This window comes from Convolutriloba macropyga, chromosome 12 (assembly GCF_964194025.1).
Source record: "Convolutriloba macropyga chromosome 12, txConMacr16.3, whole genome shotgun sequence".
Lineage (NCBI taxonomy): Eukaryota > Metazoa > Xenacoelomorpha > Acoela > Convolutidae > Convolutriloba > Convolutriloba macropyga.
This window is the reverse complement of record NC_134479.1, coordinates 23,306,780-23,515,740: the sequence shown is the minus strand read 5'-3', so window position 1 is coordinate 23,515,740 and position 208,961 is coordinate 23,306,780. Positions and strand designations below refer to the sequence as shown.

General features: G+C 35.3%; 3 protein-coding genes across 7 annotated transcripts; all 3 read right to left on the bottom strand.

Moving 5' to 3' along the window:
- Positions 1-38,527: 38,527 nt before the first annotated feature.
- LOC142351109 (nose resistant to fluoxetine protein 6-like) lies at positions 38,528-146,150 on the bottom strand. 4 transcript variants are annotated; one of them, XM_075403198.1, is made up of 12 exons: positions 146,135-146,150; positions 145,801-145,909; positions 145,312-145,484; positions 143,684-143,862; positions 139,558-139,702; positions 109,595-109,768; positions 101,051-101,153; positions 99,444-99,598; positions 98,697-98,954; positions 78,371-78,546; positions 39,144-39,777; positions 38,528-38,828 (listed from the first exon to the last, which is right to left on the bottom strand). In XM_075403198.1, exons 2-12 carry the CDS (start codon positions 145,890-145,892, stop codon positions 38,722-38,724), a joined length of 2,196 nt encoding a protein of 731 aa, XP_075259313.1. In that variant the 5' UTR covers positions 145,893-145,909; positions 146,135-146,150; the 3' UTR covers positions 38,528-38,721. The 4 variants fall into 4 exon arrangements, 3 of the variants coding, with proteins under 3 accessions (XP_075259313.1, XP_075259311.1, XP_075259312.1); XM_075403196.1 differs by lacking the exon at positions 146,135-146,150 and having other exon boundaries at positions 145,801-146,064; XM_075403197.1 differs by lacking the exon at positions 146,135-146,150 and having other exon boundaries at positions 38,528-38,798; positions 145,801-146,064.
- A 6,577-nt stretch (positions 146,151-152,727) lies between these two features.
- LOC142351198 (uncharacterized) lies at positions 152,728-164,382 on the bottom strand. Its single transcript, XM_075403318.1, has 3 exons — positions 164,260-164,382; positions 157,821-158,016; positions 152,728-153,152 (listed from the first exon to the last, which is right to left on the bottom strand). The coding sequence occupies exons 1-3, from the start codon at positions 164,297-164,299 to the stop codon at positions 152,798-152,800; spliced, it is 591 nt and encodes a 196-aa protein (XP_075259433.1). The 5' UTR covers positions 164,300-164,382; the 3' UTR covers positions 152,728-152,797.
- A 12,084-nt stretch (positions 164,383-176,466) lies between these two features.
- On the bottom strand, positions 176,467-199,116 carry LOC142350887 (uncharacterized). Of its 2 annotated transcripts, none has more exons than XM_075402873.1 (3): positions 198,985-199,116; positions 179,116-179,299; positions 176,467-177,001 (listed from the first exon to the last, which is right to left on the bottom strand). In XM_075402873.1, exons 1-3 carry the CDS (start codon positions 199,022-199,024, stop codon positions 176,620-176,622), a joined length of 606 nt encoding a protein of 201 aa, XP_075258988.1. In that variant the 5' UTR covers positions 199,025-199,116; the 3' UTR covers positions 176,467-176,619. The 2 variants fall into 2 exon arrangements, with proteins under 2 accessions (XP_075258988.1, XP_075258987.1); XM_075402872.1 differs by having other exon boundaries at positions 179,116-179,364; positions 198,985-199,052.
- Between the last annotated feature and the right edge of the window lie 9,845 nt (positions 199,117-208,961).

The following is a 208,961-nucleotide window of genomic DNA, read 5'->3' as shown; positions in this document are numbered from 1 at the left end:
CATTCTCTTGTTTGACAATGCTATGCAAATATAATTATATGGCCGTTGGAAGCGTGAGCTCTAGATTACTATGATAACCAAACTTGTGTGTTTTGTCTTAAAAAAGAGGGAAATTTAGTCAAAGTACCACGAAAATGCCCAATTTTTGGCCCCTAACTCGCTAATTTTTGAAAATTTTAAAAACAAACAAGCTAAATCGAAAATTGATCTATATATATATATTCTGAAAGTACACTATCAGGGCAACAAAATAAGCCTACATAGATTTTCTAACTCGTCTTCTTCAAAAAGTTATTAACAACTGTTTTTCATGAAGTTCGACATTTTCTTCACCTAATTCGACGGTTCATTAAAATTTTGTGAACAAATCAGAATATTGGCATTTACTTCTACACAAACTCATAAAGTACGTTAACACGGCAACAAAATGGGCTAACATAAACTTTCTAACTCGTCTTCTTCAAAAAGTTATTAACAGACGTTTTTCATGAAGTTCGACTTTTTCTTCACCTAATTCGACGGTTCATTAAAATTTTGTGAACAAATCAAATTATGGGCATTTACTTCTACACAAACTCATAAAGTACGTTACCACGGCAACAAAATGGGCTAAGATAGACTTTCTAACTCGTCTTCTTCAAAAATTTATTAAGAGACGTTTTTCATGAAGTTCGACTTTTTCTTCACCTAATTCGACGTTTAATTAAAATTTTGTGAACAAATCAAAACATGGGACTTTACTTCTACAACAATTAATAAGGTACGTTACCACGGTAACAAAATGGGCTGACAGAGACTCTCTAACTCGTCTTCTTCAAAAAGTTATTATCAGAGGCTTTTCGTGAAGTTCGACATTTTCTTCACCTAATTCGAAGATTCATTAAAATTTTGTGAACGAATCAAAATATGGGCATTTACTTCTGCACAAACTCATAAAGTAGGTTACCACGGCAACACAATGGGCTAACATAGAATTCCTAACTCATCTTCTTCAAAAAGTTATTAACAGACGTTCTTCATGATGTTTGAATTTTTCTTTACCTAATTCGACGATTCATTATAATTTTGTGCACAAATCAGAAGATTGGCATTTACTTCTACCCAAACATATAAAGTACGTTACCATGGCAACAAAATGGGATCCCATAGAATTTCTAACTCGTCTTCTTCAAAACGTTATTGAGAGACGTTTTTCATGAAGTTCGACATTTTCTTCACCTAATTCGACGGTTCATTAAAATCTTGTGAACAAATCTTAACTCATTTTTCTTTTTGTATAATTCAGTGGTATCAAGGACATTAAAACGAATGGTTTGCAACCGACGGCGTTATAAAGGTGCATTTGAAACTCATTATGCAATGAATCAGACATGCCATTAACCTGCAAAAGTCTCTTCTACTGCAGAAAGAAGAACAAAGACAGGTCAAACCAAAAAACTAAATGAAGTATCTCTGTCATCTATATCTCCCTCCTCTCCATTCTGGGTTGAAGACGCACATCAAATTTTTATTATTGCAGCACCAATTTCTGTAATTTTTTTCTTGTGCGGAGCCTGGATAAGATTTACACCCGTTGAAAAGAAGGAAATAAGTGGACAAAACAGTGTAAATGTAGTGTATTTCTAAAAGTGTAATTTCTTCAAAATTGTGGTGCATTTTTAAGAGTGTAATCGCTTCAAAATTACACTTTTCACTCTTTTCCACACTAAAAATTGGACGAAAGAGTGTCATTTTTAAGATTGTAGAAAGAGTGGATTAAGGAGTGTAAAGAGTGTAAAAAGAGTGTAATTTTCTTAAAAATATACTCTTACACTCTTTTCCCTGCTATTTAAGAGTGGAAAAGGCTTTACACCCTAATCTCGCTTAATAACGGTGTACTAGGGGTGGACACCTCGGCCCGGGATAAAATTCTTTCGAACTGAAATGAAAATTTTGATACCTATACTAGTCAGGGTCATTCTTTTTGCCCGTAAGAAAATTGGTTTTTCGTTGATTGGATAAATAGGAAGTTTTCTTTGGGTATATGCTCATTTCAGTAATTGCTTGGTCTTTCAAATAGATTTTTGATTAAAAAAAGCATATCTCAAAAAAGTTAGCAGAACTTGTAATGATATTCTCATACACATTGTTTTCTCATTACTCCGCTATTCGTATTAACAACCAAGAATTTTAAATTTATGCTCGAAGTTTGACTGACTTGTGATCAGTACTGATTCAACAATACAAGACAAGTATTGCACTGGTGAAGTATTTATCGAGAACCAAAACACGTTTCTGATAAATATTTTTCTTTATAACTAGTAGCAATATTACGCCACGGGATGAGGGGGCAATTAAGCTTCCGAGATGTCCTAACCTTCTTCAATCTGATTCTTGGTAAAGCTGGCAGCTAACTATGATATTAAGTTCCTGGGGAAAAGGCCAAACAAAACATTTTTGAGATACCATTTTTATCCTCTTTTTTGAAAGCAAATTCGTATAACCTGCTTTCAAAAATTTCTTGAGCATTTTTATGTTTTCAACTAGGAGAGGAAACAAAAATGTGCGTCATCATGTTGTTTTTGCTAGGAGAGAATTTTTTGTTGATAAAGGTTTGGAAAACTAATTAGGAAAAACCGCGGTATTTTTTGCTTATATCTTTCTGGCATTTTGATTACGTTGGTAACATTGGTAAATTTTGTTATCATAAATTACCTTGTGGCCAATATTAGGTTGACCTCAAGTACCTGGAGAAAAAGCACTATTTTACAAATTTTCTAATTTTTTTTTTAAAAAAAGCCATATCAGCTCTTTGAAACAAATTGCCAAGTGATGTATCTACCAATAATCTTCCTTAATTTTACACTAAAAATTTAGGACCAAATTGAATCCAACTTCTGATACGGATTATAAATACACTTTTAATGATCTCAATTGGTAAAAAAAATTTATGATAAGCGTCGTTAGTTTAACTTTTGTTTCCAGAAAGCAGGTGGAATGTCAGATGACATCAACGCATGAATAACTATAGCTCCCTAAAATCTGATTTAAAAGAATGTTAGTCCCGGATATATAAAAAATGTGAAACGATGAACTAAAATGAATACCAAAAATCTGAAATTTTGGAACTTAAATCTATATAGCTATCAAAACATTTCCTTCTAAAATTCCAGTTGCAAGTACTCCATAGGAATCCCAGAACTTGAACACATCAAAGGGACTCTCGTAACTCTGAATGATTTGCCAGTCTTCGTAACACTGGCTGTCGTTTCGAAGCTCCAGAATGTTTTCAAAAACATCCGGATTGTTATAGAGGAAGTTTGGAATGTCTAACATTGCGATCTTGCTCACGTTGGCATTTCAAGACTTTTTTAAACCAGAAAAGGTTATAAAAAGATGAGATAGCTTTCCCTCAGAAAAAAAAGATGTATAAACATTCAGCAAACAAATTTGTTTTGTTAATAGTTCAAACGAATTGATTGAATTCATGTTCGAGCTCTCTTTCTGATTTGTTTCTCGATTTCAATAATTCTCAATTCGTTCATATGTAGTTAACATTGTGCTGACTGACATAATTAAGTGTCGAATCAACTTTAAGAAATGTTTACAGCAATTACAGTTGTTGTTCTCTATGGCAAAACAAGAGTTTTTTTGAGATGTATTGTTTCTCAGCTTTGGGTAAATTGTGGAAAGTGAACAAAATCCCGTTTAGATTTTCTGGCACATGCTGTTGTGCAGCATCAGATGTATGAAGTGGTTTGAATCGATCTATAATCAGTTGAATCCTGTCCTGCATATAACTTGAAGACGGACTTGCATAAAGTAATACAACCAAAGAAAAGATAATTGAAAACCTTGTCATATTTTTCTTCTATAATATAAACAAAATTTTTTCTATAATATAAAATATATATAATACAAAACTTCTATAATATAAGATGTAAGAGCACCGATTGGACTTAATTGATCTTTATAATTGTTTGATGTTAAATCAATTGCTCAAATGATACAATTTGAACGGAATGCTATAAAATGAACAACTCTGTCAATATTTCGAATAATGATGAGTGGGATTATGGGATCTTTGATACGAACAAATGCTTTGGTAAACAAAATTGTTTATTAAATTGAAGGCTTAAAATGTTTTCACGTGCCCATTTTTCCAATCAAACCATGTTGATATATATCTGTTGCAGTTGCAAACTTAATTCATTGGTCTTCATCGCTTAACAATGCGTAGAAAATTTGTAAAAGTATTTGTCAAATTTTGTAAATAAAATCATTCGAAATCAGAAATTTAGATATTACTCGTTACCCGGGTCGAGGTTTTTGGGTAAATTTTTGTAAGAAATGCGGTGATTGCGGTGAATGCGATGAAAATAAATATTTCACCACATTTCACCGCATTTCTTACAAAAATTCAACGCATTTCTTACAAAAATTCACCGCATCGACTTTTGTGGTATATTAATGTAAGAAATGCGGTAAAAGCGGTGAATGGGGTGAGAAAAAATAATTCACCACACTTCACCGCATTTCTTACAAAAATTCACCGCATATGATTTCCAAAGTTTACTCAATCTAAATTAAATTCACAAGAAATTTCTGAGGTGTACGTGACAGTTGGCGCAGTGGACTAAGCAGTTGAAAGCATGTAGGAGGTCGGAGGTTCGAACACGATCCTGTTTGTAAGAATACTGAGAACGCGGTGAAAACAAATAATTCACAGCATTCACCGCAAAAGATGTAAGAAATACGCGGTGAAAACTACTTTTTTTCACCGCATTTAACCGCATTTCTTACGAAAATTCACCGCCAAACCTCGACCCGGGTATGTCCAAGTGCTAACAAACAAATTGAAACGAAATGGTAAATTTGTTCATATAATCTGATAAGTAAAACTTCAGGCTCTGCAAGCGTTCATTTCTTTAATGTTTTTCTTCAAAATTTGTATTGGTAGGAAATTTAAAAATCAGGATGAATATATCAGGACATCATCAACCTTACATCTTGCGTCAAATCTCAGTTGCAGCCAATATGTAAAGCATCAAATCTATTTTACAAACAAACAAGGAGGCTCGTTAATGTACGTTCGCATATGATGTTTCGACCCGCACTAATCCATATTTTTGACATAACTGTCAACCAAATGAAGAGATACTAAAAAATAAGTCTTTGAGTTTAAAAAAATCGTTACACAAACTACTAAATGAATTACATAATGCCCTGCCTCGTTACAACGCTCACGAGATCTCACACCATTAAAAAGACTATGGGAGAGAAAAATCAACAAAGTAAGCAAAAACAAAAAAGAAACATAATTTTAAAAGCACCTAATAACAATGTCAAAATACAATCAGAAAAAACCTACCTTTACTACACTAATTTATTTTTCGTTACTAAAATGCAGATGGATGCAAATTCATATAATCTGATGAAAAAAGAAAACAAACCATTTTACCATTTTTCTATTTTTTTTTAAAAAAAAACAGCCATATCAGCTCTTTGAAACAAAATTCCAAGTGATGTATCTACCAATAATCTTCCTTAATTTTACACCAAAAATTAGGACCAAATTGAATCCAACTTCTGATAAGGATTATAAATACACTTTTAAAGATCTCAATTGATAAAAAAAAATTATGATAAGCGTCGTTAGTCAACCTTTGTTTCCAGAAAGCAGGTGGAATGTCAGATGACATCAACGCCTGAATAACTATAGCTCCTTAAAATCTGATTAAAAAGTTTGTTAGTCCCGGAGATATCATCGTAAGAAATGTGACACCAAGAACTAAAATGAATAATTGTGAATAATTTTACCAAAAATCTCAAATTTTGCATCTTAAATCTATCTAGGAGCTGTCAAAACATTTCCTTCTAAAAGTCCAGTTGCAAGTACTCCATAGGAATCCCAGAACTTGAACACATCAAAGGGACTCTCGTAACTTTGAATGGTTTGCCAGTCTTCGTAACACTGGCTGTCGTTGCGAAGCTCCAGAATGTTTTCAAAAACATCCGGATTGTTATAGAGGAAGTTTGGAATGTCTGTCATTGCGATCTTGCTCACGTTGTCATTTCAAGACTTTTTAAAACCAGAAAAGGTTATAAAAGGATGAGATAGCTTTCTCTCGGAAAAAATGAATAAAAATTCAGCAAACAAATTTGTTTTGTTAATAGTTCAAACGAATTGATCGAATTCATGTTCGAGCTCTCTTTCTGAACTGTTTCTCGATTTCAATAATTCTCATTTTGTTCATACGCAGTCAACTTTGTGTTGACATAATTAGGGGTCGAATGAACTTTTTTAAAAATGTGCACAGCAATTACAGTTTTTGTTCTCTAATAAAGAATTTTTTGAGATGTATTTTTTCTCAGTTTTGGGTAAATTGTGGAAAGTGAACAAAATCCCGTTTAAATTTTCTGTCACATGCTGTTGTGCAGCATCAGATGTTTGAAGTGGTTTGAGTCGATCATTAATCAGTTGAATCCTGTCCTGCATATAACTTGAAGACGGTCTTGCATAAAGTGATACAACCAAAGAAAAAATAATTGAAAACCTTGTCATATTTTTCTTGTCAAGTGAAGCCAAAAAATTTTATAAATAAAGATTTAAGAACACCAATTGGAATTAAGTGATCTTTATTCTTGATTGGTGTTAAATCAATTGCTCAAATGATACAATTTGAACGGAATGCTATAAAATGAACAACTCTGTCAATATTTCGAATAATGATGAGTGGGATTATGGGATCTTTGATACGAACAAATGCTTTGGTAAACAAAATTGTTTATTAAATTGAAGGCTTAAAATGTTTTCACGTGCCCATTTTTCCAATCAAACCATGTTGATATATATCTGTTGCAGTTGCAAACTTAATTCATTGGTCTTCATCGCTTAACAATGCGTAGAAAATTTGTAAAAGTATTTGTCAAATTTTGTAAATAAAATCATTCGAAATCAGAAATTTAGATATTACTCGTTACCCGGGTCGAGGTTTTTGGGTAAATTTTTGTAAGAAATGCGGTGATTGCGGTGAATGCGATGAAAATAAATATTTCACCACATTTCACCGCATTTCTTACAAAAATTCAACGCATTTCTTACAAAAATTCACCGCATCGACTTTTGTGGTATATTAATGTAAGAAATGCGGTAAAAGCGGTGAATGGGGTGAGAAAAAATAATTCACCACACTTCACCGCATTTCTTACAAAAATTCACCGCATATGATTTCCAAAGTTTACTCAATCTAAATTAAATTCACAAGAAATTTCTGAGGTGTACGTGACAGTTGGCGCAGTGGACTAAGCAGTTGAAAGCATGTAGGAGGTCGGAGGTTCGAACACGATCCTGTTTGTAAGAATACTGAGAACGCGGTGAAAACAAATAATTCACAGCATTCACCGCAAAAAGATGTAAGAAATACGCGGTGAAAACTACTTTTTTTCACCGCATTTAACCGCATTTCTTACGAAAATTCACCGCCAAACCTCGACCCGGGTATGTCCAAGTGCTAACAAACAAATTGAAACGAAATGGTAAATTTGTTCATATAATCTGATAAGTAAAACTTCAGGCTCTGCAAGCGTTCATTTCTTTAATGTTTTTCTTCAAAATTTGTATTGGTAGGAAATTTAAAAATCAGGATGAATATATCAGGACTTCATCAACCTTACATCTTGCGTCAAATCTCAGTTGCAGCCAATATGTAAAGCATCAAATCTATTTTACAAACAAACAAGGAGGCTCGTTAATGTACGTTCGCGTATGATGTTTCGACCCGCACTAATCCATATTTTTGACATAACTGTCAACCAAATGAAGAGATACTAAAAAATAAGTCTTTGAGTTTAAAAAAATCGTTACACAAACTACTAAATGAATTACATAATGCCCTGCCTCGTTACAACGCTCACGAGATCTCACACCATTAAAAAGACTATGGGAGAGAAAAAGCAACAAAGTAAGCAAAAACAAAAAAGAAACATAATTTTAAAAGCACCTAATAACAATGTCAAAATACAATCAGAAAAAACCTACCTTTACTACACTAATTTATTTTTCGTTACTAAAATGCAGATGGCATTTTGTTTTCATGAGATTAGGTAACAAGTTGACAAAGAGAAGCGATAATGAAGCGAAATTCAAAATTCAACCAATATTTATTAAACTGAATATTTACAAACGTCCTATAAACCAATAGTTGTTAACAAAAAAAGTTTTAGATAACTTTACTAAAAACTCATGACAAAACCAATAGAATCTGTCTTTGGTTAGACTAAGCCACAAAAACGGACTAAAGATGGTGAAATATTGAAAAAATTACAAACACTTCGAAAACATAAGTTATTGAAGCCATTGAAATCTCTCGGTGTTAGCTGAATATTATCTTTTATTTCAATTGTTAAATAGATTATTTCAGTTGAAACTATACTGAAAGAATAAGTATATTCACTTGGGCCTCATTTGAAAATCTTCGGGATCTGTCATTACGCGAGTGTACGTAAATAAGAGAAAAAGGAAAACAAATGTTGACCACTGACAAAACTTTTATGAAAAAGCATTTTGTTCAGAGTCGGAGCCATAAAAATATGAGCGATTCCCTAAAAATCGAACTGTTTTTTAACAGGGCATCCTTTGACTGTAAATGAAGTTTGTCATGAACAGAACCTGATTTTGAAAATGAGTAGCCTCTAAGTGACTTGAAAAAAAAACGAAATGGTTTTTAAAATATCAGCTCTCAATAAGAAATCGAACTTTTTTATAGTAAACGTCCATATTAGATGAAAACTAGATTTTTATTGGCTTTTCGTCTGTTAGAAACACAAGATTGTTTCGTTTGTAGCATAAAATGTAACTTTGATTTGATTTTTTTTAAAGAAGAGATCTTAATTTTAATGAAAAAGTGGATAAAATCAAGCCAAACATCGCGTGTTCACACAAAGTTTTCAAAATCGACAACTCCTCGAAATACACTTTGTTCGATAATCTTTTTCATTCCAAACTCTACGCTGGATGAACTTTTAAGTGATATCACTCACAGTTCTCTACGTTGAATATATCGCTCGGCCAAAATCATCTTAACAACAAACCCACTTGAGTATATAGTTCCTCCCCCCACAAGTGGTTTCGGAACAAAAAGTATTATAACTATCTAGTCGAACACGAAAAACCAATAGAGTAATGTCAATCAATGGATTGATCGCCAAGAAAACGTCACATACAACGTCCGTACACAAATAAAATAAGTCATAATTATTATGAAGCTTCCGTTCATTTTCTCTGATTACAGGACACTTTTTTGTATTGAAAATACGTTTCATTAATTCGACCAAGCAAAACAGATTGAGAAAAAAATTCTCTTGTCCAAAACTGGCTTTCATTATTTGAAATATTAAAGTTTCATGAAAGATAACCAAAGTTAACCAAAAATGTAGGTTTGAACAAATATGGAGACGAGCTGTAAACATTTTTGGCTGCTTTAGAACTCCTTAAGAAATTTGAGAAGTCTTGGATTCCTTCGCAACCATGAGGAAGAACATAGCTATTTTTGGTCTGGATATTGTTACCAAGAAAAGAAAAAAAAATAAGCAGACCGAGTTCGCTTTTTTGAAAGATTATGTAGTCACAAGATAATAGTTTAATTGTTTTCCTCATATTTTTGTATTGAATGCGTATGGTCTTGGATATGGTTCCCAAGACATCATGAAGTTCATTTTTTCTAGTGTCTTGACGAGTTTTTCTCCACTCAGAGTTCAATGCACGAGCTTTATGAGTAATGTCGATGTTTTCATTGTCAGCTATAAGGTTGCCGAGTTACATAGAACTCGAACTCCATATATGACTTGGATATGGTTGGCAAGAAGGATTATGGTGGCGAAAACGGGTATTCACCATTTGGTTGGACGGATTAGCTTATTGTTTACTCCTTCAATATTTTGAGGCTTCCCCTTAATGCGACAAGATATTTCAAGTAAAACTCTCATAAGAAAGGCAAATCTGATAGATCGAGGTCTTTCAAACGTGCGTTAGTTTAATGTTGATCAAAAATTGGAGCGTATTCAAAAACAGTATTTTTCCCTTTCATTTCAGAATTTTTTCAAGTTTGGCGTTTTTAAGGGTAGATCTTACATATTTTTAGCATTTCTAAGCGTAGATACTACTCAATTTCGTCATTTAGAAGCATTGATCTCACATGTTTTCAGAGTTACTAAGCGTTTCTACCTTATATAAATTTACTGTTGCTCCTCGTTGCTCTTGATTAGTTTAGACATGTACCTGGGAATTTAGAAATCTGCAAGATTTTCGCCTCTTTTATTTCTCTATCAACATAACTAACTTTTGTTAAAAAACGTGTTAATGAATTAATGCGTCTTTGTGGACGTATGGTTCGAAACTGAGGCCTTAAGATTCGAACGAGCGGAATTATGATCCACAATAGTTGACTTATGATACAAAATAGAGTAACCATTCACAACCACACACCCACGTATTTAAAATGCCTGGGAAAAAACTTCCCACACATTAATGGCCCAGAACGAATTCGAACGGTTAACTTGTAATTTCTTACGCAGCGCGTTGTAAGTTTTCATTGCAAAAACTTACAAGTTAACCAAATCGACTTACAAGTTTTTACGAGTTAATCAATCGACTAACAAGTTCTCACAAGTTAATCGTTCGACTATAAAAGAATTTGAAAGTTAACCGTTCGACTCAAATTGCTCTTCCAAGCTAAACACTCGACCTAATTTAAATTTTCTCATATAATTTCTTATAATATAAACTGTTACAAGATATCAATTCTGCATGCATTGTAGCAAAAATAAAAAATTGTTGCGAAATTTGAATTTAAACAAACGTTTTAAAATATAAAATCTGGAAAAGTGTGAATTAATATTGCAAAATAAAAAATTGGTATAAAGTTAAGAGTCACAGAATTGTTTTGTGAAATTGTTGACATATCAATTTTCAACTTCAAGCAAAGTCAAAAAGGGTAAAAATGGAACGTCTTTATAAAAGACATCATGAAAAAGCTAGTTCAGTTCTAATATTTATTATTAAATTGCAAAGGAACTCTTGGGTTGATAAAACCGAAAATTAACCATTTTGTCAGCCTAGGTTGCATTGAGTTATGTTATCTAAACTGACCAACTAGCTCCCGCGCGCTTTCTACGGTTAGTGACTGAATGTTATTTACAATTAACCAATAAAACTTTAGTACCACCGGAACGAAATCGCTAAAAAAATTTACAAGTTAGCCATTCGACTTGCAAGTTCTTACAAGTTATCCTTTTGAGTTGAAAGCTCTTACAAGTTAACCATCTTTTCCAAGAAACCTGCAAATTTTTACAAGTTAACCATCTTTTGCAAGAAACTTGCAGGTTTCTACTAGTTAATCATTCGGTCTCAACCCCGTTGTCTAATCATATCTGTATTACCTCAGCCCGAAACAAACCTCTTCAAAGCTTTGACTCAAGCACCACCTATTTAGAGCCAGTTTTGGACACAAGTAATAGATATCGGTGATTGTTTTCTATTTATAAGCTGCTACAGGCGTACACGAGAAAAACTATCTTTCTTTAGCTCATTAGATTATATAATGCAACCACAATTGGATAGAAATGTTTATTATGATAGCTTACTAGAACTGAAAAGTTTAAAATCGTAAAACAGAAGATGCAATGTTATTTGCTGTTAATAAGCAGCTAACACAGAATCACAAAACAACGTCACAGAGGTTGGCAGTCAAGCCAGCCGACAAGAGTGCAAGCCGCATTTTTAAAGTGGCCAAAATAAGTCAAGATTTTCCGAGATTTTGCGCGATTTGCTCCCATAATCGACAAGAGGAATTTTGACTACAGCTCAGTTGGTGAAAAGCATGGGCCATATAGAGTGGCCCTCTAGTGCTTCCAAGCAATCAGTGTTTTGCGAAAAAACGTATATACTTGCCTTAGCGCATTCGTAAGGGTTGTCTTGGTTGTAACAGTCTGCGCTGTATTTTTCTCCCGAAGATTACATAGTTGCTGCATGAATTTTGGCTTGTTTTGATGTCGGTCATCTTTTACCCCGACTTACTTTGCTTTCATTGTTATACAGCTGGCGAAAATTTTACGCAGTGTACTGGTACGCAAAATTTGCTAAATTACTGCTATCAAAACAAATTATAACATGACTAAATGAAAAGCAACGTTTCTTGATAAAAATTCGATATGCGTATATTGTTCAGCAGATCAGTAATTTAAACTTAGCGTTACTTTCAAAAATTTGTTTAATAACCTCCGCAGACAAAAAATTAATTGAAAGCTGTATCAGTATCAAAAATTTTTGTCTCATTAATTTTTTTCACTTCTTAAAGATTTTCTAGTACGTTTATGGCCCAACAGAACTTTTCAGGAACCGAGTCTTTGCCATCTGCCCAGGTAACGTTTATAGTAGCACTGATTTTTTGGTTATAGATCTCTATTTATTATTTAAAGCTGGCAAAGATTCACTTAAATTCAATGCAATGTGAATTTTTCCACATTGCTTCGCAGATTCTTTTTGTTGTGAAGTCGAGCACTTTCTGCAAGAGTGTTGACCCTTTGAAATATTATATTGACCTTTCATAAATTATTTTCACATTTTTACTCATTTCATCTGTAGTTACTGATCATCAAGAATTCATTAGCTACGCGTAAATGAACAGGGGAAAAGATCACGAAAAATATGAATGAATGAATGAATGAACGAATTCATCGTAGTTATAATAATTTCTATATAATCCACATAAAAAAGAAACAAATAAAATAAGAAAACAAGAGACAGACAAGTCACTACAAGAAGTCATCAAGCTCTTTCGAAGAATCCTATTGTGAGGTCGGAAAAATTACTCGACCGAACCAGCATTAGTGAGTTAAATATTAATATAGTTATAAGAAGAAATCGAACACAGTTTTTGTTTTCAACTACGTATACGGATAAACTTGATACAGATAATCATGTCATAGAGCTAAAAGTTTTTGGTATTTGTAAGTGCAAACGGTAAACGTTTGGTGAGCTCAGCCAGAAATAAATGCTTAAAATATATAATCGTAAAATAAGAAAGAGAGCTAGATTTTTCATCCAAATTCTATAGATTCCTTCCATTTTATAGCTGCAATTTCTTCTGAAGGTTCAGTGCAAACTCAATAAAAGTTTTTTTTGGTGGAAAATAAATTTTATGTTTTCTCTATCTATTACGACAGAATGGGCCTATCAAACTAAAACTTGCAACATAATAAATGCAAGTTCGAATTTTCACAGCTCTGCCAACATTGTCTAAAACGCTTGGTAATTGAAACTTTTGCAAAGTAGAATAACCCCTAACATCACGGAAAGAACCAGGGTACTCAATTATGCTTTATGGAGTTAAAGGTAAAGGAGTTGTTTGCGAGACGATTTAATTGAATAAGTTTGTGTGTGTGTGTGTGTGTGTGTGTGTGTGCGTGTGCTTGTGTGTGTGTGTGTGTGTGTGTGTGTGTGTGTGTGTGTATTCTCAGTTCGTTTTTGCTTATGTACAGTATTTGTGTGTGTTTTCGTATATGTTTTATTTTTGTATGTATATGGATGCACGCAGTTACACATTTACGTAGTTATGCAATGGAGAATGGGAAGCCAAAATTTCAAAAGTAGAGAATGACAAGGGATCAAGTCCAACGAGAGCCAAAAGTGTGTGCATGAGCTTCCATTTTTGCACGTTCAAGCGGAATATTTTCGCATGTTTAAAGCCATCTAAGCCTATGTGTAAGAGGGGCCTTGAACAGCATGCATAGGCAAGACACGAGAGGTGTCAATCACCTGAAACAGGCATAAGCAAAAAATATATGGATAGGAGTCCAACCTTGCTCAACAGATTGATAGTCAAGCGCACTAACAACAGGGATGTGCGGTCGTGCAGACAGATTGCTCAAAGAAAAGAAAAAATTCTCTGTAAATTCGGTTTTTTTTAGTTTGACGCAATGGTAAATTGTGCTCTGATTTTCACATAATAGATCTTTAGCTCAATTTAACGAAAATCATGAGGAATTGAATGGATGAATTCATCGTAGAGATAATAAGATCTATATACTCCGGATAAATAAAGAAACTAATAAAATAGGACAGTATGGGACAGACAACACGGAAAAAGATGACCAGCGTTTTCGTGGGAACCCATTATGAAGCCATTAAAAATTACTCGAACGAACCACCAAAAATTTGGTTAAATATTAGTACAGTTATCAGAAGAAATCTAACACAGTTTTGTTTTCAACTACGTTTACAGAAAATTTTTATACAAAAAATAAAGCTAAGTGTTTTTTTTGGGTATTTTAATGTGCAAAATGTAACTGTTTGAGGAACTCAGGCAAAAGTTTGATAAGCTCGTTTAATTTTTGCAAAGCAGATCAACCCCTAACAATACGAAAAACCAGGGTACTCAACGATGTTTCATCTTACATGGAGTTAAAGGTAAGGAGTTGTATGCAAAACGATTCAATTAAATAAGTTTGTGTGTGTTTGTGTTTGTGTGTGTGTGTTCTCAGTTCGTTTTTGCTTATTTATTATATTTCTGTGTGTTTTTTGTATATGCTTTATGTTTGTATGTATATGGATGCATGCAATTACACATTTAAATAGTTATGCACTGAAGAATTGGAATATAATAATTTTGAAAGCATGTCATGACAAGGAACGAAGTTTAACGAGATCCAAACGTGCATGTATGAGAATCAATTTCTGCACGTTTAAACGGACAATTTTCGCATGTTTAAAACCATCTAAGCCTATGTGTAAGAGGCGCCTTGAACAGCATGCATAGGCAAACACACGAGAGGTGTCAATGACCTGAAACAGGCATAAGCAAAAAGTATAGTGATAGGAATCCAACCTTGCTCAACAGATTGATAGTCAGGCGCACTACCAACATGGATGTGCGGTAGTGCAGACAGATTGCTCAAAGAAAATTAAAAGTTTTCCCTGTAAATTCTGTTTTTTTTTAGTTTGAGGCAATGTTTAACAGTGCTCTGATTTTCACGTAATAGACCTTTGGCTCAATTTCACGAAAATCATGGTTAAATGAATGAATGATTTCATCGTAGAGATAATAAGATCTATATAATCCAGATAAATGAAGAAACTAATAAAATAGGACAGTATGGGACAGACAACACGGAAAAAGATGACCAGCTTTTCGATGGAATCCATTATGAAGCCATTAACAATTACTCGAACGAACCACCAAAATTTGGTTAAGTATTAGTATAGTTATCAGAAGAAATCAACACAGTTTTGTTTTCAACTACGTTTACAGAAAATTTTTATTCGAAAAATAGAGCTAAGTGTTTTTTGGGTATTTGAGTGTGCAAAATATAAACGTTTGGTGAACTCAGGCAAATGTTTGATAAGCTTGTTTAATTTTTGCGATGCAGATCAACCACTAATAATACGAAAAAATCAGAGTACTCAATGACGTCTCATCTTACATGGACTTAAATGTTAAGAGTTGTGTGTAAAACGATTTATTTAAATAAGTTTGTGTGTGTGTTTGGGTTTTTGTGGGTGTGTGTTCTCAGTTGGTTTTTGCTTATTTTTAATATTTGTTTGTGTTTTTCGTATATGCCTTATGTTTGTATGTATATGGATGCATGCAGTTACACCTTATGCACTGGAGAATTGGAGTTTAAAAATTTTGAAAGTATGGCATGACAAGGGACCAAGTTTATCGAGAGCCAAAAGTGCATTTATGAGAATCAATTTCTGCACGTTTAAATGGAAAATTCTAGCATGTTTAGGGGCCCTCAATGCGCATGTTTAAGAGCCGCCTTGATCAGCCTGCATAAGCAAACACATAAGAAAATGGCGAACTTAAATGCACAGAGGCAAGAGATAAATGGATGGGAATAGAACCCGGGTCAAACGATCGATGATTAGTCGCAATAATTACTGGCTTGTACGGTCGTGCAGATCGAACACCGAAAGAAAGGAAAAATTTTTGATATTCTGTGTTTGTGTTTGATGCCATGGTTAATGTGCACCTTTTTCACATATTAGACCTATGGCTGTTAGCGCAATAGCATGGGATTGCGCGAGTGTTGGTGCCAGAAAAAGTATACTGTTTTCTTGGCTCAAAAAGTGAGAAATTAATGTTTCTCTTTCACTCCTGTCTGTCTTTCTTTCTTCCTTACTTTCTCTCTTTAAATCTTCTTTGTCTCGTTTTGTTGTACTGTTGTTTTCCCTCTATCTAAAAAATGTTTTAATATGACTCGCAAATATGCAAATGTTTTGCACTCCTTTATCATGCGGCGTAGCAAAAAATCAGCGACCTGTGAAAAATTGGTGACATTCAAAGGGCAATGGCCACAACCAATACGCATCGGTAGCGTAAGTGATAAGTGTTATAACTGTTAAGTTAGGGGCACTGGTTAGTGCGCGAGTTTTTGCCAAAAGCGACTCCTAATTTTTGACCAGTAGATGGGTATCTATTTTTTTATATAATCCTGTCTTCCTTTCTTTCTTTCTTTCTTTCTTGGTTTTTTTCTGTTTTTTACTTTCCTTCTTTCTTTGTAATAAAATTTTTTCTTGCTATCTATCCACCTAAAGATTAACTTCAAATCAATTGTTGTGTCACTATGTCTATTGGCTCCTAATCTCCACATCTCTAACGCCCCTTGAACAGGCAGAATAGGGTAATGCATGTGTTTTGAGAAACGCTATGCCACCACATATAAACTCGTTATCTGAACAAGTCTTAGCACTCAATAAACAAGAAACATAGCAAAGTCGCAAAAATCTTTAGCAAAAAATTATTTGTACAAAGTTCATTAGAAGCAAATAATTCCCATTGGTGGGTTAAGACGTAGGAACTATGGGTGGTTGACGACGGACAAGTGTTCGAGCCCGGGTTGGCGCGAAACAGAAATCGAAAATTTTTTAAACGGCTATACCTATGATTCGGCTGTGATACTTTTATGGGCCTACTAGTGGAGTTTTTATTCATGTACGCAAGCATGAAAACAAATTTGAAAAAAAAGCTTCTAGAAAAAACGTTTTGCGATTCAGATTTCATTGAGCTGTATCAGCATAGTGAAATTGCTGCGAAAGTTCTCAATTAAATAGGTAGATCTTGTATCATATAAAGGGTATAAGGTATTTTCCTTCTTGGACAAGCTGTGAAACGGCACAATAGCCGGCTAATGGCCAAAAGGCTTCGTTCTAAAGCTGAACCAGGGTGATACATTATGGCAGATACAATCATTAGTTGTATTCTAATAGTTGATTTGAATTGCTCTGTTAAGTTGAGCAAATTGAACGAATGTTTGTTGAATGATGCAGACGACCAGATAAAGGACTAGTTTCCTCTGGGTTTTTGTGTTTGTGAGTGCTTTTGTGTTTTTGTGTTTTGGTTGTTTGTGTGTTTTTATTTGTGTTCTCTGTGCGCATTTGCTTTTTTGTACGTATGCGTCTTCATGTGTATATGATCTTTCCCGTATATGTTTTATTAGTTGTCTATCTAATTGTGTGCATGCATCTACGCTTTTATATAGCTATTCGCTTTTGGAATTGGAATGCGGTTTGTTTTAAGTGCTCAACCATGCAAGCAAATTTTATGAAAATTTCTAAGAATAACATTTTGCCATATAGATTTTAATGAGTTGTATTATATTGAATGTGCTGAGAAAATTTCAACAAAAAACTAAGCAGATCTTGCTTCATATACACTGTATAATGAATTTTTAGTCTTGGACAATTGCGAGACGGCAAATGGCTAAAGGCTGCGTTCTGAAGCTGAACTGGTGTAATGAACGTTGCCAGATTAAGTCAGAAATTTACCCAAATAGTGGGTTTAAAGTGTTAGCTTAAAGTGAGAACATCGGATTAGTGTTCGGTGAATGATGCTTACGACTAGTTACAAGAAAAATTTGCTTTGGTTACGTGTGTGTGTTTGTGTATGTTTGTGTGTGTGTGTGTGTGTGTGTGTGTGTGTGCTGTGTGTGTGTGTGTGTGTGTGTGTGTGTGTGTGTGTGTTGGTGAGAATGTGTGCGTGCGTTTACATGTAACCTCTGTGCGCGTTCGCTTATGTACGTATGCGTCTTTATGTGTTTATGATTTTTCTCTTATGTGTTTTTTAATATGTGCATGTATGTGTATGCATGCATCGACGAATTTACGTAGTTACGCGCTTAAGGAATTCGAATGGTATTTATTTATGTATGCAAGCATGCAAACATTTTTGAATGAAAACTTCTTAGAAAAATATTTAGCCATATAGGTTTCAATAAATTGTATTATTATAGTGAATGCACTGAAAAAGTCTATATATAACTAATTAGATCTTGCATCCTATACGAAGTATGAGATATTTTTATTCCTGGACAAGCTGGGAAACAAAAGAGAGTCGGCTAATGGTCAAAAGCTGTGTTCTGAAGCTTGACTAGGGTGATGAACGAGGCCAGTTGCAAAAATTTGCCCAAATTGGGGGTATTGAATGTTAGATCAAGTTGAGAACATCGAGTGAGTGTTCCATAATTGTTGCTGGCGACCAATGACTGACTTTATGAAAAGCAGAAACGATGAGCCCTTCGTAGAGACTGGTTAACCGATAGAGACTAAAATTAAAGAACCATTAGTTTCAGGGCACCAGAACCGCCACACAAGAAGGACCAACTGTCGAATTCTGGTGTTATGAATGCAATCGTCCAATTTCTCGATCAGAATGGAGACAGGGACATAACTCCAGGGCACATTGGGTTGTTCCTATTGAGTTTATGGAGGACCATCGCAACCAAAACCCGCAAAACACGAACCTGTCTGATATACCGACTGTTGACAATGAGACTTATCACTCATCAGAACAATCACGATTCGGAACAGCCAGCTCACTTTATTCCAACAGACGTCAACTTCGACAGTCAATGGCCAGCTCATTCGAAGCTGAACAAATGCTTTATTTGATAAATGCCCTTGATAAACTTCATGAGCAAATCAATATTCTAGAAGAGAATTTTGACCACTTGTCGAAACAGCAGCGGGAGCAACACCAGATGATAGAACAATTAAGTGTTCAACTTCCTCAGCGAAATTCAACCCACCGTTCCAGTCAAAGGAGAACTTTCAACCGGCGAAGTGTAGATTATGCATCAATTCACACCAGTGACAATGAGGAGTTACAGGAAACCGTTTTTGCCAGCTCCGGTAACTCTGGAGGTGGCAACCAACGTGGGGAAGACGCTCGAACAGATCTAGAAGCAACATTCAACAGCAACCTGAGTGATAATCTATCTTCATCATTGAGTAGCAGGTTGATAATTGCAACTGGAAAAGTTGGACCTGTTCCCAACCTACTCCCTCAATCGACCAACAATCATGTCAAAATGGAAATGGATTCCAGCGGCGAAATTATCCTGTTCCAAACTATATGGAGGGACTCCAATCCAGTGGAAAGCAAACTAAAAGTGCTCAAAATGCACGACAATCCACTTTATGTGCGAACGAGATGGAAGTGGACAATTGATAGAACATCGGCACTGTTGAGACGCGACAGGACTCGTTTCCAGAAAATTCCTGTTGACTTTGCGATGTACAAAAACGTGCCTCATGTTGTAAACAGGTCAACAGATGGAACTTATTTGGTTGAAAAATGGCAGATAACGCCACAAAACAAAATCAGCAGAATTGGAGATCTTCGTTTGACCGAAACGTAAATTGACAGCCAGAACACTTTTTCAATATCAGGTGCTGGGAAATACCTACTTGTCCTACAGAGAAAATCCGATAAATCGGCGTTGGTCTTGATTTTTGATGGGCATATTATCACGTTGAGCTACACATTAAAAGTATCGGTTGACAAACAACCAAAATTTTCCGTAGTTGGAGACTATTTACTTTTTCCGCATTTAAATTCGTTCAACGTTGTCAACTGGAAACAGGGAAGCACAATTTTATGCAACCCGGGAAATGGAGATATCCGAACAGTTAGCGTACCTGGTGATGATTGGGTTTTGGGTCCAATTACGCTGGCGGATTCTTCAACTTACATTCTTGAATTTCACAACGGCGAGCAGAATGATGCTGTTGTTTATCAAACAGAACAACTGCAGCCAGTCAATTTGGACCACACGCAAATTGCTGGCATCAGGCAAGATCATTTGGGATTGTTTTCTACAGCCTTAGATGGTGTTATGCTCTTTTACAATAAAGAAGTTGTTGGTCTGCTCCAAGTGACCAAACCAACCTATGGTTACGTAATGAGTGCTGATCCGCATCCTGGTATACATCAACATACCGAATGAATGAATCGCTAGATTAATCGACTGAAACTAACTGACGAGCTTGAATATTAAACAATATGATCAGTCCTCAAATGTCAATTTGTTTCTAATCATTTGTGGTATAGATGTCAATTTTATGGAATTAATTTGCGGCGCTAAATTGATTAATCTTATTTAATTTTAATTTAGTTCATTTTCTCGTTCATTTCCGTTGTGAAATTTATTCATCCCATTTTGAAGATCAACTCTCGTTGATCATGCTTTTTCAATTTGTTTACTTAGAGTTATGATATATTGTCTGTTCATTTCGTCTAACAATCTGTTTTACCGCCAATTTCCTTCTGTATTTCTAAACGTTGCATGATCAAATTGATGATCAAAATTGATGATCAAAACTCTGATTGCTAATCATTCTTGCTAATCTCAATACAGTTTTTAGTTGAACCTCTTTCCTCCGAATTTTGCTTCGCAAAACGCTCAATCTAATCAAGCTATTTAGATTTGATATTCGTTAAGAGAATCACTAGTTTGAAAGTAATATCTGTATTCGCAGAGCGAATACCATTGAAAACTGGTACGCGAATAGTACTAATTCCGCTAACAAAATTAAGTGTGAATTCGCGTCGCAATTGCACAAGAAAAACGGAACAAGCAGTTTTGACAAACCGCCCTCTGCAAATCATCAAACTAAGGCAAAATACGAATTTTTTATGACATGTCGCAGTCAGTTCGCCAATCTCGCAAGTTTCCACTTTCAATCTAACCCATTTGGGAACAATCTACATCAGACCCACCAATACAATGGCAGAAATTGCGAATCCAGATGAACTGAGCTAATCTCGCAAGAGAAAACATAACGCTAAAAATCTTCCTACAAACGAAGCCGACTCACGTTCGACTGCCACCAGAATCAAGATAGTAAAATTCTATTGAGAACGCAAACAAACATACAGAGCAAGATCGTCAAATTCGTAATAACCAGTTGAAACTTCAATGGGAATTGAAATGTCAGATAATTAAGGAAGCAGGCATCCTGTGTGACGAAAGACAGTGGACACTGTTTGACCAGAAGTGTGTCTCCCTTCTGTACCTCAGCATTGAACAGAAGGACGACGTCTTTTGACACAAAAATTTCCTCACGACAATATTTACGATCTTTCAACTCTAAAACTCTGGGAAAAGATGGAAAAGGCCTCCATTTGTTCTATAAACATCACTTTTGATCGCTATTTTTCTCAAGAAAACAAAAGAAGGGCTAGACGGTGGAGCAATATTATAGTGTCCTCAATGAGCTGGCAGAAAACTGTGATTCCAAAAACCACGAGGAGGTGATCATTAGGGAGATTTTCATCACCAATATGTTTGATGACGATATACAACGGGAACTTCTCAAAGACACTGTAGAACCTGAAAGAGCCCTAAGTATTGCAGTCAACATGAAGATGGGCTACCAAAACCAGCAATGAAAATCGTCCAACAACAACAATAGCAACACAAGTAAAGCAATACAAAAAATCAGTCGATTTCGCGGCGCAAATGCTCGAATGAACCAGTCAAGCAGAAATACATTAAATCGCACAGCAACTGGCCTATGAAGAGGCTGTGGACAAAATTGGACATTAAAGCATCGCCAGGTTTGCCTTGCATTGGGTAAGAAATGTAATCATTGTGGCCTTCCCAATCATTTTGCAAATGTATGTCGGAAAAAAACTGAATAATTCTAAACATTCTCAACAAGGTACACGCATCAATAACCTAGAAAACTCAGGAGCTACGGAAAACTCAGAGAGTCAAAACGTGAACTTCATAAATTATAATGAACAGTATAGTTCTGAATACGATTTCTCAGATGATAATTATGTTGCAATGGTTGAACCTCCTAATTCCACCCCAATCGCTCTGCAAAACCTGACAATAACAACTGGCAATACAGACTGTTCTTTGCTTCTTGATTCCAGAAGTGGTTGTACCATTATAAATTTGTCGCTTGCCATGCAAATAATGATCAACTGCATAGAAGCACAACCAGAAAAAACAACTCGAACTTAAATCTTTTTCCAATGATATAGTAGAAACATTAGGAACTTTGAAAACGCTAGCAAATTGTAATGATTGGAAAATCTCGAAAGAAAAAGTAACAGTGGTTGCGGATGGTTTTCGACCTATCCTAGGACATTATTTAGTCGACCAGCTTGGAATAACTATATCAAAAAGCCTAGTCCAAGAAAAGAAGTAAGTACAATTGAAACACCTTGTGTGATAAAGCAGTCACTAGCGAAAAAATTTCCAAAACTAATTTCGAGAATAGTAATTTTTAAACATCACACGGTCAATTGAGAACTTCATTAAAATTATCGTGTAATCCACCAATAGGGAAGAAAAGTTTCAATTCACCTTCAACCGAAAGTAAAAATCGAACTTGAAAAACTGCTAAATGAAGGACACATTGAAAAATTATCAAAGTGCTCAGACCAATTTTTCATCTCCCCAATTGTTATTACGGTCAAGTAAGACCATCCAATCAAAATAGCTTCGGACCCAAAAATCCTATATAAAGCAGTTCACTAGAACAAATATCAAATGCCTAATATCGATTCACTAATTCAAAATATCTCTCAAACACTGTCAAATGCGCCGCAAGAGATGGCTTGTTTTAGAACATTAGACTTGCGGTACGCATGCAGCCAACTTAACCTTCATACCAATACGGCCCGCCATTGTAATTTCATTTTTGTCAGAGGCGATATGACAGGCACTTATCGTTTCAAAACAAGCTGCTACGGGCTAAAGGATATGCCGGCAGAATTTAAGAAAGCTATGGATTGCAGCACACAGTACGGCATAAATCTATCACAAATAAAACTGGTGCAATTCAACAACTATCACCACCAACTAACCTGAAAAAGTTACGCTTTTTATGGGATCTGATCATCATTTAGGTAAATTCATACCAAATTTATCACAACTTTGCCACCCTCTTCAACCATTATTAAGGAAAAACACAAAATTCGTTTGGGCTGATGAGCATGAACAACACTTTAATATAATTAAAGCGAAAAATACAGAAGCAACAGGAAACAAACATTTCAATCCTGACCTTGAAACCAGGATAAAATGCGACGCATCTCGGAAAGGCTTAGGTTGCGCATTAGAACAGCGAACTCCTGATGGCTGGCATACAGTGGCTTTCGCCTCGCGTTTCTTGAATTCTGTTGAAAAAAGTTATAGTCTTATTGAATTTGAGCTATTGGGTGTAGTTTGGTCTATTGAACATTTCAATTACTATCTCTACGGTAAATCTTTTTTTGTTAAAATGGATCACAGAGCGTTATTATCTATAATGAGAGAGAATAGAGCTAATAAATTTTATAATAGTCGCCTTACACGTTGGTTTGATTGCCTATGACCTTTTGGTTATTCGAACGATCATCTTCCTGGTTCAAAAATAGGTTTGGTAGATTACATTTCACGTGATCCTCAGCAAAAAGCTCTTAAAATCTCAACTTATGACGAACAATTTATAGTTTCTAATTTAGACGCCATTAAACTCAGTGCTAAACGTTTTTTACTGAATGCGGAAAATTATACTGATTTCGCGGCGCAAAATCCACTTATAAAACTGGATGCAAAAAATTCAAATTCCAGCGTCAAACTATGCAGTGAATTTGACTCACAAAATCGCGAATATTCAAAAATTACAAATAATGACAACACTATTAGCGAATTAACACCAAAAAACTCTCATTCTTCTACCATAAATTGGACAACCCACATTCCTCAATCACTTTTTGTCTTTAATCCCCCTACCAATCATTTGCAAAAACATTCCTCGAAATTTAAGCGAAATGATATTTCCTTCCAAACAGTCCAAACGATGTCATAAATGATGAGGAAAAGGTCTCCTAAATCAAACAGGCAACACCGTCACAAATTCGCTTCGCAGATGAAGCGGGACCCTTAACAGCTCCATACGCGCCAGTCACACCCTCAACACCGGGAACAGACATAGAAAACGTAACAACACCATCCAGTGATGATTTGTACACAGATAAAATTATTTTTGCCCTTTCAAAGATATTTTCAAGCAGCCTCCTGACCAGACTGACGTTGAAAGTTGCAATACATTAAGAAATGCGAGATTGTGTCAACACCGCGAACTAGGAACGCTAGCGTCAATTTAGCCCATACATACACAGCTACTGGAACGACCTTCATGTGAAGAATGACTGTGTGTGTGTGTGCATGATCGAATCGTCATCCCCAACTCTATCAAGGATGCGTATGTTGAAGCAATCCACGCCACAGATCCAGGGAGTTGGGTGATGACAGACAAGGCGATGCACGCATGATGGCCGTTTTAGCATCGGATCTTCTTTCGAAAACGGGATACGGTAATCCCTGCGTCAAGATTGGTAAAAACTTAAATTCTATCATACCTTATAGAAAATGGGCACCACTTAAACTATGTAAAGTACCAAATGAACAAATTCAAAAAAATGGCGGATCAATCTTGAATGAGAAAAATCAAGAAGTTTATTTTTTTGTATGTTAGACACTGATCATGCTTTTTCAATTTGTTTACTTGGAGTTATGATATATTGTCTGTTCATTTCGTCTACCAATCTGTTTTACCGCCAATTTCCTTCTGTATTTCTAAACGTTGCATGATCAAATTGATAAATCAAAATTTAATTTAAACTCTGATTTTCATTCTTGCTAATCTCAATACAGTTTTTAGTTGAAACTCTTTCCTCCAAATTTTGCTTCGCAAAACGCTCAATGTAATCAAGCTATTTAGATTTGATATTCGTTAAGCGAATCACTACTTTAAAAGTAAAATCTGCATTCTTACAGTCCAAACGATGTCATAAATGATGAGGAAAAGGTCTCCTAAATCAAACAGGCAACACCGTCAAAAATTCGCTTCGCAGATGAAGCGGGACCCTTAACAGCTCCATACGCGCCAGTCACACCCTCATCACCGGGAACAGACATAGAAAACGTAACAACACCATCCAGTGATGATTTGTACACAGATAAAAATATATTTTTGCCCTTTCAAAGATATTTTCAAGCAGCCTCCTGACCAGACTGACGTCGAAAGTTGCAATACATAAAGAAATGTGAGATTGTGTCAACACCGCGAACTAGGAACGCTATCGTCAAATTAGCCCATACATACACAGCTACTGGAACGACCTTCATGTGAAGAATGACTGTGTGTGTGTGTGCATGATCGAATCGTCATCCCCAACTCTATCAAGGATGCGTATGTTGAAGCAATCCACGCCACAGATCCAGGGAGTTGGGTGATGTGATGACAGACAAGGCGATGCACGCATGATGGCCGTTCTAGCATCGGGATCTTCTTTCGAAAACGGGATACGGTAATCCCTGCGTCAAGATTGGTAAAAACTTAAATTCTATCATACCTTATAGAAAATGGGCACCACTTAAACTATGTAAAGTACCAAATGAACAAATTCAAAAAAATGGCGGATCAATCTTGAATGAGAAAAATCAAAAAGTTTATTTTTTTGTATGTTAGACACTGATCATGCTTTTTCAATTTGTTTAATGGAGTTATGATATATTGTCTGTTCATTTCGTCTACCAATCTGTTTTACCGCCAATTTCCTTCTGTATTTCTAAACGTTGCATGATCAAATTGATAAATCAAAAATTAATTTAAACTCTGATTTTCATTCTTGCTAATCTCAATACAGTTTTTAGTTGAAACTCTTTCCTCCGAATTTTGCTTCGCAAAACGCTCAATGTAATCAAGCTATTTAGATTTGATATTCGTTAAGCGAATCACTAGTTTAAAAGTAAAATCTGTATTCTTAGAGCGAATACCACCGAAAACTGGTACGCGAATAGTACTAATTCCGCTAACAAAAATAAGTGTGAATTCGCGTCGCAATTGCACAAGAAAATCGGAACAAGCAGTTTTGACAAATCGCCCTCTGCAAATCATCAAACTAAGGCAAAATACGAATTTTTTCTGACATGGCGTAGTCAGTTCGCCAATCCCGAAAGTTTCACTTTCAATCGAACCCATTTGGGAACGAGCTACATCAGACCCACCAATACAATGGCAGAAATGGCGAGTCCAGATGAACTTAGCTAATCTCGCAAGAGAAAACATAACGCTAAAAACCTTCCTACAAACGAAGCCGACTCACGTTCGACTGCCACCCGAACCAAATTAGTAAAATTCTATTGAGGACGCAAATAAACATACAGTGCGTAATCGTCAAATTCGTAATAATCAGTTGAAACTTCAATCGGAATTGAAATGTCAGATAATTAAGGAAGCAGGCATCCTGTGTGGCGAAAGACAGTGGACACTGTTTGACCACAAGTGTATCTCCCTTCTGTAACTCAGCATTGTACAGAAGGACGACGTCTTTTGACACAAAAATATCCTCACGACAATATTTATGATCTTTCAACTCTAAAACTCTAGGAAAAGATGGAGAAGGCCTCCATTTGTTCTAGAAACATCACTTTTGATCGCTATTTTTTCTCAAGAAAACAAAAGAAGGGTTAGACGGTGGAGCAATATTATAGTGTCCTCAAAGGGCTGGCAGAAAACTGTTATTCCAAAAACCACGAGGAGGTGATCATTAGGGACATTTTCATCACCAATATGCTTGATGACGATATACAACGGGAACTTCTCAAAGACACTGTAGAACCTGAAAGAGCCCTAAGTATTGCAGCCAACATGAAGATGGGCTCCAAAACCAGCAATGAATATCGTCCAACAACAACAATAGCAACACAAGTAAAGCAATACAAAAAATCAGTCGATTTCGCGGCGCAAATGCTCGAATGAACCAGTCAAGCAGAAATACATTAAATCGCACAGCAACTGGCCTATGAAGAGGCTGTGGACAAAATTGGACATTAAAGCATCGCCAGGTTTGCCTTGCATTGGGTAAGAAATGTAATCATTGTGGCCTTCCCAATCATTTTGCAAAGGTATGTCTGAAAAAACTGAATAATTCTAAACATTCTCAACAAGGTACACGCATCAATAACCTAGAAAACTCAGAAGCTACGGAAAAGTCAGAGGGTCAAAACGTGAATTTCATAAATTATAATGAACAGTATAATACTGAATATGACTTCTTAGATGATAATTATGTTGCAATGGTTGTACCCCTCAATTCCACCCCAATCGCTCTGCAAAACCTGACAATAACAACTGGCAATACAGACTGTTATTTGCTTCTTGATTCCAGAAGTGGTTGTACCATTATAAATTTGTCGCTTGCCAAGCAAATAATGATCAACTGCATAGAAGCACAACCAGAAAAAACAACTCGAACTTAAATCTTTTTCCAATGATATAGTGGAAACATTAGGAACTTTGAAAACGCTAGTAAATTGTAATGATTGGAAAATCTCGAAAGAAAAAGTAACAGTGGTTGCGGATGGTTTTCGACCTATCCAAGGACATTATTTAGTCGAACAGCTTGGAATAACTATATCAAAAAACCTAGTCCAAGAAAAGAAGTAAGTACAATTAAAACACCTTGTGTGATAAAGCAGTCACTAGCGAAAAAATTTCCAAAACTAATTTCGAGAATAGTAATTTTTAAACATCACACGGTCAATTGAGAACTTCATTAAAATTATCGTGTAATCCACCAAAAGTGAAGAAAAGTACCAATTCATCTTCAACCGAAAGTAAAAAACGAACTTGAAAAACTGCTAAATGAAGGACACATTGAAAAATTATCAAAGTGCTCAGACCAATTTTTCATCTCCCCAATTGTTATTACGGTCAAGTAAGACCATCCAATCAAAATAGCATCGGACTAAAAAATCCTATATAAAGCAAATCACTAGAACAAATATCAAATGCCTAATATCGATTCACTAATTGAAACTATCTCTCAAACACTGTCAAATGCGCCGCAAGAGACGGCTTGTTTTAGAACATTAGACTTGCAGTACGCATACAGCCAACTTAACCTTCATACCAATACGGCCCACCATTGTAATTTCATTTTTTGTCAGAGGCGATATGACAGGCACTTATCGTTTCAAAACAAGCTGCTACGGGCTAAAGGATATGCCGGCAGAATTTAAGAAAGCTATGGATTGTACGTTAGCCGGTCTGAATAAAACATTCAGTTTTCTGGACTATATATTAATTTTGAGTAGAACTAGAATTGAAGATCAATGAAGAAGTAAATTGAATGGCTCTGTCATCGTAGCACACAGTCTGGCAAAACTCCATCACAAATAAAACTGCGGCAATTCAACAACTATCACCACCAACTAACCTGAAAAAATAACGCTCTTTTATGGGATCTGATCATCATTTAGGTAAATACACAACAAATTTATCACAACTTTGCCACCCTCATCAACCATTATTAATGAAAAATACAAAATTCGTTTGGGCTGATGAGCATGAACAACACTTTAATATAATTAAAGCGAAAAATAAAGAAGACAAACATTTCAATCCTGACATTGAAACCAGGATAAAATGCGAAGCATCTCGGAAAGGCTTAGGTTGCGCATTAGAACAGCGAACTCCTGATGGCTGGCATACAGTGGCTTTCGCCTCGCGTTTCTTGAATTCTGTTGAAAAAAAATATAGTCTTATTGAATTTGAGCTATTGGGTGTAGTTTGGTCTATTGAACATTTCAATTACTATTTCTACGGTAAATCTTTTTTTGTTATAATGGATCATAGAGCGTTGTTATCTATAATGAGAGAGAATAGAGCTAATAAATCTTATAATAGTCGCCTTACACGTTGGTTTGATTGCCTATTACCTTTTGATTATTTGAACGATCATCTTCCTGGTTCAAAAATAGGATTGGTAGATTACATTTCACGTGATCCTTAGCAAAAAGCTCTTAAAATGTCAACTTATGAAAAACAATTTATAGTTTCTAATTTAGACGCCATTAAACTCAGTGCTGAACGTTTTTTACTGAATGCGGAAAATTATACTGATTTCGCGGCGCAAAATCCACTTATAAAATTGGATGCAAAAATTCAAATTCCAGCGTCAAACTATGCAGTGAATTTGACTCACAAAATCGCGAATATTCGGAAATTACAAATAATGACAACACTATTAGCGAATTAACTCAAAAAAACTCTCATTCTTCTACCATAAATGGGACAACCCACATTCCTCAATCACTTTTTGTCTTTAATCGCCCAACCAATCATTCGCAAAAACATTCCTCGAAATTTAAGCGAAATGATATTTCCTTCCAAACAGTCCAAACGATGTCATAAATGATGAGGAAGCGGTCTCCTAAATCAAACAAGCAACACCGTCAAAAATTCGCTTCGCAGATGAAGCGGGACCCTTAACAGCTCCAGACGCGCCAGTCACACCCTCAACACCGGGAACAGACATAAAAAACGTAACAAGCCACTCCAGTGATGATTTGTACACAGATAAAGTTATTTTTGCCCTTTCAAAGATATTTTCAAGCACCCTCATGACCAGACTGACGTCGAAAAATGCAATACTTAAAGAAATGCGAGATTGTGTCAACACCGCGAACTAGGAACGCTATCGACAAATTAGCCCATACATACACAGCTACTGGAACGACCTTCATGTGAAGAATGACTGTGTGTGTGCATGATCGAATCGTCATCCCCAACTCTATCAAGGATGCGTATGTTGAAGCAATGCACGCCACAGATCCAGGGAGTTGGGTGATGACAGACAAGGCTGTGCACGCATGATGGCCATTCATGCATCGGGATCTTCTTTCGAAAACGGGATACGGTAATCCCTGCGTCAAGATTGGTAAAAATTTAAATTCTATCATAACTTATAAAAAATGGGCACAACTAAAACTATGTAAAGTACCAAATGGAGAAATTCAAATAATTGGCGAATCAATGTTGAATGAGAAAAATCAAGAAGTTTTTTTTTGTATGTGAGACATTTTCTCTAAATTTCCAACGGCAGAAGTATTTGACAGGACAAATGCACAAAATATAATGAAATTCCTTCGAGAATATGTATCATTACATGGGATTCCCCGTACGATTAGATTAGACCAAGCAGAGTGCCAAATTGGTCAGCAAATTAAATTTTTTTGTAATCAAAATAATATGCAGTCAATTGAAGCCCCAATACACAATCACAGAGCAATTGGTTTAGTCGAGAGGCTAATACAGCCAATCAAGATTCGATTACCCTGTATTAAAACCGGAGCAAAATAACTTTAATGGAAAGCGTCAATAAATTCAATTATTTATCAACTCCGTATATGCGTCAAAAGACAATTAATCTTTCACCCTTTGAGGCGCATTTGGGAGAAAACAACAATACACCTTTAAGCAAAAATGCGACTGAACCTGATCCTAATGCTCTAAAATACAAACCAATTTTCAATAAAATTATAGACATGAAGACATTACGCTGGGGCGAACTAATATCAGATGAACTGTGGGATGACGATAGGAGAAGTGACGTTGAATTCGAAAAACAGCGACATAAAATCAGTAAGGACGCGAGATTACGCTGCAACGAGGATCAGGACAAAAAATCCCGCACTAGATCACACCCAGACGTTGGACTACTTGTGCCAGCACAGAGACATCTTTGATACTCAATTTGGCCAAAAAGAAACCCAAATCAAAACGATCTAAGAAGAGTTTGGAACGGTTGTTTGAAACCCTGGCACTGGGCTCATCTGTCATCAAATCTAACGAACACACTCCGATAAAAAAGAGAATTCAATATTAGAAATTCGGATTTTGCCAAGTTCGGCACAAAAGCCGAAAATCAGACATCTAAGATGTTATGCTGAACGTAGACCAAAATTACCAACTACGAAAACCACAGGAGATTTATTAATCGACATGCGAAAGATGCAAAGCGGAAAATTGAAGGCGGTAAGAAGATAAAACACAAACGTATAAACGACGATACGAGTTGTGTCTCATCTGTTCATTCAAACGTGTCGCGAGCACTGAGAGTGAGAAAGCCGAATAAGCCGAAAAAGACCGTTGTTCCCGCGCCGCCAAAGCCACTATCAGAAACAACCACTGATTTCGCGCTGCCAACGACGATCCCGCAAACTCCAATCGTTATCGCAGAACCGCCAAGCCGACCTAAAGGGAAGGCAGCTATGAGAGCTACAACAGCTATTCAGCCTCCACAAAAACGAAAAATATCATCGCCATCGATCACCGAATCCGACGAATCTGTGGCATCTACCCCAATGAGAGTCAGTTTTTGGGTTATTGACGGTTATAGAAGAATCGGTTATTGACGGTTTTTGTCGGTTTTTTGGCTTTGTCAAAATAACCGGCATTGTTGAAAGGAGCGTCGGATTAATCGGAATTGCCATTTTCATCGTAGGAAGCGTCGGTTTTTGTAACAGAGTCATCATCCACGAAAACTGACACCTCTTACGTTTTTAAGCCGACAAAAACCGGCGCTTTGTATGCCAGGAAACCGACGAAAACCGACGATTCTTACGTTTAAATACCGACGAAAACCGATCAAAACGACGAAAAAAACCTAGGGTCTATGATTGGTTTTGGCGAAGTAAAACTGACGGAAACCGACGATTTCTTATGTTTGAAACCGACAAAATTCTCAACACGGGTAGCGCTATCGCGTTGATTTCTTTTTATTTTTAATTTCTAATCAATTTTCCCCTTTCCAGTTAATTGGGTTTATAATAATCTGCTGTTCGTTTGACATTCCTGCACACATGCCAAATATCATCAAAGGAATTTAAATCGTTTTTCCTAGCATTGATAGCTCACCTATGTTCTTGAAAAAATGAATTATTATTTGCACCATTCTCATATTTAATTTTACTTTCAAGATTAGTTTCATCTAAAAGTCTCAACATAATGCTGACTTCAATAAAGATTGAGCTGTTGAGTCTAAATTTGGTAAAAGGTGATTAACTGGTCAAGCGGAATAAAAAAACTGACAAAGTCTGTTATCAGACCTCGTGAAAATACGTTTGTTAATTGCTCCTCACGCTCAGAGTCAGAAAACCGAACAATTATTTTATTTTTTGCCAGTTTAGATTATCATTTTTTAAAATTTTCTTCTGTTTTTTGTTTTTTTTTTCAGTTTTTTTTAATCAAAACTACAATAATGTTCAAGCCATAACCACCAAATGACTTGATAGTAGAAAGCTGATGGAAGTAGCAAATTGATTTGTAAAATTTCCTTCGATAATCCTTAACTTGAGATATTAAACATAGAATTCAATGATCCAGTGTCAGAAACGCAAAACCCAAATTTTTGAATTTTTTCATTTCCCTTTTTCATTTTTATTATAGTGATTTTCTCTAGCAGTAATTTTTGCATCTTATTAACCTACCGCTTGATTTTCAGATGACCGTTAAAAAAGGATCCTATTGCTTTCGAAAAGTAAAACTGCAAAAAAAATATCGGAAATTTGATTCAGATTTTTTCCCTCGTTTCATTAAAAATAATAAGGAATCTTATGGGTACACCTTCTTTTTGAATCCCTCTAAATGGAATACCTCTTATAGTTGCTGGATTCCAGTAGCTTTTCTTTGATCAAATTCTTCTGAGATCAAATATTTTCGACATATGTGTCTCAAAACAAAAAAAAATCTATTGGTTTGTCGCTCAGTACAACGTTCATGGTATATCTCACTTTTATCAGATATTGAAAAAAATTGAGCCGAGTTTTTCAAAAATTTTTTCCATTTCTCTTTCCAATGTCTATTTTCTGATTGATATAATATTGTCGAGAAATAAGTCATTATCAAATATGGTCACTAATGATATTCAATGATTTTTGGACAAAAATATACAGAATTAATTTAAGTATCACGCTGAAAGTACATGGCTACCTGTTTAGACCTTGTTTTCTAAGGCAATCTTTAGAGTTTTTGAGATCATAGTTATAGATCAGAAAATTTTTGAACAGCTTACATTCCGTTAGTTTTCTGGAGAAATCATTAGCAGGTTGATCTTTAGTCCGCATTTTTTTTTTCATAGATATGAGTTTATAGATATGATGAAAAGACACATGAAATTATAATTAGCTCCTCATTAAATTGTCTACAAAAATACTACACTAAAACAACAATAATCAGCACATCGAAATCTCAGTATAAACAGCCACATAATTTCTGCACTGATTTTAACTACACAAAGGCAGACGGTTCTGAAAAATGGTGATAAGTTAATATGCTTATGGTATTGTTCTTTTTCTCTAAGTTTGACGAATGGAATCAGAGATAAGATCATGTCAAAAGTTTTTTTTGCTCCTCAAGCTCAGAGTCAGAAAACCAAACAATTATTTTGTTTTTTGCCAGTTTAGATTATCATTTTTTAAAATTTTCTTCTTTTTTTGTTTTTTTTTCAGTTTTTTTTAATCAAAACTACAATAATGTTCAAGCCATTACCCACCAAATGACTTGATAGTAAAAAGCTGATTGAAGTAGCAAATTGATATGTAAAATTTCCCTCGATAATCCTTAACTTGAGATATTAAACATAGAATTCAATGATCCAGTGTCAAAAACGCAAAACCCAATTTTTTGAATTTATTCATTTCCCTTTTTCATTTTTATTGTATTGATTTTCTCTAGCAGTAATTTTTGCATCTTATTAACCTACCGCTTGATTTTCAGATGACCGTTAAAAAAGGATCCTATTGCTCTCGAAAGGAAAAACTGCAAAAAAATATCGGAAATTTGATTCAGATTTTTCCCTCGTTTCATTAAAAATAATAAGGAATCTTATGGGTACACCTTCTTATTGAATCCCTCTAAATGGAATACCTCTTATAGTTGCTGGATTCCAGTAGCTTCTTTTTGATCAAATTCTTCTGAGATTAAATATTTTCGACATATGTGTCTCCAATCAAAAAAAAATCTATTGGTTTGTCTCTCAGTATCTCACTTTTATCAGATATTGAAAAAAAATGAGCCAAATTTTTCAGTTTTTTTTTCCATTTCTCTTTCCAATGTCTATTTTCTGATTGATTTAATATTGTCGAGAAATAAGTCATTATCAAATATGGTCAGAAATGATATTCAATGACTTTTGGACAAAACTATACAGAATTAAATTAATTATCACGCTGAGAATACATGGCTACCTGTTTAGACCTTGTTTTCTAAGGCAATCTTTAGAGTTTTTGGGATCATAGTTATAGATCAGAAAATTTTTGAACAGCTTACATTTGAACAACTTCCGTTAGTTTTCTTGAGAAATCATTAGCAGGTTGATCTTTAGTCCGCCTTTTTTTTTCATCTGAGTTTATAGATATGATGAAAAGACATATGAAATTATAATTAGCTCCTCATTAAATTGTCTACGAAAATGCTACTCTAAAACAACAATAATCAGCAGATCGAAATCTCAGTATAAACAGCCACATAATTTCTGCACTGAATTTAACTACACAAAGGCAGATGGTTCTGAAAAATGATTATAAGTTAATATGCTTATGGTATTGTTCTTTTTCTCTAAGTTTGACGAATGGAATCAGAGATAAGATCATGTCAAAAGTGTTTCTAGAGCATAGGCTTCTGAAATCATCCATCAAACTTCTATCAGTGTGACAAATTGGCTAGCTTAATAATTCTTCCTGAAGCCATATTCTTGAAAGCTATTTCAAATTTTCATCTTTAGTCAGAAAACCACTAACAATTTTCACTGAAATAATCATCATCTCAGTACAGGATGGGTATTCCAGTTTTCTTCTTTCAGAAATAAAATTTTCTAAAAGATACAGTCAGAAATTTTTTTTTCTTAGCTGTAATGCTTATGCCTATTGTTGACCTTTCTTGACCACTATAACTTGTTTTTTTTTCCTGGTAACTTCATTGAACAACAATTCCTTGTTGCTCAGTTATTAGAAGGTTGATTTTAGTGATACCCACAGTCTCACTAAATTTTTTGAACCGAGAGGAGAAACTAAAGGTGGCTGCTCCTTCAGAATTGTCGCCTCTTCTACCAGTTTGCTTCAGAACCAAATTCTTAAGAAATTGCGCTTTAATATAATCAGACATGATTATATAAGATCAACTCTAAATTCGAAGTAACATTATGTAAGACCAAAGCTAAATCAAACGCATAATAGTGTAGAGTCTACGCTTAGAAACTCAAAGTTATGTAAGACCAACGCTAGAATCAACGCTAAGTTATGTAAGATCAAAAGTAAATTCAAAACCAAATTCTGTAAGATTGTAGCTTAGAAACGCAATATTATTACAAGCATTTTTTAAAGGCCTCAAGAACAGATCTTTGATAACATCACCGCATTCACTGACAATATCTCACAAATTTGAGTTTTTAGTGTTATCATGTCGACCCGGGCGTTGAAGTTCTAACATAGGAACTTAAGGTTCTGTATCTCGTCACACAAGGGGTTGTTTTTTGGTTATGAACTTAAGGGCTATCGTGACTTTAGATCGTGCCAAGTTTTTGATGCTTGAATTTGCTCTACTGAAATTCGATTTATGACCTTGGATTGACTCAATCTTACTGAGAGGTTTTAGCTTGTGACAAGTTTGATGCTCGACTCTTGCTTTACTCGAGCCCAATTTTCGATGGATAGTTGAAAAAACACTTTTATCGTCTTCTCATATGTTGAATTATAGACCTGGGATGGCCTCATGCACCGTTTCTTGAAGTTGCACTCAACTACTTCTTATATAACAAGTGTTATCTTATTTATGCAAAATAAGGAAGAAATTATTTTAAAGAAAAAAACAGCAATTTACTACCGACAAATTTTTGGCTACCATATTTGCGTTTGGTTTCAGGAGGCTACAGCACCATTTATTGATATTTAGCTAATTGCCGTTTCGGTTTGGGCAGCAGTTTTATCTAAAAGCTGCGCTTCTCATTGAGAAGATCTTTAACCATCTTTTGAAGGTTTTCCACCTTTGCAAGTACTTCGATTTATTTATTATTTCAATTTTTTTCCTCAAACAGAACTGTTGTCAAGCGAAGCCATTTTTACACAGGATTTTCGCAAAAAGCTTGCGAACTTTGAAATTTGGCACCAGTTGTTTTTGTTGGTTTTATGCAACTCAAGATTTTTCTCAACTTGAAGAATAGGGAAAGCAAGAAAAATGGAAATAGCACATATAACAGCAAGGTATCTGCCAGTCTGGTTATTTTATTTCACTAGAAAGGACAAAAACTGGGTGACAAAAACATTTTGCTTTTAATTGAAAACAAAATCAACATTTCAAAAAAATTATTGAGCAGAAAATCTCCGATGCGGCCACAAAAGCGAAAATTCGTTGAAACCCACAAATGAGGTTCGAAATTTTAAACAAACATCAAACACTATTTTACTCATGGAAAAAATATCTCCATCTGGCTGGGTTTAATCCAATAGAATTTATATATAATTTTCACAGTGCATTAGAATTGAAAGGTGTGGTCGAAACCGTTTTTGACTGTAAAAAACCCGCATAGTCCGCGGAAACAAATTGCAACCACAAGAAGAAGAGTTCAGCAAAAGAACTCTTGCATTGCGAAAAACCTTTCTCTGTCTTATTTCTTATTTGGTTGCGGTCGTAACTAAAATCGAGAAAAACAACTGATGAGAAAACGATTTAAAAAACCTGTATAAAGGACAAACCAATAACGTAAAATTGAAAGTCTAAACAATAGCGTCATCACTTGTTTGTAAGCAAAACAAATTAGGGAATAAGAAGCGGGAACAAAAATAGGACAAACTTAAATTTCCCGTTTCTCGTGACATAATGTCAATATACTGAATGCAACAATCCCTTTATCCTGAGCAAGTTTAAATTTCGTTATCAGAAACAGCAATTGTGAGACGAAGATGAGAGAAAAAATCAAAGAGGACAACCAAACTTTATCAAGGAAACTCAAACAGTTTTTGAAAGATATTGGCATCATGGTCGAATAACAAGTTCATTGTCCTCTTTTGCCGAAACCTTAGGTATTTAGTCATCAGACATTTTGAGGAACTTTTTCGAAGTCATTCAGACCAGCAGTGCATTGGGGCTAAGACCGTCTGGGGTCAGCACTTTGAGGAGTTCAGTCCAGTGAGCCTCCATAAATAATCTTTCGGGACATAGCAGAGCCAGTGTTGTCTGGACCAGTTATGTAGTGAAGCCAGTTTTATTTTTTCGGCTCTGCGATCAAATCACAGATGCAACACTACTGTGTTTCATGTGTGTTTCCTTACACTTTTCTGGAGCTTACACATTGTTTCCCACTACAAGATTATATTTTTTAGATAACAATTGCGGGCAGGGATCACACACAGTTATCTCATCCACTACTCATGAAATTTCGGTCACACAGTGTAGCAGTCATCCCAAGCTCCACGCATCTCTTCTAACTAAACCTGCAATCGTTGCCTACCAGCAAGGAAGTTCAGGCTGATTAGAATTCACAGACTTTAATTGGTGTCTAGCCCAAATCGCTGCTGAATGGTCGAACTTAATCTACTAGTCTCAAAATTCACGTTGTTAATTTGTTGATTTTGGAGTCAGTAAGACCATCTATCGCTCGTTAGAGTCATTTCCAGCATGTAAAGATTTGAAAACCAATTATCACCGAACCGCTCGCTTTTTGAAATCCACGTGCATTTCAATCAATAACACTGTAGAATTCCGTATAAAAACGATACTTCCGTTGTGCTTATTTCCAACAATGTTGAAGTTACGGTCATTGCTCGTATCTTTGTTCAAAGGAAGTTGGTTCTGTGCATTTTTTGAACCAGAGGATCTGAATCAATGTCCGATATAAAATTTCAGAATTCAATGCCAATGTCTTGAGCTATATTTTCTATTAACACGGGTCGAGGCTTTTGGGTAAATTTTCGTAAGAAATGCGGTGAATGCGGTGAATTTTTGAAAGAATCGCGGTGAAAGCGGTGAATGCAGTGAACAAAAATATTCACCGCATTCACCGCAAAAAAATGTAAAAAAAAATCGCGGTGAATATTATTTTTTTTGCACCGCATTTCACCGCTTTCCTTACGAAATTTCCCTGCCAAACCTCGATCCGGGAATGCTTCAATATTGGGCACTTGATATTTATTTTTATATTGCTTTCTTCAGTTCCCTCAGATCTAGTGCGGCTTTTCTAAATGACCTTTTTTTACTGTTATTGCCTTCAATGAAATGTAGAATTTTACAAAACCTTCTTTCAACTGTATGTTCAATTTTTCTGAGTTCTTTCAATTTTTCATCTACGCTATTTTGAGGGCGTAGTGGATTCCGTTTTCCTCTCTGGTGTTCTACTTAAAAATATATTTTTTTAAAATTCTATTCTTCTGTATGATTTCTTGCAAGACAATGTGCTGTTACTGACAATTGAAATTCATTTGCATTTTTCTATTTTAGGTTTCTGAATTGTTCTGCAACGTCCGACTAACTCATTCTCTGTTGTTTTTCCAGTATCAAGACTTTGAAGTGATCTATTCTAAATATTGTTTTTTTCTGCTTCCTCAACTGTTATACTCCTTTCATTTGTCGACCAGTGACCTAATATCAGAGTTGTTTTTCTTTTTCCCAAAGTATTGATGACCATTACAGAATAGGTCTTCATTTTTTTGTTTCGGAGATTCAAAACCTGATTGTCGTTTGATTTCTTTTCCACTTGTTTTGCTCGACCTGGGTTCAACAGTGAAAGAGGATTTCTACCGGATATCAGAAACAGTACTTCATTATAACAATTAAAAAGAGTCAAAACCGTTGAACAGTTTAATCTCCGAAGTTTTTGGACCGCTATTCATAAGTGAGGTGTTCAGATTCCTTTAAACATCAATAAACTTTTAAAACTATTTTTATCATGCTGTGATTTATTTGTTTTCCCCTCAGACGTCATTATTATATTTATTTTGAATCTTTGACGACAATCATAGTTTTGTCAATTTTCAGCGCTTGCCTCCAAGAATCACTTTTTCCATTTGAATAAACGGGGCTTCGATGAAACAGCTGATTAAAATCGAAAGGCAATTTATACACATTAGCATTCCACTGGCAATCAAAGCGTATTCGATGGTCGTAAAATGAAACACCGTTTCCAGTGTTTGTACATACAACTCCAATAGCACGAAATGTATTACATAAGTCGTGTAATTGACCCTGGCGAAAGGAATCCAAAATTTGGCACCCAGAATTTTTTCGATAATTCCACCGTAGCCAGTAGAACTCATAAATACGATAACGCTGATGAAAACTCCCCACAAAATTCGCATTGTTGCGTTATAAAATGCGACTGACCAAACTCCCATTGGATACCCGTTTGCCCAAAAGTAGCAGCCGTAAACGTTGAGAATTCCGGCAACGAACGCCAAAACCCATATTGCGCATATGATCAATAATCGGACTGGGTAAATAAATCTTCTCAGTAGGCGCAGTACGTGTTCCTTTTGATACAGCACTAGACCGAGTAAAAGACCAATACCGTACGTCTGAAATCGACAATAAAAAGCAACGTATGTGTTCCATCTCCACGTACCTGTCAGATCAAATGTCTTATCATGGTTAAAGAAGAGTCGCCCGAGAATCGGAAATCCCTAAAAATGGAATGAGTTAAAACCCGAGTCGAGGTGTCACCGCTAAAAATCGCTAAAAAATGTAAGATTTGCGGTGAATATGATTAAAAGTATAAGATTTGCGCTCAATGCGATAAATGCGGTGAAAAAAAGTTATTTATGCGTTGAAATTTTTCTTTCACCGCTTCAGCGGTGAAAGGAAATTTTTCACCGCTACCAGCAGAATGCGGTGAAAAAAAAATTTTTCACCGCTAAAATCGCAAATCTTACAGATATTCACCGCTAAATTCAACGCTTATCTTAATTTTGCAGGAAATACCATTCAAGGACGTGGGAGAAGGCGCAGAGGAATAAGAAGTTGGTGACATGCTGGAGGTAATTGGTTCGAACCCGTGTACGGCAGTTTCTTTTTTGTAGGAAATCCGGTGAATGCGGTGAAAAAAAATTTTCACCGCAAAATTCAACGCAATTCTCACAAAAATTCACCGCTTTCAGCGCATTCAACGCTAAAAGATGCGGACCCGGGAATTAAAAGAGTTAACGAACCAGCACACATGTTGTCCACAAAACACTAGAATTGACAAACTTAGCAGTGAAGTGATAACTGAAGTGTATAGAATAGTGCAAAGCTTACAAATCTCAATAGTAATGATCAATTCTTCTGCTCACATGAAACGACACTTCTTTTCTACTTTTGAAATGCTATAATCCTGAACTCGACCTGTTTGTTCCACAAGACATTTTTCTCTCTGATTTTTAGTTCAAAATTCCCGCAAAGAGAGAGAGCAAGCTATACTTGGCTTTATCATTTTTTTTTTCAGTTATGCTTAAAACAGTTGAATGGAAAAGTATGACCCATTTATATATGTTGAGTCTAATAAGTTTTGGTGAATTCTATGTTGAAACGAACAGGCTGCTTATGATGCACCATCAGTTTCCTCGCATCGTTCTTGCGCTATTTAATTAATTGCCCGAGCCAACCTGATAAAAACATATAAAAATAAATCGAATATGAAAAGGAGTTTATTTTTCGATTGTTTCCGAGGAAGCTACAACGCTTTGAACTCCTCTGGTGATATTTCGGTGTACAATTTGTCGCTATTATCAAAAACTGAAAGCTAATAAAAATAAAAGTTTTGGGTTTTTCTGGATTAAATTTAAATGTAATGCTAGGCATCAAAAATTGTCGCCAACAGACAATTCAAATGCAAACTTTTGTTTAACTCATATAGGCATGTTACTGTTTAATTGAAAATAATAATTTGGAACTACTTTTATCATGTTCAACAGCACATTTATAATTAAAATAATTAAAAACCTTCAATTATCAGACAACTGCAGATCATGCAAATAACATATATGAGCGGTTAAAGGAGCTTCCAACAAAACCCATGCTGAGGTCTGAGACCAGATAAAAAAAACGCACAAGGGAGCGAATACAAATGAACGGACTAACGTCTGGACATATGCAACTTTGAACACACGAAATTCTTGACAAAGATAACTTTGAACGAACGATAGTCTGGGGACAGAACATTTTGATGGAACGAATGTCTGGAAATAGTGGCCATCAAAAAATACAAAACATACTAGAATTTTTTGAACTGGACAAAAAAAGCAAACTGTTGATTTCATGATTAAAGTGAAAGGAGATCATTCTTTGTCGAAAATCCCCACTTCATTTGTGTTCGAAAGATGCAAAATGTCAAAATTTGATGAACGCGCGAAATTCTCGACATACTCCTTTTTGAACGCACGAAGAACTCGCAAAGTCTTTGAACGCACGAAAGCCTGGATATACGTGCTTTTGAATGCACTAATAACACACGAAGCTTTCGCGAACGCACAAACATTCGGCAAACGCACTAAAATCCCGACACGAGCGCACGAATGTCCGGTCATACTCATTTTTGAACACACGAAGAAAGCAAGAAATCAGTTGAGCGCCCAAAAGTACAAATATCGATTTTTTTTAATCCAGGACGGTCTGGACATAAGCATGTTCCATCTGGCACTGTCTGGACATGCCTGCCTTTGGTCTGGCACCTTTTCCTAGGAATCTGTAGGGAAAGTGCTACTCGTAAAAAAGGTAGTGATAGAAAATTGATTCCCGTCCAATTACCATGTAATGAAGAAGTCCGAAAGAAAGGAAACGTTCGTTGGGACATGTTGTCAAATTTGGGTGGATTGACATTTTTAATTCTCACTTTTTATCAACAAGAATGAAAGCAGTAAAGTTTTACATAACCTATCATAATTAAAAAATATAGAAAAGGGCCGGAAAAGACTTTCAGGTATTTCAGCTAGCTGAATTTCTATCATTATCTATCAATTATTGCGACTACCATCAATTAGTGCGGTTCGGGAGCAATAACAAAATTATCATCGAGAAAATAGAAACCGACTAATTTCGGAAGAATTGCTCTCGAACAAAAGGCGGTTAGAAAACAATGTAACACCGCCGGGATTCGAATATTTGACCTTCCGATTCATAACCAGATACACTGCCCACTCGGCTAGCAGTCCCTTATATGTTGCAAAGTATTTTATACTTGCAACAAGGTATACTTCTAAGTTAAAGCAAGAGTGATCACTCAAAAATGATGAACGAATGCGTGAAAAAGTTGCTTGAGAAGTGCGAAAAAAATATAAAAGCGAAAAAAATTGAGTTGCCATTTGTTCGAGTAAGAGGAGCAAGAAATACTTAAACATGAGAAGTTTAGACAAATAAAAGAAAACAAATTTCCATTTTTTGTTTGTTTTCACAACTCTTCGTAGAGGACTTCGTGAACTGAGTACAAAGAGAATGTCTAGTCGACAGCAACGAAAGCCGATAAAGTTTCGAGCTGATAAATAATGGTAGGAATCGTTCAAATTTAGAACAAGATCATCAAAACAATTTTTGCAACCCATAGTTGTCAAATTCCAACACTGCGTTCTTTCACTGCCTGCAAAGTTTCAAATTCATCAAAAAAATTTCTGTGTTTTCCCTTTTTCGGTTAAACTTTCATTAACTTTTGAGGTGAAGTTCAAAATTTTAGTAAACATGAAGATCTCCACCTTTTTGCGTTGGTAATCAATAGGAATCACAAAAGCATACCTACAAAAATGGGGAGAATGAGGCTAATATCATTAGTAAAAGTAATAACGAACAGCATTTTAATGGAAAACACGAAACAAGTAAAGGCATTCTGTACGTACCCGTTCCTTAGCTTTAGCATTCAACATTTATTTGATTTTTTGATGATTGAGTCCTGTTTTCCTCTGATCCTATAACGCTATTTGAGACTTTGAAATTCGCAGCTTGTAGCGATGTTCATAAAAACCGCGGACGATTTGTTTTTTTTTGAATTTTTTCTGATCCGAAAAAAGAAGCCGCTGAAGCGCATCTCAATGCTATAAGAGAATAAAAAAAAGCGCGGTTGAATCTTATAGAAGCCTGAATAAAACGCTACAGACTTATATCATTGCATATCTTTTCAATTTAAACCGCTACTGTTTTAAGTGTTTGCGATTATTTTAAGGACCAATAAAATCTGGCTACGATTTTGGTTAATTTATTATCGGAACAATTTGCATGAAAAAAGTGTTGCTAAGAGAGAGTAAGAAGGAATTCAAAACATTTCGCGTGATGAAAAATAACTGAAATTCTAGCGATTAAATGGCTAATAAAATGTATAGCTGTACAGAATGATGCAAAAAAGGAGTTATATTTGAGCTGCTAATTGCATACTTTTTTTGTTTTCTGCAGGTGTGTTTGTAGATATTGATCTTCTCGCATCATCTTTTTTCCAATGTGCATTTGAAAAACATAAATGTACCATATATGACGCTTCTGAAGCGCCCTCTGACAACTTGAATATACCCCATTATCACGTGACAGCCAAATCGGTTGCTGCCTTCGTTGACAACTGGCCCCAGGTAAATCATTGGCCTTGATGCCAACCAATTGAAGCCGGACAAATGTGGCTGATGAACATCTTCCACAATGGTACAGCATCTTACCATTCAGAAAGATTTATAAATTTTTGTGAACAATCAAAAAGGTATACATCTGAAACAAAGAAAAAAGCCACGACAGGGGTAAAAAAAATTGAGAGGAGAATTAGCAAAACCTAGCATGGCTGACTTGAAAGAACAAAAAGTGTTCAGGTAACGACCTCAAATAAAAAAAAGTTAACTAGCGCAACAGAAGGTCTTGTATCAGATATCATTCTCGAGACATTGATATAACCAATTAATTAGGCACCGATAGATTTAAAGCTCCAAAGTTGATAGCTTGTTACAAATTTTAGGTGTGTATCACTTGTTCAGCTGAATACATTTCATCAACTGTTTAGCTAAATACATTCAACGTAGGTGCCAGATAAAGTTAGTTTTCTCGAAGCATAAACTATTTTTATGGGTGGAAAAAGAAAAAAACACCATTATATTGACTATCAAACGCAATAAGTCGAGTTTTTTTCATTGTTTTGTGAACTTTCACAACTAAAGCTGTACCCAGGTTGAGGTGCCATCCGGAAGTGACCTCTGATCAGACCAAGTCCAACGCACACGGTGTGTTCCCAGACCAAAATTACAGGGTCTGGGATTTGGTTCCAGCGCACAATAGTATGATCAGAGGTCACTTCGGTCTGGGGATGGTATGATCAGAGGTCACTTTGGTCTGGGGATGGTATGATCAGAGGTCACTTCGGTCTGGGGATGGTATGATCAGAGGTCACTTTGGTCTGGGGATGGTATGATCAGAGGTCACTTCGGTCTGGGGATGGTATGATCAGAGGTCACTTTGGTCTGGGGATGGTATGATCAGAAGTCACTTCAGGATGGGAATGGTCTGATCAGAGGCGGATTCAAACGCACATTGGTCTGATCAGAGACCATTTCGAACGGAATCTTTTTTGATTTTTTGTTTTTTTACAGAGAGATGTCGGCTCTGTCAAGAGGCGACAAAAAGCAGCATTCTGATCACAGACACATCTAGAGTCTGATGTCTTTGATCAGAACCAAAGGGGTCCAACTGATTGAACATGTCAGTCCCCTTACAAGGAAACTTTGTTTAACTGTAGAATACGAAGTTTTATATGGAAAACTGTCTAAATTTATCCATTGAGTTGAAAATATGCACTAATGTATACTAAATAATTTTTTACTCAGCAGTTGGGTTATCTTTTCTTTAGCAATAATACTTTTAGAATGGTCTTTTTTTTAGGTGAATATAATAATGCAAACATCATTTTGTATGAAATGAATATATTATAACAAAATTCGTGCTGTGAGGTGATTTCGAGCGCACAATAGTCTGATCAGGAGTAACTTTTGAGCGCACAATAGGCTGATCAGAAGTGATTTTGAGCGCACAATCGTCCGGACAATGGTCTGGGTTTGAACTGGGCCATGGTCGCACAATCGTCTGGACAATGATCTGATTATGGTCTGATCAGAGGTCCTTTCCGTCTGGGAAGGTCTGATCAGAGACAGTTTCGAGCGCACTTAGAGCGCACACGGTGTTTCGAGCGCACTTTAGTCTGATCAGAGGATACTTTGGTCTGGGAGGGTCTGATCAGAGGTAACTTTCGTCTGGCACGGTCTGATCAGGGGTCACTTCCGGATGGCACCTCAACCTGGGTAATCCACATTTGCCCATTTGAGTTTTAGAAAATTGTTGTCGCTACATGACTTCCTTTACAATAGTGACTTTCCTTTTTTGCAACATATCTTAAATTTTTCTACTTCGAATACGTATATGAGCTATCAAGATGCTCTTAAAAGCAATAACTTGATTAACTTTAAACAATAATGTGAACAGTCGCCAATGTAAAATTTCTTTCAACTCCATCCCGATATCAACTTGGTCCACAACATCCTCTACCTCATGCTTTCCCGTGTTAACAACAATAAAAGAAACATACCAACCATGAAACAACACCCGGGTTGACCAAACTTACTAACCATAAAAAGGGCCATATATGGTCCATAAAAGTCCATAAAAATTTCCGTTTTATAATCTTGCTATGGTTAGTAAGTTTCCATATATGGTCTATTTTATGGATAATAAGTTTTTCTACGAGAGCTTTATTTTTTCCTACTATGGTAATATATGAATGAAAGAGAGGACCCTGCCATATATGGTCCGTTTTATGGTTAGTAAGTTTACATATATGGTCCGTTTTATGGTTAGCAAGTTTCCATATATGGTCCGTTTTATGGTTAGTAAGTTTCCATATATGGTCCGTTTAATGGTTAGTAAGTTTACATATATGGTCCGTTTTATTTACGAATCATATATGGCAGGGCCCTCTCTTTCATTCATATATTACCATAGTAGGAAAAAATAATGCTCTCGTAGAAAAACTTATTTTCCATAAAACGGACCATATATGCTACTAACCATAGCAAGCTCATAAAAGGTAAATTTTTATGGACTTTTATGGACCATATATGGCCCGTTTTATATTTAGTAAGTTTGTTTGATCATAGGACGTTTCGAGAGCTGAAATAGGTTAAATACTGTCGGAAAAAATCTACAGTTGAACTAACGAACAACTTTTTGAGATTTTCCAGTATGTTTTGGGTGTGTTCCCCTCTTCCTTCTCTCACCCGGGCTGGGGACCGACTACGGCGGAGTTACAAACACAAATATAGGAGAATTGAGTACTAGATTACCCAATGAAAAATACTATTTTTCAAAATTAATTATTCGAAATAATCGCAAATTTCCGTATGAAAAGCTAACTTTTACCAGAGACAAGTTATAGCAAAAATTCCTTTTGTTTAGCAGTCTAGGTACACATGGGAGACTCTATGCCAAGTTTGGTTCGGTTTGAACAACTCATTGACCCAATCAAAAAGGCTATATTTGAAAATTATATATTCGAAATAATCGCAAATTTCCGTAAGAAAAGCTAATTTTTTTCCTAGACCAGCTATGGCAAAAACTCTTTTTGGTTTAGACTCTATATACATAGGGGATACTCCATACCGAAATTGGTTAGATTTGGACAACTCCTTGACCCGATGAAATAGACCTGTTTTTAAAAATTATTTAAAATTAATTATTCGAATTAATCGGAAATTTCCGAACGTAAAACTAACTTTTTTCCTAGACAAGCTATAGCAGTAATTTTTTTGCTTTAGACTCTATATACACAGGGGATACTCCATACCGAGTTTGGTTAGATTTGGACAATTTCTTGGCCCGATTAAAAATACTATATTTCAAAATTAAATATTTGAATTAATCGCAAATTTCCGTATGAAAAACTAACTTTTTTCCTAGGCAAGCTATGGCAAAATTTCTTTTTGCTTTAGTATCTATATACACAGGGGATACTCCATACCGAGTTTGGTTAGATATGGACAAATCCTTGAGCCGATGAAATAGACCTATTTTTAAAAATTATTTAAAATTAATTATTCGAATTAATCGGAAATTTCCGAACGTAAAACTAACTTTTTTCCTAGACACGCTATAGCAAAATTTTTTTTTGCTTTAGACTTTATATACACATGGGATACTCCATGCCAAGTTTGGTTAGATTTGGACAACTCCTTGACCCGATCAAAAATACTATATTTCAAAATTAAATATTTGAATTAATCGCAAATTTCCGTATGGAAAACTAACTTTTTTCCTAGGCAAGCTATAGCAAAATTTCTTTTTGCTTTAGTATCTATATACACAGGGGATACTACATACCGAGTTTGGTTAGATTTGGACAACTCCTTGAGCCGATGAAATAGACCTATTTTTAAAAATTATTTAAAATTAATTATTCGAATTAATCGGAAATTTCCGAACGTAAAACTAACTTTTTTCCTAGACACGCTATTGCAAAATTTTTTTTGCTTTAGACTTTATATACACATTCGATAATCCATGCCAAGTTTGGTTAGATTTGGACAATTCCTTGGCCCGATTAAAAATACTATATTTCAAAATTAAATATTTGAATTAATCGCAAATTTCCGTATGAAAAACTAACTTTTTTCCTAGGCAAGCTATAGCAGTAATGTTTTTGCTTTAGACTCTATATACACAGGGGATACTCCATACCGAGTTTGGTTAGATTTGGACAACTCCTTGAGTCGATGAAATAGACCTATTTTTAAAAATTATTTAAAATTAATTATTCGAATTAATCGGAAATTTCCGAACGTAAAACTAACTTTTTTCCTAGACAAGTTATAGCAAAAATTTTTTTTGCCTTAGACTTTATATACACATGGGATACTCCATGCCAAGTTTGGTTAGATTTGGACAACTCCTTGACCCGATCAAAAATACTATATTTCAAAATTAAATATTTGAATTATTCGCAAATTTCCGTATGGAAAACTAACTTTTTTCCTAGGCAAGCTATAGCAAAATTTCTTTTTGCTTTAGTATCTATATACACAGGGGATACTCCATACCGAGTTTGGTTAGATTTGGACAACTCCTTGAGCCGATGAAATAGACCTATTTTTAAAAATTATTTAAAATTAATTATTCGAATTAATCGGAAATTTCCGAACGTAAAACTAACTTTTTTCCTAGACACGCTATAGCAAAATTTTTTTTTGCTTTAGACTTTATATACACATGGGATACTCCATGCCAAGTTTGGATCGATTTGAACAACTCCTTGACCCGATCAAAAATTCTATATTTCAAAATTAATTATTTGAATTAAACGCAAACTTCCGTATGAAAAACTAACTTTTTTCAGAGGCAAGCTATACCAGAAATTCTTTTTGTCTCAGATTCTACATACCATGGGGATACTACATATCGAGTTTGGTTAGATTTGGACAACTCCTTGACCCGATCAAAAATACTATATTTCAAAATTAAATATTTGAATTAATCGCAAATTTCCGTATGCAGAACTAACTTTTTTCCTAGGCAAGCTATAGCAAAATTTCTTTTTGCCTTAGTATCTATATACTCAGGGGATACTCCATACCGAGTTTGGTTAGATTTGGAAAACTCCTTGAGCCGATGAAATAGACCTATTTTTAAAAATTATTTAAAATTAATTATTCGAATTAATCGGAAATTTCCGAACGTAAAACTAACTTTTTTCCTAGACAAGCTATAGCAAAAATTTTTTTTGCTTTAGACTTTATATACACATGAGATACTCCATGCCAAGTTTGGTTAGATTTGGACAACTCCTTGACCCGATCAAAAAACTATATTTCAAAATTAAATATTTGAATTAATCGCAAATTTCCGTATGGAAAACTAACTTTTTTCCTAGGCAAGCTATAGCAAAAATTCTTTTTGTCTCAGATTCTACCTACCACTGATTCTAGCTACTAAGAACTAAGAAAAAGCAGACATATCATGTCACCTACATCTCGAGAGAAAGAAGACTTTTATAGAAGACTTTTTTTTTCCTGACAAAGAGAAGTTTCAAGTTTTCTGGAAAGTGACCAATTTGGCCATATCTAGACTCAAATCAGACTGCATACAGATGGTAAAGACTGATGAACTACTAAGAACTAAGAAAAAGCAGACATATATCATGTCACCTACATCTCGAGAGAAAGAAGACTTTTATAGAAGACTTTTTTTTACTGACAAAGAGAAGTTTCAAGTTTTCTAGAAATTGACCAATTTGGCCATATCTAGACTCAAATCAGACTGAATACAGATGGTAAAGACTGATGAACTACTAAGAACTAAGAAAAAGCAGACATATATCATGTCACCTACATCTCGAGAGAAAGAAGACATTTAAAGAAGACTTTTTTTTTACTGACAAAGAGAAGTTTCAAGTTTTCTGGAAAGTGACCAATTTGGCCATATCTAGACTCAAATCAGACTGACCACAGATGATACACACTGAGAAACTACTATGAACTAAGAAAAAGCAGACATATCTCATATCACCTACATCTCGAGAAACAGACGAATTTTAGAGAAGACTTTTTTTACTGACAGAGAAGTTTAAAGTTATCTGGAAAAAGAACATTTTGGCCATATCTAGACTCAAATCAGACTGAATACAGACGGTACAGACTGATGAACTACTAAGAACTAAGAAAAAGCAGACATATCATGTCACCTACATCTCGAGAGAAAGAAGACTTTTATAGAAGACTTTTTTTCCTGACGAAGAGAAGTTTCAAGTTTTCTGGAAAGTGACCAATTTGGCCCTATCTAGACTCAAATCAGACTGAATACAAATGGTACAAACCAAAGAACTACTAAGAACAATGAAAAAGCAGACATATCTTATATCACCTACATCTCGATAAATAGAAGACTTTTAGAGAAGACATTTTTTACTGACAAAGAGAAGTCTCATGTTTTCTCGAGAGTGAACATTTTGACCATATCTAGACTCAATTCAGACTGAATACAGATGGTACAAACTGATGAACAACTAAGAACTAAGAAAAAGCAGACATATCTTATATCACCTACATCTCGAAAAATACAAGATTTTTTGAGAAGACTTTTTTTTACTTACAAAGAGAAGTTTCAAGTTTTCTCGAAAGTGACCAATTTGGCCATATCTATACTCAAATCAGACTGAATACAGATGGTACAGGCTGATGAACTACTAGGAACTAAGAAAAAGCAGACATATCTCATATCACCTACATCTCGATAGAAAGAAGACTTTTATAGAAGACTTTTTTTTACTGACAAAGAGAAGTTTCAAGTTTACTGGAAAGTGACCATTTTGGCCATATCTAGACTCAAATAAGACTGCATACAGATGGTACAGGCTCATGAACTATTAAAAACTAAGAAAAAGCAGACATATCTCATATCACCTACATCTGTAGAAATAGAAGACTTTTAGAGAAGACTTTTTAGAGAAGTTTAGAGAAGTTTCAAGTTTTGTTGTAAATTTACTGTTTTGCCGTATAACTCATTCAATACTGACAGCAGTTTCTCAACCGCGCTAGTCAGCTCACGAAAAAACCACATAACAGTATTTTCAAAGTTGTAGACAAAGACAGGACACTGAAAATTTAGCGTCTGTGAGTCAAATTGCAATTTCCACCACAAACTCAACTTTTCTTCCAAAACACTTTTTTTGACCAATTCTTTTGCATATTCATAACTAGTTAGACCAGTATCTTTGCGTTTTGTGTCAAAAATCGACAAAAAGCAAACATTGGCGAGTACACTGAGAATTTAAATTTTAGCGTCTTGTGTGGCAAATTGCAATTTCCACCACAAAACCAACTATTCTTCCGACACACTTATTCTGACCAATTCTTTTGCATATTCAGAACTAGTTCAATCAATATGTTTAACGAGTATGCTTATACGTCAAGTTCTGAAGACGAAACTTCAAAAAAAAGCAAGTTAAAGACTTAAAAATTTTTATACTCGCAAAATCTTGTACTTTCAATATCATCAAAATCGATGTCAGTCCCTGCCAACGGATATTTCTCACTCATCCATTCCTCAAATAGGGAGCACTTCGAGTTGAACTGTAGTATGCCTTGCCTTTGGGGCTTGTCGTGTTCTTCTGTTTTGATGAATGTTATAACTCTTTTTGGGTTTTTTTGAAGGTTCTTTATAAAGTTTTCGCATGCCATCGCCGTTTCAAAGTTTATCCATCCATTCAAGGTGTCTTGATTGGGACGCAAGCTCAAAAAAACAACAGATTTGGCTTCCGGAAACATCTTATACAATTCCTTTTTCGCACTGGCAAGATCCGTAGCCTTTGTTCGGAAACCAGAAAACCTCATCGCTTTCGGATTTTTTTTCAACTTCTTTCCACTATTCTTTTTTTTCGGGCATTCATTCTCTTGTTTTCCTCTTTGTTTTCTTGCTTTTCCTCCTAAAATTACAACAAGATTGTAGACAAAAAGCAAACTTTAACGAATACAATCATTGACGAGTACACTGAGACTTTAAATTTTAGCCTCTTGTGCGGCAAATTGCAATTTCCACCACAAATTCAACTTTTCTTCCAAAAGACCTTTTCTGACCAATTCTTTTGCATATTTAGAACTGGTTAGACCATTATGCTTGCGTTTTGTGCCAAAAATTGACAAAAAGCAAAAATTAACGAAAAAAATGAGACTTTAAATTTTAGCGTCTTGTGCGGCAAATTGCAATTTCCACCACAAATTCAGCTTTTCTTCCAAAACACTTTTTACTTTTTTTGACCAATTCTTTTGCAGATTCAGGACTGGTTGGACTGGCATTTTTGCCTTTCGTACTAAAAAGTGACAAAAAGCAAACAATAACGTATACACTAAGATATACTTAAAAAAAGAAGACTTTTAGAGGAAGACTTTTAGAGGAAGACTTTTTTTTACTGACAAAGAGAAGCTTCAAGCTTTCTGGAAAGTGACCATTTTGGCCAAATCTAGACTCAAATCAGACTGAATACAGATGGTACAAACTGATCAACTACTAAGAACTAAGAAAAAGCAGATATATCTAATATGACCTTCATCTCGAGAAATAGAAGACTTTTAGAGAAGACTTTTTTTACTTAAAGAGAAGTTTCAAGTTTTCTCGAAAGTGACCATTTTGGCCATATCTAGACTCAAATCAGACTGAATACAGATGGTACAAACTGATCAACTACTAAGAACTAAGAAAAAGCAGACATATCTAATATGACCTTCATCTCGAGAAATAGAAGACTTTTAGAGAAGACTTTTTTTACTTAAAGAGAAGTTTCAAGTTTTCTCGAAAGTGACCATTTTGGCCATATCTAGACTCAAATCAGACTGAATATAGATGGTACAAACTGATCAACTACTAAGAACTAAGAAAAAGCAGACATATCTAATATGACCTTCATCTCGAGAAATAGAAGACTTTTAGAGGAAGACTTTTTTTTACTGACAAAGAGAAGCTTCAAGCTTTCTGGAAAGTGACCATTTTGGCCAAATATAGACTCAAATCAGACTGAATACAGATGGTACAAACTGATCAACTACTAAGAACTAAGAAAAAGCAGACATATCTAATATGACCTTCATCTCGAGAAATAGAAGACTTTTAGAGAAGACTTTTTTTACTTACAAAGAGAAGTTTCAAGTTTTCTCGAAAGTGACCATTTTGGCCATATATAGACTCAAATGAGACTGAATACAGATGGTACCAGCTGATCAACTACTAAGAACTAAGAAAAAGCAGACATATCTTATATCACCTACATCTCGAGAAATAGAAGACTTTTAGAGAGGACTTTTTTTTACTGACAAGGAGAAGTTTCAAGTTTTCTGGAAAGTGACCAATTTGGCCATATCTAGACTCAATTCAGAGAAGTTCCTGGAAGTAAACACCGAGGAACTACTAAGAACTAAGAAAAATCAGACAAATCTCATATCACCTACATCTCGAGAAATAGAAGACTTTTAGAGCAGACTTTTTTTACTGACAAAGAGAAGTTTCAAGTTTACTGGAAAGTGACATTTTAGCCACATCTAGACTCAAATCAGACTGACCACAGATGGTACACACTGAGGAACTACTAAGAACTAAGAAAAAGCAGACATAGCTAATATGACCTTCATCTCGAGAAATAGAAGACTTTTAGAGAAGACTTTTTTACTGACAAAGAGAAGTTTCAGGTTTACTGGAAAGTGACATTTTAGCCACATCTAGACACAAATCAGACTGAATACAGATGGTACAGACTGATGAACTACGAAGAACTAAGAAAAAGCAGACATATATCATGTCAACTACATCTGTAAAAATAGAAGACTTTTAGAGAAGACTTCTTTTTACTGTCAGAGAAGTTTCAAGTTTTCTGGAAAGTGACCATTTTGGCCATATATAGACTCAATTCAGACTAAATACAGATGGTAAAGACTGATGAACTACTATGAACTAAGAAAAGGCAGACATATATCATATCACCTACATCTGTAGAAATAGAAGACTTTTAGAGAAGACTTTTTTTTACTGACAGAGAAGTTTCAAGTTTTCTGGAAAGTGACCTTTTTGGCCATATCTAGACTCAATTCCGACTGAACTCAGATGGTACAAACTGATGAACAACTAAGAACTAAGAAAAAGCAGACATATCTCATATCACCTACATCTCGAGAGAAAGAAGACTTTTATAGAAGACTTTTTTTTTACTGACAAAGAGAAGTTTCAAGTTTTCTGGAAAGTGGCCAATTTGGCCATATCTAGACTCAAATCAGACTGAATACAGATGGTAATGACTGATGAACTACTATGAAATAAGAAAAAGCAGACATATATCATATCACCTACATCTCGAGAAAAAGAAGACTTTTATAGAAGACTTTTTTTTTACTGACAGAGAAGTTTCAAGTTTTCTGGAAAGTGACCATTTTGGCCATATCTAGACTCAATTCAGACTGAATACAGATGGTACAAACTGATGAACAACTAAGAACTAAGAAAAAGCAGACATATCTCATATCACCTACATCTCGAGAGAAAGAAGACTTATATAGAAGACTTTTTTTTTACTGACAAAGAGAAGTTTCAAGTTTTCTGGAAAGTGGCCAATTTGGCCATATCTAGACTCAAATCAGACTGAATACAGATGGTAAAGACTGATGAACTACTAAAAACTAAGAAAAAGAAGACATAAATCATATCACCGACATCGAGAATTAGAAGACTTTTAGAGAACTTTTTTTACTGACAAAGAGAAGTTTCAAGTTTTGTTGTAAATTTACTGTTTTGCCGTATAACTCATTCAATACTGACAGCAGTTTCTCAGCCGCGCTAGTCAGCTCACGAAAAACCACATAACAGTATTTTCAAAGTTGTAGACAAAGACAGGACACTGAAAATTTAGCGTCTGTGAGTCAAATTGCAATTTCCACCACAAACTCAACTTTTCTTCCAAAACACTTTTTTTGACCAAATCGTTTGCATATTCACAACTGGTTGGACCAATAGGTTTGCGTTTTGTGCCAAAAATCGACAGAAAGCAAGCATTGACGAGTACACTGAGACTTTAAATTTTAGCGTCTTGTGCGGCAGATTGCAATTTCCACCACAAACTCAACTTTTCTTCCAAAACACTTATTCTGACCAATTCTTTCGCATATTCAGAATTGGTTAGAACAGTATGTTTGCGTTTTGTGCCAAAAATCGACAAAAAGAAAAAATTAACGAAAACACTGAGACTTTAAATTTTAGCGTCTTGTGCGCAAATTGCAATTTCCGACACAAATTCAACTTTTCTTCCAAAACACTTATTCTGACAAATTTTTTTGCATATTCAGAATTGGCTAGACCAGTATGTTTGCATTTTGTGCCAAAAATCGACAAAAAGAAAAAAATTAACGAAAACACTGAGACTTTAAATTTTAGCGTCTTGTGCGCAAATTGCAATTTCCGACACAAATTCAACTTTTCTTCCAAAACACTTATTCTGACCAATTTTTTTGCATATTCAGAACTGGTTGGACCAATAGGTTTGCGTTTTGTGCCAAAAATCGACAGAAAGCAAGCATTGACGAGTACACTGAGACTTTAAATTTTAGCGTCTTGTGCGGCAGAGTGCAATTTCCACCACAAACTCAACTTTTCTTCCAAAACACTTATTCTGACCAATTCTTTCGCATATTCAGAATTGGTTAGAACACTATGTTTGCGTTTTGTGCCAAAAATTGACAAAAAGAAAACAATTAACGAAAACACTGAGACTTAAAATCTTAGCGTCTCGTGCGGCAAATTGCACTTTCCTACACAAATTCAAAATTTCTTCCAAAACGCTTATTCTCACCAAATTTTTTGCAAATTCACATTTGGATAAACAGTCATATTTGCTTTTTGTAAAAAAAACCGACAAGAAGCTCAAATTACCATCAGGACTAATATAATTGTAATTGATACAAGCTGGATTACTAGACTACAAATTTTAAAATTAGGAATGAGAAAAACCACACTGCCAGTAAGAAAATCTAGGGTTTCCCCTGCGCTCATATCTTGCTGGCATTGCAGTGAAAAGTAGTATACAAATTTACAAATCATCACATTTAAAAAGAATTTCCAAATATTACGAACCTGGGAAACTTTCTTGGGAATTTTGTAGCCAGGTGGAAATCCGGAAGATGAGATGTTTTCAGCAGACATTATCATCTAAAAGCACTTTATTCTACACTCTATATACACAGGGATGCAAACTATTAAATTATTAAAACTTACAAAAACAGCAGACACATATCATATCACCACCTCGAGAAATAGAAGACTTTTAGAAAAGACTTTTTTTACTGACAAAGAGAAGTTTCAAGTTTTTCTCGAAAGTGACCATTTTGGCCATATCTAGACTCAAATCCGACTAAATATAGATGGTACATGCTAATGATATACTTAGAACTAAGAAAAAGCAGACATATATCATATCACCTACATCGAGAAATAGAAGACTTTTAGAGAAGAGTTTTTTTACTGACAAAGAGAAGTTTCAAGTTTTTCTCGAAAGTGACCATTTTGGTCATATCTAGACTCAAATCAGACTGAATACAGATGGTACAAACTGATGAAGTACTAGGAACTAAGAAAAAGCAGACATATATCATATCACCTACATCGAGAAATAAGACTTTTCGAGAAGACTTTTTTTACTGACAAAGAGAAGTTTCAAGTTTTTCTCGAAAGTGACCATTTTGGCCATATCTAGACTCAAATCCGACTGACTACAGATGGTACTTGCTAATGATATACTTTGAACTAAGAAAAAGCAGACATATATCATATCACCTACATCGAGAAATAAGAGACTTTTAGAGAAGACTTTTTTTACTGACAAAGAGAAGTTTCAAGTTTTTCTCGAAAGTGACCATTTTGGCCATATCTAGACTCAAATCCGACTGAATACAGATGGTACATGCTAATGATATACTAAGAACTAAGAAAAAGCAGACATATATCATATCACCTACATCGAGAAATAGAAGACTTTTAGAGAAGACTTTTTTTACTGACAAAGAGAAGTTTCAAGTTTTTCACAAAAGTGACCATTTTGGCCATATCTAGACTCAAATCCCACTGAAAACAGATGGTACATGCTAATGATATACTAAGAACTAAGAAAAAGCAGGCATATCTTATATCACCTACATCTGGAGAAACAGACGACTTTTATAGAAGACTTTTTTTTACTGAGAGAGAAGTTTCGAGTTTTCTGGAAAGTGACCATTTTGGCCATATCTAGACTCAAATCCGACTGAATACAGGTAGTACAAATCGACGAACTAATATGAACTAAGAAAAAGCAGACATATACCATATCACCTACATCGAGAAATAGAAGTCTTTTAGAGAAGACTTTTTTACAGACAAAGAGAAGTTTCAAGTTTTCTCGAAAGTGACCATTTTGGCCATATCTAGTCACAAATCAGAATGAATAAAGATGGTACAAGCTGATGATAAACTAAGAACTAAGAAAAAGCAGGCATATCTCATATCACCTACATCGAGAAATAGAAGACTTTTAGAGAAGACTTTTTTACAAACAAAGAGAAGTTTCAAGTTTTCTCGAAAGTGACCATTTTGGCCATATATAGACACAATTCAGACTGAATACAGATGGTACAAAGTGATGAACAACTAAGAACTAAGAAAAAGTATACATATCTCATATCACCTACATCTCGAGAAATAGGAGACTTTTAGAGAAGACTTTTTTTTACTGACAAAGAGAAGTTTCAAGATTTCTGACATTTTTCTTCCAAAACACTTATTCTGACCAATTCTTTTGCAGATTCAGGACTGTTTGCACTCGTATGTTTGCTTTTTGCACCAAATAGCGACAAAAATCAAACATTAACGAATACACTAAAAAGACTAAAAATAGAAGGCTTTTGAAGAAGACTTTTTTTCTAATAAAGTTTCAATTTTTCCGACAGGTTTACACTTTTGACCAAATCAAGGCTCCAATCAGAAAATATACAGATAGTAAAATTTAGCAAACTACTAAAAGTATAAAAAAGCAGACATATATCATATCACCTACATCGAGAAATAGAAGACTTTTAGAGAAGATTTTTTTTACTGACAAAGAGAAGTTTCAAGTTTTTCTCGAAAGTGACCATTTTGGCCATATCTAGACTCAAATCAGACTGAATACAGGTAGTACAAATCGATGAACTACTATGAACTAAGAAAAAGCAGAAATATACCATATCACCTACATCGAGAAATGGAAGTCTTTTAGAGAAGACTTTTTTACAGACAAAGAGAAGTTTCAAGTTTTCTCGAAAGTGACCATTTTGGCCATATCTAGTCACAAATCCGACTGAATACAGGTAGTACAAATCGACGAACTACTATGAACTAAGAAAAAGCAGACATATACCATATCACCTACATCGAGAAATAGAAGTCTTTTAGAGAAGACTTTTTTACAGACAAAGAGAAGTTTCAAGTTTTCTCGAAAGTGACCATTTTGGCCATATCTAGTCACAAATCAGAATGAATAAAGATGGTACAAGCTGATGATAAACTAAGAACTAAGAAAAAGCAGGCATATCTCATATCACCTACATCGAGAAATAGAAGACTTTTAGAGAAGACTTTTTTACAGACAAAGAGAAGTTTCAAGTTTTCTCGAAAGTGACCATTTTGGCCATATATAGACACAATTCAGACTGAATACAGATGGTACAAAGTGATGAACAACTAAGAACTAAGAAAAAGTATACATATCTCATATCACCTACATCTCGAGAAATAGGAGACTTTTAGAGAAGACTTTTTTTTACTGACAAAGAGAAGTTTCAAGATTTCTGACATTTTTCTTCCAAAACACTTATTCTGACCAATTCTTTTGCAGATTCAGGACTGTTTGCACTCGTATGTTTGCTTTTTGCACCAAATAGCGACAAAAATCAAACATTAACGAATACACTAAAAAGACTAAAAATAGAAGGCTTTTGAAGAAGACTTTTTTTCTAATAAAGTTTCAATTTTTCCGACAGGTTTACACTTTTGACCAAATCAAGGCTCCAATCAGAAAATATACAGATAGTAAAATTTAGCAAACTACTAAAAGTATAAAAAAGCAGACATATATCATATCACCTACATCGAGAAATAGAAGACTTTTAGAGAAGATTTTTTTTACTGACAAAGAGAAGTTTCAAGTTTTTCTCGAAAGTGACCATTTTGGCCATATCTAGACTCAAATCAAACTGAATACAGGTAGTACAAATCGATGAACTACTATGAACTAAGAAAAAGCAGAAATATACCATATCACCTACATCGAGAAATGGAAGTCTTTTAGAGAAGACTTTTTTACAGACAAAGAGAAGTTTCAAGTTTTCTCGAAAGTGACCATTTTGGCCATATCTAGTCACAAATCCGACTGAATACAGGTAGTACAAATCGACGAACTACTATGAACTAAGAAAAAGCAGACATATACCATATCACCTACATCGAGAAATAGAAGTCTTTTAGAGAAGACTTTTTTACAGACAAAGAGAAGTTTCAAGTTTTCTCGAAAGTGACCATTTTGGCCATATCTAGTCACAAATCAGAATGAATAAAGATGGTACAAGCTGATGATAAACTAAGAACTAAGAAAAAGCAGGCATATCTCATATCACCTACATCGAGAAATAGAAGACTTTTAGAGAAGACTTTTTTACAGACAAAGAGAAGTTTCAAGTTTTCTCGAAAGTGACCATTTTGGCCATATATAGACACAATTCAGACTGAATACAGATGGTACAAAGTGATGAACAACTAAGAACTAAGAAAAAGTATACATATCTCATATCACCTACATCTCGAGAAATAGGAGACTTTTAGAGAAGACTTTTTTTTACTGACAAAGAGAAGTTTCAAGATTTCTGACATTTTTCTTCCAAAACACTTATTCTGACCAATTCTTTTGCAGATTCAGGACTGTTTGCACTCGTATGTTTGCTTTTTGCACCAAATAGCGACAAAAATCAAACATTAACGAATACACTAAAAAGACTAAAAATAGAAGGCTTTTGAAGAAGACTTTTTTTCTAATAAATTTTCAATTTTTCCGGCAGGTTTACACTTTTGACCAAATCAAGGCTCCAATCAGAAAATATACAGATAGTAAAATTTAGCAAACTACTAAAAGTATAAAAAAGCAGACATATATCATATCACCTACATCGAGAAATAGAAGACTTTTAGAGAAGACTTTTTTTACTGACAAAGAGAAGTTTCAAGTTTTTCTCGAAAGTGACCATTTTGGCCATATCTAGACTCAAATCAGACTGAATACAGGTAGTACAAATCGATGAACTACTATGAACTAAGAAAAAGCAGAAATATACCATATCACCTACATCGAGAAATAGAAGTCTTTTAGAGAAGACTTTTTTACTGACAAAGAGAAGTTTCAAGTTTTCTCGAAAGTGACCATTTTGGCCCTATCTAGTCACAAATCAGAATGAATAAAGATGGTACAAGCTGATGATAAACTAAGAACTAAGAAAAAGCAGGCATATCTCATATCACCTACATCGAGAAATAGAAGACTTTTAGAGAAGACTTTTTTACAGACAAAGAGAAGTTTCAAGTTTTCTCGAAAGTGACCATTTTGGCCATATATAGACACAATTCAGACTGAATACAGATGGTACAAAGTGATGAACAACTAAGAACTAAGAAAAAGTATACATATCTCATATCACCTACATCTCGAGAAATAGGAGACTTTTAGAGAAGACTTTTTTTTACTGACAAAGAGAAGTTTCAAGATTTCTGACATTTTTCTTCCAAAACACTTATTCTGACCAATTCTTTTGCAGATTCAGGACTGTTTGCACTCGTATGTTTGCTTTTTGCACCAAATAGCGACAAAAATCAAACATTAACGAATACACTAAAAAGACTAAAAATAGAAGGCTTTTGAAGAAGACTTTTTTTCTAATAAAGTTTCAATTTTTCCGACAGGTTTACACTTTTGACCAAATCAAGGCTCCAATCAGAAAATATACAGATGGTAAAATTTAGCAAACTACTAAAAGTATAAAAAAGCAGACATATATCATATCACCTACATCGAGAAATAGAAGACTTTTAGAGAAGACTTTTTTTACTGACAAAGAGAAGTTTCAAGTTTTTCTCGAAAGTGACCATTTTGGCCATATCTAGTCACAAATCAGAATGAATAAAGATGGTACAAGCTGATGATAAACTAAGAACTAAGAAAAAGCAGGCATATCTCATATCACCTACATCGAGAAATAGAAGACTTTTAGAGAAGACTTTTTTACAGACAAAGAGAAGTTTCAAGTTTTCTCGAAAGTGACCATTTTGGCCATATATAGACACAATTCAGACTGAATACAGATGGTACAAAGTGATGAACAACTAAGAACTAAGAAAAAGTTTACATATCTCATATCACCTACATCTCGAGAAATAGGAGACTTTTAGAGAAGACTTTTTTTACTGACAAAGAGAAGTTTCAAGATTTCTGACATTTTTCTTCCAAAACACTTATTCTGACCAATTCTTTTGCAGATTCAGGACTGTTTGCGCTCGTATGTTTGCTTTTTGCACCAAATAGCGACAAAAATCAAACATTAACGAATACACTAAAAAGACTAAAAATAGAAGGCTTTTGAAGTAGACTTTTTTTCTAATAAAGTTTCAATTTTTCCGACAGGTTTACACTTTTGACCAAATCAAGGCTCCAATCAGAAAATATACAGATAGTAAAATTTAGCAAACTACTAAAAGTATAAAAAAGCAGACATATATCATATCACCTACATCGAGAAATAGAAGACTTTTAGAGAAGACTTTTTTACAGACAAAGAGAAGTTTCAAGTTTTCTCGAAAGTGACCATTTTGGCCATATATAGACACAATTCAGACTGAATACAGGTAGTACAAATCGATGAACTACTATGAACTAAGAAAAAGCAGAAATATACCATATCACCTACATCGAGAAATAGAAGACTTTTAGAGAAGACTTTTTTTTACTGACAAAGAGAAGTTTCAAGATTTCTGACATTTTTCTTCCAAAACACTTATTCTGACCAATTCTTTTGCAGATTCAGGACTGTTTGCACTCGTATGTTTGCTTTTTGCACCAAATAGCGACAAAAATCAAACATTAACGAATACACTAAAAAGACTAAAAATAGAAGGCTTTTGAAGAAGACTTTTTTTCTAATAAAGTTTCAATTTTTCCGACAGGTTTACACTTTTGACCAAATCAAGGCTCCAATCAGAAAATATACAGATAGTAAAATTTAGTAAACTACTAAAAGTATAAAAAAGTATACATATCTCATATCACCTACATCTCGAGAAATAGGAGACTTTTAGAGAAGACTTTTTTTTACTGACAAAGAGAAGTTTCAAGATTTCTGACATTTTTCTTCCAAAACACTTATTCTGACCAATTCTTTTGCAGATTCAGGACTGTTTGCACTCGTATGTTTGCTTTTTGCACCAAATAGCGACAAAAATCAAACATTAACGAATACACTAAAAAGACTAAAAATAGAAGGCTTTTGAAGAAGACTTTTTTTCTAATAAAGTTTCAATTTTTCCGACAGGTTTACACTTTTGACCAAATCAAGGCTCCAATCAGAAAATATACAGATAGTAAAATTTAGTAAACTACTAAAAGTATAAAAAAGCAGACATATATCATATCACCTACATCGAGAAATAGAAGACTTTTAGAGAAGACTTTTTTTACTGACAAAGAGAAGTTTCAAGTTTTTCTCGAAAGTGACCATTTTGGCCATATCTAGACTCAAATCAGACTGAATACAGGTAGTACAAATCGATGAACTACTTTGAACTAAGAAAAAGCAGACATATCTCATATCACCTACATCGAGAAATAGAAGACTTTTAGAGAAGACTTTTTTACAGACAAAGAGAAGTTTCAAGTTTTCTCGAAAGTGACCATTTTGGCCATATATAGACACAATTCAGACTGAATACAGATGGTACAAAGTGATGAACAACTAAGAACTAAGAAAAAGTATACATATCTCATGTCACCTACATCTCGAGAAATAGGAGACTTTTAGAGAAGACTTTTTTTTACTGACAAAGAGAAGTTTCAAGATTTCTGACATTTTTCTTCCAAAACACTTATTCTGACCAATTCTTTTGCAGATTTAGGACTGTTTGCACTCGTATGTTTGCTTTTTGCACCAAATAGCGACAAAAATCAAACATTAACGAATACACTAAAAAGACTAAAAAATAGAAGGCTTTTGAAGAAGACTTTTTTTCTAACAAAGTTTCAATTCTTCCGACAGGTTTACACTTTTGACCAAATCAAGGCTCCAATCAGAAAATATACAGATAGTGAAATTTAGCAAACTACTACAAGTATAAAAAAGCAGACATATATCATATCACCTACATCGAGAAATAGAAGACTTTTAGAGAAGACTTTTTTTACTGACAAAGAGAAGTTTCAAGTTTTTCTCGAAAGTGACCATTTTGGCCACATCTAGACTCAAATCAGACTGAATACAGGTAGTACAAATCGGTGAACTACTTTGAACTAAGAAAAAGCAGACATATATCATATCACCTACATCGAGAAATAGAAGACCTTTAGAGAAGACTTTTTTTTTACTGACAAAGAGAAGTTTCAAGTTTTTCTCGAAAGTGACCATTTTGGCCATATCTAGACACAAACCAGACTGAATACAGATGGTTCAAGCTGATGATATACTAAAAACTAAGAAAAAGCAGACATATATCATATCACCTACATCGAGAAAAAGAAGACTTTTAGAGAAGACTTTTTTTACTGACAAAGAGAAGTTTCAAGTTTTTCTCGAAAGTGACCATTTTGGCCATATCTAGACTCAAATCATACTGAATACAGATGGTACAAACTGATGAAGTACTAAGAACTAAGAAAAAGCAGACATATCTTATATCACCTACATCTCGAAAAATACAAGACTTTTTGAGAAGACTTTTTTTTACTGACAGAGAAGTTTCAAGTTTTCTGGAAAGTGACCATTTTGGCCATAACTAGACTCAAATCAGACTGAATACAGATAGTACAAATCGATGAACTACTTTGAACTAAGAAAAAGCAGACATATATCATATCACCTACATCGAGAAATAGAAGACTTTTAGAGAAGACTTTTTTTTTTACTGACAAAGAGAAGTTTCAAGTTTTTCTCGAAAGTGACCATTTTGGCCATATCTAGACACAAATCAGACTGAATACAGATGGTTCAAGCTGATGATATACTAAAAACAAGGAAATAGCAGGCATATCTCATATCACCTACATCTGGAGAAACAGACGACTTTTAGAGAAGACTTTTTTTACTGACAAAGAGAAGTTTCAAGTTTTTCTCGAAAGTGACCATTTTGGCCATATCTAGACTCAAATCAGACTGAATACAGATAGTACAAATCGATGAACTACTTTGAACTAAGAAAAAGCAGACATATATCATATCACCTACATCGAGAAATAGAAGACTTTTAGAGAAGACTTTTTTTACTGACAAAGAGAAGTTTCATGTTTTTCTCGAAAGTGACCATTTTGGCCATATCTAGACTCAAATCATACTGAATACAGATGGTACAAACTGATGAAGTACTAAGAACTAAGAAAAAGCAGACATATCTTATATCACCTACATCTCGAAAAATACAAGACTTTTTGAGAAGACTTTTTTTTACTGACAGAGAAGTTTCAAGTTTTCTGGAAAGTGACCATTTTGGCCATATCTAGACTCAAATCAGACTGAATACAGATAGTACAAATCGATGAACTACTTTGAACTAAGAAAAAGCAGACATATATCATATCACCTACATCGAGAAATAGAAGACTTTTAGAGAAGACTTTTTTTTACTGACAAAGAGAAGTTTCATATTTTTCTCGAAAGTGACCATTTTGGCCATATCTAGACTCAAATCAGACTGAATACAGATAGTACAAATCGATGAACTACTTTGAACTAAGAAAAAGCAGACATATATCATATCACCTACATCGAGAAATAGAAGACTTTTAGAGAAGACTTTTTTTACTGACAAAGAGAAGTTTCATGTTTTTCTCGAAAGTGACCATTTTGGCCATATCTAGACTCAAATCATACTGAATACAGATGGTACAAACTGATGAAGTACTAAGAACTAAGAAAAAGCAGACATATCTTATATCACCTACATCTCGAAAAATACAAGACTTTTTGAGAAGACTTTTTTTTACTGACAGAGAAGTTTCAAGTTTTCTGGAAAGTGACCATTTTGGCCATATCTAGACTCAAATCAGACTGAATACAGATAGTACAAATCGATGAACTACTTTGAACTAAGAAAAAGCAGACATATATCATATCACCTACATCGAGAAATAGAAGACCTTTAGAGAAGACTTTTTTTTTACTGACAAAGAGAAGTTTCAAGTTTTTCTCGAAAGTGACCATTTTGGCCATATCTAGACACAAACCAGACTGAATACAGATGGTTCAAGCTGATGATATACTAAAAACTAAGAAAAAGCAGACATATATCATATCACCTACATCGAGAAAAAGAAGACTTTTAGAGAAGACTTTTTTTACTGACAAAGAGAAGTTTCAAGTTTTTCTCGAAAGTGACCATTTTGGCCATATCTAGACTCAAATCATACTGAATACAGATGGTACAAACTGATGAAGTACTAAGAACTAAGAAAAAGCAGACATATCTTATATCACCTACATCTCGAAAAATACAAGACTTTTTGAGAAGACTTTTTTTTACTGACAGAGAAGTTTCAAGTTTTCTGGAAAGTGACCATTTTGGCCATAACTAGACTCAAATCAGACTGAATACAGATAGTACAAATCGATGAACTACTTTGAACTAAGAAAAAGCAGACATATATCATATCACCTACATCGAGAAATAGAAGACTTTTAGAGAAGACTTTTTTTTTTACTGACAAAGAGAAGTTTCAAGTTTTTCTCGAAAGTGACCATTTTGGCCATATCTAGACACAAATCAGACTGAATACAGATGGTTCAAGCTGATGATATACTAAAAACAAGGAAATAGCAGGCATATCTCATATCACCTACATCTGGAGAAACAGACGACTTTTAGAGAAGACTTTTTTTACTGACAAAGAGAAGTTTCAAGTTTTTCTCGAAAGTGACCATTTTGGCCATATCTAGACTCAAATCAGACTGAATACAGATAGTACAAATCGATGAACTACTTTGAACTAAGAAAAAGCAGACATATATCATATCACCTACATCGAGAAATAGAAGACTTTTAGAGAAGACTTTTTTTACTGACAAAGAGAAGTTTCATGTTTTTCTCGAAAGTGACCATTTTGGCCATATCTAGACTCAAATCATACTGAATACAGATGGTACAAACTGATGAAGTACTAAGAACTAAGAAAAAGCAGACATATCTTATATCACCTACATCTCGAAAAATACAAGACTTTTTGAGAAGACTTTTTTTTACTGACAGAGAAGTTTCAAGTTTTCTGGAAAGTGACCATTTTGGCCATATCTAGACTCAAATCAGACTGAATACAGATAGTACAAATCGATGAACTACTTTGAACTAAGAAAAAGCAGACATATATCATATCACCTACATCGAGAAATAGAAGACTTTTAGAGAAGACTTTTTTTTACTGACAAAGAGAAGTTTCATATTTTTCTCGAAAGTGACCATTTTGGCCATATCTAGACTCAAATCAGACTGAATACAGATAGTACAAATCGATGAACTACTTTGAACTAAGAAAAAGCAGACATATATCATATCACCTACATCGAGAAATAGAAGACTTTTAGAGAAGACTTTTTTTACTGACAAAGAGAAGTTTCATGTTTTTCTCGAAAGTGACCATTTTGGCCATATCTAGACTCAAATCATACTGAATACAGATGGTACAAACTGATGAAGTACTAAGAACTAAGAAAAAGCAGACATATCTTATATCACCTACATCTCGAAAAATACAAGACTTTTTGAGAAGACTTTTTTTTACTGACAGAGAAGTTTCAAGTTTTCTGGAAAGTGACCATTTTGGCCATATCTAGACTCAAATCAGACTGAATACAGATAGTACAAATCGATGAACTACTTTGAACTAAGAAAAAGCAGACATATATCATATCACCTACATCGAGAAATAGAAGACTTTTAGAGAAGACTTTTTTTACTGACAAAGAGAAGTTTCATGTTTTTCTCGAAAGTGACCATTTTGGCCATATCTAGACTCAAATCAGACTGAACACAGATGGTAAAAACTGACGAAATACTAAGAACTAAGAAAAAGCAGACATATATCATATCACCTACATCGAGAAATAGAAGACTTTTAGAGAAGACTTTTTTTACTGACAAAGAGAAGTTTCATGTTTTTCTCGAAAGTGACCATTTTGGCCATATCTAGACTCAAATCCGACTGAATACAGATGGTACAAGCTGATGATATACTAAAAACTACGAAATAGCAGGCATATCTCATATCACCTACATCTGGAGAAACAGACGACTTTTAGAGAAGACTTTTTTCACTGACAAAGAGAAGTTTCATGTTTTTCTCGAAAGAGACCATTTTGGCCATATCTAGACTCAAATCAGACTGAATACAGATGGTAAAAACTGACGAAATACTACGAACTAAGAAAAAGCAGACATATATCATATCACCTACATCGAGAAATATAAGACTTTTAGAGAAGACTTTTTTACTGACAAAGAGAAGTTTCATGTTTTTCTCGAAAGTGACCATTTTGGCCATATCTAGACTCAAATCCGACTGAATACAGGTAGTACAAATCGATGAACTACAAGAACTAAGAAAAAAGCAGACATATATCATATCACCTACATCGAGAAATAGAAGACTTTTAGAGAGGACTTTTTTTACTGACAAAGAGAAGTTTCAAGTTTTCTCGAAAGTGACCATTTTGGCCATATATAGACACAATTCAGACTGAATACAGATGGTACAGACTGATGAACAACTAAGAACTAAGAAAAAGCATACATATCTCATATCCTCATATCACCTACATCTCGAGAAATAGAAGACTTTTAGAGAAGACCATTTTTCTAAACTATTATAGAGAAATTTCAATTTTTTTGAGGTAGTTTTACCGTTCTGGCGTATAACTCATTGAAAACTGACAGCAGTTTCTCAGCCGCACAAGTCAGCTCACGAAAAACCACATAACAGTATTTTCAAAGTTGTAGACAGAGACAGGACGCTGAGAATTTAAAATTTAGCGTCTGTGCGGCAAATTGCAATTTCCACCACAAACTCAACTTTTCTTCCAAAACACTTTTTTTTGACCAATTCTTTTGCATGTTCAGAACTGGTTGGACCAAAAGGTTTGCGTTTTGTGCCAAAATTCGACAGAAACCAAACATTAGCGAGTACAGAGACTTTAAATTTTAGCGTCAGGTGCGGCAAATTGCAATCTCCACACCTATTCCAACTTTTCTTCTGAAACACTTATTCCGACCATTTTTTTGAAGATTCAGGATTCTTTGAACTGGTATGTTTGCTTTTTGCACAAAAACGGGACAAAAATCAAACATTAACGAATACACTGAAAATACTGAAAATAGAAGACTTTTGGCGAAGACTTTCTTCTCTGATAGAGAAACTTCCATTTTTCCGGCAAATTTACACTTTTGAACAAGTTCAATCATGCTCAAAAACGTCAAGTAATGGAATTACATACATACGCTCAAAATAGTTTACATTCAGAAGTTTTTGAGAAATATTATTAACATCTATAGTACATTTCTCATCACCAACTTCAACTTCAAGGAACGAAAAGAAATTTAATGGCAATTGCTTTGGTTTCCTCGCTTTAATTAGTTTGAGAACATTAACTGTCGCAAATCGCGACCCAGATTTCGAGAAAAATTGCTCAATCATTCCATATTTGATGTCTCTATCTGCATTGAAAGAAATAAAAGAATTTTCTCTTTTTGATTGTATGGTTTGCAAATTGTAGGTCTTAAACCTCATTCGATGGAACAAAATCTTCCGGGTGCTACTTTCTTCTTTTATAATTTGGCGTTCAGCAAAAACTGTTTCTTTTCGAAGTGAATAGCATAAGTCCTTTAGCAGGTCATTTGCAGGAGTTTCTTTCCTTTGAGCCTTGTTCCGTAAATACCTCTCAACAAGTAAACGCAAGTGATTGACGGTTCCTCGGAACTTAGTTTTCAGCAAATGGTTGGCCGATTCGAACATGATAGCAGAAGAACACCAAAGTGGACCGTAGCTTTTGACTTGCCATGACAAGTGAGTCAAGGAATGTATATTTGCCGTGAAGAGTTCTGCATCAAATCTCTCTTCAGTCTTCTTTAGTAAAATTTGAATCAATTTTTCAGCATCATCAGCGTACTTTGCCGACGTCAGCAGCAATTTTGTGGCGTAACTTAGCAAATGAAAACGCTCGTACAAATCGTAATCGATAAATTCGTAGAATACAACAGGGCCCACATAGAGAAGCCAAACCTTTATCTCGTTTGCTTTGAAGTACTCGATATCAGACAACGGCCTCACTTTTCGTTTGAAATTGTCGCTTAGCTGCAAAAATCGCATATTGAAAAGATGTTTAAAAGGTGAACACAATCTAGTTGATGTATAACTAACCTTCAACTGTTGCAAAGAGTCGTTGAACTTTGATATCTTTTTCACAATGTTTGACTTTGCTATGAACAGAAGTGAACGCGCAACACCCAACAGCACTTGCTGGCATTGCAGTGAAAAGTAGTATACAAACTTACAAATCATCACATTTAAAAGGAATTTCCAAATATTACGAACCTGGGAAACTTTCTTGGGAATTTTGTAGCCAGGTGGAAAACCGGAAGATGAGATGTTTTCAGTAGACATTATCATCTAAAAAACTTTGCTCTACACTCTACATACACATACTCCATATCGAGTTTGGTTAGATTTGGACAACTCCTTGAGCCGATGAAATAGACCTATTTTTAAAAATTATTTAGAATTAATAATTCGAATTAATCGGAAATTTCCGAACGTAAAACTAACTTTTTTCCTAGACAAGCTATAGCAAAAATTTTTTTGCTTTAGACTCTATATACACAGTGGATACTCCATACCGAGTTTGGTTAGATTTGGACAACTCCTTGACCCGATCAAAAATACTATATTTCAAAATTAAATATTTGATTTCATCGCAAATTTCCGTATGAAAAACTAACTTTTTTTCTAGGCAAGCTATACCAAAAATTCTTTTTGTTTTAGACTCTAGATACACAGGGGATACTCCATTCCGAGTTTGGTTAGATTTGAACAACTCCTTGACCCGATGAAAAAGACCTATTTTTAAAATTCGCTAATTGCGAAATTCGCAAATTTTCGTATGAAAAACTAACTTTTTTCCTAGGCAAGCCATACCAAAAATTCTTTTTGTTTAAGACCCTAGATACACAGATGATACTCCATACCGAGTTTGGTTTAATTTGGACAACTCCTTGATCCGATAAATTTTCTATACTTTTGAAAATTGAATAAGCGAATAATAAGCGAATAAGTCGATATTTCCGTATGAAAAACTAACTTTTTCCTAGGCAAGCTATACCAAAAATTCTTCTTGTTTTAGACTCTAGATACACAGGGGATACTCCATTCCGAGTTTGGTTAGATTTGAACAACTCCTTGACCCGATGAAAAAGACCTATTTTTAAAATTCGCTAATCGCGAAATTCGCAAATTTCCGTATGAAAAACCAACTTTTTTCCTAGACAAGCTATAGCAAAAATTCTTTTTGCTTTAGACTCTATATACACATGGGATACTCCATGCCAAGTTTGGATCGATTTGAACAACTCCTTGACCCGATCAAAAATACTATATTTCAAAATTAATTATTTGAATTAATCGCAAATTTCCGTATGAAAAACTAACTTTTTTCAGAGGCAAGCTATACCAAAAACTTTTTTTGTCTCAGATTCTACATACCATGGGGATACTCCATACCGAGTTTGGTTAGATTTGGACAACTCCTTGACCCGATGAAAAAGACCTATTTTTAAAATTCGCTAATCGCGAAATTCGCAAATTTCCGTATGAAAAACTAACTTTTTTCCTAGACAAGCTATAGCAAAAATTCTTTTTGCTGTAGACTCTATATACACATGGGATACTCCATGCCAAGTTTGGATCGATTTGAACAACTCCTTGACCCGATCAAAAATACTATATTTCAAAATTAAATATTTGAATTAATCGCAAATTTCCGTATGCAAAACTAACTTTCTTTCCTAGGCAAGCTATAGCAAAATTTCTTTTAGCTTTAGTATCTATATACACAGGGGATACTCCATACCGAGTTTGGTTAGATTTGAACAACTCCTTGACCCGGTGAAAAAGACCTATTTTTAAAATTCGCTAATCACGAAATTCGCAAATTTCCGTATGAAAAACTAACTTTTTTCCTAGACAAGCTATAGCAAAAATTCTTTTTGCTTTAGACTCTATATACACATGGGATACTCCATGCCAAGTTTGAATCGATTTGAACAACTCCTTGACCCGATCAAAAATACTATATTTCAAAATTAAATATTTGAATTAATCGCAAATTTCCGTATGCAAAACTAACTTTTTTTCCTAGGCAAGCTATAGCAAAATTTCTTTTGGCTTTAGTATCTATATACACAGGGGATACTCCATACAGAGTTTCGTTAGATTTGGACAACTCCTTGAGCCGATGAAATAGACCTATTTTTAAAAATTATTTAAAATTAATTATTCGAATTAATCGGAAATTTCCGAACGTAAAACTAACTTTTTTTCCTAGACAAGCTATAGCAAAAATTCTTTTTGTTTTAGACTCTAGATACACAGGGGATACTCCATTCCGAGTTTGGTTAGATTTGAACAACTCCTTGACCCGATGAAAAAGACCTATTTTTAAAATTCGCTAATCGCGAAATTCGCAAATTTCCGTATGAAAAACTAACTTTTTTCCTAGACAAGCTATAGCAAAAATTCTTTTTGCTGTAGACTCTATATACACATGGGATACTCCATGCCAAGTTTGGATCGATTTGAACAACTCCTTGACCCGATCAAAAATACTATATTTCAAAATTAAATATTTGAATTAATCGCAAATTTCCGTATGAAAAACTAGATTTAACCCAAAGATGGGTACTGGCCTGACCGAACAGACTTTGGCCACCCTTGGCCATACCAAACTGACTTTGACTACCATTGGTCAGACTGAGCAGACTTTCTCCAGACCATTGGCCAGAGCGAACAGAACCATGGCCAGGCCGTTGTCCAGACCATCGGCCAGACCAAACAAACCTCTTAAGAGAGCCCAAAAAATCGACCGCACGCAAACAACGTCCCCAGCATGAGGTGCACAAAATCACAGCGGGGGGAAACCGACTAACCGGCGTCTCAATGGGGCAGGCGTCCCGAGGCCCTCACCTTAAGTAGTAGTAGTAATAGTAGTAGTAGTAGTAGTAGTAGTAGTAGTAGTAGTAGTAGTAGTAGTAGTAGTAGTAGTAGTAGTAGTAGTAGTAGTAGTAGTAGTAGTAGTAGTAGTAGTAGTGGTAGTAGTAGTAGTAGTAGTAGTAGTAGTAGTAGTAGTAGTAGTAATAGCGATTTGGCCCTTCGGTGTCGTCGGGCGCGGCGACAGTGTCCCTTTTCTTTGTCCATGGTTGCTGATAAATTTTCCACGTATCGCGGAACATTTGCGGTCAGTAAGAAACAGGTTACAGATGTAGTGTTTCTCTCCTCAGGAGGTCAAACTGGGGCCAAGTTTACTGGACAATTTCTCAAACACGGCTAAACAAAAATAAACGCCCTTATAACAGTTTGTAGCACTGCTTGAGATACGCATCATATTAAAAAATGAGCCCAATCGGTGCACTCTTCAAAGAGTTATAGCAAAATAAAGGTACCGTACCAAATGACCCCAGAGGAGAGGTCCACCACATTCAGAGCTGAAATTGACCTTCAGAACTTCATAAAATGACATATAAAATATATATGGGAACAATCCCCATTATCAGGGGAATCTAACGCACCAATAAACAAGCTTTAAATCGCATTATAGGTGATGTGGCAGAGCTCTGCGTACTGGTACCCTGCTTCAGCAGGCCAAAAAAGGGGGTACCTGTCCTGGCCAATTTCTCAAAAACGGCTGATCGAAACGAAACGACACCTATATCAAAACAAAGCTTAGCTCAAGCTGGGTTTAACAAAAAAATTTGCATCAAAATCGGTTCACTCTACAACGAGTTATTGCAAAGTTAAGGTACCGTACCAAATGACCAAAAAAGCAGAATACTCCGGCTGCAGAGCCAAAATTGAACATCTAAACCTGTGAAAACGCTATATAAAGTATACATATTCGAAAACTACATTAGACGGGCTGTCTATAACACTAATTTTGTCACCCGAAGTGACAAAATTCAAAGCTTCAAAGTGGTGCGATCATAGTGTCAACCGCTTCTGGGGCTGAAACCGAGGGCAAGTTTACTGGCCAATTTCTCTAAAACGACGGAACAAAAACAAATCCCCTTAACACAGTTTGCAGCACTGCTTGAGATACGCATCATATTAAAAAATGAGCTCAATCGGTGCACTCTAGAAGAATTATAGCAAAAAGTAGGTACCGTGCCAAATGACCAAAAAAGCGAGGTGACCGCTGTTCAGAGCTAAAGTTCAACGTCTGAACTACATTAAACACCATATAAAATATATATGGGGATACTCCCCACTAACTGAGGATTCTAAAACACCAACATTTGTTGGGTTAATCGCGTGTTTTGTGGTACCGAAATTTGGGTCACCCAGAATAGCCCGAATATTCGAACTATTCCAAATTTGAACATTATTAAATTTTTGATTAGGCCGATTTGGGAAACCAACTAAACACTGCAAGCAAGAGGGGTTTAGTGCTAACAAAATGCGACCACTCCCGTTTAATTTGGTCCAGTACTTTAGGAGATATTAACAAAATACTGTTCTGTACCCCATTTTTTGTGCTAAAATCGAAGCCCCAAGATCTCCGGAACCGACGTAAAACAACGTGAAACAGCGTTCCCGGCGTATTTGTTGGTGCAATTCTGGTTTACTTCCACGTTCTAGGTCACGGCAAACCTTCATGGTGAGGTGGGAAAAAAATTCCCACCTCGCCATGAAGGTTATGAAGTTTTGTGTGTTTTGACATAAAACAACATCCACAGAAATTTGATGAAATCGTGAAAAGAGAAAAAGTGTTGAATTAACCCCATTATTGGGTTTAATTAGCTTCAACAACTTAAATAGTATCCAGAAAACACAAATTACACGCCGAAAAACCGGTTCTTTGCGCAAAACACCACTAATCGGTAAAAATTTGAGAACTGTTATGTTTTTCAGCATTCACTGTTGAATTACCCCTTCACAAAAAATTTTTAGGAATAAGACTAATAAATTCATCAGAGAGGGGTTTAAAAGGAAGAGAATATGCTAACAATTACTTATTTTGATTCGTAATTGACAGAGAAATAAAAGGCCACGGTGTTTTGTATCTTTTGATAAAAGAAAACTCAAACAAGAATTTCATGACTTTGCAAAAAATGAAAAATGTTGAATTGCCAAAAACGAAGGATTCGAAAAGCCTCAACAACCTAAAAAAGCCTGAATAACACAATTTGCAAGCGACAATAACACAATTTAGAAGAAAAAGACATCATTACTGAAAACATTTAAAACACCATTAGTTTTTCAAATTCACAGCTTTATAACGTTCTGAGCAGGCCAATCTAAACACCAATTGAAGACTGTAGACCATTAAAAAACTTACAGTCAACAAAACGCGAAACGCGACAGTGCTCGAATAAATTGGTAGAGTAGTTCAGCAAAAAATAGTCAAAAACAAAAAGCGTGCCGCCAAAAATTAATTTGTACTTCAATTTTTTCAAATTTAAACCAAGTTAACTTTTTGATACGGCCGATCTGAGAAACCAACTTAACGTTGCAATTAAAAATAGCTTAGGGCCAACAAAACGCGACAATGCCCATCCAATTGGGTACAGTACTTTTGGAGAAATCGTCAAACACAGGAAGCGTACCTTATATTTGGGCTATTGGGAGACACCGATTTCTGGCAAAATCACGCAAAACGATGAAAACTGTGCCACGTAGACAAATTTAAAGACAATCTCAGTCCAATCACTAGTTACTGAATAGTCAAGACCTCCACTGCGAAGTGGGAAAAAATCCCACCTCGCCCTAAGGCCGGGGTGTTTTGTGCGTTTTTATAAGAAAAACTCAAACAAGAGTTTCATAATTTCGCAAAAATGAAAAAATGTTCATTTCGCAAAAACTAAGAATTCAAAAATCCTCATGGGCCCACAACATCCTAAATAACACAAATACCCAATTTAGAAGAAAAAAGACGTAATTACTGATAAACATTTAAAACATCATTAGTTTTTAAATTTTTAAAATTTACAGCTTAATAATGTTCTGAGCAGGCCATTTTAGACACCAATTGAAGACTGCTGACCTTTAGAAAACCTACAGTCAACAGAACGCGACTATGCCTGGTCAAATTGGTAGATTAGTTCAGCAGAAATCGTCAGAAACAATAAGCGTGCCCCAAAAAATTTCAATTTTTACATCAACTTTTTCAAATTTAATAATCCATGATAACTTTTTGATTAGGCCGATTTGAGAATTTAACAAAACACTGCAAGCAATCAAGGTTTATGGTAACAAAATGCGACAATGCCCGTCCAATTTGGCACAATAGTTTTGGAGAAATCGTCAATGACATGAAGCGTAGCCTGTTTTTGGGCTAATGGGAGACACCAATTTCTTGAAAATGAAGAAAAACAACTAAAAACGGTTCCGCGTAGACAAATCTGAAGGAAATTCAAGTGTACTCAGTAGTTATTGAACACTCAACTCCTCTACTGCGAAGTGGGAAAAAATCCCACCCACCCAAAAGGACAGGGTGTTTCTTGTGATCTGATAAAAAAAAAACAAAAAAAAAACTAGAGTTTCATGATTTCGCAAAAAATGAAAAAGTTGACTTCCCAAAAAATAAGGATTTGAAAAGCTTCATGGACGCAGCGTAAACAACACAAATTGCAAGCAACATAAACCCATTTTAGAAGAAAAACGACATCATTTTTGAAAATAATTTAAAACATCATTAGTACGTTACGGTAGCAAAGTCCAAAATTGAGCCAAACCGACTGACGTTTCGCTAAAATACACTCTAATTTCTCGATAACATCTGCAAGAAAATTTCATAATGTACTTGCAATTTTTAAAAAGAAATCAGTTGGATGCAAGTGAAACAGGAAAGTGTTGAAAGGAGACAAAATTAGAGCAAAAGTCAAAAACTTTTTTTTAATCATTTTTTTATAATGCAGCAAAAATTCGAGCCCCCAAACTATGTTTTTGAGTTTTTTCTGTAATCTACCTTCAAATGATTCCTGAAAATTTTCAAAAAAAAGGTTGGGTGCAAGTGAAATCGGAAAGTGTTGAAGGGAGACAAAAGTAGTGAAAATATCAAACTAGTTCCTTTTAAGTCATTTTTTCTGTATGATGGAGCAAAAAATCGACCTCCCCAAACTATGTTTTTGAACTCTTGCTGTATTCTACTGTGCAATAAATGGGCATTTGATAGTACAGAACTTTTTAATGGAAAATTTGTAACCATAAAACAGTCCATAAGAAAGTTTTTTATGGCATTTTATGGTAAGTAAGGTACCACAAAAGTCGATTCTTTGTTTTTTTTTTACTTTTATTGAATCTAAAACTAGGCTTTCGAATTCATTTGAAAAAGAACCCCTGTAAATTGGCCACTTAATAATACAGAATTTTCTATGGAAAATTTGTAACCATAAAACGGTCCATAAGAGGGTTTTTTATGGCGTTTTATGGTAAGTAAGGTACCATAAAAGTTGATTCTTTGTTTTTTTTATTGAATCTAAAATTGGTTTTCGAGTTCATTTGAAAAACGACACCTGGAAATCGACCATTTAATCATACAGAATTTTTAATGGAAAATTTGTAACCATAAAACGGTCCATAAGAAAATTTTTTATGGCATTTTATGGTAAGTAAGGTACCACAAAAGTCGATTCTTTGTTTTTTTTACTTTTATTGAATCTAAAACTTGGCTTTCGAATTCATTTGAAAAAGAACCCCTGTAAATTGGCCACTTAATAATACAGAATTTTCTATGGAAAATTTGTAACCATAAAACGGTCCATAAGAAAGTTTTTTATGGCGTTTTATGGTAAGTAAGGTACCATAAAAGTTGATTCTTTATTTTTTGATTTTTATTGAATCTAAAACTTGGCTTTCGAGTTCATTTGAAAAACGACACCTAGAAATCGACCATTTAGTCATACAGAATTTTTAATGGAAAATTTGTAACCATAAAACGGTCCATAAGAAAGTTTTTTATGGTGTTTTGTTTTATGGTAAGTACGGTACCATAAAATTAAACTACGGAATTTTGAAATTTTATGCACAAAAACGTTGTTTGGGAACTGCATGTAGACCTTTGGTCTTATTCTCAGCCAAACTCAAAAATTTTTATGGTCGTTGTATGTTTAGTAAGTTTCCATAAAATCCATATATGGCGTTTTATGATTAGTAAGTTTCTTTTATGGTGGTCAACCCGGGCATATAGGGATTTTATGGACCCTAACTAAACATAAAACGATCATAAAAATTTTTGAGTTTCGCCGATAAACAGTCCAAAGGGCCACCTGCAGCTGCAAATCAATGTATCTGGGAACGAAATTTCACGTTTCTGTACTTTACTTTTGTGGAGAGCTTGAGGGCGCGGTTTTATCCTCTGATCGGTTTCATATCTCCAATAATTAATTCAGTAACTTCACCACTGCCGTTCCCCAGCCCGGAATGACAAGGGAGGAGGGAAACCATAAAAAAATTATACTGGGAACTCGAAAATTCAGTTTTTTACTACATTTAAGAGAATTTTCCCGACATATGCTTCTGTGTTTTATAATAATACTGCTCATGTATGTTCCCTTACCTTCCATATTACCAACCATATATGGTATATTACAAGCCATAAAACGGACAATATATGTTATCTTACTCACCATAAAACGCGCCATATATGGTATATTACTAACCATAAAACGGACTATATATGTTATCTTAATCACCATAAAACGCGCCACATATGGAACCTTAAAAATCATAGCAAGATCATAGAAAACAATTTATGACTTTTATGGGCCATATATGGTCCGTTTGATGGTAAGTAAGGGACAATATGCGGTTCGTTTTACGGTAAGTAAGTTTGGTCAACCCGGGTTATCACAGCCCTCCAACCACCTCCCTCCCTCGCAGCCTGTCGCTGCTCACGGGATCTCATCGTTTAATAATGCTGTGAAGCAATATCATAATTTGTTCTCCACATGCCTTTTAGCGGGGAAAACTCTCTAACTGCCTAGTTGTGGTCAATTATTTACTTCATAAGTAGTGAAAACTCTTTTGCAAAAGTTAGCGATGGAGTTTTGTCACTGCATTCGAAGCTGTTAATTGCTTTTTGATTGCGATTAATAATAGCATTTATCGAAAACCATAAATTTTGCAATTTTTAGCCTTTATATTTTGATTGGGGTACAAAAGCAATCATTTCATATTTTGGCGCATTTTTTAATCAAGTTTTAACTAACATTATCTGATGGTGGGACATCGTTCATTCCAGAGGCAAGTAGAACCGTCAAGGTGTTTACAAGAAGACAGAATCCAATAGCAGCAACAGAGAGGATCAACTTGCACCTTGCAAGGAGTATGAAGAGTGGAGACAAGAAGTAGAATTGGACGTCATTGGGGATATACCAAGACCAGGCTAAACATATTTGCAGTTATTTTCTTTTCACCGTTACTCCGTCAATTTATTTTGTCGGAAGCAGTAATATAGATTTTTTTCTACTATTTGAACTGCCCAGGTTTAGACCTCAACTTATGAAAATAACATGCTCGACCAAAAGTGGTATGAATAGACCATGCTCGACTCAAACAGCCCATGAAAAGACTCCAGCTGGACCTAATCGTGCAACTAGACTTTTGGCATAAAAATTGGAAAAAAGTAAAGAGGTCAATTGAAAACAGCTTTATTTTTCAGCCTTGTAACAATTACAAATTGGTACGTGTATTTTCATTAGATTTATATCATTATGTTGATTTCGCCCTCTAAATGCATGAACAAAAAGCCTAAAAGAACAACTTAAAGCATTAAACTTCAACGAACTTTGTTAAATTATTGCACAGTCTTTATACAATAAGCTCTACTGATTCATCTCGTTTCTATTGATTTTTGTTTTCTGACATCTATTGTAATCACGTAAAACTTTCCATATTATTTGAAGTTCCATTCAGTTGAAACATTGAGCGAGATAAAACTTAGGTCGAACGTGAAGATTTTAATTGCTTTAAGTAAAAAAAAGATATTTAATTAAGAAAGTCCTCAATAGTTGGCGAAATCTTGATCAACAAACTCAAAAAAATGAATATAACAAAGACCTTACCATCAACAACATCAAAATTGGCAGTAACCAAGGAATGTAGCTGTACATACAGCAAAAATTAGACAAAACATTGGAATATAATAAAAAGAAGTAACTTTCAATCTTCTTCTCTCAGAAAATTAGCACTGCCAGAGTTATTAAATCAAATAACAACAACTAATATACCACTAACATATACGCGTTGTATTAGAGCACACAACAAAATCAACGAAACCTAATAAATACGATGTGATCAGATAAAACAAAACATTAAAGCTCAGAAAATCAAATTTCACCTATTTCTTTTAAACAATGTCGTCAGACAATAAAAATTAATTTTAAAACTATTAACTAATGGAAATATTCAGTGGAAATACTGTTTTATAACTGTAACACTCAAACAGATTCAAATTAAAAGAGCGTCATCAATTGATACCTGTCGTTGTTTCAGTGACAAGAAAACAGAAGCAACGTCAAACTCAGAGAAACTAAAAAAAGAATAATTTGTCAATAATGCAAACCGTGCGAATGTCAAAAGGTGCCACAACTACTGTGAAAAACCTAAATACACTTGCAGAACCAACTTAAAATCATCAAATTGAACAGCAAACAGAACCGAAATTTCTTTTCAATTTATATCATTTAATACAAAATAAATTGCAAACAAAATGATTCAAGACCATACTAAAGTCCTTTTCTAACAATTGAAACCCCTAAAAGTCATTAAAGCTTGATTAGAGATCCAAAGAGACCTGTCAGTAATAAGCGTAATCAAAAAACATCAAGAGAACAACAAATAGGGATAAAACGCAATGAACTTGCATGAAAATATGTAGTGTCACGGTAAACAAAACCATTAGCCATTAACCTAAAACTCTAAAACGATATCCAAATACTTCAATAAAATATAATGCCTGTGTCTCGTAAAAATAGATAACAGTGTCTTAAAACTACAAATAACGGGAAAATTGAAAAAAATAATCAAAGTTCACGGAAAGTTTTTAGAAAGCAAGTCTTGTTAAAGTCATAGAAACCAAAATTTATGAACTTAGACCAGCAACTGTAGCTACACAAATCAACAAACACGTGCTAATCTAAAAAAATGTAGAAAATATTTACTGAAAATAATAAAAACCAGTAACTCTAAATTGAAATCAACAGTTTACGTTTTTTTCGATTTTTTGATGAGTGTTTTCATTAATTAGATTAACTTCCCTGACATCAAATAGTTCACGAAATGCAGGCTAAGATGTAAATTTCACTATTATTTTTGAAAACAAGCATTCAAATAAAAATAAACCAACAAATGTCGGAAGAATTGCTCTTGAACGACAGGCGAGGCAATTTAATTCAGGGGCTGTAGCCTAGATCAAATTATGGGTGCAAAAAATTTTTCCCCAGCCGTGATTCGAACCACTGCCCTCCCGATCTTCAGCCACTACTACTAACCACTGCGCTACAGATCACATACCTCACTTATTCTGCAACCGAATTTATATTAGCTTTACTTCAGAGCAATAGAGATCTCTCAAAAATGAAGAACGAAAGCGTGAAAAAGTCACTTGAGAAGTCAAAGAATGTTCTAGAAGAAAAGCGCGAAACTGTCAAGCGAAAAATTTGCATAAAAAAGACACACATGTTTACAATAATTGCTATGAACTGCGTTCAAGAGCAATTAAAAAATAAGAGAAATCTATTTACTGTAACTTTTAACTAGTTATGGCTCTTTCGAAAACAGAAAGTTTTTCTTATTAAAGTTTATATGTGAAGACACAGCCATAACTTCGACAGCCAGGAGCTAGAGAAGTATTAGTTTTCCGACAATTTTTTTTGCTATCTTTTTCACTCTTTGACTGAAATTACTACTCCAAATTGACGTCTCTTTCACGTTAAGACGTCGAAAAATTTGTAAACAGAAATATATCTCAGAAAGTAACGCTCCAAGGCACTCCAAACTTTTTGAAATTCAAAGGAGAGAGCCCTGAGACAGATTTTGATATATAATTTACATAATAAACTCCCTTGACAGCCGAATGAAAGCCCATCTAAATTTTTGTTATTGTAGATTATCTATGGATATCCTTATTTTCCTAAAAGATTTTGTCATCTTGTGACGTAGAAGTTTTTGTCACGTTGCTTCAGATTTTTTTTCGGTTCCGTTTTTTTCCGGTAGAGGACTCCAAGTCAATATCAATTCTGAGGTAGCTTAAGTGAAATCTTCTTTTTCACTACTAGGCAAGTCTCTTTACTTGTCTTACAAGTCTGTTAGGTTCTGGCCAAAAACTGTACAACATTTGCAAGTTGATATCCAAGTCAGAATCAGATTTCAAAAGTTTTCTTTCGATTTTCAAGTTTTTATTTAATGTGCCACGTTTTTGAGGTTACTTTCACCCACTTTCCCTGTACCGTAAAAATTGATACCATTTTTGACAAAAGAATTTCTGCTTGTTTTTGGTATTTAAGGTCTCTCTCAATATAAACACCGAGATATTTGATTTCTGCTTTCGATTATATTAATGTGTCTCCAAACTTCAATGTCGTTTCGTCTTGAGGATTAGAGCAACCAAAAAAAGTAAACTCTGTTTTATCCGGATTAATCTAGAGGTGATGTAATTTTTAAAATTTTATAAACTTTTCTATGGCCTTCTCAAACTCGTCTTTGCAATTGAGAACTCATCATGAGGACTTAATAGGACTGCGTCATCTGCGTATTGTGTTGTTTCACATGACAAAAAAATGTGGAGATCATTAACATATAGACTGAACAAGAGAGGACCCTTTCTGTTCCTAGCGAAACTCCTTGGGTCACTCTGATTTAAAATTATTGATAATGACTCTTTGTGTTCTGTTTAGAAGATAGCTGGTAATTAGACTTTGAGCTGGCATCGAAAATCCAAGAATTGAAAGTTTTTGAATCATGAGCTTGTGATTAAGTTTTGACCAAGAGTTGAATTTAGACTGTCACGTGTTAAAAGTGACTTGATGGAAGCCCCGTACTGAAACTGACCTAGAACTATGTCCGGGTTCTTTTTATTTGGTCACCTAATGCAATTTTGCGCAAAATTGTGCGCACTTATCATTTACAGACAAGATGACTGCATTCACCTGTAAACTTTTGTGAAAATTTTTATGGTCAAACCCGTTCAGAAATAAACTTAAGCCTTGAAGTTCAATTTTAAGGTCAAGTTCACGCTTGAAAAACATGGAACGGATGATAGCATAACGATGTTTTTATTCCTAGACTAGCAAGATTTTGCCAGGCCCTGTTTAACTTTCGAGTTTTTCTCGACTTAGGTTAGTGGCAATCAAAACTCTAAAAGGTAATCCAAAGAAAAGAACTAACCACCTGATAAAAGTGTTCCCTTTATAACAATTTCCGCACTTCGGCTAGAGAACCCTTCCCTCGTAAACATTCCACAGACACTATTTCTTACGAGAGACCTCTGAAATTGGTTTCAATGCATTGTGATGGATTTAAAAATCAGTTGGATCTCTGTGTGATGGTTGCGATGGTAAAGGTTTATTGCGAGGTAACCAATAGCAGAATTATATAATTGTTTTCAAATAATATATAAGTGGTGACTGAGTTCACCAAAGTAAATCGCGCCTGTGGTACAAAAATTTTGCAAAGCCTGAGACGAACAGAGTTATGGCCCTCTTTCCCGGGTCGAGGTTTGGTGGTGAATTTTCGTAAGAAATGCGGTGAAATGCGGTGAAACAAAATAATTTTCACCGCGTATTTCTTACATCTTTTTGCGGTGAATGCGGTCAATCGCGGTGAATTATTTTTTTTCACCGCGTTCTCAGTATTCTTACAAAAAAGAATCGTCCCTACACGGGTTCGACCCTCTGACCTCCTGCATGCCTTCCAATGCGTATTCCACTGCGCCAACTGTCACTTACTTGTTTGTTAATTCTTGTGAATTTAAATCAGATTGAGTAAACTTTGGAAACCATATGCGGTGAATTTTTGTAAGAAATGCGGTGAAATGTGGTGAATTATTTTTTTTCACCGCATCTAGCGGTGAGAAAAAATAATTCACCGCTTGAGAGAAAGCGGTGAATTATTTTTTTTCACCGCATTCACCGCATTCACCGTATTTCTTACATTATTTTGCCATAATAGTCTATGCGGTGAATTTTTGTAAGAAATGCGGTGAATTGGGTGGTGAATTTTTGTAAGAAATGCGGTGAAAAGCGGTGAATTATTTTTTTTCACCGCATTCACCGCAATCACAGCATTTCTTACGAAAATTCACCGCATTCACCGCATTTCTTACGAAAATTTACCCAAAAACCTCGACCCGGGTTAAAATATAAGAGGCATCAGAAAATTTGACGTTCTTGAGGCTTATCTTCGAGTTCTTGAGGCTAATCTTATTCGTCTATTTTATTCGAGTTCTATTAAATTTTTCATTTATTGATTTTCTCTAGATTATCAAGCGCGTCAGTATAATCAACACGAAACGCACACCATATCTATAAGCTGAGGTAAAACAGAATCATCACAAACTTGCTGCCTTAATTTAAGTTTTTTTAAGAGAAGGGGAAGGCCATAGCTGTTATTAAATAGGGAGAAATTTTTGTCAAAGATTACATAAAAAAAGGAACACTGTATTTCTCCTAATATCTGTAAATAATTCAGACGTAGTAAAATTTACAGAGATAGGCAGTGTAGTTACTTGATAATTATAAACAGAGAAAACTAATAATTTATAATAAAAAAATATCGACAGAACAGAGAAATCACATGTATTGGCGTGGAGGGACGACACTAACCTAAATTCAATACAAAACAGAAAGAAATGTAATTGAACTTAAAATGTTTCCAAGTAATTGAACCATGTTGAGTTTTCTTCGGGTCCTTCTTGTATTCATGAAGAAAAAACTGCTTATTTTTCTTCTTTGCAAGACTGTATGACATTGACAAATAATCTCTTGGAAAAGAATTATGCTGCAGATTACCTCTCTTAATAATAGTTTTTTCATTTTGAAGTTGTCTGGGTAAAATTTTTTTTTTGAGTTCATTCGTGTATATAAATATTTGCTGTCGGTAATTTTAAAGCTCAGCTTGAGAAGGCAGGCTTCTTTTTATACACGATTCTATGATATTAAGTGGCAGCCCTGCAATCAAAAAGCAGCGAGTCGGTTTTGATTGATAGTTGCAAGTAATACAGAATAGTGTACATGACTGAGAACAAAATATTTTTTGTATACAGCGGGAATCACGTTCCTGGTCCATTTTTGACAAAAGATTTTCTGCTTGTTTTTGGTATTTGTGGTCTCTCTCAATATAAACACCGAGATATTTGATTTCTGCTTTCGATTATATTAATAAGTCTCCAAACTTTAATGTCGTTTCGTCTTGAGGATTAGAGCTACCGATAAAGTAAACTCTGTTTTATCCGGATTAATCTAGAGGTGATGTAATTTTTAAAACTTTATACATCTTTCTATGGCCTTCTCAAACTCGTCTTTGCAATTGAGAACTCATCATGAGAACTTAATAGGACTCCGTCATCTGCGTATTGTATTGTTTCACATGACAAAAAATTGTGGAGATCATTAACATATATACTGAACAAGAGAGGACCCTTACTTTTCCTAGCGAAACTCCTTGGGTCACTGTTATTTAAAATTATTGATAATGACTCTTTGTGTTCTGTTTAAAAGATAGCTGGTAATTAGACTTTGAGCTGGTAGCGAAAATCCAAGAATTGAAAATTTTTGAATCATGAACTTGTGATTAAGTTTTGACCAAGACTTGAATTTAGACTGTCACGTGTTAAAAGTGACTTGATGGAAGCCCCGTACTGAAACTGACCTAGAACTATGTCCGGGTTCTTTTTATTTGGTCACCTAATGCAATTTTGCGCAAAATTGTGCGCACTTATCAACAAACATTTACAGACAAGATGACTTCATTCATCTGTGAACTTTGGTGAAAATTTTCATGGTCAAACACGTTCAGAAATAAACTTAAGCCTTGAAGTTCAATTTTGAGGTCAAGTTCACGCTTGAAAAACATGGAACATGGAACGAATGATAGCATAACGATGTTTTTATTCCTAGACTAGCAAGATTTTGCCAGGCCCTGTTTAACTCTCGAGTTTTTTTCGATTTAGGTTAGTGGCAATCAAAATTCTACAAGGTAAGCCAAAGAAAAGAACTGACCACCTGATAAAAGTGTTCCCTTTATAACGATTTCAGCACTTCGGCTAGAGAACCCTTCCCTCGTAAACATTCCACAGACACTATTTATTAAGAGAGACCTCTGAAATTGGTTTCAATGCATTGTGATGGATTTAAAAATCAGTTGGAACTCTGTGTGATGGTTGCGATGGTAGTGGTTTATTGCGAGGTAACCAATAGCAGAATTATAAAATTGTTTTCAAAGAATATATAAGTGGTGACTGAGGTCACCAAAGTAAATCGCGCCTGCGGTAGAAAAATTTTGCAAAGCTTGAGACGAATAGAGTTATGGCCCTCTTTAAAATATAGGAGGCATCAAAAAATTTGACGTTCTTGAGGCTAATCTTCGGGTTCTTGAGGCTAATCTTATTCGCCTATTTTATTCGAGTTCTTTTAAATTTTTCATTTATTGATTTTCTCTAGATTATCAAGCGCGTCAGTATAATCAACACGAAACGCACACCATATCTATAAGCTGAGGTAAAACAGAATCATCACAAATTTGCTGCCTTATATTAAAATTTTTAAGAGAAGGGGAAGACCATAGCTGTTTTTAAATTGGGAGAAATTTTATCAAAGATTACTTAAAAAAGGAACACTGTGTTTCTCTTATTATCTGTAAAAAATTCAGACGTAACAGAACTTACAGAGATAGGCAGTGTAGTAACTTGATAATTATAAACAGAGAAAACTAATAATTTATAATGGAAAAAATATCGACAGAATAGAGAAATCACATGTATTGGCGTGCAGGGACGACACTAACCTAAATTCAATACAAAACAGAAAGAATTTTAATTGAACTTAAAATGTTTCCAAGTAATTGAACCATGTTGAGTTTTCTTCGGGTCCCTCTTGTATTCATGAAGAAAAAACTGCTTATTTTTTTTCTTTGCAAGACTGTATGACATTGACAAATAATTTCTTGGAAAAGAATTATGCTGCAGAATACCTCTCTTAATAATAGTTTTTTCATGTAAACTGCATTTTGAAATTGTCTGGATAAAATTTTTTTGAATTCGCTCGTGTATATAAAAATTTGCTGTCGGTAATTTCAAAGATGGGCTTGAGAAGGCAGGCTTCTTTTTATACACGATTTTATGACATTAAGTGGCAGCCCTGCAACCAAAAAGCAGCGAATCGGTTTTGAATGATAGTTGCAGGTAATACAGAACAGTGTACATGAATGTGAACAAAATACTTTTTTGTATACAGCGGGAATCACGTTCCTGAGTGCATGTATGCATTTAATGCCCTGGTCCGTTTATGACAAAAGAATTTCAGCTTGTTTTTGGTATTTGAGGTCTCTCTCAATATAAACACCGAGAAATTTGATTTCTGATTTCGATTATCTTAATGTGTCTCCATTCTTTAATGTCGTTTCGTCTTAAGGATTAGAGCTACCGAAAAAAGTAAACATTTTTCTATGGCCTTCTTAAACTCGTCTTTGCCATTGTGAACTCATCATGATAACTTAATAGGACTGCGTCATCTGCGTATTGTATTGTTTCACATGACAAAAAATTGTTGAGATCATTAACATATAGACTGAACAAGAGAGGACCCTTACTTTTCCTAGCGAAACTCCTTGGGTTACTCTGATTTAAAAGTATTGATTATGACTCTTTGTGTTCTGTTTAAAGGATAGCTGGTAATTAGACTTTGAGCTGAGAATCAAGGAATCGAAAATCCAAGAATTGAAAGTTTTTGAATCATGTGCTTGTGATTAATGGAGTCAAAATCTTTTGATAAAGTAGGACGTGTTCTGAGCTTACCTTTTTATAGGCTACTTCTGGAACTGTCTTATTGTTGTCTCAAGAATATAGGATACTCTTAAGGCTTACCTGACTAACTAAAGTTCTAGATCTCTAGTGTGTTACTATTCTATCTGAGCTTCAGTAGACAGTGCACGGGCCCCAATGCTAAAATCTAACGTATATCTCAATACTAAACAAGAGCGGAGTAGAGAGAGAGAGAGAAATATACTTTATTTTTATATCAGGTCTGTGACTAGTACCGACTAATGGGATAAGTGAAAAGGGATAAAGGGAAAACAGATAAACATTTAATGAAAGGTATTTTCCCTTTTTCAACCAATCAGGGTTGAGTATTTCAGTCTTTGTTTTATTCAAACAAACAAAGTCTTCAAGTCTTTTGTTGGAAGTAAACATTGACTCCATCTTTCCCGGGTTTTGAGTTTTTTGAAAGTCTTCTGATTAATACAATAAGTCAATTTCTCATTCTTCTCTCTGAATGATTTTCTTTTCTTTTTGAATTTGTTGCTTTGTAATTCGTTCGTCAGTAGTTCGGTTCCCAGACACAGGTTGCCCAAAGAGCAAGGAGAGAACATCAACAACCACAAAAGTATCTATTCCAGTACCACATCCAGTGGATGAAGATCCTTTCGGGTAGGCCCAATGTTGATGTTGGAGGCGCTGCTGACGTCTGGCGACTTACCTGACTTACTTGATTTGTTTATGATAGTTGTTTAATGTTTAAAATATTTCTCTATATTAGACTATCATGTTAGGTATTCTAATTGTTCTTTTATACGTAGTATCCCTACCGGTTGGAAAGAAAAAAGAATAAAATCAGTTGTTCGAAATGTTATATGGAATTCGGTGGAAAAATCGAGAGCAGTTAGGTAGTTTGTTAACGAAAAATTTGTTGACAACAACGAGAAATGTTAGTGACATATGACTGTTTTGGCCATGTTAAATTTTGTTACTGAAGATGAAAATGTATTAGTACTTTTGATGTCTCCCAAAATCAGGAGTTTTTCTGATGAAATTAATTCCCACGAATTGTTTGCCACACTTCTACGGGTTTTGGATTTTTTAGTTTGTTACGGTTAGTGTTCACTGTTATTGTTCGCGTTTTTCATGTCTGTAAATTTAGTAAAGGTTAGAGATCTCGCTTATAGTTTGTCATGGGTATGTGCAAAAATGTCCAATTGCCTTATTCCCATTAACGGTTATTTCATCATTGGATAAATTTAGTAAGTTATCCGTCTATGCGCTTTATTTTTAAAGGTTCGCCTGATACGACACATTGATATTCAACCTTCCAAATAATTCCTTTGGTAATCATAGTTCCTTTGAGAATTATATCATATTAGTTGTTAATAGATGTACAGTTGTTAGTTGTTACTATAGAAGTATGCATGTAAAGGTGATTACCAGTTTATGCATGCGATTGTTTCAGGGTATTTTTGATTTTTCGTCATAAAAACTTTCTGATATTTTGCATTTTCATAACTTGTTTTTTGTTGTGTTCTTATGTTATTTATCAATTTGAGATAATCATCATCATGGTGTGTTGTGTATGGTGCTTTTTAATTTTTTTCAATGATGAGGTCATCTTTTTCTACAATCGGTGATTGCCAATTTTTTGTTTTGGGTTGATACTTTGGGATCAGATTTGTTTATGTTTCTGTGTTGTACTTCTCGTATGAGATTGCGTGATATTCATTTTTATCGATATTTATTTCGAAGTAGTTATTGTGTATGTTAGCTAATACTGGGTAATGTGTTTTTTCTGTATTTTCGTCATTGGTATTGTTACATATGCTGTATTTGCATTCGAGGTTGTTTGTAAATGGTGTTTTGCGAGAAAAAAATTTAAGTCTTCTGGTATTTCTACAGTTATATCTCGTGTTTTTGTAAAATGTTCTTCGTCTATTGTTCTGCTTAGAAGGCCGGGGAGGGCTAGATTTTTTCCCTCTGTCCAAATTATGTTTAAATTTGAGAATTTCATCAGTATTAATTGGAATCTATAAACTCTATGATTTGGTTTGTTCTTCTGAGTAAATAGATAAATGATAGGTTTATGATATGTGAATAATACTATTGGGTGGTTTGAACCTGTTAGTAAAAATTCACACTCTGTTAGAGCGAAAATTATCGCTGAACATTCTTTGATTAATGTTCATAATCGCATTTCGATAGGCGGAAATAGTCTGGAATTTGCTGATACTAATTTCATTTTTCTTTCAGTTGGTTGTTGTTGTAATAATGCTGCTTCGATGCCTGTGTTTGATGCGTCTGTGATAATATAGAATGGTTTTGTAGTATCTGGCATTGTTAGTTCTAATTTATGTGTTATTGTTCTTTTCATTTGTTCAAAAATTTGTTGATGTTCTTTTGTCCATTTGAATTCGTTTTCTTTATGTAAGAGATTATATAATGGTTGTATTATTGGCTGCATACCATAGACGTAATTCGCAAGGAAATTTATTGTTCCGAGATATCTTTGTAATGCTTTCATGCTTGTTGGTGGTTCCAGTTTTTGGAAACCATCAATTCTTGAAGTTAATGGTTTTACTTTTCTGTCTTCAATGATGTGTCCCAGAAATTTGTCTTTTCTCAACATGATGTATGTTTTATCAGGTGCTGCTTTAAGTTTTTCTTTCAATAATATTTTATGATTTTCTATTAATGCTTCATACATTTGTGGGTATGAATTGGTTTGAATGAAAATGTCGTCGACATGTGAGATGACCGTCCCTTTCCTGATTAAGGGATAGAGAAAATGTGTTAATATCGATGCAAACGCTGCGGGTCCAATGGACATTCCGTAAAATAGCCGTTTAAAACAATATTGTTCGTTTCCAATCGTAAAATGAGTGTATCTCATTGATTGTTCGTCTATAGGTATTTGGTTATATGCACTATTGAGATCAGCTGTCGAAAATATTGTTCCGCTTATCCGTGTTAGGGCTACATCTACTGGTTCGATTGGCCAGTTGCATTTAGGTTCGTCAATCATGCTATTCAAGTATCGTGTGTCTAATACTATTTTTAAAGATTCTCCTTTTCGTAGAATAATTACTGGGTTTGTGAATGTGTTCCCTGTAGATAATTTTTCTTTGTTAACAGGTGCAATTATGTCATATTTCTTTAATACATCTAGTATTTTTTGGATTCTTTCTCTGAGTTGTATTGGTACTTTGCCTATTCTCTGCTTTTTGAAAATTGCATCTTTTTTCATAGGTAGATTCAATTTTACTTTTGTTTTTCCAACGTCGAATTTTGTTGTTGCGTAAACTTGTTTGTATTCTAGTGTGATTGATAATATTTTTTCGAATTCTTCTTGTGTGATATGTGAATGTTGGAAATCAAACATTTGAATGAATTCCTTTTCTGATTCTGTGTATTTGTTGAAATTAAATTTACATTTAAAATTAGGTCTTCTTTCAAATGTTGCTACTTGTTCAATTGTTTCGTTTTCTTGTATATTTAATATTTCGTTAATGTCGTTTTCAATTTCATATGTTAGGTGATATAATGCTGAAAATAAGTCTGTCGAATTCGTTTGGCACAGTTCTTCTTTATGTAGTTTAAATGTAATGTTTTGATACATAAAACAATTTGGCCTACATTAATTGTCACTTTATGTTGGTTTTTATTTATTAGGAATATGTCTATGAAGTGTTCTTTTTCTATCGACAAATCTTTTATGTCTGTAAATGATAAATTTTGATATTTGTTTATCGGTTCGAAATAGTACATTGATTTGTAAATTGTTTTTCCATTTGATTTTCCATTTGATTGAATATTGGTATAGGAAAAGCTATGCATTTATATTGGTCGCGTTCCAAGTATATTGGTTCTTTGTTAAAAATTGGGTGTAATCGAGAGTAATAAGGATATCCCTTTGTACTGTTCATGAGGAAAAAAATGTCATTATCTATAATTGTGTTAGTATTTATTGTTAGTTTGTTCGTATATACATTTATTGTTTCTATGTATTCTTTGAAGAATGGGGTTCTAAGTATATTATGATTGCATTGTGTTACGTAAAAATGCATACTAAAGTTATGCTGGGGTTTATTTCTGCTGTTTGACGTTTTGTCAGGTGTTAGATTTAGTGTTACCGTTCCGAATGTTTCTATGGTTGTGTGTTATTTGCTGCTGTTAGCGTCTTGTTAGCTTGTTCGAAACATATATCTGGGTGTTATATTTTATTTCGTTCCAAGTATCTTCGTTCAAAAGATTTAATGTTGCTCCAGAGCCTAATAGAAAATCGATCTCTAATATTGGTCTTTGCTTTGTAAAGTCTTGTTCAATTTTGTTACACTGGTACATTGGTAGTATCCAGGTTGGGTTACTTTCTAGTGTATTTATTACTGTGTTGCAAGTGTTTTCGTTAGCATTATAAAAGTTATCTAATATTTCTTGGTCTTCATTTGATGGTTCGAATGTGTATTCGTAATCTAATCGTCAGTTCCAGGTGGGTCATCGTTTTGTCTTTCTGTTTCTATGTAATTTATTCTGTTTTTATTGTTATTGTTTTATTTATTTCCGTCTGTTCTTCGATCTTTTGAATGATATCTATCATTTTGTTCTCTTTGCGTTGAGTTTCTTCTGTCATCCCTATTTTTATTATTAGAATAATGTCTATTGTTACTACCTGATCGTTGTCTGTATCTGTCACTTTTGTTTGATTCTTTACTATAATGTCTTTGTCTATTATTATTGTTGTAATTATTATTATTATTTCTGTTGTACGATGAATGCTGTCTTGAGTGACTGCGGTTTGTGTATCTTGAGCTTGATCTGCTATTGTTGTATTTGTTATGATTATTGTTTCTGTTGTAACTGTTGGTTCTACTTATGTTATAATTGTTTCTATTATAACTTCCGTTTCTATTGTTATAATTATTATTCGAATTGCGATGTCCTTGATAGTTTCGATTGTCTCTGTTATATGAGTTATTGTTAGAAATGTTTCTTGATTGTGATCTGTATGGTGTTCTGCTTCGGAAATTGTGGTATACTGGTGATGTGGACGGTAATTGTCGTCCGTTGATGTTATTCGAATCAATTCTTCTGTTTGGTAGATTTTGATTATTCCTCATATGGCTATAAAATGATCTTTATTTTGGTCGTGCTATGCTTTCTCTTCGTGGTCTTTTAAAGCATCTTCCTTTTGTGTGACCGTGTGAATTGCAATAGCTGCAAAAGAGGGCAAACTTTGGTCTTCCTTTAAAGTTTTTTCTATCGTATGTGTTATTAATTCTGTTTAGAACGTTATAGATTGTTCCTTCAAATTGATCCAAATCTTTTTGGTTAAGATCGTTGATGTTGTTACAAGCTACATTCATTTGTTTGAGATCTTCACTGATGTTAGTTGTGGTTTGGTTGACTTCATATAGTCTTTTGTGATTGCCTGTTATTGTTCTTGTTAAATCCATTTGATCTATTTTGTCAAATGTTTTGTTTTGAATGGCATTTCTGGTTCTCTTGGCGTTTGTTTATGATTAGCATGTTTTTTCAAGGCTGCTGTTTTTAAATCGTTATCTAAACATCTAATGAATGTTTGATTCATTACGCTATTTCTGTAATCTTCTGTATATAGTGAATATGCTGTTTTTACAAGTGTTTCTATTCTTAGTGCGAGTGATCGTAATGATTCATTTGTGTGTTTCTGTAGTTGTTGTAACCCTATTTTTGCTTGTTGTTTTGATTTCTCTGAATCAAACATGTCTGAGAATTCTTTACAAAATGTTTCCCAATCCAATTTGGTTTCAATTGGAAGAGTCGAATACCAATTTTGAGCTGGTCCTTGTAGTGTATGTAATATTAAAGCTGCTCTTTTTACTTTCTATTGATGATGTCCTGGTTTGTTTACTGGTTCTATGCCGCTACTAAATATCATTGCTGCAACTATACTGTTTAAATATTCTTCAACAGTAAATGCTGGATCTGTACCGTCAAATGGTCGTATTGTTGTTGGTACTGAACCACTACTAATGTTTTGTTCTATTTGTGGCTCTTCGTGTATACTCATTGATGTTAATTGTTTATAAAATGGTAAGGGAGGTTCTGTTACTGTTGTTTCTCTTTCTTCTTTTGTGACTGAATTTGATCTTCTAGTACGATTTTCTTGTTGTCTATTGTTATGAATATTAGAGTTTTGTATGTTATTATTATTTGAGTTTATGTCATTGTTTGAGTTTTCGTTCTCTGATCTTAGATTGTTTTGTCTATTAATGTTATCTAATGTTCTTTCAAGTTTGTCGAATACCATTTCGAGTGCTTCTTCTTGTCTTCTTTCTATGTTCTCGTTTATTTGTCTAAAATTGTTTTCTATATTCGTATGATAAGCTTATTCGTATGATTTGTTACTTTTTCTGTTATTTCCTCTTTGAGATCTCGATAATTGTACATTTGTTGTTCCCTGAATAGTTTGTGTTGTTCACGATTATCATTCAATGAACCAATATATGTGTTATTTCTATTATAATTATATTGTGTTGGGTTCTAATTTTTTCGTCTAACTTTTTGATTTACTGATGGTGGTAGTAAGCTTCCGATTCTTTTGTCTCTGTCTTCTGAATCAGATATATCTATTTCGTGTGCTATATTCTGTTGATTTCCAAATAAATTTGATGTTAACTGTTTATCTGGTTTTATTTTTGATTTTTGTTTTGATTGTAAACTTGTATTTATTTGAACATCTTTTGGTGTTAATGCTGATGTTAGACTTCTTGACAAGTTAAATGATGAAGAACCTGATTGTCCTTGGTCTTCAATTTTTACATAGTTTTCTATTTCTTCTATGTAGTTAATGCTATCTGAACATACTTTTAGTGTGCTTTCAAAGTATTGCGAATAGTATTCACTGTTCCAAATGCTTTTAAGTTCGTCACATAAGTTTTCGATTTGTTCGTGAAATGTTTCTCCAAACTGTATTCGTTTGTCATTAATGTGTTCAAAATTATCTAACCAGAATAGAAATGTGAATTCTGAGATAATTTTCATTATGTTTGATGTTGCTGTTTTTAATTGTTGTTTTAGTTCCACGATTTTTGTTAACCAATTGTTATAAGTCATTATGTCATTTCCTGGTTTGTCGTTTACTGATTGTATTGGTTTCTTTTGATCGTTTAAGTATACGGTTGTATTTCGTAGTATTTTGTACGTTGTAGATGGTATTGCTGTTACTTTAGTTCTATCTCTGTCGTGTCTTTTTAAGAATCTTCGTGTGTCGTTTTAAGAATGTTTTGAACATATTAGGTAGTGTTGTTTCATTTTGGAAATTATAGAATGTTTTTCTATTTCCTTTTTCATCTGTTAACATAAATGTATAATGTTTATTAAGTTGATCTCTATCCAGTAGTATTACTGGTAGATACTGTGCCAAGTGATTTCTATGAATGTTAGTTTGTTTTATATGTTTTGTTTCTTTGAAGAAGTTATTATTCAAATTTATTATTATTCTGTAAATAATTTCGCATTTTTCTTGCGGGCAATCGCTAGCAATTAAAAATGGTGTTAAGAACTGGTTTGTTATTGACTGTTGTTGATGGTTGGTATCCATCTTTTGTTTTTATTGTTTACTAAATAATATTGTTAATTTTATTCCGTTATGGAGATTTGAAATTCGTTATTTTCTTTGGTCTAGTTCGGAACTGGTCACACCAGATAAGACGTGTTCTGAGCTTACCTTTTGTAGGCTCCTTCTGGAACTGTCTTATGGTTGTCTCAAGAATATAGGATACTCTTAAGACTTACCTGACTAACTAAAGTTCTAGTCTGTTACTCTGTTACTCTTCTATCTGAGCTTCAGTAGACAGTGCACTAGCCCCAATGCTAAAGTCTAACGTATATCTCAATACTAAACAAGAGCGGAGTAGAGTGAGAGAAATATACTTTATTATTATATCAGGTCTGTGACTAGTACCGACTAACGGGGTAAGTGAAAAGGGATAAAGGGAAAACAGATAAACATTTAAGGAAAGGTCTTTTCCCTTTTTCAACCAATCAGGGTTGAGTATTTCAGTCTTTATTTTATTCAAACAAATAAAGTCTTCAAGTCTTTTGTTGGAAGTCAACATTGACTCCAAAAGTGAGTTTAACATTGCTGCTGCAGTATTTTTTTTTCGTTTTTGTTGCATTGTATTTTTTCTGTTAAATAAACGAGCGCATCTGTTTTAGAAAACTTTTTTCTGAAACCAAACTATGTTTTAGAAAGCAAGGCATTTTTATGTACATATTAATCAATTTGTTGTTTAATATGAGATTCAAAAACTTTTGCTAATGCTGGTGTTAACGAAATTGGTCGATAGTTTAGAGGATCATCAAGGTGATGTCAGCTATTTTGCGCTCAGCAGGGAATGTTTCTGTTTTTATAAATCATTCAGTAGAAAACATATAGGCACAGCTAGTTCACTAGCTGCGTCTCGCAATGCCCATGAGCGAATGGTAGAAAGACCCATTGGCTCGATTTTTCCAAGAGCAAAATTTACCAAACTTAGTAACAAACCTAATGGAAAAGCTGTTTTTTGCCTCCTCATAGGCAGGTCTACAGTATAGTTCCTAGTTTCAAAAAGTTCTCCTAACTTACTAAAATTTAAATATAGTAGGTTGGCTATTTCAGTCTTTCTGTAATAACTTTATTGAAAGAGTTTTTTAAAGAGTATACCGTAGTTGTCGCTTTTACTGAGTTTCTTACTTCATTGATCAAATTCCGTTTCTTGCGCTCTGAGGTTGAGCTTTGAATGAACTAATTATGAAATTTCTCAAAATTTTTTCTTTGCGAGCGCACACTTCGGCTTTCATTTTGAGGAACTCGTGGAAAGAATCTGAATTGATGTTTTGCTCTCTAAGCAGATTTTTGTTACGTGTGTTCTTTGAAATGAACCGATTGGCAAGGTAAAACTGTCATTTGTTGTTTCTTATAAAAATTGTTTTGATTGGCGCATGAAAGATTATTTGCTGTTCAAGTTATTGCTCAATTGAGCGTACCATTTCACTTGGAACTGCAGAACTGTAAAATGTTTCCCAATTTTCAAAAACTTTTGGGCAGTAAATCGTTTTATCATCAATAAGTCATTTAATTATTTCGTTCTTGCTAATTTTTGTGGCATGAATAATTGATTGAGCAAATTGATCTGTTTGTATTGCTGAGGCAAAATCTTTATCATAATGAAGTAATTCTATTCCGTCAATAATAATTTAGTCTATAAGTAATTTCAATTCATCCGTAATTCTAGTTGTTTGATGTTTATTAGTCACATTTAGATCATACGGTTGAATGATTGTAGCTAAACTCTGTTTTTCTTAGTTTTCCAAATAATTGATATTATAGTCACTCATCATAATTATTGAATTATTGTTTTGTTAACAGTAACTGCTCTATCAACTGATCTAGCAGACTGCTCTAGAAGTTCTTCGTAAAGGCGCTTTATTGGATTATAAGAAATATTTATTAGGTAAGTTTTTTTTAATATTCCGGCAAGTTGATTCGACGCACAGAGTATGAAAAGAAAACTTTTGAAAGCTAGATTAACGCGTAGTTTTGGGCTAAGTTTCCGAGTAACAATTAACAATACACCTCCCACCTTTTAACTCACCCGATCACTGCGAAAAACAAGACAATTTGTTTTGTTAGGGTTTATCATATCAGTGTCAATGCTTGTATCTAGCCATGTTTCAGATAGACCATAGGTGCAATTAGCGCCAACGTCATTGATTAGGCATTTTAACTGAAGTTGTTTTCTTGCTATGCCTCCTACTTTTAAATGAACAGTTTTTCAATCGTTTGATTAAGATTCGCAATCAAGGAATATGTCTTTCATTGATTAAATTGGCCCAGGGTTGGTTTCAATATCTCCTGAGCTCAAAGAAATTAGCCATATATTACTATTGAATAACCAAAAGAATAAGTTAATTAGGAAAAAAAATTTCTAGTGATATTAAAGCTGGTTTCTTGCTCTGGGACTTGGTCTCCAACCAAATTTGAGTAGGAATTGCTATTCAGATAAGTGATTTGAGAAAAGAGGAAGTCTTTTGAGAACTCAACAACATTATTCTTAAAATTATTAAAAAGATCTTGTTGAAAAACATTAAGCTTATCAATCAGTTGAGAACCAATTCATTCAAACACAACAGAAAAAACAAATGATTCGGCTTTTTATAAACGCATCATTACTAATATGGTAGGTAACGGTAATGGTTATTCAAGTTAAATTTAGGGTTTGTACTTGTATTAGGCCAGTACTGCTCTTAGAATTTTTGAAACCGATTATTCATTTTAAAGCTCCAATTGATGAATTTATTAGTATCACAAATTCCAGTAGATGTTTTAAGTAAAAACACGAGAAGATGATTTTTATGGAAAAGAATGCCATGATTGAAATTCAAACGTACATTGTCATGATAGAGGAAATTATAATGGTTGATCTTTGAGTTGAAGGAAGGAATTGATCGTATTAATTCATTCATCTTGAGCAACACAATAATTTCACCACGAGATTCCAATCTTTATTTAAGTGCAGCATCCACCTCATCAATTAGTTTGTTTTTTGATCTACTGTAGTCAGTTTCCTGGGCCTCCATGACTGCCAACACTTCAGGTTGGAACTTATTTTTACAGGCATCAATAAGGCTGAACATGTCGTCTGATATATCATTGTTGCTTATTGGAAATTTGAAACAGTATTTGTTTCGTCTTGCAGAATTAAAGTTTTAAGTTTTTTGCAACACATTTTTCCACAACTTTTATTTTTTCTTTGGTGGTTGACCCACTGTATGCATGGTTAGCTGTGTCCAGTAATATTGTTGCATCACTTTCAAGTTTACCAATGATGCTGCTTCCAGAACCAAATTTGATTGTTCTTGTTTGAGGGGGATTAAATCAAAATCTCTGACCTTCTCTGAATAAACCTGATTTTTTCGAGATTTTGATTCATGGTTGGTTGTGCCCCCCCTTCTGTAGATGACTGTTTCAATGTTTTGTCCTTCAGTTGTCGCTGATATGTAACGAGCACATTTTCAATAATTTTTTTGTAATCTTTGATGTAAGATATAATGTGTATGAAGTTTCCTTTTCCAGTTGAACCCATTCCGTTAGGGATAGTAATGAAATCAGTTTGTTCATTTAGATTGAAATGCTCCTGGCTTTCTTGTTGAATATTGATAGATTTTGTGATAGACATTGCAATTTCTGTATCTTTGAATGAAAAAAGTCAATTTTATTTTTGCTGTGTTTGCATAAGTGCAAAATCGATCAATGTTTCTAAAGAAGAAAGATCAACTGTACTGTTTGAAAGTTTATTCGCTGTCTGAAAGTTTATCGCTGCCTGATGGCATTAGGTGAGGCAAATATGTTTGACGTTATCCAATAAACTCGAGCTAATTGGCACTGGGGAAAGAAAAATAGGAACTACTAAGGCTCCTCTCGCCGCTTTATGATTTAAACAGACCTATCTAACAAATTGATCGTAACTGCTCGGAATGGGGCTTATGAGGGGTCCGAAGCAGTCTGGTAAAGAACGTTTTGCAAATAAACCTACCTAGACACATAACTTCGGGATCAGAAATCCAGTTATTGTAGAAGAAACCAGTTGAGATCCACCTTGTGCCCTTACATTGGTACGACATAGAAGAAGTCTGTGTATTCTGGAACTTTGGACTGTAGAATAAAGGTGCCAAGTTTGGGTAAATTCCGGCCACAAACAGTATCGTGAGAAGTAAAGCTGGCCATAATCGGATTAGTCGGTGAACATAGAACAGTATCCAAAAAGAAAAATTTCCAAACTTCCCTTTGGATTCTTTTGAGCAGCGGCGATTGATCTCTAACACATTTCTTTTTCATTTTTTATTTTTTTAAAGTTACAATTACAAATATTATTAGGTTACCTAACTATGGAGTAAAGTTTGCCACATGTCTGCTAAATTACCGTAGAGAATTGACACGTAGGTCGATAGGGAATGGGGGGATTGAAGAACTTGCAATCAACGAAACGTTCATAGTTTCGCAAAATTATCAGATAGCTGGTAGTGCCTGAAAGTTTTACTTGTTCAGCTTAAAAACCTACTTTCGCAATTTGAAGAATGTGCGGAAAAACTGAATAGAAAAACAGCCTACATCAGAAATCCCTTGAGCATCTATTTATGCCAACTACAACTAATCATTGATTTGGACTTTTCAAAAAATTAGGGATCCAATTTTTGTTTATTATCCATTATACTGGGTGTCGGGCAATTCAGTTTAATTCCTTTAAAAAATCGCAGCCGATCCGAAACAATTCCTCTGCAACCTTCAAATTTATCCAGCGTTCTGAGCGTTCCCATCATAACCAAACAGCCACTCATAACAAAAAACGTATCAACAGATGCGAAACTATTTGTTATGGTTTGGAATAACATGTTCTCAGTCCTTTCCAACACATAGATGAAGTTGTCCATTACGCCTGGAGCAATCTGCTGTGAAAATTAAGTTTTTATCGATGGGCTTTCTATCTATGTTATATATACCCACAAAAACAACGATACAATCGAAGCTTCTCGCCAAATTTATCAATTAAATCGACAGATCTTTTCAACAATTGCCCCCCCCCCCCCTTTGCAAGGGGGGGGGGGGGGGCTATTCTTGAATAGAATTTAAGCGAGCAATTTATTAACCAATCAGAGACGACTAAATTTTTCGTGTATGCTCAAACTGTGTTAAACTGGATAGAATAAAGTGCGCCATGCTAGGGCAATTAGCCGAATTGGAATACAAAGGGCAAAAAATTTCCGACTGGCGGGTCGGTGGGCATAACCGACCCGCGATTTCCGGATTACATCCCACAGCGGGAGAGAGTCATGGCCGTGAACAGCGGTCCGCAATTGCACTTAAACTAATATTCGGCTATTTAAACTGTAGGCAAACTAATATTGTGGTAAAGTAATAGCACAAAAGGGGTGGCGGTTCTCTACTAGGCACCACAGGGGGGGGGGGGGGGCAATTGTTGAAAAGATCCAAATCGACAAATTGACAATGAACGACAGTTCTTATGAAAAAAACTACAAAGTCGACAAAAGACAAAAATCGAAAAAAACGGAGCTTCTTGCATCGGTTTTGACAGTATTTCTGCACACGGTTGGCCATACTTTTTATGTATCGTCTGATCATAACCAACTTTTGTCTGGATTACCCGGCTCAATTTACCACCACCACACCCCGGTTGGTCTCGATTGTCTTGACATAATGACTTGTTGACCAGGTTGTCCTGGTTGTCTGAGTTGTCTGGACATATTGACTTGCTGACCGGGCTGGCTTGGTTGTCTGGGTTGTCTGCGTTGTCTTGGTTGTCTTAGCTGTCTGGCCATTAGTTTGAGTGTTCTGGGTATAGACTTTTGGTTGTCTCGGTTGTCTAGAAGTTGTCTGGTTGACTTGGGATTATAAAAACGAACACTTCAAGGTCCACATTAAAAGAAATACATTAACTATAATTTTTAAACCGAGGTCTGGCTGCTTTCTTATGATCACGTAATTTAAACCGTTCGTTACAAGATGTAGAATAAAAATTGGTACAAGTTTGTTTGAGAATTATGCTTATCTCCTTAAGAGACGTTCTGAGTGATATGAAATGATCATACAACTAACGTAATGTTTTAAAGCTGATTAGGTAGGAGAACCCAAAAATCTTGCAGATTTATAAAAATTTTTAGAAGTTTTTATCTAGTACAAGAGAATTTTTTTCTCGGTAGGTTTACCACCTAAGGCGTAATTATATCGTTCAATTCAATTTGGGTAAAAATATGCTTACATGATAGTTGTCATCAAATCTAATATCTATATTTAATATTTTTTTGTATTAACAGCTTCGGATCGTGCCTTTTTAGTTAAATTTAGTAACATTGGAAAGCAGATTGCGTTCCTAGTTGTAGAAGTGACAAGTGGCCTATCATCACCCACCCCAAACTCAGTACTCGCATCCCGTTCAAAACCGATAGCTGATCTTGATTGGATGTCTTGGGAATTGCTGAAAAGAAAATGTATGAGAACCAAACATCTTTCTTGAGATATTTCGTCATAAAATTGTAAAAACTAATGAACAACTGTTGCTTGAGGCCTTTACTACTAGTTCAAGAATGATAAAATGATTGAATCATGAAGCAATGACAGGCATTTCAAGATAAATTACATGATATTATTAGTAACAGCCGGTCGCAGTTACAGTTATAGCTACAGTCAATTTGTTATAAGGGTATCATCAGTTGTTAGATAAACCAACTGAAATCAAAGCGCCTGCCAATTTAAGGAAAATTTAGTGCGGTCATTTATGTGTACCCCCAGACCGGTTAAAAGAGCAAACTTTGAGACCGTTTTTGCATAAATAACCAGTCTGATTAGCGGACTTCGATCGTTTTTTTGTTACAAAAAGACAATGTCTGCAGAATAAACGGGAGTGGGATGTAACTTTCTCATAACAAGCGAAGCCTTCTATTTCACAAGTCAAATTATTACGCATCACTGATAAGAGAATAAAACTTTTTTCTATTGCTATTCAGTTCTGTTGTGGCCATGTATCTTTCCGTTTTACGCTTTTTAACTAAAAAACAGTCGACAGGAAAAAAAACAATTTTACAAGAACATTGGATGGATTTTGCTTAATCATTGATTTTTGCACAATTCTATTGCTTCACACGATTTTAAAATCACATTTGCATCCAAAAGAAAGATGGACGTATACTCCCGAACCAAACCGTGCTGAGAAATTTTGTTTTTCACTTGTAAGAAATCGTCGTTTTTTAATCGTTTTCATTAGACAAAAACGATCAAAGCCCTCACGTGGTAATCGTCGTTTTGTTCGTTATTTCGTCTTTATTTTTCGTAGGAAGTGATCGTTTTTTTCAAAAAAAAGCTGAAAAAACGTGATCTCTGCTGGGAATCGAACCTTTGCACTCCCGATGCACTGACCTCTGCGCTATCAGGCCATGATACAGATATGCCAAAACGATCTAATAGAGAAAAACTAGTTTAAGAGCTATTAAACGACAAAAAAACGAAAAACAATTGAAAGACGACTTAAACGACGTACCCTAATGAAAACGAAGAAAACGACGAAAACGACGAAAACGACGACAAAACGACGAAAACTACCATTTCTTACAAATTATTGTCGTTTTTTCGTCGTGGTCCTCAACACGGGATATCTTGTTTTCCAACAACATCTTTTTCAGTGAAAGATAAACTAAAACAAACATCTTGAAATTGCATCCATGCGTGCCGAATTTGACGAAAATTCTTGGTGACTTCATAAAATTATTCTGTAGACTTTGTTAGGGTGATAAATTTTAAATACAAAAATTAGGCACAACAGCGTACCGACTTCTTGAAGCATTTCTGTCATTTCAGAAAACATATAAAACTGGCAAGATCTCGAAAATATTTTAGATAAAAATCCACATAAAACATAGCAGCTGCAGAACAAAATGTTTTTTTTTGCGAACAAAAGCAATGAACAGACCGTTGAAAAACGCAGAAGACGCCTGGTAAAATATTTGCTTGATTTTACAGGCAGGAATTGGAGTAAATCCTTGCCAAGGCCTCCTCAGATAGTTAATTACGTTGCTATAGCTTAACTGGAGTTCACAGAAAGTTTGTTCAATTATAATCTTAACCTCTCTGTATGTAAGAAGGATTTTATCAAAAAATTCTCATTTTCGGCGGTTGTATTTTTGTTACGATGCGGTATATTTTCAACACAAGCTACCCTTAGATTAACATGATCGAAGTTTTCTAATTATAGGGGACTTTTAACAATGCAACAACTTTTTTCAAAAATATGATTGGTGCTCAATCTCTTGAAGAGAGCTGTGAAAAATTGTTGGTTATACTTGAAAAGGCTTTGTTGTATGAATGATAACTGTTATAGCAAAAAGCGGAGTTCTCTATTCACTTTTTTGTGCTTAAGAAAGGAAGCTCAGGGTCCCGTAATTTTTTTTACCACTACCTTAGTTTTGAGCCATGTTTCACACAAATTTGCACTCTTTCCCTACAATTATTACATAATTTGAAACCTACAAAATATAGGATTTGAATTTTTGACAAAATATATTCTCATATTAATCAAAACTTAAATTGCTTCGCACATGGACTTGAGTGGCATAGAATTTTAACGCTAAACCAGCATATATTACGTAGAACTCAAATTAGTTGTGAAAAATTATATACAATGTGTATTTAAAGATTTTCATGCGCAGCTAAACCTCATTAAGATAAAATTGAAAGATTAAAATTTTTCTGATATCTTTTTGTGTAGTCTTACCTATTGAATTCTTAATTTAAATTTGCCACCATTTCTCCCTAAGAAAAAAACTTCTTCTTTGATATCTTACCACGCATGGAAAAACGACGAACAAAGCAACAGCTGCGAGGCTAACCGTTAACAAGAATAAGAATGAAAACAAACAGAGTCAGAGAAGCTCTTCACGGCGCTTGAATTGGCTCCCAGCAACAAGAGCAATTAATTGATTTTAAAGAAAAGTTTCTGTAAAAATGTTAACCTCTTCTCGGCTTCGAACCATTGCCCTCCTGATTTATATCCTGATACACTGACCACTGGGCTATCAGGCCCTAACTTTTGATATGCTAAATGATTTTATATTATCACATAGATTTACCGTGGAGTGAAAGCAATTGAAATCCATCAAAAACTAAAAACAAAAGCATGAAAAAGTTACTTGAGAAGTCAAAAAGTGTTCTAGAAGAAAAGCGCAAAACTGTCAAGGGAAAAATTTGCATAAAAAGACAACACGTTTACAATAATTGCTATGAACTTCGTTCAAGAGCAATTAATAAGCGTCACTAAGGTTAAATTGAGGACGTTGAACTTGCCCGCGCTAAGTTTGACCTATTTACTCTGTAGACCTACTCGTGTGCCGAAATTTTTGTCAGCAACATCTTTTAAGCCATAAAATCGTTTGCACAATCATGTTAGTTTGTTAACAACCACAGTAGAAAACCCGCTCCTAATACTTATTCTAGCTTCCAAGGTATTTACTGTAAAGTGAAACCCACAAAGCTCAGTGGGTTTGAACTGCTTCGCAATTTTGACAATTACAGGTACAATTGCTGGAATTCGAGTTACACAAAAAGGAAATGTTGCAGGCGGGAGCTAGGCGGAACATACTAATTCTTGTGTTAATTGTTTTTCTCCACAGTGAAAACGATTTACTCAGTCACCAACACCGGGCATTCATTGCACTTCTAAAAAATTTTGAGAGCAGTCTCTTTTTAAGAAAGGATGCTCAGAATATAGTTGAAACTCTTTTTAATGACTCAAAGTTTCTGCAAATTGATTTTTCAACTTTCGTCATATGGTTCATAGAAAAGAATAGTTTTCAACCGAAAAAAGTGCAATGCAGAGAACTGATATTTTGGATAAAAAATTGAAGGAATGCGTGTGTGTTGAACCAGTTTAACTGAAGCAATTATATGTGTCAGAAACTCTTAAAGTAATCTGCAGAGTTGAATTTTTGTAGTTATAGCTGCGAAAAACATGCGAGGGTAAAGATTAAAGCCTGCAAATGGGACCTAAGTATAGTTCAGGAAGTAAATTAATAAGTCGAAGAAAATGTGGAATTTAACTGGGTGGATTTTTTGAATGAGTCAAGGGCTGAAAACAGTTCTCATCGAGTCACAGTCTGAGATTTAACTCGTGTATACAAGATTGATAACTGTATTTTCAAGCAAGGCCTGAACCTTCAAATAATCTATAGATTAGCGTTGTGGTTAGACAATAGATTGTTGTGGTTAGACAATTGATGACATTCAAAGGATCCTTAAAAAATGTATCTACTTAAATCTATCATAGTGCCAACAACTTACGTGATTGCATCAATCCTAAACCTTTTTTCAGGTGGTCTGATATTTTGGTTATTGAAATTCCATTGTGTTTGCTTGTTGGTAGCTATTCCAAAAAAGGAATGTAAATATTATTGTGCGCCTTTTTTGGCCATCTAAATCAAAAGTCTTGTAACCGCTTATTTTTTGTACTTCTCATATTAAGTTTTTTTTTCCATTTTTGAACAAAAAGTATTCAAGGTCTCCAGCACTTCTCTTAGCCAAGGGTTCTTAAAAATTCTATTATTTTTGTTCTATGTGTGGAGCGGTGCCCGATTTTGAACTGTTTCCGGAAGAACGTCGAAGAGAAGGTTCTACATATCCTCGCCATTCTAACATTGTAGCGATTTCCACCACTCTGCCTTGTAGTTATTCCGTTAGAATTCTCAGATATCGGTGAGATGTTTGACTCAAAAATTAATTCAAAATGTTTGGAGTTCGAAGTGGTTGTTGTGACATTGTGTTGCATTATCTGATCTTCCGAAAAGCAACACCGATCGATTAGACTAAACGTTTTCTCAAAACCTCTAGTTTAATCTACAATGATAACAAATGTGAAACCTGATTTTGACTCAAACTTTGTGGTTTATCGTTTTCTGCGTTATTGAGATAATTCAGGTTGTAATCTCCTAGTATATTAAGGTTGTCTGTTGTACTATATGTCCCGAATAATTTGGATCTTAACTGATCAAGAAAATAGTCTTCAAGATATCTGTATGAGCAACAGGAAACGTTTATATGTATTTTTTCTTTCAGAGTTGCTTATCTATTCAAAAGGATTCGAAACAAATCGCATCAACCCATTCGATAGTTAAGAAAACGTGAATTGTAAATTTTGGAGCAGAACCTTTTTATCACCCCCTTTGAAGCCCGTGTTTTTTTCTGATCGATAATTCCCAAAAATAAAACCAAAAGCTGGAAGTTAACTAGAAGGATCTTTTGAGTAATAAAGTTGTGTTAGGATAAAGGCTGCAAAGCTGTGTGATACCTTCACAAAATTTGGATTAAAACTGAGCAAAGTGTCAAAGCTATTTGAGAAAAAAATTTGAGATGAAATAATTGTTAAAAGCAATCCCGAGCCTCTTTCCACAATCCACTAAACAGAAAGCTGCTGAACTTCTAAGCACGTCGAGCAATATCGAAAATAATGTTTTACACAAATAGGAGTTCATTTGGCTAATTTTGTTTAAAGGGCAAAATGCATACAAAATTACCCATAAAAGACGGACTGTATTGACGAGTTGTAACAATTATTCCAAGACGAAAGAAGTCTCTAAATATTGTTCAGCATATTCATCCAGTGAAAGTGCTGAACTGTTTCATGTGTTTTATGGCAATCATTGAGAACTCAGGTCAATAATTAATCTGTTTATATTTCTTGTTTGTCATTATTTTGTTTATTTCAAACCAATAAAAAATTTCTCATCAGGCGGTTCAATATGGTTGCAACAAAACAATATAACATTTCAAAACATTTAAGAATAAAATCAAAAACATCAATATTGTTGAGAAATTAATTAGAAATTTCCTCGGATTGTTTTCAGCCTAAATTGAAAATAACATTAAAAGCTTCACTTTACTTTTTAGAGGAATTTTTTTCATGTTCTGAGACCTAAAAATCTTTCAATTTTCGTTCCTAGTTCTGTCGTTCTTGTTCACAAGTTTTCCATTTCTTAGTAAACGAAGGCGTTTTGGTAACTTATTCCATTTTGGTATGCATTTACCTACAATTCAAAATCTTTCCAATGGTGATTCTGTTGTTTTTTTTTTTATTTTTGAATTGTTTCGATAAAGGGAGACTCAGTTACCCGCAAAAATGATCCAAATTTTTCTCGTTTGACTAAATCATACTAAAATCAGACCAGCAAAAATTTTGCTAATTTGTGCTCAACTAGAAGCATTATTGCCTGTATTGTAAAAATCCCGTTCTTTCTTATTTTTTGCGTAGTAAGCATACCTTTTATAGCCCTGTTACTCTGTCAATTAAGCGATTTACTCAGATGCTCATCAGAACTAGAGTTCCTGCAGCTTTGAGTAAACTTCATCAACCTTTTCAATAATTTAAAAATTAGATGATAAATTTTGAAACAGAACCCTTTTTCATCCCCCTTTGCCACCTTTGAAGCCCCTGTTTTGTCTGACCGATGATTCACAAAAATGGCATTTGAACCCGTTTAAAAAGAGTTTGCAGCATTAAAATATTCGTTCGGCCATGTTTTTTTAACATCGACAAATGTTTTGATTGGTGTTGTTTGCAAAAAAAATCCGAAAACTCTCTAACCTTGCTTTTATCGGTTTCGATAATTATTGAGGAAACGTAATGGCTAATTGTCTAGTTGTCTGAACTTGCGTTTTTCAGGTAACTGGAATACTGAATCAATCTATCCAGTTGAGGGCGTCTGTTCAATTCTATGTCGATTGATTGCAAGAGATGAAAAAAAAGTCCCAACCAAATTAGAAACAAACGAAAAAGTATCAGTCAACTGTTCCAAAGAAATAACTTACTTTATCTTTGCTGCAATGAAACTTTAGACATTTTTTGTCTATGAAATTCAGTGTGATTTTTTTCCAACAGTATGCTGAATTTTTTTTCAAGAATCAAGATAACTTTGCATTGTTCTATACTTCGAATAACAATCAGCCTAATTTATATTGAGTTGGAGGTAAAAGTGCTTGTTTTGAAAAAATTTTTGCTTGCTAATTCTCGAAATTTTTAGTATTCCGACACTGTAAGCCGATGAGATACGTAGAAGCTAAAATCAATTTTACAAGTTTTGGAAAACCATTGCTGATTCATGGATGAACTACGTCAATGCAGATATTTTCTGTTTCCAGTAAAATATGCAGAGGATCAACGTCAAAATAAAAAGAAAGCAACTCAACTCTGTTCCAAAATTTGACCCTACGTAATATTTGTCCGTATTCTCGCTGTTTTCGCTCCGAGCGAAAAACCATCTACTACTGGTGGAAAATAGCAAAAGGCAGCTCTGAGAGGTAACAGTTTTTTAAAAATTTCTGACACTGGTTCAATTTAAAAATTTTCGTTTTCAAAAGCACTCGATACTGAATAATTATCATTATTAAGTCCAGCTTGACTCATAAAATTATGATTCTATTGAGAACTCTTGTCTTGGCTTACAAAATTTGATTGGTCCTGAACTTTTGTTGAAGGATAAGAATTGATGGCTGTACTTGAGTTAAGATCTCTGCCTTGGATTTTTTCTATGTACTATAAACGTTTTTGCCGATATTGATGTAAAATTCGGAGTATACCCGGCAGATTGCCGGAAAATAGCCGCCGTTGATTCCAATAAGCATGATTGGGATTGAAAGAATAGAAGATATTGAAAAAAAAAAATTTGTACAAAAACATTTTTTAAGTCCGATTTATTTTGATGGCGTTTGGTAGTTGAACATAACGTACTTCTGTTTCTTAGAGAGAGGCTATAGGGGCTACTATCAATACCAATAAGCATTAGAGATGGTAACTAAGACTTATAGGAACGACGTTCAAAAAGCAGGCATCTAAAATTGGGCCTTATTGGTTTATCCCGTTTCTACTTCTGACTTCAATTTTTTATTCTGACTCTGTTCATTTTGAATTGCTTTGCTGAGCAACTGATGTTCAAAATCACTTTTATGAGAAAGAGAATGAGAGAAGAGAGAAACAAGCCTAGAGAAGTCAAAAAGATATCACGCAAAATGTTTAAAAAGCGGCAAAATGAGTTAAAGCGGAACATTTTTTTATTCGACGAAGTAAAAAAATAGGAGCGCTATAATAGCCGGCTGAGAAGATGAGGGCGGCTCTTAAAAACAAACATTCTTAGTTTTCGATGCTGTTTGACTTCTGTGCTTGTGATGGATTTGTCTCTATCTTTCTTTTTTGTTTTTTTTTCAATCAGACTATCCACAATTGCGTCAATTTGGTGAAGGAAGAAATCTTTTTCATCTATAGTTGTGATAAAGTTTTATTGAAACTCAAATATTCTTTTGTTAAATCTTTTTTTCCTAATTTTGGCAAAATCTTTCCTCTGTTTCTGCCCCTTTGTCATTGTTTTCAAAAGAAGTTGTGGTTTTTTGTGTGTTACAACAAAATGTGCATGCGACTAACTCTTGACTTAAGACCCTTTACTTTTGACATACGTGTTGAATGATTTTGGGCAAAAAATGTATACCATTCCACCTCTTCCTTAGATTTCAAGCTTCTCTGGCAATTTTGGAGAAATTTTAACCTTATCATTTGCGCAAATTTGAAAACATCGAAGAATTTTTTTAAAATAATTGCCGCATAACCATTTGGGCTTCCTTTTTGATTTTAAAAATGCAGATATCTCAACTAAGCCTAGTGGGTGTTCCTCATGTCTACACCATCTACGAATGTTACGGCAACCAGTATTGAAAATGTCAGTTAACAAGAAAAAATATAGATATCAAAAAGGTGAGTATCATCTGACATTTAGTCAAAGCAGAAGAAAAGCGTTAGAAAGGATGCCCGGTCGACAATCTTCAGGCTTTCGGGTCTAAACATGATAACAATGATATTTCAGATTTGAAAACACTTGGAAGCACACTTACACAAAATTTTGCACATGTTAGCATAGAAATCAAAACACATCAACATTTTAACAGGCAACGACGTCTCCTGAGACTTTTGCCGTAAATGATTGTCTCTGTTCGGCTCATCTTGAACATTATATTCGTTACCCAGCTCTGTCGCTTTGTAGTTGTCCGTCATATTTTGAATGATTTCTGAAAGATACAAGGATTGATTTCTGTTCAGGTACGAAGAACAAAAAATACAGCATCTCAACCAATGGAGTGATAATGGGCTATGTATCATCTAATCATGCCTGATTATTGTCTGGTTGGATCTTATCTATAGTAGTCCATCTTAGTTAAGTCCATGGGAAACTTCTGTAGAGCGTTATATTGACTAATAATTGACATAGATAAAGCCATAATGCATCGTTTCATTCACACAAAGATATCCTCTGAACTTTTCTCTTGAGAGATTTCCGACCAAAGACGACAAAATCTCTTTTGTACTAATGAAAAGCTACTCGAGATATTTGAGAGAGGCTGTTTTCTTCCGGTTGAAATGACTTAAAATTCATATTTTCGACAGTTGATTGCGAAAAAAGCAGATTTGACTCAGCTGCTTTTACGGTTACCTTTGTGACTTGATAGCTGCTCAATTTCCCTATAAATGATATCAAGTTCCCGTTGTAAATACAGAGATATATTGACTTTTTGCCGTCCTTCTTTGCCTTCAATAATTTATGAGATAAGCACAGCTCGACTCAACGCACAGCTAGACGAAAAGGAATTTGCTCAAACGCAATTAGGAATCAGAGTGGCGCCATTAATGTCTAGAGTAACATCTGCGAGATGTCCCGGGTCTTTTATTAAACCAGGGTTTGATCGAGACTGCGATCGGCCAATACCAGACTCTGGTTATGTTAATGCCTCACATAAACTTCGCTGATTATACCGCAATTGTAAGATTGATTCTTATGACTTTATAACCCAAAATTGTAAGAGAATGAGAAGTCGACTGTAACCGGATGTAAAATTCTTTGCTTGAATTGGTTTATCTGAAACTAAACATGTGAAACGAAGCAAATAGATCATTATAAAGAGGAAAGACAGGATACGATACGATAGAAGGACAAGAGGCTCTTAGTCGTATTCATTTTGGCGCATCCGTAGAAAAACACCAACCGTTCAGCTCATTGCGACTGACAGATGCGACGCATTCAATGAGTGATATTTAACTTCGCGACGTCACAGATTTTGTGATGATGAATGAGAAAAGGAATGGTCAAAGAACAATAGACAGGGAGTGGTAATGCAATTACATCGCCAGTGTGGGGAGATACACTGCACCAACACTACATGAAGAACAAGAAGTGGGCCCCAAACACATCGCAGAAGGAAGTGATATCTAACCGGCGTACCTTACAGCCAGTACGACACAATGAGGATACTACCGACGGATCAGATAAAATTCTTAAAACAAATAGCTGTTAACTAACATTCTCGGGGTCGGATCTACCCCCCCCCCCCCATAAATTCTCACAGGGCATCGTAAGTTGTTTGATTTTTAACATTAAATTTTAATTTACCATCTGGTTTTTCTATTGCGCGATTAGAGAGTGTGATATAAAACCTTCAAGAAAACAAAAGCAAGTCGACATTTAGTATTCATCTGTTTTGTTTACCGATTAGACAAATCAGTACATGCCAAAAAAGAGTAATTAAATCTCGGTTCCAATGCATTAAATTCCCAAGTAAGACGAAAGAAAAGCTTTATTAAAGACCTAGTTACGCTTTGTCAAACTTACATTGTCTTTATAAAAAGAATTGGTTAGTAGCGACGGTTCAAAAAAAAATAAACATTCACGCGTAGCAGCTTTTCTAGGTTTTTTTCGAGCAATTTCAAAATTAGTTGGAAGCAAGATACGGATCCGGTGAAAAATTGTGCAAAGATATTAATGACAGGCAAGATGAAGAAGAGCGAGCCAGCCCACTCAGGACAACCTGAGTCATCAGCTGCTGCACCCATCAGCCTCCAGTGTTCTTCCAGCAGAACCTGCTTACAGTAGAGTCCCACTACTGCCCTCCAACAGCCAGCCAGCCCACTCAGGCCAACCTGAGTGATCAGCAGCTGCAAACAACAGCCTCCAGTCCTCTGCCAGCAGAACCAGCTTGCAGTAGAGTCCCACTACTGCCCTCCAACAGCCATCCAGCGTACTCAGGCCAACCTGAGTCATCAGCAGCTGCACCCAACAGCCTCCAGTGTTCCGCCGGCGGAACCTGCTTGCAGTAGAGTCCCACTACTGCCCTCCAACAGCCAGCCGGCCCACTCAGGCCAACCTGAGTCATTAGCAGCTGCACCCAACCACCTCCAGTGTTCTGCCAGCAGAACCTGCTTGCAGTAGAGTCCCACTACTGCCCTCCATCAGCCAGTCAGCCCACTTAGACCAACCTGAGTGATCAGCAGCTGCACACAACAGCCTCCAGTGTTCTGCCAGCAGAACCAGCTTGCAGTAGAGTCCCACTACTGCACTCCAACAGGCAGCCAGCATACTCAGGCCAACCTGAGTCATCAGCAGCTGCACCCAACAGACTCCAGTGATCTGCCAGCAGAACCTGCTTGCAGTAGAGTCCCACTACTGCCCTCCAACAGCCAGCCAGCCCACTCAAGCCAACCTGAGTCATCAGCAGCTGCACGCAACAGCCTCTAGTGTTCTTCCAGCTGAATCAGCTTGCAGTATAGCCCCACTACTGCCCTCCAACAGCCAGCCAGCCCACTCAGACCAACCTGAGTCATCAGCAGCTGCACCCAACAGCCTCCAGTGTTCTGCCAGCAGAACCAGCTTGCAGTGCAGCTGTCCTTCATTGACAACCCCAAGTGACCTAAAAAAGTCACCCACTGTCATCCAGGGACCCCCCAAGTGACTCAAAAAAGTCACCCACTGTCCTCCAGGGACCCAAGTGACTCAAAAAATTCACACATTTTCCCCCAGGGACCCCCCAAGTGACCTACAAAAGTCAACCACTGTCCCCCAGGGACCCCTCAAGTGACCTAAAAAAGTCACCCATTGTCCTTCAGGGACCCCCCAAGTGACCTACAAAAGTCAGCCATTGTCTTCCAGGGACCCCCCAAGTGATCCAAAAAAATCACCCATTGTCCCCCAGGGACCCCCCAAGTGACCTGGAAAAGTCACCCACTGTCCTCCCGGGACCCCCCAAGTGACCTAAAAGTCACCCATTGTCCCCACGGGACCCCCAAGTGACTCAAAAAAGTCACGCATTGTCCCCCAGGGACCCCCCAAGAGACCTACAAAAGTCAACCACTGTCCTCCAGGGACCCATCAAGTGACCTAAAAGGTCAACCATTGTCCTTCAGGGACCCCCCAAGTGACCTAAAAAAGTCACTCATTGTCCTCCAGGGAACCCCCAAGTGACCTACAATAGTCAGCCATTGTCCTCCAGGGAACCCCCAAGTGACCTAAAAAAGTCACCCACTGTCCTCCAGGGACCCCCCAAGTGACCCAAAAAAGTAACCCATTGACCACAGGGACCCCCCAATTGACCTACGAAAGTCACCCACTGTCCTCCCGGGACCCCCCCAAGTGACCTAAAAAAGTCAGCCATGGTCCTCCAGGGACCCCCCAAGTGATCCAAAAAAATCACCCATTGTCCCCCAGTGACCCCCCAAGTGACCTAAAAAAGTCACCCACTGTCCTCCAGGGACCCCCCAAGTGACCCAAAAATGTCACCCATTGACCCCAGGGACCCCGCAAGAGACCTACAAAAGTCAACCACTGTCCTCCAGGAACCCCCCAAGTGATCCAAAAAAGTCACCCATTGTCCTCCAGGGACCCCAAGTGACCTACAAAAATCAGCCATTATCCTCCAGGGAACCCCAAAGTGACCTAAAAAAGTCACCCATTGTCCCCCCAGCGACCCCTCAAGTGACCTAAATTTGTCACCCATTGTCCTCCATGGACCCCCCAAGTGACCTACGAAAGTCATCTACTCTCCTCCAGGGATCCCCCAAGTTATTTCCAAAAATCACTATCTCACATCTAAATGACCTCTAAAAGGTCAAACGGTCACCGCACCTGACCTCTAAGTGGCCTCTAAAAGGTCAAATAGTCACCCCACTTGACCTCTAAAAGGTCAAACAGTCACCCTAGTGACCTCCAAAAGGTCAAACAGTCAACCCAATTGACCTCTAATTGACCTCTAAAAGGTGAAACAGTCACCACACATGATCTCTAAGTGCCCTAAAAGGTCAAATAGTAAGAACACTCGACCTCTAAAAGGCCAAAATGTCACCCTACTTGACCTCTAAAGGTGAAAAAGTCAACCCAATTGACCTCTAAGTGACCATTAAAAGATCAAAGGTCACCGCACCTGACCTCTAAGTGACCTCTAAAAGGTCAAATAGTCATCCCAATTGACCTCTAAGAGGTCAAACAGTCACCCTACTTTACCTCTAAAAGGTCAAACAGTCAACCCAATTGACCTCTAAGTGACCTCTAAAAGGTCAAACGGTCACCGCACCTGACCTCTAAGTGACCCCTAAAAGGTCAAATAGTAAACACACTTGACGTCTAAATGGTCAAACAGTCAACCCAATTGACCTCTAAGTGACCTCTAAAAGGAAAAATGGTCATCGCACCTGACCTCTAAGTGACCCCTAAAAGGTCAAATAGTCACCCCACTTGACTGACCTCTAAATGACCTCTAAACGGTTGAACAGTCAACCCACTTGACATCTAGGTGACCTCTAAAAGGTCAAACGGTCACCGCACTCGACCCTTATGTGACCCCTAAAAAGTCAAAAGAGTACCCCACTTCACCTCTAAGTGACCTCTGGAAGGTCAAAAGTTCACTCGTTGTGCCCTTCAAGGGACCTATATTCACTACACTTGACTTTTTTTTACCTCTGAAGTTCAGAACGTTAGACCAACAAAGAAAATGGGAGGTCGAAAGCCATCAATAGTTGGAACAGTTAGATTGTTTCACTGAAAACTGAACATTGTCAAAGAGCTCAACCAAGAGCTAGAATACCAATCAAACTTAGGTCTGGAACCCGAAGTTGTGTCAGTAACACATGATGAATTCAAATGAACGATGTCACAACTAGACGAACTTGTCGACCAGCTTACACAATCGGAAAATGTGGACGCTGAGGACTCCCTCAACGATGCAGCATGCTTGACAAAGCTAAAAATAGAAGTTGCACAAACCCTAAAGAAGCATGAATTTTCCTTCAGAAATACTTCAACGCGTCCAAGCAGCGCCGCTTCATCACGCAGTAATCGAAAACCTGTTCCCTCTGCACCTGAGTCTCCCGGAGTTGATCAAAGTATGCGAGATACCCGTCAGCAACAGCAATTCAATAATTTGACAGACCAGCAATCAACATCCAACCCGATTACTATTCATAGACAAGTGCTGTCAGCCAGGGGAATTTTGCAAGAGAACTTTAATAGAGTCATCAGTTTTGATGTACAGAATAATCTTCAGCCATCAGCACTGGGACAAACAGACTCTGAAAACGTAGCAAGAAATCAACATCAGGCCCTTCAAATAATAACACCAATTGTGAATCCGGCAATTGTTTCGCAGAGCTCTATTGACGCTACTTGTGCTTTACCACAATTGCCAACAGCTTCAAATATTCAACTGCCAGATTTCAGTGGAACACTTCCTCCGACTGTAAACACTTTCGCTCCTCCCAGGCCCATTAATAACACCGACCTCTTTGAAAATGTACCTGATCATAGGACACCTGCTCCAATTTCTTTCGGCAACAGTTTCCCAACGCCTAGCCGTTCCGACCAATTTCAGGCTTTTTGCCCGAGCAGTTGGTCAAACTTAGCAAACTGTATTTTTGAGCCCTCAAACGTAACCCCTCGTGGACCTGTTTACACAAGCAGCGAAAGCCTTGGTAATCAAAACTCCAACCCCCTATCGTCAACGGAGCATCCATCGCTCAATAAAGTTGCCGGACATCCGAATTCAGAAGTTCGATGGAGACCCGCTCAAGTGGAATGAGTGGAGCAGCATGTTTTCTTCGACCATCCACAACAACGAAGACATCACTGACACTGAAGGAATGGACTATTTGCAAAGTTTAGTCATTGGAACGGCAAAAGATTGCATCTCCGGCTTTCTTTGCAACCCAAACTTTTAGTCCTCCGCCATTCAAGAGCTCAACAGACACTTTGGAAACCCGCAAAACGTTGTTGGCGCTTTAACAAAAGAACTAGAAGCTTTCCAAAGACTAGCTGTGAATTACCACGCAGCTTTGATAGCATTCGCTTCGCTGTTAAGAAAGTTATTTCAGACATTTGCCTCACACAGCTACAGTGCCGACCTAAATGCAACGTACTTGCTCAGGATAGCCCGAGATGAGCTAGAGAACGCAATCAAGGTGAAGTGGACCGAACATGTTGTTGACAACGACTGGAAAAATCCAGGTCTCACAGAGCTTTCCGATTTGATGGATCGGCAATCCAGAGCCTTCGAACAATTACAAGACACATTTTCATCAACCACTAATAACCATTCAGGTCAACAAAACCCACCACAGGGTTCCTTCAACAAATGGAATAAGAACCAAACCCGTACGAACTGGAGAGGGAACTTCCCACGAAGTAAAAACTCAAACGCCGGCAAAAAAGCGAAACTGTACAGCGAAAAGAAACATCGATATTGCAAATCCCCAGCAATCGACGGCTGACAGTAGCAACAACACAAAAGGAAGCTTTTCTTTCTGTGGTTCAAAACAGCCTATGAAAAATTCAACATCAAAACAGAAGCAGAACAAAATGCCCACTTGACCAGCAAGATCACTACATTGACAAGTGTCGGAAGTTTAACAGTCTCGATGCCAGCAGACGCAATAGCGGAGCAAAGAAGAACTTGTTGTGCTTCAATTGCCTAAGTGCCAGTCACGCGGCCAAAAACTGCACGTCAAAACTGAACGTCTGTCGACATTGGTATGGCAAACACCACAGCCTTCTCCACACAGACAGACAAAAAGCACCCGAATCTACAGACTTGACAGAAATTGATCTGCCAATGTGTGAACCATTGGAACAACTGGACAAAAGCAATTACAACCCAACACAGGTTTACAATACTGGTTTTCCATCAAGAACGAGAAATCAACTACAGGTGATACCTGTCACCCTTTTCGGAAATGATGACAAAAGACATAATTGTTATGCCATTCTAGACAATGGTAGTACCATTTCATACGTCTTTAACACGGCTGCCGACAAGGTACGGGCTCCAAAGACTTCAGAAGTCGATCTGAATGTATCACATTTGACGAATCGTCATGCACGCAAATCTTGTTCGGTTGGAAATCTTGTCCAACATTGGAAAGTTCAATAGCAATCAACCACTCTTCCGTTTAAACTAAGTTCATGCCGTCAGTAATTGGACTTTCAACGATGCACCTGTGAACGATTTGAACGAAGCGTGTTCGTCATACCCTCACCTTCAACACATACATTTTCCTAAACTTAGTGATAACAAGATACAGATACTTTTGGTGTTGCGCTACCGAATACATTTTGGAACGCAAGTTCCTTCAAGGACCCTCAGGAAGCCCCTTTGATTTACGCAATCTTCTCGGCTGGACAATTACCGGCCCAATTAAGCGAAAAACTGAGCCATTACTGTAGGAAACAAACTTCCTATCACATAGTTATAGAGCCTTTGACCATGCGCTCACAAGTTTAACTGTTGATACTGAAAGACATCTCAGTGAATATGTGACCAGTTTCTGGAAAAAAGAGAACACAGGAACCCAATTTGAAGAAACTGCAGATACTTCAACAGACAGTAAAAGAGCAATTCAAATATTACAAGATACAATCCATCATATCGGAGACAGATATGAAATCGGCTTACTTTGGAAACAGGGCATTAAATTGGAAAACAACTATCCGGTTGCCAAAGCACAGCTTGACAGCCTACAGCGACGACTCAACAAAGATATTGAGTTGAAGCAATTGTATGAGAAAACTTTGGAAACAGATTTGGAGAAAGGTTTTGTCAAATCAGTTACTTTCTCAAATCCAGCACCAGAGAAGATTTGGTACCTTCCCCTTCACCCCGTCACCAACCCCAACAAACCTGGGAAAGTTAGGCGTGTTGCAAACGCCGCATCTCTTTTCAAGAAGCAGTCGCTAAACAAAAACCTTCTGTCAGGCCCCGACGTTCTCAACAACCTAGTCGGCTTAATACTCCGGTTTTGCCAGGATCTGTTGCAGTAATGGCAGACATTGAGGCCATGTTCATGCAAATTTGTATTCGAACAGAAGATCAGTCTTGTCTCCGTTTTCTTTGGCGTTCAAAGAACTCCACACAACAGTTCCAGTACATGCGACTCATCTTTGGAGCCAGATGTTCACCAACTACAGCAATGTTTGTTTTCCAACAAACAGCAAAAGATTTCGGAAACAACGCTACAAAAGATTTAATACTCAACAGTTTCTACATGGATGACTTTGTACATTCGTTTGTCAATGAACAGGAAGCTCAAACGGCAGTTCAAGACTTGCGTCAAACCCTCTCTAAAAGAGGGTTCAGTCTGACAAAATTTGTCTCAAACTGTGTTCAATGTCTTAGAAAAATACCCAAAGAACATAGTGACAATGAAAAAGACATACATCGTGTCTTAGATGTACCGTGGAACACCGTTAATGATACTTTCTTCCACCAGAAGCTTGCCAAAGTTCAGGAAGACAAAACGGAATACACACTCAGAAAGCTCCTTTCCTTAACTGCCTGCTTTTTCGATCCATTAGGAATCATTGCCCCATTATTGATTGCACTCAAAATCATCTTGCAGGAAACTTGGAAAGAAGGACTTGCATGGGATGATCTCCTGTCAGCTGAAAAACAGAAGTAAAAAAAAACTTGGATATAGGAGTATCTAAATGTGCCAGAAATAGCAATGCCACGATGTTTTGTGTCTCCGAACGAGCCATTCCTGATAAACCAGTTACATTGCTTCTGAGATACCTCACAGTTGGCTTATGGAGCAGTCATATACATCAGATCTCAGTCAGCTAACACCATTTCAACTGGGTTTGTTATTGCTAGAGCTAAAGTTGCGCCACTAAAGCAAATCAGTGTCCCGAAACTTGAATTGCAAGCAGCCGTGCTAGGATGTAGACTAATGTAATTTGTTTCCAAGCAGATAACAATACCAGTTACCTCAAGATAATTTTGGAGCGACAGTGAAGCTGTCCTTGCCTGGATCAAAAGCAAAGACAAAGTGAACACTTTTATTGCAAATAGAGTACAAGAGATCCGCAACAACACAGATGTCTCCAAGTGGCAGCATATCAGTGGAAAACTCAACCTCGCAGACCATGTCTCCCGAGGAATACCAGCTTGTGATATCAATTTGTTCTGGTTAACGCCTCCAGCTTTTTTAGGTGATCCCGAAAGCCATTGGAAGAACTCCCTGAGTAACAAGGAAGAGAAAAACGTCACAACAGAAATATCAAACGGTGAATGACTTATTAACGTCAGTAGATTCTCAAATTGGACGAAGTTAATGCGCTCTGTGGCTTTGGTCATAAGGTTCATAAAGAATCTCAGATCGAAACAAAGAGGCAAACTAGAACTCGATGACATTAACGACGCCCGAATTTATCAGTAAAGCAGTAAAGCTTATGCATGTTTACCCCAAACCTCCTGTACTGAAGTGTGCTACACTCAGTAACATTATTTGATAATCTTAGTGCTATTTTGAGAATTTACTTTATAGTGCGTGAAGCACAAACATGATTTGGACAAAGTCCATTTTAACGTGTGAACAAATTATTAGGTAGTTTTGAATAAGCTACTATTTTAAGATCACTAACTAAAACTGAGAATACAATGACGTGATATTATCACGCCACACAGATAACACCAAGTTAACCTTGGTAACTCTGTCGACACTGTTATCTCTATCCAATAGGATACTAGAGAACCACGTGTCCGCAAGTATAAAAGGAGCTTGCACGCTCAACCAACAACACTTTTTGGTCCCTGATAACTTCTGATTTAAAATCGTACTCCCGTATTGCTCCCTTGCTCAATCTCAGCTTACTTGAGATATTTTTCTAACTTAGAATATTTTGTGACTTGTTCTTAACCAAGAACTCTCTAAGTCATAAAATATTAACTTAGCACAAATTTGGAAATCAGGTAAGTTAAATTTAACTTCTCTAAGTTATAATTTAACATCTCTTAAACTCTATCTAAGTTACAAGTTAACTTAGAATAACTCAACCTGTACTATTGAGTGCTATCTCAGTCTTAACAACTTTAATTATTCTATCCCTTCATGCTCGGTTCATAATTGATGCTGTTTAACATAACTTATTAATTCATATTTGCATTTAACTTTCTTTAATACTTAAGTATATACCAAGAGTAGAACTAGGGGTTGAACTCTCAAGTTATACATGTGGTCCCGCGATTAACCCCGTCGTTTAAGTATCTAATGTACGGACCAGCAGTATAAATGGTGGCCATAGAGAGGCTACTTCAATTTAACTTGTTCAATTAATACAGAGAGGCGACTTAAATTTAACTTGTTCATTTAATATAGAAGAGGCAATCTCAATTTAACTTGTTCATTTAAACTATCAGAGAAGCTTGCCTAAATTTAACTTGTTCACTTATTATAGAGAAGCCCTTTAATTAACTTGTATAATTTAGCTATTCAAAGGGTTTCTCACTTAAATTCTCATTTGAATTTGATTTAAACTATTTCTCTGTTTTAATACAATAACTTCAGTCCTTTAAACATTGTCAGTGCTGGTGGTAGCACTCCTACACCTGCCGTTACTCCCCCACCTGAAACTCCCATAACACATCCAAACCTTTCACTTGTATCTTTTTCAGGCAATGATCCTAATCAGGATGCCACTTCTTTTTGGAACTCTGTAGAAAACAAAATACTATTTTCACTAGGAACTAGGCCTACAGCACCCGCTGCACAAACCAGCTATGATAAAAGGCAACAATCCTTTTTCGGCTCACTTTTAACTGATACAGCACTAGAATGGTTTGAAAGTGAAGTCACAGATACTACAGATTGGAATACTTTAAAAGATGACTTTATAAAAAGATTTACAGACGGTAGAGACCAATTTAGATTTGAGGTTGAGAACGCATTCAGGCAAGAAGGAGAATTAATAAAGAATTATCTACATAGAATAAAGAGTGGAGTTGATAAAGGTTGGCCAGAAAAGATACCAACAAGTATTGAAGGTGATGACAATATCAGGAAAGAGAAAGAAGTCCAACAAAGACAACGAAGTCAGAAATACATAGATTTTGCTATAAGAGGACTAAGGCCACAAGGTTTAAAACGCAAAGCGCACGAGAAATTTATTGAGAATCCTTCAATAACTTGGACACAGTTTGTCGATCACTTAGTTGTAAAAGACTTAACATTTTCTGTAACAACAGAATCTAGTGGAGCTACAGGCATAGATAAACTTAAAACACTCGAGAGCAAAATTAACGATTTAACCAGTCTCTTCAAAAGCAACGAAGTGAATGCTATAGATACTCCTAGGCCTAGAGACCCAAACATAAAAGGCAGACCTAACAGTACTAGATTCTGTGATTATTGCAGAAGCGATGGTCATTCCATCTCTAGATGCACAAAGAAGCAGATAGATGATAGTGTTAACAAACTGAGAAAGGAACTAGTTGAACCAAGAAGGCCAAATATAACGTTCTCTAATGATTATAGAAAGAATAACCGAGGCAATGCAAGATTCAATGGTCCTAGAAACCAAGGCTATCAACCAAGAGGTGGCTACTCAAACTATAATCCTAGGTTCAGCAAGCCTAACTATCAACAACAAAATACATCGTTTAGCAGTTATGGCAATAGATTCACTCAACCATACGAACAAACCTTCCCTCAGCAAAACACCTATAGAAATAATGAACCAAATCTTGAACAACAATCACCATCACCACAACAACAGCAACAGCCACAACAAAGTGCTAGCTTCTATACACCAAGTAGAAATAACAATCTACAACAAAGACAATCAAAACCCAACAATATTCAGCAACAACCAAATCAAATAAGTTTCGTTGAAGGCGACGATGACTACGTAAATGCTATAACAGACTTCTTTCCTTTAAACTTTTGAAGTCTCCGAACGCTACTAAAGAATGTAGTACTAAGTAAAGAATTTATCTCAACTTATATCACTTTGCCACCGGAGACATTAAAAATAATAGTGGTTTAGAAGTAGAATTCATGATTGATCCAGGATCAACTTGCACTATCATCAACCATCCTACATACCTTGCTCTAGTATACCTTGGACAAAATTTGCATTTACAAAATACAAATTGTGATTCAAAGACATATACTGGTTCATCAATCAGAATGCTTGGCTACACAACTATTCAATCTAGCTTCGAAACTGACGGTAAATATACAGTCCCCCATAAAGTATTCGTTACTAAAGAACAGAGACAGAACATAATAGGTATTGATTTTTAAAATTTGTTTTTAAAAGCACTTCACTTCGATATCCCCGCAGTAGAATTAAAAACTGAGAGAAACCTAATTTGCTACGGCTCACTCAACAATGAGAAAGATTACCCATACATAACTGAGATGACTGCTTTAAACATAGCTCAACCAATCTTTCTACAACAGAAAAGTACACAATTGCACAAGCAAAAGCACCCCAGTCAAGCCTTATATCCACCAGGAACATATTTCATGCCTCATATTAATGTTGCAAAAACTGACCTAGTCTTTGTGAACACACTTTGTCCACAACCTGAAGAATTTCTACCCATATTCATGGAGAATCAAAAGAATCACCCAATACAGATAAATAGAGGAATAATAGGTTATGCTATGTGTGATATAACTGACACACCTATACAAAGATACAATATCAAAAACTGTGCCGAATTTACAAGTACAATACTAAATGAAAGTGAGGACTATAACAGTTGCTTCATACTGAACACAGTAGTAAAGAATTTACAAGAAGGACAGCAAATCCAAACTAATTCTTGCATTAGATATATAGATTTTCGTACCCAATCTATATTTGACTCTAATATGCCTATAGCGCACACGATATCCTCAGATGCAGAAATGAGAAAAGGTTTTGTTAACACAATCTCAAAAAGAATACCCTTATTAAAGGACTACTGTAAGAGTAGAAACTGTGATATAGGTGACATAATAACTTTCAGAGCAGATAATAACTTAGTATACAATCTCATCACTAAGGCTAATCATTATGAGAAGCCAACAATTAATACAATCAAAACAACACTTCTTGCTATGAGAGATCATGCACTAGGACTAAATTTACGCTGTATAGCGATGCCAAAAATAGCTTGTGGTTTAGACGGAATGAATTGGAGAGAAATATCTTCTCTCATTGAACAAACATTTAAGAATTCAGGAATAACTATCTATGTGCATACAAGCAAAGATGATATTGATAAACTACAAAAAGTAGAAACTAATACACTAGAACAGGAAGAAGTGCTCGAGATTATTGAAAGTGAGTTAATAGAAAAATGCAAAGAAGATGAGAGAGAACTAGCCACAGACTTCTCTACCGAAGCAAAAGAGTTATGTAGACCTAAAGTCAACGAACAGTTTCTAAGTTTAGAGATAAACTACATAGCAACCGAATCATAAATAAAGCAGTTAGTGATTTTGTAATTAAGCAAAATAGAAATACAGTTCAAGACATAGAGTATCTAGAAAGGTTCTTAGATAACTTTGATTTCACGCAAAGTGATTTGACTGATGATGAATTGTTTGAGTTGATAGAAATAATACTTCAGGATAATGATGTTTATTCACATCATAAGTATGATATTGGCAGAACTAAGCATAAGTTCCATTTACCCTTAAAGAAAGACGCAACCTTTAAAAAGCAACGACCAAGCAAAATACCCATTCATCTCTGAGATAAATTAGAGACTAATGGACGAATTAATTCAAGCAGGGATAATCAGAGAGCTCAATGAGAACGATGATATGAATAGTTGGTTTGTCAATCCCGTCATCATATTACCTAAGAAGGATTATGTAAAACTAGTCATTGATGCTAGATACCTAAACTCTATAACTGATAAAAGTAATTCTAGTTGGCCACTCGAACCACTAAACGTTCTAATGACAAGAATATATTTACAAGTAGTGATTTATCATCGGCTTATAATCAAGTACCACTAACCGAAGATACTCAGAAGGTTACAAGTTTTATTGTAGGAGGCAGACAATACACCTATCAAGTAGGATTTTATGGTCTTAAGCCATTACCCAGTTTCTTTAGCAAACTAATGCGTTATGCAATTGGACCCCTTATAAAACGTAAACAAGCCATAACATATATAGACGATACTTTATTACAAGCTAAAGATAAACAAGAAATGTTCACAATAGTAAAAGAGTATCACTCTTTGCTTCGAAAGGCAAACCTTAAAGCAGCCCCCGATAAAACAATGTTTTTCTTACGAAAAGTGAGATTTCTAGGACATGTTATATCTAAGGACGGACTATCGCCTATTGCTTCGCGCATAGATGATATTAGAAACCTAAAAACGCCAGAATCGAAAACAGAAGTTTTAAGAGTTTTAGGAATGATGGGTTTCTATCATACCTATATTTTGAACTTTCACATAGATGCAAAACCTCTATATGACTTAACTAAAGATACAACACTATTCAAGTGGTTACCAGAACACGAAAAGGTATTCACAGACCTTAAACAAAGATTATGTCACGATATTTCTAACGCATTTCCTTCTAATGACTATCCCTTTCATATACATGCTGATTCATCTAATTTAGGAACAGGTTGTGTTCTTATACAAGATTTTCCTGATAGAAAACGTATGATTTCAGCAAACTCGAGAGTATTTGATAAAGCTGAACAAAAGATGTCCCCTCAACATAGAGAACTATGCGGAATAATATCTGCATTACAAACATATGAATTTTAGGTGATTGGATCCCCTTTTCAAATTTACCTATATTGTGATCACAGACCAATTCTATTTCTTTGGTCACGACCAGGACAAATGTCACATCGCTTCTTTAAGTATCAAGTTGTAATAACTAAGTTCCAAAACTTGCAAATTATATACACTGAAGGCAAAAACTTAGCATTCCCTGACATTCTTAGCCGAAACGTTTCTTTAGCAGATGCTAAACTTTATCAACTAGAGCACAAGGTAATACCTAAAGATATAAAGTTTCATATTAACGGAAAAGAAGTCAACTACTCTGTATTGCATCAAGACGATAAGGACGCATCAGCTAACGACTGTTATCCAATTATTGCTCAAGTCAAAGGCGAAAGAAGGAAACTTATTAATATAAATGATGAAGGTGACTTTAGCGTAGATGATGCACCAGACTACATAAATGAACACTGTAATGCTATACACAATTTCTCTGATTGTTTTCGCTACGGCACACAAATAAATCAAATAAAGAAATTAACTTCAGAACTAACTAGCGAGTATGATAATCACTACTATTCCGAGATAGAAGAAATAGCTGAAATAAGTGATGACCGAGAAGGTTATGATGACCAAGACTGGTTAGACTTAGTAGAAGGTAATATTGAAAACTCACTTATTGAACAATTAGAATCTGCTAAAGCGGACTATATCAGACGGACAAAATTTAAGAAACTTATTGAACCAGAAGCTTTTCAAAACCTCTCAGAAAAAGATGTCCACACAGATACATTAGATTTAATAGCTAAAGTTACAGATTTTGCAAAAAACGCTAATCTTGACACCGATAATATTCTTGAAGAACAAGTAAACAACTCCGTGATAAATAAAGTTAGAGATTGGCTAAAATTAGGCAAAGCTCCAGAAAAGGACTACATTATTAAACAATCTAAAGCACTACAAACTTATAGGAATAATTTCAACTTGTTGTTTCTAGAGAATCAATATGATTTACTCTGTTATTCCGAACCTTGTGAAGACGGCTCTTTTGACGTTAGGATATGTGCACCACTTTCGCTATTTATAAAGATATTCGAAGTCGCACATACGCATGAACTTAGTGGTCATAGAGCAGAAAGCACAACTTACAATAGAGTTAAGCGATATTTCTATTGGCCCGGTATGTTTAAATGGATTGAAATGTTAATGTTAGATTGCTTAAGTTGCCAAACTAATAAGTCAGCACGCAAAGATTTGAACGAAGCACCCTTAGAACCATGGGGAAAATTAGAAGCTATACCCCTACATACACTTCATATTGATCATAAAGGTCAACTACGACCACTTAGCAAAGGAAATAGATTTTGTCTTGTAATAGTAGACGTTTTCTCTAGATTTATACAAGTATATCCTAGCAAGAATGCTGAAGCTCTTGAAACAGTAAATCAACTAGAGAAATTTATAACTACATTTGGTATACCGCAACAAATAGTACATGATAACGGCAATGCTTTTATTAGTAATGATTTCGTTCACTACACAAACGAAATGGGAATTACACTATGCCCCCGAACTGCATATTCACCGTGGACTAACGGCAAAGTAGAAGTACAAAATAAAAATTTGACTAATTACCTAAGACATTTTACTAGTAAAAGTGGATCTAATTGGTCCGAGTACACTAGTAAATTTGCATTTTCACACAATACTGCAGTAAACTACAGTACGGGATATACCCATAATGAAATACTATTTGGAATGAAACCGCAAATACCCTTATCACTAAAGTTAGGACTACTACGAGATAATCAAAAGAAATGCACATCAGAGTATTGTAATAATCTACCGCCACACTCACATAGTGAAGAAACTTGTAATAACAAAAAGATAGAGAAGTTGTTACAAAACAGATTATCTAACGAAACTTTAAAACGAAAGAATACATTTAAAACTATATACTCGAATACCTACACTAAATGTAGACAAACTACGAATAAAGCGCACAAGTATAGAAATAGATTTAAACTCGGAAAGCCTATACCTGAAGGTAGAAAAGTACTACTAGAAAATCACTCTAAAGGACTACTAAAGTCTAAAAAGCTACAGGAGCTACGCTCAGGCACTTACACTGTGCAACGAATGCTAACTAATACTACATATGAAATACAACATGATAAAACAAATGAGAAGAAAACCGTGCATAGAAATCATATAGTACCTTATTACCCGAAAGAAGAAAAAATACAAGAGTTAGTTGAGAACTATATAGTCCCAGACGATACGGATGATTATTATACTCAATATAATAAGTATAATATATCCAAATCTAATGCTTATAGAGGCGCACAACATATTGCTATTTCGCAGTGGCCCTTAGTAGAAACACAATATACTGTTAATCCTAGTACTACACTACAGCCAACATTTAACGTTGAGGCTACTCCAACAAAAGATTCAGGCTTGGAATCGCTACAAACACGAGCAGATAATACTACGCATATACAAGGCACAAGCTCTTCTAATTTTCTACCCCCACGCATTTCAACCCCCTACCCCATGCAAAATATGTATTCACCTAATAGCCCACAGCAAGAAATTTTTTCTACACCACCTGATAATACTAGTAAATTTAAAGCTACACGCAAATTATTCCCCCAAGCAACGCATAATAGCCCCACATCATCACCTTACAATCCTACACCTACAGCATCACCTAATATATCTAATTTACCTGACGCAAATGAAGTATTAAGCAGACCTCAACGTAATAGAAAAGCACCCACATTCTTTGGTGAACCTATTCCTTCTGACTTGCTACAAAAACTCAAAAAGAAATAGAGACACAAAATCTCTTTCAAATAATAACTTTTATAATAAAATGCGTAACCTAGCACCAAAAATAAAATAAAAATATATTTACATAGTTTCAATATCACGCGCACAACCCCCATATAAGCGCAAATCTCCACAATTTTAAATCATACCCGCATATTCATAAAGTCCTTTAGCAGGTTCTTAAGCACAGCGCTCCTGAGCGTGTCACATTTGAAGATGGCACACTCCGGAAGTTTCAGCTCCCTCAGCATCTTATATGCTCCTTGAAGCACGGGACCAACTTCTGGATCCCACCACGCATAGTGAAGAGCTAAGACCTCTTGCTCTTCCCACGCCCATTCCACTTTGTCCCCCACAAAGAAATTTTGGAAGAACTGAAATCAAAAATTTTTTTCTCCTTATCACTCTGGCTAACAAACATTTCCCCTCTTTTTTTTCTCCTTAAAAACCTTTTATAACCTTAAAAACCTTTTATTTTTTTTCCTCCGAACGCCCCTAAAGGCCTCATCACAACAAACATTTATTCTGAGTAATAAATCAACAGATACTCACATCTAGGCCCAGGAAGAAATCGATAACTTCTAAGGTCTCAACGGACACACACTGAATGTCACGCCGCCTCCATGGTTTCTCCATGACACTCACCCTGTCTAGAGCGTGAACTTCTTCATCTCCCAAAATCACCCTTAGGTCATTTTAGCCCTCAGACATGAAGAACAAAAAATTGTCAGCATCCAATCCGGCGACCTCCTGATTGATATATTTCCGATAGAAATAACTCTTAACCGTCTTCCTAAATCCCGTGGTGGAAGTAAGCTCAAGCCCCCTTCTGCTGATTTCAACTTTAGCACGATCCAATTCATCCTGCATATCGTGATCGGGTTCCAAAAAATTGATATGCATATGAGACATGATAAGAAGAAGAAAGAAATGACAAGAAATAAGAAATGAACAGAAAAGAAAATTAAGAAGAAACAACTAAGATTAAGAAAAAGAAAGAATAAAAGTTTAAGGATTAAAGAAAGAAAGTTAGAAATGAAAAATCAGAAGGTTAAAGAAATCAAAGAAAGTTTAAAGATTTGATTAAGAGATCCAACTGTATAGTATGAACGTTTAAAGCAAAAAGCAAATAGCCCACTCAACACAAATCTTACATAAAGCACGCAATTAATCACCGTTGCAAGCTGTTACACACACATAACTCCTATACATGTTCAACATTCGTACATTTTCAACATTTATGCATACCTCTTATTGCAAACTAACGCTGAAAACACGTGTTACCCAAAGCAAAGTTAAGTAGAAACAATTCCCCCATGAGCAAACACCTTACCTAAATTAAATACCTTAATTACAAAAATTTGTCCCTTGCAAAATATCTAACCTACGTAAAATCGCAATTAGTCAGGAAACACAAAATTAAGCAAACCACATAGTCAACAAATAGAGCTAAATTTAATAGCTTAAGGACCCAAGGAACGTTTAAAATAAACATTAGATCACTTAAGAACAAATAACTAACCGCAAATTTAAATTCCGCACGTAAGAATTATGTCGCCTAAGTGCAAACCTTACACATTTGTCAGGAAGAGCTTTAACTTGATGAATTTATCCGCTCAACAACTCAGACCACATAGTTGCACAAACGCATGCTTGCTTTAATAGTTCACAAAAGTTTACAACACACAAATTAGAAATACCGTAGTATAAATCCCAAAAAAGTTTAAGTTATTGAATTTATTTCTGTTCGCGCTTTTTATTAACAATTCCGATTGTATTCAAACTTTCAGATTTCTAAATTAAATTCTCTGATTAGTAGATATACGCTGAAAAACAAACTGACTTTTGAAAAGAAAGAGAGTTAGCAAAAGTTTTAAAGGAAAAATGAAACTTTTCTATATCGTTACCTTACAATCTTTAAAGTGTTCCCCTTTAGAGGTTTTACGCAATAGACAAGTGAAAGTTCGTTTAGAGAACATACCAAGTATTAGTAGTTAATGTGTTCAGAGTAGAATTTTCATTTTCGTCCAAAAAGTTGTCACAATTTCATAACAAGGACATGAAATTGGTGAAATTATAACTTTTGCATAGTAAAACCAAGATAAAATGAGTTAAACTACAAACAACTTGTTTTTCGCTGTCTCATGCACTTCCTAGTCACCCTTACGATGTTCAGTTAAGCGATCGGTAGATCTGAAGCCTTAGTCTTAGAATAACAGCAATTATTACTTTTCCCCCATGTATTAAGATTGGCTATAAACAAAAAAAGGTAGCCCCAAAAAATTAGCAAACCTTTTGTTAATTATTTCTAAATCACACGACGTTCTGATGCACAAACTACCTTCAGCCCAAAAATCATCAACCTTGCTATCTTAGTTATGAATAAATTCAACTTTCACGATTCGCCCATGTATTAAGATTGGTTATAGACTAAATACCTAACTTCATGAAATAAACGACAAAATAAGATATATTCAAATTAATTTTATGCCACTTTTTAACCTAGCTGCTATCGACAGACATCACGTAATACACTGTTTGTTTTCATTTTACAGGAATGGTCAAAAACACACATAATTTGTGCCCAAAAATCTGCTAATAAACGCAATTCTGTGCTAAAAATAGAGAACTTAGCGCAACATTTCAATCGTATCACAGTTTAACAACATGCTATATGGCACTAGTCACAGCTAGTGATTGGCCAATCAGAAATGAGCACACATATTTTGGTAACTTAACCCTGAAAACTACTATTTAAGAGCCTTACCCAAATTCAAAATCAATTTTCTCAGTTACCTTCTGAAATCAATTACTTCTTCTCTCTCAAATTCAGCTTTAACTAAACCATCTCTCTCTTTCTCTCTCTCTCTCTCCCTCTATTTCTCTCTGTCCGAAATTCTATCTTCACATTTTGCCCCTTTCAAATAATAACTTAGAAAATTAGAAAAGTTTTCAAGCATTTCAATTTGTGAACACCAAATATTTGCCACAACACATCTCCACAACACATATACCAGGTATCTCTGTTCAATATTGATTCTCAATTCAATTCTCAGTCACTAACTATAGCAGGAGTTCATAACTCTTTAGAGACTGACAATTCAGAAAGTTTCTAAATCCCGACAAACACTACCTAAACTAAACACTTTCATCACCAGTTAAACACACCACAATACACCAACACCGTAAAGACAATCAATCCTATTATATGACCGAAGTCTCATTCGACCAAAACGGTTTTCTTATTTCTCTTTCTATCAACCCTGATACACTTGTGAAAGTTTCCATTAAGGCAAATCAAAAGCTGAAATTTAATAGTGAGTTTAACACCTTAACCAGTTGTCAAATTTCTAACGAAGTAAGAACTGTAGTTTTCTGTGCTACTAACTCTAACGAAGACCCTATTGCTGTCTTCTGGGGAAAGTACAATCCTCAACAACTTAACAGTCTATTACTTCAAATTCATTCTTCAAGCCTAGTTGACTTAGACATTTTAAATGTCCCCTGTTTGGTTTTAGAACCACCAACTGATCAATGAATATTCCGCTAAACGATTATTGGGTTATAGCTTCAAGAACAACTTTCTCAACTTCCTACAGTCCTTATAACATCCCACATAAAATTCTGAGATATAATAACAAGTCAGCAAAAATTGATCGATCATATATTTCATATAAAGAAAACATTGTTATTTTCTTCGTTAAAGACCAGTTTGTAAACTTAGAAATAATTGTTTGTTGGACCCCTAACAAACCAGAACATATTGAACGCTTTCATTTCCAATTGAACAACAGAGACGAAATAGACCTTGATATCATCGAAGCTCCCTTTACTGTAGACCCTTAATCTATGTTACCACCTTCCCTCGAAACACAAGTTCTTACTGCCCTTGCATTCGACCCGCAATCGTATATTAGAATATTCCTCCTACAGAAAATATTGAAATTCGGAAATAAAACTGTAACACTTGACAAGTGTTTTGTTTCTAATCAACAGAGAACAGTTGCATTCTTCGTAACATCAGAAAATAACGCAAAATTTGTCATAATTTGGGTACCCTATAATCCTGCTCACGTTCACGAGCTAAAATATCAGATTACTTTCACGGATAATATTAACTAGAATTTGTTAGACTCACCTTATACTGTCTTCGTTTATTAAATGGAAGACGGCGAAATCAAGAAATCACCAGCAATAGACGAAAAAATAAACGTAAGTTACAAAATGCTTATTTTTACATTACTTTGCTTAACTCTGTTCCTACCTGTAGCAACTGATATTGAATCTGAAATTGCTCAGCGTATTGCAGAATTAAAATTCCTAGTTGAATATAACGATTCTCACCCACACTTCATAGAATGTGTCGTAAATAGAAATAATTGTCTACCTGAAGAAATTCCGTACCTTAAATTACTAGAGCCTCCTGAAAAGCTATTAATTTGGTCAAAACGCAACGTCTATATGCCACTATCACTGATTAAAGACCAGTTCTTTAAATAAAATTTTACTGATAAGAAAGCACTTCTTTCAAAAGTAGAATATTTTTTAACCTACATAGGAAACCAAATTTGTTCTGTTCAGTTTCTTAATTTTATTGCTATAATACCTCTTGCACTTCTCTGCGTTATAACTGCTGTCTATACAAAATATTTGATCTTTATTATATTTCTTGCATTATTACTCTTAACGTCTTTCACTGACGCCAGACCAATTGAAAAGATGAGTATCTATGAAAACACAGCTCCTAACCTTCATGTTAACCACTTTGATTGCTCAAAAATGATTTCAAACCAGATGTATTCTCTCAACAAAGTAGCACCTTGCGAAATTCGCCCTGATGAAATTAGCACTAATCAAGCACGAGTCACTCTCTACCAAAGAAATTATAAAGTTAAGCTAGAAGCAACTATGTGTAAAGCAACCCAACAGCAATTACGTTGGTTTTGCGATTCTTTTGACTCTAGCGGCATAGATGCCAGACATAATACTATTACTACTTCAGTTAAGCTTGATGCTCAGAAATGCAAACTTGCAAAGGAAAGAAAAAAGATAAAGCTTTCCCCTTCTTCTAGTTCAGTAGAATTCGATTTTGACAAATCTTTGTTCTCAAACTTTAACTCAGGCGATGTTGGAACTGGAAACAATGAATGTAACTCCCGAGGTTGGATTACACACTACACTTATGAAACATATATGCAAAATGTTAGCCTGAATGTAAACCTTAGAGATGGCACAGTTAATAACTGGCAAAATATACCTCTACCTTGTCCTTTATCAGCCGGAGGCTGCGATTCTACATCTACTGATCCATTTGCATACACTTGGGATGAACCCAATAATTGTCTTTTCACTATAATTCGCACTTTTGACGCTCAAATGATTAAAGCTAATGACAAATACTACATAGTAAAGGATCCTAAATTTACTTCAGCTCAGTCAGATTTCGACTTACAAAGCTTTATGTTCCAAGTTTATAATAAACCACAGTCTTTATGTAGTCATCCACGAATAGTATATCCTACGCCATATGATTCTCTATACATTAGTCTTCGTGACGGATTTGATATGAACACTGGAGAACCCATTCACAAATTTAAACCCGATACTGATGCTATAACTCTGAAAAATAAATTGTATTCCAGTGACAATAAAACAGTTGATACAACATATTCTCAAGTTTATGAATATATTGATTTCGAAGCACATCTTGGAACAAAAATTGACTATTTGCACTTTAATAATCTTCGGCAACTTCAAACTTCTACTCTAGAACTATTAAGAAATGACTGTGAATTAGAGCGCTCAACTATTCTTAACACTTTAATGATTTCTCATGAAAATCCGCGCTTAGCTGGATATACCTTAACAAGAAACAGATCTATGTTTCTCAAAACAAATGGCAATGTTGCCTGACTATATAATTGTCCTGAATTTCATTCACCCTTACAGATTCTTAATAAGTGCTATAATCGAATACCAATTCTTTATGAAGATGAAATACATTTCGTTGATCCGATTTCTAGACAAACTTTCACTGAAGCCGAAGAACAATTGTGCTCTGATAAACATTCAAACTTATTTCAACTAGATGTTGACGATGATAATTCATGGGTTGAACTAACCCGACAAATCACAAAAGTAAGAGGACCTGCACTCTTTAAACCACATATAGTTATTCAACAAATTGCGAATGTTATTACTGCAAGTAATTTTGCTTCTATCTACACATATAAAGAAATGATGTCATTCTGGAATTCAATAACTTTCAACTCCAATATGAAAGGAGTTCTCAAACACTTTACTAAGTCATTAATAGATAGCAGAGAATCATTTTCAAATATTTCAGGCACGAATTATTATAACTCTAGAACTATTTATCTAGATTCATTCATTTCACCGGACTTCTTTAATAATCAATTTGTTGAAACCTTTGGTAAAATACAATATATAATTGAGCGATGCGGAATATTCTTTGCCGCTTTCTTATTCATTAAGCTACTCATCGACATAGTCTTATGCTTAATTCGAGCAATGCAAATTAACAAAATTACAGATGCATCTATTCACTTTGGTAAGGCACTCTTTGCTGCCACATTTGATTTAATGTCAGTTCCAATTCTGACTTCTATTTATCAAGCAACTAATTCAGAGAATAATAACACTGATAAAAATAGAGAAAGGACGATGCGTGTTCCAAAATCTGAGATTACAACCAGAGTTACTCAAAGCCCACCTTATGATAATAATAGAATGCAAGCACTAACTCATGAGAATAAAAGTGGTTATCCAAACCTACATGATGAGAATAATAAAGACGAAAATATAAACGATCACAACGTTCCTACGTCTCCAGTATAGGATTAATTCCTCTATTACTTTAATTTCATCAAACTATATGATGATTATATAATACAGACTGACTTCATATTCACTACTGATTTACTTTAAAGGAGAATACAAAAAAATAAGAAAAAGAGAATACTTGCAAAATAACTTCAAAAAATATACTCTTAGAATAGAATAAGAGTAGAGAATACTTGATATTTCAGGAACTTTCTTCAATCCCTAACGAATTGATACCAGTCTTTCAGAAGGAACCTTGAAGTGGTTGGCCCGAATACAATACACAATCAACTTCTAAAACTCAATCTGGAGTTAAACAACTTGACAGACTAGTACAACCCACAACTCACGTTACCCCATCTACAACTTTTCTCTCAGCTATCAAGATTTCAGCAGTACAAACTCAAGCAACTAGTGCATATTCATCAACAACAGTTACATCATCCAAAAACCGCAGATACAATTGCAAAGAAACAACCACGTAAACAATTCATTAGAGAGACATTCAGCCCAGCGACACCGCTAGAAGTAAATATACCCAAGACAAACAGTACGGCACCCAACGTCTTAGCAAACACTACAACTACTCAATCGTCACGACCAAACTTTCTTAATCTTCATCATTTCACAACTAACCCCCTGCAAGACCGCCTACAAAAACAACATCAAGCTGAAATACAAGCTAAAACCCCCGGTTTTAGTGGACACCCGAACTACGATACAAATTTAATCTACCAGTTGCAACCCAACATCAATAGATTCAATCTCATTGGTTATTTGTCGAACAAAAATTCTTATCTACTAACTAATCACAACCTTCAAGGACAAACAATACAAGTCCCGTTTGATAATATTACAGCAAACCTCAATCCTCAGCTTGATACCTTCACTTATCAGGTACAGCAAAACTTTCTGACAGAAAGACAACGCTCTCAACAGCTCGAACAACGGATTACTGAGCTCCAACTGGAGATCGCAAATCTGAAGCATCAACTCCACATCCTCCGCTCATCACGTTGAGTACTCACGGAATGGAATAGATAAATTTGTGGTTGTTGATGTTCAGTACTTCCTTCATTACTTCTTCTTCTTTCTCCCGCGGTGAGGAAAATTATTCGTTAGTTTAAACGAACGCCTAATTATTAGTCATTTCGATTACCTTACTCTCTTTGATTCCATTACTAACATCAAGTAAAGTAATCCGCATTGAAACTATCTTCAATGATTACAATTAGCGCAATTTATGGTGAACAATGAGTCCATTCTTATCTTTAGATTGCAAATTTGATTTGTTCTCGCTTCTCTAAAAAAATCTATTCTTTATCTTTACCGATTTATCTTGCTTATGACATCATTCGATTGTTCCATCGAATTCCATAATTTATTTAATGTCTTACAACCTTTCAGTAGACGTTAAATATTTCAAAACATATTGTGATCTCGCTGAATTTATTCAATCGCAAGTTATTAAAACTTCGAAAACATTCTTAGTTGGAAATAAATTCTATACACCATTGTCAGTTCATTGGACATTTGAGTTACAAGAGATTATCTTATTCTTACAAGATAACAATTCTAATGAAATTGTAGTTTATTTTCATCAAGTTCCTGAGTACGATTTATTTGAAATTCTAAAGCTTATTCATACAGAAGAAATTCTTAACATCAATAATCTAAACTTTCGACCGCTCAATTATTTCATTTAAAATGTTAGTCTTCAATATTTTGGTGATCACGGATATAGAAATGTTACAACCTTTCGTTAACAGGTTTGCATTCATCGCCATACGCCATATATAGTTTAAGTACTATTTGGATCTTCCTGTCAATTCCTTTCAAAGATTAATGGGTCTTCCATTCTCCCCATTGACATTAAAATTGAATTACTGCATTATTCAAAATGAACACATATTTTGAAGGAGGTGTTGATATCGAATGGTTTAAAGATTATTGTCAATTCTCTGATCATGTTGAATCCGCATGGGTTAACTTTTCTAAACAGATTATTTTTAACAATAAAGTTTTCAGAATCTCCGAATTATATTATTCTGAATTTCAATGCGAAGTTATTTTATTTCTTGAAGACTTTGAACAAAAAGAAATGTTATTTATTTTGAACTGATGACAAAAAGCAAGATTAATTTTTTCTTAAAGCTAATTCATAATGATCAACTAAGTCTAAAAATAAATTCCTTAAACTATAGCTACAAAGCTTACTTCAATTGATTTATTCTTCAACAATACTCAATTAAAGATGAATTATGAAACGGAATTCTTTATTTGGGGAGTTATTTCAACAACACTAGCCCTTATGGTGTTGTGCGCAGTAATTTTAATTTCCCTATTCATTTACCTCGCTTGTCATTACAGACCATTAACTCAACCAGTATATTCTTCAACTTATATTATTCTATTATTCAACGTCAGATGTACTAGCAGCACAATTTTATAGAAAAACTTCAAAAGGTCTATTATAACGACCAGCCAAAAAAATTGGATCTATTATTTTGTACAGCCCTGTATCTTAGGACATCGTCAACCCTTCTTCAAGAGAGAACTCAGAAACAAGAAGCTACGATGAACTTTAGAACTCTAACCAAGTAATCTACCTCACAAACTTTAAATGCTTAATTATTATAAAATTAAGCTAAATAATTTATTCGATTATATAAAGTTTGATGTTTTGATTTAATACCTATGGACCGGGATGGGATGTACTGAAGTGTGCTACACTCAGTAACATTATTTGATAATCTTAGTGCTATTTCGAGAATTTACGTTATAGTGCGTGAATGATTTGGACAAAGTCCATTTTAACGTGTGAACAAATTATTAAGTAGTTTTGAATGAGCTACTATTTTAAGATCACTAACTAAAACTGAGAATACTATGACGTGATATTATCACGCCACACAGATAACACCAAGTTAACCTTGGTAACTCTGCCGACACTGTTATCTCTATCCAATAGGATACTAGAGAACCACGTGTCCGCAAGTATAAAAGGAGTTTGCATGCTCAACTAACAACACTTTTTGATCCCTGATAACTTCTGATTTAAAATCATACTCCCGTATTGCTCCCTTGCTCAATCTCAGCTTACTTGAGATATTTTTCTAACTTAGAGTATTTTGTGACTTGTTCTTAACTAAGAACTCTCTAAGTCATAAAATTTTAACTTAGCACAAATTTGGAAATCAGGTAAGTTAAACTTAACTTCTCTAACTTATAATTTAACATCTCTTAAACTCTATCTAAGTTACAAGTTAACTTAGAATAACTCAACCTGTACTATTTAGTGCTATCTCAGTCTTAACAACTTTAATTATTCTATCCCTTCATGCTCGGTTCATAATTGATGCTGTTTAACATAACTTATTAATTCATATTTGCATTTAACTTTCTTTAATACTTAACTATATACCAAGAGTAGAACCAGGGGTTGAACTCTCAAGTTATACATGTGGTCCCGCGATTAACCCCGTCGTTTAATTATCTAATGTACGGACCAGCAGTATATTCCTAGCAGGTTAGGGTTAGGTTTTGTGGGCCCCGAGGATGTCAATGCCTCACATTAACTTCGCTGATTTTACCGCAATTGTAAGATTTATTCTTATGACTTTATAACCCAAAATTGTACGAGAATCAGAAGTCGACTGTAACCGGATGTAAAATGCTTTGCTTGAATTGGTTTATGTGAAACTAAACATGTAAAACGAAGCAAATAGATCATTATAAAGAGAAAAGACAGCATACGATACGATAGAAGGACAAGAGGCTCTTAGTCGTATTCAGGTTAGTCTAAGTTTGACGACGTCCGACCTTGACAGTTTGAGCCGGCCAATTATTTAATGAAAGCGAATAACCTTGGCATAACCCCGGGCTACACCAGCAAATGAGGGCATTTGTGAACGACACTCATTGTTAATCATCATCTCTGGGAAAATTTAGATTTTGGTCAAGTATGGATAGTTTTGAATAAATTCCGCGGCTCTGGCAGCCACATTCGTGTTGTCGCGTTCATAAATTCTTGTCGGCCAAAAAAATCTTGCAATAAACTAGCTGAAAATTGACAGAAAATTTAAGGGAAAGGTAAACAATCCGAAATCGAAAGACTACCCAGGTTGAGGTGCCATCCGGAAGTGACCCCTGATCAGACCGTGCCAGACGAAAGTTACCTGATCAGACCCTGCCAGACCAAAGTATCCTCTGATCAGACTAAAGTGCGCTTGAAAAACCGTGTGCGCTCTAAGTGCGCTCGAAACTGTCTCTGATCAGACCTTCCCAGACGGAAAGGACCTCTGATCAGACCATAATCAGACCATTGTCCAGACGATTCTGCGACCATGGCCCAGTTCAAACCCAGACCATTGTCCAGACGATTGTGCGCTCAAAATCACTTCTGATCAGACTATTGTGCGCTCAAAAGTTACTCCTGATCAGACTATTGTGCGCTCGAAATCATCTCACCGCACGAATTTTGTTATAAACTATTCATTTCATACAAAATGATGTTTGCATTATTATATTCATCTAAAAAAAGACCATTCTAAAAGTATTATTGCTAAAGAAAACATAACCCAACTGCTGAGTAAAAAATATTTAGTATACATTAGTGCATATTTCAAACTCTATGGATAAATTTAGACAGTTTTCCATATAAAACATCGTATTCTACAGTTAAACAAAGTTTCCTTGTAAGGGGACTGACAAGTTCAATCAGTTGGACCCCTTTGGTTCTGATCAAAGACATCAGACTTTAGATCTGTCTGTGATCAGAATGCTGCTTTTTGTTGCCTCTTGACAGAGCCGACATCTCTCTGTAAAAAAAACAAAAAATCAAAAAAAAAAAATTCCGCTCGAAATGGTCTCTGATCAGACTAATGTGCGCTTGAATCCGCCTTTGATCAGACCATTCCCATCCTGAAGTGACTTCTGATCATACCATCCCCAGACCAAAGTGACCTCTGATCATACCATCTCCAGACCGAAGTGACCTCTGATCATACCATCCCCAGACCGAAGCGACCTCTTATCATACCATCCCCAGGCCGAAGTGACCTCTGATCATACCATCCCCAGACCGAGGTGACCTCTGATCATACCATCCCCAGACCGAAGTGACCTCTGATCATACCATCCCCTGACCGAAGTGACCTCTGATCATACTATTGTGCGCTGGAACCAAATCCCAGACCCTGTAATTTTGGTCTGGGAACACACCGTGTGCGTTGGACTTGGTCTGATCAGAGGTCACTTCCGGATGGCACCTGAGCCTGGGTACTATTCTAATATTTCTGATATCATTTCTATAAATAAAACTTCATCATTATAAATTAACTAACCTGAAAGCTTTAGAAACGCTCCACGTGACGTTGCAATTATAGTGAGTAGTAAAATAGTACCGAACACAAACACACCAATCACAAAGCCAGCGTCTGCATTGAATTTCTCACGACCAAGCGTGATTACATTTGGACGTTCTTCATTCTGGAAAAGACAACAGAGATTCCCGAAATGAGACGTTTATAAAAATGGTTTGAGTCTCCGCCAGAACGATTGAAAAATGCAGTGGGTGGCCGCATAAAAAATATCTTTGCTGCATATCCGGTTGAACGGTTTCACACGTTACTCATCAAGCTCAAATGTGGTTCATTTAAGTGCTCGTTAATGATCAGAAAATGAAAACAAAGCGGCTCAGCAATGTGCGATGGTACATAAGGTTCCGACCCCGCCCATACACAATTTCCGCATAATTGTCTACCAAATGAGAAACAGATAGAAAACCCGAAAATTATTTTTTGGGAATCCCAAAAAACCCAAAAAAGCCCAAGTATTGTGTATGAACAAAAAAAAATTGTGAATGAACAATAAGATAGCCTCCAAAACAAATAACTCAGTGGAATACAAATTTAAGCATTCAATTGTTGCGATATGCCAATATTAAGAAAGCGAGTCAAGACGAACAGCAAAATCAAACAACAATAACAACAACAAACATTAATTACATCAAAAACTTTTTGTCCGTTTTAAAAAACGAAATTTAATAACAAAGTCAACATACCGTCAGAGGAATCTTAAACTAAACAAAGTTACTTATAAATCACCAGAAAAGATATTGACCAGTCCATAAAAAGGTTTGGTTTCAATTAGACATAAAAGAACAAAAAGAGTAAAGTTAAAAAATTAGCTTCTTTTAAACAATTACCTTCAAAGTAATTAAAACCATTAGAAATCAAGTAAATTATCCCAAAGATTTACAATTACCAATGCTTCTATAGAAGGGCATTAGGACCTCTTCTTATTCATTTCTTTAAGCGGCTAAAAAGAACAACAAAAAACAACAAACAAAAATTCAATTGAAACTTGCCAGAAAACTCCGTCGAGCCATATTTGCGCCTTCCTCAAACACCGATAATGTAGTGTTTGGCCATTTATTAGTTAGCTAGGTAACAAGTAGACAAAATGAGAAAAGGGCAAAAGTATGTAATAATTTTCTTTTTTTTCGAAACGAAATTATATCTAAAGTCATGAAAAACATTAATTACAAAAAAAAAAATATTTCAATAAGGTCGTTTGTTTATCTAAAGGATTTCTTTGAAACTTGCAATTATCCAGAATAATTCTGGCGTCTACAAAACATGACAAAAATCAAATTAATTTACTTTTTTTGTGAAAAACCTGTGTCGAAGTCAGTAAGGTCACAACGCATTCTTTAAAAAAATAGATTTTGGGACATTAATCCCTTTTGACACCTTCCCTTGACACACCATAAGGACATATTTGACCTGTAATTAACGAGATTAGGTACCAAAAAGAAAAATAAAAAGAACAAACTCGCGAAGTTAAAAAGTTTTTTATTTTTAGTTTTGGAAAACGATTGTTTTCAAAGTCATGAAAGCCATCAGCTATCTACTAATATCAGAATAACTGCTCCTCTTTTTTTCCATAAAAAGCCAGTGAAACCTATCACTATACAGGAAATTTCATACAACTGAAGGGACAAAGTAAAAATGACAGTTAAAGACAAAATTGAAAAATTCAATTAATTTCTTGAAGAAAGAAGTGTCGAGGCCCTTAAAACGATAATCTATGTCTTTAAGGATTTTAATATGTTCAACTGTGTTTCATTTTGAACGCTAATAATGTGATATGAGAACTGTCTGTAATTTGATAATGTGACTAGAAAACGTGAAAAATAGGCAAATTTCTAAAAACGAAAAAAAATCTGAAACCCAGTAGTATCAAAGCCAGGAAAAAAAACTTCAGGCTTAAAAACGCAGAGACTAAATTTCAAATAATTAGAATGAAGAAGCATTCTTTCTTTGCCGACACTAAGATGCAAGTTGACCAAATTAAGAAAAAAAGTTGACCAAACTAACTAAAACTGAGAATACTATGACGTGATATTATCACGCCACACAGATAACACCAAGTTAACCTTGGTAAAAGTTTCAAATTTTAGCATTGACAAAGTCTTTCACCGCAATCACCACAAAAACCCAACTCGTTAAGCTGTTTACCGAATTTACCGCAAATAATGGTTTGTTTTTCTTCAAATAGTATCTGATAATGAGAAAACATAACGATTAGCGGATATATATCTTGCAGGGCTTTCCCAACCTTATAAAATACTGGAAAAGTTTGATTTTAGAGCAAGAGAAACTTTAGAAAGCACATTTTGAACGAATTCATGATTTTAATATTTTAAAACTGTTTTCATAATTCATGACAGGATATTTCTTTGATATAGTGAAAACATTACTGAGAAAGGGTTGAAACAGATTTAAGGATTTCTGGGAGGGAGGATATGGTTCGAATGACTTTTAGAAATTCACGCACAGTTCGAAAACCATCGGATTTTAAAATCCTGCTATCAAACCTTGTCCAGAATATGTCCAAGCTTATGGGCTAAATTATTTATTTGGACGCCGAGAAAGGTGGCGCAGAAGTTGCTTCCTAACTTGAATTTTTTCCCTAAAATCGACACGATCTTCGATCTTAATATTTCTGAGGAAACTTTATCACACTAAACGTTTTTTGCCTTCTTTATAATTTGTTCAGTTAAATGAGAAGTTTCTTGTAATCTTAAAATAGGACAAAAATATTCCCAAAGAAACCAAATTTTGACGTTTGCAAACCACTGTTATCACATTAAGATACATTGATGTCAGAAACAATCACTGTTGTTAACAATGGATCTGCTAACCCTAGTCTAAACGTAATGTCAAATTTGTAAGCGAAGTTCCAACTTTCGACAAGGGCCACGACTTCGACGAGAATTTCAAGAAAGAAGTTAAAAATTTATGAAAGGTTTCAAAAAACAAAAAAGTTGAAGATAGAAAGGAAGGACCGGACCGCTTTCTTGATGTCTTAGATTAATTTTGGTGACGCATGCTAATATTATTAATATTGTTTTCTTTAAAATTTTGTCGATGCACAAAATATGTGTACATTCATATCTTGCGACGCTTTAATTTTTTTATGAAGAGAGGCCTTAAGCTTAGATTTAGGACGTTTTTTAATGATTTTTTGGGCCAATTTAAAAATGAAATAACCGAGGTCAAATTTGTAAAAAAAAAAGTCGCAAATTAATCTGAGAGTTGCAAATTAATGTCAAAGTTATAAAATTGTTTGCAAAATAATGTGCGAATTTGCAAAAAGTTGCAAATTAATGTCAAATTTGCAAAACCTGTTTGAAAATATTTGCAAATATAAAACAATATTTTACAAAGTTTGTAATTCATTTTGCAAATTTTTGCAAATTTGACCTTGGGTTTGGACTAGAGAAGCGTGTCTTTTGTTTCCTAATTTTCATTCCTGAAACTTTGTGTCTCTTCTTTTTGCTGTGTCTGACAATTTAGATTGATTGGTAGTTTTTGACAATTTTTCTAGTTTTATCAGCTTCAAGAGTCGCTTATTTTGTTTTGTCAGAGAGTAACGATTTTCAGAGACCGAAAGTTTTATTCTATTTTTGTGTAAAATTTGCTTTTTTAAGCTGTTCTGTCAGCAGCTTTGTTTTTCAATAGTTTTTATTTCGCCCACGCTGGCAAATAAACGAGTCTTGGAAAAAATTTGAATAATTATATTGGAAAATGAATTGAAAAACGTTCCAAATGTTTAACTGAGAAACATAACAAAAATTGTTTAAAAGTTTCGTCTTAGTGTTGTAAATAGGAAAATTGTGCCGCCCTAACGGTATTTTTGAGTTTTTTTTAACCCAAGCATATGCTTTCCTAAGTTTTGAATCAAAATTGAGGAGGAAAAATACACAAAAAAAGATGGACAGATACTGGTACATCAGCGTATTTTGAAAATATAAGTTTCCGACACAATATTATGTATTCACTGTCGTTTTCACTTAAATTTATAATAGCTTCCTGATACCTATTAATCATAATTTCGGTTTCAAAAGATCGAGTGTTTAATAAGAGAAGCATCCAATCTAAACATAATAATTACGATCCTAACCTCAAATATGGACGAAACTTCCTCAATAGAACAACTCGACGGCATGCACACACCCAAACTGATGTTTGCTAATTTAACCAGGAACATCTCAGTGTCTGGAAAAGATGTATTTTTTATTCCAGTGTATCCACTCTTGGCATCAAAACACTCCTGGGGTTGTCCAGGGTGCAATAGATGACCTGAATATTGATTAAAATGTTTTAGCGTATACCCAGGTTCAGGTGCCCGACAAAAGCAAGTATGTCCAGACCACCCCAGACGGAATAACTTTATGTTCAAAATTTCATGTGTTCTATAGTTTTTCTTGCGTCCATATCCAGACTTTCGTTTTTTCATCGGACTTTAGTGCGGTCGTGTGCGTGCGTTAATGACAACATTTGATGTATATAACCTCGAAATATGTTTTAATATCTTTAAACGAGCTTTTGGATTCTAAGAAAAGAATTGAATTTGCTTGCAGTATAATAACACAGACTAACTGCCATTCCTTTTTCAGTAGTGATATTTTTAAAGCAGGGTAGAAGAAACAACCATTGCTGAAACAACTTATATAAAGTTTTTATTTTCAAAGATTATTGCAGAATTTCAAGATGTTTCATGAAATTGAACGCCCTTTTCATGTACTGGAATATTTGATTGTTTTGTAAACCGATACCAACGTGTAGATGATAGTCATGTCAAAATGCCTATCAAGAACTATGATACACGGTGATCTACCCAATTTCCTCTGTATGACAAGCCAGTACTTCCGAGCACCTGCTATAAAAAAAAATCTGGTTTTCAATTTTTGTTTCGCTCTAACGGCGATTCCAGGGCCATCGATTTTATTTCTCAGCATCATATTCCATTTTTGAGCAAAAAAAGTCGTCCGCTCACCTGTTTCCAATATGAAACCCAACATCAAACAAATTTTCTCGATGACAGTCCCTTCGCGTCTCAGTGTTAATGATATTCCATCAAACGACGACACCCAATGGTCCTAACTTAGAGAAGCTCAGGGCCCATAACCTTTTGGCTAAGGGGAACGCAGAGACAAATCTTGTAGTCAAAAATTTTAATTAGATTTTTTGTTTGCATACAGTGGCAATGAACTCAAAATTTAGCCCCCAATTGTTACCTCAAAATACTGCAATATTAGTTTCTTAGTGATCAAGTTTGAATTAAATTTCCCAAATTTCTCATGATATCTGATCTCTTCTAGTTTTTTAAATCAAAATTTACTTCTCAGAGTTCAAGGATTGCCACAAACAAATGAAAAAAAGAGTTGGGATATAGTTGTTATAAAAAGCGCGTGCTAGCTTTTGGTTTCAGTCACTCATTTCATAAAAAACCAAGATATAAAACAGCACGTTGATTGACGTACGCATAAGCTTTCAAGCAATAATCTTTCAACATTAAATTTTCAATGTTGTCTAAATGTTCTCTGGACGATTATGAGTGGCTGCATCTTCTGGACATCATAAATAACAAGTATCATAGAACTTATTCAAATACTAATAACGCTAACATAACCTCTATTTCAATTATTTATAAGAATAAAAAAAATTATTATCATTTCAAAAGAAGGAATTAAAATCAGGAATTGCCGATAGAAAATGTTACTTTTTAAAGAAATTTTAAAACCTTGCCTTCTAAAATCCCAGTGGCGGGCACACCATAAGAATCCCAGAATTTGAACACATCAAAGGGACTCGCGTAACTTTGAATGACCTGCCAGTCATCGTAACACCGACTGTCGTTTCGATGTTGTAAAATATTCTCAAGAACTTCAGGATACGTTTGTAAGAAGTTAGGAATACCTATCTTGTTTACTTTTTCTGACTCTATAGGTATTTCAAATTGGTATCCGAGATTTTGCTTTGCACATTTTAGGAAAACGACCTCTTAATTAGCGATAAATTTTATCGCACAGTTGATAGGGCTGACGATTGCTTGAAATCGGTGATTTGAATCAGATTCTTCTTTGTACGCCAATCTTTTTTCGCAAATTTTATTTAGTGACGCATTTTGAAAATAAATACTTCATAATTGAAAGACATCCAGCAAAAAATTTCTTTTCAGTATTTAGCATTCTTGTATCTATCGATATATTTTGAATAAAAGTGAACAAGATTCCTTTGAGATAATCTGAATCACTTCGATCTTGCGTGATATCTGTCGTTTGAATTAGTCTCACTCGGTCTGCTATCAATTGCATCCTCTCCTGCATGTAACTTGAAGACCTTCCTACATAAAGTATTATAATTAATGAAAAAATTGTTGAAAACATTTTCATAGTTTCATCTAAAACTGAGAATTTTATAAAATCGAAACAGAGAAAAAGCAAATGAAGTTTGTTGATTTGAGCGAACAATTCTTTGAAGTATAAATGAGTCAACCCAATGATTGAACGGAATGTTATAAAATGTGCTGGATCATTATTTTAACAAACAATGTGAGTGGTTTGCGGACCTTAGTTCTGAACCATTTCAATGCTGTAAGGATAATTGGTTGTTCATTTATGTTTTCATGGAATGTTTTCATGGCTTGGAATGTGTTCATGTCACCAATTGTTTGATCAAACACCGCAAATAGTTCAAACAGCACAATCCGAGCTCTCAACAACCATGCGGAGGCAGAAATACGGACATAAAATATGACCAAAATAGTTTTGCATTTTAAGCGTTCATTCACTGGCCACTTTGTATAAAATTTTATTTTTAGCTGAGAATATGCTTTCAACGCAACAATGGCTTTTCGGTCGAAATTCTTTCCTAACATCGGTCTTGTGACTAAGCGTCTCGTTTTTATTTCAAGGTCAATCTTCTACTATCCATTGCCTATATTTTGTAAAAAAAAAAAGATGCTCGCGAGCTTTTAAAAATAAAGCCTGAAATCAGCGGTGAGATGTAAATTTTATCCAGTGCATACTATATAAGGTGAATTATTGCCGTTATTTAGTGCACGACGTACGCTAACTTTAGTGCTGCAAGGAGTAACTTAAATCGCATTGAATAAAATAATAATGAACCGTTTAGGATTTCTTTAAAAAAATCAACGGAAATTGCTACCGTCTAAGCGTTGACTCCTCCACACGGCCCATATACTTTTAATGCGATTTAATGTGATTTGGATTATATGCCGGTCACTCCAGTATCTTCCACTCATTTTCTTCACTTTCTTCACAAAAAACTGGCGGAAAGCTTAGGTTCATGAATAGGATCACTATCTTTCCGAGCAAAGAGTCAGAAATTGCATTTTCGTAACCCCACCTTCAACTATTAATAATTACCGGCTTCGTTGAGCTTATTGGACATATCTAACAAGCATTTTATGTCCATTTGATCATGTTGCACTAGAAAATATATGTGATCGCTTGTCCATGTAACAGATTATTACATTTTTATTTGTCCAGAGATCTCGTAAATTTTCATCCAGAAAATCTGACAGTTCCATCGTTGACTCAAATTTCATTATTTTCAGGAACCTTCTGTCAGAAAGTGAACAATTTTTTGAGCATCATTATTAATAAATCAATGAGAAAGAGTACACCTGTTTTTTTCTTGAAACTGACTTATTTTGAAGCTTTTCTTGAAAAAACTCCTTCATGAATTTCTGTGTGGTTTTGGTTTTTTTTCTAAACCGTCACTTTTTAAACTTTTTTAGGCCTAATTGTCAATTTTGGAGATCTTCCGCTCAATCTTTGGCCTCAAAACAGCCTTCAGACAACGTTTGCTTGCATGTTGTGTACTGGATCTTGATTAAAAAAGATTTGTTTTTGTTTTTTGTCCGAGAAAATTTAACATCTTGGAGCGCAACAACTTAACATCAGAGAACGAACAAAGCGGTTTAATGATCATTACAGTTTAAGTGGAGAGGATGACAATGAAATTTTCCTTTCGCAATTTCGCGCAAACCTTGCTTATGGAGCCGAAACCAAGCTTAAAATGCTTGTTTTTGGTTTACGTAGCTGTTTGGTACCGTATTTGCTCTTGACTGTTTCTGAAAAAATTTACAGTTTTTTCAAGCTCAGATAAGAAAGGTTTGTGAATCATTAATCTCGAATTTCCGGTCCCAAAACGCTTCAGCAAAAAACTTATCAATAAATGAGCAAAAGAAAACTTATCGCTGTTACGCAATCGTAATCAGAAGAAAACGATTTATGAATCCGTTCATATAGTCTGATGATTACAAATAATAGGATTAGTTTCACAAAATCTACGTCAGCTTTGCGTATACTTGATCAACGTTATTTTGATATAATTTCATCAAAGTTTAAATAAACCCCAGTTTATAATAAAATTCAATTTTACAGAGCTTTAATTTTGATATTAAATTTTTTTGTGGAAATGTCACAACGAGCTCACAATGAGCTCAAAGACGAGGTGTTTGTGAAAAAGGATTTCATTTTTTGATAAAAATAACTTGTTAGTAGCTAGCCTCTTGTAGCTCATTTGCTAGTTCTCTAGTTTGTTCAATGTATAAGGTATTATAAATTTGCACATGTCAGTAGCGCATGCTGACTGTGTCTTATAGATCAGAGGTTCCATCACAAAATGAAGCGAAGCAGCAGATCTTGATAACAGTCCCTGCATGGTGGTAGAAAAATTTTAGCCAATTTTTAACAAAAATTTCCAATTTCAATCAAGGAGGCTCGGTAATGTGCGTTCGCACATAAAGTTTCGATCCCGCTCATCCATACTTTTGGCATAAATGTCTACCAAATGATGAACAGTTTTTCAAAAATAAATGTGTATGAACAAAAAGATCGTGTCCAATGCAATCAGTTGAGTAAAACATTATTGATGAGATTATAAAGAAAGCAAGTCAAGACGAAGAACACAATCAAACAACAATTGCAACAAACATTACATACATCCAAAACTTTATGTCCACTTGGAGAAAAAAGTACAACCAAAAAAGAGATTGGGCCACTCCATATTAAGACTCGGTAACATTTATACAAAAAAGAACAAGAAAAACAGCAATTAAAAATTGGCGTATGTTTTTGAAAACATTTAGTTTCAAAGTAATGAAAACCATTCGATAGCAATTTAAAACATCCAACAGGTGTACGATCGGGTACGCCTCTGTAGAAGGGCTTTCAGACCTGTTATTAATAAATTTTTATGCGGTTAAAAAAGAATAAACAGAAAGAGTAAACAAAATATTAATTATAATTTGCGAGAAAACGCTGTCGAAGATAGGAAATTCATAACGAATTATTTAGTACGTTAGATTTTGTACAATTCCACCTTCCTTTTAGGACAATATTATCATATGTGACCCATAATCAAATAGACTAGGCAACAAATTGACAAATAAAGACATAATTGTAAAGTTAAAAGTATTTTCTTTCAATTTTTGAAAACAATTGTTTTCAAAGTCAGGAAAACCCAAGTTTTCTACTCAAATCTGAATATTGGCTCAATTTTTTTTCCAAAAAATGCCAATGAGACCTGCCATTATTCAGGAAATCTCATATGACTAAAAGTACAAAGTAAAAACTAGTCAAAGACAAATGTGAAAAATTCAAATAAATTCTTCGAGAAAGGGGTGCCGAAGCTGATAAAACAATAATCTATGCCTTAAAAGACTTTATATTTTCAATTGTGTCTTATTTTGAACATCAGCAATGTAAAATGTGAACTGCCAAAAATGCGATAAAGTGACAAAAAGAGGAAAAAAACGAGAAAAATGGGCCAATGCCTTAAAATAACAAAAAATGTGAAATCTAGAAGTATCAAAGCCAGAAAACCAAAACTTCACGCGTAAAACCGCAAAAGAGATCTAATTTTATTTCATTAGAGGAAGAAGAAACATTTTTTCTTTGTTGACTTTAAGATACAAGTCAACCAAATTAAAAGAATAATAGTGGCAAGGTTCAATAAGCCATTATTTATATAAAAATCAATTAATTTTAAAAGCCAAAACGACCATAGTCTTTCGTGTAAAGAAACTAGACACCGTAATTTGGAGCTGAATAGGAAGCCAATTGGACCTATCAACCGTCAGCTTTGATTTGATTTGTTCTGTTCTGTATTTAACAAAAAAGATCGAGTTTTTAAAAGAAAAGACTGAATGATTACAATCTGAATTTTTTTTTGGATTGTAACAGTCCACGAATGGACCAAAACCATCGTTGCTATTGGTGTTCGACCTTTACAAAAATTACGAAAAGGACTGTGTTTTCAATAATTATGAAATAAAATTAGCAAAAAAACGGCCAAAAATTAATTACAGACTACTCTCAATGGAAGAGAAATTAGAACTAGATACCTAGGTAGCTTACAAAGATTGTGTTTGTTGTTTTTGGGTGTGTACTTTCGGTAAATTTAATCAAAGTGGACTAAAGGAGCATATTTCGGGTAATTTTTGATGAAAAAGGCTGAATTCCGAAAAATTTAGTTAAAATTTTAACCAAAAAAAAAGCTCCATTTTTGTCTCTAAAAACAAAATCACCAGTGCTTTTGTTAACAATTTTTACATATTTTTTCACAAAATTGGCAAAATTTTAGTGAAAAATTCCTGAAAGTGTGAATAAATAATACGCAAATAGGTCTAATATTCACAAAAATTTAAACCACGATAACTCGCACTAGAAAACGAAACTCTAAAAAAATTTTATTTCCATATTCTACTCTGGACGGGCTTTTTAGTGCTACCACTCACAACTCTCTACGATAATTATATCGATCAGTCAAAATTGTCTGAACAAAAAAACGAGATCAGTATATACCCCCCCCCCCCCCCCCCCCCCCCAAGAGGGGTCGGAACAATCATGTATCTTGGTATCTCTATCGAAAAACAAAGTATTGAAATCAAAAAATAATATTTCAATTTTTTAATCCAGTAAAAGCGCAGTTTTGCGCGAGTTGATCAGCATTGTATTTTACATGGTGGAATAATTTTTGATAATACTGATTTTCAATCTCTTGTATTAAAAACAACTGATTTGGTTTTATGGAGAAAGATCGGTTCGATATTTATAGACCCATAGAAAACGATGTTAATCAGAAAATTGAAAATCTGTTCTCACAAAAGGTTTCGAAAAGCAGCAAATATTTATGTTATCTAGGAAGCTAAATTTTGAAGTTTGTAAGGAGAGAATGGAAACGAATCTGACTGTGCGAATATGTAAAAAAAAGAAAACAGAAAACATTAAATTTTTGAGCTTTATTATTTCTTCAAGATATCAATTGATTGCCAATGCTTACTCAGCAATAGTTGTAACAGTTCAAAGGCTTTTCAGTGGTACATTTTTTTGTCCCTGGCCGCAAAAGATATACATCGACCAACACTACCAATTAACGTAGGGCTGGCCTGAAGGTACTTTTATCTCAACTGGAGGTTTCGAACAAATAAATGCAGACTGTTTCATTGTTTTGTCTAAAGAACCTTGAAAATATGTGGAATTATGTACAGAAAGAAAAAAAACTTATAAGCAATCAAAATTTCTATTAAACCAACCCACAGGCTCAAATTAGAAAGTGCGTCCGTTTTTTCAAAACACTTTAATTCTATTATGCATTTTTTTTATTATTTCCCTGATAGTTAGATAAGCGGCTCCTTCTCTTTGATTTTTCTGAATTAGGGATTGTTTTGCTTCGAGTGCTATCCGGCATTCTACTGGTTATTTTTTTTTTAGCTGAAACAAGTTTGTTCATAACTTTTTATTTTGACTTCTTATGTTTCGATCATTTACATCTGTTTTTGAACAATGGACTTTAACAGTAGCTTATTTTGCAATATGCTGTTATTAGGAACGGGTAATCTCTTTCAAGGTAACAAAGTTTTTTTGAGATTTTCGGATTTTTTCCCACCTGCACACATTTTTTGCACAATTTTCTGAAGACTTTTGGCTTTCAAAATCTGATAAACAGGTAACGCTCGGCGGGCAATAATTTGCAATGGAAACCCTAAAATGGTTTTAAAAGTCTATAAGGCGCTTAACGCAGTAAAGTTGCTGTAAACGGCACTTTTGATTATTTGTGACCCAAAAATTGTGAAGTTTTTCTTGTTTTTTTCCGTTTGTTTGAAATTTTCTGAAACAGAGTTTGCTTAAGCACTTAGTGATCTGGTGCAAACTAAAATTGCTCTTGATAACGGTTTTTTTAGGTATACATTTCTTAATGCAAATATAATTAGAAAAATAGGTAATAGTTTTTTTTTTTCATTTTTGAGGTCTTGTTTGAAAACTTATGTCATTTTTTGAGTTCTTCTATCTATCTATGTGAGCCAATGAATTGTATTTAGTTGTTAATAATGGGCAAATGCATTGTTTATATTTGCTAAGTGGATGGTTATCTTGCAAAATTCTTGCAAGTTTATTTTGCACCCTTTCTTCCCTAATTGGATGAACTTCAACATTTAAATAATTATTAATTACGAAACTCAATCAAATTGGATAATAAGTAAAATATATGCACAAAATTACAAAATTGCGTCATTTGAACCATCTTATACAAGTCGGTTATTAGCAAACATCTCAATTTGGTGAGAACTTTATCTGTATCTGGCATTTTGCGTTTTTCCCTAGTCATAACCAGAATGCGCTATTGAAAGATAATGCAAGATTCCTGTACACAATTCAGTCAATTTTTAATCTTCTAAAAATATATGATAGTGCGAGCTGAATTTTTTTTGGGAATGGAAATATTATATTGCACCATTCTTGAAAGTTTATTTGGGATAATTTTTGTCCTCATTGAAAGAAATTAATAAAATTTAATTAATCGTTTATTGCATAAATCAATCAACTTGGGTAATATGTAAAGTGTATGTACAAAACAACAAAAAGGCAAAATTGCTTCAATTGAACAAACTCATACAAGTTCGTTAGTAAAATCACGAATTCATTCTGCTGCTATTTTGCCCTTATTAATTACGCTGACATTTTGTCCTAACTCAACCCGTCAACAGCCCGGTTCAAATGATATAGTTCATTTCTTACCGTGTCCTGTAATTTAGAGCGCAATTGTTTTTTTGCGTATATTACTAATGCTATTATTAATTGTTATTCAAACAAAATATTGTATTGTAACAACTCTCTCCCACATTTATTTCAACCCTCTCCCAAATTATAACCTATAATACCTCCAATTTTTGGAGAAGACGCGACGTGTGTAGGTTTTTTTATTTTATATCAAGTTCACAAACTGCATATTGAGGATATGATTCGTCGTCACAGTTGCCATCCCAGACCGTATCATCTTCTGCACTCACGGTACAATATTCCCTGTGCCCTAAATTGTTTGGTTCACCTTTTGAAAACATCCCATCTCTCATCCGAACTGGATTTTCGCATGTTCCTTGCCAATGACTTATGAATTTTGGCATTCGTCCAGTTCCGTTGCAGTAACGCGGTCTCACATATCCGAGCCAGATATGAGTGTATGATTTGAAGCCGTAAATTTCATCTGCAAGCCAACTACGCATTGCAGTAATTTCGTCCTTTGATTGGGGTTCAAATACGTGACCCTCAGGTACACTACAAAAGACATCCCACGTTTAGATCCTCATATGAAAGGGCATGCGTCGAAACGTCCCCTGATTAGACTAAAGTGCGTTCGAAAACCTATTCTGATCAGACTAGTGTGCGCTCAAAATTTTCTCTCATCAGACTAGTGTGCGCTCGAAACTGCCTCTGATCAGACCCTCCCAGTCCGAAGTGACATCTGATCAGACATGTTCCAGACCATTGTCCAGACTAAAGTGCGCTCGAAGCCTTTTCGAGACCGTGTAATTCGAGCGCACCGGGAAAATTAATTCGAGCTCTCAAAGATTATCTGATCAGGGGTCATTTCGGTCTGGCCACATTGACCTGGGCAGGTTTATTTGGCTCTGGCAGTTTTGTGAAAAGATTTTAGACAGTTTTAGACGGTTTTATTAATAGAAGTTTTATAATTCAGACTTGGCTCTTTTTTATGAAGATTCTACTTAAAACCTGCCTATGATCCAGAGTTGAATATTTTCTTGACGCAAAAACTCAAGCTAGTTTTTTCTCAGAAAAATTAGAAACAGAAAAAAAAACTGATCACGCAAAATTTATGGCTGTATTATTTACTTGAACTGTCGAAAGCATGCCATTAGCAAAAAATTCAAACGCAATTTTCAGAATCAAATTTAAGGACTCAATAGCAGCTTTCAGAGACCATAATTGGGTTGTAAGGATCATCGAGACTTCGAGACCACTGTCTTCGTTTTAAATAAAACTCCAAGTAATTGCTTTACTTTTTGTAAAATCTCCTTCACGAGTAGTTTTAAGGAAAAACAGTCGATTACGTTCCCCAAATTACGATTCTATGCAATATAGAGTCCGTTTATTTCGTTTTATCCTATTGTTGTATTTTTTGTTCCTTTTGATTCGAGATCCCGAGGTGGTCTTACACAGTTAAAATGTTGCCCTACGTGAACTTAAATCGTGTAAGATGTGATCAGATACTTATCAGATAGTATTTAAATTTTGCTGAAATTTTATCCTATAAGATCTGATAAGTATTTTATCAGATCTTAAACGATAAAGGTTCACGTAAGTTAAATTTTCTATCGTGTAAGATTTAATAAGACATATTTCATTGATTTCAATATTGCCGAATAACGTAGTCGAGTCTTTATGAAAGCTAAAAAAATTCAGCCAGCTCACCATGTATGAAACAAAAAAGTTTGTTCAGTCAGATTCGGCCGCAGTCTTATTCTGAGCCTTAACTAGAATTTGATCGTGCAAGATCTGATCAATTTTGAGAAACTTTGATCCTATAAGTATTTTCACGAAACTTTCGTAAGTGATTTGTAAGATCCTACGCGATTAAAAAATCTCAAATGTTTGAGTCTTATTGACCCATATTACACCGTCGAGCACATACGCGATGTAAAGCCATCTCTTTTCTTTGGTTCATATACTGTCTTTTCATTGATAAAACAATAGATCTCACTCTTCTCGTGGAGTAAGTCATGGTCTTATCAGAGACTATCATCAACAATAACGATAATTTTCTCTGTTTAAAATCCGGGTACATATCGACTAGAGATTTTGGCCAGAGCAAAATATGCTCAGAATATCATCAAGTTGATAATGAAGGACTTTTCATTAGAATTATAGTTTAATCCTTTACCATGAAAATTATTTTTATCCCAAAGAAATATCAACGTTTTCAAACAAGAAGGAGGCTCAGAAAACAAGGATTGCTTAAAGATGTCTGACCCCTCTCATACACTTTTTGACTTAATTTTCTTCTCAATGAGGAAGAGATGGAAATATTTCAAAATTTCATAGATTTTGCACAAATCACTAAACAAACAAAGTATCGCCGCATTACATGGCCTAAGAGACTTGCTATTAACAAGAGGAGGAGACAAATAAAACTTAATTTTCAAGTAACAACCAACATTATTTACACCTTACATTGATTTCTAAGAAAACTCAGTAACGAAATCAAAAAGGCATCAGATAAAAACCTAAATAACAAAATTAAGTTGTGTTGCACGAAAATTTATAGATCCTGGCCCTATTGAGACTAACGCAAACACAGCAGAAAGAGCACAGCTCAAATACAAATTTCCAATTTTTTAGAACAATTATTCCCGAAGTAATTAAATCCGTTAAGTGTCAACTGAGATATATTAAACGGATCATTTATTGCTATTGATGTATATTAGTAGGAGCATCCGAGACCTCTCGTTTATATCTCTGGAGTATGCAATTGAGGCCCGCATCATCCGCAAAATGTCATACGACTGAAAAAAGCACAAAAAATCAGTAAGCCATTAGTTGAAAACAAAAGACATATGAAGATGATTCTGATCTGTCATTACAGATACTAGCTAAAAATTGACAAACGTGAGATAAAAAGCTACAAAATTCAAAAATTCATTATCTTTTTTAAAACCAATTTTCACTAAAAATTATGAAAATGATATGCAATCAGCTTAAAAAACGGGTTATCTTGCAACTCCTTACAAGGACAATTGGGCTATTGGGTTTTCCATTAGTGGGATTAAAATATCAGAAAACAAAATCGTAGAAATCAAAAAAATTGAGACCTTATAAACTGCATAATCAAAACAAATAAACATTTAAAATTGTTGTATGATTCAGCAAAAAGTAGATCAGACCAGTCAAAATTGAGAATAAGTAACATGCTCACAAAATTAACAAAATAATGGAAGTTTCAAAAATTCTTTTGTTTCTTAAAATTATTTCATCTGATAGTCTTTAAAACTATAGCTAAAAGTAAACTCATTAAATTGGTTCTTTTACACATCAGGAAGAAAAAATATTCATCATTCTTCATTCGGAATATATTGAACCACTACAGAAAAAAAAACAAAAAACAACGGCACAAATTTTAAAAAAAATCTAATAATTTATGCAGGAGAACAATGTTGCAGCCGGGAAATAAAAAGAAATTCACAAAAATTATGTTCGATTCCGCATTTTTTTAAACGTCAATTGGTTCGGTCATCAAAGGGATAGTTTGTCAAGTCAACAAAAAACCTCAAAAAATGCAAAAACATGTAAAAATCACAACGTTTTTATTTTTAAAAACTGGTAGAATCCATTAGTTATTAAAAAAACTAAAATTGACTGCAAAAATTGATTCAACTAAAATTGAGATTGAGCTGTCTTTACCTAGACAGAGTACAAGTTGACTTAAGTAAGATAAAAAGGTCCAACTTTCAAGAATTCACCGATATTTTCTAAAAGCAATTGTATCGATGGTCATGACAATATATAAGAGCAATTAGATATCAATGGTTTAAATTTAGGTAACTGAAAGAAACAATAGGATTTAACTTATTAGTAGAACTAAGTGAGCAGACTGCAGAGAAATAAACTCATGCTAATGACAAGAGTGCAATGAAAGTTCACAAAAACAAATTGCAAAGCCAAAAAGCAAATATCTCATCCAGGAAACCTATTTTTAACGGGGTTTGAATGATACCATTCAGAAATCTCTAGGAAAAAACATTGATCAGCAAAATTGTAAAGAAGAAAACCCGTTTGAGTATATATAGTTCCTACTCCCACTGAAGTTGGATCGCAACAATGAATCAGTTTTTTAAGCACTGAAATATAGTAAATTACGCTTGTCAAAGTGCCTTCATATCAATTGATCAATTGATGGCGAAATTTAGGCCGACCTATGTGGATCAGTTTTCACCGTTACTGGCAACTCACTAATGCCGGGTAGTTTTGTACCATTGAAAAAAAATTGTTTTTTTTTGGCAAATTGATGTTTTGTATGCATTAATCTTTTTTTGCATGATTAAAATTTGATTAATATTTTTTCTCCGTTTTTTTTCAAAAAGAGGAATTCTACATTTATAATTCTCCTTTACCTTGTAAATTCTTAATATGTCTTATGCAAAGACCGAAATCGGGCTACATTCACTGCAGAAACAGTTTACAGGACCTAAAACACGTTTTACTCTCTTAGACAACCAAAAATTGTCGGCTGAAATCAGCTTACCGCGCTCACAAAATACTTTACTTAATGTACATAAATTTAATTACATTAAATTCTTGCTGGCGCACTATCACACTTTTTTCATAAGCTTCTTTGTTCCAGGATCATTTTTGCTTTCGCGGTTTTTTTTGCTGAAATATGTTCAACCGATAAAGTATTTCAATTCCATCTTCACAATAGTAAAAATAATCCTTTAAATGTGTAAAACTTCATTTCATTGGGCAGACAGTATTAAGTTATTTTGCTTAGATTCCTATCCCGTACCTAAATCTCAGTAACAATCAGTACTGATTCAGAACACTTTCAAATTTTAGTACTGATTCAGAAGGATATCAGAACCAACTGCGAAATGATCTCTGAATTTCTCTGAATCAGAGAAAAAATCAGAGAAAGTATTCTGTGTTTTTCTGAATCAGAAGATAATTCAGAATGAATCACTGAATCAACTCTGAATCAGACCAATTCAGTACAAATTGTGACCTGAATTAGATTCTGACTCAGCACTGAATTCAGCTGAAAGTTAGGTACGGGATGTAATATCACCTCGGGTAGTTGGTTCAATTAGCAATGCTCTTGAAAAAACTAAGATGGAATGAGTGTTTTTTACTTGAAGCATTTAAGAACATTTGTTTATACTTCTACAAGATTATCAAAAACTTCATCAAAATGCTTTGAATTAAAAAATGTACCTGAAATGCAAGGGTTCGTGGAAACTGCGAGCAGATATTCGGCATATGCGAGCGCTCTCATAAAAGTTGGTGAAAGGTTCTTGAAGTGCCTTGAAACATCGGCTTTTCGCAAACCCCAAATCACGCAGTACCATAGAATGCTTTGCACTTTGAAATAGCGGAGGGCAATCCTGATAATCTGGATGTCCCATTTTGACTGAAAGAAACATAATGCTCAGCTTTTGAGCATATAGCCGTTGAAACAAAACTTCTTTGAACCCGGGTCGAGATGTCACCGCCATTCAACAGAAAATTATGTAAGATAAGCGAAGAATGTGGAAAATTTTGTAAAATAAGCACCCGAGCCGAGGATTGCCCCAAAAATAACGGTGAAAAGAGTGTAAAGGGTGTAAAAATAAAAAAAAATAATTAACGGTGGAAAAGTGTGCTTTCAAGAGTGTAATTTTAAAAAATAAAGGTGGAAGGAGGTAGTTAGGATCAATCCCCCGACATTCCCTCTGTCCAACATGTTACTTTCCCTATTTGCATTAAACATTGCGCCGACTGCTAGACCAATTTAACATTTAAATTTGGTTATAATGTAAATTCTAGAAGAGTATAATTTTTTATCAGTCCACCTTAAATTACACTCTTTGCAAGGATTGTAAAAAGAGTGGAGAAAAGAGAGTAAAAACAGTTGAGTTTATTTAAAATTACCTTTTTACAATATTTTCCCCGATAAAAAGGATTTGAATTTGTGTTACACTCTAATCCCAGCTAATTAGGGGTGGGTTAAGTGTCAAACCTTGGCCCGGGTGATCAATGCGGTGAAATTACATAAATTAAGCGATGAATGTGCTGAAAAGAAAACGTTATCACCTGGTAGCGGTGAAATTACATAAATTCACTGCTTTGAAAAAAAGTTTCCAAATTATGTGAGGTAAGCAGTGATCGCAGTGAAATTAGATGAACTCATTGCTTAGCTTAGTGGTGAAATTACCTAAATTCACCGTTTAGAAAATGTTTTGAATTGCTCATACATCTTAGACAACCAAAAATTGTCGGCTGAAATCAGCTTACCGCGCTCACAAAATACTTTACTTAATGTACATAAATTTAATTACATTAAATTCTTGCTGGCGCACTATCACACTTTTTTCATAAGCTTCTTTGTTCCAGGATCATTTTTGCTTTCGCGGTTTTTTTTTTGCTGAAATATGTTCAACCGATAAAGTATTTCAATTCCATCTTCACAATAGTAAAAATAATCCTTTAAATGTGTAAAACTTCATTTCATTGGGCAGACAGTATTAAGTTATTTTGCTTAGATTCCTATCCCGTACCTAAATCTCAGTAACAATCAGTACTGATTCAGAACACTTTCAAATTTTAGTACTGATTCAGAAGGATATCAGAACCAACTGCGAAATGATCTCTGAATTTCTCTGAATCAGAGAAAAAATCAGAGAAAGTATTCTGTGTTTTTCTGAATCAGAAGATAATTCAGAATGAATCACTGAATCAACTCTTTTTAGATCATACATCTTTTTAGATATTTTTAAGCGGTAAAATTTTGTAATTTCACAACCAAAGTAAACGGTAATTTTACAAAAAAGTCACCACATTTCACCACTAAAACCTGCAATTTCACCGCTATCCTTACAAAAATTCAAGGCGCATGTTTCACAGAAATTAGAGTTATTTAAATTCAAAACAAATATGCTGGAAATAAGTGAGCAGCGGGGTGGTGGAAGAAGAAGTAGCTGGCATGCAGGACGTTAGTGGTTCGAACACATGTAAGGCAGGTAAGTTGTAGTAAGCAGGCAAATGTGATAAGTTTTTGTAAGTTCACTGCTCAATCTAGCGGTGAAATTAAATAATTTCACCGCAAAATCATGAACGAAAAATGCGATGAAAACTATAAAAAATTTAAACGCTTATCATACATATTTCTCTAATTTTTCCTGGACCCAGGAAGCCAGTGAAGCTTTGAAAAAGTTTGAAGAATTTTAGTATGATCAGAATATTCAGTACATGACAAATATCAGTTTCGAAATGAAAATATAATTAATATTCTGTCAGTTTCTACTGCTACAGCAAGTTTGTTTAGCTTAAAACACACTGATATGAATTTGATATATTAATAATTAAAAGTTTCTTGAGATGCCAAAATTTCTGTCTTTTATAGATTTGAGTTTTAAAAGTTGTTTACATATGTTGCAAAGAATATAAAAGAATGTGACATTGAAGAAATTGCAAAAAGTTAATTTAACGTAATCTGGGTGAAAAAAATAACAAATGTCTAAGATGCTCTGATCTCCACTTGCGATTCAATGAATTGTGTAATCTACACGGATCTTTTTGTGATAATCTGCTCTTTCAATTCAAAAATCAGCACAACAGTATTGATCATTTTTTTTAATTCTATGACAGAAATGATCCTGCAAGGCATGGACATGACAGAAGGGATCTTACAGAATCTGTTAGGCAAGTTTCTTTCTAAAATGCTTATCTTTCAGCAGATCCTTTAAAGCGAATTGCCTTCCAGAAAAAAAGTTGCCACCCAGGCTGAGGTCACAAGAAAAACATCTCGCAGTGCGACAATTCATATCTTCTACGCCAAGTCCACGCCAGATCTAAGATTTTGACAACACTTTTTCCAAGTCCACCCAAGATTTTGGTCTTCCCAAGAGCCAAAATACTGTTTTCCAGATCCTAGCAAGATCTTGCAGCATTTTCCAAAAAGAACGCATTAGGAATAATCCATAGTGATGGATCGCAAACCTATTCATTGAAAAAGTGTAAACTTCAAGTTTGCCATGCAAGATGCTGCAAGAGAAAGAGTCTATGTTGTGAGATGTTGCAGCTTTTAGAAGAAAGTATTGCATGGCACTGATTCGTCTGCCTAACATCCAGGTAAGATCTAGCAAGAAAACTTTTCCTCGACTAGAGTTTATGAATTTTGGCTTTGTGAGTTTTTATAGCGCCAAGTGGATTTCGAAATAAGACTTTGAAGAATACGATTTGCCTTTGCTTATTGTCCACCAAACAAAATAGTTCGGTCAAATATTCCCCTAGTGGATTGATGAATTCTTCTTGCCTAGTGGGGCTTTGGTATAATTTCTTGCGCCTAACTTAGATGTATGCATTTTTATCTCACAGCGTTTTTTTATTGAACTTATTTGCTATTTATATTCTCAAATTATATTTATATACTCAGCAGCTAAAAATATACTCAAATTATTCTTTTTACTATACCTACTTTTCTGTTGTCAGTGACATTGCTCATTTGTTATAGCAACGTCATTATGTCCAGACCTTCTCAGACAAAAATTTGTTTTCCAGTTTTTCGTGTGATCCTAATATTTTTGTGCCTTCTTCGTGCGTTCTTCGCGCATTCAACAGTTAATGTTTTCAGAATTTTGCGCGCTCATATCCAGGTGTTCAAAAAACTTTATGCGTTATCGGAGCGTTCAAGAGCACGTATGTCCTGACTTTTTTGTTTTCAAAAAGTTTCTGCAAACGTTATCTCAAAGAAAGCATTAGTCCAGGACTCTCGTGCAGTCTTCTTCAGCGAACACGACAATTACCTGCGTTCAATTTTATTTGTGGCTTCAAACGCACGTATGTCCAGAGTTTTTGTGTTCATTTTTTGCGTGTTCGTTGTGCGTTTAAAAGTACGTATTTCAAAACTGTCGTGCGTTCATATCCAGGTCTATATCAATACTTATGCATATGAGTACAAATCTTTTTTTAAAAGTGTTCCTTTCCAGTATCGATTAAAAACATTTAGGGGTTTGATGCAGTGCCTAGGTAGTTTAATAAAAAGTAAGTGCGAAAATGCGACTTGAATATATTGGTTGAAAGGGTGCCATTGATCCATGAATTGAAGCGTGATTTGTTTGTAACATCAATATTATTCTATAGATCAAGGGCAAAGGTCGTCTCATATAGGCATTCATATTTTTGTACCATCAACATTTAGCCATTTTTGAGCTCAAATGAGTTAAGTTATCTGCGTAGAAAGCTTTAACTTGAGTCGGCACCCAAATAAGAGAGTCGAATCAACCAAGAGTTCAACAGTTTTCGCTTTTTTTCAGATAGAAAATTTTTTTGTGCGCTTGAGGGACGTTATGTTCAAATTTTCATGCGTTCAAAGGTGCCTATGTCCATGCTTTCATGCGATTAAAATTTCCTAGGATCAGATTTTCATGCTCTCGAGGTTTCCTATATCCAAAATTCTCTGTGTTAAAGTTGCCTATGCCCAAACTTTTGTGCGAACATTTATGTTTCTACAAAGTGTAGTTTTGAAGGCATGATGCCTCCATGAGCGTCCATTTTGTTCTGGACCTATCCACTTTTGCTCTTGAACCTCAACCTGGGTTGCGATTAGTGCGGTGGAAAAAGTTTTCCCAGCTGAAAAAAAACGCTTTTGCAGTACAGAAATGATTTACATCCTATTCATCAAAAACGTTAGAACTTCTTATGGTAACTTGAAAAGGTATAGATTGAATTTCGCTTAATATTTGATCCAAGTATTCGATGTAAAAATAGACAAACTTGTACCAACAAAACACATTTTCACAAGTTAAACGGCTTCTTTTCAGGAGCAGTTTTAGTACCAATTCGAAAATAACTTATTTAAACTAATATGAAAATCAGGTGCAAAAGAGCAGAAATTAGGGAGTCTAGTTCTCAGAAAAAAACGAAAACAGTGCTCACCAAATCCTCATAAGCTAAAGATGGGCCGTTTTCTCTAAAAAGCAGTGTTTGCCTGTCTTTTCGTCTGGGTTGAGATGTTGAAATTCTATTTCTGTTTAAAAATTATGTTTTTAACCACTGAAATGTTTAGAAATTTTGTATATTGTATTTGTTCAAAAAAGGGGTGTTGCTTTGCTATTATCTAATGCATATATCAATGGTTACTTTTTCAAAATATCAATGATTACTTTTTTACATATGAAATAATAACTGCTTGTGTTACAAAATATCTTTTAAGAAAAAAATTCTTTTTACGAGAAAACGCAAAAGGAGAATTCAATTTATCAGTGGGTAAGTAGCTTTTTTGAGCTAAAAAAGATCATACAAAAATCAGAGTCGATTCCTTGAACTAGAATGCTAAAATCGTGTTGATATAGAAAATATTCCTCAAGACATTCAAACTACCAATTAAAGTGTAGTTTCCGTATTTGTTTTTGAGAAAGGGTGTAGTAAATAACAAGTTATGCAATGCATTAGGTTGTAAAGGCGCTAACGGAAACCTGGGTTCAAGTCTTTTTTGAAGGGCAGTGTTTTGTTGTTTTTTGTAAAAAATGAGTTCAATTTGTGTGAAAAATTTTTTGCTGCTCCAGTCCAGCAGACCGAACAAAAACGACACAGGAAATGATTGGTATGTTTGGTATTATTGATACGTTTGGTTTCTTCAAAATTCTGTTTTCAAACGTAAAATATTGTCCATTCGATTCAGAGTGTTAAATTTTAGATTTGGTATATTGGTTCTGAACGAAAGATGATCCTCCCTATGTTCGGTTTCTTACTTTCAATATCCAGCGTCCGTATGTTTGGTTTGAAAAAGAAGAGATAAAAAATACCATAAAAATTGTAGTTTGCCCATAAAATTTGTACTTTTTTTTACTATGCAGTAAAATGTCGTGACGAAATTTTAATTCATTTGGATTCAAACGTACCGCTCGAAAAATTTCTACGAAAAATATATTGATAGAAGAAAATAAGAAACTTCATTAACTTTTTTTCTGGCTCTTTTACAGAACTCGTTAAACCCATGATTTTTGCGTGTTTTCAAGTTGACAAATCAAAAGATTTGTTTAACACCGATGGGGATTCAGTTCAAAAATTCACACTCACTAGGTTATGACATGATCATGAGAATATGAGTCCCTGTGTATTGAAACCAAATGGACGGTTTCTTACGTTAAAAATTGAATATACCGACTCTAAGAAACTCAGCATACTTAATCTAAAACATAGAGAATGACGACTATTCTATTTCCTTTAAAACCAAACATACCGAAACAAAAAAACATGCGGACGATATCAAATTTAAAAAGTAAGCGCATTTTTTCCGGACTACAACCGGACAAAAAGGCGTTTTTCTTACGTTTACAAGCAAAGTTTTCTTGGCTGGAGTAGCTTCATCACATTCGAAGCATAGGAATGTGCGTACATAAATATTTAAATTGGCAGGTAACATCTTTTTTATTCAACGCAACTAACACATTCCAAAAAAATTGATATGAAAAACTCCAGCCAGGAGAAGCACCCGCTTCTGTTCAAGGATATTCCATCAATTTTTGCAAAAATGGAGATTCCCCAAATCATCTCACCACATTGGTGGAAAAGCATAACAACAGAACGAAGAACAAAAATTCATCCAAATCACTAATATAAACTCTTTCAAGTATTTTCCTAGAAGCCTGAACTTAAGTAAGAGTTCATCTACCTGATGTCAAGATTATTATCAACATCGTTGAGAACCTCATCTTTCAGGCGTAATTGGGGTTTGCTTTAGATTAGATTTTTTTTTGCAAATGTGAAAGAAAAGAGTATATGTACAATAAACATAACTCTGTTCAATTTGATTCAGATTCTGGTCAATTTCTATTTTTTTTCAATGTGAAAGAATGAGGTAATTGAGCCCACATGCTGATAACTCAAAGAAAAAGTTAAAAGCAGAGATCGGAGAAAACTAGTTTGGCACAACTGCTTTATGTCTGCCCATAGGTTTCTTCAAAAGCTTTCTATGGCGCTCATTCGAAATAGAAAACTACAATGATGGCATTTTTAACTGCCACTGTTTGATAATTACTTAACCTTCCCGGGTCGAGGTTTGGTGGTGAATTTTCGTAAGAAATTCGGTGAAATGCGGTGAAAAAAATAATTTTCACCGCGTATTTCTTACATCTTTTTGCGGTGAATGCGGTGAATCGCGGTGAATTATTTTTTTTCACCGCGTTCTCGGTATTCTTACAAAAAAGAAGCGTCCCCACACCGGTTCGAACCTCTGACCTCCTGCATGCCTTCTTATGCTTATTCCACTGCGCCAACTGTCACTTAGGTCTTTGTTATTTCTTGTGAATTTAAATCAGATTAGGTAAACTTTGGAAACCATATGCGGTGAATTTTTGTGAGAAATGCGGTGAAAGGTGGTGAATTATTATTTTTCACCGCATTCACCGCATTCACCGCATTTCTTACATTAATTTGCCATAATAGTCTATGCGGTGAAATTTTGTAAGAAATGCGGTGAATTTGGTGGTGAATTTTTGTAAGAAATGCGGTGAAAAGCGGTGAATTATTTTTTTTCACCGCATTCACTGCAATCACCGCATTTCTTACGAAAATTCACCGCATTCACCGCATTTCTTACGAAAATTCACCCTAAAACCTCGACCCGGGTTGTAGCCCAATGCTAATATTTTCTGAGATAAAATAATGTTCTAATGTTTTGCTCTACAGTAAATGTATATTTTTTTTTGTAAATTGATAAAAAAAATTACACAAATGTATACCAATATTCTTTGAAGTAAAGTTCCAACTTGTGAATATTTAAGATCCTCTTATAGAAACCAATTCGAGGACCAAACATTACTAACCCGTACTGAGCCCCCAGAGACCATCAGGCCTGTTTCAGAAAAAAAATCAGGCAAGTTCGCAGGCCCGATTCAGAGTCTGATCATGTCAATTACAAGGCTGTTAAGAGAACTCTCCAGAGTCGATCTCTGAGGTTTCTATTGACAGAGAAAAATCAAGACTTGGGGGTCTCTGCCCAGAGAAATCCCAAGTCTTGGGTCTCTCTGCCAAGAGAAGGTCCAAGTCTTGGGTCACTCTGTGCAGAGTACAACCAAGACTTGATGACCTCTTGTCAGGCAAGACACAAAATTTGGGATTTCTCTTGGCAGAAAGGATCCATGACTTGATTTTTTCTGGACAGAGGTTAGAATGGTGCATTTTCTAGGTTCATGGGCGTTTTTAACATACGTTTGAGTACCCTAAAGTACAAATAAAGCGCCAATTATGATTATGAATGCTATTTAAACTATTTTTTGTGGCTCTTGGTAAGGTATGGTAACCTTTTCAAAATTTGAACAACTCCTTGACAAGCTTGAAAAAAATATATTTAAAAAAAAACATTTTCCAAACCAACGAAAAAACCGTTTGAAAATCTAACTTTTTTGCTAAGCAAGCTAGGTCAAAAATACTTTTTGACTTGGATCCCAGGTATATAGGGGAACTTTGATTTGTAGTAACAATAGATTTGGACAACTCCTTGACTAGCTTGAAAAAAATATTTTTTAAAAATTCATTTTGCAACTGAGTTAAAATAATCTTTTCGTTACTTTCATAACAACTTATGGCTTGTATTTTAGGATCTAGTTTTGAGTTGTGTAAGTTGTAAAGACTGTTTTTTGTTTAAAAAAGTCCTCAAGGTTGTTTGATCCAGTTAATTCGCAAATGTTTTTTTTGAACTTCAGTTTGCATCTAGTCTTTTTTGAGACGTAAGTTGTAAGCATTGCTTTTATCTGGGCCAAAATTTCCCTATTTTGCATTTTGCAATGATTTTCTAGAGCTGAACGTTTTTCGTCTTGATTAAAAACTTAAACTGTAAGAAATATCAATGATGCGCTATTCAGTTACTTAAAAAAATGTGAAGAAGAAATGTTGTCTCTCTATTTTTCGGAACCAAATGAAACCCAGCTTATAATTCCCCGACTGTTGATACAGAAAACCCAAAGACTGAGAGAAGAAGATATGCAATGAAAATTCTTGCTGAATTCTTAAAGATGACAAAGTTTCAAAAATATTTTTCTACAGAAATTAGAACAGGATTAATTTAACCGACCGCAAATGAATAAAAATAATCTTTTCGTTACTTTCTTAACAACTTCTGGCTTGTGTTTTAAGATCTTTTTTTGAGCTGTGTAAGTTGTAAAGACTGACTATCGTTTAAAAAAGTCCACAAGGTAATTTGATCCAGTTAATCCGCAAACGTTTTTTTTTTGAACCTCAGTTTGCAGCTAATTTTTTTTGAGACGTAATATGCAAGCATTGATGCAATCTGACCATGAGTTCTTCAGTTTTATTTTTCTCAATTGTTTTTCAGCACTGAACGTTTTTCTTCGTCATGAATAACAATAACTGCGAAAATGATCAATATTGAGAGATTGAGTTACTTAACATGTGAAATTAAAAAAAGTGCTTCTCTCTATTAGAAACCAAATGAAACTCAGCTTATAATTCCTCAATCGTTGGTACACAAAAACGAAGACTGACAGAGAAAGATATGGGACAAAAATCCTTGTTTACTTCTTGAAGGTGGCAAAAATTTGAAAACTTACTTTTTCGGACACTGGAAAAGAATTAGTTGAACCGACCGCAAATTAATTACACTAATTTTTCCTTACTTTTTTATAGGTTTAAGATTTCATGTTGGGATCTAACCACCAGTTCTGCAGGTGGCATTGACAGTTTTATGTGTGAAACAGTCAAAACGTTATTTGATCCACCAAACCTGCAAAAGTTTCGTTTTTCTTTTGAACTTCTGTTTGCAGCTAATCTTTTTTTGAGACCTAATGCATAAGCATGGGTCCTATTTGGAAATAAAGCTCTCAGTTTTTATTTCTATCATTGGGATATTGTGTAAATCAGTGAACGTCAAGAGAGAAAACCGATTCTAACTCTTGGCAGAGAAACCCAAGAATTCAAGACTTGAGTTTTCTCTGCCCAGAGAGGCCCCAAGTCTTGGGGTGAAGTTCACGAATTTCACCTGCAAATGATTTTTTTGACAGAAAACGTATAATTGGGGACCAATTTTATATAAGAAAATTTGCCCTCATTAAATTAAAAACATCGGATCCTCATGATGTCAATTTTAACTCTGCTCAGAGAAACCCAAGACTTGGGGTCTACGCTGCCCAGAAAAACCCCAGTCTTGGCCTCTCTCTGCCCAGAGATGTCTCAAGTTTGGGCTCCGCTTCCCAAGTCTTGGCATCTCTCTGTCGAGACTTGGCCTCTGGAAAATCTCTGAATCAGGCCTGAGGGGCTCTGGGGGTTCGGTACGGGAAAATTTAAATTACAAGCTATTGTCCCGCGCTTTTGTTTCAAAGGTTACGAAATTTCAAAATTGTACCAAACTTAGTTTAGCTGAGAAGAGCTATATCTCGTTCATGCTCTCAGATTTATAAAATCAGCATTAACAGTAATTTATCAGATTTTCTTATCCCCTAATTTTAGTACTTTGTATGGGGTTCATCGGGAACTGGATTTTTGTCGTGGAATTTTGAAATAGTTAACTACATTTGATCCGAGTGAGTACTGTCAATATAAAATGTGGTGTCAAGGTTAAACAACTAAAATGGTTTTTCTCATTGAAAATGGGTATATGTTCGCAGTTTTCTTTCCAGAAAAAGCCAAATCACCGTCTCAATTTTTTAATCTGATCACTCCATTAAATCTATAACTTCTACTGAAGAAATCATTCTGTCTTTTATGCTTCATAAGATAACCTTTGTAACAGAGTTAAAACGCTTTTTGATACAATCTACGAAAGTCCTTAACCCAACCGGTTATGGGCCCAGTATTTTTAAAAGTAAAAAATTAACTTTTGACAGTCAAAAAACAAATCCAAATAGTTGTTTAATTTACAAATTTGATTTTCTCGCTAAAATCATTTCCCACCAAAATACGGGCAAACAATTTGACCTACACAGTCAAACAAGCAAGTTGTCATGCTTTCCATTTAGGAGCACGAGTATAGTGGTCATGATGCAAATAAAAAACTCTAAAAATCTCTCCTGCGGATGGAACAGCATCCCAATGCGTCAAACCACTTGCCCCATTCAACGAAGACAAAAAAGACAAAAACGCTATCAAAGTGAGAAAAATTGAGAAATCTGTTGCAGAAAAAAAAGGAGAAGCTAGAAAAAGATAGGCGCCGTCCGTCTTCCATCAATTCTAGAAGAAACAACTGTCAGGCTGATGACACTTATGCGTGGCAGTCCATCTTGAAAAAAAATAAAGATTGTGGTGTGGCTGTGCCAGCAATTGTGGTGCAGCTATATCGACTGCAACTTGGGGAAGTTTATGGTCTGCAGAGCTTCATCAGCAGTCGACAGAAGTTGCTCGCAAGTCTATAGAAGAAACTGAAGAAGTCTCCACGGACCTCTTCAATGCCATTGAGGAATGAAAACGTTTTCATTCGAAAGAGCTGCAACTGTGGCACAGTTTTTGCAGAGTTGAGAAAAAGAAATAAAGACAGCTGAGTTTTCACTTGAACCTTGCACCGAGATACAAAAACAAGAGTTGTAGTGGCACGAGCAGTGTGGCTTGCCGCAATTAAGATTCCTAAGAAAAATTGCAATTAAACTGGAATTTCTAAGCACTTTATTAAGGACTGTGAGTTGCATACAGCACTATGCAGCGGGTATGTGCAGAAAAAATAACTATACAGGTCATGCAAGTGACCTGCAGTAGGAAACAAATTTGATTCAGTGGCAATGTGGTTCATTTATTATAACAAACGAAGAGTAACTAGCGCAATTACCGAGAAGAATATGGTATACATGCCTGCAAACTGTGGACGAAACACATACTGACGAACAATGATGTTATCCTGAAATTTGTGCTCTTTCAATCAATAGAAAAAGTACCAACTTATAAGTATACAGATGAGTAAGCCTTGTTAAGTGAAGATTAATTTAACCTCGAGAGGAGACGTGCAATCCGAACTCAAACAAGTTGTGGGTGTACTTGCAAATCCTTCAAACTTTCTGGCAGCCTCGCAGTGCATAGGATGGCCACACATTTTACCATTTGATCGAAGAAAAAACTTGATGGAAACTCCATAAAGTAGCCCTTTAAAAATTAAAGCAAGAAAAACTATTTATTGCAGCGTTCTAGTGCTCATGAACCAGTTTCAACAGCGCAAGGTGTTGGAACTTGGCACACATGACGTTGTGATATGGTTCTTGCCATATGCTGGAGAATACATAGAGTGTGGGCAACTTCACAACTCAACAAGTTTTGTTGCAGGACGTTTCAAAACGTACAGCATGGACGCAGGCGACAAGCTTGCCCTTAATTGTCGCAACAAGCGAATGGAGTATCAGAGAAGCACTACAAGAAATTTTTGGAGACTAAAAAAAGCTTAATGTTTGAATCAGGACTTCCCAAGTTGATTTGTGGAGCAACAGTTTGGATTGCCACCACTATTGAATAATGGGTGGCAGTTTAGGAGGAAAAATATGCAAAGCAGATACTATGAGAGCTTCAAAACTTGCAGGCAAAGGAGAAACTATTTCCATAAACATAACATCAAAAAAACAGAAACATGTCACATCAACTGCAATCAAAGAGCAGAGACATGATAAACAGAATGCTGACATTTATTAACAAACAAAATTACAGAGAGATAGAGAGAGAGAGAGAGAGAGAGAGAGCTTGCTCGGATGTTGATCACGAAGGGCAACCAAAAGATACATTTTGTTCACAACGAGAATGGGGAAGCAGACTACTTGCAGCTAATCATACAGACAGCCTCCCGATTGTAAGCGACAATAATTCGCCACCTTGATCATAACAAAGACTTAAGCGGTCAGTGGTGAGCTCAGACAATGGACACGTGCAAGAAAAATTTATAATTTTCGATGAAGGTCAGCAGTCAAGTGAAATCTAGCGCGAATACATGGAACCCAAATCAGTCTAAAAAGTCAACCGGAAAATGAATAGGATCAATGGCGCCGGTAATAAGGGATACAATTCAAGATCAAGAGGAGTGCAACCTAGTAGGACTTTCCAGAGTCATGTAGCTCACTGTGCTCAATTGGTTTAACGATTTTAAATTTTGACTTTTTGGTCAAATTGTCAAGTACAACGCAAGATATGCTCATGGCAATGACTTTCCAAGGATGGGAAGAACTTCCCAGGTTGAGGTCAAGACCAAAATGGCTTCTGATCAGACCGTCCCAGACAAAAGCGACCTCTGATCAGACCGACCCAGACTGAAGTGTCTTCTGATTAGACTATCGAGCGTTCGAAGCGCTCGAAAACCTCCTCTGATCAGACTCTTGTGCGCTCGAAAGTCATCTTCTGATCAGACTAGTGTGCGCTCGAATCCACCTCTGATAAGACTGAAGTGCGCTCGAAATAGCCTCTGATCAGAATGATGTGCACTCGAAAATGCTGCTCTGATCAGAATGCTGCTTTGTTGTTGACTCTTACCAGAGACAACAAACGTCAGTAAAAAAACACAAAACATACATGAAAAAAAAAAGTTCGCTCGACTTGGTCTCTGGTCAGGTGCGCATCAAACTTCCATTGATCAGACCGTCTCAGAACAAAAGGACTTCTGATCAGGCAAGTTACAGACCATTGTCCAGAAAAAAGTGTGCGCTTGAAGCCTTTTCCAGAACATGTAATTCGAGCGCACCGAGAACGTGTGGTGTGCGCTCGAAGATATGGTCTGATCAGAGCTCAATTCAGTCTGGAAACCTCGACCTGGGTTGTCTAATTTTTGTTTTTTGTACCAGTTTGCAATAATTTGGTATAGACACGGATCTCCTGCACTCAATTTACGGAGAAGAAGTTTATCTGGAACAGCCTCAAAATTATGTGACAAATGGGATAAATTTAGCCGTCGACTACATAAATCAATTTTTGACTTGCAGCAGTGATATAACATTTGATGCATGCAGTTATAGAACTTTTGACTGAGTCAGCGTCTGACATTCAACAAGAAAAACCAGAGTGTTTGATTAAAAGGGTACAGACAAGAATCAAAACTTTTTCTTGGTTTGGGTTGACATCATTGTGGCATCGAGAAACATGACAACGATCTCTGAATCCAAGAAGCAGCTAGAAGCTACTGTCAATAACAAAGACAGAGCAGGTTTCCCTGTTGCTTCTGATCTTCTGGACCTGCAAAAGGAGAAAATCACTGCGGGCGCAAAGCGCTATTGCGAACACTCCAGATTAATAGCACCTTGAAATTAAAATCTCAGTCGGCGCCAAATGAAGACAAAAGGAATCCGAAAATCTACAGAAGCTTGGTTTGATTATATAGTTTCATTCCTGGCAAAACACACGAGGCCAGAATTTCCTCGACATGCAATAGTACAACAACAAATCAACACTGACATAGTGGAAAACGATTTTTTCATGAAAATTTGGAAACAATTGTGACTTGTCCATTCTAAAGAGTATGTATATGATTCTGTGGATAAAAGCTAAGAAAACTGATCTCAAGATGTAAACGACAAGACATAAACAGCGCTGCCTAACCTCCATCAGACGCGGTATATCGGTTCACGCGACAGCAGGTCAGGAATTACCTTCCTCAGACCACACTGAGTCGATATAGGCATTCAACAGAAGCACGAAGCACCCAGCAGGAATTGGTGAGGACCAAAATTCTGTCGGTACAGGACCGAAAATGGAACAGTTTTCTCAACTCACTACTCTCTAAGTGACAAGATTGCAGCAGATATCTTCACTATATGCTTGCACTTTTCAAATGTTGAATCTTTGAATAAATTTTCGGTCGGAACAGACTCTTATAAATCAGCCCAAATCTGTTAATGGGATAATAACTATACATCTCAAAACTGAACTTAAGTTTGGTTTATGGAAACTGTTGAACTTCACTTACCTAGATATTGTCAAATGGATTTGACCCAAATGTAACAAAAAAATTTAAATGGAACTATAAACTTCAATTGGGACGATCAATACATCTTTTTCATGCGCTCTGGCATAGATAATTAAAATTACCTGTAAGATAAAATGACGCTTCTTAAATTGTAATTTTGCTTTGGATTTATCAATTTGAAAGGGGCCATAAGCAACATGAAACTACCAACGAAACAAGTCGTCCAAAAACGACCTATCCTACGTTGTAGGAACACATACCGACAAAAAATTTCCCACATCTTATCCTACAGTGTGAAACTTTTCGGCAAGAATAACAATTGAATTTAAAGAAAAAATAAAAGGACCATCATAATTAAAACAAAGGCATCGTATTATCAATCTATCTCAACAAGAAAACCAGGAGTATGTAATTTTGAATAGAGTTGTTGATTTTAGGTCTGAAATGTTGAAAAAGAACAGTCTGAAAACTATTTTTTAAATATGGGTTAAGCTTCTTTTTCTACGGGGTGGTGTTTTCAAATGCCATTAGTTCCTCATTTTAGCTAGCTTTGGCTGTTTTCTCTCCTAATGGCAAGATTCTTCCAAAAGAAGATAATCTTGCAAGATTCTCACAACAATCTCTCAAGATTATCTATGTCTTGCAAGATCTTGCAGGAATAACTCTGTCTTGTAAGATCTTATAGGATTAACTGTTTTTTTTGCAAGAATCTTGCAAAATCTTACAAGATTAACTGCTGTTTTCGACTCGGGTAACGATTAACAAAATTCTTGGATTTGAGAGCATCTGTCTAGAGGTGAGAACTGTAGGTTTTTGTTCGAACTACTCATTTTACCTATCGTTCTGAACATTATTGCGGTTGAAGTCCCCTGATGTCGTGACTTGGTTGAAAACCTCGCTGATTCTTGACCTCGATGGATTCTTGTATTCAAATTGCCTTCAAACTATCCTTGTGCTTGCCACCAGCTTGCCTTCTAATTGAGTGTCATATATTTGTGTCTTCGATTTTTTACTGAAACTTTTTCCTAGATTGCAATTTTTCTGGCTAATTTTGTCAAAAATTATTTTTCTATGATATATAAGATAGCAGTCTAATGGGCGTTTTCCGACCTAATGGTATAATTTAGCCAGACTCAACATTTTTTTCTCAAAAACTCTATGATTGGAGGTCGTTTCAGACATCGTTTGACAAGTCCACAAAGAGACAAAATCTTCTGCATAATATTTAATCTCAGTGTTTTTGTTCTAATTTTTTTTTGGACGAGTTTGGTGAGTGTTACGGAGTAAAATACGCAAGCTTTAAACATAAAAATTTCTTCATCTATTAACTATAAATAGGACTTTTCGCCCGCTACTCTTGACCTTTTTCGGAAATCCTAGATATATTGGAGCGGTTTTAATGAAAATCGACCAAAAATGGTTTGTTACAAAGCCAAAGCAAGTATTATATCAACAATATTTCATAAAGGTATAATCTTGTCAAATATTTTTAATTATCAGTTGTTTTTTTCTCTTGAGGCTGATTTCCAATTTGTTATCCAATTTCGCGCTTCGAACATACGATAGAAAAATAATGTTATGGCTGCGAGTCTATTTGTCGTAATTAGCTTATGAGGTTTTTTAAGACTTTGTTAATAAAATAATAGCATACTAGATTCCCTTAATGCCATGGCGATGCAAAAATTGAACGGTTTTGTTAAAACTAAAATTTAGACACAAGAGTTCATCTTTTTAATTTTCCGGCAGCTTGAATGATAGATCACTGCAACGTTAATGAATCTGATCTCTGTTAGTTAGATATGTTGTTTTCGACTACTTATTATGTAAAGGAAGTTCAAGACAACACTTTACTTAACAACGTTTGCTCTGTTTTTTTTTATATTACACAGAAAAGCATCTTCAGAAAAAACAAGAGCAAATTAGGTTTCTGGCGTTGATTTTTCCCCGCCAAAATTTTGCTTTAGTTGTGATAATGAAACCCAAGGTGAAAAGGGTCGGTCTGTTGCTAACACCTTGCAAGCTCATTGCAAAAAAACGGTTATCTGCTACGATCTTGTAATAGTCTTGCAATTAATGGATATCTGCTAAGACGAAAGATTGCAATGGTTAACTGGTAAGACTTTTACAAGTATCTTACCAGATATATGTTTCTTCTTTATCGGTTAAAGGACTCAAAATATAAGCACTATTCCTTTAAAAAAATAACAGCAGAAAGTAAGATATCACCGCAAAAAATTCGTGAAACACAAATTGAGTTAACTAACAAATGCTTGTTTTTTGCCAGCATTGCTAACAATTCTAAACTTGGCATTTGTCAGTTCGAACGCCACAGCCTCATTTTGCTGTCATTGAACAGGTAGCTGGTGGCTTCTTGATAATTGTTGTCATTTAAAAACTTGATAGCAGAAATGGCATATAAATTTTTAAAAATGAGAAGGGAAACGAATCAAACACAAGCGGTTTTTTTTTAATTTAATATAACAAAAAGTTTGAACGGTAGACGGGAGACCCCAATGGGAGATTTTAAAAAAAAAGCTACACACCGATTTTTTGTTGTGGTAATACAAACAAGAAATCCAGTTGTTTTCCATCCAAAAAAGATACTTATTTCGTTAGCTAATGTTCCTAACAACAAAAAAAAATAATATGACTTTTTTTGACCAATCGCGAAAACATACCATCAGCTTTTTGTTTTTTTTTTTGGGTAGAAAGAATCAATTCCACCTGGCGATCTCAGTTGTTAGATTACTGTAAGAATTTTTGCTCGCAGAACAAAAAGCTTACGGGGCGGATGTTTCGCATCCCATTTTTGACATTATGGTGATCAAGAAAATTCGCATAATGCAGAATTGTGTCTATTCAAAGGAACTATTATCTGAAAAGCTTCTTTCATCTTTTCAGTACTACTGACTAACAATTCATTCCTACTGATTCAATTTTCTAACCATCCAACAAACTGCACTCAAAAACGTGCTGTCATGAATTGGCAGCTTCCTGTCTTTTTTATCGTTTTTCATCGTCCAAAAAATTAAATTGGTCAGTCTTATATATCATTATTTTCGAATTTCTTATAATTTGAAAAAAAAAATTAAAATTTTCTTCAAAATGGTTTTTCTGATATAATGAGTACTTGAAACTTCCATTTCTTTCTTGCGACTCATTTATCAGCCAAGTTTCGGCCCAATACCGTCTTCCCTTATTTATAATGTTGATTTACACTTTTTGAGTCTCAGATTTTAGAGGAAAAGCGCCAAAATCCAAAATTTTTTCAGAATACCTATTAAAAAACCGAAATCGCTTTAAAAATTTCTATTTGGTAGAAATAGTTTCTGTGCTCACTAACCATGATACCTGAGACAGTTTTAATTGTGTTATAAGCTGTCTAATCCACTTATGGGCGAGTTTAGTATATGTTTGGGGGTCATTTTTTTCGTTTTAGAAAACTTTTTATAGCTATTTTGGCCTGGCAAGAGCGTTGTTTTGCTGTCAGCAATATTTCTTGTGCGACGGATGCCTGGCAATAGTCTGACAAAGCAGACGGCTATCTGGTAAGAGACTTAACAGTTATCTGCTAGGAATCTTGCAAGATTAACTGTTATCCGGTATTCATCTTAGCATATTTGACGAGTGATGCTAATTTTATCCGCAGCAGAAGGATAACTAAGGACTAAGCAGCTTTTTTGGTGTCATTAACTGAAATAACACTGACTTTTTATTGCAAAAATTTGGTGAATTTTCAGAAAAATGTTCATTGACGATTCCCAAAAACAAAGTCGCGATCGTCGAATCTAAATATTAAAGAAACATTTTTAAAAATGAATTGCTGTTTCTCATGAAAAATTTTATTTTCGATAGGCTGTGAATTGAACATCTAAAAAGAGCGGATTTTGATGTTTGACAATGATCTTTGAATGAGAGTAATCCAAAAATTGATCCTGCAAGAACTTAAAAAATAAAACTTTAGCTTGTGTCATTTTGTTTCAAATTGGAGAAAAAGTTGTAAAACTGGCTTGATTGATTCTGGAAGAAGCTGATACGCACTTTTACATCCATTACCAAAGCATTTGACGAAGAGTTAGCATATCTTTTGAAAAAGAAATCCCATATGACCATATTACAGTTTTATGTACTCTTTTCTTGGTTCCTGCGTTGATTTGATCAGGCCAAATCTATTTCACACACAGCATGTGCTTCAAGGTAATCATTGTAAGTCAAGCCCATATAATTCATCTGCGCGCATTTGAAGTTCCAGACCACATCTTCCCTTCTATTGAGAGTGCAAAACTCTTGGTCCAGATAGTTTGGTTCCCCCGCAGCAAAAATGTCCATATTCATTTCTACTCCTACTTTGCACAGTTCTGTAGAGTGTCCCACATACTTGTTCGTGCGACCAGTGCCATCGCAGTTACGGGGCTTCTCAAACCCGAGCCAAAGTGCTGACGATTTTGGGCAAAAGTTATCTAACTTATCACTCAGCCATTCACGCACAGTGATTATTTCCCTTTTATTCCTGGGCTCAAATACGTGTCCGTGATGAAGTCTAGAGAACAGAGAGAAATACTAAGAAAGCAGACAAAGAAGACTAATGCAAATAATTTCTCCAATTGGTCGCCCATTAGATTACTGCTTATTTATCACACACACACACACACACACACACACACACACACACACACACACACACACACACACACACACACACACACACACACACACACACACACACATAATACACACACACACACTCACACACACACACACACACATACACACACACACACACATATATATATATATATATATATATATATACCATATAAATTTGACAAAATAAGAAGAAAAGTAGGCTAAGCACAGAAAACCTAATTGAATTTGTTGAAATAGAATGAGTTCAAAGGTCATAAAACAATCCAAAAAAGACTACATACATTCATAAATAACTCTTAAGTAATCCAATTGGAATTTTTCTAACTCAATACTGACAGTGATTGAAAAATTACAAAATAACAACAAATACTGGAAAAGCTTAAACTCACAAGTGGTTTGCAAAAACTCATTCTTTAGGAAATAAAAATCATAAGCCGTTAGCCGAAGAAGCGTGTTTTGGCGCTCAATTTGCAAAACAACAGTGCCTTTTTTTTCAAGGGACTATAAGAAAAAAAAACAAGAAAAAGAACGTAAACATTGTTAGCATTAAAATATCAAAGTTTTGCGGAAAAAAACAGTGTCTAAAATAAAGTGCAAAACTGTCAAAAAATTGAGAAAACCTTTTATCGAAAGTAATGAAAACTCTAAAACATAAAATTGCTGTGAATGATTTTTCGTCAATAGGAAGAGCATGTCATGTGACCAAAATTGAGACTAAGCTATCAACAGGCAGAAATAACTTTGGAATTCTAGTAAAATTCAGAATATCATTCGTATTTTTTTACAACATATATTATAGCAGTTGTAAGGGAAATTAGTTATAAGATATGATATGTGCAGCTCTATACCTTTAGAAAATCGATTGAACCTCCAATATGACTAAGTTATAAGACTACATAAGGACAGCGGAATCAAGCCGAATTCAAATATATATTAACTTTTTACGAGAAGCTTTGACGACACCAAAAAAACCATGCGTTTTCTCCGAAACTATTTTGTGTGGACATATTTTGAACGCAAATATGAAATTTTATCAACCAATCCTTGATATCGGAATTTACTTTTTGTAAACAAAAACTATTCGAACCTTAGCTCAAAAGATATTTTGTCAAAAAATCTTACCAATAAAAATTAAAGGATGTATTTTTGATGAATATTGATTTATATCAGCAAAAAACAGGATTTTTATTTCGAGGCGAATTTGTTCAAATAGAGCGGAAGCAGCATTTTGGGTTTTTCTTTTGAAAAAAGTTAAACTTTCAAAAATTTTGCAATTTTTTTCGAAGAAGTGAGATACAACAGCTCTGCGACCGGCATTTATCATCAAAGGTAAAACCAATTACAATATCATAACTTTTTTAACATATGGAAGCGAAATTGATTAAAAATTGATCAAAATTTACGAAAAATGCGAAAAAAAACATTAAAAAATTCATCAGTTGAATGTTCACAAAATTCCAAACTTCGATAGTTCCTCAAAAAATTTAAAATTAGAGCCACCCTTCTTTTCTGCAAAAGTATGCTCCGCAGGCTTTATGTGGTTACTTAAATTTCTGAAGCAGACTATGGGAGAAAAATCTGAACAGAGCTGAGATTGCGCTATTTAAGGGCTTAATTGACGATTTTTTATTGCTAGGTAACTCCTCAGAAAAGAGGAAAATTCAAAAAATTTAATTTTCTCTGCTAGACGGGCTCTAATGATACAACTCAAAACTCTCTACGATACATTTATCAATTGGCCAAAGTTGACAGAACAATGAAAAAGTCAGTTAAGCATATAGTACCCCGCCGTCTGAGATAGCGCGGGGTCCGCACAGTCACGAACCGGGTAAGTAGGGACATTGTATTATATAAAAGGGAGAAGATTAGATCGAAGAACTTTTACGAAAAGTCTAAGACCCTGATATTGGTAAAGATAGTCAAATTTGGCAAAGAATATGTAAACTTTTTTGCCCATAGTCACTATCATCAAAAAATTGATTGTATGACCTTGAACCAAAATCTTACTTTCCATCGCCGTCCACAACATGGGTCTCACAGTAACGTAGGATCTTATGAACTGAATCAAACTTTCCCTTTAACGCCATGAAGCAGCGGCTTCTGGGAAAACCTCCTTCCTTCAGAATCATTGAATTGTGTGAGCTTTCGAAATATTGTGGACAGTTTTTACTTTCGGCGATGCAACTTCCAACTAAAGCAGTGTAGAATGACCAATCAATCGTTAATGGACTATACATAACCGCCAATTATTGAATCCTAAAAAAAACTTTGGGCTTGCAGTTAGTATTTAACCACTAATAATGAACTTTAGCTTCAATTCATTTACCAGATAGCATTGTATTTGAAATTAGTCAACCGCCTGTAGGACATAATCCTAGTTGTTCTACATCCTAAAGGTATCACAGAGGACAACGCTTAGTGAATGCTGAAAAGAAGAGAAAATTGGCGGAAAGAAAGTTCAATTTAATTTCGGTTGTTCAATTCACAATTAGTTTTAGATTTAATTGAAACATAATTACATTCGCAGCTTGGCATTGTCTAGATTTTTTAAAATCAGAATTAAGTCATTCAACTTTGCAAAATTGAAGGCAACATTAATTCTTCATCGTGTTGAAAACTAATTATATTATATATTATATTCGTCCGATGGCGCAATACAAGAAGGATTTTTTAAATATTCCCTCTAGGTTTTTGTGAAGACAAATGTTTTATTTACAAAGTTAGAGGGTGATGTACCTCCATTACGATGCATTACGAGGTATACCCAAATCGTCATGGCCAGATATGCCCGATGTGTGTATCTCGTGTTCGTTTTTACTATGTTAATACATTGAAAGTGGTACAATTTTGCGGAAAATAGCTACTATAGCAAAAACCGGCAAAATGCAAGGGAATATCGTATCCCGTGTCCGCAAAAGTGTCCTAATTTTAGCCGCGAAATACCAGTACAAACTTAATAACCTATATTTCGCGGGAGTTTTATCACGCATCCGCTCAATTTACGTATCAATTTTTCGCACACAATGTAGCTCGATTTCACATATAATCCGCAATTAAGCCTAACTTAATTACTACTTATTTAATTAAGCCTAACTTATTACTACTAGTAGTACTCTGTTACTACTTAATTACTACTTACAGTACTTTTTTACTGCTTATTAATACCTATTAGTACTATTTATTTTTACCTATTACAATCGGCCAGTCCCACATTGATATACAAAGCCTTTGATGTGCGGAAGATTTTTCGGAAAAAAAATCAGTTTTCGTGGTTGCATGTATTTAAAGCACTTTAAAGATTTGAAAGCTTCAATTAAATCTTTATTAAAGTGCTTATTACATACTCAAAATGCGCGCGAAAAATAGATACCTAAATTGAGCGGAAATGTGCTACAAGAGTTGTTACCTACTTGTCGCACCGAATGTTTTTTTTCGCAAAAATGGTGGAACCCCTTTTGCGAAAAATAAGATACAAAGGATTTCATCTAATTTCGTTCATTGTATGTAACTAATTTTCGAGCCAATTTTACTAAGGCGGAAATTTTGGAGTACATCTCTGCATCGTAATGTCTAAACTCTTTAATTGTTTGAATTTTGAAAGCCTCAGAAAAATCACAAATTGTATCCATTGATTTTATTAAAATTTTGTATGACCAATTTTATTTTGATAAGAATAGGTTCCTGTTTTATCAGCACACAGCTAAATCATTTTACCCTTTTTACAAAACGCTGAAAGGCTTGATACAGTAAAAACAAAATATGACCCTTGCTGATATTCTGTTTTTTTTCACATTGAATGCCGCAGAGCAGACAATAGGATAATGTTGTCTGTTATCAAGAAAGTTTGTAATTAAAGATAAAAAACCGAACAATTCATTTCATCAATTAAATCATAAATTAACATAAATAAAAAACACATCTTTGATATCAAGATACTTTTAAATTTATGATAACAAACCCGAATAACCTAATTGTTTTTCTAAATCTGATATAATAATTAGGAACAGGTTCTTTTGTCTTCTCTACACAGAATAATTTTACCCTTCTTTACCCAACGCATAAGGTCCTTGATATAGACTAAACATCAAAAGTTGAATATGGCGGAAAAAGATTTTTTTTTTCATTTTGAATGCCACAGAGTAGATTATAAAGTTTTGCTGTCTGTAAACAAAATAGTTTTTAATTAAAAATGAAAAACAGAAGCATTATATTTTTCTATAAATCGGCATGATTTATTGCTTCAAATGATTTCCTCCAATCCAAAAAGAAGATTGCACCGAAACGTTTCCAATTAGAATCTCCTGCATATTTTCAATAAATGTCAGAACAGCAATTTGATGTGCTTGCTCTAAATTCAAGCAGTTCTTGGCAAATAATATTGTTATTGTTTTGAAACAATAGCATCTGATGAAAAACTTTGTTTATGCTCAGTAGACTTATGTGTACCTATTAATGACATTTTTCGCCCTCTTTGAAGATTGGCAAAACATAATTGGAAGCTAACCGTCGAGGAAACGTTGATTAGAAAATTAAACTAAGGACTTCAAGGTGCAAGCAACTTTTTAATATAAGTCACCATGAACATTTGAAATTGTTTTTTTTTTATTTTTCTTGTTGTTGTGATTTCTTTGTTCCAGCTTTTCGGAAATAGGGAAAAATTTTAGACTGTCACTGTTGTTTGCTGTTGCTGCTGATTAAAATTTTTGATACGAGTTTACCAATGCGTCCGATGAATGTTTTAAAGCCATCTGGCGATTTATCTATGCTGACAACATTTGCAGAACTTATAATGTTCTTAAATTTTGATAAATATTTTGGACACTTGAGGAATATGTGATTTTTTGTTCATAATAGTGTTCTCTAGAGTTTTGTCTGCTTTGTTTCTGGCCGGATCGTAATTGAACCTAATAAAGTATGCTTGATTGGTTAATGAGTTTCTGATTGTTTGTTTTTATAACAAGTGCTTCTCTGACATTTTGTATTTGCCTAACACAGTTAATTTTTTGAAAAAAGCTGGTATGTCTAATGAAAAGATCATCTGTTCAGTTTAATAATTGATCTTGGAGTCAGTATTGTGAAAGCCATGAACAGATTAAAACAGAGATCATAAATTTATAGAATCTACTTCAGCTTTCATTCTTTAAAACAGCTCGCAAGAAGTAAGCTTTCTTTGTTTTTAGTGGGACTCCCTTGACCTGAAAGAAGAGCATAGTGATCACTAATGCATTTGCCATTAGCAGTGATTCTAAAAGACTATTTACAAACGAAAGATCAATACAAGATTAGCTTTTCGGTGTTTCTCGGAAAGCAAATGTCTCTAAAAATTTTAGACCTTGAGACTTCAATAAAAAGGAATACTCATTGGAAAAACTTTTTGTTCATCATAACAACTGTACCACAGATATTGCTTCTGTTATCATTATAAATGCAGATTTATTGGCTCTGTTGCTGATAGTAATACCCGAAAATTGATTTAAAAGTAACGTCTAAATGCTTCATCATGAGTTCACATAGTGTTGTCAATATTTGCTGAAAAATAGAATCACACATTAAACATGTCGGTTAAGCATAATGAAGTCCAAGTGTTCCTATGTTTGACAAGGATGCTCGTTAATATGCGTTCGCACATGATGTTCCGACCCGAGCTCATATACTTTTTTGGCTTAATTGTCAACCTAATGATGAGATAATCAAAAATAGACGTTTGAATTTTAAAAAAATCGTTCCAAAATCGAACTACTAAAGGAATTGCATAATATCGTCTCAATACAGCGCTCACAAGACCTGCCATTAGAAAGACTACAAGAAAATAAAAAAGAAATCAGCAAGAACAAAAATTTATCAGCGAATTTGACAAAAAGAAGAGAAAAAGAAACACAAATATTGACCACTCAAACTTTTATGAAAACGCATATCGTCCAACAAACAAAACATCAGTTACGACATGATATCAATGAAAAAATCATTTTTGAATTGAAAAAAAACTTGGATGGAGCCTCTCAAGGATGAGAATCAATTACAAGTTGACGAAAAGAACAAAACTGAATAGTAGAAAAAACTTTTAGAATGAACAACATCGTAAACTTTACTACTATTCGCTATAAACTGAGTGCATTGGCAACATTATTCATTTAGTCCTCAACTAGAGGCCCATGCAACAACTCAGTATTTTGCGAATACATGAAGATTTTTTTTTTAAAAAAAAGGCAAAAACCGCAAATTCAAGAAAAATGATGGAGAAAAGTGTCGAAGCCAATAAAAAAAGAAATTTTTAGTAAGAATTTTTCTAATATCATATAGTAATTTAATTGTTTAACAGCAATGGGGTTCTTCATTTTTAACATTATGACTTCAAAAAATCAACAAGTGCGAACAAATAAAAAACACCCCGACGTTTTTGAGATAACCCGTTATATCGACGCCATTGAATTTATTAGCTTTCAATGGAAGTCAAAACCTACGCTAAGTTATACGTTTATAAGAAATCAAGGATGTTTTTCAGTCATATGTCAATAACAGGACATCACAATAAGTCTTATGATTATGAAAACAACAACAGGTACATGCAGAAACTGGTTTCTAGGCACTCTTTATCTATGATTCTTTGGAAGTTTTTTTATAAGCCAATGTGAACTATCAATATTAGGATGATGAGATAAGGTTTCGAAGGGAACCAAAATTACCAAAAAAAATCGAAAAATGTTTTTTTTTGAAAATATGAGAACTCGTGGCATCGAAGTCATAAAACAGATATTTAGCAGATGAAACCGCTTCCCAGAGTATTTTCCGATGCAGTAAAAAGGAGGGTGATCCTTTAATTACTGAGACCAGCTTATAGTCCATGAAAAATGTTTTATTAATGGTTACTGTCCAAAAAGGTTTTACTAGGTCTTAATAGTCACTATATTCAATATCTCTCAAGTGAAAACAAAATAAGTCTTATGTTTATGAAAACAACAACAAAAGCAGGCAAAAACCAAAAATTAAGTGGAAAAGTTCAAGAAAGTGTCGAAGCCGTTTCGACTATAAATTTTTCTCTGCATGCTTTATCCACGATGAATTGAACGCCTTCTTTAAGTCGATGAGAACTATCAATTTTAATTTAAGGTGATGAAATTTCAAATGGAACTAGAAATACAAAAAAACATACAAAATTAAAAGAAAATTACAAAAATTCGAGTCCTCGAAGTCATAAAATCAGTAGTTAGAAGACAAAACCACAAGCAAGACTAATTTCAGTTGCAATAGAAAACAGGAGGTCATGCCATGACTGATACTGACTTAAGGTTCGTGAGAAGAAAAAATTAGGATTAATTCATGTCCAAAAAATTTCTAAAAAATAATTTATTAAAGTCTCAAAAGACAATAAATTCAAGAGCTTTCAACGGAAGTAAAAAAAATACAATAAACTATGCCTCGATGAGCAGAACAGGATATTTGTCCTCAAAATTTCAGTAATAAGACATCACAACAAGTCCTATGATTATGAAAACGACGTTAAAAACAGGCAAAAACCGAAAAAATTGAGCAGAAATTTGAGAAGAAAGTGTCGAAGTCATTTAAACCATATTTTTTTCTCTGAAAACTTTATCTAGGATCCACTTGAGGCCTTTATTAGACCAATGGGGGCTGCCAAGGCGAGCACAATGATAACATTTCAAATGGAACCAAAATAAAAAAAATCTATTTTTTTGAAATTTTGAAAACTCGTGTTATCGAAGTGTTTCTTTTATCAAACAATCTGAGCAGTTAGATCAAAACGAGTGGTGGCATTATCTAGCGATCCCATTGAATTGGGTCCGTTTTTCGTTGTTATTGTTTTTCCTTTTTCTTTGAAGTAACTGCATCCAATTCAATAAGTTCACAATCATGTTTTATTGTTCCAAGATTTTGACTTGGTAGAAATCCCTTCCTGACAGATTGTATTAACAGTGACTACAACTTTAACTGAAGCCGGTTTTGAGACTCTGCATTGTTTTTCTGAGGTTCCTCTCCGTATCTAATAGTTTTAATATTTACATAACTTGATTTTTTAGTTTCCAAGAAAATTTTCTTAATCCAAAAGAAAATTTTGCGACAACCAGAGCTGTGATTTTGTTCTCCCATCTTCTTAATAACTGAGAGGATATAAAATTAGTCGGCTGAAAATTTTGTTCCAGAAAAGTTGTTCAAAAAATGCAAAATTATATATTAAATGCCTGTTGTCATGGTTTTTAGGTAGGTTGCCAAATTATAATGCAATCTTTAAACAAATATTGCTCCTTGGTGGATACGCTTTCTCTCATAGATTTAAATTTATACAAGTTCAGTACTAATTTTAACTATTTTGGCATTTTGAACATGCAAGGAAATCAATATTTGCGTTTGTTTTCTCTGTCGTGCTTTGTTTCTTTAACACATATTATTGGATCCTTCGCCATTTTAGCTAAACAAGATTTTGCTAGAGAAAAAAGGCATTGATATACTACTAGTGTTCATTTCTCATCGTGTAAAATTATCTTCTGTGACACTTCTTATACGCGTGGTGATCAAAAATTGACTCTATAGAACGTTGCCTCCTGTCGGACATTGAAATTTAGACATTAGACTTTGAAAGAGGTTCAGCATATTCGTCTGGAGTTGATTAAAAATAGGTTTCAGGTGATGTAAAAGTGAATATTGTGTCACTTTAGCATTCCTTTCTCTAATAGTTGACCTATTGGATCAACCCGGACCAATCAGGCCGCTCTTCTGTCCCTAGTGATGAGTTGGCCCACATAGCAGCCTCAAAATGCTTACTGGATTAGAATAGAGATTTTTCGGGCTACAATGCGGACCAATATTACTAGATTATAATAGAGAGTCCGGCAGTGGATTAGAATAGAGAGTTTAAAAAAATTGCTAAAAAAATGAAGGATGAATCCGGCGAATTTAGGTGATAATCTTTAAAAACCTCTATTAACACTCGTTTATCAATATTAATAGCTTTTCTTGCGTCAAATCAATCAAAATTTGGCAGCGGCAAATATCTGCATGAATTCTGTCAAAAAAAGCGAGACCATAGTCAAAAGCCAACTTCACTTTTTTAAATTTTTCAGATTAAAATACCGATTTGCACTTGATTTAAAACGGAAATATACGTTAAGCAAGATCAGCAATTAAGTTTATTTTTTCATATGAATTTTTTTGACAAAAAAAACTAACCATTAAATTTCTTTTCCGTAGAATTTATTTTAGAAAAATAAAATGAAATTCCGAATTCCAACACACTTTTCCCGTAAAATCTGTCTGTGAATAAATTGTTATTGATCTATTTTAGCCGAATTGTTAGCCAATTGTTTTGATGCCAAGTTTATGTTGAGTTAATTTTCATAAACAATTCATATGATTGTTAAAAACCGGAAAGAATCTTTCTATTATTAGTAAGTTTTTCATGCTTGTCAATTATTATTAGTTCGTTTTGCTACAGTGCGTAACACCTAATACAACAATATTACAGCTTTGATGATAAAAATTTTCGAATTCGATTTTTGGAACATTCAGTGAGATAAAAAAGATATTGAAATCCATCTTCCACAGAAAAGTGATTTTGTTCCCCACAGATGTCAGGACAAAACCGGAATCCAAATAAATTTGTTTTCTGTAGCAATTGGCCAGACAGCTGCATTTTGACGATAGAATTCGAAATTTTTAATTTATAATGAGTATAGGCGAAGAAAAAGGACACTTGTAACGGGTTACTAATATCTCTTTCAATTAACGCAGCATGCACCACATGTTGTAAATGCAGTTATATAAATAGCCAAAAGACTTTAAATCACTATGATTTTTTAAGTTTTAACCCGCTTCATCTGTTACGAAGTAAATAAGTAAGCGAGATATTATTAACCAATCAGATTCGAGTATTTTAAAAGCGTATAGAATAAGATTTAAATGCGTATAAAACGTTCTAATATACATAGAAAGTTCCGAAAAAGTTCATTTAACCTAATTTTAAGTAAATATAACCACTATATGTATCGATTAAGCTGGTTTTCGGCTTAATATTTTTAGGTTTTCTAGACTATTGCCGATCGAATACGAACTGATTTTGACGTCAATGACATCAGACGAAAAAACCTGTTAAATGAGCATCAAAAAATCTTGCCGTCTAAGTTTTCACTTGTTACTTTGATCGCTTATATAACACGCTATACGTTGCTTTATGCTAATACGTTACTTGATATGACTTACTGTAAAACGTTGCTTTATACACGGAAATGAATTGAAATCCGAAAGAGTTGTTTCAAAACACCTTTTATATGGTACCGCGACCTGCTACTGGTTGGGACACATTCTCTGTGAAGTCTACTAGCCCTGCAGGGGTTGCACTAACTGGACAAACATCAGTGCCCTTTGAAATAAGCAGTCTGTCTAATGGGACTGAGTATGCGTTCACAGTTGCAGTTCAGAAGACAAGTGGATGTGACGTTGGAACAACTTCCGATTCGACTTACAACACACACGGATGCACACTTCCATCTGCACCCGCGTTTACCGACAGTTCTATTGAGTACAGTGCTAACAAGTCGTCTATAACTATCAACGTCGGTGGATCCGGAACAATTTCACCATTAATCTCTGGAAGCAGTCTGGATTCTTACATCTTCAACAGTACTATACCGGCAGTTGCGATCGCAGTTGCCACGCCTTCTGGTGCGGTTGACAAGAATGCGTCCATGGTCATCAGTGGTCTGCTACCTGGGCGAAAATACGAGGTTGAATTCCTGAGTCAGTACACTTCCTCTAACTGTGGAGGAGAAATTATTGGAATCGCTACTGGAAGTGTAACCGATCTATTCACTGTTGTTTGGTGCAGTGGTTGCAAAACGACTTCAGAGCTCGGAAGCAACAACAGGTTCCGAAGGCTACAATACAAGCAAGTGACGTCGATCTCAGACTCCAAAAAACTGTAAGAAAAAATTTTCGAAAGTCCATTTTTATTGCAGTAATTTGATAAATATGTTAGACGGCAAGAAACCCAACCCCTGATTTTACATATAATTTCAAGGGGTAGTAAAATTAAACTGTTTTTTGTAGAAAATTGGTAGGCCCCCCACATAATTTTTGAGACTAAAAAACATCAATTTTGAAAATTTTTGGTAGATTTACCAAAAAGTCGAGAAAATTGATACAGTTGGTTCGTATATAAAAATAACTTCTGATATAGAGGAAATTGATAGAAAATAATGCTAAATTGTTCAATTTTGAAAATTTTTGGTCAATTTTGAGGCAATTCTAAAAAACTTTCGAAAATCAATACCGAATATTGATAAACCGTATTTTTGAGTTTAAAACCGTCCAGTTTACTGGATTACCGTTCCGTAAACAAGAATTTGCGAAAAAATTGACCAAAAAAATAGAACAAATTGGACAGATGCATAAAATTTTGACAAATTTGTCAAAAAAATCAATTTTCCAGCAAGAAGGTTCGTAAATTGAGTGAAACACAAAAGGTTGTGAAAAATTTAACAACCTCTGGCCTGCAAAAAAAAATATATCGAATTCCCATAGTTTTTCCCGTTGATCGTTCATGAACCGTTTGCCCGCGTCCTTTCCGTACTTTCGCTCTTTAGTTTTCCGTGTTGCGATTTTTTTTCTCAGTAACGTCGCTCTCCCAAAACTTCGCTTTTCGTTTTCTTCCGCTACTTTTCCGGATTTAAGTATAGTATGTCATATGTGATGAAGTATGTTGTTGTTTTTCTTGTAGTATGTTGTGTATGCTAGTATGCTGGTTTGTTGTTTAGGTCTTGGAGTTTTCTAGGGTGTGACTTAAGTTTATTCTCGAGTTACGGCTGGATTGTCCTTTGGCTTTTCAACTTTACTAATCCACTAGCCTTGCTGTTGTAGTATATTGATTTTGCTGCTGTATGTTTTTGTGTACCTGTATGATCGCTAGTTGGTTTGGTCTTGTTGCCTTCTAGGGTGTGACTTAAGTTAATTCTCGAGTTACGGCTGGATTGTTTCTTGACTTTCACAACTGTCATATTTTACAAATACACTTCTGTAGTTTATTTAATTTTGCTGTAGTTTGTTTAATACCGTTAGTATGCTGATTGTTTGTTGGGGTTTGGGTTTTGCTAGGATGTGACTTAAGTTTATTCTGGAGTTACGGCTAGTAAATTTCTCGACCTTTGCATGCTTTTAGTGTACTACTGCATTGCTGTAAATTAGTTTCTCGTTAAATTTGTCGTTATAGCCCCATAATGAACTATATTAGATTGTCTTGCAGTAGCTTCTCTCCTTCTTCTTAGGGTGTGACTTAAGTTTGTTCTGGAGTTACGGCTAGGTTGTTTGGTTGAGTTTTCGCTGTGGTCTGCTAACATAGTTCTTTCCAACCTCGTTTCCCGCCCGCTCTTTCTCACCGTCCCGTTTCGTTGCGTTGCGCGTTTTTCACCCGCTTTCCCGCAAGTCCCGTTTCCGTTCCGTCGCGCACTGCTCGCTCGACTTCTCGTCTGTCCAGTTTCCGTCACGTCGCGCGTTGCTCGCTCGACTTCCCGTCCGTAACGTCTCCGTTTCGTCGCGCGTTGCTCGCTCGACTTCCCGTGTGTCTTTTGTGTCCCACTGCGTTGAGCGCATAGCGTTCAGCGCTCTACTTCTGTTTTTGTCGGGCACTGTGTGCTCGACGACCTTTTCTACTCTTTGGGCGGTTTGTTTTACAGACTGTCTACAGTGTGCTGTGTTTGGTGTCTTTTGCGTTGGGTTTGTTTTGCGTGGGTTTGGTTTGTTTGGAGTGTGCATATAAAAAGTAACCGTGTGCAGTAGTAGTTTTGCTGGTCTTTGGAAATACTAACATCGTGATGTCTAATAGTCTTGATCAAAAAGTCAAAAAGTTGTACGCTGCCAGGTCAAAGCGTGAGGCTGAATTGCATGCTATACATGAAGATATTCTTCATTGTATAAATAGTCAAAGTAGGCGAGTGAAAGTTGAACGCCTAGTAACAAAGTGCAACGAAGCATTTATGACTGTTGTAGACAAAAATGAGGACCTGATTGCATTTGCTGGAAAAACGGAGGATCCAAGTGCACTTGTTCCTTCATTAGAGTCTTACTTGGAGGCAATGACAACTAAGAATGACAAGATACTCACTTCAGCACGAAACTACATCAACTCTGCTGATGATAAAGTGAGTGATTTCCAGGAACCAAGGGCTCCCATTCTTTCTAGACTCCCCTCAATTATGACCTCGTCAAGAACATCTAGTCAGCGTAAACATGATTACGTAATTGCTAAAATGAAGCGTGAAGAAATTGAAAAACAGAATGAGGCAGCCATTCGCCTTGCTAAACAGAAAAAGCAGATGGAATTAGACGAACTGGAGGAAAACAACAGGAAACGTTTGGCAGAGGCAACTCTGCAAGAATTTGAATTGCTGGACGCCGTTTCTAAAGGTAGCCAATCCGAAACAACTGCAAGTGCTAGGAGTTCGATGAGAAGTGAAAAGGCTGTCCAGGATTGGATCAACACCTCACTTGCTTTAGGTTTTAATAACAACGAGACAACTGGTGAACCAGAGGTTACGAAAGACCCTCCAGAATGCCCTAGCCACAATAACGAAGAAGCAGTGGAAGATCACAACACTGACATTTCAAGACATTCGATTCCAAAAAATTGTCGAGGCAATTACTTTTTAAGCTTCGAGACCTTGCAGCAACTCGACCCCTATTACACTCCACCTGAAAATTTTTTGGCTGCTGCCAACACACAGGCGTTGTACCAGGCGCATTTAAGAGCGCAAATAGATCAAACAGGCCAGCAAGGCATGGCGCTTCCAAGCCTCACTAACCAAGGAACCGCGGATAGTCAGCCGCCTTCTGTACACGCCCCAGGGGCTTCTTCGCCACCCATTCAACAGCCCATTCCACCACAGACGTTCGCGCCGCAAGAAAATCAGAATAATGCAACCGAGTTATTTCCAAACGCACAACTTCAAATTTCAGAACCCAGGGGACCTGAAACATCAAGTCTGCCCAAGAATAATTCGGCGCAGCATATAGGCTCCCGACAACAAATCAATTTTGTCCCCCGAGCACCAAACGCCACTATTCCTCCTTTTCCGACAACAAATCATCCAGCGCCCGCAATAAACGTTCCCTTGCACCCAAGCGCCCCACCAAGTCCAAACACTCAACAGCACAACTCCGAACCCGCTCAGCCTAATGACCTTCCCATCCCGAACCCAGTCTTTGTACCTAACCTCACGGCTCCCATCCAACACGCCCCTTTGATTAATCAGCCTCTCGTCAACAACACTTTTAAGAATAATAAAAACCGAGTTCACAAAGTTGTACGTTCCGTTGCCCCTCCTATCCCAAATATGCCGAATATCCCTCTTGGCCAAAACTTTGTGCCAAATATGAGTCAATGGCGGTTTCCACAGCACAGACCGTCAATAGTCAACCAAAACACAACCACCGTGAATAGTCTGCCTCCAAATACACACACTCATATCGCACCCTCAAGCACTTATGTTCCACCACGATTATATCAGAATTCGCCCCCTTTGATTGATATGCAATCACCATCAGGTGCACAGGAAAACCTGATCGCGAATACTAGTAATGTTGTACCTAATCTAGCCACTCAGGGTTTTCAGCCAACATATCCCTATGTTGGGCCCACTCCGTTGAGTTGGAGTGGCCCGCATGTGTCTGCACCTGCCCCTCCGATACCGGACAACGCGTCATTGATTAGGGAATTAGTTGATGCAATAACAAGCAAGAGAAACGACCCTTTGCCCGAGTGGAAACTTGCAGAGTTTAATGGCGACCCATTAAAGTGGCATGAATGGTATGGTCAATTCAAAAGCGCGATTGACTCGCAGTCGCTCACTGATGACGTTAAATTGACATACCTTAAAACACTCGTCAGCGGTAAAGCAAGGACTGCAATCGCCGAGTTTGCTTACTGTGGTTTAATGTACAAGGATGCACTAAGGACTTTGGAACGTAAATTTGGCCAGCCACAGGCAGTCGTCAGTGCACACTTGGATAAACTAAGCAACTTTCCGCCTCTTAAAATGCACAATAGTGATAACATCATTAACTATTCTGCAACCGTATCCAGCCTCGTTGGGTTTTTCAAGTCACTATCATATGATGCTGACTTGAAGAGCGCTTCCCTACTTAACCAAGCGGTACAGAAGTTACCACCAAACATGAAAGAGTCATGGTCACTCTTTACGGTTAAGAAGCACTGGGTTAAGCCTACCCTCCTTGACTTTAACGATTGGCTTAAAGAAAAGGCTGAGGCCCATGATCTTATGAAACAAAGTGCAACCAAGGCCAAACCTGAAGAGAACAGCACTTCAGTAACCAAGACCAAAACAGCCTCAAAAGTGTTTGCATCAATGTCGCAACAAAGGGAAACAAAGAAGCAAATGCCATCTTCTTCCACAAACACTTACTCTCGGTGCATTGTATGCAAAGGTAACCACCGGCTATGGGAGTGTCGAGTCTTCAAGGAAAAGACTCCAACCCAGAGAGCTAAGTTGGTGGCGGATAACAAACTTTGCTTTTCGTGCTTACGGGACAAGCACACATTCCGCCAGTGCCCTCAACCAAGAAAGTGCCGAGCAGAAGGGTGCAATAGTTCGCATAACACACTATTGCATGGAGCAGATAGGGTTTTCCCAACTAAACAGTTAACAAATTCCGGTACTATCCAGTCATCTGGCAACACAGGTCAAAGTAAAGCAACACCTAGTCAACTCCAGCCTAATAAGACCACAACAATGTCATCTGTTACTGATGTTAAGGGGCTCCTTCAGGTGACTGAATTGCAGTTGGTCAATTCGTCCGGTTTAGATACCAAGGCTTTAGTTTTGTGTGATACCGCCTGCAGTAACTCTTGGGTGGCCGGTAGTCTCGCAGATAGACTCGGTTTGCACGGTAAAGCACTAAAGCTAACTGTCAAGGGTATTAATACCGAAGAAATAGTTGATACTAGGGTTGTTGAAGTTACTGTGAAACCAAGAGAACATCAAGATTTCGAACCATTTACCATCAATCCTTTCGTTAAAGAGAGTCTGAACGTCGGCTCAGATATAATTAATGTAGAGGCCCTGCAAGAGACTTACCCACACTTAGCAGTCCTTGATCCTGTGACATATTCCTATAAAGACATTGAGATGATACTCGGACAAGATGTCTATCATGCCATCCGCCCGTTAGAATACTTCTCTGCCGATGAGAAGCGTTCACCCGTTGCCGTACGCTTACCCATAGGTTGGGTCTTAAGCGGTCCGTTACCATCAAGTTTGTGTTTAACCTCAACGTGCTTTAAAGTGAATATCGAACAAGACAATGAGTTAGCAAGTCAAGTAAAGTCATGGTACGACATTGAATCATTCGGAGCGAATAAGCAGGTTGACCCACGATCTGCAGCAGACGCAAGGGCGCACGAAATCCTTGAGAATACCACCGTACACAATGGCCTGAGATACGATGTCGGAATGCTGTGGGCAGCGGACAACACCAAGCTCCCAAATAATTACTTCTCCTCCCTTGTGCAACTAAAATCTCTCGAAAAACGATTGGCCAAGGATGAAGACCTTAGAGAGAAGTATACTAGTACCATCAAGGAAGACCTAAATAAGGGGTATGTAATTGAGGTTCCGGACGCTCACAAGGTTGAGAGCCGGTCCGATAAAGAGTGGTACCTACCCCACCATCCGGTTTTAAACCCGAACAAACCGGGTAAGGTGCGTAGGGTGCTCAATGGAGCAGCAAAGTTTCATGGCGCCTCACTGAATAAATCTTTGCTCACTGGCCCTGATCTGCTCCAAAACCTTATTTATGTACTTCTTCGCTTCCGACAACATCCATATGCCGTCTCTGCCGACATCGAGGGAATGTTTCTACAGGTTGGTGTATTACCATCAGATCAACCATCACTTCGCTTTCTGTGGCGGGAGGACCCCACAACTAACGTTGTAGTGTATCAATATACGCGCCATATATTTGGGGCTAAAGACTCGCCCACATGCGCCAACTATGCATTACAACGCACTGCGAGAGACAATGCCAAGTTTTACCCCGAAGCTGCAAAAGCCGTCCTTGAAAACTTCTACATGGACGATTACCTCGACTCAGTGGAGTCTCCAGAGAAAGCCATCAATAGATCGAAGGAATTGGTACATCTTCTCCATCTCGGTGGGTTCAAGCTTACAAAGTTTGTAAGCAATGTGCAAAATCTGGCTGATCGAATTGATGGTTCGCCTCAATCTACTGAGCCCAAAGTTATTGTTTCATGTCAGGAGGATTCATCGCATGTGCTAGGGTTAAAGTGGGATCACACTAATGACACTTTAGTTGTGAGTAGGGGTACAAGCTGCGCTACCACCAAGTCCCTCACGCAACGCTTGGTCCTAAGTCTTGTCTCGAAAGTCTTTGACCCCATTGGTCTTGTCGCACCGTTTACCGTCGGTGCGCGATTGCTCTTAAAAGACATCTGGCGTGTCACAGGACAACAATGGGATGAGGAGCTCCCACAGGACATGGTTCAAAGATTTTTGGTCTGGAGTGCGGACTTACCAAAGCTTGAAAACATCAAAATTCCTCGAAGTTACTTTAGTGGACCCTTTGATAATACAGAATTGCATATGTTCGGTGACAGTTCCCAGGATATTTTTAGTGCCGTCGCATTTCTTCGAGCCCGAGTAACAACTCCTACGGGCAAGATAAAAACAGAGCTTGCGTTTGTTTTGGGGAAAGCGCGCGTGGCGCCAATGAAAGTAATGACTGTCCCTAAACTGGAATTGCAAGCAGCTCTACTTGCCGCTCGGCTGAAGAACGAAATTATTCAGGCACTTACCGTAACTGTTAACCAAGTATTCATGTGGACAGACAGCACGACCGTTCTTCAGTGGATAAACTCTAATGAAAAGCAACCAATCTTTGTTGCAAACCGCGTTTGTGAAATTTTGGAGTATACCAGCGTTGACCAATGGAACCACGTCGCAACTAAGGATAATCCAGCTGACGCTGGCACGCGTGGAATGTCCGCTGAAGTTTTGCAACTAAGCAGTTGGGTCAATGGTCCACATTTCTTAACTAACTCATGTTTCCCTTTCGTACCGAACAAAGACGTCATTAATAACATCAAACTCGGCGTCAACCAAGCAGTCATCATAGAAGACACTGTCTCTCTCGCTACATCTGTTAAAAAACAGACAATTCCCGTTCCGTCGTTATTCCCATTTGATAAGTTTAGTTCTTATCAAAAGTACTTGCGCATTGCCGCATACGTTCTCCGGCTTTTGCCGAAACATGCCTGCTACCGTAACCCCGATGGTAGCATTACTGACCCTACTGAGCTTGACGAAGCCGAGCGTCATCTACAGTATTTGGCGCAAGGAGAGTCTTTTGAAGCCGAAAGAAAAGATCTTCTTGACAATAAATTCGTTAAACGGAGTAGCCGAATTGCTCCACATTCACCGTTTATTAGTCCAAATGGGCTAATCCGTTCCTCGGGCCGCATCAAGCGGTTAGTTGAAGTTGGGTTTAACGTAAAATACCCAATCATCTTAGACGCACGTCATCCGTTTGTAAAACTGTTTCTTGAACACACGCACGTAAAGCATTATCATCAAGGCGTTGAATACCTAAGATCAATTGTGCAGGAACACTATACAGTACTGAAACTAAGATCATCCTTGCGTTCCATCAAAGCACACTGCCTGAGATGCCGAGAATTCCAAGCTGTAACTATGCAACCAATCATGTCTGACTTACCTAAGGAGAGACTTGCTTACCAGTCTCCTCCCTTCACGAACACTGGCGTTGACTACTTTGGGCCATTCTATGTTACTGTCCGCCGTACTACTGAGAAAAGGTGGGGCTTCCTCTTCACCTGTCTCACTACTCGCGCTGTCCATGTCGAGATAGTTACATCCATGGACACCAGTTCTTGTGTTATGGGAGTTGAGCGGTTTGTGTCACGTAGGGGAACACCTGCCATGATTTGGTCGGACAATGGCACTAACTTTATTGGAGCTGAGAAAGAACTCCGAGAAAGTATTGAAAAGTGGAACGTTGTCAACATTGCAGCTGAGCTCGCTCACAAAGGTATAAAGTGGAGGTTCAATCCACCCAGCGCACCACATCAAGGTGGTATCTGGGAGAGGCTGGTACGCAGCTTCAAACGCGTGTTGTATACTATTCTTGGCACGCGTCGCCTCACGGATGAGGTACTGCATACTACCTTTTGTCTCGTGGAGAATGCTCTCAATTCGCGTCCTTTAACACCCGTAAGCGCCGATCCGTGCGATTTGAACGCTTTAACGCCCAACCACTTTCTTTTAGGAGAACACTCTACCGGTATTCCGCCTGTTGTCGGCAATAATGAGTTCGACCATCGTAAACGTTACGCCCGTGCGCAGTCATACGCTAATGCGATCTGGTCCCGTTGGATCAAAGAGTACGTACCGACGCTGAACCGACGCTCTAAGTGGCAGACGCCTGCCGAGCAACACCTTAAGACCGGTGACTTGGTTTGGATAGTTGAAGAAACCAACCCTAGGGGTTACTACCCAACCGCTCGGATTGTGGAACTCCGTTACGGCTCCGATAGCGTCGCGCGCTCTGCCGTCTTACGTACGTCGACCGGTTCGCTCGTCCGCCCGCTTGTAAAACTTGTACCAGTTTTCCCAACATCTTCTTCCGGGCCGGAGGATGTTACGAAGTAAATAAGTAAGCGAGATATTATTAACCAATCAGATTCGAGTATTTTAAAAGCGTATAGAATAAGATTTAAATGCGTATAAAACGTTCTAATATACATAGAAAGTTCCGAAAAAGTTCATTTAACCTAATTTTAAGTAAATATAACCACTATATGTATCGATTAAGCTGGTTTTCGGCTTAATATTTTTAGGTTTTCTAGACTATTGCCGATCGAATACGAACTGATTTTGACGTCAATGACATCAGACGAAAAAACCTGTTAAATGAGCATCAAAAAATCTTGCCGTCTAAGTTTTCACTTGTTACTTTGATCGCTTATATAACACGCTATACGTTGCTTTATGCTAATACGTTACTTGATATGACTTACTGTAAAACGTTGCTTTATACACGGAAATGAATTGAAATCCGAAAGAGTTGTTTCAAAACACCTTTTATATCATCCCATAACAAATAGGACTTCAAAGTACCATTAAAAATTATTGAGATATTAAAAAAAATTGGTCTGCAAATATCCCTCTTTCTCTCTATTCCAGTTTGTTGTCGGTTAAAAAGTTTTTTCAGAACAAAAACGTGTTAAAATGCCGAATTTCGATAGATCCGTTTAAGTTAACACTTTGTTTATACGTTGCAGAGAAACGATTTTTTGGATACAACCGTTCCTTTTTTCTCTTTGACGGACCGTTACTCTAGCAGTTTCAGCCAGATAACACATCGTTCTGACATATTCTGCCTGATTACCAGTTGCTCAAACAATGTTGAAAGATAACCCGTTTTCTTACAGAATATGGGAGTTAACCCCTTTTTCTGTCAGGACCTGCCAGAGTCCTACAAAATTAATTATTATCTGGTCTCAACTAGGGTTGTCATGTATCTTATGCTTGAAAAATTCTGATGGGCTACGACTTTTGAAAATCCGAACCCATTCAAGGATTATGTATGCAAGAATTTAGATGTCTATCTATCTGATACCAAACCGTTCTTAAGCAGAGCCAAAAAAAAAATAAACGAGAAATTGTCATGAGAGGAATTCGTTTGAGGTATTTTTGCTGAAATTTCGCAAATTTGTGACTGCTGAAGGAACAGAAAAACTCAATAATGAAAACATTTCACCCTTTGTCTTGTTCTAGTCATAAGTGTTACTTTTCTCCTTTTTTTGCCTCAGAGGCCCAAAAATTAAAACTAGAAACTGGTGCAAATTTTTTCGTTAGGCACTTTTTTCAAACCTTGTATTAAGCCATTACGACAAAGAGCCACAGCTAAATGACCAAAATATTTTGCGGTGTAATATTTCCGTTGTTAACCAAATACACGTGAAAAACAATATAGAACAATTGTATTGTTCAATTTATATAAAAATTGCCAGATTTAGACGGATGATTGCCATGAAGGCAAAAATCATTAGTTGCCTACTTTCGATAAATAGCTAAAATGTTAGAAAATTCCTAAGTATGTTTTCTTGCAATCAGGTTGAGATGTCGGCGTCGGTTAAACTAACTGTTTTTTAAATAAAATAGACGAGTGCGCTGAAATTGTGCATGAAAAGCACTCAAATCACTGGGGTCATCCGAATGTGGTTAATCGCAAATGCAGTTCAAACTCCATGTATAATAATACACAGAGAGGCGCTGAAAATTTGAACGGAATTTTAGCAAATTTTCAAAATAATTTTACAGCATTCGGGGACTTTCTAGTACTATTTATTGAACTTTTACCATTTAGTTTTCACCTTACGTTATGAAAAATTGTTATGACAATTGTAAGAACAGTGCTTGAAAAGCGCTTGAATTATATTAATTCATTATAAATCCTCTGCCCGGGTCCCAGATTTAATGAGAAAAAATCATCTATTTGGGAAGAGTTTCAAAATTCAACTGGCCAGTGGGGTAACAGATGACTACAACATCGCAGACCAAGGGTTCAAATCTCAGTCCACGGGAAGTTTTTCAAACTTCAGTGATTTTCGGTGCCCTTCTTGTAAACTTGCTGCAAGTTTGAGCAAATTTCATTGCACTTTTTGCCAAATCTATGCGTTGATTTTTTTTTGAAAAATCATCGCCTATCCTATTAAATTTTTCAGAGAGAATTTATCGACCCGGGTTATACTCTATTTATCCCAACTCTACGTGTAGTCGAAACAACACGTTTTACTCAAAGAAAATATTGAACTACCTGAAGTAAACAGAAGTAACAATTGAATTAAAAAAATCATTTTCTGCGGAAAAAGAGCTCGATGATTCTGCAACAACGAAAAATTATAACTTAATTTTAAGTTGGACCGCTGCTAAACAGGGTCAGTTCTCTTTGTTACAAGTAAGTAAGAATAACTCTTGCTAGTTTTCAATGTCTATGTCGAAGCCTGTAAATGGGTTATACAACCGGTGAATATTCATTCTGAGCTAATGGACGTCATTGCGTAAAAGAATGGTTTAGATCTGACCTTCAAGAAATGTAAAACATTGATTAAAAAGAAGTTACAAAATTTACTCTTTTTCATCTTAAAGGTCATATTTAACGGGCAGGCTTGTTATTAGCATTCATTCAAAGTCAAAAATATCATCTGTGCACGCACCTAACTTTCAGTCAGTATCAGAACTGACTCAAAATATATAAAGTAACATTAGCTTTCAGTACTGATTTGGAAGGTTTTCACAATAGTTTTGGTTCTGCAGACTCTCTTAATCAGAGCAAAATTCCGAATCCATGTCTTCTGAATTTCTCTGAATCACAGGATTATTCACTTAAAAAAATTTCGCAGCACTGCAGAAACAGAAAAAAGCTTCCCATTGGTTATTTAACTTGATTAGGTTATGTAGCAAATGCCAACAAGTCAAGACTAGGATCTGAGAGCAAAAGCAATGGTCAAACCAAGCTTGGCTCCCGAACATAGCTATGAAGTTAACCTAATTCAGAAAAAATTCAGAATCTGAAAAGGATTCTGAATCAGAACAGTTCTGCGTCTGATTCAGGGTCTAAATCAGAAAAAAACTGTCTGATTCAGAGTCTGATTCAAAGTCTGAATCAGAGATTTTCGATGCAAAATCTGCCATGAACAGACTCTGAATCGGTGCTGAACTCTTTCTGATTCAAAAAAAGTTTTCTGAGAAAGAAAATTTTCTGATTCAGTACTGAGTTAATGTGAATGTTAGCTGCGGGTGTGAGTTGACCAACAGTCAACTAGATGTTTTAACAATTATAAAGTGCTCGGACAGAAAATAGTTAGATCTTTGAAATACTGATCCATTTACATTAATTATTTTGTTGAAGACGTTACAATAGCTATGGGACTAAACATTATTGTTGTCATAGCCAACTGCATAGAGAAAATTGTGGAATATTCGCAAAACGACCCAAAAATTCAAGATCGATCATTTTATTTGAAATTTTCCCTCGCATGTAAGACTTTCTTTGCACGACTTTATGAAGTAGAGAAATAAATATTCATAAAGTTTTTTCAGGAAACAGGAAGAAATTCCATTTTAAAAATATCCTATAATAATAAAAACTAAAAACAAAGGAATATATGAAAACTCAAAAATCTCATAGCCGAAAACAAACATTTGTTTTAAATATAAAGAAGCAGTTAACCATAATGAAATGATGGCGGTAGGTCTTAAGAATCCAATTCTAACCAAAAATGCAAAAATGGTCAACTCTTTGCTCGACCCTGCATTATGGGCCCCATAACTCTCGTTATTATATCGTCTAAGTTTCGAAAATATAATTAAAAGCTCTGGGCCTGACTTGATTTGAGCAAAAGTTGTAGGATTGAGTTGACAATAAAGCAACCAGTTTCACTCTCGTCTACAGCGTTGTAGAAATTACTGCCAAAATAAGATTGCCGGATAAATTTCTTCCTTTTGTGCAATCAATCTCAATGCAACATGCCGAATTTTGAAATTGTTTTCTATTGCTCTTTTCAATTGTTATAGCAATGCTCATGTTGGAAACTGTTCGTTTCTGTATTTTTTCCTCTAATAACTGTTTAGTTCTTCATTTCTACAGTCCTTTCGTTGGGAGGCTAACAGTTTGCGTCAAATTATTCAGTTATAATTGATGAGGCAAAGACGACCGAATGCATTAAGTTTCATAATTTTTGTTGTTCAGTCTCCAGCTGCACTTTTTTATTCAATTCTCAATACGTCTTTGTCGGGTCAAAAGTTTTGACGTTATCTAAAGATATATAATTCACGGTAGGATGTAAATACAAAATTCAACTACGCTTTCGATGCACTCACTAAAGTTGAGCCCAACTGTTTTGTTTGAAGATCTCAAATCTGTTAATGAATCAAGCCAGCATCTCTCTTATTCAAAGATTTTTTTCTGGTGTTCCAATTATTCAAAACTAATTCTTTCATGGAGTAAAATGGTTCGGGAAGATTCATTTCATAAATTTGGAAAAATCAAGTGCTTCATGAAGAGACTATAATTTTTTACGTTTGTAAATCTCTGCAAAATTTTCATCCTTGCTTCAACTATTAATATAGATTAGAAATCAGAGGTCGAGAACAGACAAACAATCCTTACAAACGTGTCCAAAACGTGAGAGGGCTGAAAAAACAAGCATAAGGAGATTTTTTGAAAGAGAGCTCCTTTTTATAGAAATCGTTACAAAGAACTAGTAACGTAAAAATCAGGAACAAAGAAACAATGTCATTTTAACACCCCAATTGGTCTGGTAAAAATTTCTGAGTGTGTACTGCTCACAGGTCACATCAACCCATAATTGCTCTAGGTGGTTGAAAAAAAAGTAAAAAAAAAACGGGTACAATTATAGCAGAAACCAATTTTCCTGAGAATATCCCAAATTTTCATCGACAAATTTTGTTTCCAATGAAACTTCCAAATGAGTCACAATACATATATTCTGAACAAACTAGTGAACTAAAAAAATATTGAAAGAGAAAAATATTTTCGAATCAACGAAAAATTGAAAAAAGTAGACCTTTTCCTGAGATTTTTTGACACATAGAAAAGATTTTTTGTCTCACTAGAGCTAACAATACCTGAACACTCTATTCTCTCTGACTTTCAAACGTCTGTTAGTTGTTACTAACAGTTCCAAGGGATAAGAGAGTCAAAATGAAGCAAACTTACACAGATTTTAATTACCACAATAACAGATTCTAAGTTTGAGTTAGTACAGGTGATGAGATATGGCTAGGATCCGTAGAAAAAAAATCTCTGCGTGAGTAAAGAAAACACTTCTCTGAGATGTCTTCGAGTTTTGTGGGATAACGTTATATCAAGATAACTTTGTTTTCGATTGTTTTTGTAGTTATCTCTACCTTGTAACAGCTTGCTGCGTCGTAATTTTTTTGAAACTCAAATAGAAATGGAAATTATCAAAAAAGATTAGGTTTTTTACGGGAAAATTGATCGGTGCTATAATCGTTACCAACTTTTATTTTTTTCCTGGGGCATTCAACTCAGACTTGGAAGACATATTACAGTAATCATATAGACAACTTAGTTTTTTCGCTACGTTTTTCGGGCTCCTGGTCTCACTAAAAAAATGGGAGTTATGTTTAGTTAGTCCTGGTGAATTCATTTTTTTAATGAATATAAAAAAAAATTTTACAAAAATTCTCCAGTTATTAAGATATTGGTCTTTCGAAACATTTATGTTTTCAGTTGTATTTTTTTCCAGTTTGGTCCAACTACTTGTATCGCAATTCCTGAAGAAATTCTATCTTAACAGGAAATTTGATTGTAATTTACAGAAAGTTGGAATTTTCATTAAAAGTACACTTATGTAATACGTCTTTACAATTTTTTGTAATGAACAATAAAGAAATGTGTGTGGTTTTTTTAATGTTCATTCTCTGGTTAAAAAATTTATATGTACCACTGGGTTCTAATTAGGAGTGTTATTGTTTCTTTTTTCTCTGTTTTCATGTTTATCATATTATGCGTACTGTTTCTTTAAAATAGAAAAACACTTTTCAATAAAATATCTATTTAAATTGGCTTTATTTTGGTCCTCTGATGCATTGGATTTGTTAGTTATCACTATTAGACGCTTTTCAAAAAAAAGAACTAGAGTATAGGTTTAGTTGTCTCGTGTAATGAACAAACTCTCAATGTGTCAAAAAAGAGTCCTCCTAGAAGTCCTGTAATACTCGTATCAGCTTTTTTAATGGTAAATAAATAAAAAAAATTGTGATTTTCAACAAAACAAATTGCGAATTCTCTCCATTATTTTTACTTCTTTTTGCCCATATAAAGCAGAGTGTTTTAGTTCTAATTACCTCTCTAAGTTGTTTTTTTCAGCTTTTGACTTTTTAAACCAGTAGATTTGAAACCGAACAAAACTGTGGGTATAGTTGTCTCCAGGAAAGAGCTTCTGTACATGATTAAAAATGTCCGCTCTCAAACATCTACTGTATTCAGAGATCTCTTGAATTTGAGATAATTTTGTTTTTCCACTATTTATCAATTTTGATCACTGTACCTACTTGGTCAGTTTTACTTCTGCCAAATTTTAGGCTTCGAAAAACACAAGTTAATGTTATCGGAGAATTGAATTTTGCCACAAATTGACCTCATTTTAAATTTTTTTCAACTATCTATGGCTAATCTGATCATTTGCTGTTAGTTATTCCACTAGCTCAGTACACATATGAAAACGGGTCGTTTATAGTTTGAAATATAACGCCTGTATAGTTTTTGTTGGTCCAGTGAAATAAAACTTCTCTCTGTTAGTCAAAGAGTTCTCATGATAGTTATCTTTATTGTTCGAGATATTGATTATCTGCAATATGTTAGGTTTCTCACGTTTTACGGCAAGACTCAACTTTCTCAACTTACGGCAAGACTCACTGATGTGTGACCAGTAAAACGCATACAAAAAACGAACGATTTGATCAATGATTTGGGGTTGAACCTTTTACTCTCGCTTCTCATGTTGGATGAACTAACTTCTCTAATATAGCGCCTTTTTTGAAAATATCTCTTCAAGCTGTTTTTTCGTTTGGCTGGCTGAGAAAATCATACGTTTCTAAACCTAAATTTAAAGACAATTCAGGTAGAGTTAGGTTCAGTAGAAAGAAACATCACTCCATGAGCAAACAATTTTTTCCCACAAGTCTTCTTTTTGTCGAGATATTGGTTATTTGAGCTAGTTTTTTCAAAGTTTTCTGGATTTCCCGACTTCATGTCAAAAATTGGATTTTTTCTCATTTCCAATTCCCACCTAAATTGAAAAGATGAAAAAAGAATACCAATTTCACTGAAAATTATATTTTTGCAAAATATGACGATATTTTTTTCAAAGCAGATTTGAGAAAATTGTGTTAATTTTGATGATTTATTGATGATTCTCACGTTCACTCTATTCATGTACACGGCCGTTTTGGATATAAAAAGGTTTCAATTCATTTTCACAAATCTCGTTTTTTGCTCACTCAGGTAGACGTTTGACAAAAAAACTTACGAGAAAACTAATCTTGTCTTCCGTAGGTGTCAAAACTATGTTTCGAGATATTAGTTATTCGACACATTTTTTTGATTTTACGAAGATCTTAGAGAGCTCTTGTTTGTATCAACTATGTGCAATTGAAGCCAGTGAGGTCTCCTACTGCAAGTTTAATATCAGCTTCACATAAAATTTTAGCTGAAAAGTGCAGTTGCTTTATAATGCACTCTAACTAACACTTTTTACAACAGGTCTGGCTTTTCGACAGTAATCGACAATTAGTGCTGCTATTTACAGCGAGACTAAATATATCAATAAATATCGCTGATAAGTTAATCGCCAACTCTTAACCAAAATCTGTCCTAACATCAACAAAAATGAAAAGACAACGTTTGCCAACACTATATATTTGACATCCATTTCCTTTTTTTATCGCGGTTTTTATCAATTCTATTTTTTCCGTTTCAATATTGATGTTCGGTGCGGATGGTAAATACTGAGATATAATAGATAACGTAATATCTAAGTTTGGTTTAATTAAACATACACCAAGTTCCTGTCACCAAAATTCATCACAAAAAAGGATAGAAAAACCTAAACCATTTATAACATTATATACTTCTTCATGACAAAAAACGCAGAAATTTGATAGTTCACTTTCACTTTTTGACAAAATTGACTTGTATTTTTGAACCCTCTATGCTTTTCAATAAGTTGATCACTTTCAAATATAGTTCAGATGTGTTAGGTTGCAATTTTTTTTTAACTTAAGTATAATTTCGAAAATTTGTTGCATGTAGTTTTCAAGCCAGACTGATTTCACACACCACATAGGCTTCAACGTAACCAGGATTTCGAGTTGTCATATATGGAAGCGTTGACATCGAGCTGCAGGGCATATCCAAGACCTCGTCTTGTTTCATATTGAGAGTGCAAAGCTCATGGCTCATATAGTTATTTGGTTCACCCTCACGAAAAATGTCTGTATTCATTTCCATCGCGTCTTTGCATACCCCTGTACTGTGTCCGAGGAACTTGATCATGCGTCCTGTCCCATCGCAAAACCGAGGCTTCTCAAAACACAACCAAAGAGGTGATTGATCATTAAAGGCTGTTATTTCACCTTTCAACCACTCACGTACTGCCAATATTTCGGCCTTGTACTGCGGCTCAAAAACATGTCCGTGGTGTAACCTAAAAAAATGAATTTGGGAGTTGAATGATGAAGTGAACAAAATTTTCTGGTTTTAAACGACACATTACACGGCACATATGAAGCTAATTGCTATTTGAGACAAACTTTCGAAAAAAGTTTGTTTTCAAAATCAGCAAAATTTTGCGTAATATGATCAACACATTGATGTTACGCATGATGACTGTAGGGTTATAATCAACGTCCCTCCTATATAAAAGAAATAATAGAAATTTTTTTGTGTTATTCTATCTGTTGTCCAAATTGTAAATATTAGATTTTATTATATTGGACCAAAATGCATTTGAAACCCTGATAGAAAATTAAAAATTGGTTCTTTCAAAAAAAAAGAAAAAGAAAAAAAATGAAAAGGGAGGAAAAAATTTCAAAATGAGTGCAAACAAAATAATCTTGCAAAACATCAGATCGATCTACAAAAATTTGAACGAGTTTGAAGTGTTGATGAAACAACAGGAGAGTCAGCCTTTGCAATATGTTTGACGGAAACGTGGCTCAAGGACCAATCTAACACAAAGTGCATTAACCTTGATGGCTACCAGGAGATTGCTACAAGCAACCGTAATACTTCTAAAGGAGGAGGGGTTGGGATTTTTGTAAGGATGGATTTAAAACAAACAATTATTAAAAAGTTTGGCAGTACTAGTATTCAAATTTTAACTGTGAAAATCAACACAAAAAATGGCAAAAGTTTTTATTAACAGCGATCTATATCAAAGCGAATACAAGTATAAATGAAATATCGGAAATGTTTTTTCAAATGGTTTTTGAAGAACTGACTCAGGAACCGGAACAGTTGCACATTGTTTGCGGAGATTTTAACATTGACCATAGTAGCAAAAGCAACAAGTTTACAAAATTAATAGACATTTTGAGTTCTTACAACTTAAGTGATATGTCAAACGCTGGGTATACTAGAGAAAGCGCAAAGTCGAGAACTAATATTGACGTAGTTTACTGCTCGAAGAAAGTAGAAACTGAAATCATCAAGTCAGCTGTAACGGATCACTATACTGTCCAAATCGTGTTCTCTGACTACGTCGGAAAAGCTGTCGGAAAAGTTTACAGGGATTGGACGGTTCTTGAAAACCACTTAGTTTTAGAAAAAATGATTTTGAAAATAAGAGACAAATTAGGCAGACTTATGTAGCACTTTTATGCTTTGGATTGTGATCTTGCATTTCAAAAGTTCCAAGAGGTTATCATTGAAGAAGTTGACAATTATATTCCATTGAAAAAATCAAAACTTTCTCAGCAACAAAATTGGATTGACAACAGCATAAAAAACTTCGCAGCAAAAAAACAGAGCTTTTTCCAGACCTTTTTCAGTCATAAAAATAATAAAAACAAGGAAAAATTCAATAAAATCAGGCATAAGCTGAGAAAGAAAATAAAAGAGAATAAAAAATCTATTATCAGAAAATGTTGTACAAAAACGCAAAAAACAACTCCAGCAGCTTTTTTAACACAATGAAAACATTGAGTGGAAATACACGAAAAGAACAAGAAGAGTTGTCAGAGAATCAGATTGAAGATTTTAACATTTACTTCACAACTATTGGAAAAATTTTATCGAATAAATTAATTGATCCTGGAAAAAGTGGAAGACAAAAAAGAGTTTTAAACGGCATGTTTATGACATCCACAAATGAAGCCGAAATATCACTAGTCATTAAAAAATTGAAAAAAAATACAGCACTGATTGTCACGGTCTCAATAACTTTATACTTAAAAAAATAGAATATGCTATAGTTCCTACATTGAGGTTTTTAGTCAATAAATTTTTCGAAAAAGGAACCTTCCCAAAATGTTTGAAAAAAGCAGTAGTAATTCCAATACATAAATGCGGGAATGCTTCCGAAGCTCAGAACTACAGGCCAATTAGTTTATTACCAACGATTGGAAAAATACTAGAAAAAATACTCTGTGATCGGATTACCACATTCCTCGATAAATAAGATTTGCTCAATAAAAATCAATTCTGCTCAACAATGAGTCAAATCGGTTGAGTTTAGGTCGGAATTTTTACCAATAGAATATGGAGTGCCGCAGGGCTCGGTGCTAGGTCCACTGCTCTTTCTAGTTTATATAAATGATATTCAGGATTTCTGCGGTGACTCAACTGCAATTTTGTTCGCTGACGACGCTGTTTTGAAGCAAAATGCGTATTCAAGTACAGAAAAATTTGAGAAGTCAATCGAATCTGTCGCCGACTGTTTTTTGCGAAACAAACTGACGCTTAATTTAGAAAAAAACGCACCTTGTGAATTTGAACGCAATCAGAAAATCTTCTCAACAAGAGATAATTTTGTAGAATGATGCGATCAGTCAAAAAACGTCTTTAAAATACTTAGGAGTACATATTGATGAAAAACTTAATTTTAATAGGCATATCCTCGAATTATGTGCAAAACTGTCCAAATTTTCTGGATTGTTTTATAAGTTGAGATCAATTTTAACAACTGCACAGCTTCTTGTAACATATAAAGTTTACGTACAACCAATACTAAATTATGGTGTTTTAGTCTATGGAACCAGTAGCAAGACAACACTTCAGCCTCTAGAAGCAAAAATAAAACAAATTGCCAGAATCATGTTTAAAAAAAAGAAAAACGGAATCCACACTGCAAAATCGAGAAAAGTATAAAATGCATTCGATCAAAGATTTGCACATTTTTGAACTTTTTAAAAAATTAACAGAGATACTTAGATCGGAATGCGAAATAAATAGTCTAAAATTCCTTATAACAGAGAAAGAAATAGAGTCAGTTGTGTTAAAAAGAACATCAACCCGTCAGTTGAAAAGTACAGACGCCGTGAGTGGACTTAGCCCTAAACGGTTAGGAGTAAGAATAAGAAAACTGTTGAACTTTATATTAAAATTTAACCCCAATTTCATTTCAGATGTACAAAACTTGAATAAAAAAGAATTGAAACGTTATCAGTATAGTTTTAAAGACAATTACATTAGCAATAATCAACAAATAGTTTCGTTAATATATTGAGCTGATAATCTCAAATCCTTTGCATCTTAAGCATCTGACAATCTGTCTTTTTGAAGTCTCTTAGTACTGCTACTGGCATCACTTCACGAGGACCATCGGACCTTTCGATGACCTATCAAGTAAATGGCGGTTCTGTGCGGCCTAGTTTGTACAGCAATGCTAACTTACTTGAAAACAATTTATTATTATTATTATTATTAAAACGGATATTTTTCTCGTTGAAAGCGCAAGCCACATAATCGACTTAGTTACGCATAATTGTTTAAGTTTTCAGTATTGTGTTTTCCTCAAAGGAAATCTCATGACTCGGAAGAAGTTGAAATGAGGAGGATTCAAATGAAAACACACTGTTTCCATGATGATTTTCGAGTTCGTCTTCGATTATCTACCTAAACCATGAAAACATTAAAGTTTATTGAAATTTTTGTAAACTCTACAGCCACATTTTTTAAAATGTTTTCGATCGAAAGTTTCATGCTGAGAAAAATCGAAAGAATTCTTCAAAAAGATTAGGTAG

Excerpts from the sequence above, each read along its gene's own strand:
- LOC142351109 (XM_075403196.1), bottom strand. The coding sequence starts at position 145,958 with ATGAAAATGTTTTCAACAATTTTTTCATTAATTATAATACTTTATGTA. Across the intron at positions 109,769-139,557 it reads AGCGTTTCTAAAGCTTTCAG|AAATCATTCAAAATATGACG; the intron begins GTTAGTTAATTT and ends TGTATCTTTCAG. Across the intron at positions 39,778-78,370 it reads ATGTCCCACCATCAGATAAT|GGATTTCCGATTCTCGGGCG; the intron begins GTTAGTTAAAAC and ends TTCCATTTTTAG.
- LOC142351198 (XM_075403318.1), bottom strand. The coding sequence starts at position 164,299 with ATGAGGTTCTCAACGATGTTGATAATAATCTTGACATCAG. Across the intron at positions 158,017-164,259 it reads GATAATAATCTTGACATCAG|TCAAAATGGGACATCCAGAT; the intron begins GTAGATGAACTC and ends TGTTTCTTTCAG. Across the intron at positions 153,153-157,820 it reads CACGAACCCTTGCATTTCAG|TGTACCTGAGGGTCACGTAT; the intron begins GTACATTTTTTA and ends TGTCTTTTGTAG.
- LOC142350887 (XM_075402872.1), bottom strand. The coding sequence starts at position 179,345 with ATGTATAGTCCATTAACGATTGATTGGTCATTCTACACTGCTTTAGTT. Across the intron at positions 177,002-179,115 it reads GTTGTGGACGGCGATGGAAA|ACTTCATCACGGACACGTAT; the intron begins GTAAGATTTTGG and ends TCTGTTCTCTAG.